This window comes from Musa acuminata, chromosome BXJ2-7 (genome assembly GCF_036884655.1).
Source record: "Musa acuminata AAA Group cultivar baxijiao chromosome BXJ2-7, Cavendish_Baxijiao_AAA, whole genome shotgun sequence".
In the NCBI taxonomy this organism is placed as follows: domain Eukaryota; kingdom Viridiplantae; phylum Streptophyta; class Magnoliopsida; order Zingiberales; family Musaceae; genus Musa; species Musa acuminata.
In genome coordinates this window covers 9,129,745-9,410,951 of record NC_088344.1, presented here as the reverse complement: position 1 = coordinate 9,410,951, position 281,207 = coordinate 9,129,745, and the positions used below count along the sequence as shown (strand labels likewise).

The 281,207-nt window shown below is 37.1% G+C and overlaps 29 protein-coding genes, 3 long non-coding RNA genes and 1 pseudogene across 46 annotated transcripts; 18 read left to right on the top strand and 15 right to left on the bottom strand.

The window, feature by feature from the left end:
- Positions 1 to 4,131: 4,131 nt before the first annotated feature.
- On the top strand, positions 4,132 to 7,926 carry LOC135617099 (NF-X1-type zinc finger protein NFXL1-like). Its single transcript, XM_065117013.1, has one exon. It carries the CDS (start codon positions 4,424 to 4,426, stop codon positions 7,712 to 7,714), a length of 3,291 nt encoding a protein of 1,096 aa, XP_064973085.1. The 5' UTR covers positions 4,132 to 4,423; the 3' UTR covers positions 7,715 to 7,926.
- Positions 7,927 to 15,930: 8,004 nt separating this feature from the next.
- On the bottom strand, positions 15,931 to 16,934 carry LOC135617098 (uncharacterized). Its single transcript, XM_065117012.1, has 2 exons — positions 16,719 to 16,934; positions 15,931 to 16,633 (listed from the first exon to the last, which is right to left on the bottom strand). The coding sequence occupies exons 1-2, from the start codon at positions 16,755 to 16,757 to the stop codon at positions 16,118 to 16,120; spliced, it is 555 nt and encodes a 184-aa protein (XP_064973084.1). The 5' UTR covers positions 16,758 to 16,934; the 3' UTR covers positions 15,931 to 16,117.
- A 405-nt stretch (positions 16,935 to 17,339) lies between these two features.
- On the top strand, positions 17,340 to 21,336 carry LOC135617096 (protein trichome birefringence-like 16). 7 transcript variants are annotated; one of them, XM_065117005.1, is made up of 6 exons: positions 17,341 to 17,609; positions 18,359 to 18,562; positions 19,220 to 19,470; positions 19,553 to 19,765; positions 20,042 to 20,237; positions 20,370 to 21,336. In XM_065117005.1, the coding sequence occupies exons 3-6, from the start codon at positions 19,323 to 19,325 to the stop codon at positions 21,196 to 21,198; spliced, it is 1,386 nt and encodes a 461-aa protein (XP_064973077.1). In that variant the 5' UTR covers positions 17,341 to 17,609; positions 18,359 to 18,562; positions 19,220 to 19,322; the 3' UTR covers positions 21,199 to 21,336. The 7 variants fall into 7 exon arrangements, with proteins under 7 accessions (XP_064973078.1, XP_064973077.1, XP_064973080.1 ...); XM_065117007.1 differs by having other exon boundaries at positions 17,349 to 17,609; positions 19,220 to 19,329; XM_065117009.1 differs by having other exon boundaries at positions 17,350 to 17,609; positions 19,220 to 19,329; positions 19,566 to 19,765.
- A 597-nt stretch (positions 21,337 to 21,933) lies between these two features.
- LOC103991843 (vacuolar iron transporter 1) lies at positions 21,934 to 23,994 on the bottom strand. The gene is made up of 4 exons (XM_009411385.3): positions 23,708 to 23,994; positions 22,937 to 23,022; positions 22,668 to 22,782; positions 21,934 to 22,420 (listed from the first exon to the last, which is right to left on the bottom strand). The coding sequence occupies exons 1-4, from the start codon at positions 23,965 to 23,967 to the stop codon at positions 22,120 to 22,122; spliced, it is 762 nt and encodes a 253-aa protein (XP_009409660.2). The 5' UTR covers positions 23,968 to 23,994; the 3' UTR covers positions 21,934 to 22,119.
- Positions 23,995 to 30,340: 6,346 nt separating this feature from the next.
- On the top strand, positions 30,341 to 32,280 carry LOC135616107 (probable xyloglucan endotransglucosylase/hydrolase protein 28). The gene is made up of 4 exons (XM_065115284.1): positions 30,341 to 30,646; positions 30,718 to 30,818; positions 31,278 to 31,486; positions 31,618 to 32,280. Exons 1-4 carry the CDS (start codon positions 30,448 to 30,450, stop codon positions 32,120 to 32,122), a joined length of 1,014 nt encoding a protein of 337 aa, XP_064971356.1. The 5' UTR covers positions 30,341 to 30,447; the 3' UTR covers positions 32,123 to 32,280.
- Positions 32,281 to 32,947: 667 nt separating this feature from the next.
- LOC135617095 (non-functional NADPH-dependent codeinone reductase 2-like) lies at positions 32,948 to 34,689 on the bottom strand. The gene is made up of 4 exons (XM_065117004.1): positions 34,305 to 34,689; positions 33,949 to 34,192; positions 33,690 to 33,869; positions 32,948 to 33,277 (listed from the first exon to the last, which is right to left on the bottom strand). The coding sequence occupies exons 1-4, from the start codon at positions 34,610 to 34,612 to the stop codon at positions 33,053 to 33,055; spliced, it is 957 nt and encodes a 318-aa protein (XP_064973076.1). The 5' UTR covers positions 34,613 to 34,689; the 3' UTR covers positions 32,948 to 33,052.
- A 2,087-nt stretch (positions 34,690 to 36,776) lies between these two features.
- Positions 36,777 to 51,242, bottom strand: LOC103991486 (probable potassium transporter 17). The gene is made up of 8 exons (XM_009410964.3): positions 50,926 to 51,242; positions 50,345 to 50,567; positions 38,997 to 39,239; positions 38,825 to 38,875; positions 38,498 to 38,758; positions 38,365 to 38,417; positions 37,908 to 38,277; positions 36,777 to 37,815 (listed from the first exon to the last, which is right to left on the bottom strand). The coding sequence occupies exons 1-8, from the start codon at positions 51,196 to 51,198 to the stop codon at positions 36,968 to 36,970; spliced, it is 2,322 nt and encodes a 773-aa protein (XP_009409239.2). The 5' UTR covers positions 51,199 to 51,242; the 3' UTR covers positions 36,777 to 36,967.
- A 2,969-nt stretch (positions 51,243 to 54,211) lies between these two features.
- Positions 54,212 to 57,286, bottom strand: LOC135617094 (pentatricopeptide repeat-containing protein At4g33170-like). The gene has a single exon (XM_065117003.1). It carries the CDS (start codon positions 57,264 to 57,266, stop codon positions 54,297 to 54,299), a length of 2,970 nt encoding a protein of 989 aa, XP_064973075.1. The 5' UTR covers positions 57,267 to 57,286; the 3' UTR covers positions 54,212 to 54,296.
- A 1,935-nt stretch (positions 57,287 to 59,221) lies between these two features.
- Positions 59,222 to 60,277, top strand: LOC135617093 (uncharacterized). The gene has a single exon (XM_065117002.1). It carries the CDS (start codon positions 59,274 to 59,276, stop codon positions 60,153 to 60,155), a length of 882 nt encoding a protein of 293 aa, XP_064973074.1. The 5' UTR covers positions 59,222 to 59,273; the 3' UTR covers positions 60,156 to 60,277.
- Positions 60,278 to 60,721: 444 nt separating this feature from the next.
- Positions 60,722 to 63,151, bottom strand: LOC103991842 (subtilisin-like protease SBT1.7). The gene has a single exon (XM_009411384.3). The coding sequence runs from the start codon at positions 63,149 to 63,151 to the stop codon at positions 60,722 to 60,724; it is 2,430 nt and encodes an 809-aa protein (XP_009409659.3).
- Positions 63,152 to 76,209: 13,058 nt separating this feature from the next.
- Positions 76,210 to 85,705, top strand: LOC135617092 (replication factor C subunit 3-like). The gene is made up of 9 exons (XM_065117000.1): positions 76,210 to 76,480; positions 76,574 to 76,790; positions 80,759 to 80,838; positions 80,926 to 81,085; positions 83,349 to 83,430; positions 84,067 to 84,196; positions 84,290 to 84,353; positions 84,433 to 84,501; positions 85,362 to 85,705. The coding sequence occupies exons 1-9, from the start codon at positions 76,309 to 76,311 to the stop codon at positions 85,459 to 85,461; spliced, it is 1,074 nt and encodes a 357-aa protein (XP_064973072.1). The 5' UTR covers positions 76,210 to 76,308; the 3' UTR covers positions 85,462 to 85,705.
- Positions 85,706 to 86,446: 741 nt separating this feature from the next.
- On the top strand, positions 86,447 to 88,556 carry LOC103991481 (glutamate decarboxylase 4). Its single transcript, XM_009410959.3, has 7 exons — positions 86,447 to 86,561; positions 86,662 to 86,866; positions 86,962 to 87,162; positions 87,236 to 87,450; positions 87,520 to 87,773; positions 87,848 to 87,900; positions 87,969 to 88,556. Exons 1-7 carry the CDS (start codon positions 86,476 to 86,478, stop codon positions 88,464 to 88,466), a joined length of 1,512 nt encoding a protein of 503 aa, XP_009409234.2. The 5' UTR covers positions 86,447 to 86,475; the 3' UTR covers positions 88,467 to 88,556.
- A 1,692-nt stretch (positions 88,557 to 90,248) lies between these two features.
- Positions 90,249 to 92,905, bottom strand: LOC103991480 (non-specific lipid transfer protein GPI-anchored 14). The gene is made up of 3 exons (XM_018829096.2): positions 92,530 to 92,905; positions 92,279 to 92,368; positions 90,249 to 90,707 (listed from the first exon to the last, which is right to left on the bottom strand). The coding sequence occupies exons 1-3, from the start codon at positions 92,864 to 92,866 to the stop codon at positions 90,544 to 90,546; spliced, it is 591 nt and encodes a 196-aa protein (XP_018684641.2). The 5' UTR covers positions 92,867 to 92,905; the 3' UTR covers positions 90,249 to 90,543.
- Positions 92,906 to 96,762: 3,857 nt separating this feature from the next.
- LOC135617089 (uncharacterized) lies at positions 96,763 to 98,509 on the bottom strand. The gene is made up of 2 exons (XR_010488607.1): positions 97,768 to 98,509; positions 96,763 to 97,234 (listed from the first exon to the last, which is right to left on the bottom strand). It is a non-coding gene; the product is annotated as an uncharacterized LOC135617089 (long non-coding RNA).
- A 725-nt stretch (positions 98,510 to 99,234) lies between these two features.
- On the top strand, positions 99,235 to 102,003 carry LOC135617087 (protein SULFUR DEFICIENCY-INDUCED 2-like). Its single transcript, XM_065116999.1, has 4 exons — positions 99,235 to 99,627; positions 100,206 to 100,418; positions 100,525 to 100,680; positions 101,370 to 102,003. Exons 1-4 carry the CDS (start codon positions 99,250 to 99,252, stop codon positions 101,769 to 101,771), a joined length of 1,149 nt encoding a protein of 382 aa, XP_064973071.1. The 5' UTR covers positions 99,235 to 99,249; the 3' UTR covers positions 101,772 to 102,003.
- A 288-nt stretch (positions 102,004 to 102,291) lies between these two features.
- LOC135617086 (HIPL1 protein-like) lies at positions 102,292 to 107,782 on the bottom strand. Its single transcript, XM_065116998.1, has 7 exons — positions 107,529 to 107,782; positions 107,272 to 107,429; positions 105,594 to 106,364; positions 105,289 to 105,505; positions 103,580 to 103,758; positions 103,002 to 103,243; positions 102,292 to 102,871 (listed from the first exon to the last, which is right to left on the bottom strand). Exons 1-7 carry the CDS (start codon positions 107,617 to 107,619, stop codon positions 102,481 to 102,483), a joined length of 2,049 nt encoding a protein of 682 aa, XP_064973070.1. The 5' UTR covers positions 107,620 to 107,782; the 3' UTR covers positions 102,292 to 102,480.
- A 787-nt stretch (positions 107,783 to 108,569) lies between these two features.
- Positions 108,570 to 111,396, top strand: LOC135617091 (uncharacterized). Its single transcript, XR_010488608.1, has 2 exons — positions 108,570 to 108,895; positions 110,407 to 111,396. It is a non-coding gene; the product is annotated as an uncharacterized LOC135617091 (long non-coding RNA).
- On the bottom strand, positions 110,546 to 111,237 carry LOC135617088 (uncharacterized). The gene is made up of 3 exons (XR_010488606.1): positions 110,940 to 111,237; positions 110,776 to 110,860; positions 110,546 to 110,695 (listed from the first exon to the last, which is right to left on the bottom strand). It is a non-coding gene; the product is annotated as an uncharacterized LOC135617088 (long non-coding RNA).
- A 3,110-nt stretch (positions 111,397 to 114,506) lies between the features above and the next one.
- LOC103991475 (uncharacterized) lies at positions 114,507 to 117,152 on the top strand. The gene is made up of 3 exons (XM_009410954.3): positions 114,507 to 115,319; positions 115,514 to 115,775; positions 116,821 to 117,152. Exons 1-3 carry the CDS (start codon positions 114,627 to 114,629, stop codon positions 116,841 to 116,843), a joined length of 978 nt encoding a protein of 325 aa, XP_009409229.2. The 5' UTR covers positions 114,507 to 114,626; the 3' UTR covers positions 116,844 to 117,152.
- Positions 117,153 to 122,946: 5,794 nt separating this feature from the next.
- Positions 122,947 to 125,908, top strand: LOC103991841 (subtilisin-like protease SBT4.3). Its single transcript, XM_018828789.2, has 10 exons — positions 122,947 to 123,045; positions 123,136 to 123,230; positions 123,297 to 123,388; positions 123,498 to 123,735; positions 123,817 to 124,327; positions 124,429 to 124,493; positions 124,558 to 124,767; positions 124,877 to 124,988; positions 125,073 to 125,286; positions 125,364 to 125,908. Exons 1-10 carry the CDS (start codon positions 122,947 to 122,949, stop codon positions 125,906 to 125,908), a joined length of 2,181 nt encoding a protein of 726 aa, XP_018684334.2.
- Positions 125,909 to 126,869: 961 nt separating this feature from the next.
- On the bottom strand, positions 126,870 to 181,890 carry LOC103991473 (inositol hexakisphosphate and diphosphoinositol-pentakisphosphate kinase VIP2-like). The gene is made up of 30 exons (XM_009410953.3): positions 181,522 to 181,890; positions 181,326 to 181,385; positions 180,907 to 180,953; positions 180,663 to 180,746; positions 178,789 to 178,852; positions 175,704 to 175,857; positions 173,911 to 173,981; positions 171,426 to 171,530; positions 169,128 to 169,220; positions 165,884 to 165,958; positions 162,821 to 162,906; positions 162,500 to 162,706; positions 162,322 to 162,421; positions 162,169 to 162,239; positions 149,122 to 149,203; positions 148,051 to 148,209; positions 147,707 to 147,749; positions 145,108 to 145,190; positions 144,913 to 144,975; positions 144,759 to 144,833; positions 143,492 to 143,608; positions 140,844 to 141,082; positions 140,629 to 140,673; positions 138,601 to 138,667; positions 136,087 to 136,158; positions 132,098 to 132,321; positions 131,966 to 132,023; positions 130,439 to 130,606; positions 127,385 to 127,459; positions 126,870 to 127,271 (listed from the first exon to the last, which is right to left on the bottom strand). The coding sequence occupies exons 1-30, from the start codon at positions 181,576 to 181,578 to the stop codon at positions 127,008 to 127,010; spliced, it is 3,108 nt and encodes a 1,035-aa protein (XP_009409228.2). The 5' UTR covers positions 181,579 to 181,890; the 3' UTR covers positions 126,870 to 127,007.
- A 13,285-nt stretch (positions 181,891 to 195,175) lies between these two features.
- Positions 195,176 to 195,784, top strand: LOC135616106 (thioredoxin H2-1-like; annotated as a pseudogene).
- An 834-nt stretch (positions 195,785 to 196,618) lies between these two features.
- Positions 196,619 to 207,218, bottom strand: LOC103991472 (protein FLOURY ENDOSPERM 6, chloroplastic-like). 3 transcript variants are annotated; one of them, XR_001978967.2, is made up of 8 exons: positions 206,358 to 207,218; positions 206,126 to 206,271; positions 203,466 to 203,704; positions 199,625 to 199,770; positions 199,389 to 199,536; positions 197,775 to 197,861; positions 196,866 to 196,934; positions 196,737 to 196,789 (listed from the first exon to the last, which is right to left on the bottom strand). XR_001978967.2 is itself a non-coding variant. In XM_009410950.3 (7 exons), exons 1-7 carry the CDS (start codon positions 206,987 to 206,989, stop codon positions 196,694 to 196,696), a joined length of 1,476 nt encoding a protein of 491 aa, XP_009409225.2. In that variant the 5' UTR covers positions 206,990 to 207,217; the 3' UTR covers positions 196,619 to 196,693. The 3 variants fall into 3 exon arrangements, 2 of the variants coding, with proteins under 2 accessions (XP_009409225.2, XP_009409226.2); XM_009410950.3 differs by lacking the exon at positions 197,775 to 197,861 and having other exon boundaries at positions 196,619 to 196,789; positions 206,358 to 207,217; XM_009410951.3 differs by lacking the exon at positions 197,775 to 197,861 and having other exon boundaries at positions 196,619 to 196,789; positions 203,466 to 203,599; positions 206,358 to 207,217.
- Positions 207,219 to 210,185: 2,967 nt separating this feature from the next.
- LOC135617085 (uncharacterized) lies at positions 210,186 to 212,922 on the top strand. Its single transcript, XM_065116997.1, has 4 exons — positions 210,186 to 211,243; positions 211,340 to 211,581; positions 211,673 to 211,739; positions 211,876 to 212,922. Exons 2-4 carry the CDS (start codon positions 211,516 to 211,518, stop codon positions 212,724 to 212,726), a joined length of 984 nt encoding a protein of 327 aa, XP_064973069.1. The 5' UTR covers positions 210,186 to 211,243; positions 211,340 to 211,515; the 3' UTR covers positions 212,727 to 212,922.
- Positions 210,187 to 210,750, top strand: LOC103991839 (probable transcription repressor OFP9). Its single transcript, XM_009411381.2, has one exon. The coding sequence runs from the start codon at positions 210,187 to 210,189 to the stop codon at positions 210,748 to 210,750; it is 564 nt and encodes a 187-aa protein (XP_009409656.2).
- A 776-nt stretch (positions 212,923 to 213,698) lies between the features above and the next one.
- On the bottom strand, positions 213,699 to 225,611 carry LOC103991470 (alanine--tRNA ligase, chloroplastic/mitochondrial). Of its 2 annotated transcripts, none has more exons than XM_009410949.3 (13): positions 225,454 to 225,611; positions 223,269 to 223,388; positions 222,943 to 223,151; positions 221,096 to 221,274; positions 220,176 to 220,254; positions 218,846 to 218,980; positions 218,591 to 218,740; positions 217,713 to 217,823; positions 216,712 to 217,629; positions 216,121 to 216,393; positions 215,337 to 215,546; positions 214,326 to 214,480; positions 213,699 to 214,250 (listed from the first exon to the last, which is right to left on the bottom strand). In XM_009410949.3, exons 1-13 carry the CDS (start codon positions 225,569 to 225,571, stop codon positions 213,914 to 213,916), a joined length of 2,994 nt encoding a protein of 997 aa, XP_009409224.2. In that variant the 5' UTR covers positions 225,572 to 225,611; the 3' UTR covers positions 213,699 to 213,913. The 2 variants fall into 2 exon arrangements, with proteins under 2 accessions (XP_009409224.2, XP_064973068.1); XM_065116996.1 differs by having other exon boundaries at positions 214,083 to 214,221.
- Positions 225,612 to 226,570: 959 nt separating this feature from the next.
- On the top strand, positions 226,571 to 234,361 carry LOC135617083 (protein disulfide isomerase-like 2-3). 2 transcript variants are annotated; one of them, XM_065116994.1, is made up of 9 exons: positions 226,571 to 226,762; positions 226,863 to 227,021; positions 227,851 to 227,964; positions 229,773 to 229,930; positions 231,542 to 231,641; positions 232,867 to 233,046; positions 233,125 to 233,270; positions 233,749 to 233,895; positions 234,011 to 234,361. In XM_065116994.1, exons 1-9 carry the CDS (start codon positions 226,646 to 226,648, stop codon positions 234,183 to 234,185), a joined length of 1,296 nt encoding a protein of 431 aa, XP_064973066.1. In that variant the 5' UTR covers positions 226,571 to 226,645; the 3' UTR covers positions 234,186 to 234,361. The 2 variants fall into 2 exon arrangements, with proteins under 2 accessions (XP_064973066.1, XP_064973067.1); XM_065116995.1 differs by having other exon boundaries at positions 226,572 to 226,762; positions 232,870 to 233,046.
- Positions 234,362 to 235,205: 844 nt separating this feature from the next.
- LOC103991468 (ubiquitin-like protein ATG12) lies at positions 235,206 to 241,366 on the top strand. Of its 3 annotated transcripts, XM_065116992.1 has the most exons (6): positions 235,210 to 235,547; positions 235,694 to 235,752; positions 236,905 to 237,001; positions 237,884 to 237,952; positions 238,044 to 238,106; positions 241,014 to 241,366. In XM_065116992.1, exons 3-6 carry the CDS (start codon positions 236,927 to 236,929, stop codon positions 241,071 to 241,073), a joined length of 267 nt encoding a protein of 88 aa, XP_064973064.1. In that variant the 5' UTR covers positions 235,210 to 235,547; positions 235,694 to 235,752; positions 236,905 to 236,926; the 3' UTR covers positions 241,074 to 241,366. The 3 variants fall into 3 exon arrangements, with proteins under 3 accessions (XP_064973065.1, XP_064973064.1, XP_009409219.1); XM_065116993.1 differs by lacking the exon at positions 241,014 to 241,366 and having other exon boundaries at positions 235,206 to 235,547; positions 236,970 to 237,001; XM_009410944.3 differs by lacking the exon at positions 236,905 to 237,001 and having other exon boundaries at positions 235,227 to 235,547.
- An 11,183-nt stretch (positions 241,367 to 252,549) lies between these two features.
- LOC135617082 (mechanosensitive ion channel protein 10-like) lies at positions 252,550 to 256,937 on the bottom strand. 2 transcript variants are annotated; one of them, XM_065116990.1, is made up of 5 exons: positions 255,343 to 256,937; positions 255,137 to 255,260; positions 253,648 to 253,941; positions 253,369 to 253,571; positions 252,550 to 253,016 (listed from the first exon to the last, which is right to left on the bottom strand). In XM_065116990.1, the coding sequence occupies exons 1-5, from the start codon at positions 256,710 to 256,712 to the stop codon at positions 252,740 to 252,742; spliced, it is 2,268 nt and encodes a 755-aa protein (XP_064973062.1). In that variant the 5' UTR covers positions 256,713 to 256,937; the 3' UTR covers positions 252,550 to 252,739. The 2 variants fall into 2 exon arrangements, with proteins under 2 accessions (XP_064973062.1, XP_064973063.1); XM_065116991.1 differs by lacking the exon at positions 253,648 to 253,941.
- A 2,104-nt stretch (positions 256,938 to 259,041) lies between these two features.
- On the bottom strand, positions 259,042 to 263,857 carry LOC135617081 (mechanosensitive ion channel protein 10-like). Of its 2 annotated transcripts, XM_065116988.1 has the most exons (5): positions 262,325 to 263,857; positions 262,122 to 262,245; positions 260,175 to 260,468; positions 259,896 to 260,098; positions 259,042 to 259,514 (listed from the first exon to the last, which is right to left on the bottom strand). In XM_065116988.1, the coding sequence occupies exons 1-5, from the start codon at positions 263,704 to 263,706 to the stop codon at positions 259,241 to 259,243; spliced, it is 2,277 nt and encodes a 758-aa protein (XP_064973060.1). In that variant the 5' UTR covers positions 263,707 to 263,857; the 3' UTR covers positions 259,042 to 259,240. The 2 variants fall into 2 exon arrangements, with proteins under 2 accessions (XP_064973060.1, XP_064973061.1); XM_065116989.1 differs by lacking the exon at positions 260,175 to 260,468.
- Positions 263,858 to 266,553: 2,696 nt separating this feature from the next.
- On the top strand, positions 266,554 to 267,807 carry LOC135618068 (F-box protein At5g07610-like). Its single transcript, XM_065118970.1, has one exon. It carries the CDS (start codon positions 266,554 to 266,556, stop codon positions 267,805 to 267,807), a length of 1,254 nt encoding a protein of 417 aa, XP_064975042.1.
- A 7,313-nt stretch (positions 267,808 to 275,120) lies between these two features.
- LOC135618067 (F-box protein At3g49450-like) lies at positions 275,121 to 275,723 on the top strand. Its single transcript, XM_065118969.1, has one exon. The coding sequence runs from the start codon at positions 275,121 to 275,123 to the stop codon at positions 275,721 to 275,723; it is 603 nt and encodes a 200-aa protein (XP_064975041.1).
- Positions 275,724 to 276,666: 943 nt separating this feature from the next.
- LOC135618066 (putative F-box only protein 9) lies at positions 276,667 to 277,920 on the top strand. Its single transcript, XM_065118968.1, has one exon. It carries the CDS (start codon positions 276,667 to 276,669, stop codon positions 277,918 to 277,920), a length of 1,254 nt encoding a protein of 417 aa, XP_064975040.1.
- Positions 277,921 to 281,207: the final 3,287 nt, after the last annotated feature.

Below are 281,207 nucleotides of genomic sequence, written 5' to 3'. Positions count from 1 at the left end.
AGACCAATACTTATATTATTATTGTTGTTTAGTAGTATGCAATCTTTTTGTTGGAAAATAATGAGTGTAGTTACTCTACTTATGCAAAAAAAAATAAATCTCCAATCTACTCCCATAGTACCCTTGTAGCATCTTATTCCTACTTTCTTTCATATTTTACATAAATAGGATGCTACCTTTTTTTTTATGCTGTCAAATATAATATAGAAAAAAAGTAGATAAATTTAAAACCTATAAATTTACTAAAAAAAATTATAAGATTTCGCTTGTATAAATTAGTGTTTGACATCTATACATAGGCTATCAACATATACTCTCAAATATCACACCTATTTTTTTTTAATCAAACTCATATACATAAAAAATATGCTCAAAAGTCTTCTTCTATATCTGCTTTAGTATGTTCTATATTTGCTCACCTCTCTGCCCATCACATAAATGGATTAACAATATCTTTACTTGCAAAACAAAATCAACGCTGACAACTCAATAAATATAAGTATTTGTAGCTTCATTGATGTGAGCATACATCGTGCCAAGTATGCAACCTTTCAAAATCAAATACATTAAACATTTTTATGAACTCACTTTCTAGCAACTTTAGCAATATGTAACCTCATAATATATAGGATACATAATCAATAAGTAAAACTCTGATTCAATGTAAGTTTATGCAGGCATAGATCGTAGCATTTGTAATATAAAATTGTAATACATCAATGATCTCCTACATCAAGTATCATCACATATACACACATGCTCTCCTAAACTAGACATCGTATATACTAATACATAAATATTTCATAGCAATTGTCGATCAAAACATAAATAATAAAGAGATAAAATTTTAATTTAATCAGAATACACATATACAATAATAGTTTATAATATATATCATAGGAAATCACAGTATATCAATGAACTTCCCCATTACATTTTATCATAGATATATATACATATTCCCATATTGCACATATCTATAAGTGCATAAAATTATGATAACTCATCTTCTTGTTATCTCTTTAATAACATATAATAACATAACATAATAAGTGCATACCAAAATGGTAAAAATTATGATGCATAATAAATTTTAATACATATACACACGAGTAAGTCAAAACACATACCATATGAAATCATAATACATCCATTAATCTTTATACGATGTATCATAATATATATATATATAGCAAAAAACATCTCAAAATACATACATGCATCATCGCATCACATAAGCATAATAAGAAGATAAAGTTTTAATTTAAAGTAAATTAAAATATATACATATGCAAGGATAATTCATAGTGCATATAATAAGAATCATATATATTCATAAACTTCACTATCACATTTCATAACATATACTTACACTCTCACATTATATGTCATGACATATATGTGTATCTCACACGTTATAATATAACACATTATAATATATATATATATATATATATATATATATATATATATATATATATATATATATAATTTTATAATATATTAAACTTATATTTACTTGATTCAGTCTAAAATGATTTTCTAATCGAAGGGTCATGGTCCTTAGTGATTGGATGTGGTAGGGAGATAAAAAAAAATATCAAATTGGAACATAGCATAATCATATGCCCAAATTAAAAATATTACATTTTAGTTTACTTGTAGCAAAACTTTGGTAGAATCCTCTACTATACATGAATATAAATTTGCCTAAATTTCATTATTAATTTCTAACGATTTAACCTATAATCGATGACATAATGATTACCAATCAACTAATTGTACAGTTCTATAAAAAAAATTTGTTTCATTATTATGATTGATAAACCATCTTATATTATCATCAAAATTTACAGAAAGTCAGGAAATATATATAACTATATTTATGCCAAATTTTAGCTAAAAATAGAATTATTATGAGGCTAAAATATGCTTACAATTTACTATTCTCTTAAAACTAGATTAAGATTATATACACTTCCAAGGCTCATATCTCATTGCATAAAGTTAGTATTCACTTAATTCCAAATTCTACAGGAATCCTCTTAAGATATATTGAAAGAACATGCTTTAATTGTATCCTAAGAAAGTCAATTCAAGTCGAAAGAATCCAGAAGTTACTGAAAATAAGAGATTGTAAGCACTTCAGCTTAGAATATCCATAACTCTATACATAAATTTTAGTTTAAAACCATACCAAAGGTTTTAGAATCATAAGTGATATATATAAAACATATCAAAAAATCAAAGATTAATTTAAAGCTTAGGTTACTCAAAAGCATCCAAAATTATTAATATACAATCCGTAAAGTTGAAGTATTAGGTATTGCAATAGAATAACTAAGTTTTTTTTGCCTTAATCTTTTTTAAACTAGGGTTCTTTGGCTTTGAACGAAGAAAGGGTTAAATTTGGAGAGAAAATAGATTTAAAAAAATTAAGAAATTTTTTGATGGTCAGGAAGATAAAGTTGAAGTAAAGAGGAGTTGGTGAAAAAGATAAAGTTGAAGTAAAAGGAGTCAATGGTAATCTAAAGGTCATAGGTTCAATCTTGTTAAACCTCCTTTTAAGTTTTTTTTTCTTAACATAATTCTAGTACCGTAACAACTTACTTTCGGATTGACCAAAATGATATATGATAGGGATGAATATTGATACCCTCATGTCACCTGTCTCGACTTCCCGAAGTGGGCCGGAATCACTCCTCATTGATCTCGTAATTGAGAAAATAAACCTGACTCTATATTAATGGTATATGGCATGACTTAGCTTCATCGGCCTTCTCTTCCACACGGGACGATGAGAGGACCATGCCCCACCTAACCCGAAAAAGGAAAGAAGCCCGATAATCCCCTGCCCCTAGGGAACACACACTAGCAAACCGTTGACATTAAATGTTTCCTCTATGTTGGGTAAGAGGAGATTATACTGCTGATACTTTTCTCTTCCTCCTCTACTTTCCTGACTTAAGCATCATATAAGTCGAGTCAGGACACTCATAGCACAAGCTTGTTATGTAGGATTGTCAACGTAGTCTAGAGACATAGTTAGAAGGCTACCCAACAAAGGAGACCGCCCAACTACTTAATCAAGTTTCTCCACTCGAAGACTGAGCCGCTCATAGCAAATCGACTCCTCTTACAGCTTCCTTCGTCTCACTCAGAACACTTATTCTTCATGTTAGCTAGAATGAGTCACCAATATGGACATGCACTTTCGATAGAGAACCAACCAGGTCAACTCACTAGTCAACGATCCTTATGTGTTAACAAAATATTTCGATCCAATTTTACCCTTCAACCTCTCTTATATGTCTTAATATTTTTAGAGTAATTCTTCTCTTTAATTATCATCTCAACTTAATTATTAATTATTCCATCAATGCATAAGTATTTATTATCCTCTACATATATAATATTTAAATCTTAAACTTACTTGATTGAGATATGATTAAATTTGTTAAGTCTTGAGAGACACTTAAATATCTACTATAATATTAAAGTATATTTTAATCATCGTGTGAATGTTTAATTGTTATGACTTAATCTCATACATGTCTTTTCGCTATAAAACATACTTAACATAACGATCCTTTTTTATACTATTTCAAAAACCTTGTTGCATAACATGTTTGAAAGTATGACTTTAACTTTAGAAAATTGATAATACAAGCATATCATATATAATGCTTATGAAGAATAATTATAACAAAGAACATCTTTAAGATGTGATATGTGTGTGAAAAACTTATACTCAAACTATAATGTTTTTGTTTAGTACTCTTGGTTACGAAAAATTAAAAAAAAAAAAAAAAAAAAAAAAACTTGAACTGTGGAACAAGTAAGTCACTTGGAGACAGACCCGAAATAGTTTTCTCATGGCCCATCTCAATCATCGCTAAACCCAACATAACATACCATATGATTGGGCTGAAATGGGTTTGGTTTTGCGTGTTTCCCAAGTTATACTGCGTTGCGATGGGCAGCTTATCGCACGACACACGTATCAAATCCAATGTTGACCACGTGCAACTATTTTTAAACACACAAAGGATAAATGCTTCCTCGATGCCGCGATCTCTCAGATCAAAGCACGAAATCCAACGGTAGATGACCATCCTCACAAGGGCGAGCCATTTGCCTGTCCCGATCGCCGACCCACCGTATCCCTTTTACGTCTTCCCCAAGTCTCCCATTCGCTTATATCGATCGCCCGCTCCTTCCCCTTTTCGATCCCTCAGAAACAGAGGCGTCGGTGGAATAGCCTCTTGTCATCCTTCTCTCGTGTATCATATTCGTTTCTGTTTTCCCCCTTCGCCCCATTAGAATTTTATCCTTAGGGTTAGGGTTTGCATCTCTGTTATCAACCAAGATAGGAGAACGACCGGAGGTCCAGGGTTTCATTGCAATAACCGTGAGTCCGACGATGCGGCCAGACACTGCCGATAACAGCCACCACCAACACCATCACCGCAACGACCATAGGCCAGCCTCCGGCTCTTCCGGAGGCCGCATCCACCACCGGCCCATCTTTTCTGGCGGGAACCGCCAGGAGTGGGTCCCCCGTGGTTCCGCTCCTTCTGCAGCTGCCTCCACCGCCGCCCCCGCCGCCGCCAACCCCATCCGTCCCACTGCTCCGGCAGCGGCCGGACCTGCCCACCGACATCGGCCCCGCCAGGCCCATATCCCCCGGCCTTCTCTGCCGCCAACCGTTGCGGCTCCTTCGGATGACGCATCGGATCCCTCTCTACCGCGGCTGGTCCAGGAGATCCAGGACAAGCTGGCGAGGGGGGTGGTTGAGTGCATGATCTGCTACGATATGGTGCGGCGCTCGGCCCCGATCTGGTCGTGTTCCAGCTGCTATTCCATTTTCCACCTTCACTGCATTCGGAAGTGGGCCCGCTCCCCTACATCCTCCGATGCCCCATCCGCCTCAGTAGACGGAAGTGGCGACCGCGCCGGATGGCGGTGCCCCGGATGCCAGTCGGTACAATCCGTCCTCGCCAAGGATCTCGCCTACAGTTGCTTCTGTGGCAGCCGAGGGGATCCGCCGAACGATCTCTACCTCACCCCCCACTCCTGCGGTGGACCCTGCAGGAAACCTCTCGACCGGACTCCAGCGGTTCCCGATGCTGATAATGATGAGTCCCGTTGTCCCCATGTGTGTGTTCTTCAGTGCCATCCTGGGCCGTGCCCACCGTGCAAGGCCTTTGCCCCACGTCGGCCGTGCCCCTGCGGCAAGAAGACGATCGTCCGGCGGTGCTCCGATCGAGAAAGTCCCTTGACCTGCGGGCAGCAGTGTGATCGTCTCCTTTCTTGTGGCCGTCACAGGTGTGAACGGATTTGCCACACCGGCGCTTGCAGCCCCTGCCGGGTACTTGTCACAGCTTCTTGCTTCTGTAATAAGAAGATCGAGATCGTTCTTTGTGGTGATATGGTGGTGAAGGGTGATGTCCAAACTATTGGAGATGGGGTATTCTCTTGCAATTCTATCTGTGGTCGAGTTCTTTCTTGTGGGAACCATTTCTGCGGAGAGAAATGCCATCCGGGGCCCTGTGGTGAGTGCGAGTTACTGCCTGAGAAGATCAAAAGTTGTTATTGTGGAAAGACCAAATTGGAGAATGGAAGGAAGAGTTGCCTGGATCCGATTCCTACTTGTTCTGGACTTTGTGAAAAGGTCCTTTCTTGTGGGATCCATAGGTGCAAAGAGATTTGTCATGAGGGAGATTGCCCTCCTTGTATGGTACTGGTCGATCAGAAATGCCAGTGTCGATCCTCAAATCGGACAGTGGAGTGTTACAAGGTTTCCAGGGACGCAGAAATTTTTGTTTGTGATAAGTCCTGTGGTAAGAAAAAGAATTGTGGGAGGCACCGGTGCAATGAGCGTTGCTGTCCTCTCTCTAGACCTGGTGGGGAGCTCTTAGGCAGCGATTGGGACCCCCACTTGTGCTCCATGCCTTGTGGAAAGAGGCTCCGGTGTGGGCAACATTCTTGCCAGTTGCTGTGCCATAGCGGGCACTGTCCGCCATGTCTTGAAACCACATTCACTGATCTCATGTGTGCTTGCGGAAAGACATCAATCCCACCACCAGTTCCCTGTGGTACCCCGGCACCATCGTGCCCCCATCCTTGCTTGGTTCCCCAACCATGTGGCCATCCTGCTTCCCACACCTGCCATTTTGGGGATTGTCCTCCATGCTCAGTGCCAGTTGCAAAGGAATGTGTTGGAGGGCATGTGTTGTTGAGGAACATACCATGTGGATCCAAGGATATCAGGTGCAATCAACTCTGTGGCAAGACTCGGCAATGTGGGATTCATGCTTGTGGTAGGACTTGTCATCCTCCTCCATGTGATGCTTCGTTTGCTTCAGGGTCTGGTTCTGGTGCGAAGTCTTCTTGTGGGCAGGTCTGTGGTGCGCCGAGGAGAGATTGCAAGCACACTTGCAGTGCTCCATGTCATCCTTCAGAGCCTTGCCCTGATCTTAGGTGTGACTTCCCAGTCACAATAACTTGTTCTTGTGGCCGTATTACCACTAGTGTGCCTTGCAGTGCTGGAGGCAGCAGCGGTGGGTTTCATGTGGACACTGTGCTAGAAGCATCTATCCTTCAGAAGCTTCATGTTCCGTTGCAGCCAGTGGAAGCCAATGTGAAGAAGATCCCTCTTGGCCAGAGGAAGCTTTCTTGTGATGATGAGTGTGCTAAGATGGAGAGGAAACGTGTCCTTGCAGAGGCATTTGACATAACTCCTCCTAATTTGGATGCTTTGCATTTTGGTGAGAATTCAACAGCCTCCGAATTGCTTTCTGACCTTTTCAGGCGGGAACCAAAGTGGGCGTTGGCTGTGGAGGAGAGATTCAAGTTCTTGGTGCTTGGAAAGACAAAAGGTGCATCGGGAGGTCTTAAGGTACATGTCTTTTGCCCCATGTTGAAAGAGAAGAGGGACGCAATTAGACACATAGCAGAGAGATGGAAACTTGCAGTCCAAGCAGCAGGATGGGAGCCAAAGCGATTTCTTGTAGTACATGTGACGCCCAAGTCTAGACCACCAGCTCGGATATTGGGCTTCAAGCCTGGTGTTCCAATAACTGCTCAACCTCCGGCTTTTGATCCTCTAGTCGACATGGAGCCTAGACTTGTAGTTTCAATGCTAGACTTGCCTAGGGACGCAGATATAAGTGCATTGGTGCTAAGATTTGGTGGGGAATGTGAGCTGGTATGGTTAAATGACAAGAATGCGTTAGCTGTTTTTGGTGACCCAGCAAGGGCTGCAACTGCACTGAGGCGGTTAGATCATGGATCAGTTTACCAGGGTGCGGCTGTGGTTTCTGGTCTTCCAGTGCTTAATGCATGGGGAACAGGACCTAAAGAGGGTGGAGTTGCTTCAAAAGGCAGCAATTCATGGAAGAAGGTTGTTTCCTCTGAATCAGATTCTTGGGGCGGGGAGTGGTCGTCTTCTGGGGCTGATGCCACAGTGCCTTCTTGGAAGCCGACGGAGGCTGCACCTATCTCGACTTCATCAAACCCATGGAGTGTTCTTGATTGCGATACAACTATGAATTCAGTGTCCACAGAATCAGGTGCTGACCGGATCATGATTTCTGGTGTGAAAGGTGGATCACCTGAAACAGATGGTGTGGTCTCTACCGAACAGGGTGCGGCTGTTGGTAAGGTAGAGATGCATGAAGAGGTGGATGACTGGGAAGAAGCCTATGAGTGAGACTGTGGGGCGACTTTTGAAGTTGCTTATTTTTTTCCTTTTGATGATGAAGTGGCCTAAATCAATTAGTATGTGAAATTTACATTTAATGTTGTTATATTCTTGGCACTGGTGCTCATCTTTTGTTATTGTTATATATTTTGTCAGATAATGTTGGTGGCAACATGCGAACAGAAAATTTGAGCAAATTGTGCAAGATTCTGTCTTTTATCTGTTTTTTTTGGTACAAACAAGATTGTCCTGATTAGATATTGTGAATGTTTAGTCTTGGTTCATTTCCCTACAATCTGCTGCCTTGTTCTCGTTCTGTTGGTCTTGTTGGCAGCCAAGTGCAAAGATTTTGCTCGTTTCGGGTTCTGTCATGTGTTTGTTGAGTGCTATATGCCATCATCAAAGAAATTGTTCTTGTTATTTGCTTCTGAGTGTTCTTTACCACAATTTCCTCCTCCAAAATACTCGCGACAGCAATTTTGAGAAGTTTATAGAAATATATAATAACTACGTCGATAGCCAACTTCCTATGGAAACAGCTTAAGATTCATGAATATTGATTGATCTCCTATTCTTGTTTATGTGACTAAAAGTGAGAGGAAAGACTGGTCTTTTGAGATTGTTGCATTTATGGTTTGGGTAAGAACAGGTTTTGTAATGCAAGTTCGTCTTTGGGTTAAGGACTTGGATTCTCTCCAGTACGTCGTTTCATCATCCGCGTCCATCGTGCTTTAAGCGTTGTGCAAGGACAGCACGCCCACACGTTTCCTTGTGAACCGCTTGAAGTCTTGTGCTGTCTTGCCAATGAGAGAGACAAATATGAATAGGGTTAGTTGAGTGGTTGAGAAAAAAATCATGAGTGAAATTAAAAAATGTTAAGAATTAGTATAAATGAGTTGGAAATTAATTCTACTAAGACTTGTCATACATGATAAAATTTGGTTGAATAATTTAATATTTTATAAGGAGAATCAAGTTGTCGATAATCATTTTATTTGAAGCAAAACTCTACTATAAAATGAATAATTATAAATATCTTAGAAAAATATTCCTAGGTCATAAAACACCTAAAACTAATAAAACAAGAAAAACTCAAACTATAAGTCAAACTATTTTAACTAAGTGTGAACTTAATAAAAATTAAACCTAAAGTAAACAATTATATTTTTCTTATGGTGCTTCTGACTTCAAAAGCTCATACCCGTATTTATAGTTGCAATAGAAGATAACAAACTTGATTTTTTCGATGTGAGATTATGTGGGACTTGCCAAACTAATAATCCCGACCTATTGATTGTATGCTACACGATAAAAAATACCCCCAAGTATACTCATAAGGTTATCTTGCTAACTACCTCATCTTGAACTTAGTATATGATCAAATCTTTCAAATACTTACTGACGTAAGCGAATGAATCTTGTCAAATATGTCTCCAACCTAGTTTTTATAAGGTCTCAGCTCAAATCGTTACAATTCCGATGGCCTCTAAAACCCCTTACAGATTAAACAAACAGAATCTATCGTAACAATATTATATGAACATATTGAAAAGAAAATATTTTAATACATTTAATTTAATTAAAAAAATATTATTTAAAAATATTTTGTAACTTATCCCGACTTATTATTGGCCTAGAGTTTGTTAATTAATATCCTATTTGTCATAATTAATATACTCTCGAGAAAACATAGTGCAAATATCGAATAACTATTATAAACTTATAGGGTTGAACTAGAACATCACAAGTGAGAATTAAGTGCTGCCTAGTGATTGTTGGATGCTTTTGACCTGTTACGAACACCCATGTTCTAAACTATAGCTAAGAATATAAAAAACTATTAGACATAAAAAAAACTAGTAGTGGTACGCAACGGTAAGCTGCCACGGGTCTCTATATTATAGCACCAACCATAGCCGCATTTGTTTGATGTTGAGTGACAGAATCGCATCAAGAATTTCCATTGGGTCATATTTTTTTCATAATTTAACTAAAATTTTCACGTACGGAGCAAGTGAAAGTACATTATTTATTTCTATCGATATCATTGATTTACCAAATTCATATTATGCGATCCATTTATTTTCATAGCTTTCGATACATATTATTATTTGGTTTTAATGATTAGACACAAACGAGTGAATTATATTATGTTTTTTAGTTAAGGTCTATTTTAGTCCTTGTAATTTTACTCATGAACCTTTTAAACCCTTAATAGTTTACTTATATCTAAAATAATCTCTACATCTTCAAAAATATAATATATAAGACTCTCTCATCACGTTTAAATTATTAAAATTATAGTATGCTTATGTGGTATATCGACTCATAATAAATTATTAATATACATTACATGTGTAATTTAGAGTTAAAATATATTTTATCTATTATGGTTTTGGTATGAACATCTGAAGTCATTAAACCCTTATAGTTTACTCGTATCTAATGTAACCCATACATTTTTAAAAATATAGCATATAAACTCCTTCCATCAAGTTTGAGTTAATAGACATTATAATCTACTTATATGATATATTAACTCATAATAAATTATTAATATAATGATATATATAATTTAAGTTTTAAAAAAATTAAGACCTCTATAATGGTAGGAGGAGGCATCATCGTGGAAGAGACCACCAACAATAGCATTGAGTTGCTACTACCTAATAGGGTGTTGTTCACACATAGCTTCTCTTATGTTAATGATAAGCAAAGGAGCTTCTAGTCCTACCTCACGTGAATGTAGGTTGACCAATCCGACACTAAGCATGTAGTAGTCTCCTAGTCACTCTTTCTTCTCATGGGCATCTTCGTCTCCATTGCCTCTCATTTCGTCCTCTTACACCCCCACCCATCATGTCTATAATATGGTGATCCAATTTTCCCTTACCTCTGCCTCTGGCCTCTCCTACCTCTGCCTCTTTGCCTTCGTCCACTGCTACAGCCTTCGTCGCTTCCCCTTTCTCGACAAGCTAGTCGAGGAGAGCATATGAGTCTGAGAGGGCTACATGGACTAGTTCAACTGCTCATTCTGCTTGCTCTTTGTCTTTGCAATGCAGTGCTTCACATGGGAGGTGGCTTACAAGGTATAATGGTACTTATCGAAATTGAAGCAGGTGTCATTCGTGGTGGCGAGCAACGTCATGATGGACCACATTATGGCATGCACTTTGAAGCTAACAAGTAATATACAAAAGCTCCTGAGCTCGTCGTCAACACGTGAGAGGGCTACATGCATATGATGCTCTGCTAGTTAGTAGCGACTCTATGCTACTATTGGTGGTCGCTTCCACGATGACGCCTCCTCCCATCATTAATGGAGATCTTAGTTTTTTTTAACTTAAATTATATATATATATATATATATATCATTATATTAATAATTTATTATAAATCAATAAGTTTTTTTAAAATTTAAATTATATATCATTATATTAATAATTTATTATGAATCAATATGTCACTTAAGCAAACTCTAACATCTGTTAACTCAGACTTGATGATAAGAGCTTATATACTATATTTTTAAAAATATATATGTTATTTTAGACATAAACAAACCATAAGGACTTAAAAGGTTAATGGATAAAACTATAGGAACTAAAATAGACCTTAATCCTAAATTATATGTGTTATTATATTAATAATTTATTTTAGACTAAAATAGACCTTAATCCTATGTTTTTATATTAGTATCATATTTTCTTTAAATTTTGCCCCACTTAATTTTTTGATTCGATATATTACTCTAACTTAAAAAATATATATATCACATTTAAATTTTTTAATAGATTTATTAAATATAAAATTAAAATAAAGGCGAAGATAAAGGAGTGTATTTTTTATTATCCATATGGATATGAGATGGATATAGATCGAGCATTCCTCACAAATCACGATATCCATCTTCATTTTATTAATTTGTGGGCATGGATGCATAACTAATTATATTCAACTTAAATTAGGCTGAGTCAATTATGAATTATTTGGTTCAACTAAATCAGATTAAATAATACCAACATTCAATAGTAACACTTTGGCTTGATGAATTCAACATTTAACGATTATTATTATTCATAAATATTGATATAATTAATTAATTTGATAATAACTTTATTTTTTAAAAATAAAATAGATTAATTAAGAGAATATAAATAACTCATAGATTTCTCATCCTATCTAAATGAAGAATAAGATGGGGATAAAGGATGAGACCTGGATAAGAATGACGATCGAGGAAGAACTTATCATATCATCTACATTCTTAGCTTATATCGACATAAAATTAAATTATTCATCCTATCTTATGAGATTAATCACAAGACCCTTCAGTTCTCTAAAAATAATTACCTTTAAATATCATACAATAAGAACACTTAAAAGTATTCCTCATCTGTTATAAGCTTTTCTCCCACCAAAACATAGATTACATTAAATATTTATAAAGAAGCCAAACCTAAATGGTAGGATTTTCTTCTTTCAACAGCACTCTATCTCATATGAAATTTTTTTATGAAAGGGACACTAGTTTTAGAAATCTAAAATATATATCAATCTCAAAATATATTTATATTTTTATATCATGCCCTTCTTTCGATCATTTATGGTAAGAATTATATTATGAATTTCCATATCCCATGAATTTTATTTTTTTAAAATTTTATATTTTTATAAAATAAATATTATCTATAAAATTTATATGTAGCTAAAGGGATAAGAGTTATGGTCCTGCTAAAATTAAACCTATAATCTGCCCTCTATATAAACCCTTGTTTACCCTTCACATCTAGCGTTATTTTTTAGTTTGAAAGTTTAGGTTATTACGAAGGAAGAGAAGAATCATCACCATCAGAAATCAGGTAGTCATCTTCATAAATTTTTGTTTTCTTAATTGCTAGATTAATATCAAATATTATATATATATATATATATATATATATATATATATGGTAGCATGTCAAAATAAAAAAAATATGATAACTCTATTCTATAAGTTTAGTTTCATAGATTAATGATATTAAGACGTTCTCATGTATATTTTTATCATGGTAACTCTTTTCTATAAGTTTAGTTTTATAGATTAATAATATTAGGATGTTCATATTTCATGTTTTCACAATTACTGAATTTTTTTATTATGAAATTTAGTGTGTTATTCTCAAGGATATTTTTATTCAAAAACAAATCGATTTTTCATAAACTAATTTATTTAGTAATACCTCTATCATGAAATTGTTTGCATATCATGAAAACTAGATTAATTAATTATATGATTATCATGAGATTAGATCAATTAATTGTTCGTACATCATGAAAATTAAATTACTTGCAGAATTTACTAAGATTTGGAAATTAAGAAAATTATTAAGGAATAAAAAGAAAAGAAAAACTCGGACCTAAACTGTGGAAGCCAAGATCGGATCAATTTCAGGTCGAAGTTAACTAAAGCTTATTGCCCGATTGATCTAAGACTCGAGTACAGTCGATCAAGAAGATGGTATGACCCTTTAGGAACTTTACAAATATGGATCATAGGAAGGTTGACTCGACTAAGATATGAATAACCTTACTATTGTTTAGTTTTAGAAGACTCGTAGTTGACTGATTTTGGTTATCCATCCTATCATTTTTGGGATTTTCTTATTTTAATTAATTTATATGACACTGAGTTTGGTTAAGGGTTTAATTTTGATTTTGGCTTTGACCCTATTTGCATGAATTTTGAATTTTAATTTTAGAAATAGAAATTAGTTGTAAATATGTTGATATATATTACCATTAGACATTATTTGTATTATTTTCTTACATATTTTTTATACATTAATAATGAGTAAGTAAAACTAGTCATTATTAAAATACATGAGTCATACATACATCAATTCAATCTAAAATTTTAAACTATTTGATTGAGATTGTGGGATCTTTCTTTCTCTCCTTTTTCTTTTTCAATCATTCAAACCATTTTCTCTTTTTTTTATCTATTTTTTTACTCATTCTAATTTAATTCAAAAGTTTGAGATCTTAGATTCACAAACTTTTTTGATATTTATGAACGTGAGATTATTCTTCTACCTTTTTCTTTTTTAATTTCTCATAAATGAATATCTTCATTTAAGTATCAATGAGTTTTTCTGGATAAAAGTAGATTGGCCTATTTAGTGGTAAATGAATTCATCCATTATTAAGAAGAATATCTCTCTACTTTGACGAGCTATAGGTATTACTCTATAAATCATTGCGATATTAATAAGTCTTTAAGTGTTATTTAAGATGATGATGATTTATTAATTTTTTGAATCACTCTACTCAGCATGGAATGTTGGTCTTTTTTGTTTGTAATTATTTAAAATGATAAGTAGGAAAAGTGAGGGAAATTGATTTTCCTTTTCCGATAGATGGAAATATGGAGTTTTATTATCTATGAGTTACTTAGACTTAATTTATCTTATGCACATATTAGTTGCAATAAATCAAACATGTGGATATTATTTTTAAACAAATACCTTATTTGTTCAGTAGCTTACGTTAGATATTATAATTTAAAAAATATTTATAATTATTAATGAAGTCTATTATGATATATAATATTATATATTATATAAGTCGTAAAATTTTAGGATTTCTATTATAATATATAATATTATGTCAATAAATTGTAGGAAAAATGAACCGCAGTGTTGGTAACGAGGGAAACTCTACTCAAGACAATGGGTTGCCAAATGGATATCATCATTCTACTACGCACAACCCTCAAGTTTTTGATATGAATCTTAGTTATGCTTCTCCCCCGATCTCTAATATAAATGAGCAATATCAGTCTGCTACTACACCGGTAGAAAATAGGGAGGGTGGTGATGGATTTAATCATGCATCTCAAGTTATAATTCACTTCATGGAGGCCATGAAGGAGTATATTTTATCGCAACACCATGGTCAACAAATTGCTAGCTCACAATTGGAACAATTTAAGAGGCTTTGCCCTTCTACTTTTGACGGCAAGCGTGATCCTCTATTAGCCAAAAGATGGATACGACAAGTAGAGAAAACCTTTGAGGTTATGGAATGTGCTGAAGAACGTAGGGTGCCATTGGCCTCTTTTATATTAGAAGAAAATGCAGACTCTTGGTGGATCACCAAAAAGAAAGTACTTGAAGAAGAAGAAGAAGAAGGAAAAAATATCACTTGGAAGGAGTTTAAAGATGCCTTCTACGAGCAATATCTTCCCATCTCCGTTCAGCAGCAAAAGGAGCATGAGTTCCTTTCCATCCAACAGGAAAGCATGACTGTAACCGAGTACGATAACCATTTCACTAAATTATCTGACTTCGTGCAACACATCAATTTCAACGATGCTCAAATGGCAAGACATTTTGAGAGAGGACTAAGATCATTCATTCGAGACCGAATAGCAATCCTGCAATTGCCAACCTATGTTGAAGTCGTCAATAAAGCTCTTATTGTTGAAAAAATCGAAGAAGATCGTAAAAAAAGAAAGGATCGAAAACACCAACTTAGCAGGATTGCTTCCTCTTTGAATGGAAAACCCTTGAAGAAGAAGAAGAAGTAGCAGCAGCTGAAAACACATGATGAGTGATTTTCCAATTAGGGTTCGGTATTGGCGAACTGCACTGAACAACAAAATTGAAGATAGCAGCAGCATGACACCAATTGATTTCAACAAAATTCAAGAAATCAATGAATGGGCAATCATGTATATGAGCATGCATGAACATGCGGAATGATTTAAATGGAAACCAATTATGCACATATACGTGCATGCATGCATATATATAGGAGGATGAGCGTGCATGTCTATTGAATTATGACAACACATATGATACTTGTTTATTATGTTTATGAGAATGAACGTACAGATTTGCCAATTTAGATATTCTCTCTGAATCACAAAATGGCTGCATTTATTATATTAATTAATTGAGATTCTATTGTTGTCTCTTTTCTAGATATGTTAATCATATTAATGATATGGACCCTCCCGTCCTCATCTCATTAATATTTGAGTGGAGACTGATGTATCAATTAAATTAATCATAAATTAGTTAATTTAATTAAATTAGATAAAATAATATCAACATTCAATCATAATACATACTTCTCTAAAAGAATGTTTAACATTCAATAATTTTATATATTGAGCATAAAAGTAAATATGGGTCTTTCTTTTTCCCTTCCAAACTAAACTAGACAAACACCAACAAATCTCGAGAGCAAATATATTAATATTTGGAGTTTTTTATTATTAATATTTCGACCATTCAATCTACAAGAATACAAAGAATGTACACATAAGAATACAAGAGAATGTATTGATGGCATCCTTTTGAAGTAGCAGACAATCAGCAAGAATATATTAATTATGTCTCCTTCCATTCCTCCGGCATCAACGAATTACACCTTATCTGACTCCCAGTGGCCGCCTCCTCCTTTCCCACGGAACCGCTGCTTGACCTCCTTTGACACCGGAGTCGTCGGCGTCTGTCTCCACCGGCGCGGAGACAGTGCTGCCTCCTCCACTACGGCCCCTTTCGACCAGCATATATCCACCGCATGCCGCGCCCAGGATCCTCTCGCCCTCCTCATCCCCTCCAACGCAGCCGCGTCCTTCGCACCCCGCCGGTGCCGGTCTCCACCTCCCGTGCTGCTTCTGCTCGCCATGGTGACACGATCCAGCTCCCTCGTGATCCATTCGACATCGTAGACGTCGAGCAAGGAGATGACCGGGCAGGCTTTTGAAGCGGCGAGCGCCTCTAGCTTGTAGCGGGACGGCCGAGGCATGTTTCGGGCGGCATCGACGCCGACTCGCCGGCCGTCGTCGGACTCCCGGACGACCTTTCCGGATCCCTGCTGGTACCAGGCCCACGCTGCCGCCCTCACCAACGCCATCTCGTCATCCGCCGCCCTCCGCTTCACCCAATCCATTCAAAGAAGAAACAAACAAGTGGGAAGAATCACAAGGTAGAACATAAAAGGAATCAGCAATGTCATGTACCGCCACTCCCCGTGCGACACAGAAACCAGACATCAGCATCCCTCATAAGGAGTGCGATATGCTTGACTGCTCGTCCGCACGCGTCGATGACGGGCCTACTAACTTGGAGCAATCTGAGTTGCCTGATGTATAGTTTCTGTGGTGGGCCCGGTCTATATCCTCGTGGGCCACGATAGACAAACGAAATCGACAAAAATCCCCAATTTGATTCCTGACCATCCGTTTTCTATAGATGATGAGTCGTCTCTCCACCACCCATCATTTCCTTGCAATAGAATAGAGTGCTGATGGACAAAAGATTCGGGATTGGACAGATCTGAGCCCAACTATAGTAACTAATGGGCTCACTATGCTCAAAACAACTAGTGGATTCAACAGTTAATGAATGGGCTCTCATGATGGTAATATATATATATATATATATATATATATTATAATCATGACAAAGCACAAAACCCACTCCAGAATACCAACATTTGACAATTATTAATCTCGAGGAAGAGCTAAATATTGATAGAGAGCGTGTTAGAGCTATAAAGACCATATGAAAGATCCAAGTGTGCAACCTTTAAGAAAATGCAAATGCATTGAATCCGTCGTGTCCGATATTTCCATCAATATACGATGCATTGAAAATTCTAGGTAGATCAATCATGTCCGTCCGTTCTGATGGCTGGGTGTGTCCTGTCCGTTTGATGGAAGCGTCACCGTAAGGCGTCAGTGTTGTTGGAACATTAATGGCGTCTCCTCGTGTATAGGTGAACTTGCGATGAGATATTTCCCACCGTTATCTCTCGCCTCCAATTCCGTCCCCCTTGCTTCCCGGTGCCGTTCACTCCAGCGCCGCGGCTCCGTCACGAGGTGGGTGGCTATCCGTTGCCGCCTCTTCTGGTGAGTCGGTCTTTTCCAGTCAAGAACATGCATTTGGTGTCAGCTGTTGTTTTCTATGACTCCATCTCAGGATGATTCTTTCCCTTGGTTGGGGTGTTGTTCTAAGGTTGTTCAGCGATATGCTTTCTGTTTTCTGCTTCTCTTTTCTTAGTTGGTGTGAGTTTGGTTGTGGTGTTAGTGATCTAAGGTATGAAGTTGTAGTTTTACTGTTCTGTTCTTGTTCTCTGGTTGTGTTCTCTGTTGTTCTTGTCTTTGATGGGAGAAAAGGACTACTTCTGGAACGAGAACAAAAGGCTTCTTTTCTGATCAGGTATCCTAATCTTTCGTTTGAGTGATGCATACGTTCACTATTTCCCAAGTAATAGTCTATTTTACCACGAATTGCTCCAGAAGTAACCCATCCACTTGTCTTTCTTTCTTGGTGGTCATTTCTAGGTTGTTTCTTAGTTCAAGATGCGAGTTTTAAGGTTAAATGAGAGTTTTAAGCTTAATAATATCGATTTGAATCTCTGGGATTTGGGCTCAACCTACCCATTCTGCATGCTTGGTTCTCGAAATTTTATTTACTTCTAGGCATAAATCTCTATTTCATTAGACGTAGTAGATCTTTTCTTTTTTTCCTTGTTGAGTTGGTTTTTTTTTGTATTGCTTTATGAGATTGAGAGTCTTACATATATGTTTTTCTGTCAGTTTGCTCCTTCCCCAAGAAAATACAGTTCATAAGAGCAATTCTTTTTTTTCTGTATCAGAATTTTGATGATATGGATATGTAGAAACATAGAACAGGCAGAGGAGAAGAGAAAGATAAATTAGAAAGTTTGTAAGGTAAAGTAATATTCCATCCCGTCTCCTCTTTCTTTCCAAAGCATTGCTGACAAAGAACACACCACGATACTCGGATTGTCGTATATCCTTTCACTGGATAGGATCATCGTTTGAGCCTATCAGCACAGGTAACTCCTCCAGTCTTCATTGTACATTTTTCCTTCTCTTCTGCCTTTCCTTTCATCTTCAGTACATCTAAATATTGGCCCTTTCTATATTGATATGGAATTGGATACGGTATCAACATTTTGTTCTAGACGATTGTCTTTGTGTTTAGTCTTGCTATACAATGAGGAAACTGATCCTATTTTGCTTTTGCTGATTGCTCTTGTACACTTGGATTTAATATTAGGAACTTGTCAATTTGTTCTCTTTGATGCCGTATTTGTCTCTGTACCATATCCTATAAACTCCTACTTTCTGGAAAATGGCATTAGGAAATTGAGTATCTACAAAAATTTTGCTCTCAATATCTCAATAGAAGTGTCTCTTGTTACTTTTACATAAGCAAGATAATATAATAAGCATACCCAAAATACGAGACTCGTGCCAATGTGAGGTTTGGGGAGGGTCAATATACGTAACCTTATCTTTAAATATTTAAATAGGCTATTTCCGTGACTTAACCCTGATCTTCCAGGTCACAGATAAGCAAGAAAGTGTATGATTATTTTTTTTAATATTTTCCTTATTGTCAATACTTTGCTGGTTATATCAAATATAATATGCTCTTGTTTCATATGGATCTTTTTGCATTATTTTGAACCAGCTGCACGTCTCTGCAGATTTTGCATTTTAAGGAAGGCACTTAGTGATTCATATGCAGCCGAGAGGAGTCATAAAGTTCATTTTAAGAGAAAGACTTGGTTTTGTTGTATATTTGTAGGGATGCAAGGTATGAACATAAACACTGTCAGAGGCAATAAAATCTCTCTTGCTCTTATTATTCTCATATGCACAACTCTTGTAATCTGGGCATGCAATAAAGTTGCAATACTTGGTATTCCTCATGAACAGCTTGATATTCTTTATCCTGGTATGTCACATATTTTCTTTTCATGAATTCTTGGCATCGTTTACATCTGTTTTTAACTTAATTACTGTCTTTTTATGAATAGTGGTTCCTCTCAGGCGTTCCATGAACTCGACGGATGGTCCAAATCAGCACCAATCTGCAGATGAAGACTTATCTGTTGTAGAAAAGGTGGAAATTAACCCATCTAAAGAAACAAAACCTAATCTTAGTCTTTCATCAATTGGTTCTCCGGCAAGAAACTTATCTAGAGAGGGAGGATTGGATACTGAACGTAAAACGATTCCTTTGATGAATGGTATGCAATAATAAGTTATAGATTACATGTTCATAATGATTTTCACCCTCTAAGATAATGTCATAGTTATTTTCTTGTTTCGGCTCACTTACCAATGTAGGTTTTAGATAAAGAACTGTGGAGCTCTAAATGTAGTGAATTGTTACATGTTCTCTAAGTAATCTGGGTATTAACTTTTTGTATTCTTATTGTTCTCTATCCTGCCTGTCACACTAGTGAATTTGATTTATAACCAACATTATAACCTGAAATTTTTGATGTTGGTCATTATTGTAGTCTGTAATTATGCAAAGGGGAAGTGGGTTGCAGACAACAGGAGACCTTTATATTCTGGTCATGGATGCAAGCAATGGCTGTCACCCATGTGGGCATGCAGGTTGATGAAACGTACTGATTTCTCCTATGAGAGTTTTCGATGGCAACCACAAGGTTGTGAGATGCCCGAATTTTCTGGAAGCAAATTCCTAAAAAGGCATGTTTGTCTGGTTAGCTTTTCTTCAAATCTTTCATCAAGCGAGCCATTGTTTTGGTTTCAGACCGTAATTTTCATGCTTACAAACAAGATTTCCTAGCTATCAATTGCTCATGCATTTTCTGTTTCCAGAATGCAGAACAGAACAATTGCTCTGGTAGGGGATTCTTTGGGAAGACAACAATTTCAATCGCTGATGTGCATGATCACTGGTGGGAGAAAAAATCCCAGAGTAAAAGATGTCGGAAAGGAGTATGGATTTACTAAAGCGCGCAACGCTGTCAGACCCAGTGGTTGGGCTTATCGGTTTCCAGAAACCAATACCACAATTTTGTATCACTGGTCTGCAAGTTTATGTGAATTGGAGCCTCTGAATGTTTCAGATCCAGCTACCAATTACGCCATGCATCTTGACCGACCTGCAAATTTTTTGAGGAAGTATCTTCATCGGTTTGATGTGCTCGTACTCAACACCGGACACCACTGGAACAGAGAGAAGTTTAGAGCTAATGGATGGGAGATGTACGTTGATGGAAAGAAAAATACTAAAGCAAAGCTTGCAGCGCTGGGAGATGCGAAAAATCTGACCATCCACAATGTTATCAAGTGGCTCGATTCACGACTTCCACATCTTCCACATCTAAAGGCTTTTCTAAGGGCATCATCTCCCAGGCATTTTGTCAATGGAGAATGGAATTCTGGGGGAAGCTGCGATAACACTGTTCCATTGTCTGTGGGGAGTGAGGTTTCACAGGATGGTTCCGGTGACCCAGTTGCTGAGGCCGCAGTGAGAGGAACAGAAGTAAAACTTTTGGACATCACTGCATTGTCACTGTTGAGAGACGAGGGACACATATCCAGGTACGGTATAAAAGCCTCACAAGGTAGGCATGATTGCTTGCACTGGTGCCTTCCAGGTGTTCCTGATACGTGGAATGAAATACTTTATTCACAGATATAGGCTGATGTTTCTCAACCCAATTGTAGCTGTAGGTAACCCATGATAACATGCACCATTATGCAGGAAGGCTGTAATCTCATGACCTATGTTATGGAAGCTTTTTTTTTTCTTTCATTATATTTTATTTTTGTAGAGATATCATTCTGGCCTGATGTCCGCTTTCTATGGCACAAAGTTATGGTCATGTTATCATTGGCCTCCACATTGGACACGCAAATATCTTGTGTATCAAATGAAGGTTCAAATAGGTCCACAAAGGGCGACGGACACTTGTTCTTCCTAGTTGTTGTGGTGGCACTGCAGAGGACGTTGTCGTGGCAAAATCCTATGGAGGCGTACTTGTGCGCAGCTGTGTACTCGTCAACCCAATGGCCTTCCGTACCCCATCCGCAGGAAATGGTTCACCATATTTGGCTGCCTTTTCCCGACAAGCTTCCCTTATCTTCCACTTTCGAGTTCGTGCTCCCCATCAATCTTGCCACTTCTTCACGTGATGCATAAACAGCTAAAAGCTTAGAAGCTCTTTCCTCACCCCCTTACATTGTTATTGAAGGGACCAGTCACCAACCAATATAGAAGTTATTGCCTAAAGTACATTGGCTTTTGATGTTCTTACTTAATATGCCCAATCCGAAAAGAAAGGATTCGCATTTCCTACTTGTTTACCCATAACTTTCCACTTAATCTACGAGATCCAAGAACAAAGGCATCTCAGTTCTCAACTGCCACAGCCTAAAGAATCAATCTGTCCCATGTTTATTGTTGCAGTTTATAACCTTAAACAACTAAATTAATTCACATAGTTAGCAACATCTCGTGCAGCAATAGTTCTTCTACATGAAAGGGTAAAGAGCAGCAATACAGATTCGCAACATCAAAACTTAAACCGGATGGGGGACTCGCGCCGCACGCACGTTGGCCTCAGGTGGATTGGACTACTTTTGCCATGGCGTAGGCCGCGGCGGACGCGAGAGCACCGATGAAAGCGGTTTGGACGGCGCTGGAGAGAGGGTAGTTCCCGGTGAACTGGCCCTTGACGTAGCCGAAGAAGAGCAGCGCCGCGAGGGTGACGCCGATGGACGTCAACATGGCCTTCTGGGCGATGGGGATGAACACGTATGGCAAAAGGGGCACCAGTCCGCCCACGACGTAGGAGAGAGCAATCGTTAGAGCACTCTGCAGTGCCCTCTTTGGGTCTGGCTTCTCTAATCCAAGCTCAAATCTGAAATCATAAATTGCTCATGTTTACATAACACCTTTTGGATGGAAAACTACTGCTTCTTATCAATCATAGTTTTGAGCATGTGTAGTGGCCATTTGTCAGTGTTTCTGATGAATAGGAACCGTAATACATCGCCACGATGAAGCAAATGGGATTCGTTGAAGCAAAATGATGAGGGACAAATTGAGTAGAGATGGAAATCATGGGAAATGGATTAGTTGGATAAGGATGAAGGAAATCCACTTACTTCATCATGAAATCAAGCCAAGCCTGTGGGTTGTTCCGCAGCGCGTTCACCACGGGGCTGTATTCGTGCGGCTCCAGCCCGTACTGCGCGAGTATTTCCCCGATCTCTGCTGCCTCTGTTACAAAAGTACAAATATTGGCAACCTCTTCCCTTATTCAACTATACACGTATGGAAAGTCAACGGGCCATCCAATCTAATAATAATATCAGTCGGCGCGCCGTTGGCGTTGTAACGAAGTTAACCAAATCAAGTGGGTGTTGAGACATACCGATGTCGGGAACCGTAAGGATCTCCTCTTGCTCCCGCTTCAGCTCCCGCATGTAATGGTCCGCCTCGCTCTTCGCCGCCAAATACCTGCCACGTGGAGAAACGATTGGCCGTCAGTTTGCGTGGCCGTTACGACGGCGTCAATTCCACGTGCATGTTTAGGCCGACACCGTTAACTGCACGGGAACCGGCGCGAAGACATCCGGTGACTTCACCCACCCCCTGTTTATAACGGACACACCGAAACGGTACAAGCGCTCGGTAGCCGCTCCTTCGGAAAACCGTTCCGTTTCTCCATGACCCAAAAATTTACGCGTGTGCTTAAATGGAAGCCAAAGGAGGTCAACATCAATAAAGAAAAAAAAATGACGGGAGAATATTTTTATTTCAATTTTTTTCCATTAGATAAGGCAATATTTATATATTTGAAGGTATATAAATTTGTGAAAATATATATTTCCCCAAAAACTAAGAAGCCCTCTTCTGGCTAACTCATGAATCTCGATTATAATGATGAAGTGGTTGGGAACTTTTGCACGCAGTGGTAGTGAGATTTTTGTTTGTAGTTCGATAAATATACATATGCAACTCCATGTTTGCAAGTAAAGCCTCATGCACATAAGACGAAGAGACCGATTTCCTCTAACATCCACACTTGTTTGTGTTTGTGAAGAGCACATATGCAATAATGATGGCGTTTTTAGAGCCAATAATTTCAAGGCAGAGAAGAAAAACATGAAGACAAGAGGAAGGGGAAGGCGGAGTTACCGACCCGCCGAGGCCCATGGAGATGGCACCGGCAGCGACCTCGGCGAGGCCTGCGGTGAGGATGAGGGAGGAAGGGGCGTTGGCGCCGGAGAGGCCGGCGGCGAGAGCAAAGGGGACGGTGAGGCCGTCGGAGACCCCTAAGATGACGTCCCGCACCACCTCTCCCGCGGTGAAGTGGTTCTCCTTGTGGTGCACCAACAGCTTCTCGGCCGTCGACGGCGTCGTTGAGGTGCCGTTGACTTCCCATGACTCTTCAGGCGCCATTTGATCGTCCGAAGGAGTATCCTCGGTTATTCTTCGGAACTCGGGAGTGGGGAGGAGAGTGGGACGCCATATCTTATAGTTGTATGGTGTTGCGGACGCTGCAAATAAGACACGTCACTGTAAGATATTACGATAACGCCACACCCAGTCTGCTAGAGCAGCATTTCCCCTTCGATATTTTAAGAAAGACAGGTTGCTTTTGCAAAGCATCGACAATGTTTCTCGAAAATTTACAATTTTATGACCCAATTATCTGCATCTGATTTGATTTGTTTGGGACCTAATCTCACCTCGATCGGGACGTCATTTTTCGAACGGTCTAATAGTAGATGCATTTGGATGTCATGGATACTGATGAATATGGATGTGACACGAGAATATATATATATATATATATATATATATATATATATATATATAAAAGTCAGCATGGTTTGATCCACGAGTCGATGTCGAGACATATGGAACGACGTCATGCTGCAACGCCTCAAGCTTTTCGGGACAAGACGTACCGAACAACACCTTGATACGAATTCTGGCTCGAAACGTGAGGTGCTCCTCTTGCTGACTTGGCTATAACGTGGCGTGGTATTGATCATGACGTAGTCTAGATCCAAAATATATCTTATCAATATTCATATTATCTTAATAAATTTATTTTAAAAATTAAAATTAATATCAAATTTTATAAGTAATAACAAGTGACAGTGTTCTGGCTAGTAAATTTGTGACAGATATTCTTTATTGAAGTAGCAAATCTAAGTTAGGGTTTTAAACTTTTATATTTTTTTAAATTTTATTTTATAATAAATAAGTATATATTATATATAATGTAATAATCTAATTGCATAATCGTGTAAGTAATAAATACTAAATGCTGTTATTCCTATCCCATTAAGATCGGATCCTAATGAGTACTTAGTACTATATGATTGACACTTGTAATTTTATAAGATTTAAGTAATTTGATTAATAAATACTTCCTAAAATATAATGTGGCTATGTCTCTAGTCAATGTGTTATCCTTTCACTAGAAAAATATATATATTTTATTTAATTATATGAATTTGTTTTATATTTCTCTTTGTAAGATTTAATATTAAGAAACTATGATTTGTACTTCGAATCATGGCTACAAATGTGTAAGTAGGGGAGTTGTACCCACGCATGATATTTCCTCGTACTATGTTAGAATGAAACCACCACTGACTCTAATATTTTCTATACTAACCGCTGTACATGAAAGAAAACGATGACAAGTACTCTCAGGCCTTCTCGAATCAAAACACGGACGGATGCATCACTTAACATCGAGAATGCAACCAATAAAAGATTAACTATGCAAAGTTCTCGGAGTTCCTTTTTATTAATGGAATGATAACAAACATAGGAATACAGCAAGAAATTAAGAGAGCATTTATGATAAGTTTATTAGGAAAAAAAATAAAGCTTACATCCATTTGGCCATATAAAAAATTGCAAAGTGAATGAAAATGGGACTACTTATTTCCATTGATAATATTTTGTTGAATTCCCATCGTACAATGAGATCACTTTATTATTCTTGTTTCCTAGATCTTGCGTGTTTTCAATTATAAGTATATAAAATTCAAATATTATAATATAATTTTTCAAAATTAAAATTAAAATAAATTTATTTAAATTGTTTTGATCAATTTAAATCGTAATTATAATTCCAAGATTCGTAAACCAAACATATAAAAGAAATTGACTGAATAAGGATTCGTAATAATGACGATAATTGATTGAATTAACTTGTTTAAAATCTATTGGATTTATTTTTGTAGTTCCCTACATTGCATGCCACAAATTTTGTTTGCATCTCATGATTATAAGTATTCGGCTAGCTGGTGCTTGGTGTTGAGCACCTTTGTGCTTATAGAAATATTGCCCAATTTAGGTAACTATAATAAATGAAATCTCAGCATTCGTACTATTATGTATAGTTTTATATTGTTCTTAATAAAATTTGGACTTGAGGTGTTATATGAAATGGTTACGAATGATCATTTGATTTGGGTTGAAGTTGTTACACAATTGATTAGATTTGATTGTGCTTTGAATTTATTCAGGTAAACTTGTTTTAATATTCATAATTATTTTATTTTCCAAGTTTACACTATTTTTTATTTTTAAATTAGTTTTAAACTAAACCAAGTAAATCAAACTAAAACTAAAAAATATACGGGGAAAAATAACAAAAGAAAAAAGGGTGAATTCTTGAAAAAAAATCTTAAATTTAAGAAATTTTCATCACAACTTCAAAAAATTTTCATATAGCACTCCGCATAAAAAAATTATTTTATCTTTTTCTTCGCTGATCCCGTTGACCTTGTCCTTGCATATCTCACCTATAACCCTCATATAATAAAGTAGAGGGCGTGAGAGGTACCATTGCCACTTGTAACCCTCGCGTGATAATTCATTCTCGTTGTTGTCGCTCATAGGCTTCAACGAGAGTTTATCATCGCATCTTACAACCATAAACTCAAGCCTAGCCATCTCACCTACTAGCTCTCATCATGCTCACCCACAACCCCTTGTGCAAGGAAGGATGGGGCACGATGACATTCTCTATCTCTATAGATTCTGCTGACTTTTGTTAGATCTATTGTCATTTCCGTGGGCACAAGGACAAATCAAACGCAACGATCATGAGCATCCATAATAAGAACAGTGATGCAAGACGAAGGTGATGACAGATTTGATGAGGGTTAAAAGTAAAATAACTATTTATAAAAAAAGATCTTTTGTGAATTTTTTTAAAATTAAGATGATACATAAAAAGTTTTCAAGTTATGATTATTTTTCGAAAATTCGTCTTTAAAAAATCTTCCTTTCGTGTCCTCGTGTTAATAAATGTTGTAAACCATGGCTCACCTGCTTCACGGTGGCGCCGCCCAAAAGATGCTGCGGGCGCGTGGCTGCCACACGGCCGCTGACGGACGTACAGCGGCCGAACTAAGGATGCATTGCATGCTTTCCTGCCTTCACTGGCGCGTGTCAGCAAGCAGCTCAACCCAAGAAGGATTACCCCACAAGAGAGAGAGAGAGAGAGAGAGAGAGAGAGAGAGAACTCTTTTTTGGAACATCAAGATCAGAAATGAAGAAGGCTAAGTATATTTCTCGATTGAGTAGGGTGGACACTGATCCACTATTGTGGATTCCCCACGAAGTCGTTCTTGCTCAGTAAGATTGTGGAAGCTTGTGGTGAAGGTTGCATCTTCGGCGGTTCACACCCATGGGTTCCGATGAAACCAAGAAAGCTGTATGTATCTTCGAGGTTCTGGCCACCGTGCAACACTCCAAGGAAAATAAATGGAGAGAAGATAGTTCATTACTGCATTTTACCCATCAGAGCCATCATCTTAGAGAACGCTAGACATCATCGAATTCCTTTTTCTTTGTTTGTTTCTACATAAAAGCTCGAAATTTATAGATCAATAGTTTCCCATAAACAATAGATCTTCCCATTCGTGAAATCAAACATAAAACGCCAGCAGAGTTTGTGGCTATTGATGTCACGGACAGCTTCATCATCGTGAATTCAGCTGTCAGCTGCTACGCCCTCTGACTTCAGCTGACACACTGCGAAGAAAGAAAAAGAAAACAAAAGGCTAAAATCTAAATATAAATAGCTGTCGAATAGGTCGTGAGGTGTCCCTCTAAGCTGTGAGGTCACTGTCAGCCGCGTGTTCTCCACGGAACCATATGAAACCAATTCATCTTTGTCGCCATTTTAAGGCTGATGATGTGTCCAGCACATGAATGGGTAGAGCAACTTTTGCACTACACTGTTGATGTAAATATATATGCCAATGAAATTAAAAGGATTAACTTATCTATTTTATTAGACTTAATTATGGGAGATTAATTTTTTTAAATTAAATTTAAAATCTTAAACTATAAATTTAAAACCACAAATTACAATGACGTTGAAATAAATTGGTAATAAGAAATACCAGGTTGATATTTCTAAGTCATATAGTTCATTAATTGAATTGATTAATGTATTATTGTACAAATTATAAGTCATATGTTTAAGTTAAAACAGTGACTTACTGTATTTTCCTCGATCTAAACTTCTAGCAATATGTAATTCGTTTAATATATCAAAGAACTTAGAAAGTTACACATCAACGTGGAGGCCAACTAAAACGCCGAAGAAATTAACAGGATCACGTCCTGCCTCCTTTAGTGCGAGGTGGCTTGCGATAGCTGCTTTTTCTGGTCTCCTCCTCGCTCTTCCAGCACGCTCACGGAGCAGTGCCTGAAACATTCAAGTCGCCGCACAATACGAGGGAGAAGTGATGAGCCAGAGAATAAGGTTCCACTAGTGGAGTTGCCATCATAACACACGCACTGGGTAGAGAAATATATACACTTCCAATGATGATGCTTGGGAAGGGGAACACGACAATGAGTGGGAAACCTACAGTTGCGAGCAAATTTGCTTCACTCGTATTGCCATTGTACTCGTAAATCAAACGACTGGCATGAGATCATCATGTGTCGGTCTCAGCCAATTCGGCCGGCCGGCCGTCGATTAGAATTACGGAGATGATTCTATCTGGTCTCGATCCCGAATCTCGATGTAAAATACGAATCATTTGTAACAAACGACAAAATGAGAGATAAGGAGAGTGTATGTCAAATTGCAAATTGGACATGGTGACCAACTTAGTTTGTAAGAATTTTGATTATGGCTAATAAGATGTTGAACTATTTAAGGTAAGCCTTCACCTTGAAATTGCTTACCCTTCTTATCCTTCAAAAAATTATTTATTAAGGTTTAAATTTCAGACACTAAAAAATAGTTTTTGGTTCCAAAAGCTGTTAAAAATATCAAAATTGACTATTCTTGTTCCATACTTTTTTTTGTTGTTGTTATAAATCACCCTCACAAAAGAAAAGGCGTTTCTAATGGGCCAAACAGAGGGCCCAAAGGCGACCCATTTATGCCGGTGTGCTTCAATAAACATAAATACGTGCAAGTGATTTTTCATCATTTGAACGATGAATCTGCCAATATAAATCTCTGTGTGAGATCAAATGGGATATATAAATTTTTGAGAACAATAAATTAGCGGTTTGTAAATGTAAAAAGGGGAATTCGCTCAAATTATTACATGCAGAGGGAGAGAGAATTAATCCCCATCCGCCCGTTTTGCCTCCGGCCGTCCGATGAGTGAATGTGGCCGCCGGCTTACGTTCCTTTTGACGGAGACCCCACACTGCTTGGGTTGCAGTGGGCCCCTTTGCAACTGTTTGGAGGCGTGGGTTGCTGCGAAGGTAAAACGATGAGTGGCGATATCTACAGTGGATCCTCACTCGGTGCATCACATTCATCTGATGCGACGGATGTGGCCGTGATGCGACTGAACTCGTCCTATTTTGACTTCATTTAGTAATTTGTGTAACTCAAATAATAATTAAATCAATAATCTTTTAATTTACTTGAATTATATATTTTTTGGAATATGAAATGGAAATAAACGGGGGGGGGGGGCAAGTGGGGCCACGCAGGCCGCTGCAGCGGAAGTGGTGGGCGTTACTCTCAATCAATATCGGGTAGGTAGCGTGTGTACCCTCTCACGCCCCGGGATTCTTTTGGCGCGTCTCCGCGATCACGGTTGGCGTGAGAACCATGGCAGCCATGGATTCAATCCGGTGCTCCCTCCCTCCGTACCTCTGCATTGATCGCCATGGATTGGACGACACCCAGCAATGAAGTCCTGCGAGCTCTCCTCCCCTCCATGGACATGTTTTTACTGCCTCGGTTCCAGGTTCTTCCCATCTGAAGATATTTATTGGCACTAACCTTGGATGGAGCCACAGCGAGCATCGCCATGGTTCCTACATGTTTGGGAAGCGGGTAATAAATGAGGTTAGAATGTGACACTGTGCTGCTTTCTGTACAGAAACCGCTTACATCTTCATTTGCTGTTTCCTCAGTCCAACAAATCTTTCATTCCTCTTAGATTATTTTCTATTATCCCTAAAAAATAAGATAAAACTTGCAGGAAAAACAAGGGAGCATGTTCGTCAAATCCTGCGGCTATGTTTCACCTTAGGCGTTCCCTCTTCACGTTATGTGTCCCCCATTATTCTATACCATCAGATTTGACTATGTTTCATACATGAACATCTCTAGTAGTCTACGCTTTGTCCTAAGTAGTCTCATGACTCTGTTTTCTACTACCGAAACAGTCATTATTAAGAGTCTCTCGAGCACCCAAGCGACAAGTTTTGGTGCGAGTTGACGACACCTCTTGCAAAATCCATCTTTCATCTCATACCGTGAGAGAGAGTAGGAGCAGGGGTTGGGCCCTTGCTCTGCAGGTCCTGCTCCTCAGTCACTACTGCCCCTCTCTCAACCAATAAAAAGTAACTCTTCGCTCGTTCTCCCAGTCCTTTCTTGAGAGAGAGAGAGAGAGAGGAGGAGGAGGAGGGAGAAGCATGATGGGTTCTTTGGTTCTCTTCTTCTTTGGTTTTTCTCTTCTGTTCTTCCTCTGCTTCGCCAATGCGGTCACTACGGTTATTGACAGCCTCCCAACTCTGTCCTTCGAGGAGGGATACACCCAGCTCTTTGGCGACGGCAACCTCATGCTCCTACGGGACGGGAAGCGAGTCCACCTCTCCCTTGACGAGAGAACAGGTCCTCCTCCCGCACCGTCCGTTAAAAATCTCACCTTTGTTCCTCATTGGCATGTATCTGATCATGCGCAGGTGCTGGATTCGCCTCTCAAGACCTCTACCTCCATGGCTTCTTCAGCGCTTCCATTAAGCTCCCTTCCGATTACACCGCTGGCGTCGTCGTCGCCTTCTACGTGGGTTTCTCTCCGTACAGAGATATGCTTTACTAGTCACTCTTCTATTTCCTCTCAACTTCACTCACTTTGAGCTTTTATTTCTGTCGTTTTATCTGTCTCATCTTTCTTCGGAGAAATCGACTTTTTATCTGTCAAAAAATTATCTTTTCGTATCTAAGTTTTCAACACCAAATACATTTCAATGACCTGAAGAGTGGCATTTGATGTTTTCCACCATTCTCTCTCTTTTCTTCTCTAGCAGTCCTCCTTTAGCTGTTAGATAAAAGTGGAGTCTTGGGTTCTGTATCATGTGTTTCATTCTTTCACCAAATACTTGTGCACCTTTTGATTAAACCATCATTTTCTTGGTCTTATATATTTTTTAGGTTCATCGATAAGTCCCATCGGTCCATCAACTTGTCTTGGGCTCGTTTGAGAAATAGTATTGACGCTTCATTGATGTTTCACCGCCTGCAGATGTCAAACGGCGATGCGTTTGAGAAGACCCATGATGAGTTGGACTTTGAGTTCCTGGGGAATGTAAGAGGCAGAGAGTGGAGGGTTCAGACCAATGTCTATGGAAATGGGAGCACTGCTGTTGGAAGGGAGGAGAGATGTGACCTCTGGTTCGACCCAACCGAAGATTTCCATCACTACTCCATCCTTTGGAACCATGACAGAATCATGTGAGTTGTGAAAGAAAGATGGCCAATCAAAACACTAGATCTGGCTTCCTACTTTTATCCATCTCCTCTAATTGCTTTTGTTCCTTAATGATTGATCCCATCCTCGCGTTGTCGTCTGCATTGCTGTGCAGATTCTACGTTGATGGCACTCCAATTAGAGAGATTGTGAGGACGGAGGCCGCGGGAGGGGTCTTCCCGGCCAAGCCGATGTCACTGTACGCCACCATATGGGACGGCTCCAACTGGGCCACCTCCGGCGGCCGCTACAAGGTCAAATACAAATACGCCCCTTATGTCGCCGAATTTTCGGAGCTCGTCCTCCATGGCTGTGCTGTCGATCCCATCGATCATTCTTCGCCTTGTGAGAGGCCGGAGAACGCTCGATACGATACACTGACGATGTCGTCGGATCAACGAGCACGGATGACGAGCTTCAGAAGGAACCACATGCAGTACTTGTATTGCTACGATCGTGATCGATACCCAACACCTCCGCCGGAATGCAGCATCGACGAGAGCAGCAAGGAAAGGCAATCTTACGGGCTGGACGGCGTCAGGTTGGGGGATCGCCGGCGGCGCCACAGGAGAAACCAAGGAGAACGTGGTCGAGTGGTCGAGGCGGATGCTTTCGTGTGAGCCCAAGATGCGCATTGAGTTGAGAGCAAGCAGTGAAAGGTCATGCTGTATATTGAGAGGATTGATTGAAACCAGAGGGTCATGCTTTCATGCCCTCTGTTACATTACTCATGTATTGTGATTTCACGAGGAAGAAGAAGCACATGGCCTTTGGACCTTTTCTTTTGGTGCATACTGTGAGAAAAGATTCTGCTTGGTCCGAGTCATGGAAGAGCGAGCGGGCCCACTCCATCGGTCGTAGGGGACACTCTTGCGTGGAATTTAATCTCATTGCCTATTCCCCATCAAACGAAACGTAGCTGTGTTGCTTTGCACGTGACAAATAAACACAACTCATCGTATCAGCAAAAATTATTTATATATAAATAAGTTTAACATTCATAAAACATAGAGCATATATAATAATCACCACAGGTTTACTACGGTTAGCAGTGGTAGCGACACATAGCAAGCAGTGATTACATTTGGGGCATATATCCAGATTATTCTTTTGGTTTACTTTTCTTTACGTCACACATATATCAATATGCATACACATATATACATATAAAACTTTTAAGTAATTCACTGATGTAATCTTCTCCTTTACAATTAATTGCACAAAATAATTTTTTTGCACATATTTCCACATTTGGAATAGTTACAACAACATGTGCATTCCATAAATGCCACCGAGAATGGGAGAAATCTAGGTGTTTGCATGCTGCATTGGCTGCTCGTAAAGCGAAACGACAAGAATCACGTCCCGCAAGCTCACCTTTTAAATAGAAGAGATGAAGTCAAGATAAAACCACAATCATAAATATGATGGCACAGTTCTCGGCATTATCACGACTTGCACAGTTCTTTATTGGTTTCTGCGAGTATCAAAATAGCATGATCATAAACATCACAGCAAGCACAGGTTTGCTTTCTGAATCGTACAACACATTATATCTCGCCATCCCATAACTCTTCCAGTGACTTGTAAGGGCCATTGGCAGAGACAAAACCGTCTCCTGCAGGGCCTCTGGATTGTGGAATTTGGCTAATCTTCTGCAACTCTTCGGCTGTTAATTCCCAGTCAAATATGTCGATGTTTTCCTTCAACCTCTCCTTTCGGAAGCTTTTAACAATCACGCCCACCCCTTGTTGGTGTAGCCACTTCAGCGAGACCTGTGAAAGTAAAGGAAAAGGAGAGACTTAGCGAAACTTTTGATACGTATGAATCGTTAATGATTAAAAGAGTTAGATTACACATATTAATTCCTGATCATAAATTAGAAACTTAAGTTCTTGATTGATGAATATTAACTTTATCTGTTGAAACTCATTTTAATCTTTGATTTCTGAGAATTGGTTTTTGCATTTCAGATAACAATGACTAGCACAAAGAAATTAGGAAGTAATGACAGAGAAAGGGAAGCAGTATTATGAAGATTGAAGGCTATCTCATTCCTTACTGCTCTTCTATCATGTACAAATGATTTGACATCAATCTACCAACACAACATGTACAATACTCCTCCATCGAAACATCTTAGTCTAACATGGATGATGCATAGGAATAAACAACATATACTGATACCTGAGGTACGGACTTCCCTTTGGTCAGTGCAATCTGTTTGAGAACATCACATTCCATGACTTCGTTGGTCCCCCATGGAGTCCCAGTCGAACCCAACGGAGAGTATGCGCAAAGCTTGATACCTTTGTTCTTCGCATAGTCCAACAGTTTGTTCTGTTGCCAAATGGGATTCATTTCCACCTGACATAACTCGCACGATTACTACATATTAGGCTATGGAAATATTTGCGCCATCCATTCCCAGCAATGACCCAATTACCTGATTGACGGCCGGAGGGATCGAAGCAGTAGAGAGAAGTCGTTCCAGCTTCTTACAGCTGAAATTGCTCACTCCAATCGACTTCGTGAGGCCTGCCCTCTGACACTCCTCCATGGCTTCCCAAACCGCCTTCAGATCAATGGGAAGGAAGTCATCTTTGTTGATCGGGAACTTTGTATCACTTGGCTTCATACTTATGGGCCAATGCACCAGATACAGATCCAGATATTCTAGTTTAAGAGTGCTGCATACACATCCGGTCACAGTCAAATGTCCTCTTTCTGACGAAACAATTGGTATTTCTCGACGAGAACGGAAATGGATGCGCGAACGAGGTTAGGGATCCAAAGCGTTACCCAAGGGACTGTCGAAGGGCGGCGACGACGCGGTCGGCGTGGGCATCGGTGCACCACAGCTTGGACGTGATGAAGAGCTCCTCTCGCTTGACCAGGCCCTGCCCGATGGCGTCGGCCACCGCTTCGCCCAGGCGTTCCTCCGTCCCGTACAGCGACGCGGTGTCGAAGTGGCGGTAGCCGAGGGCGATGGCGTCCATCATCACCGTGCGGAAGGCTTCGGGAGTCGCCGGCGGGTACGAGGCCGTGCCAAGGCCCACGAGTGGCATGGCGTGGCCGGAGCTCAACGTCACTTCCGGTATCACTCCCATCTCTCTCCTCCTCTAAGCCGATCCAACACAGCCCAACCGCTACTCTCTCGAATAAAGAGTTCCAAGAAGAAGGAGAACCCAATCAATGCATTGGTATTCGGAACATAGAAGATATCGCTTGTCAGGTGGGAACGGAATCTTCGTTCATTTTCAAGATTTCAAACCTCCAAGTTTGACCTTTTTTAATATTCGTATATAGTCTTCTAAATCTGTTCTAAATTAGCATATATATACATAACCGTACCAAATGAAAAATATCATCAATCATAATCTGTCGATTGCTATTTTACTCTCAGTCGAGAGCTAAAAACGTGTTTTGATAATACCCAATAATCATTAATTAGTGAACATTGTGTCAGCAAACGAGGACGATAAATTGTATGACCAGTGAGTTAGGCCGGCAAGGCTACTGAATCAGTTGACCTTAAATGTCCAGTCGTCCCTTTCCGACAGGTCAATTTTATTACGTCACGTGCACTGGACGGCCGACGTTAATGCAATGAATTCGGCTTCAATATTTCTTGGACCCAACGGAACGGTCGGTCGGTTCTTCACCCAAACCCGTCTCCTCCATCCGATTACGCCCTTATCCAAACATCCAAAGATTCTACTATCTAAACAACGCATTGAAATTTATTCCACCTTCATCGGTTACGTGTGTCCCACGTAAGATACCAAATTATCAATTATTGAGGTCTTCGATCGAAGTCCACTAGAAATTATTTATTGTGGAGATTTTTGTTGATTGATCGTCTAGTTCACACCCAGTTAGATGAGCTTGATCCGATGAATTGCATCAAAGTAGCATGCTAAGCAGTAAGCATCAGTTCAAGAAGAATAGAAGACAAAATTCATGTACCTGAACAAAAGCAACAAAAAAAACAACGTCTTAATATATAAGAAAACAAATGATTGGGTCATTTTGGCACAGCAATTAGATTTTGTATTTATCATAACATGTACTTTTTTTCTTAGGTCAGTTCTGCCATAATCTTCTCAAAATAAGTCCACAGTTACATAAAGCCCAGATTTCAATAGACCCATCTAGTCAGATTTAAAGTATTATTTTTGAAAGATTTTATTTTCGTATTTTTATATTTTAAGTAAGTTGATTAGATAAAATTTTAGAGATAACAATTTTTTGTTTAAATTATTATTTTAGATATAGATAGCATCTATATATAAATAGATAACATCTATATATGCATTCATCCAAATCTAGATGTCTAGGCATATAGGGAGTAGGATCTTAAAAGTAGTTTAAGAACGTATGAGTATTTTTTTCTTTTGAGAAGTTAAATATTTTTTTAAATTTTTTGTTTTGATTTGATCGCGGACTAAAAATACCTTATTATTATAATTTGAGAAAGGATTGCATTTGCATGTGCTCTCTCTCGAGATAATTGGTGATCTTCCTCACATCGTGGGTACCTCTTTGAGACGAGAGACGCGGGCTGGCGTTGGTCGGGATCCAAACCACTAGACCACCCTCCTCAGCGTATTGAGTGACGACTTCGAGGTGAAGACTCTCACAGCTTGATGGTGATCGCCTCCCTGCAAAACGGTCTTCGTTGGGTGATTCCCGACTTTGGCCCATTCGACGAGCAAATTAGATTGGTTCATATTCCCCTCCATTTTGTTCCTTCTCTTTCCTTGGGATCGGCCGGTGGTCTTTATACCTGCGCGCGAGAGTCGGTTGCCCCTCGATTCAGTGTTGCCGCTAATTCTCGCGGGGGTGGGACAACCCCTCTGGTGAGATGACGTCTTCGGGGGTGCTTGAGCGGTGTCAGACGGTACTGTCCCAAAAGCAAACGACACCACCCCAAGCTCTTGGGGTGGTCAGGTTGCATAGTTCCGTAGTTGAACTTGATATGGCATGCACCCCATGGTTCTGCTGGCGTACGACGTTGTGTTTGTGATTGTTAGTTTGCGATGTTTGTTGGTGATTCGTTCAGGACCAAAAATATGGCCTATCATATATATATATATATATATATATATATATATATATATATATATATATATATATATATATATATATCTCTTTTATTTAACTTTTCTTTTCTTTTATTTGGTTTTATCTTGGACCAGTAATATCTTATTATTATTACTTAAAAATCAGTTAAACTTATATATGATATATTTTTTTCTTTACATCATCAGATACAGTAACAAAAGCATAAATAGCATATGGATTTTGCTTAAAAATATAATCACCACCGTTATTAGTAGTAGATTTAAAGTACTCAAATTTAAAGATTACATAAGCATATTGTACAACTATTTTTCTCCACGTTTTGTGAGGCATTGGTATACTTTTAGTGGCCAACCATGCCAAAAGACTGTTCTTACCACTCAAGCCTTATAGAGCATGCCTATCTCCATACGCTGTCGAAGGGGAATCCCCATAGCGGGCAGTGCCGATCTACAGTTGCTGTGTAAAAACTCATAAAACCCAAGCAAAATTCTATCGAACAAACTGGTGTCTTTACCAACGTGAAACCTGGTCTTACCCCGAACATGCACCGCTCCTGCTTCTTTAGCCCTCTCCAATTGTGAAATCTCCTCCTCAACATAAGCAGGAGAAAGCCCCTCAGAGGAGTTCTCTATATGTGCCCTCAAGCTGTTAGTAACTTGGGTTACAAAGTCATCTCCCCCGTGATTAAGGAAATCAGCATAGCCATACTGAATCATGCATCCATATACCCCATCAAGCCCCAGTCTAGTGATCATTATCCTCTCATTTGGAGCAACTTTGGCAACCAATAAGTACCTTAGAGTTGTAAAAATGGTAACCCTGTGGAGCGAGCGCGTGTTCTGTATGTAGTGTCCAAGGATGGGCGTTAGTCCTTCCTGAATATTGCTGTAAAAGAAGCAAAGCCCAGGAACTCTTTGGATCTCTGAGCTTTCCAAAAGCTCACCTAGGCATTCGAGAGTTATTTTGTTTGCCATTTCATACTCTAGCTTTCTCTGACGCCCGTAATACCAGCCAAACATAATGAACGCCAGGACTATAGATACAGCAAACGGCAGCCAGCCACCTTCCAAAATCTTAGTGCAAACTGCACTTGCATATGCACCTTCTAAGATTGAAAACGGAACGAAGTATAAAGCAGAAATAATGATCGGGATTCTCCATATAATGATCATGACTAGAGTCAATAAGATTGTGGTGATGAGCATGACCAGTATGACAACAACACCTGCAAAAATTAGAGAACCAGTAAGTATTCATGGGAGATCACTGTGATATGTTACGAGAAATCTGAGTTAAAAATATGCCATCTCTCCGTACCAAAAGCATTCCCTAACTCTTTTCCATCACCAAAACCAAGTATAACAGCAACACAAAGAAGCATGAGTATGTAATTGGTCTCCGGAGAGTAAACCTCGCCTTCCTTGTGTTGGGATGTGTGGACCACCTTGACGCGTGGGAAATAATCGAGAACGACTGATTGTTTGATCACAGAAAATGTTGCAGAAATTAAGGATTGGCTGGCAACGATAGCTGCCAGTGTTGCGATAGTAAACATCGGCCAGTATACTGGACCTGGCACGAACTTGTAAAAGCCATCATTGTGATCATTGGGATTCCTAATCAGGTATGCTGTTTGCCCTGCATACGTGAGGACTAGCGAAGGATATATGCTGAAAAGGAATGCTATCTGTGTGGAGAAATTAAAGCCATGAAAATTTCCAATTAAGTGAAGAAGCATGAGACAAATAAATTTTGAGCTTGTCACAAGGTGTACCTGAATGGACCTCTTGTTGAAATGACCGAGATCAGCAAACATTGCTTCAGAACCTAAAATGGGATCAGATGGAAAATGTGGTGAGGTTTAAGTTAGCAAGGGGAAAACAAGCTTCAGGCTACTGAGCAAGCACCTGTAATGCATAAAGCTGTGCCACCAAGCAATTGCCAGCCCGTCTTTCCATTCCTCAGGAAAAAATGCACTATATACTTTGGTGATATGGCTTTGAATATGCCTGGGTAATATCGCAGAATACTGTATACCCCAATGATTGGAGTGGTGAAAGTCCAAGATGCCATGATTGGAGAAAAGAGGAAGCTCACTCGCGCGGTGCCATATTTTTGCAACAGGAATAAAGCGATGAGGACTGCAGCAGATAAAGCTTCCACAGCAGCTGCATGAATTCAAAATCAGGACAGACACAACAAAAATTGAATAGCTGGCCAGACGAATAACTCACACTTATGAATAGAAGGTAAAGGCCCTCTTAGTCCATCCATCGCTGATAACACTGGTGGAAGACAACAAAAGTATTTCAAGAGTTCATTGAGGTAATATCAAATAAAGAACATGCAAAAGGTAGCAGTGCCAGCAATAGGATATCCATCGTTGTAGGTGTCCGTGCTTTATACCTGAAATAGCTGGTGTTAGTATGCCATCTCCAATGAGCATGCACATACCCAGTATCGCGATGAAGAGCACAATTCTTCTTGCAGTCATACTACGCTCTATAAATATTCCCAGCCTACTTCGCTTTTCAGTGCCCAGAGAAGGGTTAGCATGTGCGGCATTCGTTACAGAATCAGCCTTTTTTGAAGGAAGGATGCCAATGTTTGTGTGCCTACAGAGTAGAGAATATAGAGCAAATGTGCCACCTGCAATCAGTGTTGCAAGCAGACTCGTTAACAGCCACGAAGTCTTTCATGTCTACTAAAAAAAAGATCACCATGATGAAATGATCATGTTAATTACTCTGAAAATCAATTGTATTTTACAATATGATTGAATTATTAAGATTCTTAGAGTGCAATCAATTGAATAATGAACATATTGACCTAGAAAGTTCAATTATCAATAGAAGTCCAGAGGCCTTAAATTTTCAACGACAGACTATATAGGAACCGATTTAAAAGAAAGCAAACAGATTAACAAAGTGCACGTAGAAAATGAGTGGTTAAATGGATATGAACAATAAAAAAAATAATTCAAATAATTATGATTAGATGTAACAAAGATAATAATCTATATTAAGATAACTAGATGAGTGACTAATTTTTTGTTATGTGGATGAGGATGAAGAGGTTTGTTGGGGTTGATATTTTTCTTATTTAAAAAAATATATTTTATTCTTTTGATAATATAAATATGTGTTCTTGAATGAGTCCGCATATTAGACTTATTTATTCTACTATCTTCTTTTCTTTCTCCTAAAGTTATACAGGAAGCCAACAAATATGACATTAGAACTTGATTTGAACAAAATAAATATGAATACAATGATTAAAAGAGAAAGGGAGACTAGTAAATCTAGAAAAAAAAGAAAATGACAAACATTGGAGTAAGTATATCTAATCAACTTCTTCTTATCTTCAAAGATAAAAATTATCAGTTTTGGGACATTAAAATAAAAATTCTATTTATTCATAAGGATTGTAGAATTTGATAGAAAATAATTTTGTTAACTATAATTTATAGGATCCTAATATTACAGAAGATAAAAAAATAAAACAAATGAAAAAATATAAAAAGATTTAAGAGCTCTCTATATGCTACAATAAGTAATAAATGAGTTCCTACTTTCATGTCAGCATCAACATTAATAAAAACCTGAAAAATATTAAAAAGTGTGCTCTGATATATAAATAAAGTAATAACTTTAACGCTTCAGAGTCTTCGACATAAATTCGAAACTCTTATGACGAAAGATTATGAATTTATCACCGACCTTAAAAGTCTCTTTTATTGTGAACTAAATGCATTCTTATGGTGAAACCATAAAAGATTAAATAATAATAATAAAAAGTTTTATAAAGTTTATCTCTAAAATTTGATATGATTTCTATTACTATAGAAGAAGCTAATGCTATAAGTATATTATCAGTTAATGAATTAATGAGCTCACTTTTAGTTCATAAATAGAAAATGAATAGACTTGTAGATGAAACTTCAGAATATGCTTTTCAAATAAAAATGGATCAAAAGAAGAATAAAAAAATCAAAAATTATATCTCAAGGAATAGTTAGAATTATAAAGGTCATGGATGATATGACACTTGAGACAGGGAATAAGGTTGATTAATTGAGAGTTAGAGAAACTCTAATGAAAGTAACAAAGAAGTATGTAAATATTTTTATTACAAAAAAATAAACTTATTAAACAAGATCGTTGGTATAAAAAGAAAAATAAAAATATTACGCTCTGCTCCCATTATAAAACAATGGTCATCTTGAAAAAAATTATTGAAACAAAATCAAGCAAATTGTCATAAAAAATAATAATGAAAAAATGATTAAAAAATATTAGAATATTCTAGATCTATTTGGTTTTCGGATAATAGAGATGCAGTAATCATATGACAATGGATAAAAGTTTATTTGAAGGACTTGATGGTTCGATTAGATTTATGGTACAGATGAAAAATGATAGTAAGTTTCAAGTGAAAGAAAAAGGAATAGTTACTGTGAACATCAAATTTGAAAAAAAATTATTGATGACGTAATATTTATTCCTAATTTAAAATAAAATTTTACTAATATAGGACAACTAATGAGAAAAGAATATTATATATTTTTTATGATAAAAAATAAAAAAATTAATAGCGATTGTGAGGCTAATAAAAAATAAAATATTTTTTTTATTATTTTTGGATTTCTCCTTATATATATTCATTGTTATTGTGATTAATAAATCTATATTATGGCATAAAAGAATGATCATCCAAATTATGATGGACGAGAATTATTAAATCGAAATAATAGAATAGTTGGCTTGTCTAAATTTAAGAATAAAGATACTATTTGTGAATCTTGTAGTTTTAAAACATAGTATAGAAATTTCTTTCACACATGTCATTTTTGTTGATCTAAAGGGTGATTGAAACTTATGCTTACATACATTTGTGAGCTTATGTAGATTATCTAGTATGGTAAAAGTAAATTTTTTTTAATTATTTATAGATGACTACAAAATGATGATGTGTGTATATTTTTTGAAAGAAAATGTTAAAAGACTTTTTTGTTTCTAAAAATTTAAAGCATATGTAAATAAAATAAAATAATTATTTTATTAAAACTCTGTATGGTGACCGATAAAGGGGGAGAATGTACTTGGAAAGATTTCTTTGTTTTTAGTAAGAATATAAGTATTCAAAAGGAACTAACTGTAAGTTACACTAACAAAATAGAGTAGCAGAGTGGAATAACCAAGTTGTGATGGAGAGATGGAGACTGGCAAGTGTATGCTTAAAGAAAAAGAATTACCAAAAGAGTTTTGAGTATAAGTTATGAATATAACATTATATTTGTTAAATCATTTTCCTACTAAGATAGTATAAAGAAAAATACCCTATGAAGCATGATTGGACAAAAAGTGAGATGTAAGTCACTTAAAGGTATTTGGTTTTGTTGCTTACTTTCATGTTTCTACATAAAAAAAGAAGCAAGTTGATGACAAAAGTATTAAATGCATTTTTGTGGGGTATAATAATGAAACAAAAGGTTTAGAGTTTATGATCCTACAACTAAGAAGTTAATCATAAAATGATGTTATTCTTAACACGGAAGAAGTTTAGACCTATAAAACAGTTGAAATTTTAATAGTTGTAAGAGAAGTCTATAAGAAATATGATATATTACCTATTGTTAAGACCTCGTATGAATCTTTTCATATTTTTAATGATTCTAATTTAAGATATTCTAGTGATATTGTAATACCTCTAAAAGAATTTTATAGTCTTTCATATATATATGATTTTACATGCTTTGCTTTAAAATTTACTTGTTTTAAAGTTGTAATTCAGAAAAAAGAATGAGTACAAGTAGTGAAGGACAAACTATAAGCTATTAAAAAAAAAACTGAAAGTTGATAAATTTGCCCCAACGAAACGAATATATTGGACTCAAATGGGTATATAAGATAAAATTTAATATTTATGGCTCACTATAAAAATATATTTAGTAGCCAAAGGATATCCTCAAATTTCATGTATTGATTTTGTAGAAATTTTTTTCTCTAGTTATTAAAATTGATACAATTAGAATAGTATTAGTATTGGTAGCCCAAAAAAATAATAAGTTTATCAGTTTGATATTAAATCAACGTTCTTTAATGAAAAGTTGCAAGAGGAGGTTTATGTAAAGCCGGCTGAAGGATTTAAAATTAAAGGATAAAAATATATAAATTAGATATAATATTATACGATTTGAAAAAAATACTGAGAGCATGGTATAACATAATTGATAAGTACTTTCTTCAACATAATTTTAAAAATAATTTAAGTGAGTCAACTTTATATATAAAAGCCCAAGATATGAAAATCCTTATTATTTGTTTGTATAAGAATTATATGATTTATATTAAAAATATCATATATGCTTGTTGAATTTAAGAAATATATGATGTTAGAATTTGAAATGACTTATCTTGGGCTTTTATATTATTTTCTAGAAATAAAAAAAATATTTAATATGCAAATAAATTTCTTTTACCAAAAAAATATACTAAAGATTTATTAAAAATATTTCATATAATAACTTGTCAACGAATGAATACTCTAATAAATATAAATAAAAAACTTATGTAGATGATGTAGCTAAAAAATAGATGAAACAAAAATAATATATAAGTTTAATTGGATGGTTAATTTATCTCAAGGTCAACCTAGCAAGTATTATTTTAGGGCAACTAAAAGGGTTCCTAAATAAAAGATTTTAAGTTATATTCTTATACAAACAACACTTTATGATTTGTACGGAGCCTTAGTTTAGAGATAATTGGATGGACAATAAAAACGCAAGAATGTATTGTTACCTCAAGCACTGAGACAATATATGTGCTAGTCATAGGTGTCATATAAGTCAAATACATAAGTGATGACACGTGTGACATGATACACATTCTTTTTACTTATTATATATTTAATATTTTTTTCACTTTATATTGTTTGTTACATATATTGTGATATCCATGGATCTGTACAATGAGAATCAAATCATGATGAGATTGTGATCATAAGACTAATTTACCTTTAAATACAAATCTTAAATAATCCCGATCATAGGTTACTCGAGAGAGACATCGAGATAACCGGAGAGACGAATGTGTTGTATACTTATCAATATGGAAGCGATTAGTCTCATAGTTGCTCGTGTGAGGACATTAGGGATATAGTGCAGGTGCTAATTGGAGAATGAGTTTACTAATCGATTCATTCATAGAATATTGAATGATTGATAATACCTCATTATCAGACAATAATTTCTTCATCCTAGTAGTGTATTTGATCTAGACTTGAGATACCAAGGATGTTCTGTATGAATACTCTATTCTTTGATACATGAATTATAAGCTTAGAAGTTCTAGATCTAGCATAGCCGGTCATCGGGAGTGGTAGCCAACCTTATGAGGGCTATTAAATGTTGATAGAGGATCATCCACTCTTAGTGTCATAAGAGGAATACCTTATGTGTTCTTATTCAGACAAATCCCTAGTCAGGGTCATTCGGATTGAGAGAGAAAGAGTTCTCCGGAAGAATTTGATTAGAGCGAGGCTAAAAAAGAAATTGTATGGGCTAACAATACCATACCTAAAAAACGATCTCTAGGATATTAGATGACTGAGGGACTATAGATACACGATAATTGAGGATAGACAGGTCCAATGAATTGGATTCCCCTATATCGTCATGAAACTATGGTATAGTGGCATAGTACATCTGAAATCGATGAGTCGAGTGAATTATTATAAAGATACTAATTTACTGAGTCGGAAAGAGTTTTAATAGGTATAACTCATGGTCAGCTCAATATTGAGCTTGGAGGGCCACACACATATGCTAGGTATTACCACGAATAAATATTCGGATATGAGATATCCACTGAAGCCCCTATCTTTTTGGATATCCAATAAGCTCCTGAATTATTGGATCCTATGGATGAGATTCAATAAGAGTCAATGAGAGATTATTGGGTAGAGATCTACTAATCTAATAAGTTTGGGTAGTTGGATGTGTTAAATCTCATATTTTGATGATGAAACCAATTGATATGTGTTTATGTTTTAATCTGTGTTTAAAGTAGGAAAAATCATGTTGTGTCGGGGGAATATATATCAGAAGATTGGACGTCGAGCCGGAGGAATGGTCGACGTATCGACAGAAGGCTTCGGGCCGTGGATTCGGGCATCGGGCCAAGAAGAGCAGATATTACGCTAAGGATATCGGAGTTGCGGAGTCAACTGACCGATTGGGCAATAGACCGCAAGAGAGGATGATGAGCCGAAGAATCGGACGAAACGTCGAGGGACCAATGATATGTCGGACAACTTGATTAATACTTAGTATTAATTGTCTAGATCGAAGTATGTTTTATATGTGCAGGATTAACTATGATAGCAAGGCATAAAGCAAAATGAAATTTCGGAGTCAACGATGCGATTACGTTGGGAGTTCGAGAGTTCGTCGGAAGTCCGGACGTTCGTCGGAAGTTCTGAAGGAACCAGTCGAGAAGTCTCGGAGCTTGCTAGAGAAGCTTATATAACTCGCCAAAAAGATCATCATGAAGTCCAGAAGCTTGCCAAGAGTCCGCCGAAACATTGCCGAGAGATCGTCGGAAGTTTGCCGGAAGATCGTCGAAAGATTAGACATAGGGACTTGTTTAGCTTAGCAAATATCTTAGGATTTCGTAGTTAGCACATAATTGAGCTTGGATTTGGGCCAACCCAATTAAGAGCTAGATAGGCCCATGTAAGAACTGTGTTGAGCCCAATAAGAGGCTCAAACAGTGCCCCAAGAAGTCTCACCGTCATGGCATAATCTTCGAGATTGTGTTAGGCGATGGTACCGCCAGGCTGGGCGGTTGTACCACCCCTGGTAGGGTGCTAGGTGGTGCTAGGTGGTGCTAGGCAGTGGTACCACCAGACCTAGGCAGTGGTACCTCCCAGGGCAGTGTTAGCCAGACTAACACTGGGCGGTGGTACCGCCCGTGCCCGGGGAACCCAGGATGGGAAAGTTTTAGGCTCTAAGTTTGAATCAACTTGAAGCCTATAAATAGCCTTTTCATCCCTGGTTAAAGCACACAAGCACAAAGAGTTTAAAAGTAAAGAATCACTATAAAAATCTCTTGTGATAATCCTCCTCTAGTCTAAGTGTTAGAATTTTGTTTAGAGAGGAGAGTGAGTGCTTGTAAGGGTTATCTTCTAAACCCGTGAAAAGAAGAAGAATTGTGTAAAAGGTAATTGGCCTTCGCCTATTGAAGGAAGGCCTCTAGTGGATGCCGGTGACCTCGTTGGAGGAGGAAGCCGAAAGTGGATGTAGGTCACGTTGACCGAACCACTCTAAAACTGTCGTATTCTCTTGTTTGCATTTACTTCCTGCCATTTACATACTGCATACTGAATCTTTACTTGCATACTGCATTCACTTCATAAACGTACGCTTTAAAAGTATTACCTTTACGAAATGGTTTTACGTCGGAAACGATTTTTATCGTACGAAAGTTTTTAAACCGACGTTATTTTACCGCTGCACTAATTCACCCCCCCCCCCCTCTTATTGTCGACCCCTAATCCTAACAGGATGAAGATCCAGTACCCAATAGGGTAGGATCCATTATGGTAAGTTTATAGGGACCTCTATAAATAGGAGGGAACCAAAGGGCCATAGGCCAAACCTCTTTTAGTTGCAACCTCCTATTCTCCTCTCCCTCTCTCCTCCTCAGTCAGCAGCCTTTGTTTAGGGTATGTGGATAGCAAGAAGGGCTAGCCCATTCTTGATCTTTTGGTGCACGTGAAGAGAAGGATTGTGCAACAATTCAGTTTATAAATCTAGACTACACTGGTAACAATTATTATTGCCCTATAGGATAACTGAGAGTTCTCAAGGGAGACCTTAACTTGGCCACCTGCAACAGACTAAGAGTAGTCATGCTGCTCTCGGCTTGAGTAAGGAAGACCCCTGTAGCTAAGTTTCCTAACTACAAGAGCACCCCTTGTGGCCAGGGTTTCTTAGCCACTAAGGAGACCTTAGCGTTCAAGATTCCTGACCACATGGGGCAAACAGACGGTTAGGTTTCCTAGCCACTCAAGGCTACCCTGTAACCAGAGTTTCCTAGCTGTAGAGGGCTCATTATGCTAGTCATAGGTGCCTTGCAAGCCAATCACGTGAGTGATAACATGTGTGATATGATACGTATTCTTTTTACTGATTATATTTTAGTATTTTATCACTTTATATTACTTATTATATATATGTATATATATGTATATAATATATATATATATGTATATATACATATATACATATATACATATATACATATATACATATATACATATATACATATATACATATATACATATATACATATATATATATATATATATATATATAAGATCGTGATGAGATCATAATAATGAGACCGTTCACCTTTAAACACAAACCCTAAATAATCATTGTCATAAGTTACTTGAAAGGGACATCGAGATAACCGGATAGATTGGTGTGCTGTATACTCATCCATATGATGGAGACAACTAGTCTCATAGCTGCTCATCTGAGGACACTAAGGATACAATGCAAGTGCTCATTGGAGAATGACTTCACTGATTGATTCGCTCACAGAATGCTGGATGGTTGATGATGCCTTATTGTTAGAAAATGATTTCGTAGTCCCAATAGTATATCTGGTCCTTAGACTTGAGACACCAAGGATGTCATGTATAAGTACTTCACTCTTTGATACTAGACTTATAGGTTTGAAAGTTTTAAATCTAGTACAACTAGTTATTGGGAGTGGTAGCCAACCTTACAAGGCCTATTGAGTGTCGATAGAGGATCATCCGCACTCAGTATTATAAAAGGAATATCCTATGTGTTCTTACTCAAACAAATCCTTAGCCAAGGTCATTCGAATTGAGAGAGAGAGTTCTCCGGGAGAATCCAATTAGAGAGAGACTCAAGGAGAAATCGTATGAGCTTGACAACACTATGCCCAGTATATGATCTCTAAGATATTAGATTAATGATGGACTATAGGTATACGGTAACTGAGGATAGATAGGTCCAAAGGATTAGATTCTTCTATATCATTTGGGGACTACGACGTTGTGGCCTAGTACATCCGTAGTCGTTGAGTCGAGTGAATTATTATGGAGATAATAATTCAGTAAGCCAGAAAAAGTTTGACATGTATGACTCACGGCCAGCTCGATATTGAGCATAGAGGGTCACACACATATGGTAGGTGTTGCGACGAATAAAGGTTCAGATATGAGATATCCGTTGGAGCCCAGATCTTATTGGATATCCAATAAACCCCTAAATTATTGGATCATATCGATGAGATCCAATAAGAGTCAATGAGAGATTATTGTGTAGAGATCCACTAATCTAATAGGCTTGGGTAATTAGATAGAGATCCAATACCCAATATGGCAGGATCTATTATGGTAAGTTTATAGGACTTCTATAAATAAAATGGAACCAAAGGGTCATAGGTCAGACATCATTTGGCTGCCACCTCCTCAGCTAGTAGCTCCTGTCTGGGGTATGTGGATAGTAAGAAGGGCCAACCTCTTCTTGATCCCGTGGTGCGCGTAAAGAGGAGGTTTGTGCAACGACTTTAGGAACGTCTTTGTAGCCTTGACCATGTAGATCACCTATAGACAGAATGACATTTGATCTCCGTCATCCTCTCTCACATATCTATAAGTTTTTAGGAATATACGATCTCGGTAAATAACATACATCTCTTAACATACGTAATTTTTTGATTTTATGAGTTTTTGCACATCAATTTTCACACGATAATAGGGTTTTTTTTATGATATTACCCTAGATTTCCTAATAGTATGATGCAACTATAAGTACAATATATTAAATAATTTGACTACAAAAAATTCTACAAACCTCAAAGAAAAATAAGATAAATAAGATGAACTAACTAAAATCTACTAACATAACAAGTCAACTATTATAATAATAAAGAATCTTATTTTTCATGGGTGCACTAAACGCATAAGTTCGACATTGCTTCATTCCTGAACTAGTTGATAAAGGAAAATTTTAAATGGACTATTAAGATCAGCTTGTCAATATTTTTACAAAGGCTTTAGTATTATTTTTTTGTTATAATTATTTTGAATTAAGGGAGTGTAATAAAATTAATTCAAATAGTTATTTTTAAATATAATAAAATATTTAAAAAAAATTATATTAAAATAAATGGATGAGTGATTGGTTTTTTATCAAGCAAATAAAGAGGCAGTCAGAACATAAAAATCCTAAGTGCTAACTTAACCATCGAATCAACAATTCTCATGATAAATGATCGGAGTACAAACTTTTAAGTGCATCTGCTGAGAATCTTATCCTTCTTTTTCTTCTTTTATACACACTACCAGTATTTTATGTGACTGAACAAAGTACAAAATTACACGGCATGTTGAAAGGGTTGTCTGGCTTATCCAAGTCAGAAATGTCAAATTTTGGCAAAGAACTCATTAAAAATATTGGTCTTCCACTCACCCATTCTTAATACTGTCCTTGAAATCCGTGGACAGTTTGGACAAAGTAATACCTGTCACATTTTAATCGTACAGTCTGAAAGTGATTGAGATCCAACCTCGTTAAAATAAAATCTTGTCCTCATTTACAGACATGATTAGAATAATGTACTGCACAGACATGTCTTATCTGAGCTTAAAGGTTTAAGTTCTTCAATAAATTGTCTGGAAGAACAATAATAACAAAGCAAGAGCAGAAGTGTAAGAAAAACCCCCTCAATTTAAGCATTCAGATCAGGTCTCTTACCGCGATGAAACACTGCCTACAAGAAATGATTAATAGAGTTCTTTGCTTAACATTTTCCGTACTTATGGAACAAAAAATTTTCAAAACTTTAAAGAATGTCGAGTGACAAGTTCAATTAAACTGTCGCATACGTTTCAGATTGTTCAGAAACTGAAGAGTATGAAGAACAATAAAGATGGTTCAAATAAGCAGAGCAATACTACTGCTCAGCAGGACTAGCAACAAGATCTATAATACGGATGTGGTAAAATGGAGAAAGGGGGAAGCCATCTTCTACCTGCTTTTATGATTTCATTTAGAGTTATGGAAGTTCCAAAAATTTGTCTAACTTCTTCCTGCCAGACACCCTCGCTTTCCTCTCTATGACATGATAAACTCTTAATCATCATGGTCATACACGCATCCTATGCAACTGTAACTTCATGCTTCTACTTTCCACTGCTTCAACTCAGCTGCCCATAAGCATTGCTATGGCAAGTCCTTTCAACGACTCCAAAGTCTACGTCTTTGTTCTTTTGTGAAAGGACGCCAACCCACATGATCCTAACGAGGAGTGAGGAAGGGAAGACCAATAAAACAGGAGAAAGAGAACAACAGCATGTCCCACGCTACAGAAACCTTATTAATGATCCAAGCTGAAGTCAATTTTTATTTTCAGAAATGAGTGGTACGACGATCACATCAACCTTGTGGAATTTCCTTACCAAGAAATCGCAATAGCGTACGGAAACACTGAGACACAGCGTGGGCAAGCAAAAGTTTCAAGAACTCTACTTTTCTAACCAATTTCTACACTTGCATAGCCAATTAATGAATAGATCTGATTAGCAGCTTAGTTTCCCAGCTAGCCTTTATTATAACTGGATACCAACAAGGCAAACAAATAACAATAAAGAAAACCAAATCACCATTCTTCTATTCCAGTGAAGAGGGAGGAAAGGGACCATGTTACCTTCACCATGGTCGTCGGCATTGAGAGCGATGCAGACGTACTTCACGACCCCAATCAAAGTAAGAGTCCAGAACATGATGCCGTATATACCCAAGTAGTCCTGCTCAGTGGGGGACTTCAAGTTCATGGAAGGATACACATAGAGAGGTGAAGTGACAAGGCCACCGAAAACAACTCCGAGAGTCCTGTAAGCCAAAACCATGTCCTTCCATCTGCCACCGTTCTGTCCACACAAAAACACTTGCTCTTTTCAGGATTATGAAATATCCAGCAAACGAGAGCAGCCAAAGCATGCAACCAAACAGTTGGATACGCAAACCAATCTAAAATCGAATAAACATCACAAACTTCAAAGAGAGAGTCCATTAAAACAAAATCGCAACGGGAACACAGAGTGGACTATCTTTTCTTTTCTTCCTTCGTATAGGAATCTGGGAAGATTTGCGTTGAACAAGTAAAGATAAATGAAATCGGAAAGAAAGTAGGGGAACACCACTGGGACTGAGTCACAAAACTAATCAATCGAAGGATGCTGAGAAAACAGGAAAGGGAGAGTTTCGGCGAAAGAAGCCATGGCTCACATATCTATCGGCTCCATGGACACGACGCCCGTCGGAGGAACCACCGCCGACGTGGAGGCGGCTGGGTAGGGGTACGCCCGTCTCCAAATCCATAAGAGCGGGAAACGTTAGGGCGAATGCGAGGACGAGGCACCGGTTCCGCAAGAAATAGAGTCCTCCATACCGGAAGCTGGTAGGAGAGGGCCCACCGGTGGGCGAGGGGGAGGTACTGAAGGCGGTTGTATTGGTGGCGCTATGGTCGAGAGGAAAGCGGGTCTCCTTTCTCTCCCACATACGATTCACGAGCGCAGCCGATAGCCAAGACCTACAAAGAAACAAATGCCAACGAAACGCAATGAAAGTGTACTTTTCTTTTTTGTATTTTTAATATCAGGCAGTAATTTTTTATTTTTACCAAATCATCTTATTTTTGAAATGACAAGATTACCCCCCACCCCCCCCCCCCCCCCCCAAATAAACACACACTTTGTCCTCCTTTCTTTTCTATATATTATTTTTAATCCGGTCCAAGAGTGGATTAGACAAGCAATCGAGATTAAGGACAATTGTATAAACGTGATGATGAAATATAATTGAAACAGATGCTGAAATATAATTTCTTTTCCATATTTTTTTATATAAGTTGGATACAAACGTTTGTGTTGTTTTTATTTTTCAAAAGAAAAATAATATTATTTTATGATTCTAATAAAAGAGCATATGACAACTCACACGTGAAGAATTCCTCTAACAAAAAAAAAAAAAAACAAAATAGATTTATTTATGTTAGCTTTCTTTGCAGCTTATTATATGTATGGAAATAATGTGAAACAATGATTGAACTTAGTTGCGTCATGTCTTTGCCATCCACAATGATATGATGTATATACATGATGTCGGTGTCACCTGTACGGTTGTAAATCAAATTGGATTCTCAACCAAATAAAGTCTTATTAGGGGTGAAAGTGTTTTTGAGAACGATTGGTTTCGGTTTTGAAATCGTCGATTTTGATTTTTCAAAATCAAAAATCAAAATTGAATCACTTAGATTTTGATTATTTTAATTAATTATTTTTTATTTTTTATTGAAAAAATAGAATATTATTTTAATTTTTTTTTAAAATGTACAACTATAATGAGTGTAGTAACATAAAAAAAATGATATAAAAATATAAAACTGTAAAAATTATAATCAGCCTCTACTTTTAATTGCAAACTACTGTTTCATTTCATATCCAATTACTTGTTGTAGACATAAAAAGTCTGCTGTGTAGTAATAATTCCTATGGTGAAAATTTAAATGGTTTATCCAATATCTTGCTCATTATTTATGGGATTACATCCCAATGTTCCATATCTTTGTCAAGGAGATATCTTTTTTTATATTATTATTATAGAAAAAAAATCATAAATTAATTAGAAAAAAAAGTACATCAAAAGAGTAAGGAGCAAATGAAATCTGTCCAAAAATAGGATATTAAGTGGATTCTTCCAACAAATAAGCATTTATATTTAGATATCTAGAAAGGTAAGGAATACTGAGCACTTTTAAGTAATCTAAATCGGTGTTGAATGTGGAGAATAATGGACTTCAATTATTATGGAATCCCTTCTTGAAGATTGATATACTTGATGATGTTGATGCCATCCAAATAAATAATCAATTAGTGTAGTGAAAAAGAATTAGCAAATTGAGAAGTTACCTGTCACCTTCAAATTTTCTTATCTTAGTCATATAAGTTTTCAATAAGAAAAAGAGTGACGAGTAGTACATCAAATACATACTCCAATTATTCTGAATATGACTTATAAACATTCAATTACTACTTATCTTAAGTTGTCTAACTTTACTGAGTTCATTGGCTATTTTTAAATATTATAATTGGTTATATGAGTTTTGATGTCCGAGAAGACAATTGCATGTGTTGTCCAAATCATACACACATTATAGATCTTCAAATCGAGGAGTTGGTGAGTAGAGGTCGAGGTCATGGGATCATAGGTCGTCACCGAAATCGATTTCACTGTAGGAGAGTTATAGGCGGCCAGGTTGAGATTACCGTGTGGATGAAAGAGTTGGACAATAATAGAACCTGATCTAACAATTATCGAATTGTGCTGTTCTATTAAACTTAGAAATCTAGCAAGTCTTCACTCACACTTTTAGTTGACAATTGATTCGGAGTTAATTAAGATCCGTTTTTACTTGTCCTAAGTGGTCACCGAATAGTTTGTCTTTATTCACTTTTGAGCTATCTCAAAACTAGGAAGATTACTTCGAATAATAAGCCCTTTTATAATGACTTCGAACTTAATTATTTTTAGTGAAGGTAATATGGTAATATGCTTCTCTCGAATTTGATTATGATCATGATACACTAAACTTGGAATATGATAATATCCAACCTGTTCGATCATATACTTAGGTATCATCCATGTGTTAGTGATGCATGACACAAAGGTGTCACGCTTAGATATTGATTACATGATGTCAGAGTATTGATCATATAACTATCAAAACGTCGATCATCTATCAACCATCCAATGTTAAGGTATTGATCATATAGTATTCCTATGATATCAAAATCAACATGTCAGCCCTGTCATTATTCTCACATTATAGATATTTAATGAGGAAGACTTGTTTAGTTTTGACATAAATGAGTTATTTAAAATTATATTTAGAGAATGACAAATTTCATGTTTTTAGTTCTCAGGGTCAAACCACTTGATCTGACATCAACATTTCACCGTCAATCAAAGAAGACTCATCTAGTTTTGACATGCACAAACGAGTCATTTAAAATCATACTTAGAGGATAATAATTTCAAAATTTTAATTTTTAGGGTCAAACCTGAGAATGATCTGACAGGAACATTTCCCTATCAAGAGAAAGAAGCAATAATACTTTGATTATAATCTATGGATATCTTAAATTTTGATTCAAATATAGATTTAGTTTTACTCCATTTTGGCAAATTTTCAACTTGTCTCTAATGACAAATAAGAACATAAACTTTCAAACTAAAGGTAAAAAACATATATATTATTTCTCATAACTATCCCACCAAAGCCATTCATAAGCAATTTAATTGCAATTGCATGTATTTCAACTCTTCCTAAAGATCAGTAAGACTCTTCTGAAAGTCAATTACCATTGTCAGGATTAGATATAAGTTCAATCAGATTTCTAAAAAAATGTAATTGAACATATAACTAAATAAGTTGAATAAAGTGTTTTCCTATGCACTCAGGAAAAAGTGGAACAACAACAAGAAGGATAAGTTGTATTTTTTCATCAGATGATTCACCTTGAAACCAATAATAATATAAATCTAAAGCTAGTGTACAAGGAATGAAGAAGAAATCTTTCACACAAAGAAATATTCGATCACCAGTAATCCCCACAAGAACATGCTCCATCTTTGAAGCAATGAAACCGACTTGCATCCCTTAACACAATCTCCCGTGCGACAACCTTCGTTATATATTTGATCGCATTATGGCAATCCCCACAAACACGCAGGTTCTTGATAACCCGAATCCTTGATGCTGGTGTGGTACTTATGAGACCATAAGCAATGGCAAGTTTCTCGCTGTGATAATACAGTGTACGCTCCTTTTCTTCTTCTTCAAGATCTAAAAGAACATAATCTGTATCAGGGATATAGCCCTCACCTTTAATCTTTCTTATCAAGTCTTCTAGCTCCTGATATATCGCAGTGGATTCGGGGTGTGATGTATCATCTACTACAAACAAATGCACCTTGTTCTTTATCTCAATCCAACTATACCCAGGATCTTTCTTGATGTTCCTGTTTGCCATTGTTTTTCTAGCTTTGTGTACATCTTCCCATCTATTTGCAGCAGCATATGTATTTGAAACAAGAACATATGCAGAAGAATCAAGTGGCTCCAAACCCAAAAGCCTAGTTGCAATCCGCTGTCCAACTTCCATGTTTCCCTGAATCCTACAAGCACCAAGCAGTGCTCTATACATGGATGCTGATGGATCGTAAGGCATTGTCTCAATAATCTTTTCTGCCTCATGAAGCAAACCTGCACGACCAAGAGCATCAACGAGGCAAGAATAGTGCTCTACTTCAGGCTCAATGCAATAATCTACGCGCATAGCGTCGAAGTGGCTGTAAGCCTCAGAGACTAACCCTGAATGGCTACAAGCTGAGAGCACACCGACAAAGGTGATCTTGTCAGGTTGTACCCCCTGTGACATCATATCCTTGAAAAGCTTCAGAGCTTCTTTGCCATATCCATGCTGGGCAAGTCCAAGAACTAGGGCATTCCAGGAGGCTGTATTTGTAACATTCATCCTCTTGAACAGACTATATGAATCTTCAATGTTTCCACATTTAGCATACATATCCAAGATTGAAGTCCCTACAAAAGGATCTGATGCACAACCAAATTTGATGGCATTTCCATGTATCTGCCTTCCCTGACCTAGTGCAGCTAAGCAGGAACAAGCCTTGATCAATGAGGCTAAAACAAATTCATCAGGCATGGCTCCTGACTGCCTCATTTGGAGGAATAGGTTAAGGGCATGCTCCTCGTCTCCAATCTCCACACATCCTGAGATCATTGCTGTCCAGGCAACATCATCTGGTTTAGAGATATTGCTAAAGATGGCAGATGCATCCTTAACGTTACCACATTTAATATACATGTCTAATATCCCACTACAGACACACAAGTCTGAATCATAACCAACTTTTATTGCATGTGAATGAACTTGCATTCCATTTTCGAAAGCAACTAATCCACTGCAAGCTTTTAGAACAGTTGCCAAAGTGAAATCATTTGGTCTTTCACCAGATCTTGTTATTGAACTGAAGAGATCTAAAGCCTTATTTGGGTAACCATTTATTACATAACCAGCAATTAATGCATTACACGAAGCCAGATCAAACCAATCCATGCGACTAAAAAGGAGCTCGGCATCCTCCATTTTCCCCTTCTTTGCATATGCATCAACTAATGCAGTCAATACAAAGATATCCATAAATAGACCTTGTTTTAGGGAAAAACAATGAACTTGTTCAAGCATGAGATAGCCTATGGTGATTCCTGAGCAAGCTCGTAGAGTGCTTGCCATTGTAAACTGATCAGGAAGCACTCCAAGCCGTAACATTTTGATGAAAAGTTCAACAGATTCTGCCTCCAAGGAGTTTTGTGCACAGTTTGATATCATTGTGTTCCATGAAACCAAATCGAACTCCTTCATATCCTCAAAGACATGCCTTGCATAAGCCAAGCTACCCATTTTGGCATACATGTTTATAAGACTATTTGATACAGAAACATCTGAACACAATCCTGCCTTAGTGACCATTGCATGAAGCTGTTTGCCTGCTTCAAAATACTCGCCGCTAGTAACTGCGCTCAGTGCAATCACAAATGTCACATTATCGTAACCAAAATTCAGCCTCTTCATCTCCAAAAAGCATTCCAGAGCTGCATCATAGTCTCCATTTCTGACGTGCTCAGACATTATCTTGTTCCTACTTAGGACATCAGCAAAATCATCCAAGAGACATGTTTTGATTCCATATGCCAGAACTTGCTCAAAAAGCTCCTCTGATTCTCCAATCATAAGAATGCAGCGGACGCTGGTTTCATCCAGATGGAGTGTTTCACTCCGGTGCAACTCAGAGAACATAAAGAATGCATCCTGGACAAAACCCAATTGAGCATAACCTTTGATCATGGTATTCCACAGCACAACATCTCTTTCATCCATTCCATCAAAGATATGTTGAGCCTCTTGTAAAAAACCAAACTTCGAGTAAACATTCACCAAAGCACTAGACACCATAGCATCAGAGCCCAAACCAATCTTGATAGCAAAGGAATGGAGTGATTGTGACGTGGGAAATAGGTCAGCGGCAGCCGAGCACAGCTTAAGGAGGGGCGTGAAGGTGAGGCGGGTAGGAGCAACGGTGGGGCAGCGGAGAAGGAGGCGGAAGAGGTGGATTGCGTCGTCGGTGAGGCCATGGAGGGCGTAAGCAGATAGGAGGGAGTTCCAGGTTACGGTGTCCCGGTGGGGCATTTGATCGAACAGGCGGCGGGCGCAGGGAAGGGAGCCGCACTTGGAATACATGGTGAGGAGGTTGTTGGCGAGAAAGCGATCCTCGGCGGCACCGGACGTGATGATGACGGCATGGGTACGTCGACCGAGGCGCAGATCGCCGATGGCGATGGCGGAGCGGAGTGCAGGGAGCCATGTGGGGTGAGGTAGCGGTGCGGTGGAGAAGTGGGAGCAGGGAATGCGGAAGGGTGAGCTTGACCGTGCGGTGAGTTTGAGGAGACTGTGGGTTCGGCATGAGTGCAAGGTAAAGTGCATTTGGCTGGTGAAGGGCTCATGGATTTGGTGGGTCGATATTGGGTGGTGCCACTCCTTTTGGCTTATATCAAATAATACAATTATTTTAATTCTTCTATGGAGTAAAAGAAATGGGCAATTAATTTACAATTTTAATTTTTTAACTTAGAACATTATACTTTTCTCAGTATTTAAAGTACAATAAAAATGATTCCTTTTTTTTTTTTATCATCTCTCCATTTAGTTTCGCGTCTGTAAACTAATATTATCATTCATTATTTATTCTTAAAAATAAAGATTTCCATATTATAACATTATATTAATGAATAATTTCTATTACAACTAGTGAATATTTATTTATCCATCATAGAATCAGTGGCCACTTGCAATGTGAAATCTCTATTTGTCATTATTCAAAATGTTCAAGCCCAAAATAAATAATGATAATATAATTATCTAACATTTTTAAGTCTATTTAAATATTCTCCTACTTGCAAAGTGTAAATCATCATTTTTTTTGTTTTATTTCTCCTATCAATGGCAATATGAAGGATTCTCAGAACATGAATAATAAAACTAGTAATGATACTTTTCGTTGGAAAAATATACCTCAAATAATTTTTAATTGCCACAAATATTAGTAATATATATTTTATGTATCATTCATGACAGTGATTGGTTGCAATAAACATCTTCATTTGAACTCACATCAATCTTTTGTTGCAGTCTGTTTATATTGCTTTCCACCTGTCCGATTGGTTCATGCTACCTATAATTGTGTTCGTTTACGTGCCTGTCACGCAAAAAGGAAAAGGAAGACTGATGGGTGATGCTATCAGGATAAAAAGACGGATGAGCCTCTTTCAGCAAGCGAGCACAACATTGACGAAAACCGGCCTGTCGAAGCACTAGGCTGAATTGGTAATCCGAGTGGATAAGCACATTCCTGTATCCTATTAGGGAATGATGTAATTTCCCACTTCGAAAGGTTAATGGCATCTGAAGAGTGATCTCTCGACTAATGGAATCTGAAGAGTGATAGACTCTCACTTTTAGGATGTGGTTTGGCCTTCTTTCTCTGAATGGTACTTGATGAGGATAATAATGGTGACATGACGTGCTACGATGTCAGCCACGCCTGGACGCCACTCTGCTCGAGGAGAAGGGCAATAATGCCGACTCGATGTGCGCTGACGTCACCCGCTCTCAGACAACGACTTCATCGTTGCCTGACTCCGCGCGCTTGGCCGAGGCAGAGGAGGACGACGATCAATGCTCGCCCATATCCTGCGGCAGTTCGGTTCTCCACGTAACACCAACGGCAATGTCAGACGTCATCAGAAGTACGGTCCTACTCCTACAGGCAGACACATCAGGTAACACTAAACTTACCTATAAATACCCCAAAGTTCTAAATGAAAGGGGAGAGCACTTCTTTATACAAAAATCCCCTTCGCATCCACTGACTTGATTGTCGGAGGGGTCGGGCAGAGCTTCCGACCCGACCTGTGTGCAGGTGTGAGAACGGGGTCGCCTCTTCCCGGTGCCGCGGTGAAAGCTTCCCTCCCGACGTGACATCCCGACCGGACCGTCATAATCCACCACCGAGAGATCTCGAGGGACGCTGCGCGAGATCCTGTTATTCGGACCCCCAACCAAGCGGCGTCGGCCCGCACCCCCAACAGAATTATAGAAACTTTACTTCACCCTTTGCTACTCGCAAGATGGCATTCTTCACCTTTGATTGCAAGTGGCCGTCTATTGGACTCTAAAGAAAGATCACGATAAAAATGCACCCGATATTTGCTGTTCATGGAAAGGAAAAAGCTTCAACCTCAACTGGAGTTGATGGCCACAAAGCTTCCACCTCCACTCGACAAAGATAATGTTCGAGCACTACCTACAGTCCATTCTGCTCGTCGCAAATTATCATCTTAAGAGAAATCAAAGAACTTAATAGCCGTGTTGGCTGATCTATTATAAGGTGGAAGGACCTCTAGCTAGAGAGTTGCAGAAGTGATCAGCTCCATGGGCACCTTCGTTGGACACTTCGTCCCCGGCCTGGCATTCACCTTCTTAGGCCTATGGCACACGCACAGTACCATCCGATCCTACAAGCTCAAAGGACCCTCCAACTTCTCCTCCTCAACATGGTTTCCTTTTCCATCACCCATCTCCATCCTCCACCATTTGGAGCTCTACCTCCTCGGCTCCTTCTCCATACTCGCCGCCGTCCTACAACTACTTGGCTCGGATCTCCTTACCCTCTCTTTCAATCCCGTTGACTTCGAGCACGCCACCATGTTCCTCCACGTTGTCATCTACTCCGCGGTCGCCATTGCGGTCGACGTCTCCGCTTCGGAGACCCTCTCGGGGCTCGTCGGCGCGCTAGCTGCATCCGTCTTCAGTCAAGAACTCTTCCTTCTCCACTTCCACTCCACCGACCACGTCGGGCTCGAAGGGCACTACCACTGGCTCCTCCAAGTCATCGTGGCCGTGTCGTTGCTGGCTACCATCGTCACTACCGGCGCTCCCAACAGCTTCGTAGCTGCAGTGCTCAGGTCGGTCTCCGTACTGTTCCAAGGGGTGTGGTTTATAGTCATGGGGTTCGCGCTATGGGTGCCGAGTCTCGCGCCGAAAGGGTGCCATGCCGTGGGCTCGGGAAGCACTGGGCATCGGCAAGGGGCCATCGCGTGTGGCACGGAGGAAGCCGGCGCGAGGGCGGTGGCATTGGCTAACTTGCAGTATAGTTGGACGCTAGCAGGAATCTCTATCTTGACGGCATACTTATGCCTAAAGCCGAATATTAAGTGCATGGAGTACAGAAGGCTTCAATCACGAGGTTTGGACAACAGCCCAACCTCAGGAGATCCAAGCGAAGGCCTGAAACAAGTCCACGCATCAGTTTAGAGGATGGACGACAACGTGTGTCCACCTCGTCATCGTGGGTTGGATTTTGTCATCTATGTTGACCTGTAATTTTAGATGTTGAAAGTTTTAGCGTATTTATGACTTATAAGGGTTAGCTTATAGATTTGACATGTATAGAGAGTAGGCTGCAGGTTAGCTGAATACTCGCTGCAAACGCCATGGACACAATAAAATCTCCAAAGATGTCATTAAAATCTTGACCTATCTCAGGTGAAGGGCTTGTAGTTGATCACTATGGGAGGAAGTGTGGAGGAGATATAAAACGAAACCTCAATCAATTACCACACCAGCTCAAATCTTACTAATCTTTTTTTTAAGGATTAAATACATATCTACGTGTGTCTGTTCCTTCCTTTTATCTTGTTGATATATAATCCCATGTTTCTTGGATGATCTATCGGAGAGGCTGTATCAAAAACAAAATTTTCACTACCAAGAGGAAAATTAACTCATAAAACTGCAGATCGGATAATTTCCGTTTATTGATATACGTTAGCGGATAGCTACGTAATATTAGTTCTGGAAGCGTAGAGTGCATGAACTGCTCAGTTCCACATGAAGACTACGGGACTCTTCACTTGATGGACGCTGTTCTCCCAAATGATATACCCATACTCCGTTCCTTTATCAGTTTGATCGACCACGATGCTCTTGAACTCCACCTTGTAGCTTCTCAGTTTGTTCTCATCGTCAAAGGCCAAGATCTGCGGCTCTACCGTCACCTCTACCTTATCCGGTCTCGGATTCACCACGCGCGCCGTGTACGTCTCCGGCTGCTTCGACACCTTCGTTAGAGTCCTCTTCAGCATCCCTGCTTTGGTCTCGTTGTCAAAAATCACCACGAAAGACGGATAGTTGAGGCCGCCTGCCCCTCCCTCGAGGTTCGAGCACGTGAAGATGCCAGGGACGAACTGCGATATCTGCCCCTTGGTGTAGTTCATGGTGCACATCAGGTCGACGTAGTCCTGGACGCTGGTGTCGTATACCAGCCCTGGGTCCCTGGCCATTGGAAAATGGACTAAGCCGGCGCCGATCTCGAACGGCGTGGCGACTCCCAAGCTCTGGTCGACCGTGGGCCGATAGTAGTTGTCGAGGGTGACGGCGGTCGTCATGATCGCCGATCGAATCATGGCCGGCGACCACGTCGGGTGGGCCTCACGGAGCAATGCAGCGATGCCAGCCACGTGAGGGCACGCCATGGACGTTCCCGAGATTATATTGAAGGCCTCCCTCCTTGGGTCGTCGGCCAACCGTGTCAGAGAGCTCTCTGTAGGCCACGCCGCGATGATGTTGACCCCCGGTGCGAGGATATCGGGCTTGAGGATTTTCGGTTGGATATAACTTGGGCCTCTGGATGAGAAACCAGCCACAATCGGAGCTCTGTTTTCGCCGATGATCGTTTCATGACCGAATGCAAGTTCGGCCACTGGATTAGCTGCCGAGGTGATATAAGACAGGATCTTCTTCCCGTCGATGTACCCGACCGTGAGAGCCGGCAACGTGAAGCTCTTAACAATGATGACTTGGCCTTGCTCTTCACCGGTGATCGAGATCATGCCCGCTCCGCCGGCAGCCTCGACGTAGAATCCAGTGGCAACAGAAGCTTCAGTGCACACCACTATCTTCCCCATGATAACGTCGGGCAGCAGGATATCTTCTGTGCAGAATCCGACGTACAAAAGAGGGAACATATTAGTGCCTTCGGCCATTTCGGGGTAGAGGGACTCGCCAACATACACCTCGCCATTGCCCAGGGTGACGCGAGCCGGGAACTTGCGGTCGATAGTACCCGCTCCCACCGTCGTTATCCACGGCGACGTGTTCGTGACCGTGGATTCTGTGGGACCGTTGTTGCCGGCCGAGCAGGCGACGAATATGCCATTCCTTACCGCGGCGAACGCCCCAATGGAGATCGGATCGTCATAGTACGGAGCATCAATGTTGCTGCCGATGGAGAGGGAAAGGATGTCTACACCGTCTTTAATCGCCATCTCCATGGCAGCGAGGATATCCGCACTGCTGCAGGATCCATAACCCCAGCATGCTTTGTACATGGCGATCCTCGCCCTTGATGCCATGCCACGGGCCTTGCCGTTGGCGAAACCGAAGAGGTTCGCTCCGGGCACCTCAGAGCCGGCTGCGGTGGATGCCGTATGCGTCCCGTGCCCATTGGCGTCCCTCGGAGACAGGAACTCGGAGGCTTCATCAATCAGGATTCCTTCAGCCACAATTCCAGCTTTGAAGAACCTTGCACCGACCAGCTTGTTGTTGCAGTTGGTAGCGTCGAAACGAGTCCCGTTCTCGCATGTGCCCATCCATTTGGATCCAATGGGAAGGAGATCGGAATCGTCGAAGCTAAGGCTTTCCGGCCAAATGCCAGAATCAACGAGGCCAATAACGACATCTTGGCCGGAGTTGGATTCTCCTACTGGAGGCCGAACGCCGGAATCGCTAGAGGTGACACCTAGGAAGTCCGGCGACCTCGTACTTTGGAGCTCCAGGATTCTGTTCTTATAGACACCGATGACTCCTTGAATTCTCGATATTCTTTTGGCTTCCAAGGGAGTCAGAGTGGTGGCAAAGCCATGAAGTACAATGTTGTAGGTGTACAAGAAGGGGCGTTGACTAGTTTCGGTCAACGCAGCAGCCACGGTGGAGTTGGCGGAGAGAGACTGGAGGAGGGAAGAGTACCATTGTTCTTGTGTGGCAAAGTGAGACGGCCTGCTGAAGTTGCTAGTATGGATGATATAGAGAGCAGGTCTGATCAACGTGGGTGGAGCAGGGTGGTCGACGACCTCGGTCATCTCCGACGGTGGGTTGGTGACGGTGGTCGCTACCTCGGGTGGTGGGGCTGCTATCTGCAGCTTGGGTGACGAGGTTGAAGCAGCATTGGTTGGACACAATGGAGCCTCAAGGAGCAGAAGAAACAGAAGTAGACACGAATACAAGGTGACAGGAAGAGTTGAGGAAGGCATCGGCATAGTGAAGTTGTAAGGTCGAAAGACTCTGCTTTGGACGACGATGGTCGAGAGTGTGAGAGGGTATTTATAAAGCATACGAGTCATTGAGAGATCAGAGCGAAACGCATGCAATGCAGAGAAGAGATGCTAAAGGAACAAAGAACACCATTTGGAGTGCGTCAGTTCTGCATGAAGGGACATCATTCAGCTTCAAGCTTTTCAGTTGGTGGCTGGAATTGGTTCATTGGAGCACTCGGGGCATTAAACTTCATCAGGGCAAGCTACTGTATTTGAGTGAGACAAGGAAGCTTTGGTGACAAGAAGCCAAATGGAATTTAAAGTATGCGTCTGTATACATACACAAACTTCGGGAATTCTGAGCAAATTTCAATACCTCTGCAAGTGACCACTGATTGATCCAAATTGGATGTTCTTGTAATGGTCCTTTTAGCTGTATGGGCTACTCTGGCAAGAGTAGGAACCTCACTATTACTGACAGGGATCAAACTGTACTGTTCAAACAGCTCACACTGATTCCCAGTAATCCTAACATGTATATGAAGCTAATCGTCCACATATAGCAATGTGTTTGTTGCACCTGAACACGAGGCCTGTCGGTTCTACAGAAATTTCTGAGAAGATTCGCACAGCAGCTCATATGTCTTTGGCTGAAAACATGCTCTGTCCAAGAACACAACAGAACAGAAGAAGAAGAAGCTTCAGTTGTCAAAAGTTCTATTTTTCTTGTCGACAAGCTGAGCCTGTTGTTTCCTGGTTTGTATACAAAGGCAAACAAACAGCCTAAGATTGGGTTTTAAGCATTGTACAATACTGATCGGGGATGAATCGAAGAAACATGATATAGAATCATTGATAAGGCAATGAGATGCTGCAATAAATTGAGTCTTGCATCCGTAACATACAAAATTTACCACACAGCACGAGGATGATCTACTTTTACAGCTTGAATTATATATCCATACATGTATTCGTAGGCTTGACTTGAGTTTGAAGAGAACTACTTGTGCATATAGATATCATAAGCTAAGCTCGAACCATTATGATTTGTCATTTCAATAGCATAGAATAAATCAAAATTGATTAGTTTCACATCCAAATGAGTAAGATCAAAATTGACTTATGATAATATAATAAATATATTATTATAAATTTCAACTTAAGTATATTGATAATTCAATTAACTCATTAGGTTGGATTATGACATTTGATATCATAGTTGATCTAGTATTAGAATATAATTAGGAGTTTAAGTAGAAAATAATTATTCGTAGATGTAGTCGAGAGGACTTGAAGAATTATATATGACCATTGTATGCTATTTAATTTTGATATAATAACAATGCTCTAAATATTTTTGGGAAGATTAGCATTCCATTCTATTTTTTTTATTTATGCACTTTGTTGCTTGTGATATCATGTTGTCCATTAAGTACTAAACAATCCAATGATGTATATGAGTTTTTTTTTTTTTTTTAATTTTCATGTAAGAATATTTTTTCAGCAATTTTTCTCATATCTTAGATATTTCTCGATATTCCTCTTTTGCATTTTCCCAAAATTTTTTTGCTTATTTTTTTTTTATCAATTTTAAATTGTTACAGTATTTTTATTTGGCTCATTTACAATGTTTTTAATAGTACTTGTAGTATTTTTATTAAGGTACTGAAAATATTATAAAATATCATCATATTATGTCAATAGCATAATATGTCATTTCAATAGCATATAATAAATCAAAATTGATTAGTTTCACATCCAAATGAGTAAGATCAAAATTGACTTATGATAATATAATAAATATATTATTATAAATTTCAACTTAAGTATATTGATAATTCAATTAACTCATTAGGTTGGGTTATGACATTTGATATCATAGTCGATCTAGTATTAGAATATAATTAGGAGTTTAAGTAGAAAATAATTATTCGTAAGTAGTCGAGAGGACTTGAAGAATTATATATGACCATTGTATGCTATTTAATTTTGATATAATAACAATGCTCTAAATATTTTTGGGAAGATTAGCATTCCATTCTATTTTTTTTATTTATGCACTTTGTTGCTTGTGATATCATGTTGTCCATTAAGTACTAAACAATCCAATGATGTATATGAGTTTTTTTTTTTTTTTTTTTCATGTAAGAATATTTTTTCAGCAATTTTTCTCATATCTTAGATATTTCTCGATATTCCTCTTTTGCATTTTCCCAAAATTTTTTTGCTTATTTTTTTTATCAATTTTAAATTGTTACAGTATTTTTATTTGGCTCATTTACAATGTTTTTAATAGTACTTGTAGTATTTTTATTAAGGTACTGAAAATATTATAAAATATCATAATATTATGTCTCTTTAGTTGTCTTGTAAACCATTACAATATCAAATTTTTATACTTATAATTTATTTGGTTGAGATTAGTAGGGAGGGGGGGGGGAGCGTGAATTATTGCAGCGATAAAGTACGATCAATTTTTGACGATTTAAACACTTTCGGAAACTTTCGTACGATAAAAGTAACGTTTCGTTTGAAACCGTTTCGATTGCGTTTTAACTTGAAGGGATACGTAAGAAGGAGACAGAAAAGTAGAGCATTAAAGTGCAAATGGTTTGCAGTAATATAAATGACAATAAGTAAATGTAAACCAGAGATCACGTCGATTTTAAAGTGATTCGGTCAAATGACCTACATCCACTTGCGAGGCCCCTCTTCGATGAGGCTCCCACCTTCCACTAACAAATCTCTTGAAGGGGAAGGGTAAATACCCCTCTTACAACTTTTTACAAGCGGTTCACTCTCTTACAAATTTTCAACAAGAAAGAAGGAGGTGAACACTAGCAAATTGAAAACAAGACTTGCTAAGACTTTTCTAAGACCTTTCTCTCAATCAATTGCTTCTCAAAAAGTTGTAATCTCAGCTGAGATTTGAGGGGTATTTATAGGCCTCAAGAGGATTCAAATTTGGGCTCCAAAATTTGAATTCTCTTTGGTTCCCGATGCTGGCGGTGCCACCGCCTGTCAGTGTCTAACACTGACAGTGGACTGGCGATGCCACCGCCCAGCCAAGCGGTGCCACCGCCAAACCCTCCGGTTCACTGGTTGAGCTTTAAATTTAGCCCAAACCAAGTCTAATTTTGGGCCCAATTGGCCCGATATAGGATTATCTCTTAATCATAATCCTAATTACAAGTGAACTACATAACTAAAAACATCATAAGCAAGTTTTCAACCGCGAACGTCGAGTCTTGTTCTGGCGAGCTTTCCGACGAACTTCTTCCGACGGACTCCCAGCAAGCTCCCGATCTTGTGATGACTTCAATGAGTAGCCGAGCCTTCTTGGTGATCTCCGCGAACCTCCGACGATCTCTTCGGCGAACTTTCAAAAATTCCGACAGGTTCCCGATTTCTTCTCGGTTGGTTCCGGCAGCATCTCCGACGATTCTTCGGACTCTCAAACATCCATCGAACTTGACTCCGGTATTCTTGCTTTATGTTTTCTGGTTGTCGTAGTTAATCCTGCACACTTAACTCAATAATATGGATTAGATCAATTAACCCATCAATTGATTTTATCATCAAAATCCGAGATTCGACAATCTCCCCCTTTTTTATGATGACAATCAATTGATGACGGAGTTAAACATAACTCCCCCTATCTATATGCCATATTATGAGAAGATAAAAACACTTGAATTCCATCCCATTGAAAAATTAAGCATAAACCGATAAGTTCTAACCGTAGAACTTATCGTTATTCTCATCAAGCATAAGTAAATACGAAACTTCGATGAAAATCATTTTCAAGTCGAATGATAAGAAACAATTTTTACTACGATAGGAGATAAAGATTTTCAACATGAATTTCATGATATAAATGTAAGGCATGCTTTCAATATGATCAATCAATCTTGTGATATTCTCAAAGATTTTGCAAGGCATATAAGACATTCATATCACACAAGCTTTTGTAATTCATATGTCATGTTATCAATGTACATAAGACATTTTCATTAAGTCATGCTATCGAAATGGTATAAGTCATCACTTCTCCCCCTTTGTCATCAACAAAAAAGGGAATGAGACTTGAAGCATATAATTTGTGATTATAATATCAGGAATTCAGCATTGATCATACAAAAATTCATCATCCAAAATTAAGTATGCTAAAATATTTACGTAGAGTTCATCTTAAAGGAAAATTCAGCATTCATCCATTTTATCAAATCTCTTCTTTCTATAAATAACAAAAATTGTAGGTGTACAAAGAAGAGATTGTGATTAAAAAATTTCAAGTAGTAACTCGAATAAGTCAAGATCATAATTCGAATACAAACTCATTTAAATTCAAATCGTCAACTTGAAACTCATAATCAAGCCATTAAAATCAATTTCGAGATTCACAAAATATCATGAATTCATTAATCTCGATCAGATGGGAGCGGGATTTGACTTAAGATAGGATAAGGTAATTTATCGTGTCATTTAGAATTGAAAGAGAGGGATCAAATTCACCGAGGAACGGAGAGAGGATGAAAAACTTTATGAAAAATCCATTGAAACAAGTTTATTCTTAGGGACAATTTAACATACCTAATTCCCTTCTAATGAATTCAAATTGGGCTTCATTCAAAGCTTTTGTAAATATATCTACTAATTGATGCTTTGTGTCAATGAATTCTAGAACAACATTATTGTTAAGGACATGATCGTGTATGAAATGATGCCTAACGTCGATGTGCTTAGTTCTAGAGTGCCGAATTGGATTTTTAGTAAGACATATGACACTAGTATTATCACATTTTATGGGAATGTTTTTAAAGTGAATTCCATAGTCTTCTAATGTATTTTTCATCCAAACAACTTATGCACAGTATGCACTTGCAACAATGTATTCGGCTTCCGCCGTAGATGGTGCAACTGCATTTTGTTTCTTAGAAGTCCAAGAAACAAGTGCATGTCCTAAAAATTGGCATATTCTGGATGTACTTTTTCTATCTATCCTGCATCCGCCAAAATCGACATCTGCATAAGCTATTAAATTGAATTTTTCAGATTTTGGATACTACAATCTTAGATTTGGAGTTCCTTTAAGATACCTAAATATTCTTTTAACACTTTTAAGATGAGATAATTTAGGATTTGATTGAAACCTAGCGCAAAGTCCTATACTAAATATAATATCTGGTCTAGTCGCGGTGAGGTAGAGTAGACTACCTATCATTCCCCTATATGTTTTTTGATCGAAATTTTCACTATTTTTATCCATATCTAACTTAGTCACAGTACTCATAGGGGTGTTTATTGCTTTTGAATTATCCATGTTAAATCGTTTTAACAATTCTAATGTATATTTAGATTGGTTAAGAAATATACCATCACTAAGTTGTTTGATTTGTAATCCTAAAAAGAAAGTTAATTCACCCATTAAACTCATTTCAAATTCATGACTCATACATTTGGCAAATGATTCACATAGTGACTCATCCGAAGAGCCAAAAATAATATCGTCAACATAAATTTGCATAATAAGAAAATTATTTTCAAAATGTTTAATAAACAATATAGTATCAACCTTGTCTTTGGTAAAATTATTTAAAATAAGAAAGGAACTAAGCCTTTCATACCAAGCTCTAGGAGCTTATTTCAAGCCATAGAGAGCATTGGTCAATTTGAATACATGATTAGGAAGAAGAGAATTTTTAAATCCGGGAGGTTGTTCGACATATACTTCTTCGGAAATAAAACCATTCAAGAAAGCACTTTTGACATCCATTTGAAACAGTTTAAAATTATTACTACTAGCATAGGCAAGGAGCATCCTTATGGCTTCTAATCGAGCCACGGGAGCGAAGGTTTTTTCGTAATCGATACCTTCTTCTTGGTTGAAATCTTTGACCACTAATTTAGCCTTGTTTCTAACCACGATACCAGTTTCGTCTTACTTGTTTCTAAATACCCATTTAGTACCAATGACTAAATGGTCACTAGGTCTAGGAACAAGCTTCCATACCTTATTCCTCTCAAATTGATTTAATTCCTCTTGCATTGCAATAACCCAAAAATCATCTTTTATGGCCTTGTCAATGCATTTAGGTTCGATTTGAGAAAGGAAGGCAGCGTTAGCACAAAAATTCTTGAAAGAGGAACGAGTTTGAACCCCTTTTGATGTATCTCCTATAATTAGCTCCTTTGGATGAGCATCTATATACTTTCATTCCTTGGGTAAGGAAATTTCGGAAGAAGGTGCATCCAAGTTACTATTTTGAGGAGGGGGTTCATTTAAATTCAAAGTATCAAAACCAAGATCATCATCAAAATTATTTTTCTTTAAATTAGAAATTTCATTAAAAACTACATGAATAGACTCTTCTATTACTAAGGTTCTTTTGTTAAAAACCCGAAAAGCCTTAGAAACGGAAGAGTAACCAAGAAAGATGCCTTCATCGGATTTAGCATCAAATTTTTCTAAGGCATCCCTTTCATTCAAAATAAAGCATTTACAACCTAAAACTTTAAAATAAGAAATATTTGGTTTTTTGTTATTCCATAATTCATATGGAGTTTTTGATATGGATGGTCTTATTATGACTCTATTTATGATGTAGCAAGTCGTATTTACGGCTTCGGCCCAAAAATACTTAGGTAAACTATGTTCATTTAACATAGTTCTTGCCATTTCTTATAGGTTTCTATTTTTTCTTTCAACTACTCCATTTTATTGGGGATTCCTCAGAGTGGAGAAGTTGTGATTGTATCCATTAACTTCACAAAAAATTTGAAAGTCACGGTTTTGAAATTCGCCACCGTAATCACTCCGAATTGATGAAATCATGAAACCTTTTTCGTTTTGAGTGAGTTTACAAAATTTTGAGAAACACGAGAAACACTTGAAATAATCACTTTTGTGAGCTAAGAAATAGGTCCAAGTGTATCTAGTATAGTCATCCACAATTACAAATGCATATTTGCTTCCCCCTAGACTTGTCGTGTTAATTGGTCCAAATAAGTCCAAATGAATCAATTGTAATGGTCTAGTGGTGCTAATTTGAGTTTTTGGTTTAAAACTAGTTTTTATTTGTTTACATAGTTGACATGCATCGCATACTTTGTCCTTAATAAACTTTATATTTTGAATTTCTTGCACTAATTCTCCAGATGAGATCTTAGATATTAGTTTCATGCTTGCATGACCTAGTCTCCTATGCCAAAGCCAAGCATCATCATTTAAAGCGGAGAAGCACATTTCATTACTTAGTTCATCAAGGTTGATGGTGTAGACATTATTTTGTTTTAATGCAATCATAGTTATGTTATGGTTTGGTTTTTCAATAATACACACATTTGATTCAAATCTAACGATATAACCTTTATCGCATAATTGACTAACACTCAAGAGATTATGTTTCAATCCATCAACTAGTAAGACATCATCAATAGAAAAATTTAATTTGTTACCTATGGTTCCCTTGCCAATGATTTTGCCTTGGTTGTTGTCTCCGAAGGTGACGTACCCTTCTTCTTTGCTAGTGAGCATAGAGAAATGAGATGGATCTCCAGTCATATGTCTTGAGCATCCACTATCTAGATACCATCTCTTGCTCCTAGCTTGTGATGGTGTATGTTTCTATAAGAAGGGATTATTTTTAGGTACCCATTTTCTTTTGGGTGCCTTAAAAACTGATTTAACTTGTTCATCATATTGCATAGAATTGATCATTGTTCCTTTAGGAACCCAAATTAGTTTGTTCGGACTAATTTTCTTGAATGGACATTTATAAGTTTTATGTCCATATTTGCAACAAATGTTGCAATTGCTTTGGTACCGAACATGTAAGACGAGGCCTTTAACGAAGGTGGTTGGATTTTGGTGAGGACTTCTCACAAATCCGATTCCACTTCTTTTAGGAACGTGACCCTAATTTGTAAGGATCATGTTCAAAGATTTGCTACCAACCTCGAATTTCTTTAAGGTGTCCTTAAGTAGCAAGTTCTCTTTTTGGAGAGATTCTAGATCATGGCATTTTATATATGGAGCTAAACTATCATGATATTCAGTTTTTAATTTATCGATATCACAAGTGAGACTATCATGCTCCTTTTTTAGTAATTTATAATTTCTACTAATTGTCTTACATTCATCAAATAACTCATGGAAAGCATTTAATAATTCATGATAAGGTAAATCTGCATAAATTAAATATGTTACCTCTTCTCCGATGGCCATTAGGGCGTAATGAGCAACTTGCTCGGTGTTGGACTCCTCTTCTTCGGACGCGCTTGAATTATCCCACGTTGCCTTGAGCGCCTTCTTCTTTGATGTTCTCTTTATGGCTTGAGGACAATCGTTCTTGTAGTGTCCCAGTTTTTTGCACTCATAGCAAATTACTTGGTCCTTCTTGTGTTCGAATTTATTTTTTGTATTATTTTTAAATTTGTTCTTTCTTAAATAATTTTTAAATTTTTGAGTCAAAAGTGCAATGTCATTATCACTGTCCTCATCACTTGATGTTCCTTTCAAGTGGTCTTTGTTGGGAAATCATGGGGGGCGACATCATATGCGCAGCGGAAGAACAAGAAAACAAAAATCCCCGATTCCCAAAAAGATGTTCGTCGTCGTGCGAAGATTGGTGCGCAAAATCCGCAAAACACAAAACTGCGTATAGAGATTGTGTTACCTAGGGAGATCGTATATCCCTGTTTCCTTGCAGATCCTTAGGAGAGGGTGAAGGAGGTCAAGCGTCCTCCTCTCTAGCGGTGATCCACACAGCAGGGTTGCGACGACGCTCCTCAAAACTCCAGGCCTACTCTAAGGTGGAGAGGGAGAGGAGAATAGGAAGGGCAAGCAAAGACTCTAGCCTATGAGGCTGTGAATCCCTCCTATTTATAGAGATCCCGTGTCAAAACCCTAATGGGTCCTTTCCCTAGTGGGTATTGGATCTGCATCCAATAAGACAAGGGCTCCGTCGGATATCTCATATCCGAACCTCTACTCATCGCAATGCCTACCATATGTGTGTGACCCTCTAGGCCCAATATCGAGCTGGCCGTGAGTTATACCTGTCAGAACTCCTTCTAACTAAGTGAATTATTATCTCTGTAATAATTCACTCGACTCATCGACTACGGAAGTACTAGGCCACTACGCCGTAGTCCCCAGACGATACAGGGGAATCCAATCCATTGGACCTGTCTGTCCTCAGTTACCATGTACCTATAGTCCCTCATCCATCTAATATCCCAGAGACCGTATATCGAGCATGGTGCTGTCAGACCCATACGGTTTCTACTTGAGTCTCGCTCTAATCGGATTCTCCCGGAGAACTCTTTCTCTCTCAACCCGAATGACCCTGGCCAGGGATTTGTCTGAGCAAGAACACATGGGATATTCCTCTCATGATACCGAGAGTGGATGATCCTCTATCGACACTCAATAGCCCTCGTAAGGTCGACTACCACTCCCAATGACCAGCTGTACTAGATCTGGGAACAGCCAAACCTATAAGTCTGGTATCAAAGAGTGGAGCACTCATACAGGACATCCTTGGTGTCTCAAGTCTAAGAACCAGATACACCACTAGGACTACGGAATCGTTGTCTGACAATAAGGCATCATCAACCATCCAGCATTCCGTAAGCGGATCAATCAGTGAACTCATTCTCCAATGAGCACCTGTACTGTATCCCTAGTGTCCCTACACGAGCAGCTATGAGACCAGCTGCATCCATCATATGGACGGGTATACAGCACACCAGTCTATCCGGTTATCACGATGTCCCTCTCGAGTAACCTATGACCGGGATTATTTAGGATATGTGTTTAAAGGTGAATCGATCTCATTATCGTGATCTCATCACGATCCGATTCCCATTGCACAAATCCAAGGACATCACAATACATATGCATTTATGCAATAGTTATAAAGTGATATACACCAAAAATATAATAAGCAAAAAGATTCTGTATCAAGTCACACGTGCCATCACTCACGTGATTGGCTTGCTGGGCACTTATGACTAGCAGTCTTCTTGTGATGTGAATGCCATATCCTTCCTGTTCTTTGGAAGGGGGTTCTCGAGCTCGTCATGAGCTTGACATGTCATTTCGTAGGTCATTAGAGACCCAATGAGTTCTTCAAGAGGGAATGTTTTAAGGACTTTGGCCTCTTGAATGACCGTAACTTTTAGATCCCAACTTTTAGGGAGGGATTTTAAAATTTTAGTTACTAGTTCAAAGTTAGTAAAAAATCTTTACCAAGAGCTTTGAGTCCATTGATGACATCCGTGAACCGGGTGTACATGTCTCCGATGGACTCACTTGGTTTCATTCGGAAAAGTTCGTAAGAGTGCACAAGGATGTTGATTTTGGACTCTTTCACTCGGCTAGTGCCTTCATGAGTGACCTCAAGAGTTCTCCAAATATCAAAAGCTGAATTACAAATTGAAACACGATTAAATTCATTTTTGTCTAGTGCACAAAACAAGGCATTCATAGCCTTTGCGTTTAAAGCAAAAACCTTCTTCTCTGATTCATTCCATTCGCTCATCGGAAGAGAAGATTTTTGAAATCCGTTTTCAACAATAGTCCAAAGCTCGAAATCCATGGAAATGAGGAAGATCCTCATACGAGTCTTCCAATAAGTATAATCCGACCCATTAAACAAGGGTGGACGTGTGATAGAATGACCCTCATGTATGTCGGAGTAAGCCATCTCTCTTAGGTATCAAACCAAATATGAGAGTGAGCCTAGCTCTGATACCAATTGTTAGGATCGGAGCGGCACTAAGAGGGGGGGGGTGAATTAGTGCAGCGGTAAAGTACGATAAACTTTTGACGATTTAAACACTTTCGGAAACTTCGTACGATAAAAGCAATGTTTCGTTTAAAACCGTTTCGATTGCATTTTAACTTGAAGGGATACGTAAGAAGGAGACAGAGAAGTAGAGCATTAAAGTGCAAATGGTTTGCAGTAATATAAATGACAATAAGTAAATGCAAACCAGAGATCACGTCGATTTTAAAGCGGTTCGGTCAAATGACCTACATCCACTTGCGAGGCCCCTCTTCGATGAGGCTCCCACATTCCACTAGCAAATCTCTTGAAGGGGAAGGGTAAATACCCCTCTTACAACTTGTTACAAGCAGTTCACTCTCTTACAGATTTTCAGCAAGAAAGAAGGAGGTGAACACTAGCAAATTGAAAACAAGACTTGCTAAGACTTTTCTAAGACCTTTCTCCCAATCAATTGCTTCTCAAAAAGTTGTAATCTCAGTTGAGATTTGAGGGGTATTTATAGGCAGGATTCAAATTTGGGCTCCAAAATTTGAATTCTCTTTGGTTCCCGATGCTGGCGGTGCCACTGCTTGTCAGTGGCGGTGCCATCGCCTGTTAGTGTCTGACACTGACAGTGGACTGGCGGTGCCACCGCCCAGCCAAGCGGTGCCACCGCTAGACCCTCCGGTTCACTGGTTGGGCTTTAAATTTAGCCCAAACCAAGTCTAACTTTGGGCCCAGTTGGCCCTTAACCAGGATATAGGATTATCTCTTAATCCTAATCCTAATTACAAGTGAACTACATAACTAAAAACATCCTAAGCAAGTTTTCAACCGCGAACGTCGAGTCTTATTCCAGCGAGCTTTCCGACGAACTTCTTCCGACGGACTCCCAACAAGCTCCCGATCTTGTGATGACTTCAATGAGTAACCGAGCCTTCTTGGTGATCTCCGCGAACCTTCGACGATCTCGGTTCCGGCAGCATCTCCGACGATTCTTCGGACTCTCAAACATCCATCGAACTTGACTCCGGTATTCTTGCTTTATGTTTTCTGGTTATCGTAGTTAATCCTGCACACTTAACTCAATAATATAGATTAGATCAATTAACCCATCAATTGATTTTATCATCAAAATTCAAGATTCAACAATTAGAAGTATATTTAAATCATTTTCAACCTTTTTAAGTAAATTTTATTGTGTTTTTTTTATCATGATTGTCAAAATATTATAACAAACTATTTTTTTTTTATTTGGGTAATGTTATTCATAAATTATGATAAATTCATATTTGAATCCTAGTATAATATATCAAATGATTTATAATGTATTATAATTTCATTTGATTCATTTATAGTATTTTTAATCAGGCTTTATATTATTTTTATTGCGATGATCAAAATATTATAATAAGTCAAAAACACCGTAAAATGCCAAAACACTGTAATAAAAAGAAAAAAATTGAGGGATAATTTGATTATTTTTTAAATTAGAGATACTGTTTGAAAAAAAATAAAAAAGAAAGTATCAATTAGAAAACACATAAGAAAATGAATATTTTCTAGAAACATTATCCATATTTCTTCAATTTAACTTTTTATATTGAATATCAAAATAATAATAATATATATAAGATATATAAATATACGATATATGTTATTTACTGATAATATTATTTTAATCAAAGAAAGTTAAACAAAAGTAATTTAGTCAATGATGCAAAGATCGAATCTCAGCTTTAACTTACTTAATAAAGATGCTGAAAGTTCCATGCTCACCCTTAAAAAGAAAAAAAAGATAATTTAAACTATAATAAAACTTAAAAATTAAAAGTTCTAGATTAAGACCTAAGTGGAATTAATGAATACATGCTCTAATAATACTAAGAGAAAAAAAATTAAGGATGTAATCAAGATTGGATAGTCATTAACATCAACTATGTTTTCTTTTTTGACTGTTGAAAAAATATATAACTGAAATAAGAAATCTAAATAAATATGCAAGAAACTACTAGGAAAGATGGAAAACAATTAAGTTGAATTTTGACAGAAGAGAAAAAAAATCACTAAAATGATATAAACATGTGATGAACATTAATAGCGCCAAGAAGGAAGAAATAAAAAAAAAAAGATTATACTAAAACAATAATTTCTTTATTTAAATGAAAATTCTCTTGTAAAGAGCTCAACGGCGACATTACCATCGGATATCGGGTTCGGATCTCGTCCGCGTCCGTGCGATGAGATTACTATAGAAAACCGAGTCCACTGTTACCAGTATAAACCCCACTCTCTGGATTTTGGTCCGACAGCCCGGAGCGCAGTGTAGGAGAAAGGAGGAGGAAGGGCTACGGCGACCCGTCTACCGACGCGACTCCGATGGCGGACGCGAGCGCTCTCATGGAGATCGATGAAGACGCGCCGGACTCCTCGCGGCCCAACAAGGGTAAAGTCGCCCTCGCCTCCGACCCTAAATCCGTCCCTTGGGTCGAGAAGTACCGCCCCCAATCTCTTGCCGACGTTGCCGCTCACCGCGACATCATTGACACTAGTATTCACCTCGTCTCACCCTTTGTTCGCTTCTTCTTCTTTTTCTTTTTCGATTTGTCTTTTCTTATTCAAACTTCGATCTTCTCGTGGGTAGTCGACCGCCTGACGAGCGAAAACAGGTTGCCTCATTTGCTTCTTTATGGGCCGCCCGGGACGGGAAAGACGTCGACGATCTTGGCAGTCGCGCGGAAACTTTACGGAATGCAGTATAAAAATATGATTTTGGAGCTCAATGCCTCCGATGATAGGGGCATCGATGTTGTTCGGCAGCAGATTCAGGATTTTGCCAGTGCACGAAGCCTTTCCTTCGGGTAGAAAGATATTGAATTCTTTCTTAGTTAATTCGTGGTTTTAGTCAGATATTATTCAATAGGTCTATTATTAGTTTATGTTTCCCATATCATATAGACTGCCTGTCTAACTGTTGTTCTTGCTTCGTTTTTTTCCCCCCTTAAATTAGTGTTCTTCATATTAAATGTGCTGCTGTTGTTCTTGTCTTATTGATTTATTTAATTTTTTTCCCCTTCTTAGTAACAATATGACATAGTGGCCCAGTTACCTGGGAGCTAAATGGATCCTTTATTTTCATTGAACTTTGTAAATCAAGAGTAGTCACATATCTAAGTATATTTTTGAGAAGTTTTGTTTTATCTTCCTCATCTCTCTTCACCGCTAATCTTAGTCAACTCATTTCATCTAACACAACATCTATAGCTCTTTTTGAATATGTCCCTACCATTTTAAGTGGGTTCCAAAATCAGGCTACACCTAGTTGTTTGTGAATGACAACATTTTCTATTCAGTCTTTTCCTGTAAGTTTGCACATCCACCTCATTATTCTTATCTCGACTGCACTAATATTAGTTACATTGTTTCTTAACTGCTCGACATTGTCATCTTGATTACACTAACTTCAATCACCCACTTTTACTCTTATTAGTAGTGCCTTTATTTGTTTCTTATTCCTGTTGGATAATACATCCAAGATGTTTAAAACCTTTACTTTGTCCATTGGTCTTAGTTATACCTTTAAATATTTGTTTTTATTTCTAAATTGTATTTCATATATTATATATTATTCCTACTTAGTCTAAAACTTCCAATTTTCAATGTTTGTCTTCACACAACAAGTTTAAACTGAAATTCTATCAATAAAAAAAAATTCATCAACGAATGACATGTCATGGAGGTCTGTATTGTATTGTATACGACTGTTAAATCAATTGGTAATCGGTGTTTAAAGATAAAAGCTTAAAGTTGATTCTTGATGTAACTATAAGGCCATAGGAAACTTGTTATACAATTTGATGCAGGCTTAGGCGCTTAGCGTAGTTATTACTGTCTCTATTATTGTTTATTTAATATAACTGTTGGATGTTTCTTTCAATTGTAAACCCACCATAATATATCTCTATGAACTTGATAGGTTTTTCTGTCAAATTAAGACATATGCAAATATCTTTCTTCTCTCTATATTTTTATATCGATAATCTTAACAAATAAATAACATTTGTGGTTGATCTTCTGAACATAAAACAAAATGATTCTGAGAATACTTGTCTTTCAACTCTTTATTCAATCTTCCTTTCTCAAAGTTTTATTTTGTGGCTCACTAGCTTAAATCCTTACAATAGTACAAGTTTGATGACCACTTTTGTTCTAATATATAGGTAGCAAAAAGATTCTATCAAACTCATAAAGCATATTTTTAATTTTTAAAATTTTATTAAATAAAGTTAAACTGACTAAACTATTTCTTGGTCTCCTAAACTCTTTGAAATCTCAATACAGATAACATCAAGTTTGATGCCTTTTCTGTTTTCCTCATCTTTAGCTTCCTTTACCTTATTTACTTCAAATTGATGAAAAAATCTATGATTTCTAAAGTTATCAATGTTCTATATTTCTAAAGCTAATTTCTCTATAGAATGATCATTCAATAATTTATAATAACAGTTACTTCATCTTTTCTTAATTTTTTACATTTGTAGAAAGCACCTTGATCTTTATTCTTTATGTGTAATTTTGCTCTTCTTTAGCATTGACAATTCAATAAACAACTTTTTCTCTTCCTTAGTACATGACTTACTGCAAAACTATCAAAAGCATTGTATTTTTTGGCCATACTAGTATTTTTGCCTCCTTTTGAGTTGCTATACATGTTCTAAAATTCTTCTCATTTTTTACAAATTTGCTAACTTTGGAGTATGATTTTTTCATTTTGATTTCTTTTGAGTCCCTCATGCCATCACCAATTCTCTTTTGAAGTTACATTGCTAACCTTATACTCCTCAAAATCTCTTGTAGTATGTTACTAATTTAGTTGCTAGAACGTCCACATAGTATTAGTATTACTTTTGTGCGAGTTCCATATTTCTTCTTTTCTCAACAAGACTCTAAAAATTCTTGGATTGTGATCCTTAAAAATTTTTGTAATCTAGATCTAGAAAAAATTACTATTTTGTATGTTCTATTTCCTATAACATACATTTAATGCCGTCAGCTTATGTTGATTAGTTAAAACTCTATCTAGTGTACCTTTAAACTCTTATATGCAATCCTATCTACCTCTCAAATAAGTAAAAGAAAGTTATAATTATATCATCTGATCTTCTGGAAATGCATATGGTCATTTCTTTTTGTTAAGCCAGTATTAAATATTATCAGAACAGATGATGTAACAAAATATAAAATCATACCATCTGCTTCATTCTTCTCCTTGTATATGTAATCCCCACACACTCATGTTAAAATTTTTCATTCTTATATGACATATCAAGTCCTCTCAATGCTAAGTTTCTAATAATGCCAGTATTTGTCTAATGATATTATCTAAATTTTCATAGTTTCTCTTTTTTTTTTTTTACTTACATGCTATTCATAATGGAGACAATTCAGACTATTTTGTGTAACTTGCTAATTGGTAAAGTGTGCAGTATTTTTGGGGATATGTGACATTTTGCTGGTTGATCATGCAGATTATTTTTTATTGTTTAATTATATGTACTTTGATACTTTGAGGAGTAAATTATGTAGGTGTTTCTTCACTAATCCTATCAGATAAAAATGCAGCTTGGTGTATGAGTCTCCTGCTAATATGGGGTCCTACCATTATAAGCAGAGAGGTTATATCTGTGACGAACCTTGGTAACCCAAGTCACAAATGGATAACTATACTATTATTACCAAGACTTGCCCTCTTTACTAATCCTAGCAGGTACAGGTTATTAAATTACTTTAGCGGAGAGCAAACCAGGAAGGTGTTTCTTCACTAATCCTATCAGATAAAAATGCAGCTTGCTGTATGAGTCTCCTGCTAATGTGGGGTCCTACCATTATAAGCAGAGAGGTTATATCTGTGACGACCCTTGGTAACCCAAGTCACAAATGGATAACCATACTATTATTACCAAGACTTGCCCTCTTTACTAATCCTAGCAGGTACAGGTTATTAAATTACTTTAGCGGAGAGCAAACCAGGAAGGTGTTTCTTCACTAATCCTATCAGATAAAAATGCAGCTTGGTGTATGAGTCTCCTGCTAATGTGGGGTCCTACCATTATAAGCAGAGAGGTTATATCTGTGACGAACCTTGGTAACCCAAGTCACAAATGGATAACCATACTATTATTACCAAGACTTGCCCTCTTTACTAATCCTAGCAGGTACAGGTTATTAAATTACTTTAGCGGAGAGCAAACCAGGAAGTTGTGCTAAAAATATATATTGCATGATGACCTTACAAAAATTAAAACTGAGGTCCACGGGGACATTATTTACAGTGAAGATTTTACTAAGATCTTAATTAATGAATTTCTTTTGATATACATGGCATATCTTGGTCTTTTTGTAAGTAGTAGGTTGCTATGATTTTATGATGAAAGTCTATTAGTAGCCTTTTTTTAAGAAAACATGGTCATGCTATACAGAATGTTTACTTAACTGGTTTAGTTAGAAGGGAATTTTATTGTTGCAATAAAAATAGATACCAATTAAAAGTACAATAGGACAAAGAACAGTGGATGAGAATTTTTTGTTTTAATGAGCTTTTGACAACTGTGGGCCTCATCTGTTAGGTCTTGCCACTTGATTTAACTCTTCTAATGAGCATGTGGCAGTTGTGGGCCCCATCTGGTAGATCTTAGTTTCTGGAATTACCAGGAATGATGCATGCAACATGTACCTAAATAAATAGAAACAGAAGACAAGTGTATGAGTTGTGTCATCTAATTATCTATTATTTGCTAATAGCCAGTCAACCTTTTCCACTTCTCTGCAGACCAAAGTCTACTGTAAAATTGGTCTTACTGGATGAAGCAGATGCCATGACCAAGGATGCGCAGTTTGCATTGCGGAGAGGTTTGTCTCTGAAGTTTTTTTTATTTTGTTGTCTTAATTCTACAAATACTTACTGCCTTTATTTTTGTGATTTTTCTCTGCATGAAGTGATTGAGAAACATACAAAGAGCACCAGATTTGCTCTTATCTGTAACCATGTGAACAAGATCATTCCTGCATTGCAGTCAAGGTGCACACGGTTTCGTTTTGCTCCACTTGATTCAAGCAACATTAGAGAACGGACGGAACATGTGATAAAAGCAGAAGGGTGAGGTTTCCTGTTTATTTTGATTTACACAAAATTTGATCAATTGTATTCTCCAAGGTGTTGGCAGCGTTGCATCTCATTTTCTTATAATTGATCTTTTGTTTCATATTTTGGTTGCTGACCATCTATTGTCAGCATAATCTACATTATCTAATGATTGCTGGTGCCCACCTTGTTTCTACATTTAATATTTTTGAAGGCATCTAGCTTTTTGCCATTAATGTGGTGGTGTATAAATGGATTTTGTCTTGCAAATAAGTTGATAGCTGATGCATAGACTGAATTTAACATGTTGGTTTTCAATTAACACACTTGTTTACTTGTTTAGGTTGATGCAGTTGCCTAAATTTTCCTTATTTGTCATCTTCCTTTGAATTGATGGCATTTGCATTATTATATCAACTTATTCAGTTTGTGAGGCTTTGATATCTAATACTTATCAGTAATTAAAGTAGTTATTTGTCATTATGCATAATTTACATTGAACATCAGATATTCTCAGGAGTCAGGACAGACCTGAATCAACCTGTGTGCATCCTCTTACTACATAATGGATCTAGTGGAGATGCTGTGAGACAGTTCCCACTTAATCCAGTGCTTTGCCTATTCTTTATTTTGTGATTATTGGATTCACTATTTTGCCTTTATTTGCTTCATTATTAGATCTGAACCAGTGCTTCTGTGCCTGTAGGCTGCATGTTATTGGACCCAGAGGAGAGGCTATGTGATAGATTTTACTGGATCCAGTGTTTTGTCTTCTTTGCTTTTACTCATACTGACTCGTGGGTGTTTGCTGCACCTACATATTATCATTACTGGTCTGTAATATCATATGCCATTGAAGAAGCTGCCACATCTATATGTTTGCCAAAGCCTAATCTAGAGTCCTTTATACTGATGATTTTTAAAGACCTTCCCAAAGGCCTGCGATGGTAGAAGCCTTATGCCATAGGCCATTTACAATGATTCTTTTCACCTTTGCAACTGCAACACATTCAATGTTGGTGGTCTACAACATTTTTTGTCGCCAAGGAAGCTTGGGACCCCTTGGTTGCAGACGTGGATGCAACACTTAGCTGCAATTATTCTTTTTTTTTTAAAGTAATTGTGAGCGGTTCTTTTTCGACAATAGAATGGTGCATATCTTCAACATCTTCCATATTAGTGTAAATCAAGGGCTTTAATTTTGTCTAGACCTGTCTATATATACTGGTCCAGGCATGAATTGAGACATGGACAACAACATTTTGGGTGGTTGGGTCCTTTTTAAACCAACAACTAATCTATTTTTTGTTTTTTTAAGACAACAATGGGGCATTTAGGGTTTGTGGGTGGCCCCCAACCCCATCACAGCCTCTGTCGCCATCTCTGCTGCACTATTCATTGTCCACCGACCATCGCCTGCCCACTATCTGCTGCTGCCAGACTGATATGACTTCTCTTACTCCTTTTTCTTTCTTTTTCTTTCATCATCTTCTTCTTCTTCTTCTTTTTTTCTTCTTCTCTCAACCAAAACCAGCAAAATGATACTGCAATACATGCCAGCACATTGTCAGTGCGCCAGCATGAACACTGGTACCAGTCTGGCCATTGACAGGTATGTAGCCAGTGCCTGAAACTACATTCCTTTGTGTAAGTCATTTTTAGGTGTTTCATCTTTTGTTGTTCTTAATTTTGTGTAAATATAAGAACATAAATCTGGCAGTTGAATCTTCACAGAAATTTGCTATCATCTAGATAACATTAGCTGTGCAGCATGCCAAATTAATTCAATCCTTGGTTAGTATCATACACCTTGGTTATTTTGTTTAATGAAATTGCATCCTCTGGATCTGTGCGTGAATAAACTTTGGGTATGTCAGGTTTCGCTTGCAACAGTATAGAGCCAATGTTTGGGGGTCAAACCAATCTCAATTAGAATTGGATCAATCTAAAATTAGGTCCAGGAGCTTACAAGACATCATCTTCGAAATTAGAGAAAAAGTTGGGTTTTGTAATGTACTCTTTTCTCTTTAATTCAATAACTTTAATCTTTAAAGGATGGTTCATTCATATGCAGTGTACTGCATTTATTGCAAAATATTTGTGTAATTGAATTGCCTAATTATTCTTGATTCACTATTAGTAACTTTTCATGACATATACTTGAAAATATCATTACATTTATATACAAGTGTGTGCCAATATATTCATATGTGACATACAACAACTTTAAAAGCTATGGCTGATCAGAAAATTGGTAATTTATTATTTCTCATTCTAGGCTTGATGTGACTGAGAGTGGCTTGACAGCATTGGTGAGACTGAGCAGTGGCGACATGAGAAAGGCTCTGAATATTTTGCAGGTTAATCTAACTGGAGTTTTCTATATTTATTTTTCACTGGCATCGACAATTGTTCTCATCTTGGTCGGATAAGATATCTTGTGATGCAGAATTTTGGTGTTTCTCGTGTATAACCTTTATAAAATATTTTCTCATACATGACTTTAGGTATATATATTATCTATCAGGTATATACTAGTCCAACCAGGATTGAATAATTGTACATATACCTGGGTATGACACGATCATCTTCTTAATTATTTTCCGGTCATAAGACATGTCAGTATGCCATCTGGTATGTTGGTACCGTACCAATCCAATTGTCTGTAGAAACTGGTATCAGATGGTATTGAAATTCTTGATCGAAATCCAATAAGAAAATAATTTAGCGGAAAAATTCAAAGCTGCGTGTTCCTCTGATTAGTTTTATTGCAAACATATTCCTCGGATTGTTCTCTTAGTTGGTATTGTACTTTATGGAAATAATGTGCTAAATTGTTTTATCCTGTCCTAACTGAAAGTTTTTTTTTTTTAATTTTTGTCTAGCAATCAATCGGACTTGACTGTTACATTTTCTGCAAAATGTCAATACCTTATTTCTGCTCAGTTTACTTCTGCTGTGTTGATAATGTTGCCTATCTTCTGTTGTGTGTACAGTCAACACATATGGCTTCTCCACATGTGACTGATGAAGCTGTTTATCTGTGCACTGGAAATCCAATGCCAAAAGACATTGAGCAGATTGCCTATTGGCTACTTAATGAGTCTTTTACAGCTGCTTTTAGATGTATCCTTCAAATGCATTTGAAATCTTTTTCTGCATATCACTAAAATGTGAGCTGTTGGTTTCCATTTATAATTTTTTATTTAACTTGATTAGATATTTCTGATGTCAAAATGAGGAAAGGACTGGCCTTGATAGATATTGTGAGGGAGATTACAATGTAAGTAATTGGAAACCTAGTTTTGCTAGCTAGTATCTTTTGCAGCCTCCGATGCTAATTTCTTGAAGTGTACATACAGGTTTGTTTTCAAGATCAAAATGCCATCCGATATTCGAGTTAAGCTAATCAATGATTTGGCAGATATAGAGTACGTTATTCACTTAAGTGCCTGCCAAGGCCTTGGCTGGTCATCTTTGGACTGCTTCATATTTTATTATGCCTAAATATCTAAGAGAATTCTTGAAGCATAGCTGCTAGTCATAGCTGGGATTCTCTACTGCTATGTATTCTATTATGCCTAAATTTGTGATATGAAATCTTGAAGCATAGTGATGCTAATAGCAGTTGGGATTCATCTTTAGAAACTTATTTTCTGAAATGGGTTTATGTGTTGATTTGGCCCAAGAGCATAACAATTTTAGAAGGGATCCCGTTATAGCCAATATTAGGTGGGGCACAGCAAGATTGTGCAATGTTGTTAATTTTGATGAGTGTTGAACAAGGGTGATGTAGTGCATATCTAGATTTGAATATGAATAGTTTTGAGAGAATAATATGGCACCATTGAGTTATAACAACAATAAGCTGTAAATGTCCCAATTGTTTCCGGTAGGTTCCTCATGTAACTAAAACAGCATCGTAAGTCCTTTGGTTTATTTATTTGTTCCGAAATGCTCTTTATGCCTGCTGCTTGCAGCCTTAGTCACTTTCTTTGAGAGGCAACCAAGTGCCCTACAGGTGGATCCAAAAGGGCTCCATGTTGCCTTTTCAATCACCATAAAAGGAGTGAGGCAGGTGAGGCACAGAAAAAATGTATTACTTTCTTTGGTTACTAAAATGACTTTGTCCACTGTGATGTTGTAAAATATGTTCTTTGTATTCACAGCTTTAATTGGTCTAGCTTATTGAATTTGTTTCCGAGCAATGCATGGCTTTCTCGTCTATTGAATTTACATGGCGAACTTATGGTTTGCTCTTACCACGACTTTGGCTTTGGTTGAATCGCAGATACAGATTGTGCTTTGCATGCAACGACAAGTTACAGCTTGGCTCACTCATCTCTACTTTCACAAATGCTCGATGTGCCCTGGTTGCTGCTGCAAAGTAAGGTCATGTCTCGAGCCTGCTTATTTCCTCAACCGCATATTTGCCTCACTTCGGTGTCAGGTTATGCTATCAGCTGTACACGTTTATGGGGCTTTTTGTACTATGGTCGACCAAACTTACATGTGATACCAGACTGATGCTGTAGTTTCTAGGATTTGGTTTTCCTTGTCACATGAGAATCTTGTCTAATGAGTGTGTAATCCCTTTTAATGGGTTGATTAGATCCATGGCTCTATTATTTCTCATGCTGGCAAGGAAATTTGTTGGTTGTTTTGGATAAACAAGTTGACGTGGACAGGCTGACAGAATTATGATCCACTTGGATTTATTCTAGCACGCTCATGAAAGGTGTAGGTTCTCAAGATAGCGGAAACATAATATGTCTACCAGCCCTTCTTTAGTGCTATTGTTTATTGGAGGAGAAAAAAAAGGATTGTTGGATTTTTTTGCCTTACCAATGTTTTAACTAGTTTTGGTTTGTCTTAAGAAGCTGCAGTCTTAGCTTTTCTATTTTCCTTGCAATAAATTAGTAGGTTCTGTGGTTTTTTAGAGTTTTTGTTTGGTATTGGAAATATCGACATGAAAATTATCTGGTAGGAATCGTGACCATTTATTTTAAATCTATATAAAAAAATAAATTTCCAGATTAATTGATGCTGGTCTGAAATTTTCTGGGAAGATGAAAGTTTACTTATAACCTTAATGATTAACTAAATTCTTAATGAATGGCAAATTCATGAGACAAGTGAAAAATCGACTAACATTGTTCTAGTTGGAGAGTCCAAGTCATCCAGTGGACGTGGTGTGTGCATGGCATCTTAATTTATATTACGAGGATTAGAAGCCTAGATAAGGTCCATACCTTACGCCCGGAGAAAAGAATCATGCAAGCACACTTCCTTCCAAGCAAAGAAAACCTACAACGTTAGTCAAGGAAGGCACAAGAACAAGGTTTGTCCGACTTATATATGACTTCGAAACCAACAAATTAGAGATCAACCAACCCTCAGAAGCCATGGTGTTGACCATCGTTCAACGGCAGGAGGAGGAGTCCCTCGGCCCCATCTTCGCGTCCAGATACGTTCAAGACCCTGTTCCCAGGTCCCTCCCATATCGCAAACGATGTTGGCCTTCTTCCAATATAGATACATTAATATGTGGTTTCATGCTTCACCAATATATATATTTACATGTCATACAGGTATGCTTTGCCAGAAAAATCAATTTCCAAGGACGCCGCGTACCAGATAATTCACGATGAACTGTTACTGGACAGCAGCCCAAGGCTTAATCTAGCCTCCTTCGTCACGACATGGATGGAACCTGAGTGCGATAAGCTGATCATCGAAGCCATCAACAAAAATTATGCTGATATGGATGAGTACCCTATAACCACAGAGATCCAGGTTCGCATTTCAGCGGAAAATAATCCAATCCAAATATTAGATTTTGATTTGGCGGTCTAAGTTCTATATACTGTGTGCTCATGCTCTTTTCATAGAACCGTTGCGTGAACATTATAGCACGCCTATTCAATTCTCCTGTAAACGAGAAGGAGAGCGCGGTGGGGGTTGGGACGGTCGGGTCCTCGGAAGCCATAATGTTAGCCGGCTTAGCATTTAAAAGAAGGTGGCAGAACCGGAGAAGGGCCCAAGGGAAGCCATGTGACAAGCCTAACATCGTTACAGGCGCCAATGTGCAGGTGAGTTCGGATGCAAATGCGTAGTACATACAACTTTTGATCGCGTTGTTGATCTCAAGCGTGACAAGTACAGGTCTGTTGGGAGAAATTTGCGAGATACTTCGAGGTCGAGATCAAGGAGGTCAAGCTTCGGGATGGCTTCTACGTGATGGACCCTGTGAAAGCTGTGGAGATGGTGGATGAGTGCACCATTTGCGTCGCGGCCATTCTGGGCTCGACGTTAACCGGGGAGTTCGAAGATATCAAGCTTCTCGATGACCTCCTCGCTCGAAAGAATATGAGAACTGGGTAAGCAGGTTTATGTTCACGCATTGCATTCTAATTTGTTGGCTTCGATTGCTGACATGTATGTGATAGGTGGGACACTCCAATTCACGTAGATGCTGCGAGTGGCGGCTTCATCGCACCCTTCTTGTATCCTGAGCTGCAGTGGGACTTCCGGTTGCCGCTGGTGAAGAGCATCAACGTTAGCGGTCACAAGTACGGCCTTGTGTATGCCGGCGTTGGTTGGGTGATATGGAGAAACAAAGAAGATTTGCCGGAAGAACTCATATTCCACATCAATTATCTCGGAGCTGATCAACCAACATTTACCCTCAACTTCTCCAAAGGTTGGTGATGAGTCTTAGATACGAGAGATACAGGCATGCAGATCCATTGACAGGTCGCAGGTTTTGTTGCACAGGATCCAGCCACATCATTGCCCAATACTATCAATTCCTACGCTTGGGTTACGAGGTGAGTCGCATCTCTAGAGTTTCCCGTGTCTAAATCCAGGCGAAGCAATGCTGGATTTTGTTCTGCAGGGTTACAAGAATGTGATGAAGAACTGCATGGAGAGTGCTAAGATCCTGCGGCAAGGGCTGGTGCAGATAGGGTGCTTCCATATCATCTCCAAAGAGAAAGGGGTGCCACTGGTGGCCTTCTCGTTTAAGGACGGGAAGAAGAGCTCCGCCTTCAAGCTATCGAAGATCTTGCGGCGGTTTGGTTGGATTGTGCCGGCGTACACGCTGCCACCTGATGTGGAGCACATGACGGTCCTCAGGGTGGTCGTCCGGGAGGACTTTGGGCGAGCCATGGTCGAGAAGTTCCTCTCCCACATGAAGATTGCGTTGAAGGAGTTGCATTCGGTGATGGAAGCACCGATACCGACGATTAGGTACACGATCGAGCTGAAGCCTTGTGAAGCAGCGGAAGATGAAGCCCTTCGTCCTCTCCCAAAGGTAGTAGTGTTGAACCAGGAGGTGGAACCGGTGGATAGAAGTATACATTTAAGTGGTGGCAAGACTAAGGGTGTTTGCTGAGACACAGTTGCAATGTTACTTTGCATCAAACAGGGCTAAACTGTGACAAATATATTTCCTTCTCAAAAGCAGCAATAAATTTTTATCGAATTAAAATGCAGGTTTAGATCAATTTCCTATTCTAACAATCTTATGCAAAATTTTCTTCCTATTGCCTTGTGATATATTAATATTATTATTCTATTCATTCCTTTTTGATAAAAAGTATAATTTTTATTTTGAGAATACATTTTTCCACGAATTCACAGAAAACTCCTCTTTTTGAGCTTTTCATGAGAGATGATGGCCTTTTCATCCTTACAAGGCATCCTCTATTTGCCATAATTTTTGAAATATATCTAAAATAAAACTAAAGCATATATCTAAATACTATAACTGAGATAAGTTGACTCAAAATATAAGGGAAACTAATTTCTATACAAAAATTGGGCTTTAAACAGATATCCTTATTGGTTTAGGTACAAGAACAATCAAATATAAAAAAATATTTTTTTATGCCATTATAATACTTTTAAATAGATTTATAATAGTTTGAAAAACTAAAAATGAACTTATAATATTACGAAAAACATTATAAATATATTTAAAAATATTATAACCAAGCAATTGAATTGGTTCATAGCTTGTATGTTCCAATATCTTAGGCAAGAGGCATTTAAGGAATTATAATGAATAGGGAACGTATTTTGAGAAATATGCAAAAATGACATGGCAAAAGTCTTAAAAATATATTTTTTTTTAAAAATTCACCCAATATTTTTTAAAAATATTTTTATTTTTATTTTTATTTTTAAGTAAGTTTGTTAGTGATATGAAATCAATAACTTGATAGATACTCCAACACTATGTGAGCAGTACATAGATGACATGTCGATAATTCGAAGTCCCATAGATAACACATAATCAACACTTTAGTACCGATAAGTTGTAGGCATTTAATAATACAATACTATATGGGTAACACTTGATTGGCATATTACTAATTCGAAACTATATAGATAATACATAATTGACATCTCAACATCTTGATTAAGTCAAATCAATCAATATCAATTTTGGATTGAATGCAATACAAACTTAATTTAGATCCAATAATGAGTAACTATATATATATATATATGTATATATATATATATATGTATATATACATATGTATATATATATATATATATAGGAGGTGGGGCACCACTCTCAAAACACTATATAGTACAGGATCTAAAGAAGGTGGATGACCACCCAAAAACGTGAGGTGAAGAACCTCTCCACAAAAGCAGGAGTATTCTGTCTCACAAAGTTGACCCACTTATGAGCTGGTGGTGGTGATATAGTATACATTTCACTGGTGGTGGAACCTGTGAATACAAGTATACATTTAAGTGGTGTTTGTTGAGAGAGAGTCGCAATGCTAAACTGTACCAAATATTTCTTCTAAAAATTACAATAAATTTTTATCAAACTATTTTTAGTTTTCTGAATCAAAATCCATGTTTAGATCAATCTCATGCAAAATTTTCCTTTCTATTGCCTTACGATATATATGCATACTGATTTGTTCTTGTTAAAGTGTAATTTTTAATTTGGGAATACATTTTTCTCCAATTTTTTTTCTCTTGTTTTTTAAATAATTTTGTTAATTTAAGATCAAATTGGGTTTAAATAAATTTCTTGTTTCAATAATTTAAGCCAAATTCTTTTCCTCCAAATATTGATTTCGAAGCTCATAGGGAGCTAACCATTACAAATTGATTGCAAATAATTATTGGTTCATTCACCACCACATCAAAAGGGAAACCATTAGAATGAGATGTTGAATGCATAACAATCTTACACACTGCCATTTATTCCAACAAGAAAAGACAAATCAGTCATAAAAAAAAAATCTCACAAAGAGAAATAAGTAACTAAGGATTGTTGTTCTCCACCCAACACAAACCACACTTGACAGAAATATAAATTTTGTTCATTAGCGATTTAAGCGTGAAGCAGACAGTTCTTCGTCTTCGTCTTCATCTTCTTCTTCTTCTTCTTCCTCTTCCTCCTCACGGGCAAAGAAGGCAAGAGGGACAGACACAGTTCTTTAGTTGAACAAAAGAACAAGGAGAACGAGAGAGAATGTCCAGAATCCACCATCCATGCTCATTCCCAACCTTCTTTTGTTGGCTTCACCACTCTTACTCAAGGAGCTATTGCCCCTTTGATCACTTGTCTTCCCACCCGTGGCCATGCTCCCCGTTGAGTTGCCTTCACCACAAAACAAAATGATTTTAGTGCAGGAATTAGTTGCATACAATGCAATTAGGTCCACTCAAACCATTGCAATTAGTCGCTATCGGTTTGGTTGGACAATAATGATTGGGTCCAGGAAAAAGGACAGTGGATCATAATGGCTGCATGTAAATCTTATGTAGCGTAACCCTCTTCGTGGAGACATCATCGTCGGTGCACCCAATCTCATGCAAGAAAATAGAGGCTGAACGTGAGCCTCTATATCTTCGGATATGATCAAGACAAATGGAGAAAGAACAAAACAAATATTATAGTCTAAATAAAATCTTAAAAAAAAACTCTGTCCATTGTAAAGATCTAAAAAGAAAACAAAAAAGCATTCGATGATTACCTTACCAACTTCTATTAATTGCCTATATCAAATGCTGTTTTGTTGTTGTTTCCTACCTAAGGAAAAATAATTCATGCAGAAGGTTCAACTCAAGACGTGTGGCACGCAAGAGTGGTCATATGGCGATATATAGCAGCAATGTAAGCTTGTCCAACCATGAACAGTGAAAGATGGAGCTCTCTTGCAATTGAATGCTAATGGCACCCAAGATAAAGAAACTGTCTTGTCGTCTGTTTCTTTGTTGCCAACTGTTTAAGATGATCTATTCATTTATTTGTATTGATGCTGTTCATTCCATTATAATGAACTCATCCTTTTAGCATGCAACAGTGCTCAAGTCTTTTTTCCTATTCATCGAAAAGTTCTCTTCTTAGTTGAGCACTATATTGTAACATTAAATGGTTTAGTTGGCTTTCTTAAGATCATTCATTCATGTCAACTTGTTTGGTAGCAAGTGGTTGGATTACTTGAATATATTGTAGAGTGGTAGATAGCGTCAATTAATTCTATTTCAGATGATGCCTACGTAGGTTGACCCATCCAAATTATTAGGATTACAAAAGCGAAGAAAAATTTACACTTGGATAATTCCCTAAGAAACAAATTATAAATCTTCATATAGAGCAATCTAACCAGTTTTAATTTTTTATTTACTGTATTCCATAGTAGGTATAAAAAAAAAAGTCGACTCTTTCAGAAGTTAATTTGCATAAAAATACTATTAATCCTATATACATGCCTAAATTTAATCTCATCAGCTACATATAAAAATATGGGAAGTTATTTGTGTATACAAGACACATGAGGAGTGCATATATGTAAATGATAAGAAAAACTCTCTTCTATGATCATATGCTTTGGATGCTTCAATCAAGTAGATCAAACTTTAAAAAGAATGCTCCAAAGATGCCCTTTAGATATGAGTAGTGATTCATATCTTGTAATATACTAATAAGAATAGATAATAACATCCGGATTAAAAATAATCTCTTATATTTTCATGCACTTATCGAGCATGAATATACTATGATAATTTATTATATGTATATATACATACATACATACGTACATATTAGATATGTATGTCGGGTTAAGTGGATCAATGACAGATGATTAGTCACTTTGATCATTTTCTGTAGGTTAATTTTGGAGTTAGTAACCACAGCTTCAAGAAAACCAGCAATACTTCAATTACCGTAACTACTAGCAGCGTTGGCCTTAAGTTCTTCTCCAAATTCCTCAAAAACTTTAGCCTCTGCAGAATTCTGTGGTAGATTGAGTAATCCTGCGAAAATCCAACAAAATTATGAAGGATAGCATCGGCCATATGAGACTCCTTAGAAGAAGCATCATGGCAAAGGAGGAAGTTGCAAAGCACATATAAAAGCTAAGACAGGTGTAGCTGCGTGTTAGATCATCCATCCATGAGATACGAAGACTACTCACTGGGGCACTCTGTAACTTGTGCAGGAGTATCGCATTTGGAAGGTAGAAGTAGAGCCCGCGTGACGTTGATTTTGAAGCCAAGGTTTGGGTTGTCCCTGTTTCTGATGAGAACACAAAGGCACTTGAGACTCTTGGTCACGACTTGCTTGAAGCCGGAGCAGCAGTCGACGGTGGGAGCCTTCGCGCTGCCCTCGATGTAGGTGAGGCATGTCGCCAGACCGATCAACTGCCCGGCACACTCAGCTCGATCGCTCTCGAAGTCCGACCTCACCGAGCCGAGCAAGCTCAGACCCAGAAACACCAGCGTAGCAGCAAAGTGCATGCTGCGTCTCGCCATCTCTCTCTCTCTAAAAGACAAAGAAGCTGTGATGAACTGATCGCACCTCTCGAGCTTTTATAGGTGCTTGAGAGCGTCGAGTTGACAGCTTCATTAAAGAGATACATAGGTTGGCGTATCATCTTGCCTCCTTACCTCTTGTATGAAGATGAAGAGGTTTTACCTCGAGGCCAGTTTGTGATCTTGAATCTTTAATGCAGAATGTATTTTTGGTTTTAAGATGCATGCTCGATAGACCTCGCAGTGCAGGCAACTTTCTGTGAACATAAATGATCTGCAACGTACACACGAAACATCAAAGAAGAAACCACAGCTGTTCAACTATGTATGTTGGATTCATCACGCTCAGAACTGATGAATCTACACCTATCTTACCATCTGACCCCAATATTAAATGAGATGGTTGAAGCCTGAAGCAGGAACAGCCTACCTAACCCAGTGATGATGATTCGACGTGATGCTTAACCACCACTCTGTTTATTTGATTGCTACTCGATGTTATCCACCCCATATGGAGGCGATGGATCAAATCCGTATCCTTCGTGGACTGGCATTATAGTGAAGCCATGCAAGTCAGTCAATTGAGATGCTCTAAATAGGGTGGCGTAAGAGCCTGTTAGATTGGGTTGATGCGAGGATGATGTCACAGTTCGATGTGGTGCTTAACCGGAGGACAGATTCATGCATGGATAGATGGATACGACCTCTCCCCGTCTTGACCACAAGTCTTAACCAAGCCCGTAATAGCTGCTTCGTGTCGTCATCCTCGGGACCATGAAACCATCACCCATCCTCATCATTAAATACAATGCACACAGATCATATCGACACCCGAAACCAATAAATAATGGTTGGTAATTGGAGTGGATAGATAAACTGTAGAACCGACATCAAACTCGATCGGTACCCGACAGTCATCGGGTGTGGATTCAACTTATTGTTAGCTCTGGATCTCTCTCCATTTCATCGATGAAATGCGTTGAGTATGATTGATGTGATCTGCATTTGACTCGATAAATCATAGGTCAAATTAACAAGCGAGTCGATGTTCGATCGATGTCACCATAAAATGTGTGATTTAATGTGACACATAGTGGATTCGTTGCGCCTCCATGAAAAGTGGTCTCCATTCGATTGAGCAACTAATTTCATTATGTATTGTCATATATATAAAGACTTTGAAGTATTGATTCTCCATTATGATGTGTGGGTCCAATTGAATTGATACTTCCAATCTTCTAGCATGGTTTTACACAGTGCACGTCATATCTATAAAATTTTAATGAACGAATCTAATATAAATTTGAAGGCAAGGAGTGACCCATGGATGAGACCCAACATGCGTGTCACCTAATGGTGATGACACGCATCGCAGCTCCTTATCACAAATATTAGGAGACCGCCGTCGCTTCCGACGACTGTTCTTGGTTTAGGATTTGATCGTCGATTCGAAATCATAGCATGTAACCATCTTATTGGTTTTGTTCTTCGAAATCAAAACCATTTTACAGAGGATATAAGTTATTATTATCAACCAACACGTCCACTCTACAATGATAATTGGAAGATAAATTATATGTCAAGCATTTACAAGTTCTCTAATCGTGATTGAATAATATATAATAAAATAATACATAGAAATAAATTTATCTTCTTTATTCTTCTCTTACCCTCCTTTCTTTCCTCTCTCTCTCTTCTCACTTCTGTGCTTACTTCGCTCTCCTATTTTTCTCTCTCCTCTTCTTACTTTCCTCTCTCCTTCCTTCTCCTGTGAGCATGACGACAGGTGTCCGTCCATGGTAGTCTGACACAAGCAGGATGTTCGATTGGGGGACCAATGCAGAAGACTATGAAAGGAATCCAATTAGAAGTGCATTAGGCTACACTTGCCAAAATTACGTCACCTGTTCTTGAAGGTTTCTGATACTATATATTTTGCATGTGCATTTATATAATTCTAGGCATAAACCTATGGAATTTTTTTTTTTGAATTTAGGTCAGATCTCAAAGTCATCATAATTTTCTACTGTTTTAGATGGAGATTACTATTTACAATCCATTCTTATTGTTTAAAACTCTATGTTAAGAACCTTAAATGTTCCTAAATTATTTCTTTTATAAATATATATATATATATATATATATATGTCCTTAATTTATAATTTAATTCTAATAAAATCTTCTTACTCCTTATCTACAATTCAAAATTTTTTTTTTACCATCTTCCTTTTTCTCATCCTCCTCCTATTAATCGTTTGAGATGATATAAAATAATGAAAAAAAAGAGATGACGAAATGAGACAAATTGAAAATCAAAGAGAAAAGGGTGAAAAATAGTTTTTGACATTTATTATAATAATTTAATATTTTTAGGATTATGTATATTTTGTAATAATCCAAGATATATCATCTTCTAAGCCAGTTGCATTAAATCAAAAGATATCATATTTTAAATCTTTAAAAACTATCTAGTAAAGTGCATGAGCGGTAAGAAGGATTATGGAAAAAGGAAAAAAAAAGAGAATTAGAGGGATTATAAATAATAAAAATATTATTTTATTAATTTTCAAAAATAATGAATGGTAAGTAAAAGGTGTCTAAAAAGTAAGCATTTTCTTCAAAAATGTTTACACAATTAATTCTCGACCAACTTCGTGCTTTTTGTCCACGTGTTCACCATTTACAATGTTTCGTATTGAAATTGTCATCCTTGTCATGCCGTCAATCGTCCTTCTTATTTACTGTCTCGTACGATCTTCTTCAGTGCATGAGATATGGATAGGATTTCTATCACGAACAACATTCTTGTCATGATTAATCATAGACTCAACTACTCCAATAATTGCATCACTTCCATGTATCTTCCGGTCTTCATCAACTACTCTTGTCATGATTTAAGAATTGAAATCTGTATAGTTACCACACCTTGCAGTAAATGTGATCTATACAACACCTTTATAATAGACTTGGAGAGCTTTTGATTGGATTTGAGATGTACCAAAATAAAAAAATATATATATAATATTTTGCGTAGTCTCACATCGAAAAGAACTGAAAAACGAGTTGAATTGACGTATAATAGATGGTTGGATATGCTATTAATAATTTAAACTTAAATATATAAGATAATATACTATAAATAAAATAAGAGGTTCCAATAGGAAAGGTAATCATCTTACATACTCGTCTTACATTTTAGATACGTTGGAAATGCTTTGTGGATTTGGAAGCTGATGATTAGACTAATCCGTGATTGATATGTCTCAAGATAGATTGGACTAAAGAAATAAAAAAGAGTTTATATTTTGTTGGTTAGATGATTAGATGATCAAATTGATCGAATGCACTTACACCTCATGATTGCTAACTCACAAATCATTATCAAAAGAGAACTTTCTTCTTGTCAATTAATAGAATAATAATATGCTTTCAACAATTATATATCTATTAATCCCTCCATTGGCACAGAATAAAATACTATTATTAAGAATAGATATTTTGAGTTTAATTTTTGAAGGTATTGGATAGTCTGAATTCATCCTAACATGAAAGATTACGAGAATTCAACTTGATTCGGGTGGGTTTTTAAGATGGAAGGTGTGTGCAGAGGAATAGAACAATCAAGGTTGGAGACAGTGACAATGTTCAGATCTGGTCCGGGAAGCAGGCCGCTGCCTTAGATCCAGTCTTTGCTCCTCGGTCCCCTCAAAGATATTGCAAGAAAAGAAGCAATAAAGAGAGGATCGAAAGCAAAAGCGCAGGTTAGAAGAATTGCCGGTTTGGATCTTCTCTTTCTCTTTCTCTCTCTTCTTTTCTCTGCTTTGGGTTATTCCCAGCTAACAGTAACCTCAGAGAGAGGCTCCAATTGTTCTGCTTTAGCTGCATGGCAACAACGATGAAGAAAGCTAAACACGTCAAGGATGCCTTACCTTTACCTTTAATACATACAATTCCACCATGGTTAACGAGCTTGAACAGTTGCTACAATCACTTGATCAGCAAAACTCCACCGCTCTCTTCCTTCTCTCTCTCTCTCTCTCTCCGGCGCTCAAAATAAAAGGAGGTGGTCAGTAAAGTACTGCAACATCTCTTCACATCTTTGTCTGGAACATCTGAATGCGTATCTTGCGAGAGGGAAGATTGGACTCTTCGGACATCCCACCGCAACCAGCACTTGGTAAAGCAGAGCACTTTGGCAGAGCAGGGATACTAGAGCTAATGTTTTAGGAGTGTTCAAAGCTGGTCCATTTCCTGTTACATGCAAGATGAGACTCCCATCCTCCTCTAATCCATCTTCCGAGCGGGAGCTTCCCTTATTCCTCGCACCACTAGGCTCTCGCAGGAGGTCGGCTTAGCTTCCCTGTTCTCCTAAAAAACCACACGCATAGAACCGTGGTTAGGCTCGGTGCAGTAGGAACACCACAGATGAAGGAAACTGGTGACCGACTCCATCGACCTATGGGCCTTTGAAACAGTAACAGTTGCAAGTAAGAAACCTACTTCCTTGTGTTCGTTGCTCTTTACTGCACTGTCTGACGTTTGCTCAATCAATCTCAATCTAAAGGACAAAGCATCTGTCTGTGCTTGAATTGTCTTTTACATTTACTACTTTAAGGCATGTTCAGAACACACCGTAAAGACCTAAATCCATGTCTAGTTTAAGTCCCTAGTAAAAATGAAGAATTGAGCTTAATTCATCTAAAACTGTAACGGAGTCATCCCTTTGTGTGTGGTAGGCAGTAATATCTAAACTAAACCTCAAAAGAAAGAAAGAAAAATAAATACTGTGTGTAAAGATTTTCCAGTACGAAACCAGTTAGATTCGTTGCATTACAGTTCCAAGAAGCTTAATGCAGTAAGAATCAAGAGAAAAAGAAGAAGATATACACTGTTAGAATTACCTGTTGTGGATGGGATCAGGTCCCTTAGGCACTCTTCTCTTGCTAGCATAGAAAGGGTCGAAGCTCCTGTCCCTCATGTGCTGCCTATCTCTAGAGGAAGCCGCAATTGCAACAGTCACCGGTGGCGGTGCTTTTGTTCCTCCACCAATCATAGACACCGACAGCATGAGCCCCAAACACAAGAAGAATGTTAGGCCAGTGATCAACGCCCTCATGAACCTGCGACCACACATCCCTTCTCTTTCTTCTTCTTCTTCTTCTTCTTCTTCTTCTTCGTTGACGCACGCCCGCCCCCCCTCAGCAGGTGGCGGAGGAGTTGGAAGGGCAAAGCTGGTAGTAGCAGTGAGGGCTCAAGGAGAAGAGTGAGGCAGTAGTGGAGTGTGCTTGTTTTTGGGCAATTCTTATATTTCGGATGGTGTTTGTTTCTTGAAGAGAGATTCTTGTGCTCGTCTTTTTTCCTTTGAACCTTCTCCTTTAATCATTGGAGTTGGAGTAGATTCTGTTGCACTTGCGTAGGACCACGAAGGGAGTTCATGTATATACGCACATACATATATTAAAACGAGCTGGGCATGATGATCTTCTGTGAGAGATGGCAACAAAATAATGATGGTGACAACGACATGTCTTATTCGCAATACAATGATTAAGAAATCCACAAACCTTTGTCACTGATCAGATCAATTGGTTGCCATGCTTTCATATGATTACCTAAACATTTTTGTACTGTTTCAGTAACATTATCATGAGCTCTTCACTCTCTTTTCACCAGAGAGACAGGTTCATCATGGTCCCTGGAAGAAAGCACAAGCAAAAAAGAAGACTGGGTGACAGAAACATCTGCCTGAGCAAAGGCCTTAAAGTTTCCACAACAGCAGGGGAACGAAATCATGGTTCACTAACCTCCAAGTCCTTTAGAACAAGGGCTGATGCAGACATGATACTGGCATCATGTCTCTGCAGTGTGTGTATGTATCATGCATCGGGTGTAGCTGTAGAGCTCGACGTCACTGATGCTGCCCTCTTTGTTGCATCTTCTTGCCTTTCCAATCTATCCAAATCATTTCTTTGGAAGAGGATTATGCCAAGCTATAATGCCATGATTGTTAACAAGCTTTAGAAAATATACATTATCGTAAATAGATCTATAACATGCTCTATAGATGTTTTGACCCATCAACGGTGCACGAGTGACTTCAACGCCTCAACCAAGCAATACTATCTTGCGACATGTTGTGTTATGGATCGAGACCAATGACATGAAGAGTAAGAAACGTGCTCGAACCGGAAAGATACGGCCCACAAACCCCTTCCCAATCCAACCACCGGCGAACCTAATAGCTTAAACCGGCTTTTGTTACCCAAGACAACGGACTTTGCACTTTCCAAAATGGATACTGTGTTTTTCCACCCGATCGCTGCTTTACCGACCTCATTGCGCTCACAGGCGCAGCATGGGTCCCGCGGAAGTTACTCGCGGGTATGCGTGATTTCGTCGTGGCCCGGTATGCCACACCAATTGGCTCACCGATTGCGACGTGGCAATCTCTATATGGTGACACGAGGATCTCCACCGAGTCCATTCCCAATGTGGACGCCTTCCCGTCCCGATTCTTCGTCTCCCGTTACTTCTTCTTGTTGTTGCCTCATTTTCACGCTTCAACTCCCCTTCCCATCTCCGCTGGTCGTCCTCAGGTGACTTTCAAGGAAATAGAGAGAACGGAGATGGAAGGAGCAGGTTGGAAGAAGAGACGAGGAGGAGGAGGAGGAGGAGGAGGAGGTGAGAAGAAGGATCTGTTCCATGTGATCCACAAGGTTCCGCCCGGAGACAGCCCTTACGTCCGCGCCAAGCACCTCCAGGTACTTCTTTTGCTCCCCTACCTTGTGCACAAAGGTTCTGTTGTTCTTGTTGTGGCTTATGGTGTAGTCTTCTTGGTCTTAGCTTTCATATTGTTTTTTCGTTATCAGAGAAGTAATTGTGTTTGTTAAGAACATTCACTTGCGAACGAGATTCGCATTAGCTTCTTTTCTTCATGTGCATTCATTTTAGAAGAAAAAATGGGCAGAAGATTTGGGAAGAATTGCTTTCGGTGGAGGAACATGAAATTTTAGCATTAGAACAAACGACAAGAGAGAATTAGTGCTCTCCGGATCAGGCCCAACTTTCTAGTCAACTCATATCCTTCTGTAAAGCCAGATGCTGTAGTATAGAGAATAGATCCATTAAACTGACCCATTCGGGACTGAGCTGTTGATGATTTCCTTCTTGGCCATTTGTACCGATGGTTGTCTTATCTGCAGATCCTATCAATGAACAGGGGGACGAAAATGGCACAATGCATCGCGTTGGGAATCATGTTTATTTGTTTATCACGTTAATCTATGCATCTTATCTAATACATTTGTTTCTAACTGAGATTCTTACACAAATGTACCAGTTAGTAGAGAAGGATCCGGATGCTGCGATTTTATGGTTCTGGAAAGCGATAAATGGTAGGGATAGGGTAGACAGTGCTTTGAAGGACATGGCAGTGGTTATGAAGCAGCAGAATCGAGCAGAGGAAGCAGTTGAAGCCATTAGATCTTTCAGGCACCTCTGCTCCAAGCAAGCACAGGAGTCTCTTGACAATCTTCTTATTGATCTTTACAAGGTACTACGATTGTTGTTGTTAATCTAGAGAGGATCACAAGTTATAGAAGTATCAGATGGTCAATTTTATTATGGTGCTAATTGCCATGCAACATTTTGCTGCTCAGAAATGCGGAAGGGTAGAGGAACAGATAGAGCTTCTGAAGCAGAAACTGCACATGATATACGTTGGGGAGGCTTTCAATGGAAAGACAACAAAAACAGCACGCTCGCATGGAAAAAAGTTCCAAATCAACATTAAGCAAGAGACTGCTCGCATCCTGGTAACCTTCTTGTTCTTGATGTCATTGGCCACTGTTAAGAAAAGTATTAATTTAATTGCATCAAGATAGATTTGTTTCCTAATTATGCTGGTATGACAAATAAGCATTGAGGTAGCACTAGAAGCTGCATGTTGTTTGCATGCGCGACAATGTCCTTGGAAGGTAAAAGAGAACCGTATTTTGTTACTTAATTATGTTGTGGTTGTATAATCTAGACTGCACTAGCTTCGGATGCATACTTTTCATCTCTATGAGCTGGTGTTGGGTAGATGAATGCTGATCAAGCTAGTCTACAGAGAACTACTATATCCATTCAGAAAAAAACTTTTCATAGTGATGAGCCAAAGTTCAGCTAATCATGAGAACAGCTTTATATGGAATAGATGTCGCAACATTTTAAAGATCTACTGATACGATTGCGAAGGAACATGTTCACTTAAATGGCAAAATTAGCAAAACTCAGTTGGTTCGACCGCGTAATATGCAGCTACTATTCTTTTAGTTAAGTCATTGTTCGTTATGACAATCAACTAAAAGCAATGAAATTTATTACTTGTGTTTCCTGCCTGTCTTGTGAAGTTTTGGAGATCGAACCAGTGAATAATTTTGGGGTTTCATTTGCAGTTCCTCAAAGAATTTAACCATACGGAAGTCATTACATCACTGATTTTTAATATCGTATCTGACAGGGCAATCTAGGCTGGGCCTACATGCAGCAGAGCAACTATGATGCTGCTGAGGTGGTCTACCGCAAGGCTCAGATGATTGAACCCGATGCCAACAAGGCCTGCAATCTTGGGCTATGCCTCATCAGGCAAGGCAGATATCATGATGCCCATCATGTGCTCGAGGATGTCATCCGCCACCGGTTCTCGGGTTCTGATGATTGGAAGACCATAAAGAAGGCTGAAGAGTTGATGCATGAGATTGATCTGCGGCCAGCCACATCAACATTAGAGATTGATTTTGGTACAGAAGAGGAAATCATGGGGAGAATCGACCTCTTGATGAGTGATTGGTCTCCCTTCAGGTCAAGGAGGTTACCCATTTTTGAGGAGATATCCACCTTCAGAGATCAGATAGCTTGCTGATAATTGTACTGTTCCATTTTTTTCTGTGCATAAGAAGGTTGATTGTACAGGAATTAGTAATTTTATATGGACTGAATGCCCTGATATCGATATAAGTTGGCAGTGAGAAGAAAAAAAAAGCTTGATTTTGGGTTGAAGCAATATTTTCCTTGTGCGTCAGGATGCGGATGCTTTTGCCTCAAACCACTTGTACATTTAGAACACGGCTATGAATTTTCATCTAGTTTGTGGATGTTTCTTTGTCTATGTCATCTCAAGTGAGGTGTGGTTGTTTCACTGTGAACTGGATGACCAGGTTTGCATATGTTGATCTTGTCTATATTGAGGTACTGGTTGAGTGATGCTTCAATCTTGCCGATTGTCGGATTGCTGCTGGTTTTGCCTTCCCCTCCTTTTGCTAAACATCTGAGTTGTTTACAGTAATTTAATGGATGAAAGAAAAAGTTTTGCAGTTCATGTTCTTAGAATAGTCGACCACCAATGTATGCATCCTACAAATTTTAAAGGTTACACCATCCTATAGATACAAAATGAAAATAAGATGATAGCAAAATACAAACCCATGTTTTGCAACTCAAGTACTCATCCATTGATGCCCGTCTAAAGCATGCAAAGAGCATCACGGCTGTTTGTGTGGCCTATCATTAATTAAGATACACAGGACATGGGAAGGCTTAAACATAGATCTGCCTCCACTTACCACTCACAGCTAAAGCCTATACCAAATGAGAAGAGTAATAATGACGAGCACCAATCTCCCTTGGATGTTGTCAAGTTGCCCTGCAGCTGAAGACAGGCCAGGAGTTGAACCCTCAGTATCAGTTGTATTCTCCTTTGGGCAAGTGTAGTTACAGAGGCTTGGCCGGACAACCCTGTAGACACCTTTGCTGGTTAAAAGGAATACATCCTTTCTATTATCCTCGCCAAATGAGTATATATATCCCAGCGATGGGAGAGGACTTTCAGCAATGGTATCACAAGGAATCGGGGAGTTCTTGGAACAACTAAAAGGAATCCTACTGCCGGTGTAGTTTCCACTGTTTTCCGGGATCTCTGTGCCTGCCCACAGAGCTCCAGCATACAGATCTGTGTATATGTACCTAAAAAAGCCATACACGGAACAGCAGGTCTTACAGTCCAATTAGAGATAACTTTTAAAGCTGAGAAGTGAGATTAATCTCTATATCAAGTTACTTGCTGTGGTTAAAGTGTCCACAAGTTCTTAGTTACCTTCCATACATGCAGGGGTCTGTGGTTGACCTGTATACATAGCCGCCAATAATAGATGCAGAGCCCACGTTTGTATTCACATCGGCGTGAGTATAGCCCATAATAGGAAAGATTGGGTTTATGGAGTCGAGTGATGTATTTCCTCCAGGTGCCCATGGTGAATGATAAAGATCAGGACCCTCGTACACGCGCCATCCGTAGTTTCCACCTTTTGAGATCAAATCTACTTCTTCATATATTTCCTGTGATTACATTGGTGTCGATCATTTGACTAATTTATTATGCAAACTTACTTATCTACCAGCAGGAGAGCTTTTCAAACAGGGAATTGTGTTATACAGTGGTATCCAACTAGAATGATAGAATGCAGCATATATTACATCAGAATTAGACTTTATGAACTAGCAGAATTAAACATCTAATGTCATACATAACTAGAGTGCTATAAAACATCACAAAAAATAGTTCATAAGTATGTACATTAGATGCTTAGAAAAGGAACAAACATATTCTACAATGAAGATAGTGTAATACGCATCCAAAACTTGCAAACATGCCGAAAGGAAAAGAAAAGAGACCTGGCCAACATCTGCGCAGAAGAAATAAGAAGGCCTTTCTAAGTCAAAACTGCAACGCCACGGGTTCCTTAGACCATATGCCCATATTTCAGCCTGTAATTCACTATCAACAGTATAGGCATTATCCTTCGGGATAGAATAGTTTCCCCATAGGCCAAGATCAGTTATCTGACTCTGACCTAGAAATAAACATCTGCAGTTAGTAGAACTGATAATAACACTCACGACAAATTTACATGACAGGTTGCATTAACTGATCCAATATCTGAAGAATTTTTAAAGCACAGTTATCACATTTTTCACAAAATTCAACAAAAATTCTCCAACATAGCGAGTGAATGTGTTCTAAAGATGCATAAAGCATACTTGTATTATGTTGGAAACTCTTGGAAAAAATAGAGGTTGTTTTAAAGATTAATTTGGCCAGTGTCCAGCTTCACATGCACAGCATACATTCTTACACACATGTTCGCGCCAAGCCAGTCTTTTTCTCATGAGTAATGGAATATGATCCAAGATATGCTGCCACGATACCAACATAAAATCTATTTTGATCCTAAAAAGACAAAGTACAAGAACTGTTGCCCTGACAAAAGACAAAATAATGATTCTTATGTACACAGTGAGATTTTCTCCAATTCATAAGATGGTATTTTATTCATCATGTCATGACTGACATAAAACAATAGAAATCTCAATCAAACAATTAACATGACAGAAGAAAAAAAAAAAAAGATTTTAAGCACTTATTCCAAGCAGTAACAAGTGTCATGTAATTGGAAGACTGTTCAATTTCTTATCTAGTTGGAAAAAAAATGATGGTGGCAGATTTGTAACTTGTTAGAATGGTAACACAATATTAGAACTTATGGGTCGCATCGGAATTAATATTGTCATTGAACAACAGCATACAATAGCTGATTTGCTTTACATATGTCAAGCCAATTTAAGGAGTCCAAACAAAAGAGGTATAGCAGTACATTCTTTGGCAATGCATCAATATGGGCCTCACATGCAGCACTTAATCTTAGTATGCCACATTGATTGCATGACTTGAGATGTGCATCGAACTGAAAGTACTTTGTTAGAACAGATCATGTTTTTAGAACATGATGATTATCATTTATATTTGACTTGAGCAAATGATGACTAGGTTGTGCATACCAACATATCTGTTCATACCCAATGATTTTGAGGTGTATTATCCTATTTCAAAGAAAAGGAGGGTTATGCAACAAGGAATAAGAATTCTCGACTATCGGCATATACAAGACCTATGCTTTGTTAGAAATATTTTGATAATTCTGTTTAAACACACAGCAAAGTTTATAATTATTTTTTAAACAAATTAATATTCTCAAGGTCCAAGAAAAAAGAAAAAAATCTGAACGAAAGTTGAGTGTCTGTCACCCTCTACACACAGAAATCCTTCCTTGGCAACAGTGGAATTAGACAGTGTTGAATAAGTCAGCTTGATTTTCTTCAGTAGCATCGATACTGATTTATCTCAGTCAACAAGGAGCTCTTCAGGGCTTAAACATTTTTATGCACTTAGAGCTTAAACATGATAAGTTGCATATAGTAGTAATCTAAGAAGCATAGATGATGCAAAATTATAAAACCTATCCATAAAAATTATGATGTAATCACTAATTGCAAGACAGAAAATGAAAGAAGAAAAGATTTCAAAAAATTGTCTAGAGACTTACTTGGTATATTATTTATGTCGAGACGCATAATTTTTCCAAGCAATGATTTCTTATTTTGAGCAAAATTAAAAGGATCTCCCTTATTCCCACCGTCACCCATCATAAAGTATAAATATCCATCTGTTGGTCCAAAGAGAATCTGTCCACCATGATGAGATGTATATGGAAGCCCCATAGTGAAAATCCTCCTTATTTCTGATGGACTGGCGGTTATTGCCTAGAACCAAGGAGCACATTATGTAACATAAAGATCTGGATAAATAATATAGAAAATAAATTCAACTGAAAGAGATTAAAGAATATACTGTGGAGGGTGTTGATGAGGAACCATTAGCAGTAAATTCTGCCACAACAGTTTGATATCGGCATGGCTGGGCACCATTATCATTACCAAGCTTTGAAGGATCACAACCTACATCAGAATTACATGAGCATCTTCCGGAACAGCTTGCTGATTCAATCTTATCACAGTTGTATGAAACAAAAAAACGTCCATTTGTTGCAAAGTTTGGGTGAAATGCCAAACCCATTAAACCAAATTCAGTGTCATAATGAACTTCATCAGTCAAATCAAGAAATGGGTTTGACTCATCAAGTTCCAGTGTTCCTCCTGATCCATGTTCTGGAACAGTTGCCAACCATATTTTACCAGCTTGGTTTGACAAGAAGACACGATTAGATCCATCAGGGTGAGCAGCCATGTTAAGGTAAGATCCATTGCCAATTCTCTCAAGACACAGACCTTTGGGGGTAGTTGAATCTATGCTTTCATTAAATGAAGCTGAGTTGCCATTGAAACATAGTGTATTATCACTAGATGACCCTCCAAATGCTCGACAAAAGTCCGTTTCAGATTGCCAGATATCAGTAAGTTTGGATGAAGAAACTGGTAGTCCAGCAAATGGAGAATTCTTTATTGAAATATCTTTGCAAGCATCCCAAACTTCTTTACAGAAGTCTTTGGTGGAGTCCTTGGATGGAGTAGAGCTTGCTGAGCTTGTAGAGTTGCAGAGGTATGGAACTGTTCGAAGCGTTGGTTCAGTATTGAACAAATCAGCCGAAAATGGATCACACTTCTGCAAGATCAAGGGCAACATGACCACATGTCAAGAAACATGTTTTAAATGCATGGAACAACATATTGATGATGTGAGACACAATTATTCAAGATAAGAACATATTGACATACAGGGTATAAGAATACACACATTATATAAAATCAGATTGATATAAATAAAGCTGAAAGATACACCAAGTGGCATTTAGCAATATCTGCATCCATCTTGATCCCAAAAAGATACACCACATCAAGCATAAAAAAGTGAAAGAGTTAATAATTGCTCCAGAAATTTCTTGCATGGATTGAGGATTTAAAATGTAAAAGTATACAGCAAAGATGAACCAAAAGAGAAATAGTTCAAACCTGTGAGACAAGAGAGGAAGAACCTAAGCAAGAGGGGTGAAAAATTCCAATATTTAAAAAGCAATTTTAAAGCTTGTAAATTACTGGCATGACTTCGAAAGAAAAGTAATATTCATGTGTCAGTATGCTTAATCTAAACACTTACTCCAGGGCTAATTCCAGCTGATATATACCAGAGAAACTTAATTCCACATAATAATGATGTTCATTTTACTGATAAAGCTTTTATGATGTGGCTGACAAGTTAATTTGAAGAATCATCATCAATGAGATCTGTGAATTTTTTTTTTTTTTTTTTTCTGTTCAACTGCGATTCAATTAGTTCCCGACTTAAGACCAGTGATATTTATCAGCACAAAGCATACCACCATTTGCCAACCTACAAACACAAGATCTGCATTTACTCGGTATGAAGCCCCTAAATCATAATAGGTGTCTATAGAAGCAGAGCAAATAGTTTCTCAGAGATTCTAAGCTTGGTCAGCCACTGCACAATTAGATTAAAGAGAAGACAGTCCAAACTGAAGAACGCTAGTTCGAATTGGGGGCTAAAAGTTCACCGCGCAGAGGATGGATTTCATGACCGCAGCGCAGGTCGAGTCAGATATGTTCATGGATTGGAACTGCTTCTGGATTGCGGCATCATCGGTCGAGTTGCAGCAGCTGCTACTATTGTAAGCACAGAAGGATAGAGGAGCCTTCAGGGTCACAGGCGCCACTGACCAAAAAAAGGGCAGCAGAAAAAGGGACATCATGTCAGTCTAAAACAAACCTGCAAGAGAAAAAAAGAAAGAGGCGGAGGCGATTCGACGCTTACTTGAATTGGTGCACAGTTGGAGGGCAAGACAGTGAGGGAGGAGGAAGAGAAGGAGGAAAAGAGGCAGAGAAGCCATGGCCAGCGGCCTCATCTCAGCTGGTAGGGAAGCTTGCTTCGACTCCTATCTCTGATCCAAAGACAAGGAAAGAGGGAGGAGGCTTTACATTAAGTTCCACAGGGCAGATGAAGAAGCCATCCATCTATGTCTGATCAATCAGCCATGACCCGATCCGAGTGCAACCCCGCAAAATAAAATATAAATAGAGAGACCAAACACACCACATGCTTCTTAGTGGCCGATGGAACATTCAAGGGATGGACTTTGACTTTGCATCACAGTTTAAAGATTTGGCAGCATCAGCTGCGATTGGGTGGGTGGCAGTGATCACTCCCTTTCAGCAAAACTCTGAGCTGATGCGTTTCAACAGGCCTCATAATGGTCCCAAAGTCAGATTTAAAAAGTCGAAACGTGCATCTTGCGTTTGCAAGACGGACAACAAAGTCGTCAGATTTGTGTTTTCTTTGTCGTAATCTCGTTATGCATATCTTCCGACAACCCAATCTCTGCTGATGATTGGTAGCTGTCAGCGCTCTGTCAATATCCGACCCAAACCCAATCCTATTATTTCCATACCCATTGAATCTTATTTAAATCGCTTCAACAAAGAAAGAAAAGAGTTGATGGTTAGTTTTTGACAGACTCCGGAAAGACGAACCTCGTCTTCTACCCGTGCAGACTCTTCTTAGAGCAGGACTTCCTCTGCCTGCTCCGTGTTTGACCCATGCCACTAAGATGAGCTACTGAAGAGACAAATGGATCCATTACGGGATCAACTAGGCGAAGACAGCATACCGGATTGTAGCCGCCTTTCTTGGCTGACGGAAAGAAAGTTAAGCTTTTGTGCTTAGTTCATGTGAGCCTGAAAAAGGTTGATTGCCAAGCAGGGGATGAGATTCCTACACATGGATCGTTCCTCAATGAATCCAAATGGATACTATTCTCACAGCAACTCGCTTTACCAAAGCTTCAAGATCGTGGGATGGAAATATGCATATCGATCACTAGAGTTGACTTTTCCGAAGAACGACACTGGAAATGTCCATAAATAGCTACACGACAAACATTGTGATGGAAACAGACAGATTCATCCATTTTCTTACGGGAGCCTAAGTTGAAATTTTAGTCCCACATCTGAAGTTTTATAAATAGTAGCCCTCCTTGTAGTCTATAAATAAAGAAAGATATTTTCTCTCTCATTGAAAACATACCAAAAACTCTTTTTGAGTTATATTGTGGGTGCATTTGGGGATTAGGTTTGGTGGGTGAGAGATTATTAGTAGAATTCTTCTCGTCTCCGTCGAACCATGTAAGTTTCCTGTGTTCTTTATTACTGATATTTATCTACTTTTATTATTTGTTGTTCTCTGCTTTTTCTCAAATTCCTAAATTCCTGGGATCATGTGATATGTGATGACAGATCACATCTACTTTTATCGGGTAGATTGAATCGATAGCCCTTCATAACAATCACCTAATGCACATAAATCATACACTGTTGATACAAATGCAGGCTTTATCAAATTTAGTATATGTTAAGCGAAACAAATGAAAAGATTTTTAGAAAAATGAGAGGTCGGTTGGATGGATTAGCACAATAACAAACATTTTCCACGATTCTTATAAGAAGTTATATTGAATTAAATGAATAAAATCTTAAGAAGAGTCAAGCATCTGAAGTGTGCTCGTTCGGAAGGTATCACTCGCACTGTTATAATTAGTTTTTCATGTGATATGAAAAAATTATGAATAATTTTTTAGAATGATTTTTTATTATTTTGCTTAGTGAAAAAGATCAAACTATTGGAATATTTATGTACGAGATAGAGATTTGAAGTATATCCAGAATAGTATCATGTTCGAAAGTGTTACTGAATTTGACCAAAAAGTTTATGATTGAAATTGCATCGTTCAAATCCAAAGTCTTTTGTTTTTCACTCGGGCATCATAGCTACTTAGTTATCAACTCTATATGTTAAATATATGAGCATATTTATTACCATTAATTAAAGCAAAACATCTCGTTGCAAGTGTATGAGCATATATTCTCCCTCATGTCATCTCTACTTTTTCTTTCCGTAACTTCACTTTTGTTTCTGTTTCAAATCCGACTTCCTCATCAATATTTCTATTCTGTCTTTCGTATTCTCTTTAGAAGTTATCATATACTCTTGAAGAATAAGTGCATTTGATAAAAAATATAGAATGATACAAGTTAACAAGTAAAGAATCTCCCTCTGCAACCCATATAGATTGCAGAACCTCACTGTGAAACTCTTTAAACTCACCAATTTCTTGAGACTCCAACAAGCATGAGTACCCCTCAACTCAAAAGTCAGACTTTAATTGAATCTATCTTGCACATGATGTAGAAGTGAGTAGAGTCACTGCATGATATAGTTGCTTGTTCCTTTGACTCTAAAGACCATCACATAGGCAGTAGTCAATCTCTTGACGAATACAGAATAGACTTCAAGAATTTTGAATATTATTAGAGATATGTTCCAATTAATATTTGCTATGATTGTAAAAGAAAGTATGTATTTTGAGAAGAAAATCGTGTTGTTAACTAGCTATTCAATCATGTTAGGGTCAGCAAACTTTTTGATCTTTAAAGGAATTCATTAGCACTGGATTTAGATTTTTTGATTCGTGTTGATGCAGGATTATTTTCTTTCATCAATAAAATTCTTTATTTTTCTCAAAAAAAAAAACTAAATTTTTGCTGACTATATTCTGCCTGTATTCTTGCTGCTGGAGAAAGGGAAAGCAGTTTGATGTGTCCCAAATCTGATTCTAAATTTTCTCCTCTGCAAATAGTTCTGCGCGGTTTGGTTTATTTAATGTGAGTGGAGATCATTACCCAGAAATTTTTGGTCTTCCAAAGTGTCTCGTTGCTTCGATTACACACGAAAAACTTGGAGCAGAGATTCCAACAACAACAACAACAACAACAGCATCATGAAATGGATATGTTATTAGAGCTGCAAATGTTCACATGATGAGATGCATGGATATGTTATTGAAAGAAGGTATTCAGCCGACGCATATGACGGATGGATCGCAGCAGCACTCGTCTATCAGACAGCAACAGCACAGAGCAGCGAGGCTGCACCGAAATGAAATTGAACATCAGAAAGTTTAGATGAAAGATGTGTATGGTAGAAAAGAAAGGAAGAAGGTGCTTACCATCCTTCGAGAAAACCCGGCTCTCTTCTTGGTGGTGGAGCTGCATACTGAGGTGGTGCCATCACTGGCGGTCCCTGATAATAACCTTATATCCCAACCCAACAATCAAAACACTAAGAAACTGGAACAGTAGATGCAGAAATCTGATGGGAGTGTTACCTTACCTTGAGCAGGGTACGGGTAGGCATACCTCGGGTCATTCATGGTGGCGGAAGGAAGTGATCGTGAAAAGAATGGAGTGAGTGGCTGCCACTGGAAGAGATTGGGGATGTTGGTGAGGGAGATGGTAATTTATAGAGAGAGAGAGAAGCCGGGAAAAGAGTATAAGATTTCTTAAGGAAACGAATTTATTCCTCCGCGTATGGAAAAGCAGATGCTGTCGTGCTGTGGGCAATGCCGGTCTCTCTACTTATTCCCTCCCACTCTCTTTTCTTGGAAGAATAGCCGGAGAAAATAAATGGATTCGCTTTTAGGGGCCATTTGTAGGTAGGCATTCGAAAGAATGGCGTGAAATAGAACCCTAATATTTGGGATTAATTTTTTTTTAATAGTAGATATTTTGAATTATTTGAGATTTATATTGTTTTCCGATTTATTAGAACTAAGCATATATTTTTGTTATGGGTCCTTCTAAAAAGGAATTTAAATTTTAATCACCATTTTTTCATCTAAAGACGATAGATTTAGAGGATTTATATCATTTGAGTTACAACTCAAGAACAAATGATATAACTTGATGATATTAGTGTGAGACAAGTATGTATTAGATTATGAAATCGATAAATTTTTTTTATCAATATCTGATTTTTTAAACTAATCATGTTCTATTTCTTAGGATATTATTGTCCAACTTGTTGGGAGTTATTTTTTGTCTAGGATGCAAAACAAGGCAAATACTCAGTTTCCTCTTGTGAGACTCATATCTTTTTAGACCCCTTTGGTTATTAGAGACCAAAGTGGATTTTGTGGGTAAAGAAATTTCAAACTCTACACAGATTCCAAGTATGAGTAATATTGAATTTAGACTTTTGTTATATGGAAATGATGATATGATTTATATTTGTCAGCATAACATGATGGGAAAAATATGAAGAAGACATGTATGTTGGTAACAAATTTTGTTTTATGTTCATAATTATATTCTTTCAAATATTATTGGTATTTTGTTATATTTGCTGCCAGAGTTAACTGAATATTTTCTATAATAAGTGAAATTGAGTATTCTAAACGTTTATGCATTAGTAACAAACATCCCATTTTGTTTTCGATGTTTTATTTTAATCGATTTAAAAAATTTAAGTTTTATGAAAAATCAATAGAAATTATGGGGTACAATAAAAAACTCCTTTCATCTTCTCATCATTTTTTTTCTTTTATGAAAAAAATATATCTTAACTTAGATTAAAGAGTTCATACAGAATAGTAGGAGGCAAATTGCCTCTCCAAAAAAAGACTAGCAACATTTATTCTATAGTCAAATTTACTAGTTTGTGAGCGAGGGAGGTGTGTTGTTTTGGAATATTGTTCCATTAAAAACGTTGCATGTTCAATTTTTTCGAAGGTCTATGAAATTTTGTTGAGTTATGTAAGAAGTGCATAAGTTGTTTTAAGTCCGATGAGACCTGCAGGAAAATGATATATTCTCGGGAGATCATTTGGAGGCCTTTGATTACCCATATCTCCGTTATAAGGGATCGGAGATTATAAATTTGGGTCATACAAATTGAGGGAGAAAAGAAAAGCCCATCACATATGACTTGAGGAAAGAAGTAAAGGTTTGAAAAGTGATGAGAAAAATTGTTATCATGTAATGTAAAAGAGTAATTTCGATGCTCCCCATCTTTTCTTTTTAGTGTCGGATTCTCTCTTATTTAAAATTCTTCAATTTAGATGTTTGGATGTGAGGCTCAGTCTCGTAACTTGTCATTAATCTATTCATAAATATGTGGCTTGATGATGTATAAACAACCCCTTAGTACTGAAGATGTAGAATCTCATGATCATGATTGATTGATCATCAATATTTTAGGTTTCTCACATAATAAGATATTTGTACCGAATTATATTATTTTTTCCTTTTAATACATGAAAAGGATTCTTGATCTACCTCATCTCCAAAAGACAGCCAAGAAAGAGAAATTAAATCAAACTTTGGAAAGAACTCGTCCCACATATTCTCTTACTGTACATTGATTATTAGTGAAAACCTTTACTTATTATCTGTTGGGATTAAAGGAGAGAGTTATTTAGAAAAGACTTGAGAGAATTATTTATTGTTATAAAAAAATGCATTATATATAAATAAATATAAAGAGAGAGAGAGAGAGAGAGAGAGAGAGAGAGAGAACAATCGTACAAAGTCGAAAGGGAAGCATGAGAAAGTCATAATAGGGTGGAGAGAGAGTATCAAGGAATGAGTATGTACGTAAAAGGAAATGTGCAAGAGAAGAAGAAGATTAAGTTAAATAAATTGAAATAGGTATTCTTTTATTGGTTGTGAGAATGAAATCCTCTCCATGTTAATCCCATATTATTTGAATCTTTGATCACTTTTGCTAAAATAGTTTCTCATACATTAAAATCTGAACTAAAATACTTTACCATATTATATGTAACATAATAAATGAGTTTAGCGAATAAGTATCATAAGGATCGGGTCAAACTAATCACGACTTTAGTATCATAATTAAATATTAATTTTGATCCACGAGCTTAAGTCGACTATAGAATGGACAAACACTAACAAATAATCGAACTCTTTATTCACTTAGCCATGAAATTGATTATACTCATCTAAATCTGGATAATGTGAACAAAGCAAAAGAAAAAGAAAATAGAAATCCGTGTAATGCTTACGGCCATCGGAACGCGCAGGACTCGGCGAAGGACCGCCCTTAGGCTTCAAACACGGTCGAGTCACGCGTGACTCGGTCCACGCGGTGCCGGGTCAAACATGGAAACCCGTCCGTCGTCTTTCCCCGTCGCAAGTCTCGTCGCTATGGCGTGCGGCCCGCGGCGGCTGCACTCAATAACGTGGACCCGTAAGGACTTCTGTGCATTTACCTTCCCTGTCATCGGGCCCACCCTCCCCCCACCAATAACCACTGAGGTACGCTGAAGGTAATTGCGCTTAATTAGATGTTCTCGAACTCCGCTCGCTTCAACGCTACGGACGTGACATTCACCATTCTATTCGAACACAATTTGATATAATATAATCTAATATCGAGTACATTTAATTTGCGGATTGCGAAAGGGAACAGCCGCAGTTGGCTAAATAAATATATGCAATTAAAGGCATGAATTTCTCAGAAACCCTCTAATTTGATTGTTGAACATTTCGAAACGCATAAATAATTTCTAAAACCAAACAAATAAAATGAAATACACAACAGAGATGATGGCTGTAAATTCTGTGGTGCGATCCACATCACCTTAGAGATGCTCCAAGAAAATAGTGATATTGCAATCTGTGATAGGACGGACACCCGTTCGATTGATATGATTCGAGTCTGTCAATGATTTATTTCCCTCTTTTATACAATTTTATACAGTTCTATAAAATGAAATTATACTTAATAATAAGAAAGATATGTATAACAGGAGGTGACACGCGTTGCAGCTACGGTCATTTCGAGGGAAAGCGAGGAGAAACAAGCGAAGAATGGTGCAGTAAACCATAACTGTCGTTCCCTCGGTGCCGTGTCTTCTCTGCGCCTTCCAAAGTCAATCACCGTCCCAAAGAAGCCCAACCTCTGCCTCTCCGTCGTTCTTAAAAACCCCTTATCTTCACTTCTCCTTCGTCTTCCCTCCAAACCCAACCACTCCTTTCCTGTGTTTGAATTGAGCTGATGGAGTTGTTCGACCGGGCGAAGGCCGTGCGCCTGCGGGGCCACCACGGCAAGTACCTGATGGCCGGGGAGGACGAGGAGCGCGTGATACAGAGCCGTCACGGCTCCGACCACGCCGCCCGCTGGGTCGTCGAGTTCGTCGATGGCGGTCGCGCCCTCCGCCTCCGGAGCTGCCACGGCCGCTTCCTCGCAGCTACCAGCCAGCCCTTCCTCCTCGGTGCCACCGGCAAGAAGGTCATTCAGGCTCCCGCTGCCGGTTCCTTTAACGATTCCTCCCTCGAGTGGGAGCCCGTCCGCGACGGGTTCCAGGTCAAGCTCAAAAGCTACTCCGGCCACTTCCTCCGCGCCAACGGCGGCGTCCCACCCTGGCGCAACTCCATCACTCACGACGTCCCCCACCGGACTGCCACCCAGGATTGGGTCCTCTGGGACGTCGACATCGTCCAGATACACCCCACCCCCGCCAAATCGCGCTCTTCTCCTTCCAAAGGCCCCTCCGCCATGCCGCCACCCTCTGCCGCCCCCGCCGTGCTGCCGTCCTCGACCTCACGCACTTCTCCCCCTTCCGGGCCTTCTGACCCAGATAAGTCTCCGGACTTTTCCTCCTCAAGGTCAACGTCGCGCTCCTCTTCTCCAGACGCTGTTTCATCTCCGCACAAGTCCACCTTCTCGCCGACATTGTCCAATCGACAGGTCAGTTAATTTTCGATATAACATTCGCCCTCGTGATTCCTTTTCAATCCTACAAGAGCATGATTTTTATTGTTGTTCATGGAATTTTGCCTCCGATAGGGGCCTGCATCTGTGACGATTTTGATCCTTGTTCTACAAATTTAGATATGATGAGCTCGCCTTGAGCATGCCGTTTACATGTTTCATTCTTACAGACCCCAGCACCGGGTCGGACTATCCACTACACCGTCGCAGATGACAACGGCAATGTGGATGACAGTATGGAGTGGCCTTCCTTTACTTTTATAGGAACGAGTGTGCCTGAGTTGACTAGTAAATTGAAGAAGATGACGAGGCTCGATGATATAATTGTGTGCACTCGCAACCCACTGAACCACCGCCTCAGCCCTCTTTATTTGCAGCTGCCTCCAAACAACAGAACGATGCAGCTTGTAGTGGTCGATGCCGAGTCAAGTTGTGAGTTCTCCTTAACCTTGCGAATTATGCTATTCTTGTGATTTCATCTTGTTTTCAGTTCCAATTATGTGGTGTAATTTGCTCCAAATGAATCTCTATCTTATCGAACAATAAGTGCTGACCCAAATGTATTTACATTCATTTGTGTCATCATCCATCTCTGTTCATGTCGATAGAAGTTCTCTAACTTATTGCATGTTTTAGATATACCAAACAAAATTCTTGTGCACCACTCTACCTTTTATGTCATCGAATGAGAAACGCTTGCCCGAATTTGTTTGTACTCTTTTGCTTATTGCCTTTTAAACTATAAGGTTAGCTAAGGGTGTATGGGAGAGGTATGTTATGGTAATCTAAGTTCATAGTACCCAGTTCTCTCTAAGTTGAGGCTTGACTAAAGAGAAGACATCAAGTTCTACATATTGGAATTCTTAAGGGTCAAAGACAGAACATTAAACTTGGGATCTAGAAGGTGGAACAACGACTAGGTGGATTGATCAGGATGGTGCATATGCCAATGAAATGTTTGATTATACTTATCGTTTCAAAGTTAGGATGACTCACAAATTTAGCCATCCATAACCTGGTTGGATTCTTATTGTAAGCACTCTAGCATGTTAATATGTTTATCTACCAATTCCAAAGAAAATTATAAAGTCCTTCAAGTCAAATATGGCTACTTAATTCGTGATCTTTTGCCAATAGCACCTTGTTATTTATAAAACATTTGTGTCATTATGCTGTTAGCTGGATTTGGTGTCTAGCACTGTTTTTAGTCTTTATCTCACCATTTTGTAGATTTTTCCCTTGCGGTTTCACCGGTTTTCTTTGGAATTTAAATGATTCGAAGGAAATGAATAACGCGCATACTTTAGTGATTGGCTACTTTTAGTGATGTGTTGTTGACAGAGTCATATTGCAATTTCCTATCTAATGCCTTCAATATATTCTCATGTACAATACTGCATTAATGCATTTGACAGACTTGATCTTCATAAATTTTCTCTCAATCTCTAATTAATTATTTTTCTGTGCGCCTTTTCAGATGGAGCAAGTTTTGATATTTGAAGGATGAACTTCTACCGTACCGCCGGAATGGTTTCGTCTTTGTCCAAAGCATGCCGGACGAAAATTTCAATCATTCTTGTCAAGCTGCTGGTGTGAGGTCTTCTTCATACGCTACGCCGGGGATATCCGCATTCGAAGAGAACTGGTAAAGTCTGGTCAGGTCATGTGACTTGCTAATTTGTATAATTTACTTTGGACACCAGAGAGTCATGCTGAAAGATAATCTCCATTGAAAATTTTCACATTGTTTGTGGAAGACTTATTATTGTGTTTCATATGTATATATATGTGTGACTTATTATTGTTCGAGATTTTGGCCACTTCACATTTTTGCAAAGACTGAGAAATACTTGGATGTCTATCTCGTGGAAGGGAAACATCCAATGGAATTCTGCTGGTTTTTGTATCTTGATTTATCTTGCTGTGAGATGTTTCTATCTTGTTACTGAAGTGATGATGATTTCTTACCAACACCACTCTGTATGCTTGTCATTATAAGCTGCAATTACTTGTGGTGAATTAGATAGACTGTAAGCGACCATTACTTGTTTCTTCTCAGCTATAGCTTCATCCCGCAGATCGGAAAGGTTTACTTGTGGTGAATTAGATAGACTGTGACCTCGAACAACTTGTGTATTCACGCCCTTTGAGTGCATAAGTCATACCCTCTTGTATTGGTTTGACTTTTGCATGGTCGATCCAGTTTTCGTGGAACTTTGGTGTGAATCCGATGACACAAGTAGCTTCTCAGAGGTCAATTTGCGCTTGATAGTAGATTGGTGGCCCTCCTCTTCTTCCTCCAGAAGCAATATGTCACTTTTGCTTGGCTACGAATTGCAAATCAAACGCCGAAACGGATAGATAATTTATCGTCAGCTGACACGCATTGTCACTTGAGATCTATGTTATTTATCGTTCGTTTATATGTATAAAGATTCCAAGCAGAAAAATAAAATTTATTATGACTAAAATGATAATTATAAACAAACGAGGATAATTCTAAATCTCCTCTCTTTTTTTATAACATCATCGTAAACTTTCTTCTCCTCCTATAAGATATAAAATCATATCATAAACAGAAAATTTGACAAGGAACTCCCTCTCCTTTCTTCAACTACTCAAGCTCATATTTATGGATCTTAGATTACTAACTTGAGCATCGAATGAACTAGGTTGGAAAATCTCTCTCGACCTGGGTCTTCGTATAGGTGACATCTTGAGAGCATAGAATTTTCATCTTGGGAGCACAATGCTTCCACATCGAAGATATATTAGATATTCTTGCATACACTAGACCACGTCGGGCTGACCAAGATATAAATGACATTTTCTTTTAATATTTTGACAATAGAATGAGGGCTAGATGTCACAGGAACGTCTATATACCCATCCTCATCCTCTCAATGGACGCCCCAACGAGGAGGCTCCACCTCCAACCTATAATACTTTTACTCAAGGAGGGCAACTGTCGTCCTTCTCATAGGTGAATGCGTTTATCTCAACACAAACACTGACAGGGCACTAGCATTTATTCAATGACCTAAGCTCTTCACCTTGGGGGCAAACTCGAGCTACCTGCTCGATCCCACAGAGGCGTTCTTAAGCCTTGCGAATCAAATGTATTTGCACATAGGTATGTTATAAGTTATTGCCCCACTCCTATCTCAGCTAACCCAACACATGATACCACCATCTCAACCACAATCGACATCTCAATTGCTGTTGGCACTAGCACCCATTGGAGTCCTTTCGACCGACGCAATGCCATATCTTAAAATCGCCTATGGTCTGCAACACTACTAGCCAAGGGAGCCTTTTGCTCCACAACAATGGAATTTCAATGCACCACCACTCTTCTTTACCCTTAATCCAAGACTTAATCGATGAATTCAATAGATAACTCCCCGAAGGTTCGGTTGAGACAAATGGACCAATACTTAGATGAGATGTGATGAAAATTCTAATAGTCCAAGGTAAGGAATCTGGTAGATCTTACCTTAGATCGATCCTCATTCACCCAAAACATTTAAGTGGTGCTTAGCATCCTCTAGTTGGTGTGTCAATTCGGACGCTCGAGCCTCCGCCTCGATGACAGCAGAGGAAGCTCCACCTTTGTTTAACTCTTTAACTTTGACCCTAAGGTTGTCAACCATGGTAGCATGCTAGTGAATGATGACCCTAGTATCTTAGCGAACCAAAGTCAAAGGAGCAAATAACACCCTAACTTACCACCATTTTGTTTTGGTAGTAGGTGTCAATTAGGACCTTCGAAGGGGAGCCATAGAGTTGTTTCATCATCCTCGAGCATAAGGACCTATGACAATACTGCTTCGCTATCAGACTTTCGCATCACACCTTCTGCATCTCCTTAAGACCTTTCCATCAGGGCTGTAATAGTGTCTCTAGGGTCGGGTTCGACAGATCGACTATTTGCAAGGCCACGAAGGGCAAGGGCTTTCCCTTGCATAGGTCCAACATTGATCTCGGCCTGCTCCCCCTCTTTCCCGAGTTTGACTTAGAACTTTGGCCTCCTGAAGGTGCTAGCATTGTAGTCGAGGGAGGCTCTATTTCTCAAATTGACTCTTCTTGTGTGTCATCCCTTTGAGAGCACATTGTCCTTTTTCCTAGGACTTTGTGTTTTTTTTTTTAGTTAGTCATTGCTACCATGACAGCCAAACTGAGAGGATTCAACTCCTCTATCGATGTGTAGATTCATGCTTGACCATGGCATCTGTCTAGATTGAACGAGGCTCCACCACCTCTATAAAGAGCTGAGCTCCTTCTTTTTCAGGGCATGCAGATTTATTCCTATAGAGGATTCAAATCACAAAGCAAGGAGAAAATAAAAAATCAAGTAAAGCAAGGAGAAGTTTGGGTCATACCCCAAGGAGTTTAGCTAAGACCCGCATCGATCAATCACTCGTTGTCTATCTTTTGGACCGTCTCAAAGGAAGAGAGTATATCTCTCAGTTACACTTGATTTACCATCTCATACAATAAGAATAGAAAGGTGTTGTCAATGTAATGTGCCGACCAGGTTGAATCCCTAGTCTTGACTCGAGCTTATATAAAAGAAGTACTCCTTCTAGACCTTATTGTTGGAAGGGGCATCGTTGACCTTGAAGCCTCCTTAAACGGCTAAATAATAACGAAAAATAGATAGCAAAGAGAGTACGAGTTGGGATAATATCGACATGCTGGTATTCCCCGATGAATACTATAGATAGTATTATGAGTTGGGCACCATTTAGGAAGGTAATATTTCTCACTATTGAAGACAGGATACTATCACTAGATGAAAAGGAAGATGGAGACCTGGCTCAAGGGCATCACACGACAAACAAAAAGATTAGGAGCAAAATCAAATAAACACTGACCAGGTAAGGGAACTTGCAAGTCAAACTTGGATGAGATAAAATACCTAGTTTTCAAGCGAACCAAGAGAGGTGCACTCACTACCAAATCACAATCATAAAAACTTCTCATAATCTCCGAGTCCCGAAGAACTATCAGGTTCACTAGAGAGGCCCCTTTTGATGAAGAGGACCTGACTACTTACACCCTTAGACTATCTGAAGACAAAGCATGAACCTTCACTGATTGGTGGCTATAAGATCGAAAAAAAAAATTATACGAGAAAGGAGAGACATCCTAACCTAATACAAAAGAGCAAAATTGACATCGGGACGAAGGACTCAAAGATCAACCTACCTTATCAAGAACCCAGGTGAAGGGGAGATGCTCTTAAACCCTAGGGGTGAGGCCAAGAGCTTTCGAGGCTCCAAAGATTTTGGACTCTGAGAGCTCAGATAGAGGAATGAGTCCCACCTTACGAGAGGAGGAGATTTGTAAGGAGACTTATCTCTCTACTCTCACAATCAAGATAAGTGTTTCTTCGAGAAAAAAACCTAAGAGATAAAGGTCCGAGACCTACCACGATGAAGAGTCCTTAATAAATCCACCATAGCGGAAAGAAGATATGAAACCCACCACGGTAGAGAGAGAACTTATCATGACAGAGAGAAGATATGAAATCTGCCATGGCGGAGAGAGGACTTAACAATCTGATATAACAGAGAGAATATTTGAAGCCCACCATGGCAAAAAAATTTGAAATTCACTATGACGGATAAAGGACTTGAAATCTACCATAATGAATAGAAGATTGAAGCCTACTATAGTAAGAAGATTTAAAATCTACTACGGTAGAGAAGGGACTTGAAAATCTACCATGACGAAGAGAAGATTTGAAGCTCGCCATGGTGGGAAAATATGAAATCCATCATGGTGGAGAGGAGACTTATAATCCGCTATGGTGAAAGCACATTCCAAATGTGCTCGAGGCATATGAGTCAGGAAACTCGATCGATATCGAGATAAACCCACTACAATAAAGGCACAAGTCAAATATACCCAAGGTGTATGAGTTGAAAAGCTCAACTAACGCCGAAATAAATCTGCTATGATGGAGGCATAGGCTAAACGTGCTTGAGGCATTTAAATCGGGAAGCCTAAACAACATTGAGATAAATTCACTATGACGGAGGCACAAGCCAAATGTGTCCGAGGCGTGTGAGTTGGGAAACCTGATCGACACTGAGATAAATCCGCTATAGTAGAGGCACAAGCTAAATATGCTCCAGGCGTGTTAGTCGAAAAACCTGACTGACACTAAGATAAATCCGCTATGACAGAGGCATAAGCCAAATATGCCTGAGACATGTGAGTCGGAAAATCCGATTGACGTCAAGATAAATCAACTACAATGGAGGCACATGTCAAATGTGTTCGAGGCATGTGAGTTGGAAAACCCGACTGACGTTAAGACAAATATGCTTCGATGGAGGCACAGACCAAATATGTCCGAGACGTGTGAGTCAAGAAACCCGACCGATAACGAGATAAATCTTTTTTATTGATGGAGGCACAAGCCAAATGTACCTAATACATGCAAATTAGAGAAACCAGATTGGCGTTGAGATAAATTCACTATGACGTAAACACAAGCCAAATATGTTTGAGACATGCAAGTTAGGAAACTCGATTAGCACCATAATAAATCTACTATGACGAAAGCGCAAACCAAATGTGCCCAATATATGCGAGTCGAGAAAACTTGACCTACGTATGAAAACCTGACCTATGCCAAAAGGCATCCACTATGGTAGAAACACAAGCCCAACGTACCCGAGAAACCTGAATTAGGAAAATCTGACCCGTAGAATGAGATTCTGAATACCCCCCTACTAAAAAAATCGAATGATACGCTTCAAACTCCTCTTGCAAAAGCCTTGAAGTATGCCTTCGTAAAGGGGGGGTGAGAGATAAATGATAGAGAATTTATCATCAACTAACATGCAATTGTCTACATGTATAAAGATTTAAAACATATATGTATAAAGATTTAAAGCAGAAAAATACAAGCTTCCTTCTCATTTATTATGATAAGAAATATAATCACAATCTTTTTTCTCTCTCTTTATAATAAGGACAATCCTAAATCTTATTCTTTTCTTTTATGACAAAAGAAGACTATTGCAAACTTTATTTTTCTCTTCAAGGTATAAAAACATTATAAATAGAGAAATTGGTATGAAACTCTTTTCCTTTGTGACTACTCGAGCTTATAGGTCAGATTGTTAACTTAAGCATCGAAGGGATCGAGTCAGGAAATATCCTTCAATCTTAGTCTTTATGGAGGTGGCATCTTAGAGCATAGTATTTTTATATCGGGAGTATAATACTTTCACAGAATCACCTTGAATATTTTTACATCCCTTATTTGACCAAATCAAGTCAGCATACGACTCTAATTCCCCTATTTCATGGATTGTTATATACTTGGGTACCTATTTCATCGAGACATTACTTGACATTGCATATGATTTCTTCTCATCGTTTGATGATCTGATAAAAGATCGGCGAAAAGTCATTTACAGAATCTCGTTAGTGATACAGTTCCCTTTTAAGGATCTCGACAATGAAAAGGGTTGACAACAGGATCTCGTTAGTGATACAGTCTCCTTCAGTCTTTAAAGTGCAATGCATATGAAAAAGTGACTTCATTCTTGAACAACTAGTTTTCTCTCGATGCAGAGAAACAATGGCAATGTCTCCGATCAAATATCTTACACGCCTTCTCGTTGCTATCACCTCCCTATCTCTTCTTGCTTCCTTTACCGATGCTCATGAAGACCGACAGGTTAGTAGCAGTTTGCTCGAAAGAAGATATATGTTCTCGTTTGGTGCTCTGTAGTGCGCTGATTTCTGGAGCTATGGTTGTCATATGCAGGTTTATATTGCTTACATGGGAAACCAGCCGTCGTCGCAATACTACTCGACCGATTCCCATCTTACCTTACTCGATCGAGTACTCGATGGCGGCAGGTATACGTTAGTTCTTGAAATCTTGAAATCAATTCTAAAATTGATCGAGTGCTGTATTTTATGTAGTTCGGCGAAGGAGCGCTTGGTTTACAGCTACACGAGGAGCTTCAATGGGCTTGCAGCCAGACTCACTCACAAGGAGAAAGAAAAGTTAGCCGGTATGATGTCAGAAGAATTGACGGGACAAAATTGATTCATCGTTGCGATGCTGAATCCTGTGATTCACATATAAATATCAAGTCGATTGATGATTGATCAAACCTGTAGGTGAGCACGGAGTAATCTCAGTGTTTCCTAGCAGAAAGCTCAAGCCTCACACCACGAGGTCATGGGATTTCTTGGGCTTGACTCGCGATCTGCAGCGAAAGCAGTCGACCGGAACTGATATCATTGTCGGGATGTTAGACACAGGGATTTGGCCCGAGGCAGAAGCGTTTAGCGACGAAGGCTTTGGACCACCGCCGAGCAAATGGAAAGGTGTCTGCCAAAACTTCACATGTAACAAGTATGTGATCATCCTTGCGGTCGATCTCCTTCTCATGCTTCGTCACACCACTGAATGATTTGCATCTTTGGCCGACGGTAGTAAGATCGTGGGAGCACGCTTCTACATAGCCCCGGATGCCTCGATCCCCGTCGAGCGATCTCCACGAGATTTCAACGGCCACGGCAGCCACACCGCGTCGACGGTGGCCGGCGGCGAGGTGAGGAAAGCCAGCCTGTATGGCATTGCGAAAGGCACCGCAAGGGGTGGGGCGCCCACTGCAAGGATCGCCGTCTACAAGATCTGCTGGTCCGATGGCTGCGATTCCCATTACATCCTTGCTGCATTCGACGACGCCATAGCCGACGGCGTCGATATCATATCCGTGTCGCTCGGAGGGTCACTTGCAGTCGATTACTTCGAGGACGAACTAGCGATCGGATCATTCCATGCCGTGGCGAAGGGAATCCTTACATCCGCTTCGGCAGGTAACTACGGGCCGTATCGAGAGACCGTAACCAATGTCGCTCCATGGATGCTGGTGGTTGCAGCAAGCAGCATCGATCGACGCATCGTAGACAAGGTTGTCCTGGGAAATAATAAGACCATCAGTGTGAGTTACTTGTTGTACTAATCTCATGCCAAGATCTTGTCACTTCGATCTATATATGGTGGGTGGTGTACGGTTGCTTAAGAAAATTCACATGCACACAGGGGATCTCTATCAACAGCTTCCCCAGTCAGAAAAAATTCTACCCACTGGTACTCGGCGATGAAAGGTAACAATGCTTCATTTATCATCGTCATCATCATCTCTCATTCTCTTTCCATTCTGTGCTGTAGCATCTGTTTGGAAGAAACGCCAAATACAACTTTTGAAGGAAAGATTATCCTGTGTGATGGTCTTTATGAAGCTGGAGCTGTGTCTTCCGGTGCCAAGGGAGCATTGGCAGTGATTAGCGACCTGGACTCAGCACGCACATACTCTCTTCCTGCAGTCGGCATCAGCGAAAGGCAGGGGAAAACAATCAGAAACTACATCGAGAGAGCCAGGTTATTCTAACCAGCTCACAACTTTTCGATCTGTAACCACGTCTCGTAGTTCCAGTAAGTTGTTAACCTGTTTTCTTTTACTTTTGGCAATTTAATTTGCATGGAGCAGGAGACCTCTTTCTAGGATAAAAAAAAGTCGAGCAGTCTTCAACCCAGGAGCGCCAGTTGTTGCTTTGTTCTCCTCCAGGGGGCCGAATCCGATCACTCCCAATATCCTGAAAGTGGGTGATGCCTTCAACATTTCTCAGACTTGCAGCTCTTTTCCTTTGAGAAATCTAACCTCCACTCTGTTTTCCATTTGGAAGCCTGATATAAGTGCTCCTGGGACTGATATCTTGGCAACATGGTCTCCCAAGGGCTCCGTTTCTAACGACGTCAATGATGCGCGCTCAGTCAAGTACAACATCATATCCGGAACATCCATGGCCTGCCCCCATGCCACTGCTGTTGCTGCCTACGTCAAGTCGTTCCACCCGGGATGGTCTCCGGCAGCCATCAAGTCTGCTCTTATGACTACAGGTAATCCGAGTCTCCTCCTCGTAATTCTAATTCTCGTCGCACTGCTGCGGCGTTTCTCATGTGTCTTTGCCGTGCAGCCACTCCTATGAGTCCGTCACGCAATCCAGAGGCCGAACTCGCCTATGGAGCTGGGCAACTCAATCCGAAAAAGGCAACAAGTCCGGGTCTTGTGTATGATGCAACCGCGAGAGACTTCGTGAACATGCTCTGCGTGCAAGGCTACAGCACAAGGTTGATCAGGCTCGTGACTGGAGATAATAGCAGCAGCTGTCCCAGGAACGTAAACGTAACAACGGTGGATATGAACTATCCTACGATGACCCGCTATGTTGCACTGGGTAAGGAGTACCGAGCAGAATTCTCGAGGACAGTAACCAATGTGGGAAATCCAAATTCCACCTACACAGCCAAGGTCGCCTCAGGATCCGGTCTTGATATTGAGGTGAATCCACGTAAGCTTCACTTCGGAGAATTGAATGAGAAGCAAAGCTTCGTCGTGAGGGTCGCTGGGAAGCCGCTCTCGCTGAACTCTGTTGCCTCGGCTTCGATCGTATGGTCCGACGGAAAACATGAGGTGAGAAGTTCGATAGTTATACATACAGAACATGAGCAATGGTCATGACCAACCTGCTTATTAGCATTAGTTTTTGGAGGTTTGGTTGTATGCTTGATTTATATACTGGTTTATTATTATCTTTTCACCTATGAGATTGTAACCGCATAGTAAGGGCAGTATTTGTGCATGCATTTCACAATGATAAACAGCAGTTCTGTGGATGAATTGTTTACTTTTTTTTTTTTGTCAAATCAATCATAAATTTAAAATAATCAATTGTATGACAGAGGATTAGCATCCAGCACATGAGAAAAGAATCTCATAAAAAATTAGCATAAAGACAGCAGTCAATTGTGCACGTTAAGAAAAGAATCTCATCAAGCAAATGATTGCACAAGAGTTATGACAATCCATTATAAATGCTTGATTCTAGCATCAACATCATATATAAACATACAATTAATTGTATATGAACTTTCAAATAAAATTGTTTATATAATCAATTTCAAAGTAAATTAATTTACGATAAATTTGGTCCTCATCGAAGAAACTGAACACAAATACACGAGGAAGCGACAATCCAAGAGTCTTTAACCTATGTAACATCTCTAGGTAGGTAATCCCCTTTTGTTACTATGTAACCTCTCTATGTCAACTTGTTGACAGAACAAGTTGGGCTACAACTATCCCGAACAGAAAAAAAAAAAAAAAAATCACCACAGTGCTTGTTTCTCCAACTATTTTGTAAGAATACTTTCTCCAAACATCTGAAGAAGAGTTGTATCCTATTTATGTAGCCGGCAAGCAAACATCAATTAATTAAGCAAGCCTGAATAACCTTGAGACAATGTAATGACCATGAAATATACAGCAGGTCTTGATGAAAGAATAATACAGGCATAACTATTATCTGACAAACAGTATCCCAAGGTCCAAACTGAGTTCACCCTAATAAAACTTATTTTTATTATGTTCATATTAACATTATAGTCTTTTGATCAAGCTTTTTATAAATTTACGAAAAATCCAATCAAAAATATGATCCATTAAAAAAATTGGGCACATGAAACTGATCTCCATAGTGCTTATCTTTGTATGGGAAGGCATATATACCATGTTTCCAAACAGAATCAAACAAAAGAAGGGTTGAAAAGAAACATTCTGATTACTTCAAAGAGTTGCCGCTGCTCCTATGGAATGGCCATAGGCTAGCTAGACGTTCTAGCACTCCACCACTCCTGGAGAAGTAACCAGAGAAGGCTTGATGAGCTGCCGGTGGTGGAAAGTCCTCAGCCGGCATGGCAAACGGACGGATCATCTTTTCAAACTTGTCTAATGTCAGGTAAGACCCTGCTTCCTGCAACCTCTCTGGTCCCATGATGGGTAATGTGTGCTCTTGAAGCAAACAAGCAGCTTCATTGTCATGATCCTGCACCAAAATAATCCAAAAGAAAACTCATGTGATCTAGCTGTCAATCCTCGTGATATTTCTAGTTATCTATAATACTTGATGCTGTTCTTGAGATAAACTAGCATAATTACCTGTAGAGGGCTTAAATCTGCACCATGACTGAAGGTCATTTCTATCCGGAACCTCTTTGGGTCTTCTAAAGATACCTACAATTAGTGGAGTAACAATTTAACGGAGTTAATAAGTGTTAGATCCAACCGATTTAAGGCCAGACAAATTTGCATTGCAAGGTGACCAAGCAGCATTAACTGTCTTGTGGGTGTATATAATGTAAACACACACACACACACAAGGACATGCACATTCAGGCAAACACAAAGCATAAGCATATATGTCCGCCATCTATGCATAAAAATAAAATATGAAGAATATAATTGGGTGATTGATATTCATCTGTCATATAATTGCCATGTGTCTCAATGCAAAAACAAGCAGCTGCGGGTTTGACTATTAAATTTTTTTTTTTCAGGTTGTGTTGATTAAACCAATCCCATTTCACCTACCATGGAAATTATGTATTTACTTTAACTCAATAATTGCCATCAATTGATGTGGAATTCAAGAATCAAGTAAAAGAACTCAATACTATGTTTACAGACTTATACAGCTGTACTTGTTCATAACAAAATTTCCCTGAGCTCTTTTTTTATTGTGAAAGCCAGCTCTCACTCTAAGCCACAGATTTATTTCAACTGAGGAAAAGTCCTATTTTCTTCCTCCATGGTTGCCACTGAAAAGTAGCTCCTACCAGTAATAAGAGGCCTTACATTGACAGAGAAAGTCTCCACTGTCCTTCACCGCTCTGACTGAATTGCAAGTCACCAGTCACCGACTGAAAGGACTGAAAGGATTGGATCGCAACTACTACTGTCTGCCAGAGTTGTCATTGGCTGGAAAAATCAAGTATGAACTCTCTCTACTCTCTCTCTCTCTCTCTCTCTCTCTCTCTCTCTCTCACTATGTTATTTTCAAGAGAACTTTCTTAGCTAAATAATCTGTAGACCAGTCAGCTTTATTTGGAAACCCAACAGATTCTGAATGTTCTGGTAACTCAACACAGGTGCCACGTCTAAAGAATAGCTTCACATGATGTTTTATGGAACTTGAAACCTTCTCCAACTTCACAATATTTCCAATATCTGCTCTACAGAGCAGTAAGCATGTCACCCTGTACCCCTATCGTTTCTTTTTCTTACAATTGTCTTCCTTTTTTTGTACCTTTTTAATCTTTCCTTCCATGCCTTGGTCTCTCCTTTTTTTTCTCGCTTTATCTCTCTCCGTTCCTCCTCCTTGGCCTCCTCCCTATCACCTCAAAAACAGGTCACTACTTCCTTCTTCACCTTTAATATGTCTCATCCTTGCCCTTCTCTTCCTACACCTCTTCTTCCTTCTCCACCTCATCGTGTTCCACATCCAGCCCTCCTCCTACCATGGCTCAGTCTGAGCATGGACTGCCACCAGTGTCGAACCAAGACTTTGAACCTTGGTTTGTATCATTCTTTTTCTTTTCCTCTTTCTCACACCATGTCTCTCGTATTTTCTCTCCTTTATTTCTTTCCTCTTCCTGTACCTCCTCTCTGCCGCATTGCTAACATCACATCCTTGTTTTAGTTGCCATCTCCACCTCTCTTGGGTCATTGTCTCCTCTTATTGGTACACCTCTTCTGCCTCCTACTCCTCTTCTTCCTCTTTCTCTTCCCTCCACCGCTCTGTTCTCTCCCTTGATCTCTGATCTGGACAAAATCAATCAGTACTGAGTGTTGGTAAGTGGATCTGTATAGCCACTATACCAGTCCTATCATTGACCGGTATTAGAAATGGCTTGATATTCTAAACCTTGATATCAAGTACTTTATATCTAGCATAGTAGCATATACTACAGCAATTGTGTAGAGTGCCACAAAAACCAATGTAGTGGTACTACAAAAACCAACATATGGATGCAACAAACCACAAGCAAAAATGGCATTAATCCAAAAATGTAGCTGAAAAGGACTATTGAACAATTTCTTAAATGCATGTTGTACCAAAAACTAGTTCTCCGAAAGACACCTTTGTAGTGACTTTGACCATGATTTAAATGTACAAAGAAAGGGAGATGAGACAATATTCAACTTCTAGTCAAGCATCCATGATGCTCTTATCGTTTATGCACTTCCAATAACAAGTCATAATGTCTCAATTATTTAGGGTACACTTCATCGATCTTTTCTTGCCATTGAGCTATATAAAAGATATCCAAAGGTAATCGAGTAATCAAATGAGCTTCTTGTAAAGCTTGGATGTCTCCCTACATCTTTCTTGCACCATTAATCATAATCAACTCATGTTGATTAATAATGGCATTTGTAGGTCACTTCTGAACATGCTGATATTATCCGCAATTATCCAACCCCATTTTACATTATATTGGGTTACATCTAATTGTTGAATGAAAATATTTCTTACTTTATCTTTTCTTATAAACCCACAACATTGACCTCAACATTTTCTTTTTGATTTCATTAATTCTCAATTGCCGAAAAATCCAATGTATAAAGATGTTGGCCTTACAAGTTACAGCTGCACTATAGAAATTTCATCTTAATCTACTGGTAGATAATAATCATACCAAAATCCTTTTGCCCCCTCTTTAGCCATCTTGTTTTTACTTTAACAAAAAATATTTTCACTAATCCTCCTTGTCGAGTAATGCTTTTACTCTGCTAATATTGTATTCCATATATTCAGTTTCAGTATTTCATACATTGTACTATGCCCCCAATTTGCTCTCATAACTAGAGTTCAAAATTAATGTCAACAAAAATCTTAGTAAACAAAAAAATTAATCACAATTAAATTGTTAATGAACTTAAGAATAATGATTGCTTGCAATGGGAAATGAGACATCATATACGGGGAACAAGTGTTCCATTATAAACAGAAGCATGGTCATCACCCATCAACACAACACTGATTTCATGAACAGAAGCTTTCTTAATTATACAATTTTCACTTGAATACTTCATTACACTAGATTTACATATAAGTTAACATGAATCATAAAATCAGTAATAGTGTATTGGGAGGAATAAAAAACAATGAAGACATGAAAGGTTTCTGATTCACTTAAGTTTAAACCATACCTCTATGTTTTCGAACATCCGTAGAACAATGTGACTCGTATAATCAAGTTCTCTAGTCTTAAATAGCCGCTCCAATGCACTACTGCATACAAGGCTATCCTCTCCTTGTATGGACTCATCCAGGTTACAAAAGCGAAGAACATTCATTAGAGAGTGAATATGAGATTCCTGTAATTGACAAAGCAATTCATGAAATTATTACCTTAAATATGATAACAATTGAGAAAGAATGAAAATTAATGTTCAAGGATACACAGGTCTATCAATTATTCATTGGTTGATATCCAAATCTGGAGAAAACAAACCACCATTCTAAAACTAAACTTCACACTTGTTGCGATTTCAAGGTACATCATAGGTCTCAAGGGAACTTCGAAGGATGCAAGCAATGCAAGCCTCAGCAGAAGTCGATAATATAGATACTTCTGAGAATCAACTATCTTTTTTGAGTTCTCGAAGACATTTATGTGAGACCATCTCTTTCTTGATCTTGCTTGTTTAGGAACTAGACACTAGGAGACTTTGTGCCATAAATCCTTCTACATTTTACAATTTTTTTCCGTAAGTGAAAAAGTTATGGGGAAAAGTGTGGACAATGACAACCATATGCCCCGACATGAGCTACCTAAGATAATAAATAATCAGACGATAAACTGATTATGTAGCCAGACTCTAAAACTTCGAATGTCCAGATATACGAAATAGGTAAAGATTAGGCAATCTTCTTTGCTTCATTTATTTCAGTCTGATTCTACTACTGCAAGAGATGCAAGAATTGACAGAAATAAGTTCAACACCTACCGAACTTGTCATTTGGATTTGAAATCAGTCAAACCTGTGTCATGAAACAATTTATCCAAATATACAAAGGAGAAACAGTGTGTTAATGATTGTCCTCTATTGGGTTTAAGTATTAAAATAGCATGTAACATCTCGAGGTCATTATGTTCATACTTCATAGATCAACTGTATAACTTCACATGATGATCATCTCAATTCTCTTCTATTTGTATCATATACAAAAGTAACCTAAAAGTTCTCTTGATTCTGTATAACCACTCTCTTCCACAACCTTAACATCGTAAACAGCAAACTCCACCTCTTCTTAGATTTCGATTATTTGCACCATATATAAAAGGAACCCAGAAGTTCTGTCAATTCTGCATAACCACTTCAAAATGCATCACACAGGATTCCACAATCTTAACATACAAAACACCATATTTCACAAAATCCAAAATTTAAACCAGACCAAAGAAAACATAATTATTCTCAACACATTATCCAGAACAGCATTTCATGACATTTATGCCACCAATCTATTGCTTCACTCTTGTTTCTAACAATCCAACTAAGGTCAACTTATTAAAACTGTTCTTAATACACATTCATCTGCAGAGAAGCTAGATCAACCAGATTTAGATGGTGATCAATGAGATTACTGGAAATAACATGATTTAACCATGCACAGGTCACAAATAGCTAAGTGAACCATTTAAAAAAAATGAGAAAGATATATGCACATACCGATGTGAAATAAAGCCTTGTGCGGACATGTCGTTCAGGTGTTTTCACATTAGCATATCTGACAAGTAAAGAATGTAGTAATTATCCTATCCTCACTAAATAACTCATAACTAAGAAGATAAAAATACAAACTTCGGATCCAAGCGGTATTTGGTCTCTCTATCATCATCATCATCTTCATTTTTTTTTGGTGAGTTGTCACAGGTGGAATTTGATCTTCTTGTGTGCTCATTCTTATTCAGAGGTCTAAATAAGTCTGTCTCCTCCTGATTGTAGTTTGGTTCACCAACACTTATTGCTTCTTCTCGAGTATTACGCAGGTCAATTAAAATCTTGCCCAACAAACGACGAGCAATCTGAACCACCAAAAATTAAAACCAAGAAAACAACTTGTAAATAAAGATTGAGTACACACTTAAAGATTGGCTGGTAGACTGCTCTGGAGTCAACATGTTCTATTAATAAGCATCTAATAATGATGAAAAGAAAATTGTTCAAAACTTCAAATCAACATTAAAAAAAAGCATTTTTTAAAAAGAAGACTGACAACAATCTATATCTGCTCAAGGAAAGTGCCATTCAGGAAGCAAATTGTTGTACTACCAGGATGCATAAAATGTTTGATGGGAAAAGCTATTCTTTGACATTCCGTTATAGATAGATGACAGGAATTTCTAAATCATCTATAATAGACATCAAGAAACTTGATAATGCATGAACAGATAAAGAAATTACAGAGAATTGACCAATTTATGCGGTTGTCATCTACACCTTTAATGATAATGTGGTATGACAGAAATTAAACACTAACAAGCAGCTCAGAGAGAGCATCTCAACAGTGGACATAGTATGTGGGTTGGAGAGACAATGTTGATGAGGCTCCTGAGCTTACAACTGTTCTTCATGCATCATTGGAGGAAAATCACATGCATGAGATAGCAAAACACTAACATGGCTTCGGAAGTCCATCCCAGTATGAGGACAATTGATGTGGAACAGTTCTGATTTATTTTTCTCTTGGATAATTTTAAGTAGCTTATGGTGTCTTTTGCATGTATCATAAGTTACCGCATGGAATATCCACTACAATCCTATATTAGTTACCAAGATTTCTCAATAAGAAGAAAATAAAATTAAAATAAAAGGAAGGAAAAATCATAGATTTGATTGAAAAGTTGTAAAAAAAGGGGATAAGAGTTGAATTTAATTAAAATTTCATCCCCACGAGGAATGGAGGAAGTTTATGCAGGAGTGTTAGTATGAGATAACCTAGTGATCATAAGCCAGGCAGAAGTGACAGTATACGACAGTCACGAGTCAAGGACATACAAGGTTTTGAGTTTTTTGGATAGGATGCTAGCTCTTAACATGATTGACATTGATCCAATAGCATTCTTCCAGCAGAATGTAGAACATGCTCAATCTTAGACTGCAAAGTAGATGGGAAGATGATGCTTATACAAAAGAGAACAAGCAGTATGTAGGATAGACAAGACAATAGCAAAGTGGTCCCAACTTCAATTACATTTTTGTACATGCAGCTCAAGACCCTCACTACCAACCCTTGGTGTCAACCATTCAGAAACATGGTTTTAGGATACAACTTCTTACTTTATATGAGATTTCCAGGTAACTTAATGAGGAGCAACGCTTGCTGTACTGCCCAAAACGGTACAGTACGGGTGGTACATATCAGTCTGGGCATGGGTCGATACACGGACCACCATGTTTTAGGCGATCTAATTAAATTAATAAAAAATTCAAAGAAAATGGTGGGGCCCCTATCCAAATCAGCATCAAAAAAGAAAAGAAAGAGATTAGGGCTCGTGAACACGAGCCCTCTTCTCACATAAGATGCCACCACCTTGCCGTTGTCGCTTTGCCACTGTTGTTGCTGCCACTTTGCCATTGCATAAGATGTCGCCATCTCACCATTGCAAACACGAGCCCTCTTTCTGCATAAGATGCCGCCGCCTCGCCGTTGTGTTGTTGCTGTCACTTCAACGATGTCATTGCCTCACCGCTGTAGCTACTTTCTTCTTCTTCTTCCTTCTTCCTCCACTTCTTCTGCTTCTTCCCTCTTCCTTCCTCCTTCCTCCTTTGTTCTTCTGCCGCCCCTTCTACCTCTCCCTCTTTTTCTTCCTCGTCGTACCACCGGTATGCACCGATGTACCATGTGTCAATACACTAGTATAGACTGGTATGTATCATTCCAATAGATTGCCAAAAAGGGTCCGATACTCGAAAAGGCAGACCTTGATGAGGAGATCAAGAAAATTTGAGATTGGTTTGTCACCCAAAAAGATTAAGAACTTTATGATGTGAATTAGTGATACTAGTCCAAACATACTAAGACGAGCATCATCAATTTCCTAGTCCATTATAATAAAAGGGCCATCTTCTGTTCAACATAGATAAAAATAGTGGTGGATGAGGTTGGAGTGTGCTAGTAATCTAGATGCTGACTGATATGGTGCAAATTTAAGAATATCAATGAACAATTGATGGACAAATAAGAATTTCTTTTTTGGATGTATGACTTGCTATATAGACCGTATGACACACATCGATGATATCCCTATGATGAAGTGGACAACGACAAATGTGTTGAACACGCCTCATTTTATTTGTAATTATCTTTTGGTGCATGCATTAATGCAAAGATCTAAAATAGGGGAGCTCCTGTGACTAGGGGTCACTAAGTTTCTTGCAAACTCCATCTTCTTAAAGTCCTATGACTAGGTGTAACACCCCAATTAGTCTCACATTGAAAGTAGGCAAGACTAAGATGGACTTATATGGGTTTGATGGGTGTACTACTATCAACTTAAGCATGTTGGGTAGTGGTTTGAGCTCAACGAAATTGATAGGCCAATTATCCCATCAGTTTGGGTCATGACATTTGGTATCAGAGCCAACTTAATATTAGGGTATGGTGACGGAGCTCGAGTAGGAAATGGCTACCCATGCATAGAGTTATAGGACTTGTCACAGCATAGAGTCACCACTAGGCTATGCCTCACATGCATCATGCTAGAGTTTGGTTTAGGCTATGCTGGGCCTTGATGAGGATGTCGAGCCCTTAAATGAAGGAGTTTGTAATACCCCAATTACTCTCCCACCGAAAATGAACAAGATTAAGATTAACTTATAAAAGTTTGATAAGTGTACTACTATCAACTTCAGCTTAAGCATTTTGTCGAGTGGTTTGAGCTTAATGAAGTTGATAAGCTTGTTATTTTATTGGGTCAAGTCATGACACTAGGCTAGTTTTCATTTTTTTTTAGCTCATCGGATGAAGATGATCAAGAACTGCATTTTATCTTCTACATTCTAGAACAAAGAGAGATTATCGATTGAGTATTATAAAGGGAGCTCCTATATCGAGGGGTCACATTTTGGTACTAACTTCATCTTCTTGAAGTCCTAGTAGTTCATCCAACAGGAAAGTGACTGGAGTCAAGGCTTTGTTTACATGCAGTGACTAGGCTGGTTTACATTTTGTTAGCACATCAGATGAGAAGATGATCGAGAACTGCATGTTATCCGATACCAAATGTAAGGAAACCTCTATATGACTGGCAAGAAATAAATATAAATTCATTGTTAATAGGTTTTCTATAATAGAAGTTTGCACATTTTAACAGCAATCAATCATTATGGAGGCTTGATGACGTCTGTTCTTCAGCAGGGAAGATCAAGAGCAAGAAAAGACAAGGAAAGCCAAATTGCAGGCATATGAGAGCTAAACAAGAGTACACAATGCTCATAATAGACAATTTAACATAGCTTACTAATTGTAAATGAGATAGTTAAATTTAAGAGCTTGCTAATTGATGGCATGTAAAATTTGGAGGATATACTTGTGTTTCTGTCTGATTTCATTTGATAATCTCTTAGATCATAATACCATACAATAATTTTGCCTTCATAAATTTCAGTGTTAAAACATTTTAACCTCCATGATAAAGTTTCCACCTGTAGGTTTTCCGAAGCCTTACAATGTCTTTCAAGAGCGTATCATTGCTAAAAGTGTTTGATAATTAAGGAATTCAACTTATTTATAAAGACATAATATTGCAACTAAATATTTATTGGAAGAAAACTGCAGGACCACATACCTTAGACCCAATTTTCAGTTTCTGCTTTGGATTTATCCCATACTCATTAGGAATAACACCATCAGCTAACAACTGAAAAGATAGAAAATGACTATAAACAACTATTCAATGATATGTCTTTAGTCAAAAAGAGTACTCAAAAGAGTTTAATTACAGAAGTTAAACACACACAGTTTATATATACAAATACAGGTCAGTCATACATCTCACCAGTAAAGGGGTCTCATATGTACTGAATATACTAACATCATGAGATACATAAAGACAGAAGGTACAGGAAAATTTAACACTCTTCGTTGTTCACAAAAGATAAATATACATTTTTGATATACAAAAGAATAGTAGACCGACCATACAAAAGAATATGATAAAATTGTAAAATAATACATATCCACATGTTTAGTATGTGATACACTCAATCATGACTCAAAAAAAGGGCCTGATAATATGGTTGATATAATAATCATGAATAAGAAACCATAAAGCTCAAATATTGATAATAAATCAATAATACAATTTATGAGAGATAAAGTATAGTGCTAGAAAAAGTCGATTTGCAGATATTGTAACAAAAGAAACAAGATGATACCATTAACATATAGAAGTACCAAACAATGCTGTAGGCAAGAGAATGAATCTCAGCCAAGGAACCAAGAAAGCAGAGATGGCAAATATGACTTGAATTGTTAATGTGACTCTCCTAAGATTACGCTGCATAGTTTGGTCTCATAGGTTGACAGCCAATGATAGTTGGGCTGGGCCAACTTTCTGATGAGTTCAACTGAGACTATTTCCAGATATCCAAATAATTATGTTAAAGTTATAAGGTCCATAGGACAATTGGATCAAAGGTTAACCGTCAATGCCAAATAGGCTAGGCCAACTTTCTAATGAGTTTACTTCTGGCTGGAATGAGATACCTCAACAATTATGATAAAAGATCCATTAAAATCTTAAAACAAAACAAAAGGAAAAGCAAAATATCATCTTCTCTTTACTAACATTCATTTTCATCTTCCCAAATGATCAGTTTGGTAGTATGACAAGAAATATATCTTATTATACATCAAATTTATTATGCTTAATCTGGTTGGAAGCTAGAATTTGTTTCTCTGGACATAGATTCTTTAGATACAACCTGTGATCCATTTCTAATATAAGATTCAATTTCATATTTATTGTTTTCTAGACTGAAACCAATAATGTTTCTTTAGAAGCTAGGGTTCTTAGATATCAACATGGGTATTGACTGTATGTATCAAGAACAAGTGGGAAATAACCCAAAAAAAACTGTTTTTTTTCAGGTTCCAGCCTGCCCAATCTGACATTTCACCATGTTGCATTCCCATATCTGATATATGGTTCAATTCAGTATTTTTTGTTTTCTAGATTGAGACCACTTCAGTTTGATGAATATGAGTTACATTTGTCATGAAAAGGTGGGAAAGAACCCCAAAAATAGGGTTTCCCTGGGGTTCTGGCCAGCCTAAACTGGCCTTTAATCATGCAATACTTGCTGTTATGTTAGCACAGACTAGATTCATACAGGTCTGACCATGGACCAGCAAGGTTCCACACTCAAGATCTACAACACTGATCCCAACTGTCTAGCATCAACAACAAAAATATCTTAGACATATAATCTTCTTGATAGTTACATGAAAGGATTCACCTTAAGATCAACGTACAATCTTCAAACAAATAAGAAATTTATAAGATTCATCTTGGGATCAAATTATCACATGTAAATATTGAAGGGCCAGAAAGCTCTATAGAGATCATTGAATGTATTGTATCCATCTTGCATTAAAAGAAGGAACATATGGAATACTCCAAGAGCTAAGAAGTTTCAAATTAGAAAGTGGTAGTCTAAATCAATTATTTAAGGATCCCATTGAGCCTTTCAGTGGCATAGAATTCTTTAGGCAACCAATGGATGGTTTAGATCAATAATACAACCAAATTAAAGGTACCCAAAACCATGTAAAATCAGATTAGGCAAAATTGAACAGTTTGCTTTTTGTTGTCCTGTCGGGACGGTAAATACAGAGCCATGTTGTGTGGTACGTCCAGTGTGTGAGCCTCAGTTGTAGGTCAAAATTTTCTTGCCTACATTGATGACATATTTCTCGATTCAAGTTTGCTACGTGGGACTCAGCAACTGTCTTTAAGCAGTTTAAGTATGGATAAGTCAAGCAAATCATCCTACGACAATGATATGACAAATCAAAAGGATAGTTCTAGATGGACACTTGGAATATCGCAAGAAATCCTAGCTTTGTAGTTTCTTCTAGATAGGAACTTGCACCATAGCCTTTATTTATGTCAATCCTAGCTTTGTTCACATTGTAACCCCTTCCCATCATATCCTCCATTTATGTAATTTATTGTATATGGGCATAATTTTAATTTTCCTCTGTATCTGTCAAACATGTACATATTCACACTCAATAAGATAAATTTTTGTAGCAACAAAAAGTAGCATTTTGGCAGAGATAGATGTATCATGCTTACCTGAGCAACTTTGAAAAGCTCGGGTAAACCTTCCAGATTAAGATGCGCATTATGTACGAGGTCATATCTGTAATATAGTAGACAGGAAAAACACAAGATATCTCAAGATATGTTTAAATACATTATGATAAGTATTGATTCTAGAAAGACATACACAGCCATGATGAACAGCACCAAAATGGCCACATTCAGTTATTAAAAAAACATAATTACAAAGTTCAATAAAAAAACAGCTCTAAAAGCAAGGTTCACTTCAATGCAAGGTACATATGAAACATCAGATGCTACACATGAATTTTCCTAGGATCTATTGTACATGTAGCCATGTAGAGAATCATGTGTCACTATGTACAAATATGTTACAAACTAAAAAATCAATATAATTAGGTTGGATTTAATAACTTTCATGTCCATAGAAACATTTGTAATGCCTAAAAAGAATTAACAAATAAAACTTATTATATGCATGAATGAATGTATGTTTTCATACCAAATACCAATACTATAGTACTAGACATTTTCACATTACCTTGAAACTGTCATGATCGAAAACAAAAACTTGTAGCACAAGAATACTAATTACGGATTTAAATCTCAGTCTACATCAATTTTTGCAACCGGTTCTTCCTTCCTTCCCTTTGCTGGCCCCTTCTCTCTCTCTCTCTCTCTCTCTCTCTCTCTCTCTCTCTCTCCACCCAACTTTCCCCTTTTCATCATCTATTTTCTACTGTCCCCATGCTACCCATCATTTTGTGTTCACTCGTCCCCACCCTCCCTGCCCTCTCTTTGTGACCAAGAAGTACTGCTGGCTCCCCACTTCCTCCTCTATCTTTTGTCCCCTCTTCTGTTCTCTCTTCTCCAGTGTCTAACATTGCCAGTTTCATTTGTTGCCATCCTTCCCTCCATCCTCCTTCCTCCTCCCTCTTCTGCTGCTCACTCTTCTCTCCACCCCTCCCTCCCTCCCATCTCTCCATGACCAAGAACCAGCTTGCCACCACCCTCCTTTCCCACCCCCTCCTGTCCCAACTCTTGTGCTACCGACTTTCTCTACTCCCTCTTCTCCTCTCTCCACCACCACTGACGTCCCCTCTCTACCCTCTATCCATGTACCAAAAGCACAACTGGCCCAGACCACTCTCACCTCCATTTACTTGTTCATATCTCCCTGATTCCCAGCAGAAAATTTGTCATAAAATTATCCACTTGTAAAACTGCTAATTATCTGCATTTCTTTTTTTGTTTTTGCATGCATTTATGCAAATCTTATTCTCAGATATAAGTTTTTAGTGTCAACAAGTTGGAACACTATTGTGGAACTTGCTGACAAATCCAGATTGAGTGATTAAGTCAGTGGATAACATAATTGCTTAGTGGGACTAGGTTGTATTATCTTGCAAACTTATGATTTGTTTTGACTTTGGAGGATCTAAGTTTGTAAACCCTTGACCTTTCATGGTAGGAGAGTTGACATCTTATTGTCAAACTCACATGTCCCTTCACCTTGCCTTCCAATTCTCAAAGCTGGGGATTTTGAAGAGTATAATAATATCCCTTAATCAAATACATATGGAGATCATTTTATCCTGCTTCTATGTTGGCCATTTGGGAAAAGTGAGACAGTAGGATTTTCTTAAGGCATCCATCTGATCCTACTAGTGTCAAGAGGATATTGTCATCCTCTTTATCACTAAACTTTTTTGTCACTAGAAAATTGCAGTGCATTTTGTCATTCTATTTTTCTTTGCTTCTCCCTAATTTCCTAATTTTGTTTAAAATTTTCCCTTTTTTCTTGTATTTTTTCCATCTTGATGAAATAAGATTGTGATATAGCATTTTGCCTAAAAAAATGTTGCATAGCAAATTTCTACTATTATTTTTTTTCCCAAATGGGTTAGAAAATGTTAAAAAATATTATAGACTTTGCTGCAGAAAAGGATAGCAAACCTGCCTATATAGATCTTCATTCTCATTTTCCTTCAGACAAAAAAAACACTTCACAAATGACATTCAATTTGAGATATAACTTACTTGCAGGAGTCATAGATATCTGGAATTTGCGTGACATCATATCGGCTGCAAAATTACAAGACATTTAAGTTATTTCCTGATATCAAATAATATTATGATTAGAAACAATTCATGAACCAAGTTTTCAAATTTGGAAAAAGTGTATAAAGAACTAATGTTAGTTGATCAGGTACCACAGGCTACAAGCCACTATCATATTTGCAAAAATAACATACTCTTTTCTTTCATTATACAGATCCCTCTCGAGCTTCTTCCAACGTGCATGCATTAAAAGGAAACCTTCACTACCACAAGGCAACCCAGCAGCTATACGAGCAGCATCAATGGTCGTTTTCCCCAGGGCCTTCGCTTGGTCATAGGGAGGCAGTACTGTGTATTTGCTGGTTGCAAGCTTCTCATCCTCATTTTCAGCTAGTAGCTTCACTTGAGAAGTTATCTTCTTTGTTAGTTGAACCTATCCAAGAAAAAGAAGTTAAAAAAAAAACACTATTTTTGCTAATCAACCTTCTCAAGAACACTAGGCATATATTGCCTAAAGAAGAAAAACAGATCCTAGTTAAAATACTTGCTTCCACATCTGACATTCCAATTTATTAAATTATCGAAAGAAACTTGTTAAAACTGCACATGTTGTTCTTCGAAATTTCAAATCAATTGGAGCAATTGTTCACCATCTATTTGTGAAGTTACAATACATCCTTTGACTTATTTATGGAAACAAACAAGCTAACAATTTTTCTTTAGGCCTTCTGATCCATTTGCTGGACAACCTATGACGACTAGATGAACTGATAAAACCATTCAGATCAGGTGGGCCGATCCTGGCCCTTAAATAATTAATCAGTTGAAATTCAACCACTAGATAGATCTTAAAAATACCTAAGGTAAAGGTTCATATCATGGGCATCAAATGGCCTACTGAGAATGAGGGATCTAATGCTCATGGTGATTGAATGGGTTTCAGCAGACCCCTTAGAGATCGGGGCTCATATGGGTCCTTGATCAGTTATTGAACAATTTATGGCCAGAGAATCGACTCATAATGTGTGATGTGTGACCCAAAAATGGTCGATTTGACTTGAACAATTTTAATCTTCATTTGATATAATTGATGATACCATATCCAATTTAAGTAATTCAAACCAACTAGCCGAGCATGCTTCACTTTATTTCAGCTTCATTAAGGAGCTTCAGTTTTTGCATTATCCATTGTGACTTCCAATGCAATTTCCTATATTCTGACACAACTAGCGATTGAACTATCACTTTATTTCTGCTTCTCCATGGTCCATAGTATTTCTTTTTTCTCCCTCCTTGTTTACCATTTGATCCCTTCCCTTCCCCTTTATTCTCCCTTCTACCTCTCTTCTCTTTTTCCTTGAATATAAATTAGAATTAGCCTTAATCATCCAATTCTTTTCCCCCAAAATCAAACCATCTGATTTGTCAAAATACTCTACAGATCAGAATAAATAGGATAATCGAGGAACAACCTATCAAATTTTGCCGATCTGGAGCCTAATAAACCACCACAGTTCTCATGTCATTCCTTCAAAGTTTCTTTCACTGCCATCCTTCCTCACTAATCATCACCATACACTCTCATTGTCTACCATAACTGTGCCTACCAATACATGAAACCCACTAAAGCATTCAGTACTAGCTTGTCCACATAAATTTCTCATGTATTGATGGTTCAAAAAGTTTCGCCTATTCATTTGTGAATTATAATATTTGCCTCCATCTTAAAGATGACTATGAGAGAGAAGAGAGAAAATTCAATATACTGTATGACGATTAGGAGAATCAACCATTCAATTAGGTTGGGTCCCCATAGATTTTGGACCACAAATTAAGGAAACTCCTTGATTCAGACTCCAATTCCCACCACATCAATGACAAAAGTGGTGATCATATGAAGCCGACAAGCAATAAGGATGATAAGATCGGAAGGATTCATATACACTTAAAAATAAGGTTTCAAACGCTCTCTCAAACCCCCTTCAACCATTAGTCAGTTAAAGAAAATCCTGATACTGTGTATACTAACCTATACCAACTGTTTTTACTAGAAAAATAATAAAAAAGGAAAATGAGTAAAATAGAAAGTGAAACCAGTGCTTGATCGGACCAATTGGTTACTTTGTGTCCAACCAATATTTAACACCCTATTTAAACAATCATATAAACCTTATATAAGATTAAAAATTCATACTGCTTTTGAAATTTGAGTGTGAAGCCATTTAACCATGTTAACCATTGCATGCATTAACATGGTTCTGTACTATATCAGTGCAAGTTTGTACCATCACTGAATAGCATTCTTTGGCATGACAAAAGCATGTTTATGTATAACAAAATAATATAAGATAAGCCAACAACTTACGCATCAAGACATTCTCAAAAAGTTTCAGCTCCAGCAATTGAGAATCACTGGCTGAAGGCCAATTTTACTTTTAGCTTTTAAGTTCCTAATGGTGAGATTAACTCTGTAGCAAATTGCAGCTATACTTCGTAGAGAAAGGAATTCCACATCCCTTGACCTTTTAAATACAATTATTAGAATATTTTTAATTCTATTAAGAAATGGCTAGTTAAACTATCTCAAAAGTGTGGTCATAATAATGCCAGGAAAGTGTGTGAAGAACCAATAACATGCTTCAAAAAAAGAAGCCACATTTAAATACTTAACATGACTAAAATCAGTTAAAATTAGTGCGCAAAGAACCAACACTCAGATAAACATTTTAAAGAACATTCTTGAAAAATTCTATCTAATTTGATACATTACGGGAATAATTATTTGGAAAGAAATCCAGAAATTTGGGAGAAAACGCCAGATAGCAGATAAAAGTTAACATACCAAAAGAGGAAGAAGTTGAGATGCATTGGCAGGTAGACCAGCTCCATCAACCATCCAAGGTGACCCATTTCTAGTGACTGATTTTCCTTCTGAAATTATGATATCATGCAATCTAGCCTGAAAAGTTTGGTAAACATTAAGCTACAAGAAAAAAGTTTTACATCATTTTCTTAAAATTTACAAATTACATAACCATTTGACAAAGTTATTTGTGTGATCACTGAGTCCTTGTATTAGCAGCTCCAAGCAACAAACCGTAACATACACATGTTCTTCATAAAATAAACATTAAATATGTCATTTGGTGAATGAAACAATTTTGATATTTAAATTATTAAATGTAGGAAACACTAAGAAAGCTTGCAGCATAAATAAAATGATAAGATCAAGATATTCAAATGTTCTACTACACAGTTAACACAGACAGTTAAAGAGATAAGACAATTCTCCTTGATCATGTTTAACATATATTAACAAGAAAAGATCTGATTAAAAAATAAACACTCAACAAGATTATAAAGTTCTCCATAATTTCATGATGTATACCAGGTGCCATGCAAAAACAGCATGCTAACAATCCAAGCAAAAATAAAATCAGCAATTTAAAGTCAATTGAAGTATAAAAGAACTCACACCTCTTTTTTATGATAATGTAACCTACAATTTCTAGGAAGGACAGAAACATTAACATGATCAATGTTTCTTAGAGAACAATGGGCCCATGACTACGTTCCTGCTTCTAGTCAATCCATTATTGAAATTATCATCTGAAAATATCATCTATCGTTCATCTATCGTTGTTGGTTCCTACTAGTTTACCATGCCTATTTACTAGTTCAATTGTCTAAGCTAAGTACCTGGACTGTTTGCTAAGACACTTTCATATATCAAGTATGTGTTAACTTAAAGAAGAAATGTTTACATTCAATAAATATATAATACAAATTTTTAAATCATATTGGATCATGGACCACTAAAGATTATGACAATTGAACTATGAAGAACTATGAAGAAGTCACCTATTAATGACTAGTGGTTCAATTGAAGTACCTGGACTGTTTACTAATACACTTTCATATATCAAGTATGTGTTAGAAACTTAAAGAAGTAATGTTTTCATTCAATAAATATATAATACAAATTTTTAAATCATATTGGATCATGGACCACTACAAGGTGATCACAATTGAACTATGAAGAAGTCAACTATTAATAACTAGTGGTTTTACGGTACAAGTTGCAGGTATTAGCATAACCCTATATGAACCTTTGCCACTTTCATCTCAGGACGAGCATCTTCTAGTCCATCCAACATAGAAGATTCTTTACTAACAAGTGAAACCTGACAAAAGGAAAAAACAAGATAAGACATACCAGAAAAGTTTCGAAAAAGAAAAAGCTTAAAGGAGCTGGATGATAACCAAAATTGGAGTCAGTTGTCCCTCCAAATCAAGAAGGCCTTTGGCAAATGCTGCAGCAGACATCTATAAAAGAACTTAGTGCAGATAAGCTATATTCATAGTGCACTGAAAAGCTAACAGAAAATGTTTTGATATGCAACAGAAAATCAAAGATCAAATTATTATTAGAGGCAGTTATAGTATTTTATCATGTACCTGAACACGTCCCTCATCCGAACTGTAAATTTTTAGATCATGTCGGTAAGTACTATGAAGCCGAAGCAAGCCAGTACCTTCACCTAAAATATTTCAAAGAAAAGAGCTTCATCAATTACTGGCCATATAAATAGGATATTTGGGAAACCAGTAAGGCCACCAGAAAACTGTCCACCAGAGCATATATTGTACTTTGAGTTGTTTTCACTGTTTGTTGCTGGTGAATATGATATCCGCATCAAGCAATCATCATCAAATCCTTTTGCTTAGTTAACCAATGTCTTCACAAAATATAAAGGTTTGTTTTCATAGTTCCTGAGAACTAATGAAACTCAATAATTGACAGAAATTAAATTGTCCATCTTGAAACTCAATAATGAAACTCAAAAGACATGTTTTCTTTAAAAGAAGAATGGTTAAAAATTTAAAATATAGGCTCATAGTAAAGTGAAAAGCTTACAATGTGAACAGACAACACATAAAATCAGGTCGCATAATTGGTAATGACAAACCAATTTTTGTCAGCTCAAAGTTCAAATACTTGTACAGTAAACGAGTGTGGCTTTTGAGCAATAACCAATGCTCTTAATTACAATTAACTCGAGCAAGTCAATAGTTCAGACTTCAGAGAAAATATTATATCAAAATAGTAATCTGTTGACCAGTAACTTAAGAGAATACCTTGACAGTTGCCAATATGACATTACAGTGATTATAATGGGTTCCTCTGTGATCACATTGGTAATATATGTGTCAAAGTATGATCATAAGTGAACTGAAGTTTGTCCACAAGTATTCAGTAATATTAGGCTTTTAAGGAAACAATCACTCCTAGGGTTCTATTACTGGATGAAGTTGGTTCATTATCTTACATATTTAGTGGGAAAATTAAATCCATCAGTACAGCCATGATCACACTTTTGAGTCCATATCAATTTTACGAAACAAAAGCATGAGCATTAATTTCATGAAAGAAAAACAAGATAATTTTTTTTATTTTGTGACTAATCAAATAATGAAATGTAAGTAGTTTGGGTAATTCTTCACCTCTTCTATGATAATGCCATCAAAGTTTTGAAGAATTGGATCAACTGTAATAACTTTGTTTTTTTTTCCCAATTAAAAAGTTGCCTCAGTTACTTAGATATGTTAAATCAATGTCCGAAAGAATGATGTATCATCTAGAGTTACGACTTTTGAGTTGTATAATTTTCCTGCAACCATGATTTGGAATCTTGCGGTACACCAAGCAGCAAAGTTTTATATACTGGTGTAATATCGGCTTCATAACCTAACAAACCATTATGGCATCATTGAATAAAATAATAAAAAGTAAAATATTGTATATGTATGATTCCAAGGCTCCAAGCTATATGTTTCAAATTTCAATACCGGTAGTACTTGGTCAGATTGGTATATTCTGATCAGCATGTGCAGGTCCAACTACGTGTACCAGTTGAAGCACTACGTACACTGGTATACTAGGGCACCAGCCTTATTTCAAAATTGGTATTTTGGTGTTACTTTTGGACATTGATTGGTACCAATTGTACGCAACAGTACAATTAATACGAGTCCAAGATTTTAAGCGCTGCTGGCAACTACATCTGTAGAGAACTTCATTCTCATAGATCATCTGCTATACAAATGGTAATATTGGATAGATCCACGTAAAATCATCAATATGTTCAACCCAAATGGTTAGCCATAAAGTCATACACCCCTGACTCAAGCTAATGTTCAGACTTCAGATATTGATACAAAGTTGACTGAAGTCAATGAACTATGATTTAATATATTGGTCACACCGTTATGTACCAACTGGTATATACCTATCCAACCAAGCATCATCAATGAAACATATAACTTAGTACACCTGGTATACTACAAATAATGGTATGGTTCCTATCAAGGATTGAAATATCATAGTGCACCGGAGTTTCGAGATTCGCTTGGTATGATATGGTACCGTATACCTAGCGATACTATATATATATATATATATATATATGTATATATATATGTATATATGTATGTATATATGTATATATGTATGTATATATGTATATATGTATGTATATATGTATATATATATGTATATACATATGTATATATGTATATACATATATATATACATATATATATATGTATATACATATATACATATATATATACATATATATATGTATATACATATATACATATATATATACATATATATATATGTATATATATATATATATACATATATATATACATATATATACATATATATATATATATGTATATAAGTAAAAAAAATACTGCCTAGCAGCGAGCGGCCCATGTACCGGTCTACTGGGGGACCAGGTACGGGTGGTATTATTCGAAATTGAAGACTTTGGTTCTTATACTAGTCAATATTTTAGTTCACACAATTTGTTAAGTTGTTCAACACTTGTATTCTACCAGTGTTAAACCCCTGGACTGAACACAATCTTTCGCAAATGAAGTTGTTCTTAATTTCTTATCATGTCAATGGGAATCTGCAGGATTCTAGAGCAGTAAAATTTGAACAGATTAAGAAAAAGGCAATAAATAAAGCCAAAACATATATAACCTGGATACATATTGTTCCGGAAGTATCTTCCAAGTTCTTCTGCCTGGTCAAAAAGATAAACAAAGAAGGCTCACAATTTTGAAATTGAAATAAATGCAACACCATTAAAATCCATTAAATGGACAATTCATTTTCCTCTTGCTCTAAATTAGTGTTAAGATGACAGGAAAAGTATATTGAGATCATATTACATATCACATCTGCTCTTTATTGAGGCACAGAGAGAACAAAGTCCATCTGCCACAATTGAATGATTGAATATTCTGATTGTTTCTGGAGAGGAACTTAATATCTTATGCCAAGTTAAAAAGGGATCATTAGATAAACCAGACATAAAAGTTTACCTGCTTTCTTCCAGCATGTGTTAAAACACCGCCATACTTCAGAACCATTAGAGCCTCAACCGGATGCTCAAATTCACCACCACCATCAGGTTTTGAAGCTTTAACCCACTTCAGTGGTTTTAGTTGTGCTTTTCTGTAGATACCTGAAAAATGTCCACCCTACAGCATAACAATAAAATCTTATGTTTTATAAGCTAATGCAGATAGTACTACTAATGCAAATATTTTTCATTAGAAAAGAGGACGAATGGAATAATATGAAAAAGCACTAACAAAACATATATGTTGGAAAGGGAAAGCCAAATGCTGAAATCAGCATAGAGAACAATGATAATTGATGTTCTAGGGTTTCATAATTTTTTTCATGACAGATCTCAACACATTCTTAAATCAGAAGACATGATAAGACAACTTTAGTATCTTGGCTAACGTAAGTTAACTTGGACCTCAAGGATAAGCAAGCGATTATGATGAGGATCATAATCTGATAAAAATGATCCCAATACATTTTCAAGTTGAGTCCTTTGGTGTTATATATATTTAAAATTTATCTATATATACTACAACAGTACAACATAACATTGATGCTTCCATGTGCAAGCATGCCATGCCATGTACCACATATGGCTGTCAGTGTCACATGTCCTGCCACATTGAAGTCTAAGATTCCCAAAGTTAAAACTTTTTTTTCATGATATATGGACAAGAAACTGAATATATTAGTATGGTGACAATCAAGTTATTTGGAAATGTCAAAATCAGATTATCTTGGAACAAATTTGCCTACAGCAAGGCCACTTGATATCGTCCATAGTAACACCTCCATAAGACCATGATAGAGGAAATAATGTATCAAGTAGAAAAAATTACTGTACATAAAACTAGGAATTAACAACAGTTATATCAATAAAAATTCAAATAAGAAAACTGGTATCTACCATTTCATAGGTTTGAGATAAAAGCTTCATATAAGATGAAAGCAACTCAGCACTACAAAGAGCAAGATGATAGTGACATGTTTGTATATTAAAATTTAGGAAGCCAATAAGAGATCTTACAACAATAATTTACCTCCTCAAGCACTGCCTTGACTTGGTGAAGTTTGTCAGCATGCTCCATATCTTCAGCATCACTATCACTCTCACGTCCGGAACTAAAGCATATATTTTAGTTACTTTGTCATGATACATATGGAAGGCATCATTAAATTATTGTATTTCTCAAGAAGCACACAAAAATTTTATATATTGCTTATGCCGATGCATAAGGTACATATCATGCTAGCAAATTACCGGCATACCATATTCTGTGTACCTTTATATTATGCATCCCAGTCAGTGGACATATGCCATGCATGTTATAAACTTATATTAATGGTAACCGTGTGGCGACTACCATGCATAATATAACAAAAGATACCGCCGGAGTGATGTATCACATATTTCTCGAGCCAAAGCAAGATAATTGGTTGGGAGCTTATGCATGAAATGGGAACATCACCAACCAATATTTCATGCCTATTGGGCATCATATCATATAAGCGCTTCTTATTAAAGCTGTTTAGGTTCTAGTTAGGTATTTTGACACTAGGCTCTAGTTAGGTATTTTGACACCATGCCATCCATGTGACGACACATAGCTGTGTTTACAAAGTTGAGACTGTTAAACAATGGCTTGAAATTGGTCATGACATATCATCCATAATGAACTATAAGATTCTGCATCATGAGCTTATCCATGATTCTGCAATTGGGTCCTTCGTAAGCAATTCAATGATAACATGTCTTCCTCTAGTTTTTTTCTTATTTTTACTTATTTAAGGTATGAGCAACCAAATTTAACATATTCCATGTCAATCTCCACCAATTGCTAGTCACATAAATGATCATAAATACAAATAAGAAAAAATGTGATAGATTAGGAATCTGCACCAATTACTGGTCAATCTGCATCAGCCTGAAATTATTTTATAATTTTTAATATGTGATAGATTAGGAATTATTCTATACCTGTCTCAATTTCCTCCAAATAACTAACTTTAAGAATTAGTTTTGCTAACAGTGATGCATTTGGCTCTCATCAAGCACATTCCCAAGTCCCAACCATGGTTTAGAAAGCCTTGACTGGTGCCAGCCAGGCAGTAAATACCGTTCCGATGGAGAACTTGGTCGTGAACCAGTCCATTTCGGCAGTTCATGCAGGTTCAAGGTTTGTGATTAAAAACCCTTAATAAATTTCTTTCTGCACCCCCTCCCTCTTTCTCTCCATCTATCTCTTGATCAGTCTTCCCCATCGCCGCCCCTGCTCTATGGCAGGCCGCACCCTACAGCGACCCTTGCTGCCTCCTTCTCACCGCTGGCGCTGCTTCCCGGCCGATCGACCAACACCGCCGCTGCCCCCCCAGCCAGTGACCTCTCCTCCTCGCTTCCCCATCTCGCTCGAGCGAGAAGGACCACCGACGCCGTCTCCCTGCCAGCGGACCACCCCTTCGTCGTTGATACTAACGGCGATGCTGCACTAACTTTCTTGCCACCGTGCCCCCCCCCAGGTCGCAGCCGCCGGTTGCCCCCCCTCCTCCCGGCGACCGAAACAGGGCAACTCACCGTTGCTGCCCTTGTTTCCAGTCGCGCCTCCTCCAGCACTCCTCTTCCCCTCGAGCGCCGTCGCCGCCCAGCCGACCCACCACTGCTGCCAACCACCGTGCGACGACCGCCGCTCGCCTCCAGCCAGCGCTCCCCCTTGCTCTCCATCCTCTGTAACTGAAACAGAGCAAGCACAGGCAAGTCACCTTGCTGCCCTTGTTTCCAGCCGTGCCACAGTCGCGTGGGTTCCCTTGCTGCTGCGAACGCCGGCTGCCGCCATCGTCGCTGCTACTGCCCAGCTACTGTGCAGATGCCCTTGACTAGACATCAGAAACAAGAACTGGGGATTACCGACTTCCAATCGTACGCAATGGTTGCCGATAACTCAGTGAAGGCACAAATAGAAGCGTTAGAAACCAGAATTGAGAATCGGCTACAAGAAACTCTTCATGATTTCAAAAAGAGCTTATTAGAGCACTTTAGCGGGTTTCAACAAGATGGGAGCTCAAGTTCTACGTTGAACAGATTCAGAGATACAGGAAAAGGGCCCCAGGATGGTGACACACACTACCCACGCATCAGGGTAGAATTTCTACGATGGGAAGATGGAGATCCGACCAGTTGTATCTCTAGGGCGGAAATTTTTTTTCGTTTTCACAGAACCCCAGAAGAATCCAAGGTAGAAGTGGCCTCAATCCAGCTCGATGGAGATGCAATCCAGTGGTATGATTGGTACGAAACTTGCCATGGAGTTCCTTCGTGGGAGCAGTTCAAAAGAGGACTTCTTGTTCGCTTTAGCCCATCCGAATATGAGAATATTGATGGCCAACTCGCCAAAATTCGTCAGACTTCTACAGTGTTGAAATATCAGAGTAGATTTGAAAGATTGTCTAACCAAGCTAGAGATTGGTCAGAACGACAACTTCTGGGTACATTTATTGAAGGGCTTATTCCCGAGATCCGGTGCGAGGTTAAGGCTCGTCAACCCCGCACTATGATGGCTGCGATTTCATTTGCACGCCTACATAAGGAAAAAATCAGTGTGGAATATCGTCGAAATAAAGGTGCCAATAAACAGGTGATTAGCAGGCAACCTACCTCATCTACTCCTAATCGAAACCATAACACTAGCAGACTAACCCGAGAAGAACTCAAAGAAAGGTTAGCGAAGGGTTTGTGCTGGCATTGCGATGAAAAGTGGAGTAAGGAGCACCAATGCAAACAAGGAAGACTTTTGATGATTGAACCGATCGAGGAGGAACCAGAAGTAGAAGTATCGGATTCCGATCATGAAGAAGTGGAAATTGATGATGTTGTTGAAGCCGTCACACATACAGTGCATGCATTGGCTAACTACTCTAATCCACAAACTATGAAAATTGGGGAAACTCTGAAATACCAATCTGTCACTGTTTTGATTGATACGGGTAGCACTAATAATTTTATGGATAGGAAGGTTGCAGCCCGATTAGCTTACCACATCGAATGTTGTGACAAATTTAAAGTCAAGGTCGCCGATGGACGGATTTTAACCTGTGACAGCAAGTGCTCAAAGATAAAACTGATTTTGCAAGGTCAAGAATTATTTGTGGATTTCTTTTTATTACCCTTGAAAGACTATCAAGTGGTGCTTGGAATTGAAAGGCTATCAACCTTAGGTGATGTCCCCTGGAATTTTTCTAAACTAATTATGAAGTTCTTTATTAATGGAAGGCAGGTGACTCTTAAAGGAAGACGTGGAGGTAAGGTTACAACTATCACTAGCCATCGGATGGAGCGGGTCCTTCGGAAGACACACACCGGATTTTTGATGCAATTGCATAACATTGAAAAGGAAATGACAGTGAACATTCCGGCTGAAAATATTGAATCATTGCTAACAGAGTTTGCAGATATATTTGCAGAGCCACACGGACTTCCACCTCTTAGATGTCATGATCATCGGATCCCACTATTACCTGAGAAGGCACCAACCAATGTCCAACCCTATAGATATCCACATTTCCAAAAGGCAGAGATAGAGAGGATTGTCACAGAGATGCTAAAAATAGGAGTTATACGAGCTAGTGTTAGCCTATATTCCTCCCCAGTTTTACTAGTCAGAAAGAAGGATAGCTTATGTGGTAGAACCCTTGCAAATTCTAAACTTAGGGTTGATCTCTTTAGGGGATCGGCCTCCTTGGAACTCTATAGGGGTTCCTCCCTCCAAGTTGCTGCTCAAAGGCTGCATAAAAGATTCATCTATTGCTTATGAAAAGAGAAGGAATACATGGCTATTTATAGGGCTTCTAAACCCTAACTCCTAATAGGACTCCTACTTAAGACTCTTACTTCTAACCAACTCCTAATAGGACTCCTACTCAAGACTCCTATTCCCTTACAACTCCTAATTCTTCTCTAAGAAAAAACCTCCTACATGAATGCCCCTCACAATTAGGACTCTCCTAGCTAGAGTCCTAACAGAATGTCCCTCTCAATTAGGACTCTCCTAGCTAGAGTCCTAACATTTTTACATGAATGTCCCTCTCAATTAGGACTCTCCAAGCTAGAGTCCTAACAGACCCGCCCTCTTCAAATCAGCCTTGTCCTCGAGGCTGATGATTCATGAATTCTGGGAATTTGATCTTCAAGTCATCATAGTTCTCCCAAGTGGCATCTTCTTTTGGTAGGTTCGCCCACTGTATTAGCACTTCATTAGTGGGTCGTCGTCGTCGAGTCACGATCCGTCGATCAATAATGGCACTTGGCTGGGTCTAGAGTTCTCTTTGGGTAGTCATATTTGGTGGGTGGCTTTGGGCTGTCTCCAAGCACTTGTTTAAAACTTCCGGTTGGCTGTTGGTTTGTGGGTGATATGTCGTACTCCTTTTCAATTTAGTACCCTGCATATAGAATAACTTTGTCCAAAATCTGCTATTGAAGATGCAAGTAGAATTTGTCACAAGCACAATGCGTCCCTTATAGTGTAATTCTTTTGAGTCCCAATTGTAATGAGCCATGAGGCTTGGTGCTTCCTCCAATTTTTTTATAATCTTACTAGTATCTGAATCTTCCTGCCATTCCATCTTAATATCCTTAACGAAGTCGCTGGTCGGAAGTGAAACGGTCAAAACTTCAACTTGCTCAGGTAGCTGCGAAAGCGCATCTTCAAGAACATTCTCTTTCCCCTTTTTGTAAGTTATTTCAAAATCAAATCCAAGAAGTTTTGTTACCCATTTTTGCTGCTCGGGGGAAGATATCTTCTGCTCCAAGAGATATTTTAGGCTTTTATGGTCGGTCTTGATTTGAAAGTATCGCCTGATCAAGTACAATCTCCACCTCGTTGCTGCGCGCACAATGGCGAGCATCTCCTTATCATATGTTGACATATTTTGATCGGAGGGAGATAATGCCTTGCTAGTGTATGCGAGTGGTCGACCATCTTGCATGAGAATGGCTCCAATTCTGACTCCAGATGTGTCGGCCTCAATAATGAAGGGTCGGTTGAAATCTGGTAGTGTTAGCACCAGCGTCGTCGTCATGGCTGCCTTAAGTTTGTCGAAGGCAGCGGAGGCTCTGTCCAACCATTGGAAGACATCTTTTTCTAGTAAGGAAGTAAGTGGTGCACTGATCTTTCCATAGTTTTTCACGAACTTGCGGTAGTAGCCTGTTAAACCCAGAAAGCCATGTAGCAATTTTATGTTTCTCGAGGTCGCACAGTTTTGCATTGCTCCAATTTTGAAGGGGTCCACTGCCACACCTTCCTCTGATATGATATGCCCAAGATATTCCACCTTTTGTTGAAGAAAGCAAAAATTCGTGGTTGTTGTGTGTTCAAAAGGTGGTTTTCCGTATGTCTTCTTCGCATGCTCGTATTTGATGATACCCGGATCAAAGGTCCAGCTTTGTAAAGATTTGTGCTCCCTTTCATCTAGCAATTCATCTACTATTGGAATAAAGTATTTGTCCTTGATGATTATGCCATTGAGAGCTCGGTAATCAACACATATTCGCCTTGTTCCGTCCTTCTTGCGTACAAGTAGCACCGGCGAAGAGTAGAGGTTGCAACTTGGCCGAATAACTCCTGTTTCGAGCATCTCTTTTATAATCCTTTCTATTTCATCCTTCTGGAGATGTGGATACTGATATGGCTGAGCATTTGTTGATGATTTGCCTGGAAGAATCATTATACAATGATCATGCCGACAGGTAAGAGGTAGGTTGCGCGGTTCGTCAAATATATTTGAAAATTCAGCAAGCAAAGGAAGTAGATTTGGATCTTCAAATTCTATTGGCTCTCCCTTAGTTTGCTGCTCAAGTTGTACCAAAAAACCACTGCATGCTTTATGCAAAACATTCTCCATTTGTTGTGTGCAAATCGTTGTTATGTCGCCCCCACGTTTCCCGTGCAATGTCACCTGTTTCTCCTTACTGTAAAATTTCATAATTAGTTTCATAAAATTCCAGAAAATATCACCTAATGTCGGCAACCATTTAATTCTGAGCATGGCCTCATGATTGTTAAGAGGGAGAAGGAAGAAATCTGCAATTATCTCTTGGTCCTTCAGCAATAGTTTCTCCTGCGGGCGCCTACGATCACAATTCAAAATCCGTCCGTTGATGACCTTAACATCAAACCTGCAGCGATTCTCGATAGGTAATGCTATCCGAACAACAAGCTTACTATATAGGAAGTTAGTAGTACTGCCCGTGTCGATGAGAACAGTGATCAGTTGTTGTTTGAGAAGGCCTCCAACTTTCATCGTTTGCGGGTTTGAGTAGCTGGCTAGTGCGTGTACTGTAACGTCAGTCGGTTGTGGCTCTTCTTCCGCATCTTCTTCTTCATGTTCAAGGCTCTCTTTTGGATGTTCAATGACCTCTTCTTCTATCGATTCAATCATAAGAAGTCCTCCTTTACTACAGCGATGCTCACGGCTCCACGGCTCGTCACAATGCCAACATAACCCCTTCGCATATCGCTCCCGAAGCTCTTCTCCTGTTAACCTCTTTGGTGCAGGGACTTGGTCGACAGTAGGGGGGGCTGAGGGGTTCAATATTACTGGTTGAGGAGCGACCCTAGTCCTCCGAGCTTCATGGTTCAATTGCTCCTCTTGATGTCGTGCGAAAGAGATGGCTGCCATAAGCGTATATGGTTGTCGCGCTTTAACTTCTCCTCGGATCTCCGGCTTCAAGCCCTCAATGAAGGTCCTCAATAGCTGTTTTTGAGACCAATCACGAGTTTGATTAGATAACCTTTCAAACCTGGTTTGGTACTCCTGAATGGTGGAGGTTTGTTGGATCTTTGCTAGTTTTTCGTCAATATTCTCATAATCGGTTGGTCTGAAGCGAATCAGCAGTCCTTCTTTGAATTGACGCCATGAAAGGACTCCATAAGTATGTTCAAACCAGTCAAACCACTGTATAGCATCCCCTTCAAGATGTATAGCTGCAATTTTCACCATAGATATATCCGCGGTTTTGTGGTACCGAAAATATCGCTCCGCACGCGAGATCCAACCAATCGGGTCTCCTTCTTCCCATCTAGGGAAGTCCACTCTCATGCATGGATAGTTGGGGTTGGTCATAGAGCCTACCCTCCCTTGGAAGTCATCTCTTCGGGCTTGGTGTGATTGGGCAAAGCTCTCTCCTTGATATGATTTCTTCGGTCTTAGTGGTCGGCCCAATCTGAGTTCGGTAAAAAGCATCCGAATCTTATCCTCCATTCGCGCCTCCAAGGCTTCGAATTTAGCATTGATTACCTCCTTAGATGCCATAATATATGCCTCCAAATCTATGATGTTAAGATCTCTCTTTTGTTGTTAGGTTAAAGGCATATATAGGTTGAGAGAAGTGATGGTCAAAAGGGTTGGTGGATTGGTGGATGTAGGCTACGATTTAGGCTTGTTTTGTGGTAGTTTTGGGTGCAGTTTGAGGGTGTGGTTTAGTAGAGTTTTAGGGCTGTGGTTTAAAGTTTTGGATCTGTGGTAGATGGTAGCAAAGGTTTGACAGAAATCCGTAGAAGTTGTAGCAAGTATGTACTGTCTTGTAAGAGTAGAATTGTCGTCGAAGAAACAACAGTTTCTCGACGTAATTTCCACCAAAAACTTAAGAGAATTGAGGAGGGAATTGATAGCAAAATCACAGTTTATATGACAGCAAGGATATCAAATTTAATCAAGAAAATTTCGGCAGTATAACAGCAAGGAAATTGGTGCAAGTTGCGAAAAATTTCAGTGGGATACGTTGAAAATTTACAGCAACATAAAATCATTTTTAGAGATGAATTTCTTAATAGATCAATCTTAGATGGAAGCCATGATGATATATGAAGTGTATAAGAAATTTCATTCAAAAAAGATTGCAAATATATAGGTTAAGGCAACGATATGCAGCTGAAATTTTCTGCAGCATAGATTTTCAAGTGCAGCAGATTGGACATAAAAGATCAGTAGTTTATATTGAGAATTTTTCGATGAAACCAAAGGGAAATCTACTGTTAGGAAGTGTCAAAGATGTCATAAAAATTTCGTAGAAATTTAGATAGAAAAAGCACAGTAGCAAGATCAAATAGATGGTGCTATGCGGCTTGAATTCTGCAATTCAAGTGCAGCAGATTGGACATAAAAGATCAGTAGTTTATATTGAGAATTTTTTGATGAAACCAAAAGGAAATCCAATGTTAGGAAGTGTCAAAGATGTCATAAAAATTTCGTAGAAATTTGGATAGAAAAAGCACAATAGCAAGATCAAACAGATGGTGCTATGTGGTTGGAATTCTACAATGTATCTTTCGTCATAGAGATGAAAACTTTGTGACGAAAAGTTTATGCAGCAATATAGGAACGATTTTTTTTTTTTTTTTGGATTTTCGAATAAGGATAACTAAATTGCAGCAGCAATAAGGTAGGAAACCAGAACCTGTTGCAATTCACGGGGAGATCAAAGGATGATCCGCGGTGGTGGAGATGATGGCGGAATTCGGTGACGATCTTTTAAGCAATTGTGGGAATTGCTTTGGATGGTTGTAGAGGGTTGATGGATGGCTGTGGAAGGGCAGCGAGACGCCAAGAACGCTGCTCTGATACCAGGTGGTAGAACCCTTGCAGATTCTAAACTTAGGGTTGATCTCTTTAGGGGATCGGCCTCCTTGGAACTCTATAGGGGTTCCTCCCTCCAAGTTGCTGCTCAAAGGCTGCATAAAAGATTCATCTATTGCTTATGAAAAGAGAAGGAATACATGGCTATTTATAGGGCTTCTAAACCTTAACTCCTAATAGGACTCCTACTTAAGACTCTTACTTCTAACCAACTCCTAATAGGACTCCTACTCAAGACTCCTATTCCCTTACAACTCCTAATTCTTCTCTAAGAAAAAACCTCCTATATGAATGCCCCTCACAATTAGGACTCTCCTAGCTAGAGTCCTAACAGAATGTCCCTCTCAATTAGGACTCTCCTAGCTAGAGTCCTAACATTTTTACATGAATGTCCCTCTCAATTAGAACTCTCCAAGCTAGAGTCCTAACATTATGGCGGATGTGTGTCGACTATCGAACACTTAACAACATTACAGTGAAAGATAAATATCCTATTCCAATAGTGGATGAACTGTTGGATGAATTGGGAGGAGCTCATGTCTTCACTAAATTGGACCTACGATCGGGCTATCATCAAATCAGAGTACATGAAGTGATGTTCAGAAAACTGCCTTCAGGACACATAACGGTCATTATGAGTTTCTAGTAATGCCTTTTGGGTTAACCAATACGCCCTCTACCTTCCAGAGTTTAATGAATGATATATTTCGGGTAGGGTTTGCAGTACCGAACTATACCGCCCGGTACGGGCGATACGTACCAGTCCGACAGGTTGCCGATATGCGGACCGCCTGTAAACGGTCCGAGTGCACTGTAGCACTATAGTAATGTACTGTAACACTGTAGCAGTGTACTGTACTCGGCACACCTGGGTGTACCGCTCGGTATACCGTACGTTACCGGTACCGAGCCCAGGTCGAAATACCGGTACGGTATAGTATTGCGAACCTTGATTTCGGGCTCATCTTCGTAAGTTTGTTTTGGTTTTCTTTGATGACATTTTAATATACAGTCATTCCCTAGAAAGTCATTTATTACATTTACGAATTGTCTTTAATATTCTTCGTGAGCATGGTCTTTTTGTCAAGAAATCCAAGTGCAGTTTTGGGCAACCAGAGATTGAGTACCACGGCCATATCATATCTCAAAAGGGTGTTGCGATTGATCCTTCAAAAATCCAAGTGATGACAAACTGGCCAATTCCAAAGTCAATCAAAGCTTTAAGGGGGTTCTTGGGACTAACAGGCTATTATCGAAAGTTTGTGAAGAATTATGGCAAAATTAGTGCCCCCTTAACGTCACTTCTAAAGAAAAATGCATTCAAATGGTTAGAAGAGGTAACTCAGGCATTTCATTTCTTGAAAACTGCAATGACTACTACACCCGTGCTTGCTCTACTCGATTTTAATAAGATATTTGTGATTGAATTTGATGCTTCCGGAGCTGGAATAAGGGCTATATTAATGCAGGAAGGTCGGTCTATCGCTTATGCTAGTAAGGCTCTTTCCCCTTCCCATTTGAGTTTATCTATTTATGACAAGGAGATGCTAGCCATAATACATGCAGTCACAAAATGGAGACCCTACCTAATTGGTCGACGGTTTCAAATACGCACTGATCACAAAAGCCTCAAATATTTTTCTAGAGCAAAAGATTTCTTCTTCAGAGCAGCAGAAATGGGTCACAAAGCTACTGGGATTCGATTATGAGATCGTTTATAAAAAGGGGAGTGAGAATTTAGTAGCAGATGCCCTCTCACGCCTTCCAGAATAAGCTGAACTTGTAGCTATTTCTATTCCTATTTGCGAGACTTTAGAAGTTATCAGAAGGGAATGATCAGATAATCCTGAGATCCAAAACATCATTAAAAAATTAGAAGAAGCCCCAGGTTCTGTCTCAAATTATAGTTGGGATTCGATGGACTTGCGCTATAAAGGCCGAATAGTGGTTGCCCCACATTCTTCTTGCCAGGCAATAATTCTGAAGGAGTTCCATTCATCACCAATTGCTGGTCACTCGAGATTTCTCCGCACTTATAAGCGAGTTCGACAACTTTTTTACTGGAAAGGTATGAAAAATTTTATCAAAAAGTTTGTTATTGAATGTGATGTTTGCCAACGTCACAAAAGTGAGACAGTAGCCACCCCATGCTTACTACAACCCCTCCCTATTCCTGATGCTACTTGGACCGACATATCTATGGATTTCATTAACGGTCTCCCACCATCTCAGGGAAAGAGTACTATACTTATAGTCGTGGATAGGCTTACAAAGTATGCTCATTTCTGTGCTTTACGACATCCTTATACTGCTGTAAGTGTTGCTCGTATTTTTATGGAAAACATAGCTAAATTGCATGGGAGTCCCCTTTCTATTGTCAGTGACAGAGACAAGATTTTTACTAGCTCCTTCTAGACAGAACTTTTTCGTTTACAAGGTACTCAGCTGAATATGAGCACTGCTTATTATCCACAAACAGATGGACAAACTGAAGTGGTAACAGGTGCCTAGAAAATTACCTCCGATGCTTTACTAGCGATAAGCCGAAAGAATGGATTAAATGGCTTCCCTGGGCAGAGTGGTGGTATAATACCTTTTGCCATTCTTCTATTAAAATAACTCCATTTGAAGCAGTTTATGGTCAACCCCCACCTACAATTACAAAATATATACCCGGTTCTTCTAAAGTTGATCAAGTGGACAAGGAATTGATGGATAGAAACAAGATTATTCAGCTTTGAAAGGATAACCTCACAGCCGCACAAGCAAGAATGAAACAACAAGCTGATAAACACCGAAGTGAACGAGAATTTACTGTGGGTGATTGGGTTTTCCTTCGTCTTCAACCCTACAAGCAAACTTCCATAAAGGTCCGATCTTCCATGAAGCTATCTCCTCAGTTTTTTGGGCCGTATAAGGTATTAGAACGCATTGGACCAGTTGCCTACCGCTTGGATTTGCCTGCTAGCTCTAAAATACATCCAGTCTTTCATGTTGTATGCCGTAAAAGGAAATTGGGTGAAGATGCAATAGTGCAGTGCCATTTGCCGGATACTTCTAATACTGTTGAAGTTCAAGCTCAACCACAAGCCATACTTGATCGACGAGTTGTAATGTACCATAGACATCCTGTAACTAAAGTGCTGGTGTAATGGGCCAACTTACCAAAGGAAGATGCCACTTGGGAGTCCTACAGCATGCTAAAGGAGAAGTTTCCAGAATTTGATGCTGCTCAACCTTGAGGACAAGACTGAATTGAAGGAGGCGGGATTGTTAGGATCCTTTTATTTTTCCTTTTATTTTCTGTGCTTTTCTTTTATTTTCTGCATATTTATTAAGTCTGTTTAGTTCAACTAAAGTTGGAACTCTATAAATAGAAATATAACTACTTCTTTTCAGTTATCTATGAAAAATAATATTCTGTCTTTTGACAAACCCTAGGAGGCCGATCCCCTCGAAGCGATCAAGGAGGCCGATCCCCTCGAAGTGATCATCCCTTTCTCTTCTTCTTTTTTACGATAAGACTTTAGGGTCTTACCATTTGGTATCAGAGCGACGATAAGACTTTAGGGTCTTATCACATTCAACATTTATGAAAAATTATAAAAATTTGGCTAATGATGAACCTTCATCAGAAATGTTTGCTAGTTTGATTAATCTTCAATCTGCCGAAATGTTGAATTCTTGATGCAAGAACTTGTTTTAAATCCTCGTAATTAGCAGTTCTTTATTAAATGATCAATCTTGTCATTAAACTGTTTTCTCATAGTAAACAAGAAACAAGTTAGAACAAAAGGGATAAAAGAAAGTATAGAGTCCTGTTATTCCATATAACAAATAATACATACAGCTCTGTTTTCTTCCAGCCAGAATCCTTATATATATATCAAGGTTCGCCGTACCGTACCATACCGGCGTTTCAACCCGGGCTCGGTACACCCAGGTATACCGAGCGGTACACTCAGGTGTACCGAGCACTGTAGCAGTGCTACAGTGCTACAGTGCTACAGTGCACTGCTACAGTGCTCGGTACGGGCGGATCGGTACAGGACGGTCCGCGTACCGCTAGCCTGTCGGACCGGTACATACCGCCCGTATCGGGCGGTACAGTCCGGTACGGTAAACCTTGATATATATAACTATGGATCTTATTTTACTATAACAAAAGATAGTTCAGAGAGAAAAATTGTCAATTTTAGCGGCCTGAGCATCTTCATCTATGCCTTGTTTACCAAGAAAGCAAGTTCCATGAGGGTCTTCTCAGATGGTCAGTCTAGCTTATATAGCATAAAACTTTTAGGTCCAATGACAACCAACAAAAGATTAATAGACTTAGAATTTTGTTAATCTTTTTTATGTACCTTGAATACCATTGCCATTCAGGCTTAATGATGGTTCTGCATATTGTAGAAAAGAGACCATCATGAACATATCTAAGTAGGCTTTTTAACTTTGACAAGTACCTTGCACGTGGAACAAGGAGACGGGTGGCATCTAACAGATCTTGTAACTGAACAGCACTTTTAAGTTTTGTCTGCAATAAAGTTTACAAGTTGTAAAAGACAGCAATCAAATATGATAGAAACTGTAAAGACAATATTGAACATGAGAATCACCTCAGCTTTTGTGTTTCCACCATTGTACTTCAGCATCAAATTCAATAGCTTTTCTTCTGTAACTTTTAACTTAACCTTTTGTTTTGGAGTCCGATCACCACTTTTGCATATTGACGGAAAATATTAGAAAAAGGAAGACAAAACTGGAGCTCTTTAGGCTGGAAAAATTAGTCCTTACTGGCGGATAATAGCTATAACACAGCGGAGCTCCTCAGACTGCCCAAATGTGCCAATAATTCCACTTCCTTGGCGTGTTAGTCCGTCAGAAGGCTGGACCGGTTCATTAACTTTCCATGGAAGGTTGGGAGGAATAGTAGATGAAAGATGAGGAGCCTTAGCATCAAGAATTATTTTCCTTAACAAACATGCTGCATCGTCATAGTACCTATGCAATTAAGTTCAGCTTCTTTATAATATAAAAAAAATTGTTAAAATTTTCTTCATATATGCATATATTTAAGGGTAGAGATGAGACAGATGACAACAAATGCACAATTACTTGTGGGAGTTCTTCACAAAACTCCAACCATTGACATCACACACATAAGATCTTCCCTTGAATCTTAAGAGATCAAAGCCACAAACCTGCCATTGAATAAAGAGTGTGAAAAAAGATAACCAACTGTTAAAAGTTTACTTAGCACTATTTTAGCCTTATTATAAGCCTACATGGATAAACGAACACATTCATAAAACCTTAAATCTTAAACAAAAATATAGCTTTACCACTGTATCAGTGTGCAAAAATAACTGTAATTTCCAGATGTTTGTTATAAATCAAGATCATGCATGAACAGGATTGTCTCTTGTAGGCTAACAATTAAAAACAAGGAGTGCTGACTTGCATCTGTAGCAAAAATCAATAGTTATTTCTTCGACACCTCAGTTAGACCAACATTGAAGTGGGAGAATACTATCAAGTTCATAAGGGTAGATGGGCTCACAACTAGTTAATCAGGCTTAAGCATTTTGAGTTGCGTTTAAAGGCCTGTTATATCCGAGATACTAGCCTAGTAAGGCTTGTCAACAATTGGTAGTGACGCTAAATACGAAGGGATAGCTATGGTTGGTGCAAGAAAAAAAAAAACGAATCTTGGAGTAGAATAACCAATGGGCAATGAACTCTGATGCTGCCTACAAGTGAATGAATTTTGGATTATGTTTTGCCTTCATGAAATCAGCTAGTGTATAAGTGTGGGAGATGTGATGCCCCAATTAGTTAGACATTGGCTCTAACAACTAGTATCCCAGACTCAAATATTTTTGCGCTATAAGCTTATGTCCATAGTATCTATTTACTAGGTCAACGACTGTCAAGTCAAACCATGATATTTACCTTCAAAAAAGAAAGTAAAGAATAATAGGCCAGAGTGGGCACCACCGGTTTGTTGCTTTTTATCACTTATTTAAAACTCAAAATTGCAACTAGACAAACTACTAATACAACATAGCCCTAAACCCTAACTAAAAGTCTAAAATAACATCGATCAAAACAATATCATTAACAAATAAGATATATGAAGTATATCCCATATATGCTTAGTAAGTCATCAATTGACAAAGTGAAAAGATAAGGATTCAAAAAGTAGTTATCGGGAACTTGAAAAATACTCCTATAACCCAACACTAGTAGCAACCTTATCGTAGATATTTTTTATCACATTAAATCATTAATATAACCACTGGTTATCCTTTCTAAAATTACCATAAATTATTAGGAACTCTATCATAACATTCTTTTTAATCATTAAAAACTATTTGCAAGTGTTTCTTCTTCTCTCTAATTTTAATTGTTTCGATAAATAAATAGCTCCTGTAATAGTTCTTCAATACAAAGAGTTAAAATCTTAAAAATACAAACTTTATATATTAGTCTTTATTCAATTACTCTTCTCAAAATTTAGATAACGTGGCTCATTATCTTAATTTCTATGCACTTCAAGTTTAAGTAACATTAAAAATCTCCATATTCTTCTTATATATAGTAGCAAAATACTTCTCCGACATTCATCCAGTATTTAGTTCTCAAGATTTTTTTCAGCGAAAAATAGTTATGATGATTACCTTTTGGTCTCCTAGAAACCTCCAAACTTCCATAAGAATATGAACAAAACTTATGTAATAAATCATACCTATACTCATCCTCTTCAAGTTCAAACTTCCTTTATCTAATTTTCCCTAACTTTTTAAATAAATCTTTGGTTTCTAATCTTATAATTATTTCTTATATCTAAAGCTAAGTGACCATATGATCAGTGATTTAAAAAGCACTATGCGTCAAAAGATGCTAAGGTCCAAAAACACCCGAGGCGCTAGGCACTCGCCCGAGCGAAGCGATGCGCTAAAATATAAAAATATATAATATAATTAATAAATATAATTATTTAAAATTTTAAATAAAAATATGCTATTAAATTAAGAAAATCTAAGATATAAAATCATAATGTTACATTAACAAAAAGTTTCAAAATTCAAAACAATAAAATTTTACATCAAAGTCATTCATCATTATCAAATAAATAAAAATTAACAGTATTAAAATCAAAATAATATATTATTAATCTATTAACAGTATTAAAAATTAATAATTTCAAATAAACCAAATAATATTAACAGTATATAGCAAGGTTCGCCGTACCATACCGTACCGGCGTTTTGACCCGGGCTCGGTACCGGTACGGTACGGTGTACCGAGCACTGTAGCAGTGCTACAGTACTACAGTGCACTGCTACAGTGCTCGGTACGGGCAGACCGGTACAGGGCGGTCCGCGTACCGCTAGCCTGTCGGACCGGTACGTACCGCCCGTACCGGGCGGTACAGTCCGGTACGGCAAACCTTGGTATATAGTATACTGTTAACAATATACTGTTTTATACTGTTAACAATATACTGTTTTATACTGTTAACAGTATACTGTATACTGTTATCAGTATACTGTATACTGTTATCAGTATACAGATGGAGAAGAAGGAAGAGTGTAAGGGGGTGCTGACTGAGAAAAGAGGAAGTGGCAGCGGGAGCAGGAGCGGCGAGCAGCGGGAGCGGTAGCGGCGACGAGCAGGGTTAGGGTTAGGCAACGACAGCTGATATCGGTTTTAGTTGGTTCGATTGAACCAACTAACCACCGGATACTGAACCAAACCTAAAGTCCTGGTTCAGTCGCCTAGTTTAACCCAGGCACTCGCCCGAAGCGCCCAACGCCTGGGCTCGAGCGAGCGCCCAGGCGGCGCCTCTTTGAAGCGGGCCTCCTGGAAGTGAAGCGAGGCGCTCGGGCCTCGCCTCGCCTTGCCCGAGCGCCTAGGCGAGTGCCCGAGCGCCTTTTTAAATCACTGCATATGATGTTCATCAAACACTCAATAAAGATAATTCCTCCAATTGATTACTAGGTATAAAGAACAAGTACACGCAACATACAAGGAACGTCCTAAAGCTAGAACATTGTGAACCACCATCAGCTAGAACATGGTGAACCAATAAAATTAGCAAGATTTTGTTTTAACTGAAATTTGCTTTAAACATAAAATTTAGCAATAAGATTTACATGAGGTGTCATATCTTACTGCTTGCTGAAAAGCATTACAAACATCCCTTGCCATTTGTTTCTCATCAGGAGTCAGCAAAACAGGATACCGAACCTACAAATAAAATACATTATCAATGAGAGAATTAAAATTATGTTTCATCAAATTGTATTATCAGTAATGCAGAACTTAAATTCTAGGCAGCAAGGACAGCAAGCCAGTAAAATTTCACAAGAACATCAGGTTAAAGAGACTGATAATCATGGAAAAGGCATCATATTCCCTCTTTCAATATAATTGTGGTGCATAAGTTAATTCCATGGAAATCCTTTCTCAAAACGCATGATACAAGATAAAAAAAAGGGCATACCAAGTGCACGAGACTCTTGCCAATGTGGGTTCTAAGGAGGGTCAATGTACATAGTCTTACCATTAAATATTTAAAGAAGTTGTTTCCGGACTCGAACCCTGGTCTCCTAGGTCGCAAAGGAGCAACCTTACCATTGTACCAAGGCCCGCCTTCTTTTAAAAAGGACGTATCCAATGCACGAGGCTCCCGCCAATATAGAGTCTGGGAAGGATCAATGTACGCAACCTTATCTTTAAATATTTTAAAAGGTTATTTTTGTAACACTTTAAAGTTTAAACACATGATACAAGAATCAGGACCAAAAATAGATTCTGGACTTGTTCATTATGTGAATAAAAAAATTCTATTTGGGTGTATGTTTACTAGTAAGTTACATGCTCTCAGTGATTACAATTGGCTATATGAAGAGAAACTTGCAGCTTTTAGGTCAAAAACAATGTTCCAAAAGCAACAAGGCAAGGAAACCAAGCTCTCCAACAATGGGATTGAACTAGGATTAAAATTCAGGGTTTCAACAAAGAAAGAAAAATTTCGGGGCAAAGGTGGAAATCCATGGAATTATATCACTTCTGCAGATGTGGTCAAACAGTGGCCAGCACTCTTTATGCAGATTTCTCTTCATTGGCTGTGAAGAGGATGATTGGTTGCAAGCCTCCAACACTAAGGGCGGCAGTCTCAACACCTTAGAGGAGATTGAAAGGGGGTAGAGGACCAAGTTTGGGAAGAAATTTGGAGCTGGAAGTCAAATCTAAAGCAGTGGGAGGAAATCCCATGGAAAAAATTAAGATATTCTGCTTCAATTTTTCCCAAGAGAATGTCAGGTCTGCTTCCTGTCTGGTTTCCGAGCCAACAAATCCTTTTTTTACCAGCAGTCTTACTTCATTAAGGAAAGATCTATTAGCTCCAGAATCCAAACATTAAAACTGTTACATAGTTGATCCAAAAAGGGAAATGATCAAAACCTATAAACCAAAATACTCAACAGGGTTATAGTTTTGCTGCAGGAAAAATTAATGAAAAATAGGAAAGAAAAATGAGATAGTCTATCCAGCCAAGAGAAGGAAAAAGATCAATATGAAAGGAAAAGAATATGAGAAGAAAAGAAAACAATCCTGTTCCTAGAAAAATAACATCATTGATTACTCATTACTTTCTGAAGCTCAATTCACCCGCAATAGGTTAAATAATTCAAGTTTAGCTAAAGTTAAAACTAAAGGATGTTTCTTTAAGATTTCCTTCCAAATGTCTATAATACAAAGTGACAAACCAATGAGAACATGAAGTAAATAAGCAATCATATATAAAATAATTAATCCCATTCGTGTACCTCTTATTCGCTGACAATTTTACTAAGTTAACCACTTCCAATCTCAAGTTAACAAATACAAGCATGAGCATTATATAATGGAACAAAGTTCAGTGACCAATCTATAATCGTAAAACTGGGATACAAAATTAAGAAATGCACTAATTGAGCTTGTAACTGAAGGATATTAGGTTTACTGGGCTAGTGAGACATGAGCCAACCTCATTCTGGACTTAAACCTCAGACAAATCTGTGAACCTCCAAAGACTCCAAACCTACAAGATCCTACAAAAGGATCAAGGTGAGAGTCAATTCTGGCAATTTAAATTTAGTTGGAACCAATCACAAACTTTTCAAGAAAGGGCCATTGGCTGGTCTCAAGCAATTCAATGACTGATTTCAAGAGATACTTCTAATTGGTTAATGTTTTTCTCCTTTAGAAGACTAAAGGTAACAAACATTCCTTGCTATGGGAATAGATTATATGGTGTTAATTTTCATTGAGAGAATTACCACAGGACTACTTTTTTCTTTCTTCTGCCTGTCATTATTTCTTTTAACTATTATCCTATTTCTTGATTTTATTTCCCCATCTATAACTTTCTTCCTCGCCTTTCAAATAAAATCATCTATCTCCCTCCTGCTAAAAAATTTTCATACTGCTGATATGCAGGAGTAATCAAATTCTGTGTTCAAACAGATCGAACAATAAGATCTGAAGATGTCAAAAACTCAACCTGATTGTGGTTTGGTCCCAGATCTGCCTGGAAATGCATCTGAATAACCTATACTTGCTGTACTCTCATTAAAGCACTCTGAAGCCTTGATCATGATTTATAATTCAAACAGCCTAAGATTTCAACAGCTATCAGCCACATCAATTGCAAAGTTTTTCTTTACATCAGCAACCAATGAATCCTTGCTAAAGCTGGTGCCAACACAAGTTACCTTATTTTTCTGACAAACCAACTCTGCACTCAAACTGTAATTTTATTTTCCTAACTCTTTGCCATTCATGATTCCAAATCCTGGCTTATTTTGTCTTTAATAAAATAAGCAAATATCTTATTTCATGATTCTAAATCCTATGCTGAGTGTTGGCATGCCCTCAGCATGCACCAGACTGCGCGACTTAGACATCGTACATGCTAACTGAGACAGACCACCAATTTCTGGGCCAATTCCTTCTGGCAAGCTTTCTGGCCAACTGTGCGACTTGCAAGCTCAGAACCTACAGCTGCCGAATTTTCACTATTAGATACTTCTTAAGGGCAACAGTAAGAATATTTTCCTTAATTATACCTGCACAATTGATACCATGTAATTGGTTGAATACATATATTTGCACCTGCATCATTCTATATTAATAATTTCAGACATCGGAGTATACCAATTTATCGAACATACCATATCAGTCGGTACTGACAAATAATGCTTGTATAGGCTTATTTAAGCAAATCAAAGTATATAATACAAGCAATATTAAATAAAGAGAAAATGAGATTGTATAGGCTTTTGCCTAACCATTGGTTCAAAAAAGTAAGATAACCATAAATGATTGAATAGATTAAATCTGCTTTAGTGACAAAATTTTACAGAGAGCTTACTTCTTTTCCATCAGGATTTCTCATAACAACACCATCAACAACAGGAGACTTCCGTGCTTCAGCATGTGCATAATCTGGACCAACAGTGTATACCTACATTGAAAGTCCTGTCAAAGATTCAATATCTCTAGGAACCAAACAAACAAGAACAGTAACAAAATTAAGACAGTAATACAGCATCCATAAACAAATTTTTTGAGAACTCTTAACAAGTTATTATAATTAACAAAATTGTATCCCGGACCAAGGTATGCAATTTCGAATGGTACCGCTCGGTATGGGTGGTACGTACCGGTCCTATGACATACCGGTATGCGGACCATCCGTTACTGGGCAGAACATTTAAAAGCGCCCCGTATCGAACGATACGGGGTAATACCGAGCGGTAACGGTCGAAATTTCGACCGTTACTGCCCAGCACAACTTGGTAACGGTCGATTTCGACTGTTACCGCACTGTAACTGTGCTACAGTGCTCCAACGATCAAATTGACCGTTGGAGCCCTTTATCATAGTATTTAAACCCTTCTTCTCCCCTATTTCACTCCATTACATTCGCATACTCTCTTCAACTATCTCAAACTCTTTTTTTTCTCACATTTGTGCTCTCCTAAACTCTACAAAATAATGATTAGTGAATTCAATCGAGGTTAATTTGGGAAGATTAAGAGGAAGAACTTTCTAATCAAGAGATATGTATTCTCTTTCTTTAATTAGAGAGTAATTAAGATCTTTAATATTATGATTAGTGTGTTTAATATTGATTAATTCAAAATTAAATACTTAATAGGTCAAATATTTATATTTCATGCATATTAAATATTTAAAAATATTTATGATAGTAAAATAAGTTTAATTAGATTTTATTAAAGTTATTAAATACTGCGATTAGTCATTTTTAATGATGATTTAATCAAAATTTATTCAATTTTATGTCAATTCAATGTGTTTAATACCTATTAGGGTGTTTATCATGTTTGTAGTGTTGAAAAAGAAGTAATTAATGAGAAATTAACTATGTTAATCATGTAATTAGTGTATCTAATGATGATTTTATCATAATTTGAATCATATTGGATCAAAATTATATATTTAATGTTTCTTTTATGTGTTTGACATATATATGATGATAAAATAGGTTTAATTAAGTTTTATTAAAGTTATTTAATGCTGCGATTAGTCATTTTAATGATGATTTAATCAAAATTTAATCGAAAAAGATATGTGACATTATTCTTACCTAATTTACATTGATTTGGCTAAACTTATGCTATTACTATATTTATTTCTAACTTATCCTAATTTTTTTTCAGGTATTTTCAGAGAGTTTTACACCTAAATTAGGTGTACCGCTCAGTACGCCCTAGCGTACCGCTCGGTACACGGTACTGTACCTCCTCACAAACATCCTGGCCAAAGATGAATATGCTATTGAAGATAAAAGAATGACTGATGTGTCAGCAATTACCTTTGATCAAGGTAAACACATGCATGCTCTGAAAAATCAAATTTTCTAAACATGTGCAGTACAACTAATTATTAATATAGAAGTTATGCATCCTTCTTTTTCCCAAATTTTACTACATGGCAAGTACAACATAAAAAAAGTCAATCTAAAGAATGACAATACAAAAAACAAAAAAAGATACATCACCTATAAAGAACTTTGGGAACTTCCCCCTAACCAAGAGAAAATTTGAAGGATTATCCCTTAATTAAGGGCTTAAATTACAACCTTTCTGACCATCAGGTAGCCTTTTAGATTTTAGTTCAAATTACATGATCTATCTTAGCAAGGAACCTTTACAAGGTTGGCATCCAGCAATCAGCAATATTTAGTTAGCCTGGTACACTCAATATTTTGTTAGCGTTCTATGCCAAATGATGGAAAAGATTAAAGGTTGACATCATTGATGATGGCACAATTATGAAGGATGCTATAGAGCTTAATATTTGAGTTGGCACAATTAACTGTGGGACAGTATCACAGAATCAAACAATAATGATATTACAAGATGAGAGACCTTTTCTATGCATAAACATTAACAAGTAACTTTGAACAACTACTTGAAATTTATGATTGTAAATTGCAGGTTCAAGTCTTTCTGGTCTTAACAATTTAATCCATCCTAAACATAGAAACATGCAACTTTCATTTCAAAAATATGCTTAGCAGCATATATTGATATATCAAAAATCAAACATGAGAAGAAAACAAAATATACCAAACATGCATTTCACCTTTGATGACAAAGGCATTATCAAGCAAAAGTAAAACATAAGAAAACTGATACACTACCTTGACATCTGTTCCACCAGTAGGCATAAATTCCTCATAAATGTAAGAGCTCTCACGCCTCACTCTCCTAACCTCTGGATGAAATTCACTGGACCGATTTCCCACCTGTAATACATTAATAAGGATTTTACGGAATTAGATACTTTGTGACACACTGATAATGTACCTATCTTACATATTCCAATAAAAGATCAATCATAAATTAATGCAGTCCATGGAAGTTCAACTAGCAAGACTTGAATTTGCCAAAATCATGCTTAAGAAATTTTCTATTTTGATAAAAGGCAAACATATTAATTTCATGGTGAACTGCATGGTTCAGGAAGTACATAATATGGACCAAATTGTGGGATGCCCTGAACTACTGATCTCCCAAAACCCAACCAATGCATAATTTAAACATTGCAAATTAAATCAATTGAAACTTGAAAATCTTCAACCAGTTTCAGTCAAAGTGCTGTGAGCTTAGACACTTAGCCAGAACCAAATGCAAACCAGCAGACCACAACCCATGGACATTTCAACGTCTAGGGGACCAATGAATCAGGACCATTGAGAGTGCATGGGCATGACTAGGACTCCTTGATGACACAGCAAAGATGAAGAGAGGATGATCTGAGTGGTTTGATACCAGAAGTGAGGGCTTGGCTAGGACTTCTGCTTGAGGATACAAATATATCTATAAGGAGACATGTTTCAATTTTTTGTATTAATTAGGTATTTGGTTTGTAAAGGATATGTCTTCATTATTTTGACTTCATGTTTTGTTTACTTGAAACTATGATAAGATCAAGGTTCACAATTTCATACTGTACCGGAGTATCGAGCTCAGTTCGGTATGGTACGGTACGAGTATATCAAGCGGTACGTTCTGGTGCACCACTCGACATATACATATATATATATATGTATATATATATATATATGTATATATAAGAGCAAGGTATGCAATACCGTACCATACCGATGTTTCGAGGTTAGCTCGGTACGGTACGGTACCGACATACCGAACGGTACACCAGGGCTTACCGAACGATTTTCTCTTACTGTATCACTGTAGCACTGCTACAGTGTAACACTGTATTACTGTAGCACTGTAACACGGTCCATCCGGTAGCAGGCAATCCGCGTACCGGTATGCCGTCGGACAAGTACATATCGCCCGTACCGAGCGGTACCATTTGAAATTGCATACCATGTATATAAGTAAAAAAAAAGGTGACGTCGCCTCATTTTTCTGCCCGCGTGGGGAGCAGAAACTAAGGTTTCCTTCTCCCCATGCAAAAAAGGGCGACGAGGCGGCGTCGCCTCGTTTCTTCTGCTCACATTGGAAGAAGAAACGTCACCTCGATGATGCTTGGTTTCTTCTCCCTACGGATGAGGAGAAGTCGCCGACAACGCCGAGGCCTCGTCGCCTCAGACGAGGAGGCGACATCTCATCTACGGCGTCTAGCGAGGGAGGGCGGGATGGATCTGGATTGTCAAGGGAGAGTGGTGCCGAATCTCCAAGTTCTCCCTTTTCTTCTCACTCTTTTTTCTTCTCCCTCAGCTAATACCACCTGGTAACGAGCGACGACGATTGAAATCGACCGTCACCGACCAATTTCAAGTGGTAACGGGGCAGAAACAACCCAATCAACAGTACCGCCTAGCAAAGTATGCAATTTCGAATAATACCGCCCGGTACGAGCGATATGTACCGGTCCATCAACTAACCGGTACACGGACCGCCCGGTATATATATATATATATATATATATATATATATATATATATATATATATATATATACCGCTCAGTATACAATATCGTGTCGTACCGAGCGAACGTCGAAACTCCGGTACGATACGATATTGCATACCTTGCCGCCTGGTAGCAACTAATTGCTACAAAACCTTTGAAATCTTAATCCAAACCTTTGAAATAAAAGCAACTAATTGAGATCCAAACTTTTGAAATCTTAATCCACTAACATCTGGTAAACCATCTTGAATTGTTTAAGACATTTGAAAAATCTAAATGTTATCCACATTCCTTATATTGTGGCAATATTCATCTACTGTCAAATTTTAACAAATACAAATGCATGCAAACATACAATTAAGACTTGGTCATTTTTTGAAAAATGTCTCATTAAGATGTTATTAAGTAGTCTGCTAGATACTAAGGAATCTCATAAACAAGTAAATCAAAACCTGCTTGCTTTCTATCAAACTTGATCAAGTATTTAGAACTAACAAGTTCATAAAATCATAACTCTGTTTTTGTGCAGTTAAAACTTAAAGCTCATCATTTCTATTTAGCTAGCCATCCACTTTTCAATATTTGACCTTTATGATGTATTCATTCAATAACCACAATGTAATTGAGATACAAGATGGCATGTTGGCGACACAACTGCTTGGACAAGGAACCAATTTTAGGAAAAATGAACAGAAGCATAAAAAAAATATGGTAAAAAACTGAATTCAGTTTATGAACATACCTTTCGAAATAACTCTTTCATTCCACCACCAGCGGAGCTAGGATAGTATATCATTATACTGTGATTATCCCCTTTTAGAAGATAAAATTTGAAGTCAGTCCGACAACAAGGAGTAATAAAACATGGAACAATGTATGCATGTCCAATAACTTGACAATTTATCACCAATATGGAGTTCACATACAAGTAAGTGGTCAGATGGAATAAGAAATAATCTATCAACAGAGCACAATTAAAATGAAAACATTTCTCTTCCCTGTAATTAATATAAAATTGCACTCTTTATCTCATTAAATGCAGATAGTATTACTTGGTCACAATTTTAAATTCATAGTTCTTGTTTTCATGTCTGGATTTCTTCCATTTATAGAATACACCTTGTCATATGAATTCAAATTTCAATGTGATGCCACTAGTGTCAGGAAACTTACACCTCAAAATCATTAAATACAGTGTAGTAACTTATAACCAATGTTTCAAATGCCTGAGGCGCTAGGCACTTGTCCGAGCAAAGTAGGATGCTTATCAATATAAAAATGATGAAAAGATATAATTAAGAAGAAAGTCAATCATTAAAATAAAAATTAGACAAAATATGAGTTCCATATAATTTCATATTCAAATTATCACCACTAAATATTAAATCATATTTATTTATGATTTCACCATCTACAAAACATTAATGTGCTAAATTGTCTAAATCTAATAATAAAATAACTAAATAAAAGAAGATTAACATAAAATTAACATTAGCAAAAATTAACAATTCAAAACTAACATTAAAACAATTTAAGATTCCAGAAATCACAAATATAGTAGGGAGGAGGGAGGAGGGAGGAGAGGGAACTCTGGTTTGAAAGTAGGGAGGAGCATGCTATCGGGGAAAGGGAGAGTTTCGACAAGGAGGGGCAGGGGTTGGGACAAAGGAGGGAGGAGCTATGGTCCAAGAGGGGAAGGGAAGGGGGCTATCATCCAGGAGGGGAAGAGAGGGGGTTGTGGTCCAAGAGGGGAAGAAAGGGAGCGAATGGTGTCAAGGAAGGGGGGAAGAGGGAGGAGGGAGGAGTAAGGAGTGTGCAATAGCAAAAGAGGAGGAGAAAGAGAGAGATACAAGGGAAGTGCTCGTCGGAGGAAGACCCGTTGTTGTTGTTGTCATTTGTTGATAGAAAGGAAGACAACTGTTATTCACCGAGGAAAACACCATAGCGACAGGAAGTGGGGGTGGACATTGTTTTATTTGGTTCAATCAAAATGGATGGCTCATATTTAACTCAAACCAGTTTGATTTGAATCAAGCAAGCGCTTGGCCTACCCAATGCCTGGACCCAGGCGAGCACCTAGGTCGTGCTCGATTGAAGTCACCACCTAGCCTACTACCGAGCGCTCAGGCCTTGCCTAGGCTTCTACGCGAGTGCTCGAGCACCTAGTGACTTGACTGGTTTGATTACAGCAAGGAATCTAGTTTTATTTAGTATCAAAAGACATTTAAAAGTAAACAAATGGGATTATGGATGAAAAGTTCAACACATACTAAATTAGAACACTTTGCATCTTCCAAGAGAAAATTGGTTCGAGGAAGGATATTCAGGTAATATTTCTCATATATGTTGCTTTAGTCTCTCTATCCCCAAGCATTCAATATGTGCATATTATTATGATAGATTGTCTGAACTAAGTTCTTATGTTACATGAGATTGCAGTAAATAAAACAAGAACTCTCAAAGTTTTAAAAGTTACGAAAAAATGAAATTGTACCAAGACAACTTTTGTAGAAGCTAAATAGAAGGCTGGCTTACCATCAATAGGTTTCTCAACAAATGGCTTCTGGAAGCGCTTTCCAAGAATCTCAATAAAATCTTCATGCTCAACAAAATAGTCTAGCTCTTGATATGGATATTCTCTATTTACGAGAGCATAATTTGGAATCGGGATTCCATACATTTCAAGACGCTAAACAATAAAATTGTGACAAAAAGAATCAAAGTCATTAATTAATGAAATAAAACCTCTTAATACCCTAGATTCATCAGTGTTTTAAGAAAAGAAGGGTGAAAACTGAATGGAACAAAATTATCACCAGCTTGCATAAAGAAATAATAAGACAAAATCAGAAACAACTTTTGATCCCACTGAAGGTAACAACCAATTTCAATCAACCAAGATTATCATAGTTATATTTTCTATTGAAGAAAAATATATCACAGTAAAATGAATAAAATGAGAATGCCCTTAAATTCGACCTGCTAATAAACGAAAACATGCAATTACCATAGGCTTAGTGTTATATTACCACTATAAGTCATTTATTTAGCATAATTTAAAACAATTAATATCATGTAAAGTTATAGCAAGCTTTATGGGGAAAGAGACCTCATGATGATGTTCAAAATAAAAATGTCATATGCATATAAATTCAAGGCAATAGCTAAAAGTATCCATGAATTAAGACTAAGCATGGGGCATGCCCATTTTCTTCCTCAGTTTTGATGGAATAAAAGATATTATTTTTATGACGCACATTATGGGGAAAACATTTAACCCAATACAGTACGAAAGGGATCAATATCATAGAAAAAAACTCGGTCACATGCAAAAGGGTGTGACCAGGTATCCTGACACATAACAATTTTTTGAAAAATGGCTTGGAAATGGCCGAAAATTTTAAAAAACTATTTTAGGGTTTTTCTCTTAATCTATTGGTATATAAATTATATTTAGATAGGAATAAAGTTTATCTAAGTCATAGATGAATAGAAATTCTAGGTTATAAGGAAGAAAGCTTGAATTTATCTTTTCGATTAGGAACTTTAATCACTAATCTAGTGCTTCATTACCCACTAATCACCGATTAGGAACTTTAACTCACAAGTGAGAGTGTGAGAAAGAGTGAGAATAAGAGAGTGGATGAGAGTGAGAGAGAGTGAATTAAAGAGGGGGAGAAGATTTAATGCCCAAAAAAGGCCCCACAGTCAATTTAACTGTTAGGGCAAGATTTAATCTGTTATGGGTCAGTATCAGTCAAAATCTGATTGTTACCAATTTGTAACAATCGATAATGATTGGGTTTCGATCGTATCAGCCAATAAACCAGTCATACCGACCCATACAGGCCAGTTTTCTGCATAGTGCATACCATTCGAAATGGGCTGGCTCTGATCAGCTAGTGGACTAGTACATACTACATACCACCACTTCATACTGTTTCGGGTTGCATATCAAACCTTGGTCCATATGAATGGTGTACTTTGGGCATTGCATGGAAACTCTCAGCCCCATACAGATTACCAATACTTTTAAATAGTCCATACATGGTGAAATTTGGCTATTGAGCAAGAGTTGCCAGCCATAATGGTTTCGAAAAAAGTTGGGACATCCGATCTTCCTTTACTAGACTGTACAAGACTTCTTGTTTGAGGTAATTTGCTTCTATATGACTTACCAGATCATACTTGTTGAAGCTCATGACTCAGAAGCAAATATTGGAACCACAACAGTCACTAAGTCACCAAAGACAATTGATTGACGTAGGAACAGAGCTTTTTGATCACCTAGATTGGCAGTTGTCCATAGTAAAGGTACTTATTGGTTTCAATTTAATCTTGTTTGCCAGCTTTAGATCAAAGATGGTCTTTCAGTAGTGTGGTTCTTGAAATTAGGGTGGTATTTAGTCAGTTATTGCTTCCTTGTGGGTCCAGACTCCATCTTGCTGACACCTACTGTTTCTATACCATTATTTCTTTTCAAATCTAGCCACAGTAGATTGATATTTGTCTATTGAATATTGATTGTATTGGATTTATATAGTATTTATTGCCTATTAGCCAGATTTGAATGCAGCTTATTTCATGACTAATCTCTACCTGTTTGATATTTGATTGCTTTAGGAACTTAAACTTAAATCTATATGTTCCCAGTAACCTAATACTCCAGGGCGTTATCAATATTTTGAGAATATTACAACAGACCTATTAAGAGGAGACTGTCCTGAAGTCTACAGTCTATTTCAGTTGCTAATCAAATTACGTCTTCATTTTTATTTCACTTTAGAAGTTTTCAAGTTTTAAGATGCTGGCATAGGACTGCAAGCATAATGACCAATGGGCTACAAGCATTTGACTGTCCTGAAGTCTACAGTCTATTTCAGTTGCTAATCAAATTACGTCTTCATTTTTATTTCGCTTTAGAAGTTTTCAAGTTTTAAGATGCTGGCGTAGGACAGCAAGCATAATGACCAATGGGCTACAAGCATTTGTCTTAGATAAGAATCCTAAACTTTCGCTAACCTACTTAGAACCAATCAGGACTCAATTAGAAAACCTTTTTTCTAATTACTCGAACCACTGGCTTAGACTTGATGCTTCCCTCCTCAAAGCACATACTTCCTCTCATCACCCTCTGAATAGTCTGGAAGCATATGCAATAGCTTCGTTTATCAGTAAAGATTCTCTAACCAAAAAAGAAACTAAAATAAGAATATAAAAAACTTCTAAAGTTACCACATCGTACGTGATGGATCAATATAAACTTGCCTTTGATCCACATGAACAGTGGAACTTCCATTACAAGTCGATGAAGAAACTAGAAAGATTTGTAAAAGTTTTGTGAAATTAAGATTTCAGATGACAGAAAGAAAAGACTTTAAAGTAGAATTGGAACATCATAAAATAATGTCAAGAGCATCTCAACTCAATGACACAGCCTTCAGTTACAAGATGAAACCAACTATTGAAACTGCATATGAAACATACTACAAACCTAACTTGAGAATCAAATATACAAGCCATCATAAAGTAGTACCTACACAATGAAATGAAGATGACATATATAAAAGTATTGCCATAAGACAATATATAGATATTGGATCACATTTTGAGAAAGTACCTCATAAACCTTCGTCCGGTCATGCAATAGGTGTTGTGGTTCCAATTCATTGACCAGAAAGGGCCTGAGAAGCAAAAATATAGTAGAATACCAAAATGAGTCTTATGTACCAAAAAAAAAGACCTCAGATAGTGAAATAAAACAAAAACACGAGTCTAAGGTGCAAAAGCTCGAGAGAGAAGTTTTTGTACTGCTCTTGGGAGACCTAAAGCAATGTATTCAGTATTCTATTGAAGTTTAAAGCATGATAAGTAGACAAAATACTATTTACAGCAGCACAAATATGAATACCTGACTCCTTAATAAATGATGTAAATTTGTAAGAAAGGTCAATTTACCAAATTGTAATTCTCATTGGTTTTCATACTCAAGATTCTAAAGCATCTTATGCAATAGTCAATGAAACACCAAATTGGGTCTTACAGGCCTATTATTCCTTGAAAACAACCATATACCTAATCTGTCTTCTGCTCCTTAAGTACCGCCAAGGAAAATGGGGGAAGATAATGCTGAACTAACTACATGCTAGACAAAAGTCACTCAGTTTGTGAACCAAAAGTAATAATGACTTTCATTGGTTTCCATTCTCTTTTCATGACAGCATTAATAAACCTCAACCAAGTTTCGGTATAACTCTATTCGATAATCAAACTTGATCCAAACCATTGAACTCAATTTTGTTTGGACCAATCCATAACAACCAGCATTTACCTCCAAGGAAAAAAGACGAACATAAATTGTTCATGCAGTAGAGGCATAGTAATGAGCTAGAGAGGCCTAGTAATGAGCTAGACTCATACTGAATCTAGTGTCATCAATCAAATCGAGTTGGATAACAATCTAATTAGTTTGTTCCAATCGATATTTACCAATCAGGGCACAAACTAGGACATGTACCACCTCTTATTGAGTGGTCTAGTATATTATTTTCAATCCTATGTACTTACAATTTCTGAGCTCTCTCATGTGTTGCAGACACATGACTCCTCGGGAGTCAATGTTGGCATATCATGTGTCAATACATCGGCATGGACTAGATCCACACTGGTTTGATCATAAATTGGTATGGGTCCATTACATGTAATGTTGTTTTACAACTCACACCTACCCATATACTCATAATAACATGGAGAGAAAACCTCTTATACTAAAATAATGCAAAAAAAATCCAAAATTTGACAAGAAGTTGAGAGTACAAGACCTAATTACAAACTAAATGATTCTTTCACCATAAAGGCAATTTCAATAGCAAAACAATTATGCATAAATTAGTATTTTGCAACAACATCCCTTATGGTTTGATACGGGTAGCATTTACATGTCCAACAAGTTCCCGGTACACATATCAGGGTAACCCAAGTGACACACCTGATACCAAACCTGTACTGCCTAATACTCCTGATATAGGACCAGTACCACCCAGTATAGGACGGTTCAAGTTCTATACCGGGCAAATTTTTATTTTCCCAATCTTTTAATACTTTTTTCAAAGCTTGGTACACAACGGCACACCAACACTCGATACACTGGTGGCTTCTGGAGCATTTTAAGGATATACCTGCTTATATACAGTTGCTTCTGGAGTATTTTAAGGATATACAGGAGGATACAGTGCATACAGCTGAAAAACTAAGGAGCACTTTATTGTGTACAATAAATTGCAATATTCTATTAGTTTGACAATTTCTAGAAAATGACACAGATATATGAAGATAATACATAGTGGCAAATATACTGAATAAAAGAAATCAACAGTCACTATGTTCTGCTAAATGTATAACATGTAAGGTGTAAAGAAGAATGGAAAATATTGGACTTTTGTTTCATTCACAAGATGTTGATAAATCTGATCATTCCAAGTGAAAGAATCTCACTTCCGTAATGCCACATAAGCCTTGACCTTTTGTAATGGATAACCAGAGGAGTAGAAGGCAATCAAGCAGTCACAAATTGGCCAGCTGAAACAATGAATCCACGAGTAGAATATTAGCTAAAATAATGAACCCATGTGATACTTAAAAAGAAAAAAAAAATAGAGAACCGTTTGTGCACTAATGGAGTGCAGATCGATAACTTGCCACCCACTAGTAAAATACAATTTTTAGCTGAGTGACATACCTCTCTATAGGATCCTCTACAATAACCTTGTCACCGAAGATTATAATCTGCACCAAGATAACACAGGATAAGATTAAAAACAACTCTAGATAATGCTTAAAAGAAAATCAACATGCAAATTTAATAGTATTAGCACACAGAAATAAAATACATTCGCATTTTATACATTTTCAAACCAAGCTTCTAAAGCAAGACAAGGCAGAGGCCAGATCTAAGAAAGAATAGGACTCGGAAGATTTGAAACTGATGTACAGGTGTGCTAGAATCAAATATTTGTTTTCAACCAAAGTTATAAAAACTGATCACTCCAGTATATACCGGCGTCACAATTTGTGTAGCAAAACAGCATACAACTACGACGTTATATAGTATTTAAAGAAAAGAACTCAAAAAGGTAATGACATTAGTTACAGAAGTACCTCAAATTCACCAAAAGCCTCTAGCCTTTCCAGAATCCGGCGCATCGGAGAAGAGGTTGCCTACCGATCGGCAATCACAATGTTTACCACAAGTAGGAAGAAAAATAAATCTCCGACGTATATTCAGACAGGAACAATTTCGCTCACAGTCAGAACACAGAACAAACGAAAGAAGAAAATTATAAGAGCCCTTCACCTTCTTTTCCATGACACAGACGCCAATCTTGATCTTCTGCTCTCGATCCTGCGCCATTGCCCCGAACACCTCTGCTACTTCTACTCACTCACTCATTTTCCTTCACGTAGAATTGATGAATATGCCCGGGATGATATTCTACCACTGTTGGTGCTTTCGGCAAAAAAACAAAAAAAAAATCCCGAAATCGGGAGTGATTCGGGGAACCGCTCAAGACGCGCTCTACAACAACTTTAGCGATCCGTGTAACAAACCCCACGATTCCGCCGCAGTCACCATCGCTGACGACCAATATGCATAGAGAGCAGGAGAAGCGAGAAGATGAGAAGAAGGTAGAAGTAGTGTATTTCGTAAATGAAGGATGGTTACGAAAAGGGGAAAACCAAAAAGAAACAAAATGGCACGGCAGCGACCGCTCCCTGCCCTTATAATCGCGTCGGCTTTCGTTGTGATAGGAGGTATAATCGTTTTTATTTTCCTTTTATCATTAATTTGTTCGCGGCGGGACGTGATACGAGGTGAGGCCGTTGATGCAGCCGGTGAAGGAAATGATGATGATCATGTGATCCGTGAGAGGACCGAATACATGGATGCGGGAGCAGTCGACAGGAAGAGCGTGTGTGGGTGTGGGGGCCCACAGGGGATAAGGGAAGATTCATCAGAGCTGTCTGTTTCATGCTTGAATCGAGTGTCTTCTTGTGGACCCAACATCATTTCCCGTCTCGCCGTTCCCATCTTTTGCTACAGTAGAAAGCCGAACTCGAGTCCACACTCTGCAGCGAACTCGGCTCGAGCGAACCGGTTTAGCATGCATGGACATATATTTTAATAAATAATTCATTTATCATTGCACTTTCTATATATGTAACGTAATCATTTCATGCAATGTATCTGGGTAAACTGTATGGTCCCTTTATCTATTTATTGCTCATAAAAAGTCTCGTTATAATAGCAAATTTGCGACAATCGAGATGAGGATCGACGAGATTCGGCGCATTGAAACTAGTCAAAGCTTATTCTTGATGTCAATTGTGTATAATAATTATCTAGTGGTTGCAACTATTCTGGCCACCTAAAATGATGACCACACGACGACAGGAGTGATGTAGAAACCCACACCAACTTTCTCTTCCTTTCTTTTTCTGTCTCGCGCATTCATTGGAAGAGTCCGCCCCTCATCCCGACCATGAGTTGACTTGTGGTGCAGTGAACTATTCTAACAAAGAAAGTTATTAAAGACTGAGTGCAGATACATCTTCCACAATCCATGCATGTTTTATTAGAAAATTCATGTGCACGCGTGTTCTTTTCTCGGCGCAGCAAAATTTATTTCGATGAAAATTCATATTCTGAATCTTATTTTATTACTGATAATGCCCAAACCTGCAAGGGTCAAATTCCAGGAGTTGGACTCGAGAATAATTTTGGACATCCACGAGTTTTTATTTCGTCATCATCATCATCATTTGAAGTATATTTAACATGAGAAAAATAATAACAATAGTAATAGTAATAATAAAATAATGTAATCGTGAAGAATGAAAGAATTTGTTATGAAAGGGATAATATACTATTTATACATATTTTGATAGAAAGATTTTTCTCAACAGTACACTTATATATTTAAATTAGTAATTAATCCTCAAATCATAGATTGATCGAGGATTAGAGTATATAAGAAATATAAAATTATCATTTTATATTTGCTTCTATCATCATCTTCTATCATGTCTCGTAAAATTGAACTTTCATCAATGATATTAATATTAGATTGATACAACTAAAATATCCTACGAACGAGAGATTTTATGAGGGAGTTTGTTAGTTGGTCAGAAATATAGATATGAGAAATATTAATTGATGCTTGACAATTTGATACTTAATAAAGTGGAAGTCGATCGTAGTGTACTTCATATATGAATGGGACACTAGGTTTGCATATAGGTAAGTGGCACTAATATTATCATAATATATTGTAAAACTAGATTAAGAGGTGATGTCAAGTTCGTAGATTGGTGACCTAATTAAGATTTGCAGTGATGGTGGTAATGGTTCAGTATTCAGTTTTAGTCATGGATCTTGTAATTGTGTTCTATTTCTTAAAACTTCAACTAATTAGATTTGCTCTAAGGAAAACAATATAAGTTGGCATAGATGTTCTATCATCGGTATTGTCGACCCAATCAACATTAACGAAGGCATAGAGATAAAGTGATGAGTATTTACAAAGAATAAGTTCATGATTAAGAGTTTCTTTAAGATATCATTGGATATATTTTAGTGCAAATCAATGCATAGTAAAAAGTCGATGCATAAATTATAATAATTTATTAACTATAAATAAAATATTTAAACATATGAAAGATAAATATTACAAGTAACTAAGTACTTATCGGTATCATATGAGATTCGTAGTAAGGCTGTCATCATATAATCTAAGTGACTCAATGGTGAAGAGTGGCGTGGTGACTTCTTTGGCATCCTACATATTCGTCTTTGATAATAGATTGACATCCTACATATTCATCTTTGATAATAGATCTCAAATATATTTCTTTTAAGATAAAAAAAGTAGATATTACTTCTACTCCTAAAAAATAGTTTAAAGTTCCTAGGTCTTTGATGGAAAATTAATTTATCGATTGCTTAAAAATTACTTGATCTTTATGAAATTATTTTTTATGATAATAATGACATCCACGTAAACTAGTAGATATATGGTACATCAGTTTTGCATTTATAGAAATAAAGAGATATCAAATTTGTAGTTGACGAAGCTGGTTATCATAAAAAATGAGTCAAGTTCAATATACCAGGCACTTAGAGTTTAGCGAAGTCTATAAATAGCTTTTCATAGTTTACAAACATAGTTTGGATACTAAGGATGGATAAAGCTAGGGGGTTACTACATAAAGATATCTTTAATTAAGATCCCTTGTAAAAAAACATTGTAAATATCTAATTCTCATATATGTCAATTTTAAGTGACAACTAAACTAAAAATTAATTGAATTATTGATTTAACAATTGGACTGAATGTCTCCATGAAATCAATATCTGATTGTTAGTGAAACTCTTTGGCTACTAGACATACTTTATATCTAACAATGAATCCACCTAAATTTTGCTTAATTTGAAAGGTCCATTTATATCTAACGACATTTTATATAACGTGAGATGGTACAAGCGTCCATTTGGCATTATGGAGTAGGACATCATATTCCTCACACATGATTTTGTACTAGCGTGGAGATTTTTGGGCCTAAGTGATATTTGTGAGTTCAATAGGCTTAGGTGAAGAGATTATGGTAGCATAGAGATCAAGGATTTGACATGGATTGAAGTTATCATTTTTTAAGCATGTTATCATGTGATGTGATGGTATCATTGAGTTATATTAAAGGTATAAGAATTTGTGAAGTGTTAATGACACGTACTTGATCAAGCTGATGCACTTTGGTGTCACTAGGTCGAGGAGAGAACAAAGACATCATTTGTAGTGTTGGGGGAGTTGCTTCATCGAGTATCATAAGTAAATTAGTAGAGAGGTAGATAGAGAAGCTACAGAGAGGGTAAGACATTACTGAACTAAAGTAATAAGAGAGTATAAGTCTAAAAAAAAACTACTAATTGATGTAGTGAGATGGGTGCTTGAGGTGTACTCATATGAATCCAGTGCTGAATGATTGTTGTAGTGGCTCATATTACAAAATAAGCAAGATTTTGAAAGGAAAAGATAAACTTCAAAAAAATAACATGATGTGATACAAAGACCTTTTGAGTTTAAGGATCATAGCACCGAAAAACATAATATTCAACGAAATACCTAATGAAGATGTAAGGCTTGGATCTTAATGTTAACTTGTGTAAAACATGGTGGCATAGTTGGGAATAACATAAACAACCAAATACTAAATTTTTGAAGATTTTAGGTATTGTGAAATAGTTTTTCAAATGATGACTAGTGTTATATAATTGAGGTGAGCATACGATTAATGAGGTAGATTGCTAGTTTAAAAGGTGATTGACTAAATGGCTAATGGCATGGAGGCTTAATATAAGAGGGTGAGACTAGTTTTAACTATGTGTCGATGCTTTTATTTGATAGAGTCAACTAATTGAGGCATGTGTGATGATGACTTAAGATATTAGATACAACATAATGAGAGGTAAGTTGTTAAAGCTTTATATTCACCTTCTCAATTATAGTAAATTATTTTAATAGTAGATTGGAACAAGTTCTCAATCATCTTTATAAGATGAGTAAAAACTATGATGACTTTATATTTATATTTAAGAGAATATAACTATGTATATTTAGTAAAATAATCCATAAAAATAATATAAAATCTAAAATTATCAAAGGAAATGATTAGGATAGGACTTAAACATTAGTGTGAATGATTTCAAATTGTTTAGTGCATGGAAGACATTCCAAAAAATAGTCTATAACTTTTATTACTAAAGCAAGTATCACAATGAGTTACAATTCTACTTAATTTGGAAGTTAAAAGAGAGCAACAAGAAATTAGTTACTGTTGAATAGAAAATAACATATGACCTAAGTAGATGATGCTACACATCGTTTGGAGCAACAACTAAAACAAGAGTGATTGGTTGGGTGATTTGTGATTGGTTGGAGTAACAACTAAAACAAGATCTTGGACTAAGGATGCCCCCATGCTTAAATCATTTATAAGAAATAAGTTAAGAAAGAATTAAATAGAGGTGTTATTTTATTTACATAATTGAGAGATATAAATAAGATTTCTTTTGATATCTCCATTATCTCCGTAGTTGGTGTAAATGTATAAATTCTATAAACCAAAAGTAATATAATGAGAAGTACCAGAGTCAATAATCTAATTGTTTGGATTAGCAATCGAAATAGTTATGTTATTTACTTGAGGTCAATTACGTATAGTAGGAAATTTTGATCGAGACCGATAAACTTTTATTATATGTCCAATTTTGTTATAGTTTTAACAAATGACTTTTTAATGATCATTATTATTGGGATATCAAAACTATTTATAATTATAGTTGAAGTTATTTCTTGAGTTATTTGGATTGAAGTTACCATATGGTTGAAGAGTTGATAATGTAATAGAATATGATGATTTTATATATTATTTGTGTATCTAGGAAGCATCTTGTTTGATCTTTTATTGAGGTTCTTATTGCTTGAACCATGATAGTTGGTCCTTTCGTTCCTCTCTTCTTATTTTAGATACATTTCATGATTATTTAATTTATTATATAGTTCTTCAAATGATATTGGTGAATCATATGTCCGAATTATTATCACTAGTTTCTTATATTCGTCTTGTAAGTCGTTAAAGGTACGAATAATAACTTCTTCATTACTTGAAAATCAAATCATCTATATATCTTTTGGATTTTGCATATAATTAATAATAGTACATTCCTCCTATATTATTTTCATCAAAGTATATAAAAAACTCAGCATATATATGTGAGAGCGATTAATGATGGTGGTTTATAACTTGGATCATGCTTCTACTATAGTGCTACACGAAGATATTAATGTTATTATAGAGCTAATAACTATAACTTAGATGATTTATAGAATAAGATAATAATGTCATCGATATAACTTATAATCATGATTTGCAATTGAAATGAGTTCTCCTAATATTTACATATTTTTTTATGAACAACTAACAAAGTCATCAATGTAGCATAATATATTATATCTAATGAGGAGATTGGTGAATTATGCTAGCCAAGATATGTGAGGATCATTTTGGCGCTAAGCGGGGGGAGTGAATTAGTGCTTTCAATAAAATATTGGTTTAAAATTTTCATTCGATAAAGTCAGAAATATGTTTAACTTAAAAACATTCATAAGAGTAATGAGTAAGTAAATTAGTTTGTAATATAAACAAAAAGCATGAAAGAAATGCAAACCAATTTTATAGTGGTTCAGTCATTCCGATCTACGTCTACTCCTGATTCCTCTTTCATTGAGGCTACCGACGTTCACTATAGATCTTCTTTTAATGGACGAAGATCAATACCCTCTTACAACTCTTTCTCCTTTTCATAGGCTCAGGAGAGAGCCTTTACACATCTCTCTTTCACAATTGGACCTCACTTCTCTCTTAGAAAACTTCTAACTTTAAGAGAAAGAGACTCATTATCTCAAGAGAGATTACTAACTCTTTTTTTTTAAGTATACTTTTCCCTTTCTACTCTATTTCGTACTTTCCTAAACAGAAATAACTAGGGTATTTATAGACCTCAAATGACTTCAAAAAGTAGAGCCAAAATTTAAATCATCGGGATTTTGAGGTACTGGTGGTACCACCACATATAGTACTAACATTTGACGATACCATCGCCTGACACAATTTGGGAGATTGTGTTTAGGTGGTACCACCACCTAACTCATATATGGGTCACTGAATGAACCTCACGATGGGCCCAACTCAGTCCCAAATTAGGCTTAATGGGCTCCTAATTGAGTTAGCATGGTTACACTCAATTACGACGTAAACTACTTCAATCAAGATATGACCAATTACAAATATGAATCCTATATTGTTTGGCATGTCACTAATTCATCTGGCTTTTCATTTGATCCTTCGGCACTTTGTCTGATCATTCGACACATCATCCTCTCCCTCGACATATTGCTCGATCCATCGACACGTTGACCTCCCATAACATTTGATCTTCTTGACACAATATCCGATCCTTCTAACCCGAAGCTCGAACTTATGGAATAAAGTTCTTCCAGAATGTCGAGCAGTCCTTCAATCCGACATTCAATCTTCTGACATGATCCACTCTTACCCATTATTTAATTCTTCCTGCTTCAATTGATTTGTCTTTCAATGATCGAAGTTAATTTTGCATCATTCAAATGCTAATTAAATCATAACATTATTAATTAACTTCATCATCTGATATTCAACAATCTCTCCATTTTTTATGATGACAATCATTGATGATGAAGTTTAACTAAACTCCCCAAATCAATATGCCATATTGAAATAAAGCAAACTTGAAAAAAAATGATAATCTTGGAATTCAAGTTGAAATAATTTCAATCATGAATCATATGCAACATATCATGTCAACATAACCATTACTTACATCATCATCATAAGTTGAAGTATTGCATACATAATTCTAAATCATCATACATAATTTTAAAATATAAAATTTTATCGCATGATATCATCCTAACTTCTCCAACTTTGTCATCAACAAAAAGAAGAAAAGTATAATTAGTAAGTTTTTGAAACATACAAGCTAGCAATTTTTTTAAAGATATGCAAGTTAGCAATTTTTGCTTTTCTTGAAACGTGCAAGATAGCAAGTTTTTATTTTTTCTTGAAATGTGTAAACTAGTAAATTTTACTTCTCTTTTGAGATGTGAAAGCTAGCTAAGGTTTTCTTCTTTTGAAATGTGCAAGCTAACAATCTTTGCTTCTCTTTTGAGATGTATAAGTTGACAAGTTTTGTCTCCCCTTTTGTCATTGTCAAAAAGAAGTGAATGATACAATGGTGCAATTCATTTTCCTTTACATCAATATTTAAATCATCACTTGAAAGATATCAAGAAAAATTAATTTGATGATGAGGTATATAGTTCATAAATATAAGGGAGTCAAATGAAATAAATATCAAAATATCAAGAGAAAAATTATGATTCATTTTGATAAATCAAATAGCGAAAAGAAAATCATAGTAAATGATCTTGATTCATAAAAAAAATCTCTAAGTTATCATTTCAAAAAAATTTAAAAAAAATCATGATTTATTTAGATAAATTTTCTCTTTAGTAAAAAGCAAAATGAAACATAGGAAATCAAATAAGAGATCTTGATTAGTAAAAGAAATCTCTAAGTGTCAATATCAAGAAATCAAGATCATGATTTAAATAAAACAAATTCAATTTAAATCATCAAAATCACTTTCATATTTTAAGAGATTAAAAAAAAATAACGTAAATAGATTCATTAATCTCTTATTGAAAAACTCGATAGACTTTAGACAAAAAAAATTTTCACAAAAATGCATTCCTCTTTTAGTAGTTTTAATTTATGTGATTGTTTTCATACAAGTATACCCTTGTCTTTTATACTAAATCTATGCATGAAAAATCAAAAAATAAGTTTCGTCATGACAAAGATCAATAGTATAATATATTGAAAAAATAAAACATCTTTAATCAAATAATTCTAATGTCAATGTTATTGTTGTTTTGACTAGTAAGTTTTATGAAATATATTGTATCTCTGGTTATATGCTTTCAGCATCCATTGTTAAGATATTATTTTACTCGTAGCTTTCTATTATAATCATTTCCATAAGAAAGGTGGGTTTGCTTTAGATACCCATTTGACTTTTGGTCTCTCATGGTTAGATCTCTCTATCTTATTTTTTAGCATAAAATCATTTATGATTCCTTTATGAAGCAACTCAAATTAATTTATGAGAGCTATATCTTTTAAATGAATATTTGTAAGTAAAATATCCATGTCTACCATAAAAATTACACTTAACCTTACAGGAAACATATAAAGTTGATCCTTTAACAAAAGTAGTCGACTTTTGTTGAGTGTTGCTATATACATAAAGATTTCTTATTTTCTATATACATAACCTCTATTAGCAAGGATCATGTTTAATGATTTGCTACCAATTTTAAATTTTTCTAAAATTTTTTGTAATAATAATTTTTTATATTTATATGAATCTAATTCTTCACATTTGGTGCAAGGAGTTAACATACAATTGTCATGCTCATTTTTTAAAAAAAATTAAATTTATTAGAGAGAGAAGCATGATCCTTTTTTAATAATTTATATTTTTATCAACTAATTTAAAATCATCATATAAATCATGAAAAGCATTAAGTAATTCATTGTAAGGTAAATGAGTTCCAATTACGTCACTTACCTCATCGTCGAGGGCCATTAGAACGTGGTTTACCACCTTGCCTTCATGGTTTGTTCCTTATCTTCGGATGCACTTGATTCGTCCCAAGTTGTCTTAAGTGCTTTCTTTTCTTTTGTGCCAGTATTAATTGTAGACATTCACTTTTGAGGTGCCCTAGCTTTTTACATTCATATCAAGTTATTATGTTCTTTTTTAAGTTCATTATTATTCTTTGATTCTTGTTTTATAAACTTTTTAAATTTTATTGCGAGGAGTTCAAAATCATTATCATCACTTGAGCTTTCACTCGAGTGGTCTTTCTTTGTTCTAAGTGTCATATTCTTCCTGTTCTTCAGAATATTATTCTTATGTTCATCATGTGTTTTAAAAGTCATTTCATAAGTCATTAATGATCTTATGAATTCTTCTAAGCGAAAAATAGTTCAAGTCATTTGCTTCTTAAATAGCAATTACTTTCGGATCTTAATTTTAAGGAAGAGATCATAAAATTTTATTAACAAGTTCAAAATATTTTACCAAGTACTTTCAAACCATTGATGGCATCCTTAAAATGGGTATATATGTCTCTAATGATTTCACTTGGTTTCATTTGAAATAATTCAAAACTATGCATTAAAAATTTGATTTTAGATTCTTTAACTCTACTTATGCCTTCATGTATAATTTCATAAATGTGCCACATGTCATATGCAGTTTTGCATATCGAAATACGATTAAACTTATTTTTGTCCAAAGCATAAAACAAAGCATTCATACTTTTAGCATTTAGTAAAAACATTTATTAAAAATAATTTTTTTCTCAAAATCATTCCACTCATTTATAGGTTTAGAGGGTGTTTGAAAACCATATTCGATAATATTCTACAAATCAAAGTTCATAGAAAATAAGAAAACTATCATTCATATTTTCCATTGAATATAAGAGGATGAGTGGTAGAGTAACCCTCTAAATTATCGATAAAAGTCATTCTCTTATGTGTTAAACTAATTTAAAAAAACTTGGTTTTGATACCAATTGTTATGACTGTTAGGATCGGAGTGGCACTAAGAGGGGGGGGGGTGAATTAGTGCAGCGGATTAAAATTTCGATTTCGGAAAAATCTTTCGCACGATAACAAACAATATCAATGAGAACCGATTTGGAAGCTTGATAACTTAGAGACGTATGGAAGCGTAATGACTAAGTAAAGAAATTTGTAGTATGTAAATGGCAAGATTAGGATGCAAACCAGATAACATAGTAGTTTTAAAGTGGTTCGGTCAAAATGACCTACATCCACTTGCGAAGCCTTCTTCGAAGAGGCTCCCAACTTCCACTAGCAAATCTCTTGTAGGGGAAGGACTAATACCCCTCTTACAAACTTTTACAAGTGGTTCACACTCTTACAAATTTTTGAATAGAAAGAAGGAGGTGAACACTCAAAGCAATTGAAGATAAAAACTTGCTAAAGACTTTGCTAAGACTTTTGGCTCACTCTCTTGCTTCTCAAAGGTTGTGTTCTCTACTGAGAATTGAGGGGTATTTATAGGCCCCAAGAGGATTCAAATTTGGGCTCCAAAATTTGAATTCTCTTGGGTTTCCGAGGCTGGCGGTGCCACCGCCCGATCTCTCGGGTGCTGGGCGGTGCCACCGCCCAGTTCTCGGGTTCTGGGTGGTGCCACCGCCTATAGTGTTTCAGCTCACTAGTTGGGCTCCAAACTTGGCCCAAACCAGTCCGAACTCGGGCCCAATTGGCCCCTACTTCGGTTATAGGATTAACACCTAATCCTAACCCTAATTAATATGCTAACTATAAATTTAAAGACATTTTCTAAGCCATTACAAAGTCCATAAGTCAAGACTTCTTCCAGCGAGCTTTTGGCGAACTTTCGGCAGTCTTCCGATAAACTCTCGGAAACCATTCTGCGGACTCCCGGTAAGCTCCTAGACTTCACGATTTGATCTTGGTGAGTTCCAATGAGCTTCTTCGGCAAGCTTCAATCTTTCTCGGCGAGCTCCGCGAACTTCCAACGAACCTTCCGGCGAGCTTCCGAAAAACCCTTCGGCAAGCTCCCTACTCATTCTTGGCTAGTTTCGGCAGCATTCCCGACGAACCTTCGAACTTCCGTCGAACTCTCGAACTCCCAACAAATCCTTCGCGCTTGACTCCGACACTTTGTTTTGCTTTATGTCTTTGTCGTTATCATAGTTATTCCTGCACACACAAACTAAAACTTTACTCCAATCTAGACAATTATTACAACGCAAATTGACATTCTATTGCCCGGCACGTCATTGGTTGGCACTTCGTCCGATTCTTCAGCGCATCGTCCTCTCTTGCGGCTTGTTGCCCAATCGGCAGTTGACCTCCGCAACCCCGATATCCTTGGCACAATTCCGCTCTCCTTGGCCTGATGCCCGATGTCCGAAGCCTTCTGTTGTCCAATATCCTTACATGATCTCCTCCGACGGAACGTCAATTCCTCCCGCGTCAACTGTCTAATCCTGATCGAGTAGACCTATATCACTCAAAATACAGTTAAACATCTAAACACAATTAATTAGTTTCATCATCAAAATCCAAGATTCAACAAGGACTGTTTCGACACTAAGAGGGGGGGTGAATTAGTGCTTTCAATAAAATGTTAGTTTAAAAATTTTATTCGATAAAGCCCATATCGAAAAAGTATTTAACTTAAAAATATTCCTAAGAGTAATAAGCAATAATATGAATAAAAAGTACGAAAGAAATGCAAATCGATTTTATAGTGGTTCGATTGTTCCGACCTATGTCCACTCTTGATTCTTCTTCCGTTAAGGCCATCGACTTTCACTGCCGATCTTCTTTCAATAGATGAAGATCAACTATCCTCTTACAACTCTTTCTTTTTTTCATAGGCCTAGGAGAGAACCTTTACACCTCTCTTTTATAATTGTACCTCACTCCCTCCTCAAAAAACTTCTAACTCTAGGAGAAAGAGACTCACTATCTCAAGAGAGATTACAACTCTTTTTTCTCAAAGTATACATTCCCATTTCTATTCTATTTTTTGCTTACCGAAGTAGGAATAACTATGGTATATATAAACCCCAAATGACTTTAAAATTAAATATAAAATTTAAATCATCGGGATTTCGAGGTACTAGCAGTACCATGTCCTATGCTGGGTGGTATCACTACTTGTAGCACTAACATTGGGTGATACCATCACTTACAACACTAACACTAGGCAATACCATCGCCTGATACTGGTAGTACTACCGCTTGACATAGTTTGAAAGATTGTGTTGTATCACCACCTACAACATTGACACTATATGGTACCATCGCTTGCAGCACTAACACTGAGCAGTACCACCGCTTGATACTGGCGATACCACCGCCTGACATAATCTGGGAGATTATGTTTGGGTGGTATCACCACTTGTTCTGACAATACCACCGCTTGACCTATCTATGGGTCACTGAATGAGTCTCCCAATGGGCCCAACTCAATCCCAAATTAAGCCTAATGGGCCTTAATTGAGTTAGCTTGGTTACACTCAAAACTAACTCAATTATGACCTAACCTACTTCGATAAAGACATAACTGATTACAAACACGAATCTCATATTATCCAGTATGTCATTAGTTTAACTAGTGCTTCATCCGAACCTTCGACGCTTCGTCCGAACCTTTGGTGCTTCATCTGATTCTTCGGCACTTCGTTTGATCATTTGGCGCATCGTCCTCTCCTTCAACGTATTGCCCGATCTATCGACATGTTAACCTCCCACATCATTCGATTTTTTTTACGCAATATTCGATCATTCTAGCCCAATGCCCAAACTCATGGCACGAAGTTGACCAGTCCTCTAGTCTGACATCCAATCTTCTGACATGATCCACTTCGACCTAACATTTGATTCTTCCTACTTTAATTAATTTATCTTTCCATGATCGAAATTAGTCATGCGTCACTAAAACGTTGATTAGATCATAACTTTATCAATTAATTTCATCATCAAAATCCGAGATTCAACAAGATGCACAGTTACCATGGAGAGCTTGAAGAGGATTAGAGTTACTACATTATTATATATAAATCTTGTAAGTTGAGATGAACTATTATTTCCTAAGAAAACAATAATCGGAAGGAAGATAAGCTAAAAAGATATTATGATTAGATTTGCTGTAGAGCAAATGAGATTGATACTGAGGAGTCACACATCTTCATCTTCGATGAAACGTTAGAATTCAAAAGCAAAAAACGTAAATTGAGAGTTGTAAAACAACAACAGAGAAAGCGAGGAAGAGAAATAATAATTGCTATAGATCAAAAGGCAACGAGTAAGAAAGAACGAGAAAGAGGTAACCTTGCTTGAAGCAATAAGACTATGATATCTTCAAGAATTAAAAATTTTATTATAAAAGGATTTATTGAGGTAGTGTCTATTTATATAGGTTTTTGAGGAAAAAAATTTCTTAATCATGCACTTAAATCATAAATTAACTAAGATTTAAAAATATAACATTTTTATTCTATATTTACTTCAAGTGTTACGATGTTCTATCATATTGTTCATTATCACCCATTTATTTCCACCTTTGGTGGGCATCGAATTTTTAGTGCACATGGATAAGGAATCCGAAACCGCACAGGTCTTATTGCGTCGCCAGCTTCAATGTAAAGATTTCAGCAGCGCTGAATATATAAATAGTCGATTCACGGACTCCCGTTTGCATCATCGTTGCGAGGACTGCAGAAAGACGAGAGATGGGTGGTCTCTTCTCCAGCCAGTCCGCCGTCATCGCGGTCCACTCCGCCGGGGAATGGGCCAAGAAGTGGCAGTCCCACACCCAATCCAACAAGCTGGCATATCTGTCGTTGGTCAAGACCACGTCATCCTCTAATCAAACCGGCAGACGTCGTTTAATTTGATCTCTTTGTTTCCGAAGATGATCATAGACTTCGCCGCTTCCCGGTGAGGGCCGTGCCGCTCCATCGAGCCGGCGATCAAGGAGATGTCCGCCCGGTTCACCAACGCCGTGTTCCTCAAGGTCGACGTCGACGAGCTCCCGGTGATGCGTCATCCTTCCCCACTCATGTTAAAAGTTTTTGGAGGATGCGGTCCTTGATTCGTTCGTGACAACAATACAGGAGGTGTCGGAGCAGTGGAAGGTGCAGGCGACGCCGACGTTCGTGCTGGTGAAGAGAGGGCAGGAGGTGGGGCGCATCGTGGGGACGAAGACGAACGAACTCCAGAGGACGATCCAGCTGCATCTCAACATGTGAAGTCGCGCTATCTTTCTGTTGCTCGTATCAAAAACTAATCGTCTGAATTAATAGAAACAAACGTTAAAGGCCTTTCCAACCGTGCTTAGTTGTTGGAGTCGAGCCAACGACAATTAGTCGTACGTGAATTAAGCTGGATTGCCATCAGTGGAGGTTCCCTTGGGAATTAAGCTTGATTTCTGCAGCTTTGTCATGCAAGCGCAGTAGAAATTCTCAAGTTTTTCCATGCAATTACTTAATAATAAATACGAGATCATGAAAGAAAACTAAAAAGCCTCTGAAACATATTCCCAAGTGGTACAATGGAACAACGGAAAGAAATGGATTGTGATCGAAGCACGCAATGTATTGATTCTACAAGAATCAACCATGCGCATGGAGTACCAAAAAAGAAAGAGTGACCGACATCATGTTGCTCTAGATTTTATTCCCAGGTGGTAAAATGGAGAAAACAGTGGGTATGTCCTAGGAATCGATTCTATGCGTTGATGAATGTAGAGTCCTCACGATGAGATATTCTAGTGGACCTTTACAGACCACTCCTCGATAGGTCAAAATCAATTGAAGATGCCTAAAAGCCTGTGATCAATTGAATGCATGTTTCGAATTCCTCAGTTATCAATTCCTACCCGCGGGGAGTTGTACCTTTAAATAACAATTGGGGTAAAATCAAAGTGGCATTTTGCAAGCATCCATACTTGAGACAAAGGCATAAGCCTATGCTAAAATTAAAACCCAAACTTGGACCACTAATGTTTATCTCAATGTTCAAGCAATTTGTAAGGGGCAAGTCAAACATCAAGATCTTTTTTAAGAGATGGCACAAAAAATTTTCAATCAGAAAATTCATCCAAGAACAACCAACCACACAAAGAATGGGGTAGCATGTGTTTCAGTACAAAAGAATGAATTGAATTGGATAATTTGGTTCGATTGAATTGTAACTTTTAAGCTATCTAAAAATCGCAACATTTACATGTATCAGGTGATAATAAGAAGGTTATTTTCATGTCCATTGTTGTGCACAAGGGGCCGCAGTGGGTCGATTTTCCAGACACCATCAACAATAAACTTGATCTGCACCACCGGAAAATTTGTGTCTGTTTTTGAGAATGATGAGAAAACTTCACCAAGTAATAAATTGACTGCTAACCTCGTATCTGCCAGGATACAACTTTAGGTACAAGGAAAAGATTCCCCAGCCTGAACTTTCCATCCTTCTCTGCGTGATAACATAGCCACTCTCAGTTTTGGCTACATACGTAGGTGTATAAACAAAAACACTGAAGGCAAACAAGTACTGGTAATTAACAAAGATATAAGCAGAAACCCAGCACACACAAGATCTTGAGCATCGCATGATATGCTTAAACCTAAGGTTCTTTTGAAATAATAGATTCCCACCTGCACCATTCAGCCAATTTCAAATATGGTGCTAGACTGCTAGGTCCAAAAGATTCCTTATGTATAGTAACTTGAATCAATAGAAGCAGAGCCGAAAGCAGTCCGATCCTAAAGTCAAACCACTCGAAATTGATCATTCGCTCTGTGCAAAGCCACAATCGGCACAGCCCTTTCTCAAGCCACTATAGCACAACCACATGAATCCATGTCAGACACATCAACATGGATCCATGTAAATTCCATCAACTTGAAGACTGACTGCACATCATATTTTAACTTGTCTGTTAGTGGATTGAACTCGAAGAGCCCATCAGCACTAAGTCAATATGGAGAAACCCAAAGATCGACCTTTATCAAATAATAGAAGCAATTAGTACATCCAGATTATTGATTAAATCTTGTTAGGTTGGGTTTGAGTTTAGTCAGGGTTTACGCTCAAATTCTTTCTGATTTAGAAAATAAACCAAATTATATAGTCTTTGGAGCCGTTTGCATCAATTTCTACTTGTGTGTGTTTCGAGCTTCAGGTTTCGTCAGGTCCAATACCTTTCGTTATTGGTTTGGGACTAGTTATAACAGCAAAAGCTACTATGGTACTACAGAAATGTTATGTTACATTTCAAACTAAATTATCTTTGCAATATTTTGCCAGCCAAACCTTTCTTTATTGATCCAGCTCAGATAGATTGAATGGCAAAACACCAGCTTCAAGAGTCCGTTTCAGATCCAAATCCTGGAACGGCAGCTGTCAAAAAAAAGAATGACACCTAACAATTACTGGATCACTCCCACAGATTTCCAGGCTGAATCAAGGCAAATCATCTAAGAATCTTGACTCCAATAATTACTCTCCTAGAGTCCACATATGATAGGACCTTCGACTATCAATATATGTGTGTGTTGTGTTATCCATCTTAATAGAAATTATGAGTTTCTCTTAAGATAAGGTCTAGACTTCTCTCACTGTGTCCTCTCTTAATTTTGCGGTTCACTTAAAATATTCAAAATAATGTTTCGTATACTCAAAAAAAGAAATATAAAATCAAGTCTAAATTATTAATATATATATGACAGGATAAGAACAAAAATTTAAAGGATGGCAATTACACACATTTGAGTAACAAGTAATGAGTTACAGTCCAAGATCTAAATATTATATTATCATGGGTCATTGCAATAGGATCAAAATGATAATAATTGAAAATTACTAAAGAAGAAATACAACCCTCATACAAGATAAATGGAGCACGTTTGCATGATAGCTTCACATATACAATAATAACACAAATTATGGCCACATATATGACTCTATGAAGTGTATTTTGCAAGATGTTTTGTGATTGATTCATTGTTTTGGATACAGCCACAAACATAAAGAACAGCAGACTGGGGCTTAAACATCTTGAGTCATGCTGACTAATCTAGCTATTTTGAAGTTATTAGGCAAGTAGGTGCTGAAGTTTTGATGTAGTCCACATTCCACAACCACATCTGAATACAACCAATAGTGTTGTAGAAAAAGCAAAATGATAGCATTGGATAATAACATAATAATATCATGCTTTAACTCATCAAGTTTCAAGACATAGTTCCAAGGCAGGTCACCAAACATAAGTTATAACTATCAAGTTTCAAGACAAGTCATCAGATTCCAAGCAACTAAGTTTCTAGGCACCATGAATTAATAGCAATTTGTAACTTGTGGTCATTAATTGGGTTGCTGAAAGCTTAAATAATTATTTAGGTAGGTGATGGTGGAGATATTTAATGTACAAATCATCTTAAAAGGAAAAGAGAAAAGAAGCTTGGAAGCAACCTTTGAATTAGTCATATATTCTAATTGAGCTTCTATCTCTTAGTTATCCCAAAGAATGAAAAAGAGTTATCCTTTGCCTTATCCCAAATACTGCCTCACCTCTTTTTCTTTCACATCAAGTTATAACAAACCAGATGTTTCCGAGTTCAGCAAAGTTTTTAAATGCTCATGCGTTGCTCAATAATAATGACAGCAAAAATAAGTGCAACTATATAAACAAAGATTCATGGTACTGATAAAAAATTCCCATGTCCAACTAACCACCACTCAAAAATTTCAACCGATCTCTGAAGATGAATATCTAAACAAAAAGATGAACAAAATACAACTCACAAACCTATGAACTATTTACAAGAAAACAATCTGCCAAAAGAAATAGACTGAATGCACAAATAATAAAACATAAATGTTAACATAGAACTTGTAGATAAAATAAACTACATAAGAAAAACAAACCTGACTATTCCATCCATCAAAGGATCCAGCCAGTAAAACCTCTGAAGCAGAATTAGGCCAAACTATGCAAACCGTCTGTAGAAGGCTTAGAGCATTTTGAGCAGCATCAACTCTTTTCTTTTTCTCTTCCATTAATTTCTTTGCTTCTCTGTAAGATATATAGTTATGATCCTTATAAAATATAATAAGATTAATATTCAGGAAGACTACAAGCTCAAGTTGAGAGCATTAGATACATGATCTCAAGTGCCATCTTTCCTTCCAGTGCTGCCATTCTTGCCCGAGTAGACCTTAGCTTATCCTGGGCACTGACTATTTCAGTCTCTTGAAATTCCCATGCATCAGAGAGACTATGCAATTCATCTGTTGAAATTTGTTGGCCCTGAATGACCATAATATGAATGAGGATACTTGAACGCAAAACAAAATGAAATGGGTAAACAGACCAACAAAAAGCAAAAAAAAAAAAAATGTAAACTTGCCATGATCGTTCACCAACTAAAGTAAAAACAGAAACTCCAAAAGCATACTTCAAAAATTCAGTCAGCAACTCAGTGCAGAACAGCTAATCAATATCTAAAAACTAGTTTAACAAATTGAAATTTTCACCAAGAAAATTATTTTGGGATGTCATCAGAAGTTTATAACTAAGGATACATAATTGGAAATGCAAAAACAAAAAAACTCATTGTGCAACTAGAACCCTACCAAATTACTATATATTTATGAAGAACGAAATACAAAATTACACATGATGAGGTGGTTTCATACATTGATTAAAACAGTAATATAATTCATACTGAAAAATTGCTCAAAACATACTTTAGCTTTAAATCTAGAAACTCTAAGAAAGAATCATACTTTATTATTGTATCTTCCTTCTTGTATCTGGGGCCTATAAACAAAGGAAAACAATTGTAATGGAGACACCAGATATTGAATAAATGAGTTTCTTCCTCCACGATATGTATGGGTGGTGTGAGGTCACAATCATTCTCTTGTTCAAAGGATGACTGAATCCAAGAAGTTGTTTATTTCTCACATTCCTCTTCTCTCTTCCCAAAATATCATACCACCTAAACGTCACCATGGCAAAATCCCTAAAATCTCAAACTCTCTAGTGTCATAGCCTTTCCTTTGAACCCACATGATACATCAAACCCCAAACTACTGAGAACTGAATGTTGATGGAGCTATCCGCATGGGAGACTAATGGATCAACCTCACAAGCAAGTCAAGTTAGTCAAGAAGGGTATATCACTGTCTTTCCCTCTCCTCAAAACTGGTATGTGTTTGAATTAGCATGTATTGTTCTTTAATTGCTTGAATTGAGATTTTTGTGAATCCAACATTGTTTGAATTAGAATGTGCTCATTGTTGTTCAATGTTTTCAATAGGCTGTCTGGCACTTGCCTAGGCACCCAGACGAGATGAGGTGAGGTGAGGCCCGAGCACCTTGAAGAGTGTCTGAGTAAGTTGATTCAAAGAGGCACATCCCCAAAGCATGCCTAAGCTAGGCGCTAGGTAACTTGGACATGCGCTTGAGCCAAATGAAGGTTGGGTTAGCTTGAGACTTTCAAATTGGATTAGTTAGTTCAATCGAACCAACTAATTATGTTAACGTACACCGCTGCACCCAACCCTTTCTTCCAATGGAAGAAACCCTACACCATCGGTTGCCCTCTTCCTTTGTCTTACTCCATCGACTATGACCTTCCTCCGACCTACGTTGCCACCATGTACTGCTTCGTTCCTCTGCCATATGTCATCACCTTACACCGTTAATTACCACCTTCCCTCACTCTAGGCACCACCGTAGCTGCACAAACCTTGCTTGAGCCAAATACCACAAACTTCTTTTACCATGCTTTGCTGCCTTCCTCTGCCAAGGTGCCAAACTCTGCTGCCTTCTCTGTCTCTTCCTCTATCTCCTTTTAAGTCTATATATAACAGTAGAACTTGAGCACTTTGTTAAATTGTTAGGAACTTATGATCTCTGCAAATGATCTCCTATTTCCTACAATTGATCGACTCATTGAACACTATGTTGGGAACACAGTTAGGTAGGTACACTGTTAGGAGTTAGGACATAACAGTATACTGTTAGGCAGGTAATAGTAACACTGCAACTTTGATCTCTGCCCCTATTTTCTGCAAATAATATCAGCTCGGGCCTTGAGAACTTCGAGGTGTCATTTTTATTTTCATAATCATATTCATCAATTATGATATATATTTTTAATTTTTAATATTCAAGACCATCTCGCTTCGCTCAAGCAAGCTGTTTCGGGCATTTTGGCACCGTTGTTGCTATATAATGTGTTCATTGTTCTCATCAAAACTATCACATATATTCATATTCTTAAGTTGAAAGGAAGAAGTTCTTTTCATCAAAAGGCTGCAATTGCTTGGTTTTGTACTCTACAATAAAAAGTGGAATGCCATTGGTTCCAACAAATATAAGGTAGTAACGTACACTATGTAACATCAACAAAAAAGAGCTCAATTTACTTGATGCACCAGGCAACATGACTATATGATTATAACAAGCTATCCATGACCAATGGCATAATTCATGCTTTAATGGGGCCCAATACCAATATGATACACCTGATTTACATTGGTATTAACCAAGCCCAATCCAGTTTCATATGATTTCTTGGTTGTATGGATAAAAAATAATGAGAAATGGCTGGAATCAACCAAACTCAAAATGATTGGGCTGAATTTGGCAAATTTTAGCCAACTTCATAGCCTCGGAAAAAGAAAGGAAAGAGAACGATCTAGAGAAAATACCAAAATATTATGACCATGTGAATTACAAGAGAAAATAGGTACTGTCTGCTTTTTGTTATGACCATTGTATTTACCATCTATCACCTTTGTTGCAAAATCAAATATCCACCGACAAGGTAGAGAACAAAGAGAGAATAAAGTTTAGTCTCATAAGAAAAAAGGGGTACTATGATGAGGAATGTAGAAATCCTTTTTATTTGTCTTTTGAATTATCCTATACCTTCCCTACAGAGTGATTAGAGAAGTGTTAGGCTAGAATGAGGCTTATTGCAACCTTTAAAGCTATAGGTTTATAAGTTTGCAACTTTCTATTTTGTATGGTGAACATATTAGTTATGTACTGTAACAATATCTATATACCCTATGATCAATATTTATTTTCTAAGAAGCATATACTATTATTTGATAGGTTATTCTCTATTAACATTAATTATTATTTTTATCTATTTTATCTTTTAAATTTCAGATTATTTTTTTGTAAAAAGAGTGAAATATTTTAGCATAATGTATTTTCTACTTTCATGAGTCTTATTTTATGGAATTTTTATTTTTTGAATTTTATTTTTAAAATACTTTGTAGGCTGACTCTAACACCGGCAAACAAATTCAGCCAATCCTGATGATATAGTCCTAGACAATCCCAATCTCAGTAATCATCCTACATGCCATGATCATCAGTCATATTTATCATAATTATTAGATGATATATCAAAGTAACTGGCTAACTGCACCATATAATTAAATATTATGTGAAATCATGATATCATGTTGTGAAAAATTAAAAAATAAATTAAATAAACGGTGAATACAAACTGCCGGTAAATGTAGTTTACCTACTTATCATAATTTATAAATAAGACTAGAACAAGAAGATTCAAAAAATACATAGTTTTTTTTTCTATGCATTTCACATCATTGTAAGAATTGGAACAACATAGAGTACTTGTGCAGGTGATGTATAGAAAATGGCAGAAAATAGATTCAATAAAATATCAAGCTACACATCTATGTGCACATGATTACATAATAATCTCTTAATGCTTAGAATGCTTCTGCAACATATTTCATAGTATGTGGTCCATCTTATGCTCAGAAGTGCTATTCTTAGATATTTTAGTACTTTCATTAAAAATAAAAATATATTTCATATTATGTGGTCCATCTTAAAACCAGAAGTTCCTTTTTGAAAAATTTATTTTTTGATTAAAAAGGAAAGTTCCAACATTAATATCCATAAATTTGCAACATATAGCCAAACAAAGATAGAAACAAATTATATACCTTCCCTGCAGTGCCAGCATCGGCTCTGGATGTCAGTAAGTGTAATGCAGAGGCCAAATCTGACTCCAGATGCTGAAGTCGCAACCATATTTGATTTATGTCAAAGTCCAGTGCATTAGCTCCGTTGCCAGCTTCTGCCAAATCCTGAGCTTTCTTATGCATCTTAGGATCATTTAAATCACTATTTAAGAAGCTAGGGTCCACTATGATTTTGTCATAAGAAGCAATAATATCACCAGCTGTAAGGCACAAGTGTGGCAATGCTAGTCAGTCCAGTTGACCCAACCATGACTAGGATGCATTCTGAGACAATCCTAGAGTTTTTGCACCAAAAGATCTTCAATACTAACAACAGTTAAATATGGTTTAACCTTAACAAAAATCTGAACCCTAAATCAATTCATATGTGCCAATTGCACTTATTTAAAATAAAAGCCAGCCAAAAAGACATTCAGATAATAATTGCTTGTCATGAGTTTTAAGAGTAAGCTTTCCTTATATCATAATCAAGAACCGTTAAAATTGAACCTTTAATTGGTCTAAAATACATATTTTGGAAGATCATTTGCTGATCTAATATTGAGATAACATTGATACAACAAAGAAATTAACAGCATAAGCATAAGCATACAAAAATGTGCCACATTCAGATTAGAAATATATATTGTTAAAATGAATTTTTGGTTTTAGGGTTGATTAGACTTGTTCCAAGTGAGCAAAGAAGAATCTTTCATTTTCTTTATCTAAACAAGGAACATCATCACAAGGTTGCAAAAGAGTTAAATTAGAAGACCGATTATGGATCTTGCCTAACTAAGGAATGCATGATACCCTAAAACAGTAGTAGTTACTGAAAGAATCAAATTCATATGAAACCAGAAATCTGAGAGGAGTGAATGAAAAATTATATGTATATCCTTTTACTCCATTTAAGACATATTAATATAAATCAGGCAGGATATAATGTGTGCGATGATACATCTTATCTAGCTATAGAATCCACAAAACCTTATAGAAGTAGTAATTACTGAGAGTTTAAATTCATACAAAAAAAGAAAACCTAGATGAGTGAATGAAAACTCAAATAGTTGTTAAATACTTGTTTTGGTAGATAATACATGGGATTTTCTGTTAAATAGTTGTTTTTGTAGAACTATCCCTTATCTTTTTCATATCCATTTTTTTGTCTAATATTTACTACATCTGCCTAACTTCTACCTCTCTTCTCCCTATTGACATACCAAACATAGCTCGGGTTTCCTTATTCAAACCAAAAGCAGCCATTTTGATGTTCATTTCAACAGTCAGGTCTTGTTGCTGCCTATAAAGATAAATCAACCTATAACAATCTTTGGCTACTACAACAGCAAATCGTTATTTGTTGAGTTTTTTCTTCAAGTCTGGGTCACGATTCTTTGTGGCAGCAATATCTAGAATTCAAAGTGAACCATGCCAACAGCCAGCTGCATTACATCAACATATAAGAAAGTGCAGTTTAGTTCTTAACATGTATACTAATTCATCATAGTTGGCTCGATAAATTTGAATTCACTTGCATTGATTATGTAGAAAAAATAACATTGAGAATTCCAACAATTATACCATATCAACAAGAAAATATGAGTCTAATAAAAGCCAAATCCATGCAGATATTGAAGCATAAGCTGTAGAACTTAAACAGAACAACAACAATGAATCAATAGAACTTTGCATAACAATTTCAAAGCCTGATTAGGTTATGCTGCATTTTACAATATTATTTAGAACTAGTTGCACAACAAACTAAATTAAAGTTGGCATAAACATATACTGCATAGTCCAAGCATGCACAAGAATCCTAATTGTGCCACTTGTGCTCACTATATGGACCACAAGAAATGGCAAGTATTGAACATGACCACACAAAGAGTAGAATAAAACTCTGGATTATGTTCGTTAGTGTTGTATTGTGTGTGTTCAATACTTTTACAAGGAATGATGTCGAGGCATCCTTATTTGGTATTCTTGCTAGATCTTCAAATCAAAAAGGACAGAACCAAAAATTATTTTCGGACATTACTAGCATAACATCTCAAGCTATGAGACTGAATAATAGGATACTGGGACATCATGGTTTCTGATGCACTGTGCTACTAGTTATTTAAGACAATGCAAAAAAGCAACATTGTTCCCAGATATTCAACTGGCTGTGCACAATAAGCAAAAGCAACTATTGAAATGCTGGTACTTTGTTACTGCAGCCCTTTCCTTATCTAAGATTTGACAACATCAAATTGAAGGAACAATATTAATGATGCTGATGCTTCAAGCAAACGTATCTCTTTTCAGATATTGTTAGATAAAGAGATTAACCATAACCAGAATAAGGATGATTATCAGGCAAGGTAATCTCCTCCTAAATTATATTCATGTAGGAGATGACATAACAACGTATAACCATTATTTCCTAAATAATGACTAAATTATTTGTGTTTCATATAACTGGTAGTAAGGTCAATGGCAGTGTAAGTTCTCCTTTTCGGGTCTTAGACCAATGATCTCAGGCTAGGGTTGCGATAATAAGTATGACATAAGAAGCCAAAGAACTGACAGCCGAAATTCATGAAATTCATGGCAAACAAATTGATAGGTCCCATTTCAATCCAACAAAAGAAACCCACCTGTCTCTCTTAGGAAATGTTTATTGCTCCTCGGTGATGCCCAACCAGTCTCTTTCTTACCTATAGATAGAAACAAATTCCTTTCTCTTTCAAGCCTGATCAAAATTCCTTCAATACCTCCACCAGTCCCCACACTCTCCCTTTCCCTTCACAAAATTAAACGAGCCAGATGATTAACCATAACACGCAACAAGAAAACAGAATAAAAATCATATCGATGGCATCCGCTCACATCAATCTCCCTGAAGTAGTAAAGGCCATAAGAGGATCATCTTCAGAATCAAGAACATCGTTGGTAACGACAACATTCCCGCAAGAATTGTCAAAGAATCGTTCTTGTGATACTCTGCTATCTTCTAGAATCGCCCGGCCGTCAGATTCCAACTCTGTCGATCCCAGAGCATTAGTATCACTGTCGACGGTATTCTTGTCCTTGGAATCCCATCCGAAGGTGAGCCAGTCACCACGTATGGTGATGGCCTCGACGAGATCATACCTCCCCGCTGCAATCAGCTCCACTCTGGTGGGAAAATCATTAGGATTTCCGGACTTGTGCATGAACTCGTGAATCTGGGCCTCCAAATCCGCTCCTGCATCCATCATCCCAGACACATCCTCTTCCCTCGTCGCCCTTCTCCTCGACCTCCGCGATGGACGGGAAAACCTTACGAAGGGGTCGTTGGCGTGAAACGGAGATGGGGAGAGGGGTGCATGTGCTCTCCGAGGCGGCGACAAGGCAGGGTAGCGGAGGAGGAATGAGAGAAGAGGAGGTGAGCGGCGGAGGCAGCTATGGCGCGAGGCACAGAAGGAGGAGGAGGAGGAGAGAAGGACGAGAGAGGGATTCGGGAGTGGGAGGCAAGTCATTTTTGAGGCATTTCGTCGAACGATTCGTGGGACTTGCAGGGAAGCTCATGAAGGAGCAAAACGGTTCTGTCGCATTTCTTGTTCTCAGTGGAAGCGACGTAGGAAAGGGTAAAAGGCGCTTGATTTATATGCGAAAGTGTGGGGGGCGTGGGGAGCGTGGGAGGGGAACCGAAAGCCATTCGCCTAGGAGGGGAAGCGCTTCTGTGTTGCTTGGATCTGCTCATCGCATAAGTTTTAGGTAACACGTTATATGATTTATGTAACATTAGTGGTTAGCTAGTTTCAAATGCAGCATTTATTTACATGACTAATTAGCTTAGAGATTCGTCAACAAACTAGAATTGTGTTTATAGCTAAATTATGGAAGTTATAAATTTTAGATCCTCTATTGATTTGATAATAGATAATCCATTTTAGTTTAAGAAGATAATAAGATAACAATTCGATCACATCTTTTCAAAATTTTCTCTTATCGTAGAAAACTGCTTTGGATTCAAAGAGATATGGATTTCGACACGTTTTTATTTTTAAATAAATGATGACGGTGATACTGTATTCAACATATCTTATAATAAATTATGAGATTTTAAACCTTCCATCTTTTAATAAATGAGTTTAGTGCATCACCATTATATTAATATTTTAAATATAATAATATCTCGAATGAAGTTTCCAACTCTTATTCCTTATATCTCACCATCAAATTAATATTTAATATGTAAAATTACATCCGACTAGATTCGAACTACCAACTCTTTACTAAGTCAATAGAATATATTATCTAATTTTTTAACCCTTAACCTTTTAGTAAACGGGTCTAGTTAAAAATATATCGGATTAGATTTCAAAATCTAAATATTTTATAAATGAGTCTATTGCTGATGAATGTCTAATATGTAAAAAAAAGGTTTTAAACTCTAAACCTTCAGTAAAAGGATCTGATTTATCGACATATTTATTTTTTTCTTTTTTTTCTCCAAAATTTAGATTAAATTAGGATAATTTAATTCATGAAAAAGTAAGACTAAAGGATCATTATACGTTATGCTAAGCTGAATATGATCAATCTATCTATAAAGTGAAAAATTAAGCCAATAATCTTTCATTATCATTAATCTAATTATTCATCATTAATTTTGTTAGAGTCATTTTTGAGTTACTTGAGCGGGAGGCTAACTTGGATCCAAATCTAGTTTTGTATTAAATTGATCTTTGAAAAATTCACCAAGTTAAATGTTTCAAACTTTGTAAAATTAAATCGGAGACAATCGTGATACTCATCCAATACTCAAGTTAATATTCAAAATTGAGTGAATCAAACTAATCGAACAAGTTAAATTTGGTTATTTGTTATATATCAAATATAACTATACGATCGTTTTTTATAGTAAATACTCAAGAGAGTCTCGACTAAACATGAGTCAATTAATAGGTCATACACACGGTAAAGAAGTCATGTCCTAATATGATATCATAAATACAACTATGTGATATGTCAACCAAGTCATATCCACCGCAACAAATCTACTCACTATTCATGATCCCAATTATGATGAATTTTAAATTATATATGAAAGGATTTAGAAATTTTAAATTTAAATATTTAAAAAATTATTTAAATATTAAAAATCACATTTATGATCAATTTTTATATGAAATATATATTATATATTTCTCTTGAATAATATTTTTATTTAAAATTTTTAGCGGTCTATAATTTAATGTTTTTTCATTCTTGTGAATTGTATATGGTTTTAACTTGCATGTAACTAATATATAATTATACTTGTCATACCAACATGATAAAATTTTTACTAAACTGATGAACAATGCCATATAGGAAGATTTAACATGTAAATATTTTAATCATGATAGCAATCCATTTTAACTTGCAAAAATTTTGATCATGATAGCAAGATCATGTGATCAAATCTCATCTTTGACATTTATCCCTTAGATAAATATATAAATAAGATAATTATATGTTAATTAATTAATTAATTATAAGATGCACAATGTAATAATAATAATTGATACATTTAACTATGATTAAATCCTAAAACTTTGATGGTATAAAAATGATGGAAACACAATTAAGTCTAGATTTAGCTATAAGGTAGCTATTAAGGACTTGGCCTAACTATGTAGTCTAGTGATCAAGGGACTACCCTACCCTAGTGGGATTGACACGAAAAAGAATCCTCTGAAATCAAGTTGGAGGCACTTGCTTTCGTGCGAGTGCAACTTTCAAGTGTTTCAGTGCCTGTGACTAAGTCATCATTGCAAGTGAACTTCCCATTTGATCGCATTTGTAGGGTAGATTGTAAGTCGAAGTTGGATTGGAATAGGGTGACACAATGCCCTCTCATCTCCTCTTAATCCGTATACTTCCTCTTTTATCTTAGTTGCAATTTGCACATGTATACATTGAAAGCGTTGTACATGTAATTGTAGTCTACAGTATTTAGTTTTGCCTACAACTACTGGTCACAAGCATATGCAAGACGAAGACGAAGACGAAGCGCATCTTTGGGAGTCGATTTCCAGCCTTCACACATGCCATGTGCGACATGAAATGTCATGCACATGCACCCAAGTCTAGCATAACTCTAACTCGCTAGTCTTTTCGAGTACTCCACATGTGGATGATGAGATACATATTCCTACATGGAAGCATGCTGATCTGTAGTGTTGGCTTTCTCCAAAAACTATACTCTCTACCCCATTATAGATGAGGTGGCGTCTCTCACAAGCCTCGGTCGTGGAGCCCATGAGATGAGAGAGTCATCTCACGTAGATAAATTTTGGTAGGATCTTTTGGTACGTTTACCTCTGTTCCTTTTAGCCAATCAAGATACTCTCACTTGCCACAATCTCCAGTGTAGCTTATATAATGTCCTTCGCCAAAGAAAAGCGTGATAAAATCTTAAGTAATAACAAATTGCAACGTTTTGCATGCATTCACTGGTCTGAATCCATCGAGCGAAAAGGCTTAGGCCTGCATCGAACGGTGACATCATGATGCATTCTAGTTTTCCTGTGAGGAGACACCATGATCGATCCATTCTAAAAGCAGCACTAGTCCCTCACCAAACCTTCCTTTCTAGCCTTAAAGTCTGAGAGTTGGTGTATCCGGATTGATTATATTAACATGGAGGGCGGTGCTGAACTCACTTTCCAAGTGTGCATTGCATCATATGGGGTATCCATGTACAGTCTATCCCAGCAGGGTGGCCCTGGGAAAAGGAAGAAGGATGAAGGTTTTCATGGGGAAGACGAAGCACAGGCATCCCTCAGCGACCAAGAAGAGCAGGCACTCGCAGCGGTGCGGGTCCGGCTTGTGCTGCAGCTCCTGCCGGCTCAGCGTCTCCTCTTCCTCCTCCGAGGGCGTCAACACCTCCGACGACTCCGAGCAACTCCACTCCTTGTCCAACCTCGCGCATGGCATGGTGCAGGCGAGACTGCAGCAGATGATCAACCAGTGGGAGCCTCCTCGCAGAAGAAGGCATATGGTTGGCGAAAGAAGTAGCGGTGGCTGCGTCGTCTTGATAGCCATGGATAAGAGGTCTTATGACCCCAAGGGAGATTTCAAGATGTCCATACAGGAGGTCATCAAGTCCAAGAGGATGGAGGAGCCAAGAGAGCTGCGGAGCCTCTTGAACTGCTACATGTCAGTGAACTCCCCAGAGCATCGCCAGGTTATTCTTGAAGCCTTCCACGAGGTGTGCTGCACACTCTTTCACTGTAGTAGGGAGTACTAGAGCACGAGTAACTGTAAAGAATCTTGTAGCTATCGTTCAATTTAATCCTTTTCAAGTAGCTGTAATGCGTGTCGAAGACCGCCGATAGTAGCGGCATCCGTTTCTTTTCTCGGCATCATCATCACCATGGTAGTAGCTTCGTCTATGTGAGAATTACTGATGTGGGTTCGAACGAGCCAAGCACATGTAGACCGGATCAATTCCTGTGTCTCTCAACCAAAAGACCCGGCCGGCCTGTACGTGACGAGGAAGTCGCTGCATGCCCGCGTGTTTCCCGGCCATGTCCGAAGCAGAACACCGTTTCCTCAGCTTGTCAACGCCACGACACTCGGAGCAACCGGTGCTGGGCCCCTCGAGGTGCCGTCCCCAATTGGGTTGGCTATGATCCGATGTCGATCCAATCAATAAGAATTGGACGGACGGGATCGTGTGAATCGAGATGCCTTTACCGCCTTATTTAACGGCTTTATAACTACCTTGCCAAGATTAGCCGGTGCGTCCCGCCATCCTCGCCCCGCATTATTCGGATTATTAATTTTGATTCGGAAATTATTCCAGCAACATCGCATTTTGCCTATATATTGAGAAGACGGGAGACGGAGTTGTCTCCGTGTCGGCTGCAAGAGAGGGAGGGGCGAAACCACGCGAGGGCAAACTACACATTTCTTGACCATCCGATTCGGTCGCTTTGGGGTTTTCTTTCCAGCACAGCATAAAAAAAGGTGAGAGGAGAGGAGAAGAGAGGATCGCAAAGAAGGGGAATCGATGGGCTACGATTCGATGGCCAACGTTGGTGCGGTTCCGTCGATGGTCTCCGGCAAGAAGAGGAGGGTGCGCGAGCGATCCTCTTTTTATGCAAATCGAATGATTGGTATTAATTAGTCGTTGGCACTAATGGACTGGAATCGTTTTTTGTTTTTAGGGGAATCGATCGGCGAAGCTTAAGCAATGCAAACTCGACGCCCGTCGTGAGCAATGGCTCTCCCAAGGTCCATTCTTATCTTTCTTTTTTCGCTCTGCTCTTCTGTGTTTATATTCATTCTTGGGGAACTGATTAAAGATGTGATTTTTACGTGTGATTTTTCTTTCTACCATAAAAAAAGGCTTGATTTTTTTTTTTTTTAGTTAATGGTGGTAAGGATGATTGCAAGGTCACAAGATTGGCCACGTCTATACATCTGCTCCATCCACTCCGGGCTCCGACGGGCAAGATCGACTCGAAGACGAAGGCAGGTGAAGATGAACGAGATGATATGCCCTTGCATGAACGCAACGGGTTGGACTCCCCAACCCACAACCCTGTGATGGGGAATCATCATAAAAGAAATAACTCTCCTAGCAATAGTGTAAGCAGCAGAAGCAGCAGCGTGAATTCCACGTCGAGAAGCTTTACTGATGGCGAAAGGGAAGAGCATCCTGAAGGAGGAGGGGAACGAAACGGTGTCCTTGATGATTGGGAAGCAGTCGCCGATGCCTTGTCTGAAGACGTTGGGAGGGACGACCGTCATCATTGTCATCATCCTGATCCAGTAGTTACCTACATCGTGCCAGCTGCCTCGTCTGGCATCCTAGGTGAGGCCCCTCTTGGAGGGAGCACCATGAAGCTGAAGCCTGTCCGGAGCACACAAAGAGCTTGGAGGCCAGACGACACATCTCGTCCTCAGAGCCTGCCTAGTATCTCTAAAAAGTGCATCTTCCCATGGAATGCAGAACGAGACCATTTGGTTTCCCGGCAAAGTAGCATCCTTTCCTTGCCGTCCCGCTGTCCTATCTGCTACGAGGACCTGGATCTGACAGACTCGAGCTTCCTTCCCTGTTCCTGCGGATTCCGACTTTGCCTCTTCTGCCACAAGAAGATCTTGGAAGCAGATGGCCGTTGCCCCGGATGCAGGAAGCAGTATGACTATATGTCGAGTGGTGGAGTCGAATATGGCAGGAACACAACGTCTATAATTCCGGTTGTCCCGTTTGTGTAGTATGAGTTCAAAACATAGAATAGGCAGGGCGAATTTTAAGTTCTACCTTTCTATCGAAATGATTGGTGTCAGATTATTACAGAAAGTTTATAGCTTGCCGAAAGAAATAATTGTGAATACATATAAGGATTTTTAGTGTGGTGTTTGGAATATTGAGTCTGTCTATGAATTCTATTTATAAAGGGCAAGTGTTGCATGTCTCGTTGTTGTGGATCTTTGTTGCTCGTTTATACTTTTGGATGTGGCTCAAATTTACTTTTGTTGTTTATACTTTTCTTGGTTTCATCTTGTATGTTCAATTCACTGTATCAAACACGTTTTGAGTTCTAGTTCTTGTCGAGAAATTGTTTACCGGAAATGCGAGCTTCAGATTGTGATAAACCTTGTATGGGAATTACGCTAAGTTGTAATTTATGTAGTTTTTGTATCATTGATGTAAGTCTTTCCTATCTTTACACTTTTGTTTGATCTTGTTTTCAAAAGTCTACTGTTTCTTACGTTCTTATTTTGATTGGTTATCGTCAAGTAAGTATTCAGGTTATGCTAACTGAAGCATATGTGCCTCAACACATTGTGTAATGCTATTTTCTTGGTCATATATGCTGTGCCACTTTAACGTTTTGTCATTGTCAGGCAATCTTCACATGAAAATTATTTGTGTAACTTGTGCATCCATTAGTAATTTGTTTTACAGTTGCAGAGATTATGCCACAGGTAGTCAAGTATCTGAGGTTAGAAGGCAACTCATCTTCAACAATAGTAATTCTATCATCAATCATGCAGTCATCTCCGATAAATTACCAGCAACATGATTGCGTTAATTCGCAGTTTTAAATCCTGTTGGTATAATCTAACACCCACAGTCAGTCCGACAAGATCCATGGTTATAGTGCTAGTTTCAACAGTCCCAAAACAAAGAAACTACAAAAACCTTATCAAACTAATGTCTACAAACATTTGAGAATAAGAAAGTTGATTGAAACGAGCTAATTCATTCATTCATGAAGTTTGTTGATTCCTCACCCAGTTGTGGCACTATATAACTGTATGGCAAACTTACATTGGAAGCCAAAATAATTCATCTGTTGAAGCAAGCCACCGCTAGGCATCTATCATATACATCGATAACTGTTTCTAGTCTTCCTACAATATAAATTGATATAAAACCAAGGGATTTAACACCACAATCAACTTGTTTTTCCATCCAAAGCTGCAATAAGTTCAACTTGAGCCTTCTCCAGTGCATTCGATAGGTTCTCGGGCTTCCTTCCGCCTGCTTGAGCAAAATTGGGCTTGCCGCCACCACCTCCGCCACACAGCTTCGCTATACCTCCGATGAATTTCCCTGCCTGGATCCCCATTTTGACAACTGAGGGAGTAAATGCAGCAACTAAACTTACTTTCCCATCCCCTGGGCATGAACCCAAAACGACTGCTGCAGGATCTTGCAAAGAATCAACAAGATACTCAGCAGCATTCCTTAGGGAATCAGCATCTGTGTCGTCCATAGATTCAACCACCACTCTGTAAGACAATGTTTTGTGCAGTTTATCAGATCAAGCACAAATATATGGAAAAATGATGAATGTTAGTAAGTACCTAATGTTGGTGGTTCCCACAATAAATGCTTTGTTCACAAGAGCTGTTGCTTTTAGTATCGCCACTCTAGTGCGTAGTGCGGAAACTTCATTCCTTGCTATTCTTAGCTCCTCCAGTATGTTCTCCACTCGCCCAGTTACATCCTCTGCTTTTACCTTATGAAAGTGACATCATGTCAGCATGTCATAGATGAACCAAAGAACAAAATCTTCTACTAAATTATGAAAGCCATAAGAAACTGTAGAAACCAACATGGAAGGCACCTTGTAGATGATGAAAAACCTATACCCAATAAGCTCTTAACTAAAAAGATCAATGTGATAGTTGCTACATTGTAGATGCTGCTGCTTCTTATTTCAACTATTCGGTGTTACAATATTAAGAACAGATAATGGTTAGAGAACAAGCCTTTTTGGTACTGGACCATATAGCTTGGTACGTCTATATTTAGTTTTTAATTATTTTTTCAGTGATACCTAATGATATGAGTTGGTATATTGCATGGCATCCCACTATAATATTGGTCTGGAAAGGGCCAAAACCAGTAAAAAACCAAAATTTGAAAGCTTGATGTAAAATAAATCCATAACATGATCCTTCCCATTGCAGCTTTTCTCGACAAAATTGGTTTACCATTGTGAAACTTATGGAATTCTCACGGAAGACCTAGATTCTTGAGGACAATTATCATCACCAGATACTAACTTCTGAAAATTAGCACTGGGTTCCACTAAAGGAAAATCCAGGGAAGAATCTTCTTTAACAAATCATGATGTCAGTTGCTGGTGGAACTCAAGATGACATGCGATGCAACAGGAAAGTTTTGGGATTCCCAAGACATGGAGATAATTCAATTCATGATAAATGAAGCCTATAAAGGATATGACATATCTTGTGAATCATCCTTTTCCAGAATGATTATAACAGAAAATTTTCAGATAGTCCAAATAAAATAGAAAAATTAAGCAAAAACTAGTTAGCACATGAAAAAAAATGGGGAGGACTGCATACTTTGAGTACTGAGCATAAATGTCTCATGCTGTTGTCTCTAGCGGTGACATATTCAATGAAAGCTTCACCCGCAACAGCTTCAATACGCCTGATTCCAGATGCAATACCCTGTTCAGAGATTATTTTGAAACCACGAATCTCTGAAGTATTGCTGACATGTGTCCCACCACAGAGCTCCATCGACACGCCAGGCACCTCAACAACTCTGACCTGTGAAATACCAATGACAAGATAAGAGATCTTTACAGACATAAATACAGGGAAATTACAACTAGCAAAGCATTTTAAATAGAAGAAAAATCACTGGCGACAGTCAATCATAGGAAAATGAATTAAATCTTGCTTTATACCCAACAAAGATTTTCCACAGTGAAATATAAGGAAAAGCAGACTAGCAATCATAACTGAAGCAACAAAATCAATAATATATTAAGCCCAAGAAGAAAAATAAGAAATAGAGAAAACATCTGCCCGAACATAACTTGGCCAAAGACCATGACACAGACAACGATATGGCTGAACACACACACACCACAAAGACTGAAAAGGGAAAATTGTTGATATATATCCTTTGTTGCCAATTAGTAGAACTTGTACAATTACTATATATTGGCAATAGATTTAGGAGTTTATCTATCAAAATATTGCAATGTATTAATAAGATAATTCATGGAAGCAACTTAAATGAATGCTTTCAATTTTTTTATAGCATTTATTGCTTTGACGCGTACAAACAGTGACAAAATTGAAATTCTAGATGTTTCAAACTTCTGAAGAATCAAACCTGCTCTCCATATTTTTCCCCAAACATGGCAATTGCACCTGCTTTCTTGGCATCTAACAAAGGCATCACTTTTGTTTGAAGTAGTGTTGAATCGCCGATCCACTGATTTATTAGTTCTTCAATTTTCATTAACTCATGTTCAAAGAGTGGTCTGTGGAAGTTGAAGTCAAATCGAAGTCGATCAAAAGCTACCAATGAACCTGCTTGTGATGTTTCCTGACCAATAACATTCTTAAGAGCAGCTTGCAATAGATGAGTTGCAGTATGGTGGACCTGGAAAATTGGATGCAGATATAAGATTTACAATCTATTATTGTTAAAGTAACAGAAAATATAAGTAGACATCAATATAAAATTTGATGTAAACATGGCAGTTTTGCTGCTCCATTAGGATGTCCAAACCCATCAATCGGTGAATTAGAATGTTTATGAAGTTTGATGAAGAAAAATATTTTGATAGGGACCAAAGAACCATTTGAGGGGTCAGGAACTGATCTTGCCAGTAAGAAAATTCACTACACCAATTTATGGTAACTTCAAACAGAGAAAACTAGATATGCCAAAAAAGTTTATAAAAAGCAGAATTCTTACTTTAGCCCTCTGCCTTAGTCTTGGATCAACTATAGCATTCACTTCTAAGCCAACCTCTATTTTACCCTCTTTGATTGTGCCCTTATGAACAAAGATATTTCCAAGTGATTTGTGGACATCTTTGACCACCACGACTGTATCTTTGCTATCTTCAACTCCTTTACAGCGCAGAAAGCCATTATCTCCAATTTGACCACCTGATTCTGCATAAAATGGTGTCCTGTCCAACATGATTTCTACATCACTACCTTCAGCAACTTCAGTTACAGGTTCACCATTTTTTAAAAGGCCCTTTATGATAGCATTAGCAGAAAGCATGTCATATCCTAAAAATTCAGTATCAGGAACACTCTCAGCAAGCTCTACTTCATTCCCAACTGAGAGTTTCACTGTACTATGAGCAGCTTGAGATTGTCGCCGTTGGTTTTCCATTTCAATGTGAAAACCATTCATATCTAGACTAACTCCACGTTCTTCAGCAACTTCAGCCGTTATCTCCACTGGGAATCCATACGTGTCATACAAAAGAAACACATCTTTTCCAGCCAGACAAGGTCTGTCACCATTTGTGTTAGCATTTAATAAAGCACTAGCAAGAAACTGATCCAATAGCTTTTCTCCTCTCTCCAGAGTCTGCACAAAGCGCAGCTCTTCCCTCTTAAGCTCTTCAAGAATATGAGGCATCCTTCCTGTGACATCTGGGTCAATTTGGTTACTAAGTTCTATCACCGTCTTGGCAAGTCCTGGCAAAAAAGCTCCATCTGGATTCCCCTCACCAGCACCCTTTATACCCAGCAATCTACCTATTCTAACAACTCTCCTTATAAGCCTCCGGACAACATAACCTCTCCCAATATTTGATGGTAGAACTGCATCTGAAATAAGATAAACAACTGCACGCATATGATCACCAACAATCTGGAATGAAAATAAAAGATGTAAAGATGGATTATAGATACCAAAAATGTGAAGGAATTATAAAATAGCAAACAAGTGAATACTTTAAGGTTGGTCTTTGTAGCATCATCTGCTTTAGCGTATGAAATCATTGCCAAATTTGCTGCCTTCTGTATGATTGGGAAAATGAGATCTGTTTCATAGTTGTTTGGAACCTGCAAAGTCTTAACTGAATTATGCAGTAATAAAAAATAGAATAAGTATTTTTTAATAAAAATTCAATAGCACATGAGAAAAATTACTGGTTATTATTTCATGAGTAATAAACTTAAATTAGTGAGAAAAAAATCTTTTAGGCATTAAAGTTCTTGCTTAGTCTGTAACAGTAAGATGATGACAAAAAAAAAAATCAGTGTCATTATATGCCTATTTATGATTCTTGCAAGGAAGTTGAACTTGAGTTTACTTCTGGGTTATATAGTAAAGTGCTGAAAGTACTGTACTTGCATACGACAGTTAGTGCCAGGCATGTAAGCAGAGAGGCACTGATAGAGCCAAGAGTCATCTCGTTTATGGACCTGCAGCCTGCCTACTCGCTAGCATATTGCAGACCATGTGTCATACATAATGGCACTTCAATGCATGATCTTCTCATAATGTTCCATGAATCAGCAAGTCAATTGGAAATATCCTTAGAATTTCCTGATTGCACATTAAAACACACCAATCTTCTTGTATTTTGTCCTTTCTTCCTACATAATTATATTATTTTCATTAGTTTCTTATTTTTTGACCTATACAAACACTGTCCAAATAATTGATCCACTGCTTCGATGATAGACAGCAAACTCACAAGAGAGTTTATGTTATTCCTTCCACAGGCTGAAAAGTTACACTGTTCTCAGGCAAGCATTCTGGCCATAGAGAAGAACCCTTTATCATTATGACATTTTTCAGGAAAACTAATGCGGTGTGACATTACCTGCTGAAGAATTCGAGCCATACGCTCAAGTCCCATGCCCGTGTCTATGTTCTTTTGCTTTAAGGGCTCAAGGGAACCATCATCCTTCTTGTTGTATTGCATAAATACTAGATTGTAGAACTCAATAAATCTGCTATCATCACCCAGATCCTGGAAATAATTATATATAAATGACACCAATATTTTGGAGAGTAAGAAAACAAATCTGGAAAATAAATCAGCAAATTCTTGAATGTCAATTTTGAAAATACATACAGCACTTTCAGAACCCCTATCAGGATGAAAATCAAAGTAAATCTCAGAGCAAGGGCCACAAGGTCCTGTGATACCACTGGTCCAAAAGTTGTCATCCTCACCCAGTCTCTTGATGTGTTCCTTAGGTACACCAACCTAGAAAATAAAATAACAAATAAATGGTTAAAAAATAGTTATTCTATTAATAATTTACTAAAATTATGTCTAATATGAGTAATGATGTATATGATACGACTAGAAACTTAGTAAATGGCATCAACTACAGACTTATTAATACCAGTTTACAGACTATAAAACAAAGAGACCTTCGAATGATTGGTGCTGAAGTTCAGAATCCTTAAAAAAAATGCTAGAATACAATATAAAACAGTGTGGATAAAATTAGAAAAATACATATATTGAAGGTATAAAAAAAATCATAATTTAAAATTAAAGTAATTTACTTTATTTCTTACCTCTATCTCTGTAACAAAAAATCCAGTAAAGCTAGGAGAACATAGAATCTATCCATCAAATAAGTGGTTTTCATGATAATTTCTCTTTTTCAATTGTTTACATTTCCGTTTCATACCATTGTGAATCCACATCAAAGATAAGTTATATCTCATGTTAAAATCACATCTTTTTCATTAAAAAAATTAGTCTAATGTAAACACAAGGTCTAGAAGGACTTCTATGCAAAGAAAAGCACAGAATGCACCAAATAGGAGCATATGACTGACTAGCAGACATATGGGTTGTATCCATTATTTCTACTTTTTCTTTGGCAAGCTTTCCATTAATGTAATCCTATTCATATGGCTACGCCATAGGCATTATCTAAAGCCTATCTGACCTTTAAACTTAGCCCTTAACAAATCAATTCAGAATACCTGCAGACATGCCTTATAACTCATTTCCCCTCATGAAATCAAATTTTGCAAGAGATACTATATTTTTAACCATACTTCTTTTCAGAATCAGCAAATAAACATTTAAAATCAAGGATATAGACAATTAATAATTGTCTAAGTCACCAGTGTCCCATTCACTTATTGCTATGAAATATTTATGATGATTCATGCTGTTGTATTTGACTAAAATTTCAGCAAATTGATCTGTTCAGATGACAGCTCTAATTCAATATATGAACATGACATTAAATCCAAGATATATGTTAATCACCACAAAGCAAAAAAGGGTTTTTACATTTTCAAGTGTATGTTAGTATGTTATGTCTTGTGATTAGTTAAAAAAGAAAGAAAATCAGAGCTTATCTGGTGCCAAAGTGCCATACCATCAAGAAACAAAACTGACCACTGACATAGAATTAGTACATCAAGTATCTTACTTCATCATGCCATATAGAGAAAGCTTCATCATCATCCTTGAAAACACTAATCCACAATCTTTCAGGAGGCAATTTATACCTATAAGAAACAATATAAAAAGAGTGAAAACTGACAACTAAGAAAAGTTCTATATAGATGCTTACTGAAGCTCTTTGAACTTATTTAACTGAAATATCAAAAAAGCTAGATAACCTGTAACAGCCACATTTGGTAAAGAGACATAAAATACTAACCTCAAGCTATTAAGTACATAAGCTTTCACTAGATATGACTACATAGAGGCCTATTTTTCCATTGACCTTTGTGCAATGTGCACAAAGTTTCTGTAATTATTAAAACAACAATTATAGATTGTACCCAAGCGTACATCTCATGTGAAAGTGAAACAACAATTATAGTTTCCATTGACCTTCTAACTCATGAGACGTAGAATAGGCAAATGTGAAAGATGTGATAACAGAATTACATTTTAATAGCAAATCTAAAATTTCTTCGATGTAACCGTTTGGTTTATTCGAAGAAAATAGTTAACTATGAAGAACAAAGACTTTAAAAATTAAAATGCTTGCCATGTCTGATATTTGTCAGATAGTTTCCAACATGTACTGGATACTCCAAAACACAATATGATATGTAGCTCATCTAGATATGTCAACATATGGTTATTTGTTAAACACTAATATAAACTATATAATGTTTTAAAATGTATTAAACACTAATTAAAATAAAATATAAGTTTGATTTGGCAAGCTAACTTTTATTTATTATATTTAAATCTTTAGCACGTTCAAAATGTTAGAAGAGTAAAAGTGAGGATTAATGTAATGTCTCTAGCTAGTGGAGTAGATAGGTTCAATATAACAGCTCCAATTTACCAATATAGAGTTCATGGCCCTTTGGGAAAGAAAATTATGCATACTCCTTGGTTGTAAGTTCCCATGCCCATACGATTGCTTCCTTCTTGAAATAATCACCAAAGCTGAAGTTTCCAAGCATCTCAAAGAAAGTATGATGTCGAGTTGTTTTACCCACATTTTCAACATCATTTGTTCTTATGCACCGTTGAGATGTCGTAGCACATGGCACACTTCGGGGTTCCTACATGATAAAATTAGCATTTTCTTCAGGAAATAAGAAGAGAAAACAATATACAATCTCATAGAAGAAAAAAAAACTAGAAATATATAGAAGAAATAAGCATATACAATAATATATAAAATAAAAAATCTAGAAACATATAGGGAAAAACCATATACAATCAAATAACAAATATTAAGAAACAGTTTATCATGTATTCATCTGGGTCATTCTAGCACTTAGCTATCATATAAAACAAAAGGATCCCATTAAAACTAAATCTCTCTAGGATACCATTAGACAAATGGATTTCCATGTATCTTTCTACTAAGTCTTGTTGGTTGAAGTATTGAAATATTTTACAGCTTTACCCAAACAACTGAAACTCCACAACTCTGAACTATGGCGTCAAAGTAAAAGTCCAAATTATTTGGTGTCAGGGAAATAAGACCATTTCTGACAAGGCTCCAACTCCTTTTTACAGAGATGTTGCTTTTATCTAAGTTCTTTTAGTCTCCAGTTCCCCCATCTGATACCCCCAACATGCACCACATATATGTTGTTTGTTATATGTTCCAACTCCTATTGATCGTAATAAAATTTTTGCATCATATCCTCAACTGAACATGCAAACCTTGTGCGAAGTCATCATTTTATTCAATCTTTTTCAGCAGCAAAAGTTGTCCCTCTCAATATCTGTGGCACCACTAACACTAATCTTCAAAGTAAATGCATATCCTAAGTGCCAACAATCAGCATGCCTATTCTGTTAATATCCTATGATATTTGTCTTCTAATATATGGGTTACTTGGCTATCAAGAGACAAAGTGAGCACAATTTTGCTGCTCGAAATGTCCTATTTAATCTTCAGATACTAAATTTGTCCAAGTAATGCAAGCTCATATTTCTAGTATTTCTTGAATATATAGATGTATTCTACCTTCTTTTCTTTCTTTCATAGTCAGTTCAACTCCATAACTAACATTTACAGGTTTATTCGTACTTTAATCATGGATTAAGTATTAGTCATACATAAACCTCATTCTTTATACATTTCATTAAATCATTCATAATTACTGCAAATTGATGATGCCCCAGTGCAACCTCGGTGCAATCCTCCATGTTAGAACTTTAGAAATCTCTTTTTTATATATGCTGCATAATGAATGACATTAATCATCTCACCATATTAACCATCTTACTACATAGCCATTGATGATATCGAGAAACACAAATTACTGGAAAATTATCTTATGGTTTTCAAACTATGTGCAAATTTTTGGACTTCTTTCTAACCTTTTTTCAACCAATATGCAGGTAAGTAAAAGAAAACAAATGGCATGACCCACTGCACAATGTTACCATCAATACAGACTCTAGAGAGGGTCAATATATAAAGCCATAACCTTCCAAAATTGTACTTTACCAGTCCATATGTTACTTTCTTCAACTGGAGTATATATTACATACAATATGACAAGATGTAATTTACAGTATTTGAATGTGTTTAATTATTGTCAGAACCATGCTCAAGTGAAAAGCCTACTAAACTATATCACTTATTTATAAGCCTGATTCAAGCACAATGCTGAAATAATAGTTAAAGCAGCTTAGCATTCTTTTCCTAACAAAGAAAATATTATTTTTTCCACAACCTAATAAAAAGGAACTCTTTTAAGTAGTTGTACCTTGCCAAGAAATATAGGCTTAAACTGCAGCATGCCAGCAATAGTAAGCAAAACTGTAGGGTCATCTGGTACAAGAGATGCACTTGGGAGTATCTTGTGACCTCTTGAAGCATAAAAATTAAGGAAACGAGTACGTATTTCATCCCCACTAATAGGGTAGTCCTTATGCATATCTTCTGTGATGTCTTGAGTCATAGGTTGGACTGAAGCTGAATCGATATGTGAATAAAAAAGAAACATATATATCATCGGAGGCCAGAGATCAGAATTCACATCTCTAACAATGAGAGATGGCTTTAAACAAAACACCAAACAATAGAGAAAACCTGATGTGCTTCTTGTTGAAAACTTTACTTTCTTTGGCGATGTCAGCTTGTAAAGATAGGTTGAAGATCCTTCAACATGAGTTTGCCTAGCATTGCTGACACATATCATGCCGTTGCAACCTAAAACCAAATACAATATTGTAATGATTTATGCACATTTACTAGAACTGAATAGAAAGGTGAACAGAATGTAAAAGTACTCTTGGGGTAAACTATAGTTGTTATATATAGAGAGATATAAAATAATTCTAGATTTCAAAATATCATTTAAGGTACTCTCTTTTTTAGTAAATTATACCTTAAAAGTCTAGAAGACTCTTTGTTTATAGGTTCATACCCTTCCTAGATGTATCCATAACTCCTATTAAGATTTAGAGTTCCCTAATCGACCCCATTTGGGTATGGTAAATGAAGATACAGACAGAGACCCCGTCAACAGCTAGCCACGCTTGCTTGGTGACCAAGCTAGTTAGCCAGCCCTATCAAACTACCAAGTACAAACATGATAGCAATGGGACTCCCCCTCTATGTCTTCATCTTCTCCTAAGTCAATTTAGAGTAACTTAGTAATAGACCCTCTATGTGAGGAAGGAAATGTTAGACTACATGACCCCATGTCCTAATCCGAGCCTTCGGTTGATACCCAAGGCTTCCCTTTGGTCACACTAGTAAAGGCTCGAGCCTCATAGATAAGAAAGAAGTCTTTAATTTAACTAAACTTGCATCATATAACTTAGCAAAGATCTTCAACAAATTGATATCAGCAATGAAATCAACAAGGTATCATACAACATGATATGTTAGAAACAATCTACCCCATGATCATATAACAAGAGGGGAGGATAACACAAGCAGAATGAGAAGAGAGGACCCCCACCCTAGCACCACAGCAGTGGCCAACATAAGTGGAAAAGGAGGAGAGTTAGAAGGCAAGAGACACCTTGTTTTGAAACCAAAGGATACACTGTAAGTCAACTGTAGAATGTAAGAATGTGAAATCAGAACTTTTTTTTATCTCTTTTTCCCTTCCAATAAAGGAAAAAATACCTCTCAATTGGTTGATTCTTTTGGTTTTCTTAAAGAACAGAATCTTTTTTTCCCTTCTTAGAAATATATATATATTTTTTTCCAAAGACAAAAACTTATATTAAGAAATAATCCTAATACAACCAGTGCTCATAACATCAGCACTCAAAAAAGAGGATAAAGGATCAGGGCATTGATCCGACCATGAAAAACAGATTTGGTTGAGAAAGCCTTCTGTTAGAAATAAATCTTAATAGATGCTTGCATCAACCTTGAACTTACAATTCATAATAAATCTAAAACTCATCAAACAAGGTCACTGTAGAGGTAAGCCTTCTAGGCTCTGAGCATTTTTAAAAACTTCAAAAAGTATGCATCTTAGTGAAGCCTATGAGCCTCCATTTTTGAGTCTCGGATGTGCCTTTAATTATGTTGCACCGTGGTGCCAAGAAAACCTTGTTTCTCATGCAAACTATGCTAACTTAATCCATCATTCTTTGCAAACTCGTAAGATAACACTGTAGTTGAAAAAAAATCCAGTTACCTGAGCTACAATGTGTATTACAAATATGTCTGAATAGTAACTAATTTGCCCTTTGCAAAAAATGATATATAATATTCATGTGGATAAAAAAAGATTCATGTGGATACTAAATTGCCCTTTGCAAAAAGAGGAAAAATCTACAGAGTTAATGATAGCATTGAGAAACAACAAAAACAATTTTTTCCATTAGAGCAAGCTTATAGTAATGTCTGTCAGGCCAAAATTTTGACATTAAGTTACACATACGCTTCCTATCGGGTTGCAACTTCACCACATATATTACAGACCACCAAAACTGGTTCACGACCAATTGAACCTTTTTTCCGTATCACTGTTGCCACCTTTCTTGGAGCCTAAATAGACAGACAATAATACTGTCTCTAAATGAGAAAAGCATATGAAATCGAACTGCTCCTATTCCTACATACTGCAGCGCCTCGTTCTTCCCACTCCCAATCTCAAAGAAAACTTAAGCCAAAACAAGGACTGCTACCAAATATTGCCACGCCTCAATTGTTAATCAGAACTTCATTAGCCACAAAATGCATGACCTTTCGAGGAGAAAACAGTTAGCAGGAAGCTTTGATTCTCGAGGAGAGAGACGCAAGGTGTTACCGCGAAAGGGGCGGAGGCCATGGCCAAAGGTCGCCAGGGAGAGGCGACGGCGCGGCCGGGAAGCGGCGGAGACAAGACGGAGGGCTATCGGAGACTCCACCAGCTGCAGTCCCCCCATCGGACCTCTGGTGTGTGTGCCTGTCGTTCCTCGCGACCCTGCGTTCGGTTGCGTATTTTATCTTCTCGTGTGCTTATCCGCGTCGAATTGTAAGGGTGTGAACGAAAGTGTGATTCTAACCGTTGGATAGAATGTTGTATGCTGTGTCGTTGGACTTTCCGCACGATCAATCGTAGTGCTGAATTCCGTCCGAGTCAACGCAGTGTCTCTTGCCTCACGACCATCAAATGCCATCGATTTTTTGACAGAAGAGAGTTTAGTAGACTTGAATTGAAGCACAAAACAAATCTTGTTTGCATGAATCATGTCTCTCTGGCATGATCAAGATTGAGAATCAGGTCAAATTTGATGGACAACTCGTGTTGCGAAATTGACAAAATTGACAAGAGTTCTGACTTTTTCGTTGAAGGAATTTTTTTTGAAATAAACCTTAATAATGGTGAGAAAAATCCTAACTTGTGTGTATAAATATAATTTTATAAAGGAATAATTTTTATACTTTGATTCTTAATGGGGAATTCATATGACTTGTTGGACGTTGAAAATCTTTACCACCCAAGTAATTTTTCGAAGATAAAATTTGGGATAAAATAAATAATGAAGACCTGTGATGTTTAGCATCAAATTGTTTGGGCCCCTGCGAGGATGATTTGCCACAGCAGCGGCGACGGTGGGCCGATTGGGTCGCTTCTGTTTGGCACGATCCTTGGTCACGTTATGGGCTCACTTACAGCCTGCCACCATAGCACTTCGGGGCGTATCGGACCCGATACACATGGTGCAAACATTAACGGCCTGGTTTGACTCATCGTGTGATCTTCGTCCCTTATACTTTGAGAAGCGTGTATAGATGTGATTAACGGCTGTCGTGTTACAGAGCGGGCGAACACCGTAGTCCACGTGTAAGATCTCCATTGGGAGATACACGTGTCCTTTTGTTTTCAGATCTTTGTTGCCATTACCCAAAAGAAAAAGAGTTTCTTAGCTTATATTCTCGATCGCTTTTATGGTTTGCGAGTTATATGTAGTTTCCGCGATTAGCGAAGGACTTCGATAGCTAGAAATTAAAAGAAAATGTTGGTTGCTCTCCTCTTCTTCTCCGCTCTCCTTTGCATCGGCGCCCCGGCGAATGCCCTATACTCGCCCTCTTCCCCCGTCGTCCAACTCAATCCCTCCAACTTCAAATCCAAGGTTTCTTTCTGTGTTGATCATGTTATTGTGCTATTTTGTTGTCGGTGTTGGTTGGTTTGGATTCGTCAGTTGACGATGTCGTGGCGACTGATCGGATCAGGTCTTAAACTCGAACGGGGTCGTGCTGGTGGAGTTCTTTGCTCCCTGGTGCGGCCACTGTCAAGCTCTGACCCCAACATGGGAGAAAGCAGCCACCGTCCTTAAAGGTGTCGCCACCGTCGCCGCTCTTGATGCCGATGCTCACAAGTCCCTCGCTCAGGTAGAGATCATGGCTCTCCCAAATGCTTGTGCTCATTGAGGATATATCCATTTCGAGATTCAGATGATGCTCGCTATTCATGGTCGACTTCTTGGTTGAGCTTGGAATAATTATATTTTTCGAGTTCTTGGTATTCTTGATGGTATGTTTGCTTAGTTGAAGGTTTCCTTGTAATCATGTTTTTATTGTATAAAGCAGATTAGAAATTGATATCTGAGGGTACTTGTTAGCTGGATAAGCAGTTCCGGAATTCTTAGTGGATGAATTGACAATTTTATCTGATTATATCATGGTGAAAAGTGGTCTGGAGTCCTTCTCTTTGTGTATTATATAAAGTATATTTAGATACGAGATCTGGAAGTAAATGTCTGGATGTTGGTTTGGGTACTTGTATCGTTACCTAGCAGACATCACAGGGATCACTAAGGGAGATGAATCACAGATTCTTTAGAAATTTATTAACGACCAAAATTTTCAAAAGAATTTCTGTCGCCGTATCTGCAATGACGCCAATGGAGATGAGCTCAGAGTTTTCATCACTCAGTCCTTCCAAGGTTCAACCATCTTGGTGGTTTGTATTATAGTTTTTTTGCTCTAAAAATGTCTATGTATTCTCTCTGTATAGGTTTGTTAATTTTGGTTTAGCAGTCGGTGTTCATACTAAATTTGCAAATTGTTGGACAATGTTTTATTCACTTGCATATTCTTATATCAGTTATATAATTCAATTATTTTACAAAAGAACCATGTTTTATTTTATTTTATTTTTTTTATCTTCATTGTTAACATTCTTTCAGCTCTAATTTGGTCATCACATTTTCTTTGATAGGAATATGGAATCAAAGGATTTCCTACGATCAAGGTATTCTCACCTGGCAAACCCCCAGTAGATTATCAAGGAGCACGGGATGTAAAGCCTATTGCAGAGTTTGCTCTCCAGCAGGTTTTTTTATCAGTAGTCTTTTTTAAATTTAATATGTATACGTCTGATATGTTATAATTTTTCAAGCAAGACATTCAGATCTTTCTTTACCTTGATTTAAGATATAATGTGTATTCTTTCTTCCTTCTAGTGGTTTATCATATTGACATTAATCTAAAGGCACATATGGACATTCAAATTTGTTTATGATATGTATCTTCACATATTCTTGACTAGTTATACAACACAGCCATTTCCCATTCCTTGTTTGTTCTCTGATTGGTGTATGTATTTGATGTGAATTTATTATAATGACATGATACTTTTCTTCAATTATCTTATATTGGGTCATATCAAAAATTTCAAATAATATCTAGTTTTCCAAAAAAAAGTATAATTGTGTTTACTAGAAATGTATGATATAGTTTAAATGACAAATAATTAAGAAATTTTAAATTAAGAGTTGTATTCTAGTAATGATACTATATATTTCTTTTGCTTAAGTCATAGGAAATGAGCTGTAAGGGATTGACGGAATATTATGTTGTCCTATATATTATGGCCTAGTAGCAATAACATAAATAGTAATAAAAAGAAATCAGCAACATGCTCAGCATGGTCTACATACTTTCCCTAAGAGTTGCTATTTGGTTGCATCATTTATATTGACCAACAACATGCAGTAACATTCATTTTTTTATATATAGAAAATATTCCATTTTGCAACCATTCTGCATAATAAACCAGACTGCCCATGTGCGTGAGTCACCTGATCTTCCTGATCTATCTTATGACTGTATCTGCTTGAATTGCATTTGATAGGGTTGATTTTATATTTTAAAATTCTATTTTTAGTCAATCTCTGATGGATCAGTTCAATGCTTTATCTTCTTAAGGAGATAAGTTTGTTGTCTCTTGGCTTGAATATATAGAAAGTGACACAGTTGCCTCATGAAAACTTAGCTTACAACTGAAGCATAGTAAAATTTCTAGTTTGAAAAAATTGCTGTTCTTATACACCAGAGAATATGAATATGATGTATTTTAATTTTGAAGTTCTGTCATTAGTAGAAGTTATTTTTCACTTCTCTAACCAAAACATAGCACAGTAATATAAACTGAAAAACAAATTACTTTATTATTCTTATAAGTTATTTCAATTTATATTTTATATAATTAGTTATTAAATAATTCTATATTAGTATATTCTACCAAATGACCATTTTCTGTTAGTAAATACCTGGATATGATAGTCTACCTTCCAATGCTGTATTTCCTTCTCATTTTCCAGAACTTCTATTGTATATTGCTTCTGCAACAGTGTCTTGTGGTCATGGAAACATTTCTGAACAATGATCAATTCAGTTTCTATACTTTGTTCTCAAACATTCATGTTCATAATGGAATTATTTACAAGGATTTTGATGTATCTGAAAGATCTCTTGTTGGTTCATTTTGCTATCCTACTTGTAAGAGAATCTTCCTGTCAACTAGTTATGCTGGTTAAGGAGTGAAATTTGAACTGAAGTTGAACTAACTAGAATGAGATTTAGAGGATGCATAAGGTTTTCTGTTTCATTACATTATGGATGTACCTTGTAGTTTATAGTATATACTTCATTGCTCATGAGCAAAGGGAGAGATAGTTGCATATAATTTTTGATGTGTTGTATTTAGATTTTAAGACATCATGTGCAGAAAAGTGAAAAAAGAGAATGCATGAGCTTCTGCAGATTATGCAAAACTAGTAAATGGTTGCTTTTACAATCCTCTATCTATGATGAGAGCACTAAATACATTTTCTAAATTGGCGTTATTTCTCATGCTAGGTTAAAGCACTTCTTAAAGAACGATTGAGTGGCAAGGCATCTGGGGATTCAAGTGAAAAATCTGAACCAAGTGCTTCAGTTGTATTGACTTCTCAAAACTTTGATGAGCTTGTCATCAAAAGTAAAGACGTGTGGATTGTGGAGTTCTTTGCACCATGGTATGCTGCTGTGTGATATACTTATCTTTATCTTATTGTTGAGTTATATATCGTCTTTCTTTTCTGTTTGTCCAATTTTTGGGCTTAAATTGTTCAAAGTTCAAAGTAGTCATGTTGCTCTAACTTATTAGTTGCTATCGATCAGTAAGTTTAATGCAAGCTAGATAAACAAGCATGTTCTTTATAAATATTTCTTCGAGTTATCAGGGTTTCTTTTTGTGTTCAATAATCTTACTGAAAAATACATGTCAATTCAAAAAAATTAACTATTATCACAAAAGAAAACTTATTTAAGCAATTTTTTTTTGTAAACCACAAGATAGCCAATACTTTGGCTTGAATGCAACATCTGAGAAGGCTTTTTAAATATCATTTAAGCAAGGTTGCAAATATAACTGTGTGAAAATAATCCTTTCTACAATTTTGATTGTTATTAATTTATTTAGTAGAGGCACTTTTCAACATTTTGTCCCCTATTGCAAGAGTTCCTACTATCTGTCAAATATGGCAATGCTCTTCATTGCTACTGACTTTCTAAAATGTATGTAGTTTATCAAGAAGCACTTTTGTAGTACGTCTACATGGTTTAATAAAACTACAACATCTCGAACTATTAAGGTAAATGTTGCATTGACATTGCCACTGCATAGAGAAAGATGTTTAAAGAATTAGTATTTTGGATGTTTGTTGAGGATCATACAAACAATTTGGTATTGTTGACATAAAATTTCAGAGGTCTGAGAGGAAGGGTGTCACTCCAAGAGCCTATGCCAATGTTGAACAATTTGAAAATTTTGCACTATTTAGAATCTGTGTCCTCAAATCATCGTATATAGCAGCCCTATGACCCATTTCATGTGACATATAAAATTAGACAATTCTTGCTCTTTTTCCTAAATATTTGAAAATTGGGTTAAATTTGATAGAAAAACTGAGCAAAGCTGCAAGATCATAACTTCTGCTTCCCTCAGTAAAATAATCATCATGATACAAATTTAGGTGCTTTAGTGTATCTTGCATTTGTAAAGGCCCCTTTCTGAGAACTAACTCATTGACATGGCAAGACAGCTATAGTTAACTATTTTGTGAGACATCATGACACTAAGATTTGACAACTTAGTGAGGAATAAACTTGGATAAGGCTAAGGAATAACTTAGTATGTGATGAATCTGAAGTAAGCTGGTGTTTTACTAAAATTTTCCTATTAATTAATCTAGTTTTACGCGAAAACTTCTGAACCTACAAATTTGATTTTCCCAATGATCCTATCAAAATCAAATTGATTATGAATCAAGCTTTCCAATTTGAGTTAAAGTTTATGTCCACTGAATTTGGATGAATTAGAATTACACTTGGAAGCCTCATGTTCTTGAAGTATTGATGGGTAACATAGTGAAACAGCTATGGGGCAAATTGTTTTAGCTCCAGAGGAGCTGAGTTGCGTATGATCTTTTGTGAATCACTTAAGCAGAAGGTCTATAAACTAATTTAAATTCCATCGATATTCTATTTAGGTTATTAGTACCACATTCTCATTTTTGATAATTTTATAAAGCTATGAATTTTTTAAAAATTTTAAGTAGCAAACTTATTTGCTTTCTTTATTTTAGGTGTGGACACTGCAAAAAACTAGCACCAGAGTGGAAGAAAGCTGCAAATAACCTGAAGGGGAAGGTTAAGTTGGGCCATGTTGATTGTGATGCTGAAAAGGTATGTAAATTTTTCAGCAAACCTCCTTCTATTTCAATTAATTCCATTTAGGTTATTTTAAGTTTCTACAGTTAGCAATTATGAATTTTGAGTTTCAAGGATTTTCAATGAATTTTTTCATACTACACCATCCTAACATGGTACGGGCATGAGGGTCCACACACGCTAAGGGTATTCCAGCATAACTCATGCATATTTTGGCATAAACAATCGACACAGACCACATGTTTTATCGTGCAGGTTATGACATATCATATTTGCAAATTGTTGGCAAAGGGGTGTTTTGCTGAAAATTAAAACTTTGATACTAATCATTGTAGTTTTTATAAATGCAATTATGACAACCAAAGGTTTCAAATCTTGACCGGACCGGTTGGTTTAGACCAGCATATACCAGTTTTATCAAATACTGGTATTGAAATATATAGCTTAATGCCAGTAAAATACAATTTATTCTTAATTTTTAATTATTTTATTCAATGATAACGGATGGTATAGGTTGGTATATTACCGAGTATCTTATGCTGTGTCAACCTAGTAGGTTATCAAAACCGGTATTGTACTGAGGTTTAAATCCTTGATGACAACATCAAAGTCCAGTACATCATCTAGAACATGAACCTGAAGCTACCTATCTTGTCAACTGTAGTGGTCATATTTGCCCTTTGGAATGACTCTGGCTGTTATATCAGTAGTATCATGCTACTTAAGAACAAGGATTCCAAGTTTTTGCAAAATTTATAGGGGCTATCATTGATCTAATACGTAGTTTGAGATGGTACTTAATCTTCTCGATTCTTCAAGGAATTGTCTTTTCATGTCAACTTTTAAACTTGGACTTCCTTGCAAGCAATGATTTTACTATGAGCATAATTATTGTGGCCAGTAGTTCTAAGATTTGTGTCAATCATCTTCCATTTGTGGCTATCTAAGTCGCCCATAGTTCATTTAAGCATAATCATTGATGCAAGTACTTTATGATTTGTGTCATTAGTATGTCATTTATGGCTATTATGTATACATTGATGCTGGGGATTCTCATGGAGCTGCTATTATGTATACATTTAAATGTTAAAGGCACATGGCTTTATTTGATTATGCAAAAAATGCATATTTTTGCTTTAAAATTTGATGAAAGAAATATGAATTTTACTCACAGTGTGTATACTTGAGGAAAAGGTAATCACACATGAAACTTCTGGTTTATGCTAACGTGCAATTCTAGCAGTCCTTGATGAGCAGGTTCAATGTACAAGGCTTTCCAACCATTTTGGTATTTGGTCTTGATAAGAGCAGCCCCTATCCTTATGAGGGTGCTAGAACTGCTTTAGCCATTGAGGCATATGGATTGGAACAGCTGGAAGCCAATATTGCTCCTACTGAAGTGTCTGAGTTGACAGGCCCGGTAAGCATTTTTTATCTTTGTGTCTCATTTTACCCAGAGCCAAATGATCTAGGAATGAAAATAAATTTTATTTTGTAGGATGTGATGGAAGATAAGTGTGCTTCAGCGGCTATATGTTTTGTAGCTTTCCTCCCTGACATCTTGGATTCGAAGGCAGAGGGAAGAAATAAATACCTCGAACATCTCTTATCAATTGCTGAGAAATTCAAAAGGAGTCCTTACAGGCAAGCATTGATTTTGAAATCCTATGGAAGATGGTTGAACTTTTAAAATATGAATCCTAGTAGTAAATTAACTTGCTTAACCTATCTGTAACCTTGTTAGACTTCTTAGATTCCAAATTGGCTTAAAAATTACTTTGAAGACTCTCTAAAATAACTTAAGTAACCACAAACATTTATCTGAATATTATAGAAAAATAAATAATCAAAAGTCAGTGTCATTGTGTGTGGGTGAGAAGGTTTGGTCAACTTTTTGTTCTCTCTAATTGACTATTAGTTTGGAAGGATCTTTTCCTTCTATTAATATCAGAGAGAGACTAAACTTGTTATTTGTGTGGTGTTTGTAACTAATAGATTACCAGAGTATTAACTGCAAGCTTAAACATGCATGATATATATAAATCTGTAGTATTATTTGTTTAAAACAGGCTATGAACTGTATTTTTATGTCAATGTAACTGTTGTATTTTTTTTCTTGCAGCTTTGTTTGGTCAGCTGCTGGCAAGCAGGCGAATCTTGAGAACCATGTTGGCGTTGGTGGTTATGGTTACCCAGCTTTGGTAGCTTTGAATGTAAAGAAGGGTATTTATGCTCCACTCAAAAGTGCCTTTGAAAATGATCAGATCATGTAAGTTCAAGTTGGAGATAGTTTTTCCTGTTTTTTCTCTGATTCTTTGACGCTTGGAACTTCCATAGTAGCACAGTACCTTTTTAAAGACTACTAATCAAAATTACATTTGCAGCGAGTTCATCAAAGAAGCAGGTCGTGGTGGAAAGGGGAACCTGCCACTTCAAAACACCCCGACTATTGTTAAAATTGAACCATGGGATGGTAACGATGGTGAGATCATTGAGGAGGATGAATTTTCTCTTGATGAGCTCATGGGTGAAGATAAATCAGCTAAAGATGAGCTATAACAGCAAAAAGTAGATGAGAAGGATTTTGATGGAATGTGCTCTAGTTTAGTTTCCGAACTCTGATGTTGACATTGATAGTCTCTGAGTCAATATTCAAGCTCGTATCACTTGAAGACTTTACATGTGGCTCAATTTTTTTGAGAAGTATGATCAATATGATGAACTTGAACTGTGTATTTGATCGCTCACGTAGTAGAAGAGATGTTCTACGGCTGAATAATTGATCCATTAGACATGCATACACTTTGGCAAGCAGGATTGGAAAATTTAATCTAATATGGTTACCAGATGGTCCTTCGACCATATTGTGGCCCTTAATTGATACGACAGCTCGGGGCCAATTCCTCCTGTGTTCTCGTACCAATTCGATCAGCAGCCTATCTCTACTTGCCAAAGGCTTGTATTGATGGAGATAACATTGAACAGAAAAAAGGAAAATGTGCTAGGCAATTAGATGAAGTCGGTCCTTCATTGGCCTTATTAGTCATAAGCTCACGACGGAGAGATTGGACCCTTTGCTCAAAGATGCTGTTTCAAGTTTATTCGTTGAAAACCTTTCCGGTAACAAAAGGTATTGTAGTTCCAATAAAAAAATGTGTGATGTCTCATTTTTTTTTTCTTTCATATATTGTTAGATCTTATGAGAAAGAAAAGGACGGTATGTCATCTCTTACTCAAACTCCTCTCGTATAGTTTATTTTATAATATCTTAAAATCTATAATAAAAATTGATAATTAAGGTTAATGGGAATTCCAACTAGTTGCAATATTTTTTAACAAAATTGCCGTGTCTTAATCAGTAATAAAAAAAACTAAAAACATTTTTATTAATTCAATCTATTACTCAATCGGTTTGGCGAAGAACCGATTCCCAATTGACTTTTTTTAGAAAATCCTATTATCTTATTTTGACAACAAGGACACTTTAATCGTCTTATACAGGGAAGGAAATGACAAAAAAAGGTAGAGCAATTCGGAGATGATATTTACTGCGAGTCTTAAGACAAGATTGCTGACTCGAAGAAGAAAAATCGGAGACGAAGTGGTGTGGAGAACCAACAGGACCGGTTCGTCTATTAGCCGGTTCGAGACTCGCGGCTCTGGTTTTCTGAACGTCGGCAACAGGAAGGCAGCATCGCGTCCTTTTTGAAGACGACGGGACCGCTGCCGGCACGGGTGTTTACTTTCTCTCGTCGCCTGCCAAGCAAAGCAAAGGGCCGACGCAGCACAAACGCACGGCGAAATCTCGATTTCTTCGAACACGAAGACGCTCGTTGCTTTTTGTCTCTTGGCGTTGTTCACTTTTTTCGTTTCTATAGTGTTGAGAGATGGCGGCTGAATCACCCACCGCTGAACGAAAAGGTACGAGGACACGAGAGGTGATATTGGAGAAAACCTAAGTTCCTCCCTCTCTGATCGATCCCTCTGCTTCGTCTCGGATTTCTCATATTTAGAATTAGGGTTTCTCTGACCCCGTCTTCTAATTGTCTTTGCACTTGCGATCGTAGTGGTCGTTCACCTGAGGGCTACCGGTGATGCTCCTATTCTCAAGCAAGCAAAGTTCAAGGTACCCGTTTCCTTTTTCCCCCGTCTTTCTCTTCCTCTCTGAGCTCTTTTCTTTTGAGAGGGCATGTGAAATTATGCATTCATATCAAGATTTTGTTATTTGAAATCCGTATCTTACGTTTTTTTTGTGGAGTGTGATCATTGCAGTTTTTATATTGTTTATGGCTTCTTACATGTAATGTGATCATACAACTTGAAGATGAACATAACAAGTCATCCCTTTTCGTGGAGTCCGATCCTCTATTTGTTCCGTGAAAAGAATATCCAAGGCCTAGTCTTTTTCTGCAGTATTTGTTATCATTACTGCTTCTAGTGACGTAATGCCCCAACTATTTCTCCCAGAAATTAGGCCTCCTATATTTTATCTCATCACAAATTTTTAACCCTATATTTAGTTGTCATAGTGTATTCTACGGATCCCCTATCATATCATAGTTCTAAATCAGGATTTCCATTTCATTATCAGTATTCATATTGGTATTCAGTCAGATTTCTATAGTATTCTTGCATTGTTGATATGCTTTGCAGTATTACAAATGGAGATAAAAAACAAAGAGAGGAAAAAGGTACCCAATGAATCTTCTCTTCCTTTTGTCTTCGTTTCCTCTCACCAAACTGGAGGTTACTTATCACTAGTTCTTCTCCTCTTCTTGTTTTCTCCCACATAGTGCCTTAGCCGTAGATTGAGAAATGCTTAACGCCTCTTTACTCAGGTGAAACAAAGTCACTAGAGAATTTACATCAGCTGGTCTTTGAATATCAGACTGCAGAAAACGTATCACATCAATACATAATCTGAACCAGTTAAAACATATGAGTTTCCAGTGAAAATTTCCTGAAAACTAAATGCTTCTATTGGTAAGACACAAGTCCGATGTTGGACAGGTATAAATAGCTTGGTAGGTGCAGTGTTTCACATAGTGACATTACTTGGTTTCAATTTGGGCTTGAAATTTGTTGTCATTTAATGAATCTTTGCGATATTATTAAAATGGAAAATGCAGCATCTATGACCTGGCTGCGCTAGTGGAGATTTTATGCATCAACATTCAATTGCTAGTGATGAATATCGATTTTAATATGGTATGAAAAACATGTTACCTAAATAATGAGATAAGTTATCATTTTAAAATTTTTTTAAAGCAACTGCCAGAATGATGTGAATCGTTTGGATTATGATCAAGACAATGACCTATTTGCTTCCTTGCTACATCACAGAGCTGGGAGTTTTATCCAAAAACATATTCCAGGTACTTGTCATTGTCCTTTATGAGTTTTTGAATATAAGAAAACTATGTAAAACTTCCATTGGTTTAGACAAAAATGGAGGAAATTCTGGTGTGAGAAATGTGAACTGAATTAATGCAAGTTTTAACTAAAAGCTAAACACTGTTTGTTCTAGATTTCTACTTTATTGATTTTGGTGATAAAACATATAAATGTTGATCATTTAACGTAGTATTAGGCAAAAAAAAACCCTTATTGCATCATATTGTGTTCTTACAAAGAGGCTCTGTAGAGAGGTAAATCACATTCATACTTTCCCTTTTAATTTAGTCAACATTCTTGAATGAGATCAAGTTGAGAGATATGTGTGCTTTTCTTTTTCTGGTTGCAAATGGAATAAAGTTTATCATTATTCTCATCTTTAAAGCCCTTAAATTATTAATTTTCTGATATGAAAGTTTCTCTTATTCCTTGCAAAAGCTACTATTCAGACATTTGAAATCAGTTGAAACTAAGTTATTTCCTAACTTTAGCATGATAGGAATGCACATTTAGTATTTTGAAGAGTTTCAATATGAGGAGATGTTTTGACTCCTAGTAAGGGATTTTGGAGGAAACCTTGGGAAAATACATTATTGTTATTATAGTGAGAAAAAGAAAAGATAATCTTATGCAAAGAAAAAGGTATGACATATCAGAAAAATAAGGCTTAGGATTATATTTACCCCCATTCTGGGCAATAAAGGTTGTCCAAGCACATTCTCTACATCTACCCTGATTTAAATTCATTTTTTTAATTTTCTAGATGAAATTTGATTGATGATATTAAGAAATCCTATGAAGGTATTGGCACAGTTTAATTAGGCAGAAACTTGTTGATGCAAATTAAGTTATTCTGTTGCCAGATTTCTGGAAGTGACAAATTCTCAAAGGTTATTGAATTTCTTCGTCGGCAACTTCATCGGGATACTTTGGTATCATGTCTATATCCTTTCAAGTACTAGGCAGCTCACCCTTTTGTCTGTATCTGCTGTTACTAAGGATTGTGTTTTTTTTCTGGAACAGTTTGTTTATATCAACAGCGCCTTCTCTCCAAACCCTGATGAATTGGTGATTGATCTCTACAATGTAAGTTTTTTGCCTTCTAATCTTGTTGATTCACCTCTGTTTATATTAAATTATTTCAGAATTTTGTGCAAACAAAACTTGCAATGCCACTAATTTAACTTCTGATTGAATTTCTATGTGCTTATGTTATATTGTGTCTTATGTCTGTGCCATAGCTATTGTAAGTTGTATCACCTCTGCTAATGTTGACTCAATGAAGTGAACTTTTATCACGAGGTACAAATTGATGGTTCAAATACTGGTTTAATACATTAAATTTTAAATATGGATACATCTAATGATATACCAATATAACAGTGTAATGATAGTTATGATCTAATATGCTCTTATATCATGTACATAATGATGAAGAGCCTAATATGGAAAGGTGCTTTAATACCAACCTGTGGCAGGACAAATATGGAAACAGTGTTAACGGAGATGCTCCTACTAGAATTACAGATTGTGAAAGCATCAAGACTGGGATTAGGAGGGTGTTGGATTATATTTTAAGGCAATGTATCAAGCATGCTTCTGAACAGGAGCTATCACAACAATTATGTTGCTTGGGATGTTTTAGAATGAAAACCTAAGCAAACGTAGGGCTGTTAGTAGTGAATTTTAGGGCTTAAACTAGTCTGAACAACTATGAAGGAAGCTGCCGAAATGTTCTTGATGAGTACTCTATACTCTATAGTACTGCAACACCAGTGTAGACACTAGATGGTATTGTGGCATTCCATAGTAGTGTGGCACTGATGCTTTAGCAAATTGTTTAGGGTTCTAGAGTACAAGAAAAATAAAAAGAGAGAGAAGAGGACCTGGGAGAGCAAATGTTACCTTCTTTCTTTAAATTGATCATAATTTTTCCAAAACGGCTAAACCTCTGAGTGAAATCCTATTTAAAAATGTGCTAAACCTTTCAAAGATTGGTTCTTAGTGGCTTAAGGACACTTCCAATTCGGCCTATACATAAAATAGGTTTGAAAATAAGAATCTAACTCAAACAGTATGAGACTAAATATTCTTAATTTAGAAACTCAGGTTAAGGAAGAAAATTCAAAAAAAAGAAAGAAAAATACTTAAGAATGAGAAGATTCACACTTGACTCTACTTAAATCTATGAGGCTTGACTCATCTTTGATCACATAATGAAAAGCAAAAATAATTGAAATGAAAACGTCGTATGTTATGAAGATAACGTCCCAACTATATGGGTTCAATTACATGGTTTTACGATTGATATACGTCAGGCAATATTCCTAATTAAATCAAACACATTTGAATATCTTTTTATTGTTTCTAAGAAAGTTTTCTCTATCCCCTCTTATCTCACAAAATTTTGATCCACGCATCTTATCTAATCACATCATCTAATAGGTCTACTTTGAAGTCCATATTCTCTTAGATATATTTTCCTTGTATTATCATTTATCAAGGGCCACACTTAATTATTGATGAATGAAAATATTTCTAATTTTTGTCATGTTTAGTGATCATTTATATTCACCACAACATTCTCATCTCTATACTAACTTTTGTAAATTCTAACAATAATAATAAAGCCGTAAGTTCTAACTATTTAGGGTCGACTATATGGATCTTTTGTTGCTATTGAGATATGTAAAAAGTCATATGTCTAGTTAAGTTTAGCATATTTAAATCTTTATTTATGGTTTCTATTAAGATATTTAGGTGTTTTTGAGAATACATTTCAAATGTGATTGATGTTTGGTTAATTATTTTCAAATCGTACTTAGCCTGGATGATACATTGGAAATGCTCAAATGTTGATGCTATCTCACGGTAGCACTAGCATTTTAGTATTTGCGGGATGCTAATATAATTTTCTAAATTTTTAAAGTTCCCTATGACATTAACTAACATTATAAGTCAAAGATGATGTGGTAATAAACCAAGATGATTTATAATTTTTATAAGGTGAAATTTTATTTTACTTTCAAAGATTATTTTATATGTATTTATATGATTATATTTTTATTTCTTATATATTTAGGCCATATGAAATTTTTTATAAGATTACATTTATTTATTTATATATTTTATTTACTTATTAATTTAAATAAAAAAAATATATTTATTTTTAAATAAATATTAAAAATATTAGAAGGGTGAATTTGTCATAAAATATTTAATGGACTTTTGAAATACAATTTTATCAAACAACACTTGGGTCAATGCACATTTAAAAAAATAATTTTAATCTATTCTTTACCAAACACTTTGAGCATTATAAAACTGTTCATTCACTCAAACCCCTTTCTTTAACAACACATTAAAAATGCAAATGCATTCCTAAATGCAGCCTTTTTAGTCCCCTCTGCCTCTTGTACTAACATTATATAGTTTCTATTTAGTCCCAACTTTTTGTATATTCTAACTATTCAACATTATAATCTTATAGTTTTTCTTTTAATCTAAGGGCATATAGTGATCACACAATGCTTTCAACATTTCTCTCCCCACTTTAACCACCTTGTACTCTATCAATAATATTTTAATTATTTTATTCTCTTATGTATGGATCCATAATACCTAAAATTAGTATTTACGTTAATTTCTTTTCCATCCGTCTTAGTTACAATTTTAGTTCTTTTGGTAATGTTGCTTAAATTACATTTTATGTATTCAGTCTTAATATTAAATTTAACTACTAAATTTGTAATGTTTGTTCCTTAACTTGAGCTTAGAATTTATCCTAAGTAAACTACTGTTAATAAAAATAATATAGTCAGCAAATAAAATATAACTTGGAGATCTATGTTGAAGATAGTTTGAATAAAATATAACTTGGAGCTTAGAATTCAGACTTATTATGTTTTTGATGCCTACAATTGTTTTGCATGTTTATGTATAATTGCATAGTTTATAATGGTAGCATGCATTGTATATTCTTTGGGATTGCAGAACTTTGGATTTGATGGTAAGCTGGTCGTTAACTATGCTTCTTCCATGGCATGGGGCTGAGAAAGAGATGCTGCTATTTCATAAGATCTTTAGGATCGAATGTATGAAAAGTCAATATTTTATTGTCAAATGTAGGTTGTTTTTTGGTCTCAACTTTTGTTATTTGTGGACAGAAAAAATGGATATTCGGGTCTCAAGCTTCTGAATGTCTTTGTAAATTAGTTATATTAACAATTACAAGCTTGGGATGGTCTTCATTATTGTTAAAAAGCCATCACTGGCAACAATTTGCTGTATCGTGTAGTCTTAAATGTTATTGATATTAATTAGCTGCACTGCGAAACATTCAGGTATTTGAAGGGCTTTTTGTGAAAAACATTTGATTCTATCGAAAATGCTTGATGAGGAAACTCTGTAAGACTTGTTCGTAATTTTAGAGGGATATAATACAATTGTGTGTATATATAATGCCATGGTAAATTTTAGAGAAATAAAAACGTTATTTCCACTCTTTTAAAGGTTATATAGATATATAAAAGCTGCCAATAATTAATGATTCAATTTTGTGATGAGGAATTTTTTGGAACTAACACAATGGAATTCCATGAAGCGTCTCATACAAGGGCGGCTCTGGTAAAGGTGAGTCGTCTCAATTCAAATTGGCGGCAATGTTATAACCGTACAACCTAATGCTTTTGGAGAATTTTTATCTTTTTCTCATATTTTATTTTTTTATTAAAATCTTGGGTTATTCCTAAAGTATTAGTTTGTTGATAATGTATCCGACTTATTTATCAAAGTCGAGGGCTTTAATTTTGTATGACACATCATACTTAGTTCAAATCCTGCAAGCCCACCACTTGCCATGAATAAATGTTGCCATGAACTAATCAACCGACACATTACTAAGATTACCATGACATGATGAGGAACTGACACATTACTACGATTACCACCACATGAGGAACCGACACATTACTATGATTACCACGACATGATGAGGAGGAGGATAAAATAAAAGCTTCCTTTGTGTTATTTATGAAAAAAAAAAATAATTATAAGTTTTATTTTTGTCAAGAAAAATAATTGTAAGCTTTATTCTTATTATTATTTATGACTAGAAAGACAATCACAAGTTTCGTTTTTACCTTTTATAATCAAGTTTAAAAGCTTTCCTTTAACACAAAGATAGGGAACTCGAAATTTTTCGCACCTATACTCGTACACCTCGGGTTACTAGCTTGGGCATCAAAGGGATTGAGTCGAGAAACCTCTCTCAACCTCAGTCTTCATGTAGGTCACATCTTAGGAGCTCGTCAATCCTACCTTAGAGACACCTCGAACAACCCTACTTATATGGGTCTAGACCACGTCGGGCTAACCAAAATATCAATAATATTTTTTTTAATATTTTGATGCTAAAATGAGAGCCTGATGTTGTAGCAACGTTCGCCTACCATCCCTCTTAATGAATGCCCAAGCAAGGAGGCCTTGCCCTCGACCCACAACACTTTCACTTAGGAGGAGCATCAGCATCCCTTTCCACATGTGGATGCATTCACCTTGGCGTAAACGTTGACGCGATACTAGGGTCTATTCATCGACCCAAAGGTGAACCCGAGTCATCTACTCATCCCCGCTAAAGTGTTTTTAAATCTCACCCAGTAAGTATAGATGCTAATGAGTATGATTTAAGCTATTGCTCCACTCTTACCCCAGCTAATCTAATAAGCAACACCACCACCTTAAACACGGTCAGCAACTCAACCACCACTAGCACCGATGATCGTCGAGATTCTCCCACCTGATATAATACCAACATTTCAAGAGCGCTTAAGGCCCATCGAAATATCGATCGAGGAAGCACCTCATTCCCCAACCGTGGAGTTCAGTAGACCATCACACCACCACTCTATTCCACCTTAATCTTAAACCTAGTTGGTAGATTCTATAGATGATTCCTTAAGGATCCAATTATGATAAATGAACCAGCACTTGGAAGAGATGTGATGAGAATTCCAATGATCCAAAGGAGAAGGGTCGGTCAACCCCACCTCGAGTCAATCGTCGTTCACCAAGGACATCTAGGAGGAGTCGATCCTAGCCAGCTTACTCATTGGAGCACATAATTACTTTCCACGCCCAAATGTTGTTAGATAGTATCTCAAATACCATGATATATCATGCCTTCCTAACTATATTAAGAGACTTAATATAAGAATGATACACCTATCTAAAGCCGTTCTATATCAGTTCTTTTATTTAGCTCACTCGAGAGTTTGAGCTTCACTTTCTTAGAAATATACGTCCAAAGTCATCTACGACAATGCTTCTCGAACTTAAGCAAGGGGAGGAAGCACTCTAAGACTTTGTCGCTCAGTTCACCAATGAGATCTGAAGCGTGCAAGATGTTCATCTATCACTTGTTACACAAACCTTCATGATGAGACTCAAGCCCTTTTGTCTTTTCTGATTATTGGTAGAGAGGTCATCGGTGACGGTACTTGAGGTGCTCTAGCAGACCAATCCCTACAACACTGTCGAGACAATGGTCTCTGGTAAACATAAAGAGACATGTAAAAGGTTAAGATAGAATCAGCTATAATTTGCATTGACCCCAAGGTCACCACAATGAAGAAGTGATCGACCCGAGTTGCCTCACCCAAGGCTCGAGTCAACCCCCTTGAATATGACCAAAAGTAAAGCATTTTTTTACAGATAAAAGAGAAAAGACTCTCAATCGATGAAGACTCTATTGACAAAGAGAGATAAATCCAAGTATTATTATTTCTATTGATATTATGATCACGACACAAAAGATTATCATGAATTGAAGAACTCATTCATTAAGGATACCTCAAATAGTTTATACAAAGGCATTGAGAACCTTCACCTCGACCTTAGGGGCCAATGGAGAGACTAATTGATGTCACCATTAGAGAAAATAACTCCTCGGGTCATAAAGCTTACGCATGAGCTACAATTAAGAAATGCTTACGAATGAGGGATAACCTAGAAATTACCTTCAAAGAGGAAAAAACAAATTACCTTGACCCTATAGGGAAATCTAGGGCTGATATCATATACGTAGCAAAAGAACAAAAAACAAAAATCTCCAAATTTCTCATAAATTGTGTTCGTCGTCGTGCGACGATTAGTACGCAAAATCCACAAAATAAAAAATTATGTATATGAAAGATAGTGTTTTACCTAGAAAAATCATATATCCCTGAATCCCTGTAGATTTATAGAAAAAGATGAAGGAGGTCAAACGTCCTCCTCTCTAGTGGTGATCAACACAATTGGGTTGCGCTAACGCTCCTCAACTTAGCCTATGGACCTTTAGTTCCCTCCTATTTATAGAGGCCCCCTCTCAACTTAACCCTAATGGATCCTGCCCTATTGAATATTAGATCTCCATCTAACTACCCATGCCTCTTTGATTAGTGGATCTCTATCCAATAATCTCTTATTGGCTCTTATTAGATCTCATCCATAGGATCTAATAATTCAGGTGCTTATTGAATATCCAATAAGATAAAGACTCCAACGGATATCTCATATCCGAACATCTACTTGTTGCAATGCCTATCATATGTGTGACCCTCTAGGCCCAATATCGAACTGACTGTGAGTCATACTTATTAGAACTCCTTCTAGCTCAATGAATTATTATCTTCATAATAATTCACTCGACTCATCGACTACGGACGTACTAGACCACTACGCCATAGTCTCTAGACGATATAGGGGAATCTAATCCATTGGACTTGTCTGTCCTTAGTTACTGTGTATCTATAGTCTCTTATCCATCTAATACTCTAGAGATTGTATACCGGGCATGGTACTATCAGGCTCATATAGTTTCTTCTTGAGTCTCGCTCTAATCGGATTCTCTTGGAGAACTCTTTCACTCTTAATCTGAATGACCCCAACTAGAGATTTATCTGAGTAAAAACACATAAGATATTCCTCTCATGATACCGAGGACGAATGATCCTCTATCGACACTTAATAGCCCTTGTAAGGTTGGCTACCACTCCCGATGACTGGTTGTGCTAGATCTGGAACCTTCTGACCTATAAGTCTGGTATCAAAGAATGGAGTACTCATATAGGACATTCTTGGTGTCTCAAGTCTAAAGACCAGATAAATCACTGGGACTACAAAATTATTGTCTGACAATAAGGCATCATCAACCATCTAGCATTCCGTGAGCGGATCAATCAGTGAACTTATTCTCCAATAAGCACTTGCATTATAGTCCTAGTGTCCCTACGCAAACAACTGTGAGACCAGTTGCCTCCATTATATGTACGAGTATACAGTACACTAGTATGTTTGGTTATATCGATGTCCCTCTTGAGTAACCTATGACCATGATTATTTAGGATCTGTGTTTAAAGGCGAATCGATCTCATTACGATCCAATTCTCATTGCACAAATTTATGAATATCATAATATATTCATGTAACAGGCAATATAAAGTGATAAAATACCAATGTATAATAAGCAAAAAGAGTGTGTGTTATGTCACATGTGTCATCACTCACGTGATTGACTTATAGAGTACCTATGACTAGTAATCTCCCACTTGACCTAAAGCCAATCACATATGTGTTTGATCTCTATCAGACCCCTGTGACGCTAAAAAACAATCTAAAATAACGACTTTGTCAATGGATCTGTGATATTATCTTCAGATGAAACTCTTTTTACTACTACATCTCTTTGGGTCACGATCTCTCTGATCAGGTGGAACCTCCTCAGAATGTGTTTAGACTTATGATAAGACCTGAGTTCCTTCGCTTGAGCAATCGCCTCGTTATTGTCATAATATAAGGGAATCAACTCTTCGTTGCTCGGCACGACTCCCAAATCTGTGATGAACTTCTTCATCCAGACTCACTCCTTTGCTGTCTCCACTATAATAATTTACTCCGCCTCTGTGGTTGGGTGTATCAACTAGGTTTCAAACCTAAATTGAGTATTTAGAATCTATATCAGAATTTATGACTTCTTGCCACTTCTTAGAGTCTATACTTGTAATAGCCTCCTCGTAGGTCTGAGAATCAATATCCTCAACATCCTCTCTTCTCATATGTCTCAAATATCTCTCAAGAGGATGGGATACTTTGCCGGACCTACGTAAAATCGAAACTTATGTGTTAGGTACCTAAATAGACTTGGGCACTAGTGTGGTGCTTGAGCTAGGTTCTCTAACCTTGCTTAACTCTATCACGCTCCCACTATCTCTGCCAAGAATGTAATCCTTCTCAAGAAACACTGCTCTCTTGGCTACAAAGACCTTTTGGTCCTCGGGATAATAGAAATAATACTCATAAGTTTCCTTTAGGTATCCCACGAACTTATACCACTCCGTCATCGATTCTAACTTACCGGGGTTGTGTCTTTTAACATAGGCAGGACAATCCCAAATTTTAATAACCTTAAGATTGAACTTTTTACTTTTCTATATCTCATATAGTGTACATATTATCGACTTAGTTGGAACTTTATTTAGAAGGTAAGCTACGATCTCTAAGCCATATCCCCAGAATAAGATTGGTAGGTCGGTAAAACTCATCATGGACTGCACCATATCTAACAATGTACGATTCCTCCTTTCAGATACACTATTGAGTTAAGGTGTATAAGGAGATATCCATTGAGATAGAATCTTATGGTCCTTGAGGAATTGGGTGAACTCTGTACTCAAGTACTCACCTTCTCGATCTGTTCGAAGAGTCTTGATACTTTTTCTAATCTGGTTCTTTACTTCATTTTTATATTCTCTGAATTTTTTAAAAGCCTCGAACTTATACTTCATCAAGTATACATGTCCATACTTTGAGAAATCATCAATAAAAGTAATAAAGTAGGAGTAACCACCTATGATATGAGTTGACATGAGTCAACATATATCACTATATATAAGTTACAACAGCTCAGTGACTCTCTCTCCAGTTCCACTAAAAGGAGTATTGGTCAGTTTTCTACGAAGGCAAGGTTCGCAAGTTGCATATGACTCATAGTCGAATGGATCTAGATATCCATCGTTTAGCAACTTTTAAATCCTTCCCTCATAGATGTGACCTAGCCAATGCCACAGGTATATATTGTTCACCTCATCTTGTTTCCTCTTAGACACACTTACATTTATGATATGTAGAGTAGTGTTTAGCATAAATAAACCATTATGCAATGGTCCTCTCATGATGATCTCATCATCTAATAGTATTGAACAACCATTACTCTCAAAAACTAATTTATATCCACTAACTATTAAACATGAAATAAAAATATTATTTTTGATAATAAAAGGAACAAAATAACATATATCCAATGCAATAATAGCTTCACCAGGCAGATGTAGGGTGACCCTTACCAATAATACAATAACTTTTGCTTCATTGCACATCTTAAGGTTCATCTCACCTCTCGCTAATCTCCTAGGTCTTGCTAGAACTGCTAGAACTTATAATGAATTGCGAATATAATAAGCACTACCAGTATCCAATACCCATGTGTTATCATAAGTGTTTGATAAATGGAGACTAATCATGAATGCACTTGAAATTTCTTCAAGCTTCTATTTCGCCCTCTCTACAAGGTACTCTTTGTAGTTCCTCCTCCAATGCTCATCTTTGCTATAGTAGAAGCACTAGCCTTTGTCCTTTGCTAGGTCTTTCTTAGCAACCTTTGTTTTACCCGATCTGTCATTGCTCTTGCCCTTTTAAAGGGACTTTTCTGCCATTATTTTCTTTTTGGTCTCACTAGTATAGAGAACTGACTTCTCTTTCTTGATAGTGCTCTCTGCCTCCCTCAACATATTGAGGAGCTCAGGGAGGGTCATCTCAAGCTTTATCATATTAAAATTTATTATGAACTATGAAACAAAATCTAGCAGGGACTAAAGCACAAGATCCACACATATGTTATCCTCTAGAACTATTCCTAGACCTGAGTTTCTCTATCCACTCAATTATCTTTACTATATATATATATATATATATATATATATATATATATATATATATATATATATATATATATATATGTGTGTGTGTGTGTGTGTGTGTGTGTGTGTGTGTGTTGTGTGTGTGTGTGAGTAGTATATGTATAAACAATCACACATCACACGAGCAATTACACCAGATGATCATTGACCATATACTAATGAGATCAGGTCCGAGCTAGTGGGCCTAATCACTCACATCAAGATCTATGTATGGAACGGTGCATCTACATACCCTGCAATCGTTCATCTCATCCTCGTTAGTGCCATCGGCATCTCGACGCATCTCCATGTGTCGTGATCATCCGTCTCGGTCTCGTGGGTCCCGCTATATCTCTTCATGTGATTACAACTTAATCATAAGCATATAGGCCCGATAATAAATGAGAAATAAAGTGGTGTCTTACAAGCCCCAATAATAATAATAATTATAAGTACACACATCACATAGTCGTTGATTATCCGTTCACATCATACATCACATGTAAATATCATTATGTAGAACTATTAGATAATAATAATAATAATAATAATAATCAATTAAATATTTTTAATTAATTAATATTTTTTAAATTAGGGAAATACAGAAATTTTTTTTAAATTATGAGGGTATTTTAGTAATTTAGATAGAAAGGATAAAAACTAGAATTTCTTAAATTTTGAGGGGCAAAAATATCTTTTATCCAAAAATCCTAGTTCCCCTCACAACCTTTCCTGCATTGCGGTTGTCGGCACCCTACCGACGGAGGCCTCTATGGGCGGGAGCGCCCTTGCTTGCCGGCGACTCGTTTGTAGGTGTTGTGCCTGCTAGCGACTCGCCCGTAGGTACTGTGCCTGCGGGCGACCATCACCTCCATAGGCGTCGCCATGGGTGAGCCCTACCCCCACTAGCGGCTCACCTATGGGCAACATCGCTTGCTAGGGCTTGCACGCGGGCCCAGCGCCCGTGCACAGGCAGTCTTGCCTACGGGCATCCAACCCGCAAATGGAGCCTGCTACAGGCAGGCTGTAGACCGCCGACAGCAGCCCGTCGGCCTCTTGCACGCAGATGGCTGCCAAGGTTGCATTTGCAAGGGCAATAAGGGCAGCAATAATTGTTACCCTTTCTCGCTTTTATGACAATAATTTTAACATCAAAAGCCTCTTAAAAACACAATACACACAATTTAAAACCAATCTTTTGCATGAACAACCTGGTTCTGATACCATTATAGGAAAATTTAGAGGCGACATCATATGCGTAGTGGAAGAACAGAAAATAAAAATCCTTAAATTTCCCATAAATTGTGTTCATCGTCATACGAAGATTGGTGCATAAAATTTGTAAAATTGAAAACTATATATATGAAATATTATGTTTTACCTAGAGAGATTTTATATCCCTGAATCACTATAGATCTGTAGAAGATGATGAAGGAGGTCAAGCATCCTCCTCTCTAGCAGTGATTATCTATCGACATTCAGTAACTCTCGTAGATCTGGAACCTCCATACTTATAAGTCTAGTATCAAAGAGTTGAGTACTCATACAAGACATCCTTTGTGTCTCAAATCTAAGGACCAGAGACAACATTGAGACTACGGAATCACTGTTTGATAATAAGACATCATCAACCATCCAACATTCTGTGAGCGGATCAATCATTGAACTCATTCTCTAGTAAGCACCTGCATTATAGTCCTAGTGTCCCTATATAAGCAGCTATGAGACTAGTCGCCTCCATTATATGTATGTGTATACAGTACACCAGTCTGTCTGGTTATCTCGATGTCCCTCTCAAGTAACCCATGACCGGGATTATTTATGATCTATGTTTAAAAGTGAATCGATATCGATCTCATTATCATGATCTCATCACGATCCGATTCTCATTGCATAGATCCATGGACATCATAATATATTCATACAACAGGTGATATAAAGTGATAAAATGCCAATATATAATAAGTAAAAAGAGTGCGTGCTATGTCACACGTGCCATCACTCATGTGATTGGCTTACAGGGCACCTATGACTAGTAGACCCAAACCACAATAATGCATTGGTGGTCTCCGTAAGGATAATCAATACTCAAGTGAAGATGATCATGCCTTGGTGGTCTCTGTTGATATCATCTACTATGACACTTTCTAAAATCTCAAACTCATAACTAACGACTTCACCTTTATGATTTCTTTATTAACGGGGTTCACCAATGACTCAATCTTCTCTCTTGGGACTATGAACCTACACACCACGTTTGAAAATGAGTCATACTCAAAAATAGTGATAATTAGATTCATTGTAGTTGATATCCCCTTGACATACAATGCAATCATAAGTCAACCCATACTGAACTGTGGGTGGTGGTGTCAACCTATCATATAGTGGTAACGTTCTGACAATGACTGATATCGAAGAGCTAAGAGGCAAACCAAGGGAGTCGCGCTAGTGTTACCTTACAACGATCTCCCTACTAAACAAGGCACGATCCAATGCACCACCTATGGACCTCCAAAGTTTTGCTAAGTCCTTCCCCTACCTTGAACCGATCAAATCACCGATTGAGACACCCTTGGCCAAAGCCTACTCTGATTGAGTTGTCAAGGTTAGGGTAATACTTCCTAAGGCAAAACGAGTATAACTCATCAATTTTCTTTGGGAGAATGCCGAGGCTTTCGCATAGTCACCAAGATATATGTCGGGAATTGACCTAGACATAGCTTAGTATCATTTAAACATTTCTCTCGAGACACAACCAACGAAACAAAAGCCCTAAAAATTTGCCCCTAATCATTAGTAGGCAATCGACGATGAGGTATGCAAGCTGTTAGCAACAGAATTTATTACCGAGATGCAAAACCCCCAACTAAAAACCGAAGGATGTGTGTTAATTATAAAAATCTCAATAAGGTATGTCCGAAGAACAACTATCCTCTTTCCCGTATTGATCAATTGGTTGATGTTATCTCGAGTCATGAGCTTCTCACCTTTATGAATCATTCTTAAGAAACAATCAAATAAAGATATTACAAGAGGATCGGGAACACACTTTCCTTATCACCGAGTCATGTATTATTATCGAGTCATGATATTCAAATTGAAATATCGACGAATATCAAGTATTAGATCGGAAGAAATATCGACATATATGTCGATGATATAATAGTCAAAAGTAGAATGGTTGACTCACACTTGGTGGACTTAGCTAAGATATTTCAAGTTCTAAAGAAGTTCAATATGCATCTCAATCCGACCAAGTGCACTTTCGGAGTCAGCTCAAAAAAGCTCATCGAATTCATTATATACTAAAGGGGAATAAATACAAACCCTGATAAAGTGCAAGCCATACTAGAGATGTATCAATCTCAGTTGGTTAGGGAAGTCCAACAGTTAACAGGGTGAATAGTAGCTTTCAATCGATTCCTATCCCGATTAGGTGATAAGTGTCTATCATTCTTTTGGGCATTAAAGAACCCAAAATGCTTCCTATAGACCAAGTGTCAGGAGACTTTTGAAAGACTAAAGCATCACCCCAGCTGATTTCCACAACTCTCTTCCTCTATCTTGGGCAAAACTCTGAGTCTCTACCTCATTACCACCGACTTAGCCGTCAGCTTGATGTTGGTTCGAGGTGACTCAAGAGTTTAGAAGTCTATCTACTATGTCAATCAACTTCTACGTGAGCCTGAAGAACGATACCCCCTATTAAGAGACTTATATTTGTATTTAATACTGGGGTAAAGAAGCTCCATCCCTATTTTTTCGCATATATCATACAGGTGATCGTTGACCAGTCACTCAGATATATCTTTTCTCAGTTCAATGTCTCGAGGCAATTACTAAAATGGTCAGTAGAGTTGATGCTTGGAGAGATAGGAGAAGATGAAGCTTTTTTTTTATCATTTATGACTAGAAAGGCAATTAGAAACTTCCTTCTTATCTATCATTTATAATAAGAAAGTCAATCGCGAACTTTGTTCTTGTCATTTATAACTAGGTATAAGAGCTCGTTTTTAACACAGAGAAAGGAGACTGTTAGGAATTACTCGCACCCGCATTTGCATACCTTGATATACTAATTTGGACATCAGAGGGATCGGATCAAGGAACTTCTCTCAACCTTGATCTTCGTATAGATGATAATTTTAGAACTCATCATTCTCATCTCGGACAACCCTACGTATATAGGTCTAAACCATATTGAACTAACTAAGACGTCAATGATTTTTTTTTCTTAATAATAAGTTAGATGAATATTATTTTTGTAATTATATAACGTAAACTTTTTTGGACGGCCCTTTGGCCAAAAAAAAAAAAAAAAGCATGGACTTTCAATTTTTCTTGATTGAAATACGCCAAGAAAATAATTTATCTAAATCTAGCGACATGATCCTAAAAGCCTCAATTGCTTCTCTCATTAAACTAATGTACCGGTTCTTGGCTGTGGATGTACTGAAATCCTTTAACTAATATACTGTTTTTTTTAATTCTGACAAAAAAAGAATAACTTATTATTGTGCAGAGTGAATAGAAACTCGAGCAACACAATACTGACATTGCCTATAGTCCCACAACATTACACAAACACTCTTGTTTAGAGCGTATGACAAATAGCATTACAACACAATAACAAGCCGAACCTCTTGACACAAAATCACAGCATTACAGCATTTGCAATCGTCGAGAACTTCCGTTCTCAAAAGGTTCATTAACTCTTGGATATCATCATATGCTTTGTCCAATAGATACAGGTAACGGGTTGAAGCCAGTATAACTGAAGTGTACTTCTTGGGGCAGCAAGTGATACCGAATCGTTAGTTCTTCAAATATTTTCTTCAGCTCCAGAACAAGATCAGACCTCCGGTTGTTCTTCTCCACAATGTTCTGAAAGTTCATAGTATGGCGAACGTTAAGGGTCATATTCATCTTATTAATGTCCACGATGTTCTCTACTACTATGCTGTGATTGGGATGCCAATAATTAGGTTTGTTGTCAATGTACCTGAAAAAAAATAGACCATCTAGTGTCGTAAGAAGAGAAGAAACTTGCCTTCAGAAATGTAATTAACACTACGATCATAAAAATTCTACAAAACTTAGAATGCGTGTAAAATATCATAACCATTTTCTGAACATTCTAATCTCAAAACTGATATTTTACTCTGGAACGACTACAGTTAAGTGGTTTGTTCTCTAAAAATCCTACCTAAGTTGCTGAATAGATTGGATCACAATAAAAAGTTAAGAAGAGCATTATCTTCTAAGATAAAATTGAAATTCATAAAATTCTGAATTGTTAAAAGAGTGCTAATCGAGATGAAGATGGATGCAACATATAGGTTAGTTCGACTTACGCTTTTATTTTAGATTTTAAAGCTCCAATGCTTTCGATTGCAGTTGAAACATCAACAGAGAACTTGATGGAATCACTCATGTCAGGGCTTCGATAGAAGTTACTGATTGGTTTGGTCAACAATACTGCATTTGGATAGAATATCTTCTCATTGTCGTATCTCAGAAATGTTGTTGTCAGTATATTCATTTCTTCTACTATCATCTGCATGTTTGCGAATATAGAATTAGATTACAATATTTTAAACAAAAGCCAGTGCGCAAGTATGCAAATAACTTACCTGGACTCCATCAACAACACAACGATCACCAACATCAAAAGGGTGCATTACAAACACAAATATGATCGCTTCAAAGACAGTCTTGCAGGTATTCCCAAACATAAAAACCACTAATAATAGTTGAGATGAGATAAATACAAGAACTTGTGTTGTTGCAAATCCCAACAAAAGGAGCATGACAATAATGATCACAACGATGACCATAACACTTGCGAGTTTATGCAATTGCTTTACAGCTGTTTTTGTGTCATTTAAGGAATGTGCAAGTGATTTGCGATCAAGATATGCCTTCACCTGGAAACAAGATCACAAAATATTGATCATCACTCATAGTAGATATAGGGTTAAGAGAAATAAGCTAATGAATTGAACTTGTTTCTTAGAGGACAATTCATCATCTTTTTTAGTAGAGTTTCATGCAACTTTTTAGTATTAAGCTGTCATTATGTACATCGGTCCTTCATAAGAATATGGAGAGTAGCGAGATGATTTTCATGAAGCCATTGGAACCTATCATAAATCATGTTCTACAAAATGTATCACTACAATCGAAGTCCAACAAGAGGTGGACTTTTCAAGGTATAATGTGCTATTTATTAACCTTAAGAACATTTTATGTTTATTAAGGTGGATATTTCTGGCAGTCCCATATCTCAACAAAATAATTGTATGGTCCCATATCATCACCATCATCGCTACTATTGTCATTACCTTGCCATTATTTTGCCTCGATCATCATTGCTACTACCATCACCACCAGCTCACCACCACCCTGGCCCTTCACCATTGACACATCACCACCAGCACGATACCATCATCGTCATTGCCATAACAACCATTTGATCATCATCACAACCACTACCATGGGGCATAATTACAACCCCTTACCACAACCATACTTACAACAAAGTAGCACCTCTTACCACCGCCACTCTAACCACCATATGCTGCCACCATCACTTTCAACATCTCCACTTTGTGACCACCACCGCTGATACTACCACTATCATAGGTATCACCCAAATACTCAAGAAATTTTGATATACATGTATATGAAATTTGGTGGTGTTTAAGTTGTCTTAAAAAATGTAATGCAAAAGATATAATTCATGATAATATAAGCAAATTCAAGAAGCAATCCAGTAAATGCTACTAAAAATTATTCTTGTTATCCTTGCACTCCTTTATGGGTGAATATACCTATCTCTATGAGAACTTTGGTGGTGGATGTTACTCGATCATTGCGTATCTATCCTTGGGACCCATAAAGACTATGACACCAAAGACAAATAGTTTTGAGCATTGCCAAATGATACAGAGGATGTTTTTACTTGTAGAAGCAGGTAAGAGCTCCCCTAAAGGCCATTTTATTAACCATATGAATTGCGTAGAGAACATAGCAACTTCAATTGAATCTACAATTTGAATGTCAAAAAATGGATAAGTTATATAAGAAGTATTCCAATCGGTACAAGTATCAGGAGATTACCACCCAGTTCCTTAAGGCTGACTTTTTAATCTTTCCCATCTCCACAGCTCCTTCAAATAATGGAAGCACATAAGTCACTTCCTCTTTACTTAAAAATCTCAGAAGATCTTCCTCATCAATGTACCTGCAAACAAGAAGCAAATATGAAAGTAACAAAGGGAACTGAAAAGAAAAGTCAAATTCTAGCACTACAAAGATGTCCTTACTTGTAACCAGGCTTTGCAACATTCTTAAAAATTCTATAAGCTGCAGCCTTTGCTTCCCATTCACTGGTTATTTCCTTGTCCATTTGCTCACTTGCTTCCTCATCAAAGCACTCAATAGTATTGGAGATAGTCGAAAGCCCTGAACTGCTGATCACATTGATCAATCCCTTCATGGTCCAAGCTGACACTTTCTCATGCTTCATTTTTTGAAGCTTTCCCACATCAATCATCCCCAACTCCTCCCCTCCTTTGCCTTTGCCTTTCCCTTTTCCGGTGCTTCTTAAACTTAAATGTGACGTACTCTTGACATGCCCAACCTTCTCAGCCAACTCCATTAATGGTGGCCCCGACAGCGTCTGCAGCACGTACTGATGAAATATGGACTCCTGGATTCTGTCAAAAAATGTGTTCAGGTGGAAGTTGGAAGCTAGTATCTTCACCAAGAGAGTCTTCACCAGCCACAACACTGACCCAATCAGTAGCGAAGCAAGCGTGCGAGACACATAATGCAGAGCTTTGGTGGTCTTGGGTGATCGCTGAACTCCATGGCTAAATAACAAAGACCAAGTGAGTAAAACTAGACCCAACCAAACACAGACCCGAACGCTGTTCTTCAATCCATACACGAAGTACAGCACTTTCTTTCTCAAGAGGAAGTTCCTTTCTACCACGAAAACGAGGAGGGTGATCAGCCAATATGTCACCAATCGGCCGCAACAGATTACTATGACCATCAGACACCATTTCCAGATCTCCAATCCCCAGATTACAACTCTATGCAACCGGCGAACTGTCAAGCTCGTAACCAAGCATCCCATCGCGAGGATAAGTATCGCCCACTCGATCAAGACCCTAACTTTCCACTTTCTTTGCGGCGTCCCACCATCTGCGAACTGTTGTTTCTTATAAATTGCCTCGTCCTCTTCCTCTTCCTCCTCTTCATCCCCGGCATGCGACGGGGTCTTAGGAGCGCCCAAGGCCTTGGAATTCGGCGAGCCTGGCAGCCGTTCATAGATCGGTGGGCAGCGGTCATCTGCGGAGATGGGAGCCGGAGGAACAGACTGCTCAACAAATCTAGACTTGGGCTTGGAGATAGAGCGACCGCGGACAAGGGTCTCGGCTCGGGGAGGTCTGGGTGGCTTCTTGGGACTGGGCGAAGACTTTGTGATCTCAGGGGAAAGGTGTCCAGTTCGACCCGGAGATTTGAATTTATTAGCGTTTTCATCCTTGGAGAAATCTTCAAAAGGTTCCACCTTTAGGTGTCTAATGGCATTCCCAGAAGAAGCTGCAGCTGCAGCTGATGGTTCCTCCCCTGGGATCATTAAGACCACTTCCACTTGCTTCTCTGAAACACCCTTCTGTGGATCCATCAAAGGTGGGAACTTTGCTCGCAAATCTCTACAAGAACATCTGATTTCGATGCTGGCGGAGCTCAACAATCTCAAGATGTCAGCTGCATCTGATGATATCAACAGTCTTTACAGCACAAACACTCTGATCACTCCCCCACTTTCTCTACTGTCTGATAGCACCGCGCTGGGTGTGTTTCCGCTGCGACTGGAGTCGGTTGGGAGAAGGGACAGTGGGTGTGAGGAACGGCCATTTCAAGGGTTCCAAGATTTAAAAGACGCACAGAGCTTCCACTTTTACAAGCAAGTGGACCAGTTCAGTAATTGCAGCAGCGATCGCCTGTGCGGAATGAGCCAAGTCTTGCCGTCGGGGGCACCAATTTCTGCGGGGCCTGAGATGGGGCCTACAAGATGTTTGCCAGGAAAGGACACGTGGCCATGGTCATCAGGAAGGTGAGACGTCGTTGGTGTTTTGGACTAAAAAGCTGACAGCAACTGAGACGAAGGAAAAGACTGTGGGAAAAGTGAGGTTGACAAGTTTGACTAAAGAATGGCTTTTGCTTTGGATGTGTCTCATTAGTTACTGAATTAAAGTAAGCATGTTGATGGTTGTCTCTGTTATAGCCTTAGATTTGTCGCTGCTGCATTCATTATCAACAAAACACTTCCCCGTCTCTGATTAAAAAGATATGGAGTGTTATTATCATCTCACCATATATATATATATATATATATATATATATATATATATATATATATATATATATATGTGTGTGTGTGTGTGTGTGTGTGTGTGTGTGTGTTACACTAAACTTTGAAATGTGCTTTGTGCGTGATGAATCAAACGGTGGGCCAACGTTCAAATTTCGTGTGACGACAACGTCGGTTTTCTTTTATTCATCAGACATTATATAAATTATCCAATTAAAATATTCTTTTGATCTCAGCTATTTCATATCTACTAGTGACGCCATCCGACATGATTAATAATGATATTTGTTATTATTATTTATTAAATTATTTTGATAATTTGAATATAAAATTTTAAATTCTCAATCCTAAGTTGTATATCACCGTCAATCTAATATTTGACGTATAAAATATTTTAAATAAAATATTTAAAATCTTAATCTTTAGTAAATGAGTTTAGATATAAATAAAATATATCAAATGAGGTTTTAAGCCTTCAACAATATTTAATAAATATGTCTAATACACAATTATCGCAAGATACTAAAATCAAAACTTGCATTCACCACTTAATATCATTAATATTATATTTTACTTTTGATCCTTTGTACATGTAATGTTATTTAAATTTTCGATCTTCTTTTGTTAATTTTAGATAGATGATACATGTCCCTTATACTACTACTAATCTTAGTATCTAATTTATCATAAAAGCTATCATAAGACTTGTATTCTGTCAAACATGATATTGTAATTACAAAATTCTCCGTATTTTTGCAACATTACAATTCTTTAAAGCATGCGATTTTTGTAGAAATTATTTGAAGTGTGCTCCCTGTTATAGTATAAGCTTTTTGAACTTCCAAATACCATTACAACTCTCTCTTTAAGGCTGATACTATTTTATAAATTCTCTAATAATTTCTTTGTTATACAACTAATCTTAATGGTAATCAAAGTCCACACCTTATTGATGCTATATCCATCCTTTTCCAAACATTATTATCTTTAAAGTTTCTCAAGTTATCTTCATAAAACTACTTGACCCTAATTTCCTCCATTTAATACATCTAATACTATCAATTTCTATTGATTAGTCAAGCTCATTTTGGTATAAGTAAACAAATATTAGTCTCGGGGATAACTTACAATCTTTATTCTTCAACAGTGATCACTAGTGATCAAATTAATCAATATTTCAACAGTTATAATATGCAACACATGGGCTAATAATTCCTTCCCCATCATGGTCTCTTTCTTGTCACTTGGGGACTGTAATGCAAATTAACAGTTATAATATGCAACAGCTCATATGACATGCATATGCTTGCAGTCAGATAACATTTTAATAGATTTTTTTATAATTACCCCAAAAAGCATAAACCATTATGAAAAGACTCAGTCCATGTCAAATTATAATATTTCATCTCATGTGCAAAGTTAGATTAGATTTGAGATATGAAACTCAACCAAATGAGTGATGCAAATCAGTAAGACAGACTCTAATAGTATAAATGAAAGGATCCAATCTATACTAAGTTCAACAATTTTCTCTATCTCAAGCTTTGAGCCTCATTAATTTATCAATGACTCAGTTTGATCATTTCTGAAACCAATTAACACAATGGAATTCCATAACTTGTATGATTCTTGTTGCACATTGTACAAGAATAAACCAGAGCAACAACTAATGGAATTACATAGAGCTCTATACTCTACATAGTGAAATCCACGATAATAAATCTGATGCAAGGTACCCAAACAACGTCCCAGCGGAGTCTGTGTCATCTCAGGAACATCGTAGCGATATCAGGAGGCTCAGGTAGCTTGTTAATTTTGATAACATTAGAGAGATAACACTAAATGATTCCATTAGCTAAAGGTAAAGGAGTTGAGCCAGTATAGCTAAGCTGGACTTCCTGAGGCAGCAGGTGATACTGAACTGATAGTTCTTCAAATATTCTCTTTAGCTCAAGAACAAGATCAGACCTTCGGTTGTTCTTCTCCACGATGTTCTGATAGTTCATAGTATGGCAAACATTAAGAGTCATGTCCATCTTATTAATATTCACTATGTCCTTTACCACAATGCTGTGATTAGGATGCCAATGATTAGGTCTGCTGTCAATATACCTGACAATAATTCCAAAAAGAAATCTAGGACTGTCAATACAAGAGGAAGTTAATCTTCACATTTTAATATAGGATATAAAAAATCTAAGACACATAACTAGTCTACAAAAAAATAATATGCAAGTAAATTATTATAACCAACTTCCAGAAATCAAATCTTAAAACTACAATGTACTATCCACTACATTGGTTTTTAAAATTAACAACCAATTCTTCTATTCAGTACTTAGATTAATAGTTTATAAATTCTAGGAATAGATTGAATCACAATAACAGATCAAGATTTTAATTCTGAAATGAGCACATACTATATAATATTTGGAGTTACTAGAAAAATGCCAATCAAGATGAAAGTTATAGCAATATGTTAATTAGACTTACACTTTTATTTTAGATTTTATAGCTTCAAGTGTTTCCAATGAAGTTGACACATCAATTGAGAACTCAATGGAATCATTCATGTCAGGGCTTCGGAAGAAGTTTGTAATTGGTTTCCTCAGTAACACATAATTTGGATAGTATGTCTTCCCATTGTCATATCTCAAAAATACAGTTGTTAGTATATTCATTTCTTCCACAATCATCTGCAAGGATGACAATTTAGAATTAGCATTCAAAATTTAGAGCAAAAATAAGTGAACTAGCATTCAAATAACTTACCTGAACACCATCAACAACACAGCGATCACCAACGTCAAAAGGGTGCATAATAAACACAAATATGATTGCCTCAAAGATTGTCTTGCAGGTATTTCCAAATACAAAAGCCACCAATAGCAACTGAGATGATATGAATACGAGAACTTGCATTGTTGCAAATCCCATCAAAATAAGTATAACAATGATGATAAGAATGGTGACGATAACATTTGCAATTTTATGCAATTGTTTTACTGCAGTTCTGGTGTCATTTAAGGAATAGGCAAGTGATTTCCTTTCAAGATATGCCTTCACCTGGAAATAATATCAAAATATTGTTTTTTCACCCTCCAGACTTATAGTGCTCAGAGAACAAGACCATCTGTACAGGATTTCTTGGTTGCATGATATAATTCTTCAGTTCTTTTTTTCCAGAGAAATATCAGAGGAATTATGAAGATGCATCCATTCTTGTATTCAAGGAAAATAAGGAAGTGTAACAAAGATGGAGTAGAGTACCAAGATATCAAACCGATCATGAATTTCATTTCAAAGGAGATTCACTATAATTACAAACTAGAGGTTAACATAAAAGGTGCCCAGTGTATTTCATCATAAAGAACAAAATAGCAATGACGATGAAGACAACAAAAACAAGCCAGAGTTAAAACAATTTATCGTATGAACATTGTGTAAATTAAGATGGGTATTTCTAGCTCTCTTATACATCAACAACATAACTAGATTTATGCTTTGATACAAAAGCCGTAGACTTCCTGAAGGCGCCCCCTATGTACATTTTGGAATTTGGTGAAATGACAATGTCCTTCTAGCTCATTTTAATTTCAATTGCCATCATATTCTCACTCATAGATAGTACAGTTGAGGAAGTGCACGATCATCATATGTTTGTTGGCAAAACTATTTATTCATACTATAATGATGTTTTACAAGTTCAATCTTGTGTTGGGTATTCATATATATGTCAGTTATTTGAATCATTAGATAGGAGAAGAGAACCAAAATATTATCAAAGGACATATTACTCTGTATTATGACTGTTATTTAAATTTTTTCTAGCGTTCTCAGATATATCAGCAAGTCAGTAGTTTAGTCATTGAAGTTGGAACATCTCAGGCATGTGGGTTAGTTGCTGTTTTGTAATCAAGTTTTATTATTAGTGTGGTAAAGATATTCTACAAATCAACAAAAGAATCAGCATCCTTTAAGGTTAATAGTCTCTTAAAGTGAAATTAAAACAAACTAGATGGACACTGAATTAACTATTTATACAAAATTAAGCTTACTTCAGTGATACTCAAGAGATAGCATTGTAAACTAACCAATCCTATACTTAATTTGCAAAGTACGAGTGCATAAGGTTCACTGGACCTATACATGCATCCCTTCTTCCAATTGTGTTGTTCTTCTCCAGGGCAGAGGAGTGGCCCCAAAGACATCATCCATCTAAACTATATTTCTGTCTTTTTTCTCAAATATTGTCTGTAATAGAAAAAACTTTTACTTGAAAAGTATTCAGTGTCCAACTAATGAACCAAGAAATTTTGATATACATGGTGGGCAAATTTTGTTTGTTTTATGTTGTTTGACAAATCTATAATACAAAAGAAAAGAAAATTCTATCCTACTAAAAGCAACTTCCACCAGTAATGCTGCTACAACATTATCCCTATCTAAACTTACTGGTATTGTTACACAAGAAGAATCTGCCAGTAGGAGAACTTTTAGTGGTGGATGCTACTCCACTGTGTACCCAATACCTATGAACTGAGATGCCTGAAACAAATATTTCTGACTAGTGGAGGCTTTTGAAATTGTAAGTGAAGATATGACTGCCTGTAAAGGCCGTTTACATTCTAGTAACGGTATGAAGAATGTGCAGAGGTGAACAACAATTAATGATCTCTATAAGAAATATTCTAAATGGTATGAGGATTGTGAAGTTACCACCCAGTTCCTTAAGGCTGATTTTTTTATCTTTCTAGTCTCCACAGCTCCCTCAAACAATGGAAGCACATAAGTCAGTTCCTCCTTACTCAAAAACCTTAGAAGATCTTCCTCATCAATATACCTGCAATTAAAAAGCACATGATGAAGAAGTGATAAAGAGAATAGAAATTTTGAACTTCAATGCCTCAATTTTTCCTTACTTGTACCCAGGCCTTGCAACATTCTCAAAAATTTGGAAAGCTGCAGCCTTTGCTTCCCATTCACTAGTTATCTCCTTATCTTTCTGCTCACTTTCCTCTTCACCAAAACTCTCTATACTATTGGAAATTGTCGAAAGACCTGTACCCCTGATCACATTGATTAATCCCTTCATAGTCCAAGCTGACACTTTTTTGTGTCCCATCATTTGAAGCTTTCTCACATCAATCACCCCTATCCCCTCTCCTTCTTTGCCTTTGCCTTTCACTTTTCTGGTGCTCCTAAAACTCAAGTGTGATGTAACTCTTGCATCCCCTACCTTCTCAGCCAACTCCATTAGTGGTGGACCGGAAAGCATTTGTAGCACATATTGATGAAAGATGGACTCTTGGATTCGATCAAAAAATGTATTCATATGAAAGCTGGAAGCTAGTGTCTTCACCAAAAGGATCTTCACCAACCACAACACCGACCCAATAAGTAGTGAAGAGAGTGCACGAGACACATAATTAAGAGCTTTCATGGTCTTGGGTGATCCTGGAATTCCTTGACAGAATATCACGCTCCAAGCAACTAAAATTAGACCAAACCAAATGCAGATCCGAACGCAGTCCTTCAATCCATAGACAAAGTACAATACTTTCTTTCTCAAAAGGAAGTTTCTTTCTATCAAGAACACGACGATGGTGACAAGCCAATATGTCACCAATCGGCCGCAACAGATTACTATGACCATCAAGCACCATTTCCAGATCTCCAATCCCCAAATTACGAATTCCTGCAACCGGCTAATTGTCAAGCTCGTAGCCAGGCAGGCCATTGCGAGGATGAGTATCGCCCACTCAATCAAGACCCTAATTTTCCACTTCCTCCGCGCCGCCCCACCATCTGAGAACTGTTGTTTCTTAAAGTCATCCTCCTCCTCTTCGTCCTCGGCATGTGAAGGAGTCGTAAGCAGGCCAAAGGCCTTGGAATTCGGGGAGCCATGGTGCGGCGAGCCCAGCACCCGATCATAGGCCGACGTGCAACCGTCACCGACCGATATGGCAGCTGGAGGAAGGCATTGGTCGACAAATCTGGACTTGGGCTTGGAGATGGAAGACCGGCGAACGAGGGACTGGGTTTGGGGAGGTCGGCGGGGCTTCTTGGGGAGGGAAGAAGACTCGGCGATCTCAGGGGAAACGCTTCCAGTTCGAGAGGGGGATTTGCGCTCACCAGCGTTTGCGTCACTGGAGAATTCTTCCGAAGGTTCCACCTTTGGGTCTCTAACAGCTTCTCCAGAAGAAGCTAAAGCTACAGCAGCAGGTGCAGCTGCTCCTTCCCCAGGTATCAACAAGACAAATGCCATTTGCGTATCCTCTGAAGAGCCCTTCTCCGGATCCATCAAAAGCTGAAAATTTTGTTCGAAGATCTCTCTAGAGCCCCCAGCTTTCAGCTTCTTATGGTATCAACGATCTTGTCAGCTCAATTATTCGCTCACTCTCACCCTCTGCTCTCTCTGCGCAGAGAAGACCGTAGCGTCGCATCAGGATAGAGTTGGCCGGGAACGGGACGAACCGACGGAGCTGTTCAAAGGTTTAAAGAATATAAAGGTTCAAAGGGAACGGCGTGGGTCCAACAATTTGTTCCGCTTCCAAAGTGGGTCCACCGAGGTAGAAATCCTGCACCGGTGAAGTACTTCCGGAGAATACATTTGTTTGATGAATTTATTATTACCTCAAAATACATTATATTTTTAGGTAATAATAAATTCATCAACATTTTTCTCATCTTGTAAGAAAATTGAGTGGAACATTCGTTTACTTACAGTAGAGTATATACCTTAATTTACGGTCAATCTCCGTAGCATTCGTTGGTTCATACTGTAATACATGCAAAACCAAAGATATGTGTGTGCCGAGCACCACATCATGTTGCCAAATCCTATGACAATGTCTATGTTAAATGGAATTAGGAACGCATGGCATTGACGATAGTAAGTGACGAAAAATAATAGCGTCACATGGGATTTCTCTTTTCACGGCCATAATGGTACGACCGTAGGAATTGTTATATCAAAGACAATGAGGTATACGCATATCCAGCTCAGTTCATGACTCTTTGGCTAACTGATATATTGGCAATATAAGCATTTCTTATTTAAGCCGAATGAATCTATTTGTTGTCAGCGATAGTTTATTGTCACGTGTTGAGACAATTACAAGACGCTCTTTGGCTATAATTGGTGATTGGAGGCGATCGAAGAGGCAGTTCATATTATAAGTTGAGTATACATCGATACGACAACCACGGGGAAATTAGTGAACAACTAGAATGACACAAGATTAATTGCTTTAATACTATCTATCACGAACTTAGTTGATTTTATCCAAATAATGTGACACCCTTACGAGTCAACGTCCTCTTTCTCTTGGGTTGCTGCAACGAGCACCCTGTGGCCGATGATGGAGATCGACGACCGGAAGTCAAAGAGAAGATGCTTCGACGTCGGAGACAAGGATGAGGCGGTCAACTTAGTCGGATTTGGCGCCGGAGCAATGGGAACTCTCTCACGTCTTCCACTCTCACCCTGTTCCTCGAAGCTCCATTTATACGAACGGGTGAAACCTTGGCCGACGGTGGGCTCGCTAGGCGTTACGCCCGCAAGTGGGGGAAGATGGCCCGACCGCTCCTTACCTCCCTCGACCGTTCCTCGTCGCCGTGCGTTACGCTCGTGAGAGGGGAAGGGCCGTAGCCGCTCGACACCCAATCAACCGTAGTGAGAATTGGTCGAGGGGGGTGGCGCGTGTGGTTAGCAGTCAACATTTTGGAGCCCCAATTTTGACTTCAATTTGAGTCGCATTCCACACAAAATCAACGTCAACTTAGTATAAAATAAACAAAATCATTTAAACACATCAGAGTAACTCCAACGTGAATCAAAAGCATCAGTAATTGGAATAGAGTTACTGCTAAAGGAGCAATTACACTAGTAAAAAGTGTGATAAATTGACACATACAACTACTATATTCATAGACAAAGTGACTTCACTTAAACCACATACAAGATTTATTTGAATAAAATTGTGTAGAGACATAACAGTAGTAAGTTAAATGATACCTCATTTGAAGAAAGTTATACGCTATAATATTTCTAAATCGATCATACTGGCATAAGTGCTGGTCTCGATGAAAGCACTGCTAATTTGAAATGAGAAAGATTAAAAAGAAATTGTTAATTGTGCCATTAACCTTACCCGTCAAGCTGCCTCTATTGTAGCTCCTCACATAATTGCTCTTTGTGTTTTGAGATTTAATTAACCATTAAATAAAATATTTATTTTGACTCAAATATAATAATTTGAATATCAGTTTTTCTCTTTTTAAATGTTGCATTTAAAAAAAAACTATCATACGGTATGTGTTAGGAGAATTATGTAGCCACTCCATTTTCTAACAAAATATTTATCATATCTATTGATATTATATATGTGAGATGAAAAGAGGTGGATGAAAAAAAATATATTATTGATAGAAAAAGTCTGGATGACATATAATGGACTTGGCCTATAATTGAATTATCTTAACTTTTTAAATTTGTTTGGCATCGAGTCTTATGTATACTTGTCTTGATCAGACTAATTACATATTACCTATTATATTTGGACCTTATTAGTATCATAATTTCTATACTTAAAAAATTTACATTGAAATTTTTATAGTTCTAAAATTAAAAAAATAATCTCATTTATCCTAGCATCATCAATTGCATTGACAAAAAAATAACACTTGACACCACGTAATAGATCAGTATGAAAATGATAAACAAAAAAATAATTTTAACATCTCTTCCATTTTTAACATATGGAATATTAAAATTATCATTTTCACTATTATTTTTGCACCGAACAAGTACGTAGTGTCATGTATTGTGTTTTTCGTCAATACAGTAGTTGATGACGTTAAGATATATTAGATTATTTTATTTTATTTTTAGAATTATAAAAAAATTAATACAAATTATTTTAAATATAAAGATTACAATACTAATATGGTCTAAATACAGGAGGTAGTCTTATAATTAGTCCTCAATCTTACGTTTACCATGGACAACAATAATTAGTTACTAAACATATGGGTTTAATTTTTTCCTTAATACGTAAGTGTTCCTAATCTTTTATCACATACGTCACATGTCTGTTTTGAGAGAATCATCTATATAATACATGCATGCTTCGTGGTTTGTACCAACATGCATGAGATAGAGAAGAAGATGAAGAGAATGGCCGCCAGGACCACCTCGTTGAAGATAGGAAAGAGGCAACTCTGCCACGGCAAGTGTAGCAGATATAGTCTTCCTGATGACCTGCTGGTTCAGATACTCTCCCAACTACCCGTGAAGTCCACCCTCCGGTTCCGCTGCGTTTCCAAAGAGTGGCTTGCCCTCCTCTCCGATCGCGGCCCGTACTCCATCAGATACCTATGTCCGACCATGTGCGGCTTCTTCTATCGACGAAGCCACCTCGCACGGTCCTGGCAGTACGCGGCCATCCACCCTTTTAAAGATCACCGCTTCGATCTCCACAATCTCATCTCTCATCTACCTGACCATCGCAACTTGAATCTATTGGATAGCTGCCACGGTTTGCTTCTCCTCGGTTGCAGGGAAGACAGGAGTTATAAGTCGATGATCGTTTGCAACCCGTTCCGGAATGACGAGATCAACTGGGTGACCATCCATATTAATGCAGCGGTCAAACAACTACCCTTGCAACGTAAATTTATCTCAGCGAAGTTGGTCTCCCACCGAGCCTCCCGTAGCTTCAAGTGCCTCCTCTTCTTCGAGGATTACCGGTTGAATGAATTGGGTGCCGAGTCGAATTTCTGGTGTACGGTGTTGTACGGTAACAGGGGTCAGTCCCACCACATTTATCAGATACCCCCGCACGTACCACCACCGTTTGATCTTTACGACGTTGCTTTTGACAATAATTACCCAAAAGTGTGCGTCATCCAAGAGAACAAGAAAGATCATTTGATTAGTTCAGCACTGAATGAAAGAAGGAACGGACGGGTTCGGAGTCTCATGGGAGTCTCTCGTGGGCTCGCTCACTTTGCTTTTTGCGATGAGCATGAGCTACACATCTGGATCCTCGAGAGAGAGAATGGTAAAAGAGTGTGGAAGCCGACGCATAATTACAGTAGCCAACCTCTGATCAAACAGCACAAGGAATCACTCCGACATCATAAGCATGAGGGCAACCAAAGGGTCTATTCCATCTTGCCGCTCGGATTCCACCCTGAACTCGACATTATCTTTCTACAGATTGAGTGGAGGATATACTCTCTCCATCTTGGCAGCGGTTCCATGGACGAGGTGGCTGGTGAAAGAGGTGCAAATCCCGAAAGCGAAATGTTTTTGTTCCATCCCATCACCATGGATCCTTCAACAAGCTTAGGGGAGAGAAGAGAATACCACATGGGACTCCCTGTAATGGATCCCTAAGCAACCCAAGGGGCCCCAGTATCAACTATAATTATTTTCATGTTTTTTTTTCATTTATTTTATTTTCAAACTTTGATTTTATCGAATATATATTTTTTCCCTAATTTGAAAAAAAAATCAAATTTGGTATACCACTCATCGATCATTGTTAACTTTATAATTTTTTTTTATGAAGGTATATTATCGATCATTATTTATTTCCTACTTTAGAATTGATTAATAAAAAAAATTATTTAGTTATGATTTAAATATGAAACCATCATGGAATACATTTTCTCACATCAATTAAGATTCACCCACATCTCATCTATACACTCCACTTTGTATCTTATCATTGGCTTGAGAGGGAATAGACTCGGGAGGATTGCCAGGGTAGCATAGGCAGAGGTCATTATCACCTTTAATGACGTCGATTATGATATTAAGATTTAAAGTTAGAAATAGGATTTTTAATGTATTAATCAATATCAAATTTTTTTTATGGTTGAAAGCTTATAATTATTTTATCAAAAAATTTACATTGCATGAGTTAAAAATTGTGTATATATATTCTTATTTGTTTATTTAATTTTTATGTCAAAAAAAAAAAGATATGAGTGATATGATTGGGTCTGATGCGACTAGATATGATCAAATGCATGTAGCTCACAGGTGGTCTTATCTAACAGAGCTAAGTTTAATGTTGGTTAATCCTGGGAGGTTTAGCATAAATGATCCAATTCACGAGCTAAGATAGGATCCAATAGATGTTTTAAGGGGTTTTATGTATTTATTTCCATAGATTTTATGTCATTACTTGAAATTTTGATTTATTTGAGTGTAGCCAATTATTTGAAATGAAATTGATGTTATAATAAAATGATGCAATATAATAAATAATGTTATTAATGTGATTTTACACATGTCATGTCACGTATGTGTGTTACATGCATATCATCGATTGTTACGATGCATCTATTCTAGTTGATGCATGAGATCTTGCATACACACAGACAAAAAAACAATTGATGAAAATAAGTTGAAATGGGTGGTCTACTTATCTTAGTCCGATCCGGAATCTTCATGTGGTTGTACTCACATGAAAGGTGTAATACTCCAAATTTAAAATGAGAATCTATTTGTAAATAAAAGAATTGCAGGGAATAAATTGTAAAGAGGTCAAAAAATATATGATTTTACATGCCACCGCCTCCACTCTCGGAATCGCCTGTCTCACGAGAGGCTCCAAAGGAAGAAAGAGAAGATGAGAAGGGAGAAACAAGAAGAGGAGGAGAACAGAAGAAGAAGAATAAGAAGAAGAATAAGAAAAAGAAGAGGGGGAGAGAGAGAGAGAGAGAGAGAGAGAGAGAGAGAGAGGAGGAGGAGGAAAGGCCTCGGCTGTGGAGAAAGGAAGGAAAGAAGAGATAGAATGAGAAGAAAGAGAAAAGGAAAGAAAACAAAAGGAAAAATAAGAGGAAAACTATAGATGACTCGATTTGATACCAAATGAATTTAGATCAAGTTTATGAAAATTATATTAGTTATGATTTTGAAATCTCTTATATTCTTATTAATTAGATTTATGTTTTGAATTATGGATTGATAAATTCTGATGTTTTTAGTTAATTTAATATGTCTATTATGAGATTAAAAAAAAAAATTGATATTAGAAGAATAAGAAAAGGAGAGATCATAATTATATGTTTGTATCGAAGATATACAATTAGGGTAAGTATCCAATGACTCTGTTTAGTCTGTTTTTAAAAGTATTAATGTATGTGTTTGATATTTGTAAATACATATAATTTACATAATTTAAAAATTATTTTATTATTTAAAAATATTAAAAAGTTTTAAATATCGATTGCTTGAACTACGGTTTACTGTTTTATAAGTATTTTTAAGTTATCTGATCAGAGTTTATATGAAAATATTTATCTAATATTATATTTAAAAATAATTAGAAAAATAATATATGAGTGCATTCGTTTTGAAAAGATAGGCAAAATTAATTTGTTTAAACTCTAAATTTAGGAAGAAACTAATTTATATATAATTTTTTATCATATGATAGTTGTCTAGTTAGTATAACTATAATATAAACCCTACTAATGAGGTTATTGTTATGATTATAAAGACACTAAAAGGGGGGTGAATTAATACTTTCGAAATAACGTTCTAATTTTTAAAAATTTTGATCGATGAAACTTGTATCAGAAATGCATTTAATTTAGAACGCGAGTAAGAGTAATGAACAACTAAATCAATTAGTAATAGCAAGGAAAAGTATAAAGAGAAATGCAAACCAAATTTATAGTGGTTCGGTCGTCTCGACCTACATTCACTCCCGATTCATCTTCCTTCAAGACCACCAGTTTTCACTACCGATCTACTTTCAATCAGTGAATATCAACTACTTATATTATAACTCTTTTTCATTTTTATAGGTTTACGAGAGAACACTTATATCCCTCTTTTATAAAAGATCTCACACCTTCCTTAGAATAACTTTTAAACTTGATGAAGAGACTCAATACTTTTCATGAGTTTACAAAACTTTAAAATTATAAGTTTTTTATCCTTTTTTAAGCAAGCATGAGTGGGATATTTATAAGCTCAAATGGCTTAAAAAATAGAGCCAAAAATTTAAATCCTCGGGTTTTTGAGGTACTAGTAGTACCATTGTTTGCACTGGATGGTACTATCGCTTGACACAGCCTGAGAGATTATATTCTAATGATATCACCACTAGTTTGGGCAATACTACTACCGACCTTGGCGGTATTACCATCGAGTTTCTTGAAAAAGTACAATATGTACTTTTAAGCTCACAAGCGGTATCACCGCTTGGCCCAACCTTAGGTCACTAAATTGACCTTCTAATAAGTCCAATTCAACCCTGATTCAGGCTCAATGGGCTCCTAATTAAGTTATCATGGTTACACCCAAAACCAACTCAATTAGATTCTAAACTACTTCGATTAAAACACAATAATTACAATATTGAAGCCTATGTTGTTTGGCGTATCATTAGCTCATCCGACATTTCATCCGAACTTCCGACGTATTGTCTTTTCCTTTAGCGTATTGTCCGATCCATCGGCATGTTGACCTCTCGTAACATTTGATCCTCTCGATGCAATGTCCGATCTTTCCAATCGAATGCTCGGTCTCTAATATGATGATCTCCAACCCAACGTCTGATTACCTTTTCATGATCGAAGTTTGTCCTACGTTAATTTTCTCAAACGTTCATTAATTCATAAATTCATCAATTGATTTCAACATCAAAATTTGGGATTCAATAATTTTCTCATTTTTTTATGATGATGACGAGGTTTTAACTAAACTCTTAATGTCTATATGTTATTTTAAAATATAACAAATTTGAATTATAAAAAAAAAAAGATAACCTTTCTGTCTTTCTTTAAGTCAAAATAAATTTGTTAAAATATCAATGCATGTTGTCCGAGGTCAGTCCCACTACATTTATCATCTTCCCAACATGTATCAACACCGTTTGATCTTTATAACGTTGCTGTTGACAATAATTACCCAAAACAATGCAATCATCCGAGAGGACGAGAAATATCTTTTGGATTAGTTCCGCACTGAATAAAAGAAGGAACAGACAGGTTCGGAGTCTCATGGGAGTATCTCGTGGGCTCGCTCACTTTGCCTATAGCGATGAGCACGAGCTACACATCTGAGGGAGGATGGTAAAAGAGTATGGAAACTGAAGCATAATTGCAGTAGCCAATCTCTGATCAAGCCACACAAAGAATCGCACCGACGTCATAAGCAAGAGGGCAACGAAAGGGTCTATTCTATCTTGCCGCTCGGATTCCACCCGGGCCACAACATTATCTTTCTACAGATTGAGTGGAGGATGTACTGTCTCCATCTTGGCGGCGGTTCCATGGATGAGGTGACTGGTGAAAGAGATGCAAATCCCGACGGCAAAATGTTTTTGTTCCATCCCTTCACCATGGATCCTTAAGTGTTGAGGGAGAATACCACATGGGACTTCCTTAAATGGATCCCTAAGCAACACATGGGGCCCTATCATCAACCATAATTATTTTCATATTTTTTATTTACTTTTATTTTTTTAAACTTTGATTTTATCGAATATATAATTTTTTGCCCAAATTGAGAAAAAAAAAACAAATTTGGTATACCACTCATCGATCATTGTTAACTTTATAATTTTTTTTTATGAAGGTATATTATCGATCATTATTTATTTCCTACTTTAGAATAGCTCAATAAAAAATAAATTTATTTAGTTATGATTTAAATATGAAACCAACATGGAATAGATTTTCTCACATCAATTAAGATTCACCCACATCTCATTGCACACTCCACTTTTCATCTTTATCATTGGCTTGGGAGGGATTATACTCCAAGAGAGGATTCGAGGGTAGAGTAGGCAGAGGTCATCACCTTTAATGATGTCGAGATTCATAATAAACGGAGTAATATAATAAATAATGTCATTTTGCACATGTATGTGAGTTACATGCATATCATCGATTGTTGGCATGCATGTATTCGAGTTGATGCATGTAATCTTGCATACTCACATACAAAAATACGTTGATGAAAATAAGTTGAAATGGGTGAACTACTTATCGTATTACGATCCGAAATCTTCATGTAGTTGTACTCACATGAAAGGTCCCAATTTAAATTGAGAACGAGAAGGAGAAGGAAAGAAAGAGAGAGAGGAAACGCTTCGGCTGTGGAGAAAGGAAGGAAAGAATAGAAAGAAAAAGAAAAATAAAAATAAAAGGGAAGAAAATAAAAGGAAAACTAAGAGGAAAACTATGGATGACTTGATTTGATACCGAATGAATTTAGATCGAGTTCACGAAAATTATATTAGATATGATTTTAAAATCTCTTATGTTCTTATTAATTAGATTTATATTTTGGATTATAGATTAATAAATCCTGATATTTTTAGTTAATTTAATATTTATATTGTGAAAGAAATAAAACATAAAAAAATAATGATATTGGAAGAATATGAAAAATAAAGATGTTTCGAGGCTAAAATTAGGGTGAGTATCCAATGACTCAATTCAGTCTGTTTTTAAAAATATTAATATATGTGTTTGATATTTATAAATATATATAAGTTACATAATTTGAAAGTTATTTTATTATTTGAAAGTATTAAAAAGATTTAAATATTGATGGTTTGAAAGAGCATATGGTTTGAACTATGGTTTATTGTTTTATAAGTATTTTTAAGTGATCTTATCAAAATTTATATAAAAATATTAATCTAATATTATTGTTGAAAAGGATTAGAAAATTAATATATAACTGCATTTATCTTGAAAAGATATGAAAAATAATTTGCTTCAACTCTAAGTTTTGTAAGAAAATAATTGATGTATAATTTTTTGTGACATGATAGTTGTCTGGTCAATAGAACTATAATATGGACCTTACGAATAGGGTTAAACATTAGTATTTATTCATAAACTAATTTCTTCATGCCTAGACATAGAAAGATATGTGTTATCTATAGTATAAGATTTAAACATAATTCTGAAACTTATCATTAGAATATAATGTGGTCGTAGTCATTAATATCATTACGACAAGTAAATATCATAACTATATTTATCGTTAGAAGTGTTAGTTATATTTATGCTTATTTGTGAAAAGTTAATAATAGTCTTTTCACTACAATGTTATATTTTTGCTCTTATTATGAAAATATATTTAAAAGCATCGTGCTTTTAAAAATATTAGTAGCGAGTTACGATTTGAAATATACATGAAATTAATGTTTTATAAACTAAGCATAATGAAAGATTTGGTATTTAAATATTTTATGTTAAAAAATCATGATTTTGAAATACATGTAAAGTTTAGGTTTCTGTATGAGCATAAAGAAAATATTTGCATATTTAGAAAGCATGTTTTGAATGTATAAAGATTTTATGTATTAAAAAATTATTTATGATAAATCTTATGTGAGTCACGGTGTTTTTTTTATTTGTGATATGATTATCTTTAAATTTTTTAGAGTTTCATAATGAAAACATGATGGATCGATTATAGACTAAACTATATAATCAGTCTATTGAATAATTACGAATATCTTGTGCTTCAATTGATTATTGTTTGAATTGTATCAATATGTCCCATAAGTTAGTTAATTAATTATGATTGAAACATATAATAATTAAACTGTGAAATTTATTTTATTTTGATTTTGATCTTACATTCAAACAAATAAGATTATGACTTTGTATTGTCCCTGACTTTCCATTGAACTGAGGTGTTACAAAAGGAGTTTTCAGAACTATCATGATTTGACTAACATCCACTAGATTGACTTCTCCATATTATTCATGATTTATTATGATAACCAGATATGAATTCTTTTGGAATGATAATGTTATATAAAAAACTAATGATATACTAATAAATATTGTTCTCAACGAAAAGAATATCCACATCCACATCCACATGATGAACAAATAGTGAGCCTTGATGACATATCTCCATTTGGTAGATAAGAACATCACTTCATTCATTGTAAAGAGTATAAAATTGATTCTCTCCCTATCAAAGAACTTATCATATAAAATAATATATCATTGGTTGTGGAACCATTAATTTGAGTTAAGCAATTTAGATCAATTGAGCATCGAGAAAGATCGAATAAGACGGCATTAGACATTGCGAATTGATCGAGCACCGACACCCATTGCGTGCCTTAAGCATGACTAAAACTTCCTATTCTCCCATGTTGTATGGACTCTTTCTTATACCACGCATGCCAATAGGTTTCTATCACACAAACAATATCAGTATTTCACTTTTCAAAAAATACGATCCGATGGTATGTGTTTGTAGAAATATATAACTATTCCTTTTTTCAAAAAATATTTTTCATGTCTAATGATATTATTGAAAATATTCATCTTGATGGGAATAAAAAAAGGTGGATTAAGAAAATAGTTCCGGATAGAAAAGGTCGAAAGATATAAAATGAGCTTCGCCTATAATTGAATAACCTTAACCTTTTGAAATTCCAGTGATATCCAGTCTTATTTAAGTTAGTCTTATGTGTACGACGGATCACAATAAAATAATTACTAATCAAATGGATTTATTTTTTTTCCTTTTCCTTAATATGCAAGTGTTCCTAATCTTTGGCACATACGCCACGCATGCCTACTTTGGGAGGAGAAGATGCCAAAGCATACACAAACACACGCTCGTGCAGACTCATCTATATGATGCATGAGTGCTTCCTGGTTTCTACCAACTTGCATGAGATGAAGAAGACGAAGAAGCCGAGAATGGCTGCCACGGCCAACTCGTTGAAGATAAGAAGGCGACGACTCTGCCACAGCCAGTGCAGCAGATGTAGTCTTCCTGATGACCTGTTGGTTCAGATACTCTCCCGGCTACCCGTGAAGTCCACCCTCCGGTTCCGCTGCGTTTCCAAAGAGTGGCTTGCCCTCCTCTCGGATCGCGGCACTTACTCCGTCAGATACCTATGTCCGACCATATGCGGCTTCTTCTATCGACGACCCCACCTTGCAGGGTCTTGGCAGTACGCGCCGATCCACCCTTATAAGGATCACCACTTGGATCTCAACAATCTCACCTCTCATCTACCTGACCATCGCAACCTGAATCTATTGGATATCTGCAATGGTTTGCTTCTCCTCGGCTGCAGAGAAAACAAGAGCTATAAGTCGATGATTATTTGCAACCCGTTCCGGAAGGACGAGACAAATTGGGTGACCATCCATATCAATGGCGCACTCAAACGACTATCCCCAGTACGTCATTTTGTCTCAGCGAAGTTGATGACCCATCGAGTCTCCCCTCATTTCAAGTGCGCCCTCCTCTTTGGGGACTACCATTTTAATGAATGGGGTATTTTGGTGTTTTGAGATTTGATTATCCATTAAATAAAATATTTATTTTGACTCAAATATAATAATTTGAACATCAGTTTTTCTCTTTTTAAATGTTGCATTTAAAAAAAAACTATCATATGGTATGTTTTAGGAGAATTATGTAGCTACTCTATTTTCTAACAAAATATTTATCATATCTATTGATATTATATATGTGATATGAAAAGAGGTGGATGAAAAAAAAAAGATTATTGATAGAAAAAGTCTGGATGACATATAATGGACTTGACCTATAATTAAATTATCTTAACCTTTAAAATTTATCTGTAATAACATTGAAAAAGTCTGATTTATACCGGTCTTGATCAATCCTAGGACTAATTACATATTACCTATTATATTCGGATCTTACTAGTATTATGATTTCTATACTTAAAAATTTTATATTCAGATCTTCTAAAAAGTTTATATTTCTATACTTAAGAAATAATCTTATTTGTCCTAGCGTCATAAGCTACATTAATGAAAAATATAATAAAAATATGTGATACCACATATTGGATCAATACGAAAAGGATGAACAAAAAAGATAATTTTAATATTTTTTATTTTTAACATGTGGAATATTAAAATTATTTTTTTCTCATTATTTTCACATCAAACCAGAATGTACTGTTATGAAGCTTACGACAATAGGATATATTAGGTTATTTATTTTATTTTTAGAACTATAGAGATTTTAATATAATTTTTTAAATATAAATATTATGATACTAATATGGTCTAAATATAATCTATAATTAATCCTCAATCTTACGTTTACTATGAACAACAATTAGTTACTAATCATATGGGTTTAATTTTTCCCTTAATACGAAGTGTTCCTAATCTTTTAACACATACGTCACATGTCTGTTTTGAGGGAATCATCTATATAATACATGCATGCTTCGTGGTTTGTACCAACATGCATGAGATGGAGAAGAAGATGAAGAAGAAGAGAATGGCTGCCAGGACCACCTCGTTGAAGATAGGAAAGAGGCAACTCTGCCACGGCAAGTGTAGCAGATATAGTCTTCCTGATGACCTGCTGGTTCAGATACTCTCCCGACTACCCGTGAAGTCCACCCTCCGGTTCCGCTGCGTTTCCAAAGAGTGGCTTGCCCTCCTCTCCGATCGCGGCCCGTACTCCATCAGATACCTATGTCCGACCATGTGCGGCTTCTTCTATCGACGAAGCCACCTCGCAGGGTCCTGGCAGTACGCGGCCATCCACCCTTTTAAAGATCACCGCTTCGATCTCCACAAGCTCATCTCTCATCTACCTGACCATCGCAACTTGAATCTATTGGATAGCTGCCACGGTTTGCTTCTCCTCGGTTGCAGGGAAGACAGGAGTTATAAGTCGATGATCGTTTGCAACCCGTTCCGGAATGACGAGATCAACTGGGTGACCATCCATATGAATACAGCGGTCAAACAACTACCCTTGCAACGTAAATTTATCTCAGCGAAGTTGGTCTCCCATCGAGCCTCCCGTAGCTTCAAGTGCCTCCTCTTCTTCGAGGATTACCGGTTGAATGAATTGGATGCCGAGTCGAATTTCTGGTGTACGGTGTTGTACAGTAACAGGGGTCAGTCCCACCACATTTATCAGATACCCCGGCACGTACCACCACCTTTTGATCTTTACGACATTGCTTTTGACAATAATTACCTAAAAGGGTGCATCATCCAAGAGGACAAGAAAGATCATTTGATTAGTTCAGCACTGAATGAAAGAAGGAACGGACGGGTTCGGAGTCTCGTGGGAGTATCTCGTGGGCTCGCTCACTTTGCTTTTTGCGATGAGCATGAGCTGCACATCTGGATCCTCGAGAGAGAGGATGGTAAAAGAGTGTGGAAGCCGAAGCATAATTGCAGTTGCCAACCTCTGATCAAACAGCACAAGGAATCACACCGACATCATAAGCATGAGGGCAACGAAAGGGTCTATTCCATCTTGCCGCTCGGATTCCACCCCGACCTCGACATCATCTTTCTACAGATTGAGTGGAGGATATACTCTCTCCATCTTGGCAGCGGTTCCATGGACGAGGTGGCTGGTGAAAGAGGTGCAAATCCCGAAAGCGAAATGTTTTTGTTCCATCCCTTCACCATGGATCCTTCAACAAGCTTAGGGGAGAGAAGAGAATACCACATGGGACTCATCCCTGTAATGGATCCCTAAGCAATCCAAGGGGCCCCATTATCAACTATAATTATTTTCATGTTTTTTTTTCATTTATTTTATTTTTAAACTTTGATTTTATCGAATATATTTTTTTTCCCTAATTTGAAAAAAAAAAAATTTGGTGTACCACTCATCGATCATTGTTAACTTTATAAATTTTTTTTTTATGAAGGTATATTATCGATCATTATTTATTTCCTACTTTAGAATAGACTAATAAAAAAATTTATTTAGTTGTAATTTAAATATGAAACCAACATGAAATACATTTTCTCACATCAATTAAGATTCACCCACATCTCATCTATACACTGCACTTTGTATTCTAGCTTGAGAAGGAATAGACTCGGGAGGATTGCCAGGGTAGCCTAGGCAGAGGTCATTATCACCTTTAATGACGTCGATTATGATATTAAAATTTAAAGTTAGAAATAGGATGTTTTATGTATAAATCAATATCAAAAAAAATTTATGATTGAAAGTTTATCATTATTTTATCAAAAATTTTACATTGCATGAGTTAAAAATTGTGTATATCTATTCTTATTTGTTTATTCAATTCTTATGTCAAAAAATAAAAGAGAGATGACTGACATGGTTGGGTCTGATGTGACTTGTGGCCTGACATGTATATTAAACATGAAATAGGATGTTTAATATATTAATCAATATTAATTTTTTTATGGTTGAAAGTTTATTATTATTTTATCAAAAATTTATATTGCATGACTTAAAAATTATGTATATCTATTCTTATTTTTTATTTAATTCTCATGTAAAAAAAAAAAGAGAGAGAGATGACTGACATGGTTGAGTCTAATGCGACTAGATATGATCCAACGTAGTTTACATATGGCCTTATCTAACTGAGCCAAGTTAATCCAGTTTAATGCTGGTACTTTCATGTTAATCCTGAAAAGTTTAGCATAGATGATCCAATTCACGAGTTAAGAAAGGGTCCAATAGATGTTTTAAGGGGTTTTATGTATTTTGCCATAGCTTTTATGTAGTTACTTGAAATTTTGATTTATTTGAGTTTAGCCAATTATTTGAAATGAAATTGATGTTATAATAAAATGATGCAATATAATAAATAATGTTATTAATGTCATTTTACATATATCATGTCATGTATGTGTGTTACATGCATATCATCGATTGTTAACATGCATCTATTCTAGTTGATGCATGAAATCTTGCATACACAAGACAAAAACACAATTGATGGAAATAAGTTGAAATGGGTGAACTACTTATCTTAGTCCGATCCGAAATCTTCATGTGGTGGTACTCACATGAAAGGTGTAATACTCCAAATTTAAAATGAGAATCTATTTCTAAATAAAAGAATTGCGGGGACTAAATTGTAAAGAGGTCAAAAAATATATGATTTTACATACCACTTCCTCCATTCTCGTAATCGTCTGTCTCGCGAGAGGCTCCATACATAAGAAGAAGAAGGAGAGAGAGAGAGAGAAGGAAAGAAAGAGAAAAGGGAAGAAAACAAAAGGAAAAATAAGAGGAAAACTATAGATGACTCGATTTGATACCAAATGAATTTAGATCATGTTTATGAAAATTATATTAGGTATGATTTTGAAATCTCTTATACTCTTATTAATTGGATTTATGTTTTGAATTATGGATTGATACATTATGATGTTTTTAGTTAAGTTAATATGTATATTGTGAAAGAAAAAAAATAAAAAACAACAATAATGGAAGAACAAGAAAACTAGAGATCATAATTATATGTTTGTATCGAAGATATACAATTATGGTTATCCAATGACTCTGTTTAGTCAGTTTTTAAAAGTATTAATGTATGTGTTTGATATTTGTAAATATATAATTTACATACTTTAACAATTATTTTATTATTTAAAAGTATTAAAAGTTTTAAATATTGATGGTTTGGACAAGCATGTGGTTTGAACTATGGTTTCCTGTTTTATAATTATTTTTAAGTGTTTTTATCAGAATTTATACGAAAATATATTATATTTGAAAATAATTAGAAAAATAATATATGATTGCATTCGTTTTGAAAAGATATGCAAAATTAATTTGTTTAAATTCTAAATTTTGTAAGAAACTAATTGATATATAATTTTTGATAGTTGTATGGTTAGTGTAACTATGATATAGATGAGGTTATTGTTAGGATCATAAACAAACTAAGAGGGGATGAATTAATATTTTCGAATTAATATTTTAATTTTTAAAAATTTCTTAGTAAGGAAAAGTATAAAGAAAAATGCAAACCAAATTTATAATGGTTCAATTGTCCCGACCTATATCCATTCCTGATTCCTCTTCCTTCGAGGTCATTAGTTTTCATTATCAATCTATGAAGATCAACTATTCATATTACAACTCTTTCTCTTTTTCATAGGTTTACGAGAGAACCCTTATACCTTTCTTTTATAAAATACCTCACACATATAACCTTTAAACTGAAAGAGAAAAAGACTCAATATTTTTTAAGAGTTTATAATACTTTAAAATCAAAGCTTTTCATTCTTTTTCAAGCAAGCATGAGTGGGTATTTTTAGGCCTCAAATGACTTAAAAAATGAAGCCAAAAAATTTAAATCCTCGGGTTTTTGAGATACTTGTGGTATCATCGCTTGCATTGGACGGTACCACCACCTGACGCTTGGGAGACTGTATTCTAGTAGTATCACTACTAATTTGTGCAGTACTACCCCTTACCTTAGCGATACCATCGTCGAGTTTCTAAAAAATGTACAATCCATACTTTTCAGCTCACAAGCGGTACCATCACTTGGCCCAGCCTTAGATCACTGAATTGATCTTCTAACAAGCTCAATTCAATCCTGATTAAGGCCCAATAGGCTCTTAATTAAGTTATCATTGTTACACCCAAAACCAACTCAATAGATTCTAAACTACTTTAATTAAGACACAATAATTACAATCTTGAAGCATATGTTGTTTAGCATGTCATTAGCTCATCCGACACTTCGTCTGAACATCCAACGCATCATCTTTTCCTTTAGCGTATTGTCCGATCCATCGGCATGTCGACCTCACATAACATCCGATCTTCTTGGCGCAATGTCCGATCATTCTGGCTCGTTGCCCGATCTCTAATATGATGTTCTCCGACCCAACATTTGATTACCTTTCCATGATCGAAGTTTATCCTACGTTACTTTTCTCAAACGCTCTTTAATTCATAAACTTATCAATTGATTTCATCATCAAAATCCGGGATTCAATAATTTTCTCATTTTTTTATGATGATAATCAATTGATGAC

Excerpts from the sequence above, each read along its gene's own strand:
- LOC135617099 (XM_065117013.1), top strand. The coding sequence starts at position 4,424 with ATGCGGCCAGACACTGCCGATAACAGCCACCACCAACACCATCACCGC.
- LOC135617098 (XM_065117012.1), bottom strand. The coding sequence starts at position 16,757 with ATGCTGATGTCTGGTTTCTGTGTCGCACGGGGAGTGGCG. Across the intron at positions 16,634-16,718 it reads GTGTCGCACGGGGAGTGGCG|CGGAGGGCGGCGGATGACGA; the intron begins GTACATGACATT and ends GATTGGGTGAAG.
- LOC135617096 (XM_065117006.1), top strand. The coding sequence starts at position 19,323 with ATGCAAGGTATGAACATAAACACTGTCAGAGGCAATAAAATCTCTCTT. Across the intron at positions 19,766-20,041 it reads AACGATTCCTTTGATGAATG|TCTGTAATTATGCAAAGGGG; the intron begins GTATGCAATAAT and ends TCATTATTGTAG. Across the intron at positions 20,238-20,369 it reads GGAAGCAAATTCCTAAAAAG|AATGCAGAACAGAACAATTG; the intron begins GCATGTTTGTCT and ends TTCTGTTTCCAG.
- LOC103991843 (XM_009411385.3), bottom strand. The coding sequence starts at position 23,967 with ATGGCGCCTGAAGAGTCATGGGAAGTCAACGGCACCTCAACGACGCCG. Across the intron at positions 22,783-22,936 it reads CCTTACGGTTCCCGACATCG|AGGCAGCAGAGATCGGGGAA; the intron begins GTATGTCTCAAC and ends CTTTTGTAACAG. Across the intron at positions 22,421-22,667 it reads TGGCTTGATTTCATGATGAA|ATTTGAGCTTGGATTAGAGA; the intron begins GTAAGTGGATTT and ends TTATGATTTCAG.
- LOC135616107 (XM_065115284.1), top strand. The coding sequence starts at position 30,448 with ATGATGGGTTCTTTGGTTCTCTTCTTCTTTGGTTTTTCTCTTCTGTTC. Across the intron at positions 30,647-30,717 it reads CTCCCTTGACGAGAGAACAG|GTGCTGGATTCGCCTCTCAA; the intron begins GTCCTCCTCCCG and ends GATCATGCGCAG. Across the intron at positions 31,487-31,617 it reads TGGAACCATGACAGAATCAT|ATTCTACGTTGATGGCACTC; the intron begins GTGAGTTGTGAA and ends ATTGCTGTGCAG.
- LOC135617095 (XM_065117004.1), bottom strand. The coding sequence starts at position 34,612 with ATGGGAGTGATACCGGAAGTGACGTTGAGCTCCGGCCACGCCATGCCA. Across the intron at positions 33,870-33,948 it reads TCCCTCCGGCCGTCAATCAG|GTGGAAATGAATCCCATTTG; the intron begins GTAATTGGGTCA and ends GAGTTATGTCAG. Across the intron at positions 33,278-33,689 it reads AAGGGAAGTCCGTACCTCAG|GTCTCGCTGAAGTGGCTACA; the intron begins GTATCAGTATAT and ends TTACTTTCACAG.
- LOC103991486 (XM_009410964.3), bottom strand. The coding sequence starts at position 51,198 with ATGTGGGAGAGAAAGGAGACCCGCTTTCCTCTCGACCATAGCGCCACC. Across the intron at positions 50,568-50,925 it reads TCCATGGAGCCGATAGATAT|AACGGTGGCAGATGGAAGGA; the intron begins GTGAGCCATGGC and ends TTGTGTGGACAG. Across the intron at positions 38,759-38,824 it reads TTTACCTTCTATTCATAAGT|CTGCTGTGGAAGCTTTATCT; the intron begins GTGAGTTATTCG and ends GAATTCATGCAG.
- LOC135617094 (XM_065117003.1), bottom strand. The coding sequence starts at position 57,266 with ATGCACTTTACCTTGCACTCATGCCGAACCCACAGTCTCCTCAAACTC.
- LOC135617093 (XM_065117002.1), top strand. The coding sequence starts at position 59,274 with ATGGGCACCTTCGTTGGACACTTCGTCCCCGGCCTGGCATTCACCTTC.
- LOC103991842 (XM_009411384.3), bottom strand. The coding sequence starts at position 63,151 with ATGCCTTCCTCAACTCTTCCTGTCACCTTGTATTCGTGTCTACTTCTG.
- LOC135617092 (XM_065117000.1), top strand. The coding sequence starts at position 76,309 with ATGGCGGACGCGAGCGCTCTCATGGAGATCGATGAAGACGCGCCGGAC. Across the intron at positions 84,197-84,289 it reads TTTTACAGCTGCTTTTAGAT|ATATTTCTGATGTCAAAATG; the intron begins GTATCCTTCAAA and ends TAACTTGATTAG. Across the intron at positions 84,354-84,432 it reads ATTGTGAGGGAGATTACAAT|GTTTGTTTTCAAGATCAAAA; the intron begins GTAAGTAATTGG and ends GTGTACATACAG.
- LOC103991481 (XM_009410959.3), top strand. The coding sequence starts at position 86,476 with ATGGTGTTGACCATCGTTCAACGGCAGGAGGAGGAGTCCCTCGGCCCC. Across the intron at positions 87,163-87,235 it reads TTACAGGCGCCAATGTGCAG|GTCTGTTGGGAGAAATTTGC; the intron begins GTGAGTTCGGAT and ends TGACAAGTACAG. Across the intron at positions 87,774-87,847 it reads TACCCTCAACTTCTCCAAAG|GATCCAGCCACATCATTGCC; the intron begins GTTGGTGATGAG and ends TTTGTTGCACAG.
- LOC103991480 (XM_018829096.2), bottom strand. The coding sequence starts at position 92,866 with ATGGCGAGACGCAGCATGCACTTTGCTGCTACGCTGGTGTTTCTGGGT. Across the intron at positions 92,369-92,529 it reads ACAAGTTACAGAGTGCCCCA|GATTACTCAATCTACCACAG; the intron begins GTGAGTAGTCTT and ends GGATTTTCGCAG. Across the intron at positions 90,708-92,278 it reads CAACGCTGCTAGTAGTTACG|GCAACTCAACGGGGAGCATG; the intron begins GTAATTGAAGTA and ends TTTGTGGTGAAG.
- LOC135617087 (XM_065116999.1), top strand. The coding sequence starts at position 99,250 with ATGCGTGATTTCGTCGTGGCCCGGTATGCCACACCAATTGGCTCACCG. Across the intron at positions 99,628-100,205 it reads TCCGCGCCAAGCACCTCCAG|TTAGTAGAGAAGGATCCGGA; the intron begins GTACTTCTTTTG and ends CAAATGTACCAG. Across the intron at positions 100,419-100,524 it reads TTCTTATTGATCTTTACAAG|AAATGCGGAAGGGTAGAGGA; the intron begins GTACTACGATTG and ends TTTGCTGCTCAG.
- LOC135617086 (XM_065116998.1), bottom strand. The coding sequence starts at position 107,619 with ATGAGGCCGCTGGCCATGGCTTCTCTGCCTCTTTTCCTCCTTCTCTTC. Across the intron at positions 107,430-107,528 it reads CCAACTGTGCACCAATTCAA|TGGCGCCTGTGACCCTGAAG; the intron begins GTAAGCGTCGAA and ends TTTTTTGGTCAG. Across the intron at positions 103,759-105,288 it reads CGACATAAATAATATACCAA|GTCAGAGTCAGATAACTGAT; the intron begins GTAAGTCTCTAG and ends GTTTATTTCTAG.
- LOC103991475 (XM_009410954.3), top strand. The coding sequence starts at position 114,627 with ATGGAGTTGTTCGACCGGGCGAAGGCCGTGCGCCTGCGGGGCCACCAC. Across the intron at positions 115,320-115,513 it reads CGACATTGTCCAATCGACAG|ACCCCAGCACCGGGTCGGAC; the intron begins GTCAGTTAATTT and ends TCATTCTTACAG. Across the intron at positions 115,776-116,820 it reads GGTCGATGCCGAGTCAAGTT|ATGGAGCAAGTTTTGATATT; the intron begins GTGAGTTCTCCT and ends GCGCCTTTTCAG.
- LOC103991841 (XM_018828789.2), top strand. The coding sequence starts at position 122,947 with ATGGCAATGTCTCCGATCAAATATCTTACACGCCTTCTCGTTGCTATC. Across the intron at positions 123,046-123,135 it reads ATGCTCATGAAGACCGACAG|GTTTATATTGCTTACATGGG; the intron begins GTTAGTAGCAGT and ends TGTCATATGCAG. Across the intron at positions 123,736-123,816 it reads CAAAACTTCACATGTAACAA|TAAGATCGTGGGAGCACGCT; the intron begins GTATGTGATCAT and ends GGCCGACGGTAG.
- LOC103991473 (XM_009410953.3), bottom strand. The coding sequence starts at position 181,578 with ATGGCGCAGGATCGAGAGCAGAAGATCAAGATTGGCGTCTGTGTCATG. Across the intron at positions 148,210-149,121 it reads TCAAGGCAGTGCTTGAGGAG|GGTGGACATTTTTCAGGTAT; the intron begins GTAAATTATTGT and ends GTTATGCTGTAG. Across the intron at positions 144,834-144,912 it reads GACAACTGACTCCAATTTTG|GTTTCACTTGTTAGTAAAGA; the intron begins GTTATCATCCAG and ends TCCTTTTGTCAG.
- LOC103991472 (XM_009410950.3), bottom strand. The coding sequence starts at position 206,989 with ATGACTTGCCTCCCACTCCCGAATCCCTCTCTCGTCCTTCTCTCCTCC. Across the intron at positions 206,272-206,357 it reads ACTACTTCAGGGAGATTGAT|GGAAAGGGAGAGTGTGGGGA; the intron begins GTGAGCGGATGC and ends AATTTTGTGAAG. Across the intron at positions 196,790-196,865 it reads TGTATCCTGGCAGATACGAG|ATCAAGTTTATTGTTGATGG; the intron begins GTTAGCAGTCAA and ends CCGGTGGTGCAG.
- LOC103991839 (XM_009411381.2), top strand. The coding sequence starts at position 210,187 with ATGGGGTATCCATGTACAGTCTATCCCAGCAGGGTGGCCCTGGGAAAA.
- LOC135617085 (XM_065116997.1), top strand. The coding sequence starts at position 211,516 with ATGGGCTACGATTCGATGGCCAACGTTGGTGCGGTTCCGTCGATGGTC. Across the intron at positions 211,582-211,672 it reads TCTCCGGCAAGAAGAGGAGG|GGGAATCGATCGGCGAAGCT; the intron begins GTGCGCGAGCGA and ends TTTTGTTTTTAG. Across the intron at positions 211,740-211,875 it reads TGAGCAATGGCTCTCCCAAG|TTAATGGTGGTAAGGATGAT; the intron begins GTCCATTCTTAT and ends TTTTTTTTTTAG.
- LOC103991470 (XM_009410949.3), bottom strand. The coding sequence starts at position 225,571 with ATGGGGGGACTGCAGCTGGTGGAGTCTCCGATAGCCCTCCGTCTTGTC. Across the intron at positions 217,824-218,590 it reads TGGCTCGAATTCTTCAGCAG|GTTCCAAACAACTATGAAAC; the intron begins GTAATGTCACAC and ends AAGACTTTGCAG. Across the intron at positions 214,481-215,336 it reads ATTTATGCTCAGTACTCAAA|GTAAAAGCAGAGGATGTAAC; the intron begins GTATGCAGTCCT and ends CACTTTCATAAG.
- LOC135617083 (XM_065116994.1), top strand. The coding sequence starts at position 226,646 with ATGTTGGTTGCTCTCCTCTTCTTCTCCGCTCTCCTTTGCATCGGCGCC. Across the intron at positions 227,965-229,772 it reads CAGAGTTTGCTCTCCAGCAG|GTTAAAGCACTTCTTAAAGA; the intron begins GTTTTTTTATCA and ends TTCTCATGCTAG. Across the intron at positions 233,271-233,748 it reads TTCAAAAGGAGTCCTTACAG|CTTTGTTTGGTCAGCTGCTG; the intron begins GCAAGCATTGAT and ends TTTTTCTTGCAG.
- LOC103991468 (XM_009410944.3), top strand. The coding sequence starts at position 235,514 with ATGGCGGCTGAATCACCCACCGCTGAACGAAAAG. Across the intron at positions 237,953-238,043 it reads AACTTCATCGGGATACTTTG|TTTGTTTATATCAACAGCGC; the intron begins GTATCATGTCTA and ends TTTCTGGAACAG. Across the intron at positions 238,107-241,013 it reads TGGTGATTGATCTCTACAAT|AACTTTGGATTTGATGGTAA; the intron begins GTAAGTTTTTTG and ends TTGGGATTGCAG.
- LOC135617082 (XM_065116990.1), bottom strand. The coding sequence starts at position 256,712 with ATGGATCCACAGAAGGGTGTTTCAGAGAAGCAAGTGGAAGTGGTCTTA. Across the intron at positions 253,942-255,136 it reads CAGCCTTAAGGAACTGGGTG|GTGAAGGCATATCTTGATCG; the intron begins GTAATCTCCTGA and ends TCTTGTTTCCAG. Across the intron at positions 253,572-253,647 it reads GTGTTGTTGATGGAGTCCAG|ATGATAGTAGAAGAAATGAA; the intron begins GTAAGTTATTTG and ends GCAAACATGCAG.
- LOC135617081 (XM_065116988.1), bottom strand. The coding sequence starts at position 263,706 with ATGGATCCGGAGAAGGGCTCTTCAGAGGATACGCAAATGGCATTTGTC. Across the intron at positions 262,246-262,324 it reads GTTGCAAGGCCTGGGTACAA|GTATATTGATGAGGAAGATC; the intron begins GTAAGGAAAAAT and ends TTTTAATTGCAG. Across the intron at positions 260,099-260,174 it reads GTGTTGTTGATGGTGTTCAG|ATGATTGTGGAAGAAATGAA; the intron begins GTAAGTTATTTG and ends TCATCCTTGCAG.
- LOC135618068 (XM_065118970.1), top strand. The coding sequence starts at position 266,554 with ATGCATGAGATAGAGAAGAAGATGAAGAGAATGGCCGCCAGGACCACC.
- LOC135618067 (XM_065118969.1), top strand. The coding sequence starts at position 275,121 with ATGGCTGCCACGGCCAACTCGTTGAAGATAAGAAGGCGACGACTCTGC.
- LOC135618066 (XM_065118968.1), top strand. The coding sequence starts at position 276,667 with ATGGAGAAGAAGATGAAGAAGAAGAGAATGGCTGCCAGGACCACCTCG.